The sequence below is a fragment of the Myotis daubentonii genome, chromosome 14, assembly GCF_963259705.1.
Source record: "Myotis daubentonii chromosome 14, mMyoDau2.1, whole genome shotgun sequence".
Lineage (NCBI taxonomy): Eukaryota > Metazoa > Chordata > Mammalia > Chiroptera > Vespertilionidae > Myotis > Myotis daubentonii.
In genome coordinates this window covers 57,094,460-57,372,620 of record NC_081853.1, presented here as the reverse complement: position 1 = coordinate 57,372,620, position 278,161 = coordinate 57,094,460, and the positions used below count along the sequence as shown (strand labels likewise).

The following is a 278,161-nucleotide window of genomic DNA, read 5'->3' as shown; positions in this document are numbered from 1 at the left end:
CGTGGATGGCGTTGGCTACGTCGGTGAGGACCAGCCGGCTGGGCCTCTGCACTGGGCCCTGGGCCGGGAGGGTGGTCTGCAGGGAGAGTCAGGGCATCAGGGGCCTGGCCAAGGCCACGCGCTCTCTGGCCCGGCGCCCCACTCCCCGCTGCCAGCTCAGACCTCCCTGCCAGCTCAGCCTAGAAACCGGGCCTGCGCAGAGGGCCCCTCCCGATGCCATGCCCAGTGGCCGGGCAGCACGCACCGGGCCAGGGCTGGTTAATGAGGCAGGCGCCACGGCTCCCGGGGAGCAGGGCTCACCTCACAGCCCAGCCTGGCACAGGCCCGGTGGCAGCTGCACAGAGAGCAGCTGGCTCTGCCTGAGCGTCGACCTAGGAACCAGGAGGTCACGGCTCGATTCCGGGTCAGGGCACATGCCCAGGCTGTGGGCTGGATCCCCAGTGGGGGGCGTGGAGGAGGCAGCCGACCGTTGATGCTTCTTCCTCTCTCTCCCTTCCTCTCTGAAATCAGTAAAAATATTTTAAAAAAAGAAAAGAAAAAGAAAAAAGAAAGCAGCTGTCACGGCTCAGGAGTCCCATGGGCCGGCGACTGCGATCTCAGCCCCATTTCTTGGCGATCCCCAGGGCAACGTGTCCTGAGCGCGGTGACCGGGACTGGGGGCCAAACCAGGGCACCTCTGGACCCCCAGCCGGGCTTTGCCTGGGTCCAGTCCCCTAATTCTGCCTCCGGTAGGGCCAGACCCCTCCCCGCAGCCTGTGGGTCAGGGAGGAGGGATGCAAAGGGCCTCCATGGGGGGACCAGGCCTCCTCCTGCTGCTGTGGCCCTTGGGGTTTGGGGCCTGACGGCAAGCGGCCGGGCAGCCCATGACTCCGGCAGGAAGACCACACAGGCCCCGCCCTGTGGACGCAGGAGGCGAGGCCCACCGGCCTGGGTCTGTCCGTGACCAGGGACCCATCCGTCTACTCAGAGCTGCGCTGCCCCCGGGGACCCAACCGCCCCCACTCAGGACCGCGGCTCTCCGGGAGCAGAGGGGCCAGGCCCGTCCCCAGCATCTGCCCCAGGCCCCTCCTGCTCTGCCAGCCGCCCCGGGCACAGGGGCAAGGAGCGGAGATTCACATTCGCAGAGGAGCAGACCGGGCTCCCAGCGGCCAGGGGGCTCCCCGGGCTGCCCCGGCGTGGCCTCGCGCGGAGGGGTGTGGGCCAAGGAGCAATTCTGCCGATTTCTCAACAAACCTGACCCCCCCCCCCCCCCCCCCCGCAAACAGCTGTCCGCAACCTCCTGGCAGGTGCTGGAAGGTGCAGGAGGAAGGAAGAGGGAGGTGGGGGCGGGGGAGGGGGGTCATGGACGGGCGCGGGCTGTGGGGAGCCGGGCAGTGCCCACCTTGCCCTGCGGGGCCTGCGCGGAGGCGGCGTCCCGGCCGTGCTCCAGCAGCTCCTGCTCCAGCTCGTCTTGCTCCTCCGTGGGGTCGAAGTTGTACATGGGCATGAGCTGGTGGCGTAGCTTCTCCAGCCTGGGGGGCGGGGGGAGGCGGGTGGGGGGAGGGGGAGAGGCGGCTTGGGACACGGCAGGCCCTCCCCGCCCCCCCCCCCCCCCCCCCCGCAGGCCCTGCCGGCTGACCAGCTGAGCCACAGCTCACAGCCACGCTAGGAGCCCGCCATTTCCCTGCGACGAAATGAAAGCCGGCTCTGCGCCAGCCTGGGAGGCACCGTGTCAGAGCATCACCCGTGGGTCCCGGGGGACTGCCTAGGCCTGGCCTGTGCCACCCACAGCAGCTGGGCGGCGGGTGGGGGAGGGGTCCGTGGCAGTTAGCTCAGAGCAGCCTGCACGGCCTGGCACGGGTGGCTGGGCAGTTGGCTGGAGGTAATCCCCGCCTCCCCCGTTCTCTCCCTCCCCCCGCCCCCATCCCAGGGTCACACCTGCCTGGCCGGTGTGAGATCCCAGGGAGTGGACTCAACCTTCCTGCAGAGAAAGTGACCTCCCTCTACCCTTGCCCTGACTCCCTGACCAGGGAGGCCGGCGAGGCGCTGATGGCGGGGTGGGAGGGTGGGGGGGCTCTCCTGGTGAGGGCTCCCCTTTCCCACCCACATGCCCTGAGCGGAGTGCTGGGAGGAGTTACCTCTTCTTCTTCCTGATGTACAGGACCTGCAAGAGAAGGGGCCCTGATTAGCAGCGGCCTCGGGGCAGGGGCCATGCCGAGGCTGGCGAATGGAGACCGTGGGTGCCCAAGTCCTCAGGACCCCACCCCAGGACACACGCCTCCTGCACGTGTGTCTCCCTTTGAGGTGCGTGAGAGGCCGACATGCCCTGGAGGAGCAGTGCGGGCAAAGGTGGGCTCGACTGGTCTTCCCAGGCGGCTGGTAGGCCCACCGCTGCCCGCACTGCCCGCGGCTCCAGGCACTCGGCGCCTGCCTGGGACTCCTCAGGGCTGAAGGGGGAGGGCATCAGCTCAGCACACCCCTCCTCCCATTCTTCCAGGCCCAGTGAGCGAAGAGGACAGGGGACAGGCCCAGTTGGCGTGGCTCAGTGGTTGAGCATCGACCTATGAACCAGGAGGTCACGGTTCGATTCCTGGTCAGGGCACATGCCCAGGTTGCCGGCTCGGGGCGTGCAGGAGGCAGCCAACCAATGACTCTCTCTCATCACTGATGTTTCTCTCTCTCTTCCTTCCTCTCTGAATTCAATAAAAACATGTTAAAAAAAACAAACCTCACTGTCCAGCAGCAGTCCCCTCCTCCAGGAAGCCCTCCAGTGGGACACAGCCTGGCTCTGACCCGTTCCTCCTTGCACCCAGCATGGCAGGGCTGAGGCTGGCATGAGGGAGAGGAAGCAGTGCTCGGGGAGCATCTATGGGCCTGTCTCCTGGTGCCCAGGAGCTGTGTCCTGCCCGCCATGCCTCTGCCCTTAACCCCCCTACCCCTCGGCTTTGGCAAGAAGGCTGCCCCCCTGGCCCTGTGATGTTCCTCCAGGACCCAGGGCGAGGGACCTCTCCCAAGGTCCTGGGATAACAATCTTCCGTGGAAAATTACAAGGGCAGGTTCTAGGTCAGCCGTGGGCAAACTACGGCCCGCGGGCCGGATCCGGCCTGTTTGAAATGAATAAAACTAAAAAAAAAAAAAACTGTACCCTTTTATGTAATGATGTTTACTTTGAATTTATATTAGTTCACACAAATTACTCCATCCATGCTTTTGTTCCGGCCCTCCGGTCCAGTTTAAGAACCCATTGTGGCCCTCGAGTCAAAAAGTTTGCCCCCCCCTTGTTCTAGGTCCTGCTTGGCCCCTGAAGCTGGGGTGTGTCCGGCTGTTTAACCCCATGTGGGTGCCAAGGGGAAGCGCTGGAGCTCTGCCCCGCCCGCCCCGAGACACTGCTCAGCCCACCTCACTCCGGGTGTCGCGTCCGGCCCTCTTGCTGGCCGGCACTCACTCCCTGGCTGTGATCCGGGGCCCGTGGGGCCATATGGCAACTTGGCCACGGACGGACCATCCGCAGCCTGTGTGTCAGAGCAACGTCCTGAGCTGAGGCCACCGGAGCCTGCGAGGGGCGCGGGCAGGAGCCACCGCTGCCAGGCCGCTGGGGGACCGCAGGGGACCCACCCTGCCTGGCCTCTGCCTGCACAATCTCCAGTGATCCCTCAGGACGCTCTGAGTGTCCCTATATCATCTCAGAGGAAAAGCTCAGACCTTCGCCCTAGCTGGTGTGGCTCAGGGGATAGAGCATCGGCCTGCAGACCGAAGGGTCCTGGGTTCGATTCCAGTCAAGGGCAGGTACCTCGTTGCAGGCTCCTCCCCAGCCCGGGCCCTGGTTGGGGCGCGTGCAGGAGGCAACCAATCGATGTCTTTCTCTCACGTCGATGTTGCTCTCTGTCTCTCCCCCTCTCTTCCACTCTCTCTAAAAATCAGTGGAAAAATGTCCTTGGGTGAGGGTTAAAGAAAAAAAAAAAAAAGCTCAGACCTCCAGGTGCAGATGCCAGCGCTGGCAGCACCCTGTGCACCAGCGGGGACCCTGCAGCGCCCCCCGCCCGCCCCCCCTCAACAGCCTCCATCCTCATGTCTGCCCCTCTGCCTTTCCCGCGCTGTGGGCCAGGCTCCGCCCCGAGGCCGCAGCTCTGAGGTGGCCTCCTCGGTTGTCCTGACCACCCAGCCTGGAAAGGCGCTCCCCACCTCCCCCCCCCCCCCCAGCCCAGTCCCTGTGCGCTTCCCTGGTGCCTCCGTTTTATGTCTTCCACTCCCTGTAAGAACCAGGGCAGGGCCCTGTCTCCCTGCTCCGTGGGGTGCTGACGGCTGATCCCGGGCAGGTGCCAGTGGATGAATGAACGAACACGCCCCGGGCCTGCGTTCGCAGAGCCTCCGCCCAGACTCCGAGACTCCTGTACCCCCACCCGCATCGGCCGCCTGGGCTGCGCGCTGCTCACAGAACCTGCCGCCTCCGAACTCTGCCCACCAGGAACCTCCTCCCGGAAAACACCCTCCCCCTCCTGGGTGGCCTTCGTGGCCAGCTCAAAGCACCATGCGTTTCTCAGACCTTCTCCGGTTCTTCCGCTTGGAGGCGGCCTCTCTGGTTCCTGAGCCCCAGTGGACAGGTGCCCGGGGGAGGGGAGGACTGCGTGATCGTGAACAGACAACTGTCTTCGATCAGATTCTCTACGATCCGAACCTGACCCCTCCTCCAACGGAAGGTCACGGGACAGCCCAGCCGCCCGGCTCTCACCATGGCCACGGCCAGGCCGATCACCGTGATGACCCCAAAGGACAGGAGCATCGTGCCCACGCCGGCTGCGCCGCTGCCCACGCCAGGCACCCTGGTGTCGTTAAAGCTGGTGGCTTCTGGGCCGAGGGTGGTGGGCTCGGAGGCGGGCCCGTCCGTGGCGGGCTCCAGGTTAGGCTCAGAGGTGGGCGGGCGGGTGCTGAGCCAGTCTCTGGCCGACAGGAGCCTGGAATTCATGCTGACGCCGAGACTGCCTGTGGCCACTCCCTTCTGACATCAGGAGTGTCCCAGCCTGTGGCCTGGCTATGCGTGCAGGCGGCCACCTCCTGGCATAAGGGGCCTCCCTGCTTCCCTGGATGCTGGAAAGGAAAAAGTAAAAAACATGAGGCTGAGGATGGGACTCGGTGGTGAGAGGAAGCCCCCTACGTTCTGACGGCACCAGGGAAATGCAGGTTGGAGGACAGGGCCGTGTTCAGGGGACATCGGGACACGTGCTTTACATAGTGGCAGCTCCCACGGGCTTGAGGACGTGGCGACAAAGCCTTGCCCCTCTTTGTGGGGGAGATGGCCATGGGCGCGCACTCTGAAGCATGGAAGGTAGCGGGAGGTTTGAAGAGAAAGCGTCTCCCGTGCATAATACCCCCTCTCCCCCTCCCTTCTCTCTCCCGCCCCCTCCCTCCCTCATCCCCTGCTTTAAGAAAGAAACACTGCAGTTTTTTTCCTTTTCTGGAGGAAACACTTGCCCAAGGGCCAGACAGGCCTGGCTTTGAATTCCAGCTCAGCCACTTGACCGGAACAGCCTAGGCAAGTCACCACCTGTGTCTGTTTCTGAACCTATGATGTGCCTTCTCCTTCCCTTCCCCCTCCCTCCCAGGGCCAGAGGGTCATGGAAATGCCAGAATGAACCAGTCCCTGGAGAGGACGGAGCTCAGCACTTCCCTGTCCGTGGTACGCACCCAGTCAATGCCAGACCGTCGCCCTCAGGCCAACAGGGAAGTCACAGAAGCCCCCGGACCCAGCTCACGGTGTGGCCCAGGCTGTGTGTGGAGTGGGGGTGGGGACAGGTACAGGGAGGCCAGGAGGCAGGAGGGAAAGAAGCTACAGTCACGCCCTCTGGCAGGCTCTTGGGGTCACTGACCCCCTGTAGTGGAGCTCGTGGCTGCCAGGGACAAGGAGAAAGGCAAGGGAGCGCGCCTTCTGAGCACGGATGGAGCTTTCGCTCCGAGGTGCCTTCTCCTCCCCTTCCCTCCTCCCTTGGGACCAGAGGGTGGGCGAGGTGCCAGGCCAGGGGGCCCTGGGTAAGGCAGGGTGGGAAGGGGTCCCAGCCAGGCTGGGGAGAAGAGGGGTGCACAGCACACAGCTGCACACAGACCCCCGTGCTTGCTCCTGGCTCTACTGGGTGCCTCCCCCGGGCAGGCGATGGGTGTGTGTGAGGTTTGCACACACCCGTGCTGGTTGGTCCTTTAGGAAGGGGCACGGCTGGCAGACGGACATGGAATGGGAGAGGCTCGCTCCTCTCACGCCCTGCACTCTCCCTCCATCGAGGCTGGGGGGGTCAGGAGCCCCAGGTCCTTTCCTGGCTCTGCCATTGACCCCAGGAGTGACCTTGGGCCAGACCCATAACCCTGACTCTGGGGCTCATTTACTCCTGTGTCCAAAGGAGAGAAAACGCCCTGCTCACCACTGTTGGGGACTAAAGGGCACGAGAAGCCGGGATGAAAGGGGTCGCGACCTCCGAGAGCCGCATTCCGCTCTCCACCGCGGTCCTCAATCCTCCCTGACCCAGTGACCATCCCGCCTCCGCCATCCGTGATCCCTCGGTTCCTGCTGAAGCGGCGGCCTCCGCGCTTACCTAATCCTCTCCAGGACGCGCAGCTCAGCCTTTCGGAGATGCTAGGGGCGGTGGCCACAGGCAGGTCCGGGCGGGGGAACCCCCGGGCCTGGGGTGAAGGGCGGCGGGTCCGCCCTCCCTGCCCGCTCCGCGCCCGGGCTGATTCGGCGCCGCACCGCCCGCAGCCGCGAGCGCCCGCTCCGCCAGCCGGGCCGGGAGGGCAGGGCAGGACCCTCCGCGGGGGGCGGGGTCCAGCGAGCAGCCTCGCGGATCCGTGATGCTCCAGCGCCTCCTCCCTCCCCCGCCGGCACCGCCCACAGAGCTCCGATTGGCTGCCAGGCCCAGATCCCGTCCTCTATTGGTCGGCTAGCCTGTCGCTCGATAAGGCTCCGCCCCCAGCGGGAACCAGGTGGTAGTTCTCGGACACCACCCCTCACTCCCGTGGCCTCAGCAGGAGTCCCGCGGGCACCGTGGGTGACCAGGCCCTTCTTGGGTGGGAGCTTGGGCCCTGGGCCAGCCCGGCTCCACCTCCGCCAGGACAGACCCGCGCTCCACACGCAGGCGGGCGCTGCGCTTGGGGAGAGGGGCGGTGTGATGATCGGAGTGGAAGTGCTGGGCACCCGGCCCCAGCCGGCCCACATGTACCCCTCACAATAGCCTCCATCGAGGGCGCGATCAGCTCAGCTCAGGGAGGGGCCTTCAGATACCTTCTTTTCTTATAGTTATTTTTATTGATTTGAAGGGAGAGGGAGAGACAGTTGGAAACATCAGTGATGAGATAGAATCATGGATCAGCTGCCTCCTGCACGCCCCACACTGGGGATCCAGCCCGCAACCCGGGCACGAGCCCTGACCAGGAATCGAACCGTGACCTCCTGGCTCATAGGTCGATGTTCAACTACTGAGCCATGCCGGCCTTCAGATACCTTCGAATCCTCAGGTTTTCAAAGGAATTTATGGGGGATCACCGAAGTAATTTGTTCCAGCTATCGATTCCCGGGGGCTCCCCGGGGCCGGGACGGAGCCCGGGGAACTGCATTTTCACTAGTTTGGTGAACAGTGATCTCGTTAATAACAGATTCTGGGGAGGGGAGGGGGCGTTGGCCGGACACACTGCGGGACACTGCGGTGAATTTCACAGGAGCAACTGAGGCCCATGGAGAGCTGGGCACCTGGACATGGAGGGCCGGGCACCTGGGCAAAGCCTCACGACGCGGTTCAAGCCCTGGTTTCCTGCTTCCAACCCTAAAGCGGGAGCGAGAGGAACTAGAGCCGCCCTGGGGTTCCGCTGTCACCTGCCCCCGCCCCCGCATGGCTCGGTTCACTCCCTCGCCAGGTCCTGGACAGGGTCCAGGGTCCCGCCCTCCAAAGTGGTAGCCGCCTCAACACTGGGACCCGCACAGGTGCAGCTCTATCTGCGCATTGCCTCTGCTAGACCACGCCCCTTGACTTAGCATCAACTCTCGAACCCAGGACCGGCTGGTGACACGCCTCCTTCCGGACTGGCTACCTCCCGCCGGCCCGGTACCCACACGCCAGCTCGGAGCAGTCACCGCGGGCTGGAGCCGTGTTTCCGGGAGGTCGGCCCCCCACGGAGCAACCCCGCACACCGCCGTGCACTTTCCCGCCCGGGGCCCGCGGGTGCAGTGGGAGGGGGGTTCACCGCCCGCAGGGGACTCTCGGGAGCTACTCGGTGGCTCTAGGAACCCTGGAGCTGGGCGACGGGGTCCGCCCGAGCCCTTTCTCCGTTGCGCCGACCCGGAAGCCGGGCGTCGGAGGGAGCGCACCGCGGGCCCGCACTTCCGGGATCCGGGCCCCGGACCTTCTCTGGGGGCTCGCGGGCGGGTCGGGTATTCCTTCGCGCAGGTATGCGCTGGAGGTGGGGGTCGGGAGGGGCGGGGGTGCCCGGGCTGCAACACCTGGGAGAACCTCACCCCCAGCCCCGTGTACATAAGGGGAAATGGGCTGGGGAGGCGACTCGCTCGCATCCTGGACGTTGCGGTGCGGGAGCGAGAGGGAAGCTGGGCCCCTGGCTTCGGCCCCGCGGCGCTCGGTGGACAGGCCGGGGCCCTGGGTTTGGTGACGTCGGGCCGGTCTCCCCCCCACACCCCCCCCCGCGGAGCCTCCTTTGCTCCCGCCTGCTCTGCAGATGCGCACCCAGGACAGGCTCGGTCGAGCTTGTCGGGACCTTGGTCCCTTGAAAGGAAAGGGCATCACTGACTCAACACCTTCCGTGAAGAGTTTGTGCAACTCAAGTGCAAAATGAGCAGAAATTGTCAGCATGCTAGCTGGCAAGTCATGCCCCCATGTAGGGTTATGGGTTGAATTGGGGGGCGTGGCATTTCCACGTCCAAATCTATGACAGTCCAGGCAAAATAGCAAAAGCAGAGCCCGGCAAAGGCAGCCCCCCCCCCCCCCGCCCCGTAATATTAGTCCAGAGCATATAACATCGAGTCCCTTCTGACTGCTGGGCTGGCTCCCAGACCCTTGACATTCAGGGACGAACACACCGCTGGTCATAAAATTGGTGTTATTTCCCCCATGTGATGGACAAGGAAACCGAGACCCGGAAATGATGCTTTTCCCCAAGGCCACCTACTCTGGGTCACACAGATTTGTCCAACACCCACGCCCGGGCCCTGGCCCGTTTATCAGCAGGGACTGAGCTGTGGGTTCAACCCACCTCCGCTAACAGCGTGAAGGAACATCACTGGCCAAGACCAGAAGGACCAAATAGGTGGGGGAGGCTCAGAATGGAGCCGTGGAGGTGACAGCGCCAGAGCGAGCCCTCGCCCGGCAGCAAGTCGGAGGGAGTGGGCCATGGGCTCAGCGGCTGGACGGGTTCTCCTTCCCTCCGCCAGGTGGGCAGCACGCCTGAAGGCCAGAGCCGTGGCCTCTGCCTCTCCCCCAGCGGGCCAGTGACCGGCCTCGGCAGCTGACATCGCAAGGACGACGTGGGGGCTTGGGCGTGCTCGGGGGGGAGCCTTCCCGGAGACATGGAGCTTTGGGGTGGAATGCTGCGGGCCCTCCTGTCTGGCCCCGGGAGGCGGGGAGGCACTTGGGGCCGGGCCTTCAGTTCCTGGCGACCCCACCTGCCTCAGGCTGGGTTGAGTGCCACAGAGCTGGTCAGCCAGTGGACGGCGGTCTTTGAGAAGAGGGGCATCCCCGAGGCCCGGGAATCCAGTGAGTACATCGTGGCTCATGTCCTTGGAGCCAAAACAGTTAAGTGCAGTGATGTCCAGTGGGGGGACCAGAGCACCTTGGGGAGAAGGGGGATGGGGGGAGGGGGACCTGGGGGAAGGGACTTCCGGGCTTCTCAGTCCCACTGAGAGGGCTGATCTAAGGGTGACACTATTTTTTTGGAGGAATGCCTTAGGCGGATACTTACTCTTCCATCCAACAAACTCTTATGATGTGTGCCAGGCTCGGTGGCCAGGGATGGCCAGGGTGGGGCCCATATGCGGTGTCCACATAAGAAACCTGGGCCAGGGCCTCTGGGCCAGGGGAGCCAGCCACTCACATTCTCGGTGGGACAGTTTCAGAGCCTGAGGCCGGGACTTCGGTCAAAGCCCCTGACCCCCTGGCAGCTACAGTGCGTCCAGGAGCTGAGTAGCCGTAGACTGCAAAGGTGAGCCTCCGTGGGCTGGCCCCGAGGGCTCCGTGAGGGGCGGGGCTTCTGCTTCTCCCCCAGCCCCAAGTTCACGACCAGGGAGGAGGAGTGTCCAAGGGCTAGGGAGGTGTTTGGGATGAGGGAGTGAGGATAGGGGGGTCAGAGTAATAAACAGGAAGAAGGTAGGGAGGGAAGGCCTGGGCTAGGGTCCCGGGGTCCAGGAGACATGGCCCTACCTTACACTTTAGGCCGCAAGTGTGACGTACCCCTGACCCCAGGCGTGTCCTCTTGGCCCAGGTCTGCACTCTAACCCCCGCCCCTCTGCAGGATGCCTGTGCAGTACATCCTTGGCGAGTGGGACTTTCGCGGGCTCAATCTGAAGATGGCACCCCCAGTGTTCATCCCTCGGCCCGAGACAGAGGTAGGTGCGCCCACAGGACAGCCAGCCGCCTGGGGAGGAGTGTGGGGTTCAGAACACTTGTCTTGCCCCAGACTTCCTCCAGAGGGCGCTGGGACCCCATGGCTGCTATCCTTCCAGGCAAGCGGCTGTGTCCTGGCTGGTTGGGTAGAGGGGGCCCAGAGGACAGAAGTCTCCGGCTGGCTTCCTTGACTGTCCTTTTATCCGAAGCCATCGCCCCTGCCGCCAGGGCTCGCGGTGGCTCCGGGAACCGCAACTGGTTCTGTTTACCAAGTGCCTCGCCTGTGCCTGTCGTTCCCCTGGGAGTCGTCCTCGGGCCAGTGGCCTACCCAACCCATAGACCCTGTAGGAAACGGATGTCCTCTTTCTCAGGAGGCGGAGATGAAGCGGGGAGGGCTCTCGCTGGGGACCTGGGGGCCTGGTACAGCCGTGTGACCCCAGCAGCTCACTGCCCCCTCTGGGCCCAGACGATGAGCGGGTTGGGCCTCCAGATGAGGGTCCTTTTAAACCTACCATCTGGTGAAGCGATCACCTCTGTCCCTCAAGTCGGCAGGACTGGGGAGGTGGCCCCAGCAGGGTCGCTTGGCCGGGCACCCCGATCCGGGATGTTCTGTGACTTCTCGGGCTTCCCTCTGTCCTCATAGGTGGCAGAGCTGGAACCAGGGAAGAGCAGGGGCTGGGGCTGGGGCTGGGGGGGCCGGTGGGGGAAGCCAGAGGGTGCCAAGTTCTGAGAAGGGGGTGTTTCTAGAAACACAAACATTCCTGGGAAAGACCAGGCCTTATCTGCCTGCCCAGCGGGGACCCACCTCACTGCCCAGTGTCAGGGGGGACAGTAGGAACCTCAGACCTTGCTGAAGTCACAGGGCTGCTGAGGGCTGGCACAGTTGAGGGATGGGAAGAAGCGGGCAGCATGGGGCAGCACTCAGACACCCTGACTCCCCAGTCAGGGCCCCATAAATCCCATGGGCCTGTCCCACATGGGACTGGCTGAGCCGGGAAGGGGAGCTGAGACAGAGTAGGATGTGGCCTGCCACCTGCAGGCTTTGGGAGGCCCTGTGGCTCCCCCAAGCATGTGACCTCTAGCCAGGAGGTCACTCAGGGTTCCCTGAAGCTCCCAAGGGTCAGGGTCTGGGAGGGAAGCTACCGTGATGACCTCTGAGTCCCCTTAGGCTTGACCTGGCCCCAGTCATGTACTCCCAGGTCTGAGTGTAGACTTCCGGCTCTACTGTGGCCCCCCTTTCCTGGCTGGGTCTGGGCCAGAGAGCAGCTCTGTGCAGCGGGAGGGGCAGAGGGGCGGCTGTGGTTGGGAGCCCAAGTCCTCGCCTCACTGTACAGACAGTTCTCAGAACTTGCCCAGTTTACCCCAGTGTGAAGCCACACCGGGGGGGGGGGGGGCTTACCAAGAACTGGAGAGGACGTGGCCTGTGGCGGGCAGTGGGAGCGCGGGTACATGCGAGGCATCGTGGTGCCTGCTTTCTCTTGCCCGCGAGGGTGGTTTCTGATAACGGGGGCAGAAGTCAGATGCCAAGTGGTAGGCATGTGGCCTGGCGGGTCAGGTTTTCCCTGGGGTGGGAGGCGGCTCGGGCTGGGCCTGCGGGGTGTACGGCAAGACGCCCAGGCTGAGGGGGAGCCGTTCCCGTCGGCCTGGGTGTGAGGCTCTGCGGGGTGCAGGAGGCTCAGGGCCTTTCTGTGATGGGCTGGAGGGAGGCAATGCACCGTCCTGGGACACCCCACAGGGACGCCCCACAGGGACGAGATCTTGGCAGGGGTGCTCGTGGCACCAGGTCCTGCTGAGGCCCGGGCCAGCCTCTTGGGGGGTGGAGTCCTGTGGAGCCAGTGGCTCCAGGCAGAGCCGACCGCTGCCTGCTCCCCCTCTCCCTCCTGCGTGCCCCTCTGCCCGCACCCCACTCTGTCCTCGTTCACCTGGGGAAGGCGCCTGGGCCTGCGACCGGCTTGGCTCGCAGCCTCCCCCAGGGGCCTCCTTCACGCTGAGGGAGGCCCTTCACGGGGTCAGGAAGGGAGTGTCGGGGCTCCTTGGGTGTGGTCTCCCCCCTCCCCCCGGTGGTTCCACAGCCGGAGGACCCTCCTGTGGTCTGTGTGTGAGAGAGAGGCGGCGGGCACAGTCTCAGCCTCACAGCCTGCCCGGGCAGCCATTCACACTGTGGCTCGTGTCTCTGAGGTTGGGGTGTCTGTGAAGTGGTGGCCAGTGTGGTCGGCTGAGGGGTCATTCTCCAGCCAGAGCAGGTTTGTCTGCGGCCAGGAAACCAAGAGAGCCTCCCACCTGACAGCCTCGGCCTCCCACCAGCTGCTCGGCGCACGGCCTCACCACCGAGACCGCCGGCCCCGGCCACAGCCCCAGCTGCTCGGTGCCAGTCCCAGCGCCGTGGGCCCCGTTTGCTGCCGGCACCCGAGTTTCCGCGGGGCTTGGCACAGGCCGGGGGCACCTGAGGGCAGTGCCTCTGCCTGGAGCCAGGTCATCTCCCTCGTCAGCATAGCTGTTCGGTGCAGCGGGGCCTGGCACAGGCCGGGGGCATAGCTGTTCGGTGCAGCGGGGCTTGGAACAGGCCGGGGGCATAGCTGTTCGGTGCAGCGGGGCTTGGAACAGGAAAGGCGGCCGCCAGCCATGCTCTGCTGCCTCGGACTCGCTACCCTGGGGCAGGTGACCGCTGCTCCTGGGGGGTGGGTTCCCAGCAGGAGGCTTGGTCTCTGTGCCAAGACCCAAGGGGCCAGGCTGACCCTTCCTCTGATCCAGACCGCGCTGCCTTGCAGGAGCTGGTCGAGTGGGTGCTGGAGGAGGTGGCCCAGAAGCCCCGTGCGGTGGGAGCCCAAGGCGGCCCCCTCATCCTGGAGGTGGGCTGTGGGTCGGGAGCCATCTCCCTCAGCCTGCTGAGCCAGCTGCCCCAGGTGAGCATCCTCAGCACCCCTCCCCTCCCAGGACTAGCTGGTACTCACTGGCCCTGCCCCCGTCTCTGCTAGGAGCACTGGAGGGGCAGCTATCAGGCTTAGGGCAGCCCAGCCCGCCTGGTCACAGCCTCCACCTCCCATACCTTCTGTCTGGCCAGACCCTGGCGCAGGGAGGGGAGAGGTGTGGGTATCCCTCCTTCTCTGGCCGGGGCTGGTGAGGCTGTGGTCCCAGGCCTGACCTCTCCCGGCACCTGCCTCCCATGTGCCCTTCCCTTGTTCTTGGGGCAGAGCCGAGTCATCGCTGTGGATAAGGCAGGAGCCGCCATATCTTTGGCCCGAGAGAACGCTCAGAGGTAGGCGGGCTCGGACCGGAAGGTCAGGGTGCGGGGCATCGGGCTCAGGCCTGATCTCAGCCCCTACTCAGGTAGCAAACCCACCGACGTCCACTCCCGAGAAGGGGGAGGCACTGGGAAGCCTGGCTGGCTCCCAGGGGGATACAGTGGATCGTGGGCCCAGGGGTCTCACAGCCCGGGAAGGGCTTACCCTCCCAGGCCTCGTAGCCAAGGGTAGGAGTCTGCCCTGGGCTCAGCCCTTTCCATCTCTCCAGGCTTCAGCTGCAGGACAGGATTCGGATCGCCCCCCTGGATGTGACCTCAGGTACCTGCCGCACCCAGCTTCCCTGGGGTGGGGTCCTGCGGACAGGGCTGCTGGGTGGATGAGGCAGTCTGCAGAGCTGGGGGAGGCTTCCCAACACTTATTCTCTCACACTCACACACACAAATACATGTACACACATGCACATGCACATACATGCACACGTGCGCACATGCACGCACACAGGGGGTATCAGACCAATCCTTGCTGAGGACAGGCCAGTCCCTGTTGCCTCCTGGGCTGACCTGACCCTGGAGGGGACCAGCCCTAGAGTTTTTCTTATCTTCCAAATCCCTGTAACTAATGAGTTATCTAGCGCCTGCTTTGTTGTCAAGAGATAAGCAGAAGCTCAAGAGAAACCCTTTAAGGCCGAAATACTTGAGTGCCCCTCTGGTCCCTGGGGGCCTGGGCACTGACCTGCAAGTCTGGCTTATGGGGTCCAGAGATAGGCTCCCAGGGGCATGGTGGTGGGCGGAGCTCCACTCTTACCTCCCATTCTCTGCTGTGATCCCCGTGACCACAGAGGGCAGCTGGGCACACCTTCTGCCCTGGGGCCCCATGGACCTGCTCGTCAGCAACCCTCCCTACGTCTTCCACCAGGACATGGAGCAGCTGGCCCCTGAGATCCGCAGGTGCGGGGTGGGGTGGGACGGGCTGGCCTGAGGGCGAGTGGAAGGGGTCTGCCCTGGAGGACCACTGTGGGGGTGGGGGAGGGATGGAGGAGAGGCTGAGGGATGCTGTCGGTGGAAGAGAGCTCACTCCAGAGCCCACAGACCCACCTGGGTTTGGCTTCTGCCTTCCGGAGGACACTGGACGACCGCTGGCCTCTCTGAGCTCAGTTTCCTGCCTCTGAAAGGGGGTGGCCGGGCTTTGCAGGCCATGGAGGGCTCAGCGGTGACACTGTAGAATGTCAGACAGAACAGAATGCATCGAAGGTGCTCGTTTTACAGAAGACTGAGGCCCAGACGGGGGAGGCGCCTTGCCCCAGGTCATGGGGGACTTAGCAGGAAAGCTGAGACCAAAACTACTTCCGGCTTTGCATTGAGCCATCCTGCTCTCCAATGGGCTGAGAGCCTGGGGTAGCCCAGGAGCCCCCACACGGGCAGTGGCTGTGGGTCAGGGTGCTGGCTCCCCTCCCCAGGCTCCCAGGGTGGGCAGGGCCAGCCCCAGGCCTCCCCAGACCCAGAATAGGAGCAGCCTGTTGTGGGGAGACAGGCTCATGCCCGGGGCACTGCCTGGCATGTGGTGCCGGTGGGCCATCGGGGGAGCTGGAGCTGCTGGCATCTGGGGCCTCCTCTGCCCAGCGTGCAAGGGCACGGGCCCTTCGTGGAGGCTCTGCTCAGCTCTTGCACACTGTCCCTCGCGCCTGTCCCGTTCTCACCCCCTGCTCCCCTCAGCTACGAAGACCCCGCAGCCCTGGATGGCGGGGAGAAGGGCATGGACGTCATCGTGCACCTCCTGGCCCTGGCCCCTCGGCTCCTGAAGGACTCCGGGTAGGGAGGGCAAGGGTCCCCTGGTCAGTGTGTCCTGCGCCTGCCCTGGCGGTCACAGCCCTGCCCGGCTGAGCTGGCCCTTTTCTCCCCCATGTAGAAGCCTCTTCTTAGAAGTGGACCCCAGACACCCAGAGCTGGTCAGCGGCTGGCTTCAGCGCCGGCCGGGCCTGTCCCTCGAGCTCGTGGCTGTGCGCAAGGACTTCTGCGGGAGGTGAGGCTCCCCTCCCCCCGCCCCACAGCCACGGGTCCTTCCACTGGCCCATCGGCTCCGGGGGGGACAGGGTGCTGTTCCCACTCCCTGCTCCTCCCCGGGCCCAGGCAGTGACTGGCTCCTTGTTGTGTCCTAGGCCCCGGTTCCTGCATATCCGGAGGTCTGGGCCGCACGGTGGCTGCCCTGTGGATGCCTGGCCAGCGCCCCAGTCTGCCGGAGTGCCCGGATGACACTTCCTCTGGACTGCTCCTGGGAGGGGTGGGCACCTTCCAGAGCTGGCGCTGGTGCATTCCCGCGGCTCTGGGTGCCTTGCTCTCCATTTTAGGAGACTTGGGGCAAAAGGAAGGGAGAGGTGTCCTTCCTGCTTCCCGGGGCAGCAAAGAGCAAGGGCACCCCCAGTCCAGCTCCGGAGCTGAGGGACCCAGGTGCCCAGTCTGGCTCCGTCCCACCGGCAGGGCCAGTGCAGCTGCATAGCGTCTCTGGTGGGACAGCTCGGGAGTGGGGAGAGCTGGCCAATAAAGTGTCAAGGGCGGACATGGTGGCCTGATGTGTTGTCACCTTGGTCTGTGGGTCCTCTGACCCTTCGCCCAGCAGGGTGGCATGGGAGCGGTGTGGAGGGCGGCACCCAGGTGTTCCTGGCCTCGCATGCCGGGCCCTCCACCACCTGGCCGAGTTCCCACGCTTCCCTGCAGACCCGGTGCGACCTCCCCGCAGCTCTGGTCTGTGCAGACTGGCGGCTGCCAGGGGCCTAGAGGGAACCTACAGGTTGGCAGGTGTTGGTGGAGCCTGTACCAGGGGGTTCAGAGGGACCTGGCAGCCAGGCGGGCTCATCCATCACACTCCCCTCCCTCCCGGTGACTGCAAGGGCCTGGCCTGCTGGTGCCTGTGGCTGGTGGCAGCATTCTCTGCTGGAGCAGGATGCTGGGTTCGGGATTGTCTCGCGTGGGACCTTGGGTAGCAACTTTGAGACGCTGGCTCTTCTGGTTCCAGGGCCAGAGGCGGCGGCAGCCTCCTGTGCTCTGTCAGCTCGGCGGAGGATGTTGTTGGCATCGAGTGCCCACTCCCTGGGCAGGCACTCCACTTCATGGCTGTTCCGGAAGGAACCTGGGAAGGCTGGGCGGGGAACAGCCAAGCGAGGCTCTGGCCCCTGTGCCCTGTGCTCCGCCTCTGCCCGCCGGGTCCTCGCCAGCGCTGCCCTCCCCTCCTCCTGTGCCGTTGGCTTCCCTGACCAGCAGTTGGTGTCCCCTGTCCCCCAGCCAGGGCCACACCTCGGCTGGTGCTGGCTCCCCGGAAGCTCGCCCTCCTGACCGCAGGCCCATCGCCGAGGGAAGGGAAGGCCTTGGCAAGCATGGCCGCCAAGGAATAATGATGCAGATGACAGCGTAGGGACCGCTGAGGTCACTGAAGCAGGAGCCACCCTTGGGACAGCGTCCTTCCCAGAAAGCCGAAAAGCTGGACTCCCCCGGGAAAGAGGCCCAGCCAAGTGGACTGGCAGGGCGGGGCCTTGGACATGGAGCTCCATGTCGGAGCCACACCAGCCTGGGTGCAGGTCCCAGCCTCTGCCCCTCACCACGGCGTGGCCTTGGCAGATGCCTTCACCTCCCGCAGCCTTGGCTTCCGAGCCTGAGAAATGGGCCCAAGCGCTTTTATCTCACGGTGGCGGGGGGCGGGGCGAGCCTGGGACGCCCTCTCACGGGTGTTGTGCTTCAGAGGGAGCAGAGGCGGGTCCTGTGTCCTCGGGCACCTGGCGCTTGGCACGACGGGCAGGCAGAGACGCGGAACTCTGCAGGGAGGGGAGGCGGGGTTTCAGTCTTGGGTTCAACTTCTCTGCCTCTGGAGCTGGAGCCACAGGAAGCTGCAGCCCAGCAGCTGGTCTCCCCACTGCCCCCCTCTCCCTCCTCACCAGGGCGCAGAGCCCTGAGGTCCAGGCCAGAGCGGCCGCTGGCTCCAGCCCGGGGAAAGCAGGCCACCGCCCGTCCTGGAGCCGGAGCCAGAGACGCTGCCTCCTTGCGCCCTGGAGGCGGGACAGCAGGAGGACACAGGCCGAGGTGGCCCCTGAGAGACATGTCTGCTGCCTGCTCCGCCCTCCAGCAGAGCCCTGCGTGGGCAGAGGGCGCCGGGGTCTGATGGCGTGCTCGGGGCATAACTCCCCGATCCTTGCCCTAAACCCGGGCCGGCTCCCCATGACCGCGCGGGGGTCAGTGGCCTGCAGAGCCCAGGTCTGAAGAGGCGGAGGAGGAGGCGCTGGGAAAGGCCCGGCCCGCCCCAGGCCCTCTGCTCCTGGCAGAACAGGACCCGGCCAGGCTTAGGCCACTGCAGCCCTGCAGGTGTCCATCCCTGGCCGCTTGTGGATTCTTTTTGTTTGTTTTGTTAATCCTCACCTGAGGCCATTTTCCATTGATTTTTTTAAAGAGAGTGGAAGGGGGCTGGTGAGAGAGAGAGACACATCCATTGGTTGCCTCCCACACTTGCCCCAATGGGCTGGGATCAAACCTGCAACCTAAGTGTGCCCGCGACCAGGAGTCAAACCGTGAACCTCTGTGCACAGGCTGATGCTCTAACTGCTTAACACGCTGGCCAGGCCACTTCTGGACTCTTCTCTGCTGACCCAGACGCGGCCTTACTGCAGAGCTCCATGCCCAAGCCATGCCTCCCTCCCTTCGCCCAGCCCAGGCGGCTGTCAGCAGCGCCCTTGCCCCGCGCTGCCATCTGAATCACACTCCTTCAGGCTCCGCCACCAGCAGCCTCCTCGGGACACCGCCTGACCTCTGTTCTCCCCGCCAGCCCTGGCCCAAGCTTCGCCAGCACCGCGGGTGTTCCGCCCCCGGCTTTGGAAACCTGGCTGTCTCCTCGGGCTCCACACGGGCCTGGCATACCCCGTGCTTCATGCGTGTCACACCAGTACGTGTCACACCAGTCCGTTTCTAGAACGGAGCTGGAACTTTCCATGAAGCTCATCTCTGACCCGACAGCAGCTCACATAGTCCCGTCAGCAGGGAGAGGAGGCCACGAAGGCCTGGCCACTTCCAGGACCGAGTGCACCTGTCGGCACGGGCTTAGCCAGGAGCACAGGCTGTCCTTGGCAACCGCAGGGGAGGCGCCAGGCTTCCTGGAGCGCTGGGCCCCAGCCAGCCTCCGGCCAGCGTGTGGGCCAGAACGGTGGCCTGATCATCCCTCATGGCAACCTCAGTTCTGGACAAGCCCTCTGGACAAGGCTTGGGACTGGCGAAGCAGCTCTGCCACTCCTGTGGCCCCAAAGTCTTTGAGCCAAAGATGCCCGCGTTCTAATCCCCACGCCTGTGAATGTTGCCTCCCCTGCAGAAGGGTCTGGAGGTGGGAGATGGTCCTGGATTGCTCAGGGGCTCCGTGTGATGAGGGATTGTCAGAGCGAGAGGAGATGAGAGGGTGGGAGCCGGGTGGGACGGACGCACGGCCGGAGTTAAGGCCGGAGGAAAGGCCGTGGAGGGAACGCAGACGTCTCCAGGTGCTAGGAGAGAGGAGGGAGGGAGGATCCTCAGAAAGGATGCAGCCCTGCCCACCGCTGACCGGACTCGGTGCCTCTGGCCCTGTAAGAGGATGAACGTGTGCTGTGTTCAGACCGCACTTGGGGTGGTTACAGCCGCCGTAGGAAACGAATGTCCACTGTGGTCCCCGGAAGGCAGTGTCGCTGCAGCAAACACCAGAAGGTGGAAGTGGCTTTGGGTGGGAACTGGAAGTGGGCGGCGGCTGGAAGAGCTCTGAGGAGCATAGTAGGCTGCCTGGATCACTTCTCCGAGAGGCAAGACGGCGGGGGCGGGGGACCCTCTGCAACCTGGAAGCCCAGCTGCCAGGCCCCGCCCCGAGTGTCTGACATGTGCTAGAATTGGGCAATGCTTGGAGTGAGACAATGGAAGGCGGCCAGGGGTGGGCCCCAGAGAGGCTGGCCGGCACAGACAGTGGGTGGGGACTGGGACTCCATGCATCTTCAGTGGCCCGGGGGGCCACCCACACCTTCAGAGCCTGGATGTAAGCCTGGTCCTGGCCCCCTGAAGCCATGTGGCTGGCCCAGCACCCCTGGGCATGTGAGGGTGAGCAGGTGCCACAGCTGAGCTGCTGGGCCTGGCCCTCCTTGTGAGCTGGGGAGGGTCCAGCTCCTTCCAGCCACCAGGAGTGCCAGCCCCTGCGACAGGCCTGGACTGGGCTGAGCGGCTGGGATAGAATTGGGGTCATTCCTGGGATTCTCAGCCTCAGGGTCCCCAAAGTGGAAGTGGCCAACTGGAACCTTTGACCCTGCCCCACCCAGGCTGGGACCAGGACCTCACTCCAGATGAGGGGGTCCCAGCGGCTCGAGAGTGTGGGGTGCCCTCAGGACATGCCAGAGGCAGGGTGAGGGGATGGAGGGGGCTTCTGGAGTCAGATGTGGCCATGTGGGGACACAGCCCAGAGGCAGCCCTGGAGATGGGTGGGAAGCCCTCTCCCAGGCCTGGACGTGCCCACAGCAGGAAACGGGCATCTCCGTGGATAAGCTGGTGCGGGGGCCGCCAGCTCTGCATAAACCTTCTGTCTGCCGGGCAAGGGCGCCTTCCTCGGCCCAGTAGACAGAGGGAGACTGAGGCTTGGCTTCCCAACGTCACACAACCAGGAAGTGGCCACGCTGGGGTTTGAGCCCCTCTGACATCCCAGCTGGAAGGGGGTGAGCGGGCCACAAGGCTGAGGCAACTGCAGCCCAGGGCTCAATTCCCAGGGCGCCTCCACACCCAGGTGGGCGCCCCCGGAGCCCCCAGAGCTCACTTGGCTTCCAGGGCAAAGGAGAAAGTGGCGAATCCGAAAGCACCGGACATGAAGCAGGGCGAGCTTCCTCCCCTCCCAGCTGCCCCTGGGCACCCACCCAACTCCCACAGGCCCAGCAGAGGCGGGTGGAGCCTGGCAGGGGAGGGGGCTCAGGAACTCCGCATGTGCAGACCCCAACACCAGTTCTCAGCTGACGGTGGTGAGGTGAGGCCCACGCAACACAGCGCTGGGCCCGGAAGCCTGCAGGTCCTGCCCGGGGGGCGTTCCAGGTGCCCAGGCCGGGAGGCGTCCGGAAGGAGCGCCAGGTGGATGCGCCCGGCACCCTCGGAAGGCGCTCTCTGTCCGGAGCTGCCCAGTGCCCCTCGGCCTGCGCAGAGAGCGGCCCTTCCAACCCGGCCCAGCCCCAGAGCCCTGGAGTTCACTCTTTTTTCTTTTTTCTTTTCTTTTTTAAATATATTTTTATTGGCTTCAGAGAGGGAGGGAGAGGGAGAGGGAGATAGAAACATCAATGATGAGAGAGAATCATGGATCAGCTGCCTCCTGCAGGCCCCCCACTGAGGATCCAGCCCTGAACCCGGGCCTGTGCCCTGACTGGGAATTGAACCGTGATACTCAACCACTGAGCCACACCGGCTGGGCTGGATTCTGCTCTTGCAAAGTGAGTTTCCTGTGGAACTCAAATATGTATTTTTTTAAAAAAAAAGATAAAAGCATGATCTTAAACATAAATGCATCTCATAAGTTCCAGTTCTCAGCATTTTCTTGGCGGAAGTGGGTCAGGGAGAACAGCAGTGCGCACCCTGGCTGGGACCTCGGTCTCAGGTCACCCTGCGGTTCCCGCTGGAGGCAGCGTGACCGGAGGCCTCCCTGCGCCCCTTCCTTGCAGGGACCGCGGGGGCTTTAGCTCAGCTCCGGACACACGGAGAGGGGGGGGCTCTGCGTCACGATTCGGTGATGTGCCCCTTCGAGTCTGTGTGTGGTGTTTTTCAACGGGGCTTTTCTCAATGGTTAAGTATATGAAAGAGAGCAAGACAGAGGAAGGAGAGGAGGAAAGGAAGGGGGGGCGGGGGGGTAGAGGAACTCCTGTGGGGCACCTGAGGATGCCACCCGCAGGTCCTTGGTGTCGGTAGCCTCTGCCTCTCCCAGGAAGCCTGCCCTGACTGCTCCATCCCAGTGTCACCTCTCACCCAGAGGCGTGTCCCAGCACGGAGTCTGGGCCGCAGGCTCCTGGAAAGTCTGAGTTCCCGCCCGCCCGGCACGCAGCCGCTGGTCTGGGGCCTGGAAGAGTCCCCACGCAGAGGACAGGACGGGGGCTCCCCTGGGGCCTGCGGACCCCGGGCCCTGAGAGCTGGGCTTGCTGCAGCTCTGGTGCCTTCATTTCTGGGAACTGGCTACGCTCTGGAAAGAGAAATGAGAAGCAGAGCCCCAGGGCCCCAGCCCGCCCCACCCCGCCCCCCTTCCTGCCTTCCTTCCGCTGAGTCACAGCCAGGAGCCCAGCACCTCGGCCTCCTCTGGGGCCCGGGTGGGGTGGATTCAGGGTCATGCGAGGACACGGCCTGGGGACGAGCCCTCTTTTCCTGTCGACACCCTCGCTGAGGGGCCTCCCCAGTGACAGGTCCTCGCTCCCCTTCAAGGCCCTTCACTCCCCACAGCACCGAGCAGGAGCAGGGGCTGTAAGCCAGGCGGGTGTGCGTGTGCGCCTGCGTGTGCACATGTGTGTATATGTGTGTGCACATGTGTGTGCGTGTGTGCGTGTGAGTGCGTGTGCATATGTGTGTGTGTGTGTATGTGTGAGATTCGGGTGGGGCCCTGCCCACGAGGAATGCATGGCCCCGGACGTGGGCGCTTGCTCAGGCCTCTAACGAGTGGCCGGGGTTTCAGGGTTGGTCCTCAGCCCTGGGGGGGTCCCCCTGGCTCCCACCCTCTGTTCACCCACCTACTGCACATAACACCGACCCCTGGAGCCCTAGGCTGGGGGTGGAGGGTCCTGTGAGGCTGAAACAGTGGGGGCCACGCCCAGGCCAGCCCAGACCTTCAGACTCTGCCCTTCCCCGCCCGCCCCCACCTCAGCCTCAGCTAGCCGAGGGCCCAGTACTTCTGCCGGTGACGCCACCTCCCCCCCCGCCACCCCCCCCCCCCCCCCAGGCCCAGCAAGGCCCTGTGTGCCTCTGAGGGCAGAGGAGGCCTGGAACACTGCACGCGGGGCCCATCGACCCTCGGGGTCTGCCACCCCAGGTTTTGTTTGTTCTGAGCTCCCCTCAGCTGTGTGCTGGGCCCACCCCTGCTAAGTTAGGGGGGTAGGTGGGGCCGGACAAGGTGGAGGGAGCCTCGGGTGTGCTGGGTGCTGCTCTCTCACTAAATGGTCCCTGCTCCTTCGCAGAGCAGAGCACTTCCCTGCAGGGCTGAGTCTCCAGGGCAGCTCAGAGCCCGTCACTCCCCACCCCTGGCCTTGTCCTGCCTCCGGGAGCGGCACAGCCGCCCACCCCTGGACCAGCCAGCCTGTGCGCAGCTGACCAGCTCAGGTGGCGGTGGGGGTGGGGGACATGAGGGCCTTGCCTGTGCACCTGGCTGGGGGGCCTTGGGGAAGGTTTGGTGGGTACTGGTGTGTGTGTGTTGGGGGGGGTTAAAACTCAGCCGGGAGGCCAGCGGCTTGCAGTTCCCACGGCGGCTGCACAGGCCTGCGCCCCGAGGACAGTGAGCCCTGCTGCTCTCCTCCAAGGTTCGAAGTTCGTCCCCCAGCGCCTGCGGTTCCCGAGCACAGAGACACGGCCTGCGTCCTCGCCCGGCCTGGGCAAGCTCTCGCTGTCTGCGGTTTACCCTATAGCTGGCCCCTTTGGTTTCTCTTAGCTCTGTTGTTCTTTGCTTCTTTTGGAATTTTGACACTGAACTTTTACCGCTAAACACAATGACAAATGTGTCTTTTCCTTGCTAATGTATAGAGTTCTTATTCACTTACTTATTTTAAATCCTCACCTGAGGATGTTTTTTCTCCATTTGAATTTTAGAGAGAGTGGAAGGGAGAGGGACAGAGAGAAACCCTGATGTGAGAGAGACAGGTCGACGGGTTGCCTCCTGCATGCCCCTGACCCGGGCTGGAGCCTGCAACCGAGTTACGTGCCCTTGACCGGAATCGAACCCGGGCCCCTTCAGTCCGCAGGCCGACGCTCTGTCCACTGAGCCAACACCAGCTAGGGCTACCGTTCTCATTTATTTTCCTTGTCTAAGAGCTTGGCTAACACGCTCAAGGTACGATTGAAAACCGGTGATGCTAGAGCGCTGTATCTTGCTTCCTGTGTATGGAGGGAGCCTGGGTGCCTCTCTGAGGGCGCGGCTGTGGGTTTGGGGTGACAGCCTTCCTCTAGTTCAGGGTGGCCGTCAGTCCTGGCGGACACAGAGTCCTCTTCGTTTATTTTAGAAGCCTGGTTACGCACATCATTCCTGCCACAAACCTCTACTGAGCACTTGCTGGTCGCCAGGCCTGCCCTGGGCTGCTGGCGTAGGGAGGAAAAATCAACACAGACCCGGCCCATCAGCAGCTCAGGCCCCGTGGAGGAGAGAGGCGAGTAGATAGGCCCTTATCCTGGGCCATGTGGCACGCCTTCGAGCACTACCTGCTTGGCATTTTGCCAGACACCGGGGACAGGTAGTTTTCAGATAAGGCCCTGCTTCCATGGAACCCACAGAGCTCGGTGAGTTCCAAGCAGCTCACCTCTGGGAGCAGCCCTGGGCCAGTGCTGGGGGGGGGGAGGGGAGGGGGTGGACACCCCCCCAGCTTCCTCACCCCTTGGCGGGACAGCCCTGAGGTACGTTCTGTGCCGTCTCTCAACGGATGGCCCAGCCTCAGTTGCCCAGAGAGGGACCCACTCCAAACACACCTGCTTTGGCTTCATTTCCTTCCGCCTCACTGTCCCTCTCCTCTCGGGCAGGTGCTGAGATTTTACTCAACCTGCAAGCTGACAGGTGAGCCTGCCCTCTCCCCAAGGACGTGCAGAAGACACAAGACTCCCGGCTGAGAAACAAAGAGCAGTCTACTGTTCACAGCAGCAGCCGTGCGCGGAGGGTCAGCATTTTCTCGCACCACATCCCGAACCCCAGTTCCCACAGGGTGACTCAATGAGGGCCAGAGGGTGCTTGTACTTGGAGAGGGTTGTGTTACCGAGAGGAACCTGAGCTAAGGGAACCCACATCTTTTATGACAGGCTCCAAGCAAGCCTGCCCCGCCTTCGTTAAACTGGACAATAAATAAACCGCCCTTTGCCCTGGAGGCGGACGTCATTTCTGTCTTCTAAGGCTGTTCACTATGCTAATCGCCCTGAAAGGACTGTTTGGAACAAGGGCAGTCCGTGCCTCTACCCGCAAGTGAACAGACGTGGGCGAGAACCCTGTCTCAGCATTACCTCCCAAATGAGCCGTCCTATTCGGATCCTTGTCCCAGAGTCTGCTTCTGGGGAACCCCCCAAGATGGGGAGAGGACACCCAGTGGATTTCTGAGGTGACTCCCCTTTCTCCAGACCTGCCCGGCAAATCATGCAGGGAGGCGCCAGAAGGAAGAAAGGTTTCCTTCCCCTTAATCCACGCTGCGGTGCCGCCCAGGGAGGTGCCCTACAGGACTCTTAGGGCTCATTATCATCCTACGTAATAAAAGGCTAATATGCAAATCAACTGAACTGCGGAGCAACCAGTCGCTATGACGCCCACTGACCACCAGAGGGCAGACGCTCAACACAGGAGCAGCTCCCTGGTGGACAGCGCACTCCCACAGGGGGAGCACCGCTCAGCCAGAAGCCGGGCTCACAGCTGGCGAGTGCAGTGGTGCTAGCGGCAGCACTAAGGGCTCCCAGACTGCAAAAGGGTGTAGGTCAGGCTGAGCGCCACCCCCCACCCGCCACCCCGCCCAGTGCACGAATGCTGCACTGGGCCTCTAGTGTTTTAATATTTAGTCCATCTCGAAGTTACGGTCGTTGCCTGTGTGAGGAAGACATTGGACTTTATTTTTTTCCAGATTGTTCCAGTGTCATTTGCTGGGACTTGTGCCTGGGCTGTCAGCACTCTTCTACGCTGCCTGGGGCCTGCTCTGGGGAATGCATCACAAACACACAATCAGTTCACAGTAAATGGGCCAAAGAACTCAGGGCATCCCCATCCCTGGGGAGGTGACACTCCGCGCTGGCAGGCACTTGTGAAGACACCAGGGCCACGGGGGGAGGTTGTGAGCTCGCCTCAAGGTTCCCAGAGGATTTGAATGTGAACTGACAAGGTTTTATTTCTATAAAAATATCTAACTGTTAATAAAAATTTTAACAAGTTAAAGTTTTAATATCACATCTTTTGAATTTGAACTTGACCTTAGTTTGCTATAACTTAGTATGTTGCTTTTTAATTTTACTAATTTTGATTATTTTAACAATCAATTTTTGAAATATATTTTCAATACTTTTACATTTTAATATAGTAAATTAGATTAAATTTTTATTTTGTGATCTTTGAATATAACATTTTATTTGAGTCTTTTAAATCAGTACTGTCAATACAATAGTAATGATGTGCAAATTTTGATTATAACAACATAATAATAGTTTTACTGGAATAAAAGTGAGGACAGTAAATATTACAGAATAAATATATAATACTTTATGTATTAGGCATGTCTTTCTATCTTTTTTAAAATATATTTTTATTGATTTCAGAGGGGAAGGGAGAGGGAGAGATAGAAACATCAGTGATGGAAGAGACTCATTGATTGGCTGCCTCCGGCACAGCCCCCACTGGGGATTGAGCCTGCAACCTGGCATGTGCCCGGAACTGGAATCAAACCGTGACATCCTGGTTCATAGGTAGATGCTCAACCACTGAGCCACACCAGCCAAGTCCATCTTTATTTCTTTTCTTTTCTTTTCTTTTTTTGGGGGTATATTTTATTGATTTTTTACAGAGAGAAAGGGAGAGGGACAGAGAGCCAGAAACATCGACGAGAGAGAAACATCGATCAGCTGCCTCCTGCACACTCCCCGCCGGGGATGTGCCCGCAACCAAGGCACATGCCCCTGACCGGAACCGAACCAGGGACCCCTCAGTCCGCAGGCCGACGCTCCATCCACTGAGCCACACAGGCCCGAGCCCATCTTTATTTCTTACCGAACATCACTGAACACCTGGAACTGAGCAATAATCAAGTTCAATCATTTATGATATTTGACTTTCTCTTATATTTTTATGACTGTCAGACATATAAAAACCACAGATTTACAGGTTTCTATTGTTGTGAAAGTTCCTTTGTTGAGGAGGAAGCCAGCACATCTTTCGTTAGCAGTCTGTAGCTTCATTTATAATCTTTAAATGTTTCGGTCTGTAACGCGGGCCTCCGTTTGTCCTGCGCCCGGGGCACTGCAAACACCGGGCCTGCGCTCCTGTGGGCAGAGCCGCGGGCACGTCTCACTTCTCCGAGGGCCAGAGGAAAAGTGGGGCTGTGTCTACGGGGACCCCTGGGCAGGAGGGGGCTGGAGGGCGGGCTGGGAGGAGACCCCGAGGGGAAAGGAAAACCGCCAGATCTACACAGCGACTCCTCACCGTGATTCCGGGAGGCGGGGATCGCAGTGTCCCCACTTCAGACAGTGGCTCAGAGGGGATGTGAGACTGGCTCGTCACACAGGTGGCCTGGCTCTGGAGCCGCTCACACCCCTCACAGCCCTCCTCCTCTCCATTCTCCCGACGGGGAAACTGAGGCCCCCGCAGGCCAGATGCGTGCTCAAGGCTGCACACTGGGCGTTGGTGGCCTGACGCTGAGGCCGAGGAAAAGACGGGCCTGAAGGAGGACAGAGGTCCCGGCCAGAGGCTGCCTCCACCGGCGAGGGCCCCGGGTGAGCGGCCGGCACTGCTGACCCCACCGAGCCAGCCCCCTCTCCCCGCGCCTTCCCCGCCGGGGCGGGGGGTAAACTTGTGCCCCACATCCCTGTTCCCCCTGCGTGCCCACACCCACGCTGCCCTCCCCTGGGCACAGGTGCCGCCTGTGCCCCGACTGTTTCTGGCTGTCCACGCTGTGCCTGCCCCTCGGCTGGACGCTGGGAACCGCAGAAGCCGTGCCAGGCCTGGGCCTGTGCAGGCAGAGCCCTTAGAAGGACCCAGCAGACTCGCTGCCGAGATGGGGATGTCTAAGGAGGCACCTGAAGTCCAGGAGGGCTTCCTGGAGGTCGCGACCCAAGCTGAGGCGTTAGCACCTCCTCCCTCTCCACCAGGTCAGTGCCCGTCCTCCGAGCCTCTCTCCCCAGAGGGGCCTGCGAGTTCCAAGAAGCGCCCCCTCTTCCTGCGGCGCCGATTCCGGGAACTTGGGCTCCTGGCAGTCGCCGCTCAGGATTCTTTCCTAGAACGTGGCCTCGCCAGCCCAGGTTCCTGGAGTCTCATTGGGCAGCTGGTGGAGGTAGAGGAGGGGGTGTCCTGGGAGGGGCCTCTTCAGGGACCTGACACTGGGAGGTGGGCCCAGCTGTCAGCTGGGAGGGGACAGCAGATCAGTGTACACGAAGGCACTCTGCCTCCGGGCAGCTTCGGGGCAGGCTCGGCGAGGCCACCCCCCTCGTTGGGCCCAGAGCTTCGGCCAGCTTGCCTGGGCCCCCCCTCCCCCTCCCCCACCCCCGCTGGCCTGATACCGAGGGTCCCATCCAGGGGTCAATGGCACAGGCCTGACTCTGGCCTCAGACAGGCCTCCATCAGACAGCCTCCGAGGGGCAGGCCAGGGGACGGGAGTGGCAGGTTCTGAGCAGGACAGTGGGGACGGGACGGTCAGTCTGGGGGCCCTTGGAGGGCCCGCCACCGGGCTTATCCATCTTGTGATGATGTCACTTACCTGGTTAGGACAGAGGCAGTCACCCCACCCCACCCCCCAGCAAGTCGGGTTGGGTCGGTGGGAGTCGGAGGTGACAGGCGCTGATGCGTGGACAAGGACAGGGCCCTATACCCCCTCAAGGTCACCGGGCTCCCCTGTGGGGCGTGTCCTCCACGCCCACCACTTCTGAGCTGGCACCGCGCCTGCCACTGCCCGGGACCTGCAAGATCGTGTTGAGCAACCAGTTCCTGAGAAGCGGCGAAGGCTGGTTTAAAATTAACTCCCCCCCGCCCCCTCCGAGTTCTTGGAAAAGGCACTGGGCTCCCTCTTCCTGGGAAGAGGCCTCCAGCCGCAGCTGCTGCGATTCTAGCGAAAACACCTCACCGTGGGGGCGGGGTGCCCACCGGCCTCTGCCCTGCGGACCACAGGGAGCTCGGGGAGCCTGGCCCCAGCTCGCCCACCGAGACCCAGGAGAGAGGGGGCGGTTGGCAAGGTGCTGAAAGGGGGTGCTACTGCTCCCCAAGCCCCAGTCCCCAACCCTGATTGAAGAGGTCAAGGGCAACAGAGACCAGCCTGGCCCTCAGGGGTAGGCAGAGAGGGAGCCAGGGCTACTCTGAGGCATACACGGCCCGGGAGGTCAAGCGTCTGCCCAGGCGCCCACCTCTGCCTGCCCAGCTCAGCCTGCCCACTAGACGCCCGCTGACCATGCCGAGCTGCCCAGGATCCCCCCTAGCCCCATGGGGTAAGGGTGCTCTCTGCCAGGGCCGCCCCTGGCATTACCCACCCCCTCAACTCCCTCCTGGACAAGCCTCCTTGGGCCTGGCCTCTGGGGCTTTGGAGAAAAGGTTTCCTGAGAACTTGTTCTAATAACACGGCCATCGAGGAGCTGAGAAAAACAAGGAGTGTTTGCCAAGTGCACAGGTTAACACACACTCTCACACTCACACACACACTCTCTCACACACAATCTCACACACTCACACACACACTCTCACACTCACACACACACTCTCACACATGCACTCACACTCATGCACTCACACACACACTCACACACACTCATACACTCACACACTCACACACACACACACTCACACACATGCACTCACACACATATTCTCACTCACACACACACTCACACTCACACTCACACACTCAAACTCTCACACACACACACACACACTCTCATACTCTCACACACACACACACACACACACACTGATGTTGCTCAGGGCGGGGCTGGTGGGGTGGGCAGCCATGAGGTGCTTCTTTGGAGGAGGTGGCGGGCCAAGAGGCATTTTTTAAAAATATATTTTTATTGATTTCAGAGAGGAAGGGAGAGGGAGAGAGAGAAACATCAATGACGAGAGAGAATCATGGATCGGCTGCCTCCTACACACCCCCCACTGGAGATGAAGCCTGCAACCCGGGCATGTGCCCTGACCGGGAACCTCTTGGTTCACAGGTCGATGCTCAACCACTGAGCCACACTGGCCGGGCCCGAGAGGCATTTTTAAGAGCAAAGCTTTGACCTAGCTGGTGTGGCTCAGTGGATAGAGTGTCGGCCTACAGACCGAAGGGTCCTGGTTTCAATTCTGGTCAAGGGCACGTACCTTGGTTGCAGGCTCCTCCCCAGCCCGGGCCCTGGTTGGGGTGTGTGCAGGAGGCAACCCATTGATGTGTCTGCCTCACATCAATCGATATTTCTCTCTGTCTCCCCCTCTCCCTTCCACTCTCTCTAAAAATCAATGGAAAAATATCCTCAGGTGAAGATTAAAAAAACAACAACTCTCCCTCCAGCCACACCATCAGAGTGTGGGCCTCACCAGTGGGGACTGTGTGGCAGAACAGTCCTGGAGGGCTGCCTGGAGGAGGTCCAACCTCCCTCAGTCCTTAGTGGCTGCCTCTTGTGCTCTGGGCCCTGCCTGCTTCGACTAGACCTGGTCCCTGGGGGCAAATGTCTTCCCACGGAGCATAGAGCTTTGGCCACGCCATCAAAGCGCCTCCCGCTCTGGGCTTGCTGAGCCTCCTGCTGAGAGATGAGCACCCGCTTCCACTCACTCTGTGACCCCAAACCCAGGCCTGACACTTTCCAACCCCCTTCCCCGCCTTGGCATGGGCTCTACCACTATCTCTATTAGGCAAATGGGGAAACTGAGGCTCTAAGAGGTTCAGCTATTTGCCTGAGGCCCTAGAGCGCTTTGGGAGGGGCTGAACCCTGCCTGTGTTCTCTCTTCCCATTGGCTGACAAAGACACCCCCAGGGGACTTTCATGAGAAGCATGGTGTGCGTGTGTGTGCACGCGTGTGTGTGCGCACGTGTGTGTGCGTGTGTGTGTATGAGAGAGAGAGAGAGAGAGAGAGAGAGAGAGAGAGAGAGAGATTTCACATGAAACCAAAAGAATGGCTGTTTTAATATGTATGGGAAGCATGTTTTCTCCCCCGAGACTGGAGAACCTGGGAAAACTCCAGCTTCAGGGAGATCCCCAGCGTTGCAGCCGCTACGTCAGGCAGACATGACTAACGGCTGGGGAAGTCAGGGAAGCCTTCTTAGAAAAGGAGCATTTGGGTTGGGCTTTGAAGGGTGAGTAAGAGTTCTCCCTGGTGGAACTGAGGAAGAAGGCTATTCAAGGTCGAATGAATGACAGCGCGGTGGACTCTTTGTGGGGAAGCAAACAGAACGGCTGGGCAGTTTGGAAAGCCCTGTCCTGGGCCCGGGGCGAGGCACAGGCAGGGCACGGGAGAAGCCCGCGGACGTGCTAAGGGGAAGGCAGGGCGAGGTTGGGTTTGGAAGCACCTCACTCTGGAGACGGCGGGAGGGCTGATGAGGAGGCCGTGAGCATGGTCCAGCCGGGCGAGCCAGAGGTGATGAGGCTGGATCTGGGCAAGACAGCAGGGAAGCGGCCAGAGGGCAGCCGGGAGGGACCAGGGCATGGACGTGAGATCCACAGGCCAGGAATGAAGGGGGGCTTTTCTCCAAGACGGGAGAAGGTGAGGTGTGTGTGCGGCAGCGAAGAGTCCAGGTCTGGACACTAGGAGTCTAGGTGGCCACGGACCAGGCCATTCACTTCCCCAGCCAGCGGGCAGCGGGCAGCGGGCAGCAGTTCACGAGTGCTAGGGCGAGGGCACGAGCTCTCTGGCCTGGAATTGAACCCCTAGGCCCGCTTCCTCCCTGGGTGACTATGGACAAGCTACATTTTCTTCCGGGTCTCAGGCTTGCATCTTGGAAACAGAACAGACCTAGAGGCACCTGCCCAGCTCCCCTCCCTCGCCTGTAACTCTCCGGTGAAGGCATGGACCACTGAGGGGTGGGAGCCCGCGCCTGGGTCCAGGCAAGCGTAGTAGCTGGTGCAGTCTCTTCTGGAGCTGGAAAAGAAGTTGCTCGAAGGTTGGGCTGGCCTCGCCTCCACCCCAGCCCACACAGACAACAAACCAAAGTGTCTATTCGCCGGGACTAGAACCCAAGGCCACGATGGCAAATCACGCCTGAGGGTGGCGGGCTGGGCATGGAGGCAGCAGCGGGGCTGATGGGGGAGGGGCCGCTTAGAGGCCCAAGGAGTTCCAGCCCAGCCTCAGGGGACACCAGTACCTTTCCAGTCCACCTCTCCAATGGGATTAAAACAGGACAAGGGAGCCCTAGCCGGTGTGGCTCAGTGGATAGAGCGTCGGCCTGCAGACTGAAGGGTCCCAGGTTCGATTCCGGTCAAGAGCACCTGCCCGGGGTTGCAGGTTGGATCCCCAGTAGGGGGCGTGCAGGAGGCAGTCGATCCATGATTCTCTCTCATCATTGATGTTTCTCTCTCTCCCTCTCTCCTCCTCTCTGAAACCAATAAAAATATATTTTAAAAAACACGCCCACAAATGGACAAGGGCTAGTTACAATGAAGCTGCAGCAGCTGCCAGACTGAACCTCACGGGGCTCAGTGCTTATCTCCCGAGCACCCCCTCGGAGATGCCCCTGGGCCCCGCGTCCCCGCGCCCCTGGAGAGAGGTGCTGTCACCCTCCCTGTTTCACAGCCAAGGAATCCTCGGAGTTCGTGAGACGGAGGGGAAATGCCCAGAACCAAGGGCATGGCGCCCAGGCCAGGCTGGAGGGAGGTGGGGGTGAAACCAGGGCGTGGGGGTGTGTGAGGACCCAACCTCCAGGGCCTCCTCCATCTCCTGTAGGACACACGGGAGCCCCAGCCTGGGACCCCGCCCCGGCAGTGCGGGTGGTGAGAGGCGACTGATTGCTGGCAAAGCTCAGGCCGCTCTCCTGAAACTGGCCCAACAGGTTGGTGTGAAAGGGCTGCCAGGCCCGCGCTGGCTTCACGTCTCGTCTCAGAGTCTCCGGGAGGAAGGGGCCTCGGGGAGCTCCCAGGATCCTCCGCCTTCTTTCCGGCTAATGTCAGGCCCCCTGGTCCTGGCGTCACTGGGGGCCGCCGTGCAGGTGGGAGGGTTCCCCTGCGTGGAGCCAGCCGGCCACGCCCCAGCCCCACTCACACCTGAGCCGGCCCCGGCCCAGCAAGATCTGCTCAGTTGGCAGCTGCAAGGCCAGGCCCAAGGGCTGGGGCCGGGGCCAGGTGACTCAGGGGATGTTAGGACACTCAGTACTCAGGGTGAAATGTCCGGGTAAGACCTCGCACTGACTGGCCTAGTGGCTCTCTGCCCCCAAAGTCGGTCCAGAGGAGGGTGGTGAGTCCAGGGAGGCACAGCATAAGGACCAATCTCCAGTCCCACCTCCCCAGGGCTGGGCAGAATCCTCCAGCCCTAGCCCTGCTCCCTCCTCCAGAGAGCCCTCCAGGATCACCCCACCCCTTGTCATGCCCTCAGCACCTGTGGGTGCCAAGGCTTTGGCTCGCTAGCCCCTGGGGGGCAGGACAGAGCTCTCGACTCAGAGTTCGCACCCGGTTTCTGCCCCTCACAGGCTGTGTGACCACCGCTCTCGGAGCCTTCCCGCTTCCGCTGTGAGTGAGACAACCTCTGCTGGTGGGCAAGCCTGCACTGAGGACTCAGCAGAGCCCCCACCAGGAGCTCCACGCCGCCCCTCGCCCCTCCCCCTCCGCCACCCGCCTGCCAGAGCCCACACTCCTCAGCTCCCGCGGCGTCCTGTCCCCAGGCCTCCCGGGGGCCGCCCCACCCGCTGACAGGCCCAGCCCTGAAGAGGATTGCCCGGCAGCTCCGGCCCCCGCCCCCGGACATCCTTGCCCTGATTGTCGGCGCTGCCAGCGCCTGCTCTTCGCACAGGTGTCCACCCTCCGTGCCACCGGCTGCAGAGCTTCCCTGAGCCTCTCACCTGCAGCCGTGTCCCCCACAGCCACTCTGCCCTGCTCTGCTGGCTCTGTTTACCCTCAGAACCGCTCCCGAGTGCGCATTTGTTCCCTCGTTTATTGTCTCGCCCATAAGCCCCCAAGGGTGCGCGTCTTGTTCCCTGCCATGTCCTCGGGCCCAGGTGGCACCTGGCTCAGGTGGCATGCAGGGAGCATGTGCGCTGGCAAAGGACGTCATTGGTAAAGAGTTGCCATCAGGCACTGTTTGTATGTTGTGCCGGGCCCGGGGCACCCGCCAGCCGGCCCCTCTCTCTGTCCCTGGCGGGCGCTGGCAGGCCATGCCCTCTGCCTCCAGGCCGCCCCAGCTGGTGGCACCGACTGCAGGATTTGGGGCGTCTGTTAGGCTGAGTCTCTGTCTTGGGCCTGAGACCGGATGACACACCCTCCACCGTCCCGTTCCAGGCATCACTCACGTCCCTGATAGGAAAACACGAACAGATAAGCTCGGCCGGCGCGGCTCGTGGTTGAGCATCGACCTATGAAGCAGGAGGTCACCGTTCGATTCCCATGAATCCGGGGCACAGGCCCGGGCTGGGGGCTCAACCCCCAGTGTGGGGCGTGCAGGAGGCAGCCGATCCATGATTCTCTCTCATCCTTGATGTTTCTATCTCCCTCTCCCTTCCTCTCTGAAATCAATACAAATATATACTAGTTGTTTTCTTTTTAAGAAAGAAGATAAGATTAAAACAGAAAAATACTGGAGGTTAAACATAGCTGACAGCCCCTCCCCAGGCAAGAGCTGGACCCTGGCTTGAGTGGAGGCAAAGGTGAGAGGGGACAGGGCCCTGCTGGCCAGGCCAGTGGCTCCAGAGACCTTGCAAGGAGGGACCCGGGGAGTGAACACAGCAGCCAGGAGCAGCCTGCCTGAGCGGCCAGGCCTTGTCACCTCCTGGAGCAGTCCAGGGGCGAGTGGGCAGCCGGGACCCCTCGGGGCTGGTCCCTCGGTGCCCCAGGTCCTCGGCCAGCCCCTTGCCCCTCTGGGCCTCGGTTCCTTCTGTGTGGAGGAGGGTACATGTAGACCCACGCCCAGGGTTGTGGCGAGCTCTGCGCGAGGTGCGAACCCCTGTCCATTGCTGTCTCCCCTCTGTTGGCCATGAAGCTGCCGGGCTTCCTCCGGCCCCAGCAGCTTTCCGTCCGGCCACCGTGCCAGCCGGGGACCGGCCTGCCTTTGGCCACCCCGTCTCTGCTACCTGCCCACGGGGTGCCTCAGGTCTGGGGGTGGAGCAGAGAGGTCCTCGCAGGCATTCTGGGAGCCGCAAAGGCACTGCGACCCCGGCTGAAGCAATGAGGAGCTTTACCACCCCCCGCAGGGCCCTGGCATCCCGGAGGAGGCGTGGCACCAGGCCCCATAGCCAGCAACAGAGCAGGCACCGGGCACCGGGCACGGGGCTGGAGGCCTGGGCTCCGACCCCCTTCCTGCTCACTCTCACCCACCAGCCCTTTCTTCACCCCAGGCGCTGGGCCTCCAGTTATCCTGTCCTGCCTCCTCATCACCCTCACAGCTCCCTGCTCTCATCTGCCAGCAGTGGCCCCTGCTCATGGTCTAAAGCAGCGGTTCTCAACCTGTGGGTCGTGACCCCTTTGGGGGTCGAACGACCCTTTCACAGGGGTCGCCTAAGACCATCGGAAAACACATATATAATTACATATTGTTTTTGTGATTAATCACTATGCTTTAATGATGTTCCATTTATAACAATGAAATTATATCCTGCATGTCAGATATTTATATTACGATTCATAACAGTAGCAAAATTACAGTTATGAAGTAGCAACGAAAATAATGTTATGGTTGGGGGTCACCACAACGTGAGGAACTGTATGAAAGGGCCGCGGCGTTAGGAAGGTTGAGAACCACTGGTCTAAAGGCCAAGAGAACGGGAGGGCGAGCGCCGCTTCAAAAATAAGGGTGTGAAGGCTGCGGCTGCGGGCGGAGGAGCTGTCCTGTGAAGTAACAAGCAAACGTCAGCACACAGTGGGACTGCGGAGGGTTCCCAGGTCAGGCCGCCAGACGAGGGCGTGTTTTCGCTTTCGCTGCTCTCCTACCCACTTTTGGGTGCAGGGCCCTGAGTGCGAGGAGAGGGTCCCCCAACCCCACCTGCCCCCACCTGAGGCCAGGCCCTGCCTGCCAGCTCACTGGCCACTATCCCCGACGCCACCAGCTGCCCCAGAGCACAGGATGCCCCCCCCTTCCCCCCGCCTCCTGTGGGCGGCAGTGAGCTGCCCAGTCATGCCCGGTGCCCCCACACTCCCTGAACCTGCTCCCCAGGGCTTCTCTGGCTATTGGCCTCCTCATCTCAAAAGACGCGCCCAGGAGTGGTCCAGGGCACCCACCCCCCTGAAGTCTCCCCTTTTAACTGGCATCTCCTGTTGGCTCATCTCGGGCCTGGTGCTCCTCTGCCACCCCTGCCCTGGCAGCGGCCTCCCTCCCGCCTCATCCTCCCCAGGAACAAGAGGCTGAGAGGAAAGAGCTGCCCTGCCCCCACCTCCCATGGGCCCCTGGGCCGGCCTGCTCAGCCACAGCAGGTCCCAGGGCCTTGGATGACCCAGACGGAAATGGGTGATGATAATAAGATCAAGGGCAACAATCTGGCTCCACAAACGAAAGGAACAATTTTATTGCCATTATAGAAAAATCAGTGGAAGAGAAAGGACTACCAAACTGTGTGTTTTTTGTTTTTGTCATAATAATTATTTTATAAAGTCTTATCAGATGCGCATCTCTTTCTCTCTCAGGGGGCAGGCGGGCCCCTTCCGGGGAGGAAGCAAGGCCGGCGGAGCGGCAGCCAGGAGACCAGCTCTGAGGACACAGGGCTCTGCCCTGGGGGGGAGGGGGGGCTGTCAGGCTCCGCTGGGCGCTGAAGCTTCGGTTCCATGTGCTTGTCCATTCGCCCACCTTGCGTACAGGGCTGGGGAGACGGGCGGACACATCCACAGACGGGGCGTCGGCGCCTGGGGTCTCAGGATAGGCCCTCCGCAGGGAGGAGCAGAGAAGCTGGGCGGAGCTGGGGTCTCGGAGCTCTCGGGGCTCAGGGCAGAGAGGCGGGGCTGGCCCACCCTGAGGCCAGCCCGAGGAGAATAAATAAATAAATACGTGTAACCGCGCGGGTCCAGCCTGGCCTGCTCCCCACCAGGAACGTCACTGTCCACCTCCGTTCCTCTGGCCGCCATCCTCCCTGAGAAAGTCGGGCTGGAAGGAGGGCCCGCCCCACCCGGCGAACCGAGAGCCCTGCAAAGTCTAAGGCAAAGTCTGGGGAGTTCAGGGGGCTGCGCAGCAGGTGAGGGGACCCGGCCCGCTCTTCCGACACGTGGCTTGCCACCAGGCGCCACATGGGAGCTGGGGCGCGACCTCCAAGTTGTGTGACACTCCCCCCTGCTCCTCGCCCCCCAGCCTGGCTCCTGCGGGCTCTCCCAGGTCCAGCTGCCAGAAGCACATGGGCACCGGGATGACCAGAGGAGGGACAGCGAGGGCCTGAGTCCAGCGGGGCCGCTGTCCCCTCCGGAGGTCGGGGTGAGGCGAGGGCGGCCGGGCGGATCAGAGCTGGAAGGGGTACTGGCGGAGGTAGTCGGCCATGCGCCGGGGCAGCGGCAGGCAGTCCACGTCGGCCACCAGGCGGTGGATGGCCAGGCGGCACAGGTGCTGCAGGCTGGGTGCGCGGCCCCGGTGCACGAAGGGCTGCACCAGCTTCAGGTGCACAGCCGTGGCCGCGGGGGCGGGCAGCGCGGGGTCCCCCGCTTCCTTGGGGACCGGCGGGGCCGGGGTGGGAGCCGGGTCCGGGCTGTCGCTTCGCGTGTCGGTGGCACAGGAGGCGACGTAGTGCTGCACGAGGCTGACCACGTCCGGGAAGGCCAGGATGCGCGGCCTGGACAGGCAGTTGGAGTCCAGGCGGAAGCTGGAGTCGGCGTACTCAATGCGCACGTTGGTGGGGCCGCGGGTGGTTTTGACGGACAGTGTGAACAGGTAGCTGGGGTGGGTGCTGTCCCGGACGAGGAACGTGCCCTCGGGCATCTTCTGCAGGTGTTGCCGGGCCTCGCTGGCCGTGATGGAGCCCCAGTACCAGCCTAGGCAAGCGGAGAGGGGGCCGAGAGGTTGGTCACAGTGATCTGGGGGCACCAAACCAGGGCTGGACTCTGTCTCCCCTTTCATGCTTCCCTCAGGAGGGCTGTACCTCCCCCACCAGACTCTCCTGGGCAGGGCTCTGCCTCTCCCATTCCGCTTCCGTCAGTGCTAAGCTGCCCCTTGCAGCTGAGCCAGGAAAAAGCCTGCCCACTCCGGACTCACCCGACTCCCGCAGGTAGGAGAAGGTCTTGGCTATGCACAGCAGGTCTTCCTCGGGGTCTAGCACCTTGGGCTCGCTCTCTGGCTGGGCAGGGGCCTCCTCTGCCACCTCCTCCGGGAAGGGCCCGGCAGGCAACGGCTGCATAACTGGCTCAGGCTGGGCCCACCGGGGCCGCTGCCCGATCTGCTCCAGAGCCAGCAAAGGACAAGGTCTAGAAGGGAGGGGCGGGCAGTGAGTGGAGGCCCTGGGCTATCCCCACCTCCAACGATCCCGTGCCCCAGGCTGGGCACATGACCCTGTCCGGTCCATCTCACTGTGACCCTTAGCTGTCCCTCTGCCCAGCCCTGGGCTCAATGAGTCTAGTACCCACTCCCACTATCATCACAAGATCCCCCGATTGCTTCCCCTGCACGTGGGCTCTCTGGAAAGACGTCCCCGCTCTCCTGCTTTTGTTGGACCGGAAGTCGTCGCGCTCTCTCTGTGTGGCCCAATCAAAGCCACACGCCATTCCCTGTGCGCATTTCTAACTCCCAGTGGCCAGCTGTGTCCCCACCGCACTGACCGGATGCAGTGCAAAGACCCCTCACAGTGCTGTCCTCCTGGCTGAGCCATGGGAGGGACCTAGGTCCACACGGGCATCGTCCTCTCCTGCTCCCTGCTCCTTCTGCCTGAGGGTCCATGGGGCAGTGGTCTCCAAGGCTCTGGCAAGTCCCGCCTCCCATCAACATGAGCTCCTGGCAGAGGGGAGGGTCGGCATGCCCCCTTCTGGTCCCTGGCAGCCAGCCCCACCAGGCCCTGCGATTCTACGCAACCCTTGCTCTTCGCTAGAACCGTTCCCGCACCCGCAACGAAGGGCCCTCAATCCCAGACCGATTCTCCGGCCACACCATACCCTCGGCTGGCCAGCGGGTCGCCGAGCCGGCCCCGATCTGAGCAGTAGCTCCCCTGGAGGGGAAGCCTGCTCAGCATGATGCCCGGCCTTCCCGGGAGTGAGGGGTGCTCACAAACTGCACCCTTAGGCCTCAGCACTGGGTCTGGTCCCCAGCTGGTCCGAGATAACGAAACTACGGACCCGACCCTCGGGGAGAACTTATAACCGAGTCATAAAGCCCAGGGTGTCTCGGGGAGTCAGGATCTCCCTGCGCCTGAGCCCCGCCCGCCAGGCCACAGGAAGGAGCAGGGGAAGGCCCTGCAGGCAGAGGTGACAGCAGGGGAAGCGGTGCCAGATGCTGCCCGGGTGGCAGGACGAGGGGGCAGGAGCCAGCCGCCGGCCGGCAGAGGAACACGTCCCACAATGAAGGTTAGAGGTGACCCTTCGGAAACTAACAAACAAGGGCCCCCAAGCACCCACGAGCAGAGGGAGCCACGCGGCCCTGCCACACCCCAGCCTGCCTGATACTTTCCACCCCCCTCTGGCTGCACCCTGGGGACCCGGGGTCCCACTCAGGGAGCCGGAGGCCGCGTTCCAAGGCCCTGGCTGGTGGCCTGCCCACTGGGCCTCCGCGCCCAGCTCAGGCCCAGGAATCTTCCAGCACAGTGGGCGGTTAGCCAGCCAGGCTGGAGCCTCTGGGGGCGGCCGCGTCTAGACAACGTAGCAGGCGCATGTGGGTGTGGGCACGGCTGTGTTGGGCCCACAAGTTTCTGGCGAGTGACTGTGTCTGGGGAGGGGTGTGTCCATGGCTGTGGCATCGACATGGCAGGGGTGGTGGCCGGTGTGTTCCAGGTGTGGGCGGCCTATCCATGTGCCCGCTGTGGAGCCCACTGGGCCCGGGAGTCCCGCCTGGGGACACATGCCCATGGGACAAACAGCCCTGAGGGGGGACCCTCCAAAAAGCGGGCAGCCCAAGCCTACAGTTGGGAATTCCTTCTCCTCCCCAGGAGGCCCGCTGGCTGTGGCTGTGTGTGTGTGTGTGTGTGTGTGTCTTCAAGTCTTGCTCCCACCTCTGGCCCTGAGTCAGCTGAAGCAAAGTGAAAGAGAGCTGGGGGGAGCTGAGGAAGGCAGGGTGGGGGGCGGCGAGGTGTCCAGGAGTCCCAGAATTCGGGGGGGGGGGTGCTGGAGACAAGCAGGGGCAGTGGAGAAGAACATTCTTCCTGGCACCTCCAGGTTCCTCCTGGAAACAGGACCTCCCTCTCCACTCTGGGTAAAGGCAAGGGCACGGCAGCCTGGCCCCACCGGGCACCACCCAGTTCTGACACCAGCACCCCGGGGCTACCGGCTCACCCCATGGCTCTCTGAGCTGCCGGTCAGTCTGGGAGCGGCAGACCCCTGGCTGAGGGTGATGCTGGGGGTCTGGGGTTGGGAAGGAACGGAGGAATGCGCCAGGAATGCTCCGCCCAGGCCAAGGCTGTCTTATCACCCCCACCGCCCCCACAAGTCTTTGGGAAACTTGGAGAAGGGAGGCAGGATCCTAGCCTGGGCTGTGAGGAGGGGTGAAGCAGTTGTGGGGAGCCCCAGACAGGACGAGGCCAAACCCTTCCTCCCAAGAACTGCTGGTTGGCAGATGCCAGCTTGAGAGCCACGGATCTCAGGCTGCTTCCCAAGAGCCTAACTGCTAGCCCGGGGCAGGAGCCGGCCGGCCGGACAGAGCGGGGCGGGCTGGCCCAAGTCCGCAGCAGGCCCGGGGCGGCAGGCTAGGAGCGCGCTCTGGGCCCAGGGGGTCCGGGCGGGTGAGCCCCGTCTGGGAGGATGTGCTGCCACGGGCGGGTACCTGCTCCAGCCGGAACCCAGGCTAAGCACACCTGTGTGCCCCGTCGCCAGCCGATCCGGCTCGCCAACAGTGGCGGTGGTGTGGTCACCGTCCCGTGTTGGCACTCGCCCCGTCCTCGCGCTCTCGGTCACCTCCAACCCGCCAAGCCCCGCTCCCCGGCGGCTAGCACGCGGCCGGTTCTCTCCGGCGTCCCGGGCGGGCGAGGAGGCCGGGTGAGGGCGGAGCGCGGCGCCTACTCACCCCTGGACGCAGAGGACCATGTCCCGGCAGCGGCGGCGGCAGCCCGGAGCGGGGCTCGGCTGGAGGGAGGCGCGCGAGCGCGGAGCGAGCTCTCCGGCGGGCAACCGGGGCGCACGGGCGGCAGGAGCGGACTGGGCGGCGCCGGCGCGGGCGGGCCGGGAGGGCGCGGGGGGCGGGCCGGCGGGCGAGGCGGGGCGAGCCGCCTAATCTTTTGTCCTCCGCGCCCCAGCCCTTCCCGGAAGCGACGTCTTCCTAGAACCGCGGGCCGCGCAGCTGGGCCGCCGAGGGGCGCGGGCGGAAGGGGGCGCAGACGCCGCGTTGGGGGCCGTGGGGCCTCCGGAGGAAACACCTTTGACAAATTTCCAAGAACTTTCCAGGAAAAGGAGGCGGGGCCCCGAGCGCCGACCTATCGTGGCGCAGGGGGCGGAGTCGAGTGACGGAGGCTGACGCGCTTTGCGGGCTTGAACTTGACCCGGAGACGAGCTGGGAAAGACCCGATTTGGAGGAGGCCGGGGAGGGGCCGCGCCTACCCGCCCGAGGCGCCTTCCTTCGTGCGCTTCACTTCGCTGGGGACAGGCGCCTTGTTTCTTTGTAGATGGCAGCGCGTGGGCGGGGTCCCAGGCCTCCTAGGCCGTCCGCCTGGTGTGCAAGCGCCTCTTGGACCCCGGACTCTGTGTGTGGGGTGGTTTGGGGAGGTGAGTGGCACGGGGTGGGGTTGGACAGGGATATGGGGGTGGGGAGAGAGAGGGTGCGGAGAGGGGCCCCAGATCCAAGCAGGTCCGCAGGGGTCAAGTCTGTGGCTGTCCTAGCCGAAAGGATCCGGGCAAGAAGGCTCTCTGGGAAAGTTCAGGGAGAAGGAACACATCCCCGAGCCTTTTGCACCTGTAAGGCCACCCAGTCTCCGCCCATGGTGGCCTCTGGCCCGCCCGCCAGCCAATCAGGGAAGAAGTGACGACCCACCTGGGGAGGCAGGCAAGGGTGGCCAGCCCCCAGCCGACCACACAGGACAGCCCGCTGGTGTCTCTGGGCGGGCGGGTCTCCAAACGTGCGGAAGTGAGACGTGGAGCTGCACACAGCGGGGTTTAACCGAGAGAGGCGGGTAGAGGGACGGAGCACGACACCTGATTCCGATTCCGTCCACATGGAGCTAAATCTGATCCTCAGCAGCTGGCAGCGCCCCCGTTTTGCAGACCAGAGACCGAGCCCCAGGGAACACAATGCCTGGCTCGGCGGTCGCAGGGCGGGAGTTTGATCCCAACTCTGAATCCTGAGCTCACACGCCTACCTGTGGCCTTCTGCTCCTTTTCCCAGTCTGCTGGACTCACCAAGGAGCCTTTTGAAAGACCATAGGGCTGTGCACACCTCCTCCAAGCCCTTCGGCCAGAAGGAGGGTGAGAGAATTGGAGAAGTGGCAGGGTCCCCCCCCCCCCAACCCTCGGTCCAGTGTATGCCCCAGGTTCCCGGGAGAGAAGAGCAGCTCAGGTCACCCACTTCGATGCTGGGGCACCTGGAGAGCCAGCAGGGGGCCCCTGGGGAAGATAGTCCTTCAGTGGGAACCATCTACTATAAAGGCAAAGGGACGTCCCAGCTGCTGAGCAGCAGAGCTAGGACTTGAAGCTTGGTTTCTACGGGGCCCAATCCCAAGCTCTCCACCCCAAGGCTCTGTCCTTTCTCTCTCCAGTGGTTCTCAACCTGTGGGTCGCGACCCCTCTGGTGGTCGAACGACCCTTTCACAGGGGTCGCCTAAGACCACCCTGCATATCAGATATTTACATGACGGTTCATCACAGTAGCAACATTACAGTTATGAAGTAGCAACGAAAATAATTTTATGGTTGGGTCACAGCATGAGGAACTGTATTTAAAGGGCCACTGCAACTGGAGCTACTTTACTGAATGCTTACTACGTGCCAGGCACTCAGTCATTTCCACCTCATCTCATTGTCTAACTACTACATGTTGTCCTCTCTTTACAGATGAGGAGACAGGCACAGAGGGTTACCACGCACCCTGGACCTCACAGCTAGCAGGTGGTGCCCAGGGTCCTGCCCTCTCCCCACTTCCTCTCCTGGTGCCGGAAAGCGCCCCCTACAGAATCAGTGAGAGAGCAGACTGTGTGTAAGCTAAAGGGTTGCCCTCCCGCCACCCTTTGCACATTTGACAGCGCGACGCACCTCACCCGGTGCTGTGCACAGCGTGTGCCCCTGCTTGCCCCCGTGCCTGCCTGCCCCAGGGGCCCTGGGTCCCTCTGGCCACCTCATCACCACCTCTCCTGGCCTGGCAGCTCCTGGAGTGTCCCTACTGACTGCTGGTCCCACACTGCCACCCACTGGCCACTCCTCCCCTGGTTTCACTTGCAAATCCATACACAGGTTGTCCCTTGGAGGGGAGCCCCTCCCTGCCTGCCAGGGATGGGCCTTGCTCCAGGATCTCCCCGCCCCTCCCCACCCAGAGCGGTCACCAGATAGGTCACAACAGTGCACAGCAGTGCCTTCCTCAAAGTCGGGCTCGTTTGGTCTCTGTATTCTCACTAGGTCCAGTCTCTCCTCTGCTGAAGGACAGTCCACATCTCTGTGTGTGTGTGTGTCTGTGCGCGCGCGTGTGTACTGAGCTCTCCCGGGTGCTCACTGGGCCCTGGTCACTGTAGGCTATTCCAAAGGCCTTAGTCCAGCGGTTCTCAACCTTCCGGCCCTTTAAATACAGTTCCTCATGTGGTGACCCAACATAAAATTATTTTCGTTGCTACTTCATAACTGTCATCTTGCTACTGTTATGAACCGTCATGTAAATATCTGATATGCAGGATGGTCTTAGGTGACCCCTGTGAAAGGGTCGTTTGACCGCCAAAGGGGTCGTGACCCACAGGTTGAGAACCGCTACCTTAGTCCCATCCCGTGGGACATGCAGGTATCACGAGGTCCGTGTGGCAGTCTGCCCCCATGAGCCCACTCCTGCCCCAGCCCGGCCGTCCCCAATACTGAGTCCTCCCCTGTGTGCAGGTGGCTGGGCAGACAGCTGCTGCAACGGGAGCAGCGAGAGGAGAAGCTGTGTGTTCTGACTCCTGTGGAGAGCGGCTACAGCGTCTGGACAGGTTCAAGCCTGAACTAATGAGAGGACACGATCCTCTCGTGGCAAAACCACGTGCACGTCCAAAGGCTACAGTTGTAAGCTTGACCTTATGGTCCGAACCTGTGGTCCCACGTGGCTGAGTGATAGAAGCTGTGGGAGGTGCAACAAAGCTTATCAGGTGCATGTGGTTGAGTAGATTGACTCGAAACCTGCGAGAACATTATAAACATCTTGACCACACCCTTACTTTGCCTCCTGGAATCTGGCTATAAAATAAAGACTCGGCTTGCAGGCTGTGGCGCTGTCTCTCCATCAGAGAGGAGCGTCTCACCCAGCCCCAGCTTTATTCTCTTGTCTGTCTTTTTTAATCCTTCACTGCCCCCCACCTCCCTCAGGTTCACCCATGGCTGTGCCGGCTCGGCACACTGGGTTAAGTGCAAACATCTGTCTGTGTGGGACCCAAGTGGGGAGTGTGTGCTGTGTGAGCACTGACATTGGTTATGGAGACTGCAGGGGAGAGGCACAGCCACGGCTGACTTGGGATTTATTATAATCAAATTTTACTTATGGAATTTAAAAGTTTAGCCCTAGCTGGTTTGGCTCAGTGGATAGAGCATCGGCCTGTGAACTGAAGGGTCCCAGGTTCGATTCCAGTCAAGAGCACATGCCCGGGTTGTGGGCTCGACCCCCAGTAGGGGGCGTGCGGGAGGCAGCCGATCAATGGTTCTTTCTCATCACTGATGTTTCTATCTTTCCCTCTCCCTTCCTCTCTGAAATCAATAAAAATAAAAACATTTAAAAGTTTAATGAAAAGGACACCAGTTTAAGAAAAATTATAAAAATGTTAGAGGAATTTTAATCGAATGACATCCATTTTTATTCATTTTAAAATATATCGTTATTGATTTCATAGAGGAAGGGAGAGGGAGAGAGAGTAACATCAATGATGAGAGAGAATCATGGATCGGCTGCCTCCTGCACGCCACACACTGGAGATTGAGCCTGAAACCCGGGCATGTGCCCTGACTGGAAATCAAACTGTGACCTCCTGGTTCATAGGTCGATGCTCAACCCCTGAGTCACGCCGGCCGGGTATTAACTCCATTTGTAGAAAACAGGTTATCTCAGAGCATGCACTGAGATGCCCTGGGCTGGGAAGAGGACCCAGCCCCACCCTCAGCTGCTCAGTCCTTTGCGTGTGAGTGGGACTTTGCTCAGCCTCGGGTTCACCTGGCCCAAACCAGAGGGAGGGCCTTCTCCAGTTTCCAAGCAATGGAAGCTTCCAGATCTCAGGCTTCCTCCAAGGCTCTGAGATCTCAGATCAGATTCTCAGACGGGGCTCAGGGACAGAGGTCCTGGGTCCAGCTGAGCATAAATGTGTGTGAGAGTGTGTGTTCTGTGTTTGTGCATGCTGGTGTGTCTGTGTGCATATGTGTACACATGTGTGGACATGTGTATATATATATGTGAGCGGTGTGAGAGTGTGTTTGTACATGTGGATGTGGGAGGAGTCAGGGAGTCACACAAGAGGAGAGCCTAGTTTGAGGGTAAGAGCTGGGCCCTGGAGCTGTTCTTTGGGGTTGGGATGGGGGCTCCTGACTTCTGGCAGGCTGCTTGGCCTCTCAGGGTTTCTCGGTCTGTGTGTCTGCCGTGTAGGCTGTGTGGGGTGGGTACAACCCTCGCTTTTCCAGTCCAGTGAGATCATTGGGTGCCCAAGCAGAGCACCCACCCAGCGTCTGACCGGGAAGAACGGTTCAGCAGGTCAGCTGAGGCGGTCATCAGGCCTCCTGTTTCTCGGAACCCTGCTGGTGTGAAGGTCACCTTAGGGGGCTCCTTCAGCCTCAAAGGGCCCTCAGTTCAATGTCTGCACACAGCGGGACCCGCTCACCAGGAGCTGCTGCTCTGAAGAGCCTGGACCCGAAGCCCAGGCTTCCACGTGCGTCTGTGTGTTGAGGCATTGGGGGGGGGGGGCGCGGGGCGCGGGGCGCGGTGGGCGGTCGGCAGTCGCTGGTCCCTAATCCCGAAACCTGAGAGCAGCTCAGACACACCTATGGGTAGGACAGGGGCCCCGGCACCTGCGGTCCCGCGGGTGGCCTGTAGATGGCAGCAGAGGCTCGCGTAGGGCTCCTGCACCGAGTCGCACCTGCCTAGTCCAGGTGAGCCGCCTGGTTCGCGTCCCTCAGCCCCGGGGCTGGGGGCGAGTGGGGGAGGCGGGGGACACATGCAGGCGTGGAGCAGATTTGTCCAAGGAGACAGCAACACCCCCTGCGGTTCTAGACAAGTTGCTCCCTCTCACGGGGCCTCCATTTCCTTGGTGAAATAAGAGTTAACAGCTTGTGATGGGAAAATTGGCTCAAAAATAAGGAAGGAAGCCTACGAACAGACCTACCTACATGTGGAAGGGAAAACCGGAAAGCTAATAGAGAATCTGCCACCGGGGTGTGGGAGGGGGAGAGTTCTTATTTTTCATTTATTTTAGGGGGGAAGTGGAGAGAGGGAGAGAGAGAGAGAGAGAGAGAGACAACGATCAGCCGCTCCCTGCAAGCAAGGGCCTCCACGGGGAAGAACCCGTAACCTTCGGTGCACCGGACGAGACCCCGACCGACCGAGCCACACTGGCCCGCTAGGGTAGGAGGAGACTTTAAACATGATATTAAAAGCTCAAACTTTAAGGGGGAAATTAAAATGGGAATTTAGGATTTCTGAGTTAATGATGTTGTCTCCCAAGGGGAAAAAAAAACAAACCAAAGGTATGAGCAGGGGGTGCACACAAGGAGAGAGATGCCAGTGCTAGAGAGACGCGAATCACAACGAAATGCTATCTCACTCAGCAGGTGGGCAAAAATCGAGATTTTAGATTGGGCAAAGTGGAGGAACAAGACTCCTAGATCGCTCGTAAAATCAGGGGCTCGCACAGCGCGTGCGGGACCCCGTTTCGCGCCGGAGTCTCCCCGCGAGGTCCCGGGAGCCGGGGAGGTTGCCGCCCCTCGGGAAGCCCCGCCCCCTCTCATGCAAATCACAGCCTGGGGGTGGGGCCTCCTGGGGTTCCCGCCCCGCCCCGTCCTGCCTGGGGAGGCCTGGCCCTTTAAGGCTGACCAGGCCCGGCTTCCAGTTGTAGACGCGCGGGGGAGGGGGTGCAGTCACGTGGGCCGCGGGCGGCAAGACTCGCGGCTCCGGGCGCCGGTGGCCGTCGGCTCCCGCTCCCGCCGCCCCTGCCCTTCGCCCGCGTCGCTGCCAGGTGCGCTGCGGTCAGGTACGCCCTCGCCAGGTGCTCTCCCCGCGCCCCTGCACCGCCAGTTCCCGGGACCAACGGGCCCTTTCGCACTCCTTAGGTGCCCGGGGCGGACTCGGGGGCGCCCGGATGCGCGACCACCGCCCCTGCCGCGCGTCCGACTCTAGGCAGTTGGTCCCCAGCGCGTCTGCCGGCGCAGCCCGCAGCCCCCAGCCCCAGCCCGGTCCGGCTCGGGCGCCACGGCTTGAGTGTGCTCTTCCCCTCTTTCCCAGGTGGCTCTGGACGCGCCAGGCTGGGGCCGCCTCTGAGCGCCCCGCGGGGGCCATGGATGGCGAGATGGGAGAGGAACCGGGGGGCGCGTTGCCCCCGCCAGGTGCACCTTCCGGCCCCGGCCAGGCGGGCGCCCCGGCCCTCGCGGGGTGGCGGGAGCCCAAGAAGCACGCAGTGACCGAGGACTACCAGTTGTCCAAGCAGGTGCTGGGCCTGGGCGTGAACGGCAAGGTGCTGGAGTGCTTCCACCGGCGCACGGGGCAGAAGTGCGCCCTGAAGGTCAGTGGCCCTCCCCGCGCCCGCCCGGTGACCCGGAGGGGCCAGCAGCAGAGGCTGCGGCTCCCGCCAGGCTTCGTATGCTCAGCATCAGGTGTCAGCCTCACACTCCCCTGTGGGGCCAGGCTCCTGGTCCGCCCTGCTTTAGAGATGGGAAAGTGAGGCTTAGCTCAGCCAAGCCCCTGGTGTCCCAGGGAGCAGAGGGTGGAGTCTGTGTGGGTAGAGCCTGCTGTACCCGGAAGTGGAGAAGGAGTGACCCCTGGCCCTGGGGTTCTGGCTGCGCTTGTGGTTGGAATGGGTCTGAGTTTCCCTCTGAGGCGGAGAAACCACCAAAGCTTGGAGGCGGAGTGGGGGGGAGCTACTTTCTCCTGCCTGCCTGCCTGGGCTGGGGCCGTGGGAGCCTCCCAGGCTGCATGGTGGGCAAGGCTGATGCCCATCACACCCGCGGGCAGGAGGCTGCTGACGGCTGAAGCTGAGTCACAGGCCCCATGTTGAAAAAGGCAAGCCCTGCTCCATGCCTGACCCAGCCTGGTTTCTGGGAAGAGGGCAGGCCAGCCAGCTAGCCATGTGACACCATAGGCTGCCAGAGGGTCTGGTTAAAACCTCACTGATGCAGGTGGAATCGGGGGAGCCCTGGGAGTGGCTGATGTAGCGACCCTGTTCTGGCGTAAGTCACTTAGTTCTCGGCCCGGGACCCTGCCCCAGACCTGGAATCCCTTGAATCTGAGAACTTCAGTCAATTGCAGCTGGTGCCAGCGGCCACCTGGATGGGTAGACCATGGCACGGAGCGTGGCTCCTGGAGGTTAGAACACAGCAGAGGCCCTTCCCATTTTACAGATAGTGCCATTCTGAGCCTGAGCTCACAGTCCTGCTCTAACCTCTGGCCTGCATTTGCCAGCTCCGTGACCTTGGACTAGGTTCTGGAGTCTGGAAAGCAGGTTTCTGCCTCTGTGCGGGGGAAAGACAGGGGTTGGTGTGAGCTGGGGAGGAGACGATGTGCAGAGAGCCTGAGGCAGGCCCGGGGAGGCGACAGGACTTATTTAGGGCACAGGGTCTGCAAGCGTCTGAGCAGGAGCCTGGGCTCAGCTCCCTGTGTCTTTCCCAGGGGCGCTAGGGCTGATAGCGGGGGTCGTATCCCTGGGTGGTCTTGGGGGTCAGGAGCCTGGGTCCAGAGGAGGCTCAGGGGTGGGCTGCTGAGTCCGGGTCTCAGACAGAGCTCCTCTGCCTGCTGACCCAGCAGTGGGGTGGCGTTGGGGCCCTCAACGGGTTCTTGGAGTCTTTCAGGGAGAAGATGGCTCTTCTAAGGGGGGAATAGGCTCAGGGCGTGAGACGTGAGCATGTCCGCCCTCTCCCTCAGCACCACCTTAGCCCTTTCACCCGTGTTAGTGTCAGGGTGCAGTCTGGGTGGGGAGGGGCCACCTGAAGCCAGAGAATCTCTTCTTAGTACCAAGGCCCTGTGAGCCAGGGCTGCGCTCTGCCTGGCCCCCGTGCTGTGAGCGAGGCAGGCCTGAGGGGGAGGCTGCAGTTTGGGGGGCTCAGGCAGCACTGGCTTTAACCAGGCTGGGCCTGGGCTCTGCCCCGTAGATGCCGTGTCTGATGAGGGACTTGGGGCACTTCTGACTGCGGCAGCGTCCAGAGCACTGCTCCTGCACGCGGGGCCTCAGTGCCGTCTCTGCTCCCTGGGAGCTGGGCCGGCCTACAGCAGGCTGCCCCGCCGGACCCGTTAGTCTGATGGGTGAGCCCGGCTAGGGCTCCTGGCTTAGGACCTGGCCCCACGTTGGCCCTCGAGAGGGACATGGATTAGGTTTGGCCCCCACTTCCCGTTCTTGGCCCCCTCACACCAGCGGCCACACCTGGCAGTCCCTGCCCAGCCAGGTAGTTCGCATTACACCTTCCAAACTGGGATGAGCACAGCCTTTGGCACGTGGGACCTGTCCTGTGAGTGGTGGCTCTCGCCTTGAGGAGGGAGGTGGCATTTTTCCTCTGACATCTGCCTCTGCCCCCTGCCCAGGAGGGCCAGGGCCTGGGCACCTTAGCACCTGGGCAGGCCGGGGCCCAGGGACTCAGCCAGTCCATGAACGGGTCTCAGCCCTTTCTCTGCCCTGCCTCGCCCTCTCCCCAGCTGCCCAGGTCAGCGAGGTGGGCCCCTGGGCTCCGTGTCTTTCTGCCTCCCCGCACCTCCATCCCAGTCCCCCAGGCTGGCCTGTCTGCATCTAGTAGCCTGGACACATTCAGGCCATTGCTGCCCTTCTTGGTGGTCCAGGCCTAGTGCCCCAGCCTCTCTCCAGGCCCATCCTCTCGGCCTTGTGGCCCAAGAAGGCAGACAGTGCTTAGCGTGACTCCTGGAGCCCAGCAGGCACCCCCAGAACAGGAAGAGCTGTGGTCGCTGTCCCCATGGCTGTGGCTGTTCTGCAGGGGCCCTCGAGGAGCAGGCCCCTCCTTCCTGGGGAGCTGGGCCTCTTCCTCTTTCCCTCGTCCCTGACTGCTGGCTGGGTCCCCCACGGCCTCGCTGACACTCAGGGGCTCCCTCCCAGGGCAGCCTCCGCAGCTAGTGCAGTCACGCCTCTCTCCATGCCACCCTGGGCGCTTGCTGCTGTCCCCTGGACAGGAGCTGGGCTCCTGCTGAGTATGGGAGCCGGCGACTGCCTCCTGCTGACTTCTTGACTGTGCTCGCTCCCAGGCCTGACTGGCTCATTGGCACCCCAAAGTGTCACTCTTAACTGGGCACAGCCCTGAAGCTCTGTCCCCACCAGTGACCCCAGCACATTGGAGACCCAGCCCCTCCATCCTGATCACAGAGATGAAACTGGGACCTGAGGTGTAGTCAGAAGCCATGTGACCTGATTGGGCTGGAATCGCAGCAGAGGCCAGAATCCCCTCCCCGCCTGACTTCCTGCCCAGCCCACATGTGGTCCTCAGCCTCCTGGCAGGCGGACGTAACCATGGCACTTGCTTAGGTAAATAAAAGCAAGAAAGGCCTTGCGGAGACAGCGGTTCATCACGTGGAAGGAGAGGGAGTCTTCCCTCTTGCCCTGCTCGCTGGTCTCTGGGGCTGGGTGGGGCCCTCTGCCCTGACCGCTGGAGCATGTTGGAGGCCCTCGGGGCTCCCAGCGCCCTCCTCTTCTGGTCTCTGTCAGAGAGAGTGGGGTGGCGGGGCGCTGGGCGCGCATGCCCGGGAGATCCCCGCAGCGCTCCTTGGGCGCGGCGGCTGTGGGAGCTGGCTCTGCGGAGCCGGATTTGGGGTGAGGCTGCCGGCAGGCCAGGTGCTTTCTCATTCGGCAGCTGGCACGCCCTCGCCTACCTCTCCAGACCGGTCAGGGCAGCCTCCGCAGGAGCGCTTGCTACTGAGTCACCATATCAGGAAGTGGATGGAGGGGCTGGCGGCCCTGTCCACGAGTCCCCAGCCCTGTTGTCAGTGCCCTGAGCTTCTCCCCAGGCCCCTCTCCTGGGAGGGAAGTGTGTCAGGTGCCCAGGTGCCCACGCTGGCGGAGCCTGCTGGCTGCCCGGCTGGCACTTTGCTTTTTACCTGAGGATCCTCAGGAGGCATCGAACCCTGAGAAACGCAATAGTGGAGTTTCCAGCGGGAGCGGCTTGTTCGGAGATGCTGTGCGCCCTGCCCCGCGGGCCTCGCCCACAGCCTCAGAAGCTGCTCGCCCGCCTCCTGGCGGGGTCCCCTCTGCTGGGACTCCCATCAGGAGCCAGTGCCAGCTCTCCAGGCTCTAGGCCAGCCTGGGCAAACTACGGCCCGCGGGCCGGATCGGGCCCGTTTGAAATGAATAAAACTAAAAAAAAAAAAAAAAAGACCGTGCCCTTTTATGTAATGATGTTTACTTTGAATTTATATTAGTTCACACAAACACTCCATCCATGCTTTTGTTCCTGCCCTCCGGTCCAGTTTAAGAACCCATTGTGGCCCTCGAGTCAAAAAGTTTGCCCACCCCTGCTCTAGGCTCTGGTGTTGTGGATTCTAGGATTCTCATCGACAGCTCACAGTCTTCCAGAGCCTTCTGTCGGGCAGGCCCCGTTTTCCATGCATGACACACACGTGCTAGCTTACCCCACTCCTGTCACCTCCATTTCGTGGATGGAGACACTAGGGTTCAGAGAGGTGAGCCACTTGCCTGAGGGGCACAGCCCGAGTGGCAGGGCTGGGATTTAGCACCGAAGTCAGCGCGCCAGGTGCAAACCTGTGGGCTACGGGAGGGTCTCTGACCCGTGGCTCTTGGGAGGGACCTGGCATCGTCCTCCATGGCCCCACGTGCTGCTCTGGGGTTTGCCTACATCTCCGCCCGACACAGGACTGTGTGAATGGACAGGTGGTGACCCCGCAGGGTCTGCGCGAGGACTGGGGTGGCTGCAGGGCCACCTCAGAAAGGTGGTGGTTCAGCCCACTCATGTGGCACAGAGGGCTGGGCCGGCGGGGCTTCAGGAGGAGCCTGCCTGCCCGCGTCCAGGTCTCCGGCCTGAGGAGTGCGTGGGTGCGGGCACGGGGTGTGTGACCACCTGCCTGGCGTGACAGCTCAGCGCCCGCTGTGGGTGCCACTTCCCACTCGCCGGCCTGTCCGGCAGGATGTGGCTGCTCTCAGCGGGGCTGGTGTCTAGGCCCCGGCACACCCTGGGGGCCCGTGGAGGACGGAGGGGCTGCGTGCAAGAGGCCTTTGTGTCGGGCCTTGAAGGATGAGGCCAGAAGGTCGGCGGGGACTGCCCCTCAGGTTCATACTTCACCCACCAGCGGCCTCTGTCGGCGGGGCCTCCCTCCTGCTCGCAGAGCTTGCGGTCACAGCATCCCAGGGCCCGTGTGGAGGCCACAGGGAGTCCTTCAGCTCAGGCTGTGCAGGCCGGGCCTGGCCTTCATGGCAGCAGGTGACGCCTGCCAGGGTTCGCCCTGGGGGAAGCTGTTCTTCCACGTGGGCATCCTTGTGGGGGGAGACCCTGCAAGGGGCCGCGCGTGGAGCTTGTTGCTCTGCAGCCCCCCAGCTTCCTCGGGCCCAGCCTGGCCGCTGGCTGCCGGTACCCGAAGGTCAGGCACCAGGCCAGACCCTGGGTGAGGTGCTCCCGGCACACCTGGCCACGGTGCGCCGAGCCCCGCACACCCGGGTCTGCTGATCTGGGGCAGCGTGACCCCGGGTGCTGTCCTTTCCCTGGAGAACTTTGGTTCTGCCGTCCTCACCCCATCCATTCGAGACCCTGCGTGAGCCCACGGGAGGGGCGGCTGGGGGTGGAGGGAGGAGCAGGCTCCTGGCTTGAAGCCCTCCTGCCACTCTCTCCCCGAGTGACCCTGGATGAGGACAGTTCCGGAATCGTCTGCAAAATCGCCTTTGTGGTGCAGCCAGCCCTGGGCGTGACGCTCCCCCGTTCCCGCCGGGGCAGCGCAGGCAGCAGCTTCCTTGGGGGGCAGAGCCCTCGTTTGGTGCGGCCTGGGCGCATTGGGGGCGGCTTGGGCACATTCTGGGAGGCCTGGGCGCATTGGGGGCGGCTTGGGCACATTCTGGGAGGCCGGGGCGCATTGGGGGCGGCTTGGGCACATTCTGGGAGGCCGGGGCGCATTGGGGGCGGCTTGGGCACATTCTGGGAGGCCTGGGCGCATTGGGGGCGGCTTGGGCACATTCTGGGAGGCCGGGGTGCATTGGGGGCGGCTTGGGCACATTCTGGGAGGCCGGGGCGCATTGGGGGCGGCTTGGGCACATTCTGGGAGGCCTGGGCGCATTGGGGGCGGCTTGGGCACATCCTGGGAGGCCGGGGCGCATTGGGGGCGGCTTGGGCACATCCTGGGAGGCCGGGGCGCATTGGGGGCGGCTTGGGCACATCCTGGGAGGCCGGGGCGCATTGGGGGCGGCTTGGGCACATCCTGGGAGGCCGGGGCGCATTGGGGGCGGCTTGGGCACATCCTGGGAGGCCGGGGCGCATTGGGGGCGGCTTGGGCACATTCTGGGAGGCCTGGGCGCATTGGGGGCGGCTTGGGCACATCCTGGGAGGCCTGGGCGCATTGGGGGCGGCTTGGGCACATTCTGGGAGGCCTGGGCGCATTGGGGGCGGCTTGGGCACATTCTGGGAGGCCGGGGCGCATTGGGGGCGGCTTGGGCACATTCTGGGAGGCCGGGGCGCATTGGGGGCGGCTTGGGCACATTCTGGGAGGCCGGGGCGCATTGGGGGCGGCTTGGGCACATTCTGGGAGGCCGGGGCGCATTGGGGGCGGCTTGGGCACATTCTGGGAGGCCGGGGCGCATTGGGGGCGGCTTGGGCACATTCTGGGAGGCCGGGGCGCATTGGGGGCGGCTTGGGCACATTCTGGGAGGCCTGGGCGCATTGGGGGCGGCTTGGGCACATTCTGGGAGGCCGGGGTGCATTCGGGGCCGCTTGGGCACATTCTGGGAGGCCGGGGCGCATTGGGGGCGGCTTGGGCACATTCTGGGAGGCCGGGGTGCATTCGGGGCCGCTTGGGCACATCCTGGGAGGCCGGGGCGCATTGGGGGCGGCTTGGGCACATCCTGGGAGGCCGGGGCGCATTGGGGGCGGCTTGGGCACATCCTGGGAGGCCTGGGCGCATTGGGGGCGGCTTGGGCACATTCTGGGAGGCCTGGGCGCATTGGGGGCGGCTTGGGCACATCCTGGGAGGCCGGGGCGCATTGGGGGCGGCTTGGGCACATCCTGGGAGGCCGGGGCGCATTGGGGGCGGCTTGGGCACATCCTGGGAGGCCGGGGCGCATTGGGGGCGGCTTGGGCACATTCTGGGAGGCCGGGGCGCATTGGGGGCGGCTTGGGCACATCCTGGGAGGCCGGGGTGCATTCGGGGCCGCTTGGGCACATCCTGGGAGGCCGGGGCGCATTGGGGGCGGCTTGGGCACATCCTGGGAGGCCGGGGCGCATTGGGGGCGGCTTGGGCACATCCTGGGAGGCCGGGGCGCATTGGGGGCGGCTTGGGCACATCCTGGGAGGCCGGGGCGCATTGGGGGCGGCTTGGGCACATCCTGGGAGGCCGGGGCGCATTGGGGGCGGCTTGGGCACATCCTGGGAGGCCGGGGCGCATTGGGGGCGGCTTGGGCACATCCTGGGAGGCCGGGGCGCATTGGGGGCGGCTTGGGCACATTCTGGGAGGCCGGGGCGCATTGGGGGCGGCTTGGGCACATTCTGGGAGGCCGGGGCGCATTCGGGCCGCTTGGGCACATTCTGGGAGGCCTGGGCGCATTGGGGGCGGCTTGGGCACATTCTGGGAAACCTGGGCGCATTGAGGGCGGCTTGGGCACATTCTGGGAGACCTGGGCGCATTGGGGGCGGCTTGGGCACATTCTGGGAGGCCTGGGCGCATTCGGGCCGCTTGGGCACATTCTGGGAGGCCTGGGCGCCTTCGGGCCACTTGGGCACATTCTGGGAGGCCGGGGCGCATTCGGGGCCGCTTGGGCACATCCTGGGAGGCCTGGGCGCATTGGGGGCGGCTTGGGCACATTCTGGGAGGCCTGGGCGCATTCGGGCCACTTGGGCACATTCTGGGAGGCCGGGGCGCATTCGGGGCCGCTTGGGCACATCCTGGGAGGCCTGGGCGCATTGGGGGCGGCTTGGGCACATTCTGGGAGGCCTGGGCGCATTGGGGGCGGCTTGGGCACATTCTGGGAAACCTGGGCGCATTGAGGGCGGCTTGGGCACATCCTGGGAGGCCGGGGTGCATTCGGGGCGGCTTGGGCACATTCTGGGAGGCCGGGGCGCATTGGGGGCGGCTTGGGCACATCCTGGGAGGCCTGGGCGCATTCGGGGCCGCTTGGGCACATTCTGGGAAACCTGGGCGCATTGAGGGCGGCTTGGGCACATTCTGGGAGGCCTGGGCGCATTCGGGGCGGCTTGGGCACATTCTGGGAGGCCTGGGCACATTCGGGGCCGCTTGGGCACATCCTGGGAGGCCGGGGCGCATTGGGGGCGGCTTGGGCACATTCTGGGAGGCCGGGGTGCATTGGGGGCGGCTTGGGCACATCCTGGGAGGCCGGGGCGCATTGGGGGCGGCTTGGGCACATCCTGGGAGGCCGGGGCGCATTGGGGGCGGCTTGGGCACATTCTGGGAGGCCGGGGCGCATTGGGGGCGGCTTGGGCACATTCTGGGAGGCCGGGGCGCATTCGGGCCGCTTGGGCACATTCTGGGAGGCCTGGGCGCATTGGGGGCGGCTTGGGCACATTCTGGGAAACCTGGGCGCATTGAGGGCGGCTTGGGCACATTCTGGGAGACCTGGGCGCATTGGGGGCGGCTTGGGCACATTCTGGGAGGCCTGGGCGCATTCGGGCCGCTTGGGCACATTCTGGGAGGCCTGGGCGCATTCGGGCCACTTGGGCACATTCTGTGAGGCCGGGGCGCATTCGGGGCCGCTTGGGCACATCCTGGGAGGCCTGGGCGCATTGGGGGCGGCTTGGGCACATTCTGGGAGGCCTGGGCGCATTCGGGCCACTTGGGCACATTCTGGGAGGCCGGGGCGCATTCGGGGCCGCTTGGGCACATCCTGGGAGGCCTGGGCGCATTGGGGGCGGCTTGGGCACATTCTGGGAGGCCTGGGCGCATTGGGGGCGGCTTGGGCACATTCTGGGAAACCTGGGCGCATTGAGGGCGGCTTGGGCACATCCTGGGAGGCCGGGGTGCATTCGGGGCGGCTTGGGCACATTCTGGGAGGCCGGGGCGCATTGGGGGCGGCTTGGGCACATCCTGGGAGGCCTGGGCGCATTCGGGGCCGCTTGGGCACATTCTGGGAAACCTGGGCGCATTGAGGGCGGCTTGGGCACATTCTGGGAGGCCTGGGCGCATTCGGGGCGGCTTGGGCACATTCTGGGAGGCCTGGGCACATTCGGGGCCGCTTGGGCACATCCTGGGAGGCCGGGGCGCATTGGGGGCGGCTTGGGCACATTCTGGGAGGCCTGGGCGCATTCGGGGCGGCTTGGGCACATTCTGGGAGGCCGGGGCGCATTCGGGGCCGCTTGGGCACATCCTGGGAGGCCGGGGCGCATTGGGGGCGGCTTGGGCACATCCTGGGAGGCCTGGGCGCATTCGGGGCGGCTTGGGCACATTCTGGGAGGCCGGGGCGCATTGGGGGCGGCTTGGGCACATCCTGGGAGGCCGGGGCGCATTGGGGGCGGCTTGGGCACATCCTGGGAGGCCTGGGCGCATTGGGGGCAGCTTGGGCACATCCTGGGAGGCCGGGGCGCATTGGGGGCGGCCTGGCCGCTTTTGGGTGGACAGTATTGGCCTTTCTGAGGACTCACTTGTATTCACCCTGAACCTGGGGAGCCAGCCCCTGTGGGGTGAGAAAGGGGGTGAAAGGAGCTCAGGTGCCGGGCTGCCCCGCCCACCCTGTGGAACTAAGTGGATCAGGGCCTGTGATGTGATGAAGACCCTGCTGCGTGGGCACCGGGGGCGCTGGCTTCGCGCAGGGCTGAGGCGGCTGTCAGGGGACAGGAGCCCCGGGAGGCCTTGCAGCGCTGGGCACACCTGAGACGCCGAACAGTGGCCGTGGGCTCCTTGCAGGTTTGGAATTAAGTTTCCATCATCTTTCGACGAGGGCTCTGTCCCTGTTGCTTTCTCTTTGTGGCGCTTCCTGTCTGTCTGTCTGTCTCCTCTGCCTTCCATTGCCCCCCATTGCTCCTTTCTCAGCTGTTTCTCCTGCTGCCGCCCCGTCTGTCCCATCAGGCGCTGCTGCTCTCTGGGTGCCTCATGGCTCCAGGCTGGCGGGGCCTCTTCTCTGCAGCCTGCGGGCTGAGGCAGGCAGAGGCCGACGGGGCGGGGGATGTGGGACAGGAAGGAGGAGCGCCTGGCTGTGCCCACGCCACTCACAGTGCCCCTCCTGCTGCTGGCCTTGGCGAGGTGCTGGCGGCCTTGGCAGCTGGAGCAGCGGAGTCAGGAGCATTTGGGCCAAGCGTGTGACCAGAGGCGCCCTGCGGAGTGTGGGAAGTCAGCTTCCGCTGCGGCCCCTGCTGTCGGGGCTCCTTTTATGGCTCAGTGGCCTGAGACGCTTGCTGGCGCCGGAGGCAGCGCCTCCGAGCCAGGGAGGCACCTGTGGAGGGGCTGGGAGGTGCACGCAGCCTGCCTTCGCCTCGGAGGGCACATGGGTGCGCACTGTCCCTCACTGCCTGGCACGCGCCCGGAGCAGCTGACTGCGGCCTGCACCCCGCACCTGACCCCTCACCTCAGCGAAGCTCAGAGGCTATTTTTAGGGCACGAAGGGCCAGGGCTCTGAGGGCGCAGACTCCCTGAGGGACCCCCAGCTCATTCTGCAGGCGCCCCGCATAACCGGCCCCTTTCTCAGGGCGCGGCACAGGGCCGGTGGCTCTGCCTGTGTCCGGTGGGCGGTGCCACAGCGCCGGTGGCTCTGCCTGTCCCCGGTGGGCGGTGGCCCAGGGCTGGGGGTTGGGGATGAGAGCGCCCGCTGAACACGACACGGCAGGGCCTAAGAGTGGGTTGTTGCCACCGCCATGGCACGGATGCAGAGACCGCGGTTGGGACAGGCAGAGCTGCTCAGTCAGGGTGTCACATCGCAGGGACACGCCCAGGCTGGGCTGGAACCCCAGCCTGTCTGGCAGCCAGGTCGTGGCTCTCAGCCACCCCCTCTGTGTGCGGGCTCCGCCGGGGATGAGGAGCAGGGCCTCTGGTCGCAGCCTGACCACCTGGAAGAGGAGGGCTGGGTGCTCTGCTGGACCAGGGCCCCCTTCTGGCGGGCAGTGCCGTGGGCAGTGCCAGGAAGCGGGCAGGTGGTGGGCCCCGCCTTGCCCCCTGCTGGAGCTGCGCTTGCAGTGGAGTGGCAGCACCGGGAGTGGCTGGAGGACACCCCGAGATGCCCTCCCGAGATTCCCAGGGGACAGTCAGCCGTGGTGGCACTGCCCGCAGGGTCTGGGCTCCGCTAGGGACCGGAGCTCTGGGGCATGACTCAGGTCGAAGACCGCTCTCCACTGGACGCCAGGCCCCTTACACCCGGAGTCAGGCTGAGCCTGTGCCAGGGCGCTGGGCCCTAGGAAGGCCGGAGAGGGGACCGTCACTGCAGCCATTCCCACGGCAGGAGTGTCCTCAGTGAGGCCACCTGGTCTCGTGGGGGCCGGGCCTTCCTCCCTCCCCTGCTTCCCCTTATCACATCTAGGGCTCCTTTTTGCTCGTAAATCCTCACGCGAGGACATGATTTTCAGTGATTCTAGAGAAAGCGGAAGGGAGGGGGCAAGAGAGGGAAATAAACATCGATGTGAGAGAGAAACGTTCGGTTGCCTCAGGCATGCACCCCAACCGGGGATCGAACCCACAACCTGGGCACATGCTCTCACCAGGAATCAAACCCGTGACCCTTCGGTGCACAGGGCGATGCGCTGACCAACTGACCCACCAACCAGGGCGACGTCCATGGCTCCTTGCAGATCCGGGAAGCGAGGCACGTTGCCAGGAGCTGGCTGGGCGTCGGAGCCTGGGAGCCCTCTGGCTGAACAGCACAGGGAGAGAGGGGTCCGGGGTCAGGGGAGGCTGGGATCGGCTCCCTTGCCTGAGCAGGGCCATGGCTGCCTGTGCTCAGCCAGGCCTGTGAGGGGAGCTGCAGGGACGGGGATGAAGCCAAGGGGGCGGGGCGAGATGGAGACAGGCAAGGAGGGGGGATTGGAGGGTCCCTAGGCCTCTGCGCCATGCCTCCGGGGTTGCCAGGCCAGTGCCCCCAACGCCCCCCATTTGTCCATCTTTGTGGCATCTCCTCCAGGTGAGAGAGACCAGCTGTCACTCTCTGAGAGCCAGGGACTCGGACTGCAGTGCCTCAGCGGGGTCACCGAGGCCTGGCCTCACTTGCCCTGGCCGCCCCCTCCGCTTGGGGAAGTGGGCTGCCCTCTGTGCCCTGTGCCGGCCCCGCAGGCGTCCCGGGGCGCAGTGGGCCAGCTGACACACATTCTGTGGCCCTTCAGGAGGAGGGACCATGGAAGGGGCATTCTTTCTGAGATCAGGATAAAACACTTGTGTTTGCTAAAATTCCGCAGTCTTAGGATGAACACGTTCTATTTTTATACCGTCACAGAAGAAATAGCACCACGGTGATGTTCCCCAATTACGGAGCTGGCTTTGACAGGAAAATGCTTCCTTCCTCTACGAAGTTAAAGGAGGATAGCAGACCTGGACCCTCTGAGTGTGCAGGCAGGGTCCCCGGGGTCACAGGGCGCTGGGGTGGCCCCTCCGGGAAGCCGGTGGGCAGAAGACCAGACCTGGCAGCTGCCTGGCGGAGGGAGTTCAGGTCCTGCCGCTTACCTGGGGGGGCAGCCTCCGGGAGAGGGGGAGTCAGAGCTCTCTCAGGGCCTCTTTCCCCACCTCCACCCTAAGGCAGATGCTGAGAGTCCCAGGCCTGCCCGGCCCCTGCCCTGTGTGAGGAGGGTGCGTGCCCATTTCACAGGTGGGCAGCTGGGGCTCGGGGAGGCTCACCACACGCTCTGCAAAAGGGTGCATGCGCCTGAGGGCTGAGGGCGTGCTGTGCCCCACAGTGCTGCCAGGGCCGGCAGCTGGGCTAGTGCCCTGGCTGGGGTCCCCGGCTCTCGGTCTTGCTTCCTCCCACCAGGGTCCCTCCCCTGAGATCAGCCCCATCCCACCCCCACCCCCGGCCTGGGGGTCTGCCCCTCCTCACTGTGCCTTTCACAGCAAAACAGTATCAATAGATTCTCGATCCACTTTTGCAAAGCCCAGTTCAGGCCTGCCCCTCCCAGCGTCTGAGACCATTTCCTGCAACCTGCTGGACTGGGGGGTCTGCGCGGCGAGGAGCATGCGGCCACCTCAGGGGAGGCCCGGGGACATGCTGAGGCCGCGCCAGCCTCGGAGCCCATTTCCACTCTCCGCACCGGCGTGGGCGGGTCCTAGCTCGGTGTGTTCCCGTTCCGCCCTCGGACAGGAGGACTGCCACTGCCCCCAATCTCCACATTGGGCCAAGTGAGGCGCAGCGAGGGTGACTGGCCCGCCTGAAGCCACAGGTGAGTGGAGGCTGGACTGGCCTCTGCATCTGCCATCTAGGCCCGTCTAACCTGGAACCCTGTGGCCACAGCTGGTCCTGGCTAGCGCCTGGTCTGTGGCCTGAGCACTGGGATACCCCGCCCCCGCCCCCACCCCAGTGAGCACTCATGTTCCCGCTGTCCCTTCCCCTCCTTGCCTGGGAGCATACCCCACCCTCTCCACCCCTCCCCAGACCGGCTTTGTTTCCAGGTTGTCTGTGGCTGGTGGGCAGTAGGTAAACTGAGGCCACCAAAATTTAGCCAGTTAAAGGGTTCTATGTTCCTGAGACGTGACAGTTTCAAAATGCGCACGGCAGTTTCCTGGGGAGACCGCCTCGGCCACTCCCTCCCCTCCCGGGACTCTGGTGGGAGGTCAGGGAGGTTCCTGGCCTGGCAGCTCCGGCCACCCCGTCCCCCCACCCCTATCCGGTACTCAGGCCTCGGCCTGGGCGGGCAGCGGCTGTTTGGGGGCCCTCCTTGTTCCGGGGTGCCCTCAGGAGGGGCTGCCCTTTCCCATCTTGCCTGCTCTGCCAGGTTCTGGCTCTGGACAGAAGGAGAAGGGCGGAGAAGGAGCCAGGACCAGTCCCCGAGGCCCTGTGTCCTCATCAGGCATCGAATGGGCAATAACTCATCCTTGGACCCACATCGGCACCGGTGGCAGCCGGTACCCACTCTGGGCCTGGCCCCCAGGCAGGGCCGGCAAATGAGCGCAGGAGTGGGGAAGGGATGTGTGCAATGGGCAGGCCGCCCTGGGCCTGAGGGCTGAGTCCCGGCCCCAAAGGACTCTGGGACTTGCAGGTGGCCCGTGTGGGCCGTGTGACGACGATGATGGTTACGGATGCGGCCGGGGAAGGGCAAGAGCGAAGGGTGTGACCCGCTGGCCCAGGGCAGGGTTCCCGGCCCATCGCTGCTGTAATGACCACAGGGCACAGCCTGGTCGCGAGCCAGGGGCGTGGGGCCAAGCGCCACATCGGGAAGAGCCCAGCAGCTGTCCGCATGGTCCCAGGCCCGGGTGGGGATCCGACTCTCACTGCTCAGCCCTGTGACTTTGCAAGTCACTTAACGCGTCAGAGTTGCAGCTTCTCCACAGCGGAGGGAGGGTGCTGGGCCTTCTCAGGACACGGCGCTGGCAGGGCGCCAGGGCGAGCAGTCACACTGCCGGAAGGGTGAGCATCCAGCCGGGGCAGGAGGGGTCGGGAATGAAGTGAGCCGTGGTGGCGGAGGAGTCAGCGGCTGGTGAGACGGGCCGGACACGGTCAGGGCCTAATGAAGCCAGGTCTGATCTGGCGTGAGGCCAGCTAACCCAGAACTGCGCAAGTGGTTCCATTAGCTCCCGTAATGAGCTGGGAAAGCCAGGAAATGAGTGCGTGAGAGTAATGGCACCCGTCTGAGGCGCTAAGTGCGAAACGGTGGCTGAGATGTTAGACTTGATGCTGGCAGGCAGCTCCCCAAATAGCTCTGGTGCCCTTGGTGAGGGCAGCTCTGGCTCGATAAGGAAGATACTGAGGCCTTTGCAGAACATGCCTGCCCTGGCCCGGTGGCTCCATTGGTTGGAACATCGTTCTGGGCACCAAAAGGTTGTGAGTTCGATTCCTGGTCAGAGCACATACCTAGGTTGGGGGTTCCATCCCCAGTGAGACCTATATGGGAGGCAATCGTTTCTCTCCCCCATCCGCCCTTTTCCTCTCGCTTTTTCTCTTAAAAAAGTAAAATACAATCAACAAAAACATATCCTCAGGTGAGGATTAAAAAAAAGGACATTCCTGCTCTAAACCCTGAACTCGAGGTCAGTCTATACTGTCCCATCCCTGGGGCTCAGGCCTCTGCTCCGAGTGGACTGGCCAGGGGCGGGGTGGAGTGTGCCCTGACCCAGGGGAAGATAATCCCCGGTGACCTCGGCGCTGGGAGCCACAGGGACCTCAGATGTGGCTGAGCTGAAAAGGCCTGTCAAGGAGGGCGTGTGGCCGATGCAAAGTGCTTTTCTCCCCCCCCAACCTCCCCTGCAGAGAACAGAGGTTCCCCACAGGGGAAAAGGAGGAGCTGAAAGCCCGCGTTTTTCTGTAATATTCTGTTCGGTCCCGCCGCCAGCATGTTCGGCGCTGAGCATGTGCACTGCGGTGCCTGCCCTTGCTGGGGCTCGGAGCAGACCCCAGGCGGGGGAGGAGGTGTCAGGGCCATGCCAGCCCCTCCTGCCACTCCCCTGTCCATACTCCGGCCCAGGACGACGCTGGAAGCCCAGGAAAGTTAGGGGCCTCGTGATGTTATCTCAGCGCTCCCGCTGGTGTGCCGGGCGACAGTGCCAGGTGCTGGCCCCAGTCTTGATGAAGGTCCGTATTGGATGCGGTCATTTGACTCTATCTTTCGCACAGTTATCGTTGAAGGCGTTGCCGGCTGTCATACGGGTCCCTCAGGAGCAGCTAATGCTAAATCGCTGTAAGAACTTGGTCTTGGCGGGAGTTCAGGGGGTCAGTGAGGTGCTCCCCGTCCCTGGTGATGAAAGCAGCGGAGCCCACCCAGCTTCCTTCCTCGCCGAGACCACCCGGAGGCTCAGAAGGGACGCGCGTGCTGGATCCGTGTGGGCCTCCGTGGGCTTCGCTGCATTTTCCTTCTAAAGAGGAACAGGTGTCTTACTTGGCTCCCGTCGCGCTGTCGGTTATGAATGCCGGCAGCCCCGTGGTCAGGGAGCCGGGCAGTGACATCGGGGACTCGCAGTGGCCCCGAGGCAGGGAGGGAGGACGGGGTGCCCGCCTCCGCAGCTCCCTTGTCGGAGGGAGGATCTCTGGGGCTGTGGGTTGTCACGAAACCCAGCATCCGTATTTCTTCACTTGGCGGCGCCTGACTGATGGGAGAGATTGTAGGCCCCGTGCTGCCCCCGGAAGGAGGGGGGTTCTGGCAGAGGCCGCAGGGCGGCTCCGCGCGGCTGCGGGTGAAGTGGCTGGGAGGGGGGCGGTTGGGGGCGGGGAGAGGGAGAGCTGCTGACCAGGCTGGTGACCCGGGGCCCCTGTGTGTGTGAGACAGATGGACACCTGTGAACACTGTCATCTGAGGAGAGCCAGCCCCGGGGAGCTGGCTGCGGGCACTGAGCATGTGGGGGGCTGGGGGCTGCAGACATCCGGCTCTCGGTTCTGGGCAGCGCCGCGGGGATGGGGCCTCAGTGGGAGCGGAGGTCCAAGCAGAGGGTCTGGCGTGGTCACCTGCGTGGGCAAGGCTGTCTGTCACAGGTTGGGCTGTGACAGCAAGACCCCAGCCTTTCTTGGGCATCTCTCTGTGCCAGTTCTCTGCCAGGCACTTCAGAGAAGGAGGAAATACTAGATGAATAAGTGGACAGGTGGATGGGCCCATTCTCCAGGGGTTCAGAGCCCACATCACAGAGGCTGGAGCCACAGGCCCACACACTCACACCCCCCATCCTCCCTCCACCCACACCCCTCCACACACACCCCCTATACCTGCATGTACCCGTGTTCCCATGCACGCCCCCCGCCCCACACACCCCTGCTCATGCACACACCCGTGCACCTAGGCACGCGTTTATTTCAGAACGAGTTTCCCGAGTCTTGCAAGCTGTAGTTTTGGCCAGAGCCTCTCCAGCTTGGGGCACCCGCTCCTGACATGGCCTCTCAGGGAGGGGCTGCGTGGGTCCTTCTAGCCCCGCCGTCCCGCAGCCAGATCATGACTCACCCTCCTGAGCCTCTTGCCTCAGTCTGTCAACTGGGCGGTTCCCGCCCTGCTTGCCTCATAGGGTGGCACCAGCGTTCCCGTGAGACACAGGGGCGTGTTTGTCAATGGCGAACTGTGTTTCCAGCGGCAGATGCTGCTGCTGCTTGCCCAGCTCCTGCGCGGAAGATTCCTCCGCCCACAGGGCCTCCGTCCTGGGGTGGGGAGTGTGTGGAGGCGATGCTGGAGGTGTGGGCTCCTCCGCCCTCATCCTTTGCAGGGCGGGGCCCAGGGTCCGGTGCGGGGGGTGGGGTAGGGGACTCGGCCATCCAGCTCAGGAGGCAGGAGGCGGCTAAGAGAGTGAGGGGAGAAGGGAGGCGAAACCACTGGCCAAAGCCTGAGGCTAGAGCAGTGTCCTTCGTGCAAGGAAATGCCCTCTTGCCCTGGCCAGTTTGCTCAGTGGTTAGAGTGCCAGCCCTCGGACCAAAGGGTCTCAGGTTCGATTCCCAGTCAAGGGCATGTACCTGGGTTGCAGGTTCCATCCCTAGCCAGGGTTGGGGCATGTGTGGGAGGCAACCAGTCGATGTGTCTCTCTCAGATTGATGCTTCACTCTCTCCCTCTCCTCCCTCCCTTTCATTCTCTCTAAACATAAAAAAGGAAATGTCGCCTGGCCGGCGTGGCTCAGTGGTTGAGTATTGACCTATGAGCCAGGAGGTCATGGTTTGATTCCCGGTCAGGGCACATACCCGGGTTGCAGGCTCAACCCCCAGTAGCGGGGTGTGCAGGAGGCAGCGGATCCATGATTCTCTCTCATCACTGATGTTTCTATCTCTCTCTCCCTCATCCTTCCTCTCTAAAATCAATAAAAAATATATAACAACAACAAAAAAGGGAATGTCATCTCACATTCCATGCTCGTGGCGTGTCCCTGGGCCACACCTCACGCACAGCCGGGAGCGCCCTCCCCAGGAGGAAGCTGGGATCGCATCTCCCAGGTGTGGGGATTCCTGTTGGGTGCCAGCTGGGGCTGGGCAGCTACTTGGGAGCCATTGCAGACCCTCCAGCTTTGGGGGACCCCTGGAGAGCCCAGGGGGTGGAGGGCAGGAGTGAAAGAAGGGAATTGCTGTTGGGTTGCCAGAAGGCCACCCCATCTTTTCTTCCAAGCTGTGCCTGGGGACCAACATGCCGGGTGGCCCCCTTTGGGGTCAAGCACTTGGATTTGGGGTCCATGGAGACCCAGGGGCTACTCCACAGGGGCAGGGATATGGGAGTGGGGCTACAGTAGGTCCTCTGCGAGGAACCCCTGATCAGAGGTCTCCCCCGCTCTTTAAAAAATATATATTTTATTGATTTTTTACAGAGAGGAAAGGAGCGGGATAGAGAGTTAGAAACATCAATGGGAAACACTGATAGGCTGCCTCCTGCACGCCCCCTACTGGAAATCGAGCCCACAACCAAGGTCCACGCCCTTGTCCGGAATTGAACCCGGGACCCTTCAGTCCGCAGACCGACACTCTACCCGCTGGGCAAACCGGCCGGGGCCGAGGTCTCTCTTCCTTTTCGTTCCCCTCCCCCAGTCTGGCCCAAGGCCTGCAGTTCCGCATTAGGGAGCCGCAGGCCAGAGAAGCAGAGGACTGGCCCCGGTCGCACTGAGCACAGGAGCGGAACCGGGGCTCCCCTCCTAGCCCCGCGCTCGTAGCCAGGCCTCGGAGCTGGGCTTTGCCGGGGACGGCTTGCCCGAGGGGAGCGTGGGTGAAGCCGGTGTGCGGCAATGGCCTGTGGGCCGCAGCCGTCAGATGGGCCCCGAGGAGAGGGGGCGAGGCCTGGCTCACCCGCGCGGAGGGTGAGGAGCAGTGGGGACAGCGCGGCCGCCTCTCCTGTCTCGCGTGCTGAGCCTTCCTGGGTCCCCATCGCTCCCCTCCCTCCGGCCTCGCGACGCGCTGTGAAGGCTCTTGCTGTCGCCCTCCGCTTTAGATCTGGTCATTCAGTTGGTAAACGTTCTCTGAGCCAGTGCTCTCTGCCCGGCCCTGTGCCTCCGTCCCGGGACCCAGAGGTGAGCCGGCGGACTGGCCCTGCCCCTCGGGGCCCACCGTCTGATGAGGGAGGCAGCATGGTGGCTGCCTGGCGGGGAAACAGCTGCATGAGCTGGGACCGGCTGCTTCTCCTCTCTGGGCCTCCATTTCTCAGCTGCAGATGGTGAGAATGAAGTCCCTTCTCCCTAATATTTATAAAGGGCTCCGAACAGAGCCAGGCACGTTGAAAGTGCAATGTGTGTGTGTGTGTGTGTGTGTGTGTGTGCGCGCGCGCATGGGTGCGATTAGGGTTATCAAAAGGGACAGCTAATTGTAGGTTGTGAGCCAGTGCTACCCAGGAGGGAGGTAAAAGGGGATGAGGGGGAGCTTTTCCGAGAGCTGGAAATGCTTTCTGTCAGATGGGGGTGTGGGTTCCAGGGGTGTGTGCAGTTGTCAGAATTCATTGAACAACAGAATACCCCCTAGAACTGGACTCTTGGGATTGGTGCATTTTGCTGTACGTAAAGTATACCTCAGTAAACAGTGTACATCAAGGAAGACAAAGAAAGGGTGGAGAGGAAACGAGGGACCCTTGAGACCCTCTTTAGACAGCGTAGTCAGGGAGGGCCTCCGAGAGGAGGTGACACTGGAAGGATGCCTAGAAGAGAAGACGTCTCTGGCTGTGGGGAAGGGAGAGGAGGAAGCTGAGGCTCTAAGACGTTTGGGACCACACTCTGTGGAGGGGTGAAGAGTGGCAGCCGGGAGATTTGTGGGCAGCTGGGCCCGGGTGGGCCTTGCAGAGAGGCCGGTGGTGGCACCTGCGTTTTCTAGGGTCAGCGTCTCCCTGCCCCTGGGCCTGTTCTCGGGGCCTTGGCACTCAGAGAAGCACTATTTTAACTTGTGTGGGAAATGAGTCCCTAAATATGCACCGAGTGGGGCGGGAGGCATCGGGAAGCTGTGGCTCAGGGCAGCTCCGCCTTCCTCCACCTCAGCGAGCACAGGGTGCAGGCCGGCTGTGAAGCTCTCTGCCCGCCTCCTCTCCCCTCCGAGACCTCAGGCCCCCTCCCGCCACAGCCCCTCCCGCATCCCCCGCCCCCTCGTTCGGGAGCCCAGTGTTTGGGGCCAGGCCCCTGCCTGGGATCCCCAGCTTTACAGACCTGCCTCTGCCCTCAAGCTGCTTCGGCCTGGTGGGAGGGACCGAGGCACAGACCATGGGGCAGGTGCTGGGAGGACTTCCAGAGGAGGAGGCGCCTGAGCTGAGCCCAGGAGGGAGTTGACCGACGGAGAAGGAGAGGGCCAGAGTGCGGCCTGTGTGGGACCAGCAAGTGCATCCTCTGGCTAGAACCCCACCTCCCGCAGCTAGGGTCCTCTCTGCCCCAGACTCTATTTCCAGGTCCACAGCCCTGTGCCATCCCGTGTGTGGCGCTGGCCTGGGGCCAGAGGAAGAGGAGTGAGGTGGGAGAGGAAGGCAAGCCCTGGGCGCCAAGGGGACAGGGATGGGGGTGGACTTAAAGCGGGGAGAAGTGAAGGGCCAGGTGGGGCTGAGGACAGCACAGAAAGTGTTCCAGCTGTGGGCTTGGGAGTTTTTAGAGAAGAGAGGGGGCTTTGGCGGAGGTAGAGATGCCAGAGTGAGGCAGAATGAGGGGTCCAGGAGCCAGCCTGGGGTCCCAGCAGGACAGGGTCAGGTCAGGCAGGAGGCCAAGGAGGAAAGGGGTGCAGAGAGAGAGCAGGGAGGGAGGATGGTGTGTCTCGGGTCCTCTGGCTAAGGACTGGCGTGCCCCTCGCTAGAGCCACCTCGGGACACAGTCGGGGCTGATGTGGGGACTGGGACGGCCAAGCCTCTGCCCCCAGCACCGTGAGCAAGAAGCTGGTCGGTGGGGCTGTGTGGGCACAGCATGGAGGGGCTCTGTGGGCTCAGGGCAGCAGGAGCAAGAGGCCCCTGGCTCCCAGGCTGGGCAGTGGAGCAGGGCCCCCAGAGCTGGAGCTCCCTGCACCCCCAGACTAGAGGCGAGGTGAGCTGCTCCAGAAATGAAGGGGCAGCCAAGGGGCAGCAAATGCCGCACCCACCGCCTTCCTCCCACCCGAGCCTAGAGCGCTCGGGCCCAGAGCCTGCCCCGCACCGTGTGCAGCAGAGGAGGAGACCACGGCCGGGGTGGCCCAGGTCCTGTGGGTGCCAAGCGAGGTGGGACTGACCTGAACCCCAGCCTTGGGCTCCCACCCGGGTCCTCAGCCCCGCTGAGCTGGAAACCCAGCCTTGCGGGGTAGGGGTGGGGGTTGGAGGGGAGGGGTGTGGGGGAGGACCCGTTGCTGCTGCCCCCATCCCGGCCACGGCGCCCGGCAGCCGACTTCTCCCCACTCCAGGCCACGCTCATTTCCTGCGGCTGGCCTTCTGGTGGCCGCCATCGCCCAGGGCTGAGCCAGCCTGAGTGAGGATCCCTGCGCCGCCCACCGCTTCCTGCCTTGGGTGCTGCATCCTGTGGGGATGACTCTGCCATCGCTCCGTTTTGCAGAGTTGTGGGCTGCGGCGGGGAGCTGGGAAAGTTTGCCTGAGGCCACACTGAGTCATGGGAGAAATTTAGCCCCAAACCCGGACTGCACCCCACCAGGTCGTCACCTCCCTCAGCTGGGGTCCTCTCTGCCCCCAGACTCTCTTTCTGGGCCCACAACCCTGTGCCATCCCATGTGTGGCCCTGGCCGGGGCCCCACAGCCCATGTGCCATTGGACTTGAAACCCGTTCCATTTCCACTTCACTTGCCGCCCCGAGAAGGGAGGCAGTGGCTGCTCTGGCCTCGGAGCCCTTCCAGCTGCCAGCCCCTCCCACAGCCTTCCCGGGCCCCAGCCAAGCTGCTCGGGGCTGACCTCCCCCCTGGAGCCCGCACCAGGGAAACCCGGATTCACACCCTCGCTGTGTCCTCCATAAGCTGGGCGCCCGGGGGCAGGTCCCTCTCTGCGGGGTGCGGGGGGCAGCGGCTCTGTCCAGGCTGCTGCGAGCCTGACGCTGTCTGTGCTGCCTCCAGGTCCTGTACGACAGCCCCAAGGCCCGGCAGGAGGTGGAGCAGCACTGGCAGGCGTCGGGCGGCCCCCACATCGTGCGCATCCTCGACGTGTACGAGAACATGCACCGCAACAAGCGCTGTCTGCTCATCATCATGGAGTGGTGCGGCCCCTGCCTCGCTGGGACCCCGTGGTTCCCGGGACTCCCGGGGAGGGTCTGAGCTCACCACCCTCCCCTCCTTCTAAGAGTTCAGTTCAACCCACTCAAGCTCAGGCTGTTCGAGGCCCAGGGAGCTGCCAGTCACTGTTCCCAGGGAAGAGCAGAGGGCCTGAGCCTATGGCTGGGGCTGTGGCAGAGGCAGGGGCAGGCTGGCACCCGGTCGTCCCGCCCCGCTCACAGCCACCTTCTCTTACAGCATGGAGGGTGGTGAGTTGTTCAGCAGGATTCAGGAGCGTGGCGACCAGGCTTTCACTGAGAGAGGTACATGCCGCAGCTGGGTCACGGGGTGTGGTGAGGGGGCGCAGAGGGGGATTCGGACTGAGAGGGATCACATAGAGTTGCTGTGTGATGCTGGGCAAGGCCCTGCTCCTCTCTGTGCCTCAGTCTCCCCAGCTGAACAAGAGGGTGAGACAGTGTCCCTGCCCCAGGGAGTCCTGGGAGTGTGTAGCACCTGTTGGAGATGGGCTCTCCGTGGCCTGGGATGGAGGTAGCCCAGGCCTGAGGAAAGGGCTAAGGCATCCCAGAGGAAATTAGGGTGACTGGGTAGGTGTATGGGATGGGGTTCTGGGGTGCAGGAGTCCTGTCACCACCTAGTGCTGTCCCAGGGGGGTAACAGGGTGGGGACCCCAGGCTGCCTGGCCTCTGACTGGCATCACTCAACCTCCTGTGTCTGCAGAAGCTGCGGAGATCATGCGTGATATTGGCACCGCCATCCAGTTCCTGCACAGCCAGAATATCGCCCACCGAGACGTCAAGGTGAGGCTCCAGGACCCGAGTTGGGGGGCCAAAGGGGAAGTGTGAGTCACAACCCCCAGTGGCTCCCAGCACTCAGTGCATGGAGGCCGAGTCCTTCAAGGGCTCTGCTCCTGGCCCAGGCTGGTCTTCCAGTCTCTTCTCCCCTGGCTCCAGCTCACTGGTGCTGCTGCGGCCACGCAGGATGCCTTCAAACTGTGTCCCAGTAGCTGCAAGCCTAGCTGAGTGCCTGCTTCAAGCCAGGAGGCCCCGGCAAGCATCTCGTTTAACCCTCACCTAACCCTGTGAGGTTAGGGGCCAGTGCCCATTTGACAGATGAGAAAACTGAGGCTTGGGGAGAGATTGTCATGCCCAAGGCCATGAAGTTGCCACACGGGTTGGTTCATTCATTTTATTCAGCAAGGAATTTTGTGAACATGTCCTGTGCTGGGCCTCAGGCAGGCCTGCCTGACACCGCTGGGGCTTCTGTGAGGTGACAGCCATAGTTTCGAGGTCGAGCCCTCTAATGACAGCCTTTTTAGGGAAAGAAGCCATTCGCTGGGCGGCGAGGAGGAAGGAGCCGCAGTGGGTCCAGTTGCCAGGGCTGCTAGCTCTCTCCGTGGACGGCTTCACCCACCGCGGCCCTCCTGCCTTCCTCCAGGGGGGACTGGGTCTTAGAGATCATGATCAGGCCGATGGAATGCAAACCGCGGCCGCCCTGCAGAGCCTGCCCAGGCCCAGAGCTGAGCCTCCCGAGGCCTGTTCCCTCCCTGGGCCAGGGCGCTGCGGTCCAGCTGCTGCAGCCGGGCCTTCCTGTGGCCGGTACTGCCCCCCCCCCACCCCCCAGTTCTCCTAGGACTCTGGCTCCACCTGCAGCCCTCTGCGAGCCCTTGCTTTGCTTTGGCGCTGGCTTCCTTTTTCCCGAGGGGAGGAAAACCTCCCCTTGTGTAGACAAAACCTGCTTCCCCGTTTGATCCCAGTCCGAGGTCGGGTCATCTCACTCGAACCCGGGAAAGAGCTTTCCCTGGCTCGACACTGGCGCCTCCCCCCCCCACCCTGCCTCCTCTCCTCACGGGCCTGGCTCCTCCCGCACCAGCTGGGGTGCGAGAGGGAGGAAGTCTGGCGAAAGGTCACCTTGGGACTCTGTCCCCACCTGGTGCCTCGCTCCAGACCCATGCCTTCTCTGCCTGGCCCAGCCCGAAAACCTGCTCTACACGTCCAAGGAGAGAGACGCGGTGCTCAAGCTCACCGACTTCGGCTTTGCCAAGGAGACCACCCAGAATGCCCTGCAGACACCCTGCTACACTCCCTATTACGTGGGTGAGTGCTCGGGCACGGCGTGTCCCCCCCTTCCCACACCGCACCCTGCCGTGGCGTGGGGCGCCGGTGGGCTGCAGAAGCCAAAGGGTTAAAGCCCGGTGGCGAGGGAGGGGCGTTCTGTGTGCGTGGAGGCAGTGAGGTGGGGGGCCGGAGGCTGCAAAAATATTCTTCCGAACTTCAGCTTCTGCTTTTGAAAATAGATCCAGGAAAATTCTGGCTGTGGCCTGTGAGCCAGATGACATCACAGCAGCTCTAAATATATACGTGACAAAGTCTGCTCAGCCCTGGGCAGAGCCCAGCGCGGCGGGTTCTCTCTCCGGTGCTTATCTTCCTGGGACTCAGATGCGGGAAGTGGGCAGGCCTGCCCTCCTACAGGAGGGGCGCGGGCTCCAGCCGCCTCCTGTGGCGGGAGGGCACCTGGGTGCACACACTCGTGCTTCCTGGAAAGTTCCTCGCTGCCTGTGAACGGGATGCCCTCAGATCCGGAGGCGTCCCTGCTGAAGGTGCCCCACGGGGCATGGGGCGATGCTGCCTTCGCTGAGGGCTCTCCTCCCCCAGGAGCCTTCCGGGAGCTGCGAGGGGCGCCAAGCCCCCGAGACGGCTGACAGGGCCCTCTGTGTGTCAGGACCTGGGTGCAGTCTTTCAACTTCAATCTTCTGGCCGACCCATCCCATTGCCCTGGAGGGAAGACCCAGGCCCACGGATGGTGGCCAAGCGGACAGTGGGGTCCAGAGCCCTGCCCCACCCCTCCTTGCCCTGTGTGTCGGGGAGGCAGGGGACACAGGGCACCTGGGGCTGAGGCCCTCGCATCTGTGACTGGACCTGGCCGAGCCCCAGGCTGGCCTTTCTCTCCTCTCCCCGCCATGGCTGATCCCGGCCCGATGGAGCTGGGAGGCTCCTTCCTCATGCCCAGCCTGGACGCAAGTTTGCTTCTTCTTCGGGGAGCTGCGTTTCCTCCCCCAACTTCACACACATGCTGCCTTCCCAGACGGTGCCAGACACCAGTCTGCTCAGCCCCGCTCCCTCGCCTGGCTCCTGCTCCCCACCTGCCTGGGCTTCAGGCTCCCGCCTGGGCTCCCAGACCCTCGGGGCTGAGACCCTCCTGTGCCCTCTGCCCTGTAGCTCCTGAGGTCCTGGGTCCGGAGAAGTATGACAAGTCATGTGACATGTGGTCCCTGGGCGTCATCATGTACATCCTGTGAGTACAACCGTCTCCGCCTCCTGCACCCCATGTCCCCTCAGAGCCACGGGCTGCCCTTCCCCCGGTCATGGGACCCCCCTCCTCCGGGCCGCCTGAGGCCTGTCCACACCAAGGGCAGAAACTCCTGGGGGGGCGGGGGGCGGGGGGAGGGGGGACGGGCAGAGGGCTGGCATTGTTGCCATGGCGTCCGGCCGCCTGTCTCCCCAGTTAGGAGCCGGGGGAGGAGAAAGGTCCGCCCTGGCACTGCCCCCACCGGTGCCAACGCCCTCCGCCCTCCGCAGCCTGTGCGGCTTCCCGCCCTTCTACTCCAACACGGGCCAGGCCATCTCCCCGGGCATGAAGCGCAGAATCCGCCTGGGCCAGTACGGCTTCCCCAACCCCGAGTGGTCGGAGGTCTCCGAGGACGGTGAGTGAGCCTCTGCCCCGGACCCTCAGCCTTCACCCTGCAGGCCCCACTCGGGGGTCAGACCCTCCTGTGTTCCAGGGCTGGCTCCCCTGCCTGCCAGCTGTGTGCCCCGAGGCAGGTCACCTGACTCTTTTGAACTGCGGTTTCTATCTCTGTCAGATAGGCTCAGCATTTGCCTCCTTGCAGCTCCCTCTAACGCCCGGGCCCCATCCCTGTTTCCCTGCGGCGACCACGGGCAGGCCTGCTAGGTCCGTCTCCCACTGCTGCTCAGCACATGGCCCTGGGCCCCGGCAGGCTGACAGCGTGGGTTAGGAGTCTGGAAGCTTGTGGTGTCTGGGGCGTGATGGGGGGCTGTGCCCTCACCCCTCCCCTCTCATCCTAGCCAAGCAGCTGATCCGCCTCCTGCTGAAGACGGACCCCACGGAGCGCCTGACCATCACGCAGTTCATGAACCACCCCTGGATCAATGTGAGCGCCGCTGTGGTGGGCAGGGTGGCCAGCAGCGCTGCCAGGCAGGCGGGCGATGGCTCGGGGGGCCTTGGCGTGAGCCACAGATGTGTGGCAGTGCCCCGCCTACAACCTCACCTTGCCGCTGCCCCCCGCCAGGCTCCTTCAGCTCCCTGAGCCTCGGTTTCCCCATCTGAGCCTGGGAGAAGGGGTGGGGGGAGCCAGTGATGTGCCTGCCACCGGGTGCCCGCAGGCTCTAACCCACGGGCGCGGGCCCCTTCCAGCAATCCACGGTGGTGCCGCAGACCCCGCTGCACACGGCCCGAGTGCTGCAGGAGGACAGAGACCACTGGGACGACGTCAAGGTGGGTGAACGCGGCCTCGCTCTCCCTGCAGGTCCCAGGGCTTTGGAAGAAGGGACACCAGGGTGATGGCTGCTCAGAGTCTGGGTCTTTGGCCCCGGCCCCATGCATGGAGCACCATGTCTCCGTGACTGCACCAGCGGTCCCCCCGTGGCACATGGCGCTGCACTGCCCCCTCCTGGGCGGAGCGCCCGGCTCACTCCCTCACCCAGGGGGCTTTGGCCGTACCCGTCTTACGATCTACACCACTGGGGGGCGTTCAGCCTGGTTTTAGACGCAGCAGAGGCCAGGTTGGAGCATATGGGGCAGCAGCTCAGAACCCCCGACTCCCCGGGCACAGTCTTCAGGCCCCAGCGCCTGCGTGTCCAGTAAGATAGTGTCCCTGCCGGCCTCGTGGTTCTGAGCCCGTGGCACGGTGCAGGTCCCTGTCCTGCTCTCCCGGGCGTGGGCCCAGGGAGTCATTAGGCACTTCCTGCGCCTTCGCGGGGGAGCATCGCGTCCACCACAGAGGACCGTGGGGAGGACCGTGTGATGCGCACAGACAGGCCTCGTGCTGGGCACACAGTAGGTCCTTGGGCAGCAGAGGTGTCATCGCCTTCGCTGACTTTACGAAGGGGCCGCCAGGCGGGAGGGTGCTGGCCGTGGAGGTCGGTTCATCCTGACGTCTGTCCCAGGAGGAGATGACCAGTGCCCTGGCGACCATGCGCGTGGACTACGACCAGGTGAAGATCAAGGACCTGAAGACCTCGAACAACCCGCTCCTGAACAAGCGAAGGAAGAAGCAGGCGGGCTCCTCGGCCTCGCAGGGCTGCAACAACCAGTAGCTCCCGGGCCTCGGGGCCTGCGGACGGACGGCAGGGGCTGAGGCCCGACACAGAGGGCCCAGGTCATTTTGTTTTAAACACAAGGACTGTTTTGCTGTGTTTTAATTTGCCACTTGGAACTTCAGGAGGGGGGACCGTGGCCCCAACCTCCTGCAGCGCCCCAGTGCAGGCCCTGGCCTGAGAGGGCAGAGCCTGGGGCCGGGGAGCCACCCCTGCTGCTGCAGTGCCTTCTCCCTGATGCCCTGCCCTGGCCGTGCCTTAGACTTCTAGGCCATGGGAGTTGTGGCTGGGCTTCCCTCCTACTATGAAAATGCCCCCCTGTGGGGTGGGCAGATGGGCCTGGCCTTGGGAAAGGCATCTGGCCATTGGTTGCCATGGTGACCAGGGACAGAGTTGCTGTCTTGAATGCTGAGTGAGTGAGTGCGCAAGGGAGGGAGAAGGGGCAACTGAGGGTCGGTCTGCCTTTGCCTTCGGGGGAGGCTGTCTTTCTCCCACGCCTGCCCCCTCACTCTCGGCCTCTCTGGTCTCCCAGAGGCCGCAGGCTCAGCCAGCCTGCCTCCCGGGGTGGTCCCCGTCTTGCACCCCCATCCCACAGGGCCCTTGGGGCTCCTCCTCCCCAGGCCCTGGCCCAGCCCTCCCGTTACCCCCCTCCCCAAGGAGTGGCCTCTCATCTCAGCGGAGGGTGGGAGGTATTTTTAACACTTTTCTACTTTGAAAATGTCACTGTGACAAAAGCCAGTTCCTCTGCTCCCACCTGCTCCCGGGATCCCAGGCCCGAGAGCCTCTCCCCATGATGGTTCGTTCTCCGCCTGCCCTGGGGGGCTCGGGGCCTGCAGTGGGAGTGGATGGCTGCGGGCGGGGCCAGGAGGCTCCCTGTTCTTCAGGGGTCTCTCTCTCTCTCTCTCTCTTTTTTATTTTTCCTAGAGAGAGTGGAAGGGAGGGTAGCGGGAGAGAAAGAAACATCAATGTGAGAGAGACACATCGATGGGTTGCCTCCCCCATGTACCCTAACCAGGGCAGGGATAGAGCTGCAACCGAGGTATGTGTCCTTGATCAGAATCAAACCCGGGACCCTTCAGTCCTCCAGCCGACGCTCTATCCACTGAGCCAAACTGGCCAGGGCTCAGGGGCCTCTTTTTACCCACATCAGACCCGAGGTGGTGGGAGGCTGCTGAGTGACGCCTTGAAAGTCTGGTCCCGGCCCGCGCCGGAGCGAGAGCATTCCTCCAGGCTCACCCAGCGCCACGTGCCCCCGATCGGGCCTGCCAAGTGCCTGACACCCAGCCTGGTTCCCGGCGCCTCACCCTTTACTGGCGGGGAAACCCTAGACCATGCCACATGGGAAAGCACTGCTGGGTGGTCGGATGAATAAACACCATTTGGCATTTCCTCCCGACTCCTGGCTTCTCTTCGTCTGTATGAGTGGACAAAAGTGGCCGAGGGCAGCCACTCACACCCACGAGTGATTTTACACTCATTGGAGAGGGTGCCTCGGACCGATGAGCGGGCCGGCTGGCTGGAGGGCCACTGTGCCTCCCCCCCCACCCCCCCTGCCCCAGGCACGGGAAGGTCAGAAGAGAGGAGGACGGCAGCCGCCCCCCACCCCCGCTCTGTGCCGCTGTGCACTGTGTGTGTGACACCCACCCCCGGCCCCGTGTGCGCCAGCGTCTGCCCACAGCGGCCGCCCCCAGCTGTGTGCCAGCCTGCTGAAGGGCAGGCACAGTGCCTGCTGCAGCGCTGAGCTATTTTCAGAAGCTGCCAGATTTCATTTGGCAGCGAGAATGTTGGGGAGGGGAGGGGGCAGGACGCTGGAGACTGCCTTTTGACAATGACTCCAGCAGCCGAGCACCCTCAAACCCTGAGGGGCCCTGTGGGCAGCCTCGAGGGGGGCCCTGACTGTGGCATATCCCCTCCCCGCTCCTATCCTGAAACCTCCCAGATTTCTAGGGCTCATGGGCTCCGCAGTAGCTCGCCATCCTCCCGCTTCCTCCCCCGGGGTGTGGGGGAGTGAGGAGGTGCTGGAAGGCAGGGACAGGCTCCCAGTCCTGAGTTGTGCGCTGCTTCCTGCCTGGCGACCTTGCACATGGCCTCCAGCTTTCCTGCCTCAGTTTCCTCCGCTGTGTAGTGGGACGATAGTGCCCACCTGGGAGTCATCTGTGGGCTCCGGCTGGTGATGCAGGGCTCGTGCCCAGCACCCATTCGCCATCCCAGCAGCCTTCGCCGTCAGGGAGAGAAGTGCTGGGAGTTGCTCGAGGGAAAATCAATCCAGCCCCAGATCTACCTCCGGGTTTTCCAGGCAGAAAACCAGGCTTTGTCCACCTGTGGGGCTCACTCCCAGGGGCCCGCTCTCCAGAGCAGCATCACGTGGCTTCCTGGACCTCGGCTCCAGCTTGGGCTTCACGGAGGGGCCCACCCTTCTGAGGGGCGCCTGGCTCCCCGAGGACTCCTGGGTCTCACGGAGGCTGTGGTCAGACCCGCCTCGTCGTGAAATGATGGCGGATGCAAAGGCGGATGGGGTCTGTCTAGTCACCGAGCTGCAGAGACACGGACTCCTCCCTTTGGCTACTGAGCACCCCCGGGCCCAGGACCCCCTGCTGGGGGCAGGAGGCAGCGTGGGAGCCACGGACAGGGTCTCATCCCCAGGAGTTCACCCTCGTGAAGAGAAGAATAAAATACCACACGGACGTGTGTTGCACCTCGGGCATGAGACAGTCTGTGAAGGCAGGACGTGGTGGGGAAGGAGATGTCACAGGCCAGTTTAAGCCAAAAGGGGGAATGTACGCGCCCCAGTGGCTGGGATGTGCCCATAGGTTCTGGGGTTGATGCAGAACTGCAGGGATTGCGCCCCTCAGCTCTGCCTGTCTGTCTCCCAAGGGCCGACCTTGATCTTGCCCGCCGGCATGGCCTCCACACGCAGGACCATGGCTTTGGCGGTCTCGGCATCTGCTTGGGCATCTGTCGCCTGAAGTCCCAGGGAAGGATTCCCGCTGGCACCCTGGCCCCGTGCTGTTGGGGAGGAGCAGAGGCAGCTAGCAGAGGAGCGGATGGAAGGGCCCCCCCAAGTCTCCAGTCCGCTGGGTCGCTTCCCATGAGGAGCCAGCCCCGGGCAGGACCCCCAGCTCTCACAAACCAAGGCTGGGGGGCCGGGTGCCTGGCCAGGTCAGCCTGTTTGGCCTCCGAAAGGCTGTCTGGGAAGTGGGAGCCACTTCCTGAGGGTCTGCTGGGACCGGGTGGCTGAGCAGCCAAGTGGCCACACGCTCGCCTCAGCCTGTTCAGACGCAGGCATTTGCGGGGCTCCAGGTCACTTCCCTGGGAGCTTCCAATAAAGCCATGAGGAGTCTTCACACATGTGCACGTGCGGGTGCTTGTGTGTGTGCATGTGTGTGCACCGTGCCTGCGCCTGTGAGGTGTTTCTTCCCAGGGATGCCCCCCTGACCCAGCTGAGAGAAGAATGCTCTGCCTTGCCAACCTGGCGCTGGCGGCTTCCAGCGGCCGGGCTCACTGCTGTTCTGCACCCGTCCCTCTCCGCCTCTGTCAGCCCCTCCGCCGCCGGTCACAACTGAGCCTCAACACACCTCTGCCGCGAGCCCTGCCGGGGCCCCGAGGTTCCCAGGAGAGCCTGCAGCTCCCGCTTGGGCAGGGAGCGGGCACAGCCCGGGCAGCTGTCTCCGGACCTGGCTGCCGACCCCTTCGCATCCCTAGTGCGTCCTCACAGCTGCCCCGCAGCCGCTGGGACGTTCCTCCCTTTGTCCCTTTGGGCAGCCTGCATGGTCGCCCCTTGGGGTGGAGGCCAGCAGGCAGAGAGGGGTCTGGGAAGCCCACCGCCCGCTCTGCGTGTGGGGTTATTTTGTTTCGAGCCAGGAGACCCGCGCTTTGGTTTACAATCAGCGGTTCTCAACCTGTGGGTCGCGACCCCTGAAAATACATCTTGCCTATCAGATATTTACATGACGATTCATAACAGTAGCAACATTACAGTTATGGAGTAGCAACGAAAATAATTTTATGGTTGGGGGTCACCACAACATGAGGAACTGTATGAAAGGGTCGCGGCATCAGGAAGGTTGAGAGCCGCTGGAAGCCGTGGGCAAGGCTGTTTTGTTGGTGTCATCCTCACCTGAGAGCATTTTTCCCATTGCTTTTCAGAGAGACAGAGGGAGAGAATCATCGACATGTTGCCTCCCGCAGGTGCCCTGACTGGGGGCAGGGAGTGAACTGCAACCCAGGTACGTGCCCTTGACTGGGAATTGAACCCAAGACCCTTCAGTGCAAGGGCCATGCTCTAACCACCGGCCCTGGCACTGAAGGGTCTGGGGTGGCTGTTCTACTGTTTGAGGTTCCCCATCAGCAGAATGAGACACTGATGAATCAGGGATAGTTGACAGACTGTGGTCTCGGGCGTATCAAACACTTTGCTGGGCCTCAGTTTTCTTATCTCTTAAATGGGAGCAATCCTCCCAAGGTGGGCAGGGCTGCGGTGGAGGCAGGGAGAGGGGGACCAAGTCCGAAGGCCTTGCTCACCATGCAGCCCACTTGCCTGCTCGGTGACATGCCGATTTGCCCGGGCTCTGCCGGCCCTGCCCTCTGTTGCCTGACCAGGAGAAGCAGCTGGGCTCAGAGCAGCTGGGCAGGGCAGGTTAATTAGGGTGTGGGGCCACCTGCTGGTCAGCCGGGTGAGCATTCAGTAGATACCTACTGTGTGCCAGAGCTTGAGGAGCTGTGGTCTTGCCTGGGAGCAGGGGGAGACCATAACATCATGATGAACAGCTGCCATTGACTAAGTGCCTACTGTGTGCCGGGAGGGTGCTGGCGCTTTACCTGGATCATCTCAGTCCTCACATTCCCAACTTACACATGGAGAAACTGAGCCCCACGCTCGTAGCCACTGCCCTCTCTGCTGGAGGGGGTCAGAGAAAGGAATGCTACTTTCGACTGGGGGCAATCATAGAAGGCTTCCCAGAGGTGGTGACATATAAATTTGAAAGGCAAGCCAGGTTTGGATGGACAAAGATTTGTGAAAAGGGCTTTCCAGCTGCAGTCAGAGCCCCTGTCTGATTGAGCTGCCCGCCTGCGTTTGGGGCCTCTCTCTCTGAAGGTCCCGGGCAGGCCAGGGTCTAGTGGTCTATGCAGCGGAGTTGGCCCGGGCTATGAGGGAGGACAGGCGAGGCAGAGGAGGCTCTGTCCAAAGGTAGCCAGGCAGGTCCAGAGAATCTGTCCTCACAGGGTCCCGAGGGGATCCAGGGACGGTGGGGCACAGGGCTGCTCACTGCACGAGATGAGGGGATGCGCTGGTGGGAGTGTCTCCTGGGGCAGGCCTCCCGGGCTGTGGGCTGGGGAGAGCTAAGCAGATGGGAGTCCTTCTCTAATGACAGGGCCATAGCCAAAGTGGGGTGACAGCTGCGACAGGAGGCTCAGGGAAGGCCTCTGAGGAGGAGGAGGATGAACGACGAGAAGTTCACTTTATCGCCTTTTCTTGTGTAATTAGTTCTTTCTGTGTCCTCTCTAATAAAGCTGTGCTTAGCCCGAGGTCACAAACATAGCTTCTATTTTTCCTTCCTTCCTAGAATCTTGATTTTTACATGTGGGGCCATGACCCACCTGTGGTTGATTTTGGAGTGTAGTGGGAGTTCAGGATTGAGGCTTATCTTTTCCCCACATGGATATCTAGACAGGACCATTCTTAAAGAAAAACAAAGATTTCTCTCCCCGTTGAATTCTGATGACACTCATCAAAAACCACTTGACTGTACATGTGTGGGTCTAGTTCTGGACTCTCCTCTCTTCCACTGATCACCTGATTGTCTATATATTTGGCAATATCATCCTGTATTGATTACATTCGATCCATGACCATGGCATATCTTTCTATTTACTTAGGTTTTCTTTCATTTTTCTCAGCAATATTTCATAGTCTTGCACATCGTGCATTGCACTAATTGCTAGCTTTTTTTGTTTTGGACATTATTGCAAGTAGAATTAAAACATTTTTAAATTTCCCAGTAGTGTATTACTAGTTTATCAAAATGCAATTGATTTTTACCCGTTAACCTTGCATCCTGGGACATTGCTAAATTTACTCACTAGTTCCAGTAGTTTTCTACATTCACAATAACATCACCTGTGAATAAAGGCAGCTTCGCTTCTTCCCTCCCAATCTTTCCGCCTCTGTTTTTCTTGCCTGTGCGCAGGCAGGGACTTCTGACACAACACAGAATGGCAGTGGTGACGGCAGAGCAGGACGAAGAAAGTGGCTGACGTTTCGTTTCTTGGGAGGCCATTCTTCCCGCTGGAGGAATCCCATGCTGGGATTTACAGTTTAACAAAGACCTCCGGCTGCCAGGGTGGATGTGGAGGCCAGACAGGCTGCGGAGAGAGGAGAGGACGCGGACTTGGGACCCTGGCCAGGGCCGTCCCTGGCTCTCTAGCCCTAGAACCCAGCTTCTAGAAGTCCTCCTCGCCCATCACAGGAGGGACAGGCTCCCAAAAGGGTAGGAGGGCAGCCTCCAGAGTGAGGGCAGTGGGGTGCGGAGCCGCCCAGCCCCTCGTGCTGCCCACGTGTGTCATTTCCCGAGAAAGCCGCCCTGCTTTCCACGGGCAAGTTTGTCAGAAACGCCACACGTGCTCACTGGGGAACTGCGGGAAAGAGGGGAACCGGTCTGTCTCACTCTGGGTCGTTTCTACATGCAGTTGTTCTTGCATAATTATAACTGTGCTGTGAACGGAGGGCTGGGCCTGATTGCTGTTCACTCCATGTTACATAACAGACGTTCGCCATGTTGATGTGCGGCTTCCGTTGCTATTGGTTGCATAACATTGCATGGGTAGCACCTCACGTTTAATGGACTGATCCCATGATGGTATTTGGGTTACTTCCAACCTTGATAGACAATCTTGTATTGATATCTATGGGGGTGGCGCTTGCCCTCGCCCCATTTCCACAGAACTGGCGTTTTGGGGGTTTGATACCCACTTGCGGTGTAGAGCGGGCAGGGGTATTTGGACCCCCGCTGAGGATCACACAGAGCAGTCTGTGCTCACCTGCCTGCCTGTGCGCGGTCGTTTACACTTCTCTTGGCACTTGATGGGCCAAAGAAGGGGTCTCATGGCAGCCTCGTCTGCCTTGGATGATTAGGGAAGATGCTCCTTTTCCCATTTGTTCCTGTACTGGTTCTATGTCCCCTCCTGAGAGGGAGCAGATCCTACCCAGTGACTCACGCGTGTAACTTTCCGAGTGGGCTCTCCCCGTGGCTCCCCAGGCCCCGCCGGGCTGTGCTCGCCCACTGTGGGGTCCAAGGTCAACCTTTGTGTCTCCCGCGCCCCTGCCAGCCAGTTTCCATGGCCGCCTGCTTCCTCCTGAGGCTTGTGTGGTCCCTACTGCCCGGTTTTCAGGGCCACTTCCCCGGGCCAGACCCACATCCTGACCTCAGGGAACCATGGCCCCGTCACAGCAGCCTCCCAGCCTGCCCCGCCGATCCTCCCTGAACCTGTCAGTGACTCCGTCCCCAGTCACCGCCCCTGGACCCAGCAAGACTTTGGAAGCATCCCTTGACCTTGACCGACTGGCCAGCCTGCCCTCTACCGACTGCTAGGAACTCTGTCACCTGTCTTCACCCGCCTGCCACCTTTCCTAAGGAAATCTCAGGCCACTGCTTCCTACCCGCCTCTGCTTCTCGCTGCGCCCTGGTGCCTGCGGCCTCCACCGAGAGGAGGCCTCTACTCCTGAGCCCTGTTCCACCAGCCTCGTCCCCGGAGACCCGGCCTCCCCGGCCAGGCCTTCCCAGATCTCTCGGTCCGCGTGGCCTCCCGCCCTGACCGTCCGCAGCATTTGTAGCCCACAGGTGCCCTCTGAGAGGCCGCTCCAGAAGCAGTGCCCTTCGCCCAGCCAACTTCTGGACAAGTTGAGAGATGAAATGAAAACCCAGATGGCGGCCAAAGCATTACCTTCCTCACTGATGAAGGCTCAGGGTGGGGGTGGGGGTTAGGGACCAGTGCCCGTGTCCTAGGAACGAGGAGCGAGTCAGACACGCCGCTGGGGTGGCACCTGCATGCTTTGCTTCACTCGCACTTGTGCCAAGAGCCTCCTTTGGGCCTTTGCCGGGGTCATCCCCGCCCGGGGGTGCGGAGCCCCATGGACAGAGCTGGGTGACACCCCACGGCGGCCCGGGCGCTGCTGTCCCAGGAACCGGAGCCTCACGCGGCTCGGACCGCCGGCTCCTGCTGGATTCCAGAGCTGTGGGTGCTCACACATCACCGCGCCACGTAGTGTTAGAAAAAGATTCCTCTAAAAATAACCACCGAGGAATATTTAATTTGATAGCAAGACGGTGACTAATGCATGAAACAGAGAGAGTCTGTGTGACAAGACACAGGGCAATAATGGGGGGAGAGTCGCGTTGACCTTTACACCGGGCGCCAAGGGAAGCAGGGCGGGGCCTCAGCAGGCAGCCAGGGGGGACCCCGTGGCTCTGGGCAGCTGCTGTGAGCGGGGGAGGTGAGGGCCCGGGAGGGGGACCGAGGGCGCATGCGGTTCTCGGGGAAACAGCTCAGGGAAATAATACCTTTTGGTGTTGACTGGAGAGAAGGGCCTGGTGTTGAGCGAAGTGTGGGCTGGTGAGAGGCGGGCGTGGGAGGCCAGCCCAGCTGGACGGAGTTGGGGGGTGGGGGGGTGGGGGGGACCGAGTCAGCTCTCAGCCTGGTTCCCCAAATGCAAGGGGACCCGGCACTTCTGGGAGGCAATCTGAGGGGGTGGGGAGGGGCGAGGGCCAGTGTGGAGTGAAGGCTTGCCCTGTGCGAGCCCTGACAGAGAAGCTGTTATTCTCCCCAGGCCTCCGAGGAGAGAGCCGCGGGGAGAAGGGTTAAGCGACGGGCTTGGGGTCACCTCGCTGGGAAGTCTCCGGACTTGGATGTGAACCCAGAGACCTCACGCTCAACTCTCACGTTGCGACGCCACTTGAAAAAGCCCAAGGCCTGGCAGTAGCCTAGACCAGTGGTCGGCAAACTGCGGCTCGCGAGCCACACGCGGCTCTTTGGCCCCTTGAGTGTGGCTCTTCCACAAAATACCGATTTCTGCGCATGAGCCACAAAGTTTCAATCCCACTGTACATGCGCGCCCGCACCTGGTATTTTGTGGAAGAGCCACACTCAAGGGGCCAAAGAGCCGCATGTGGCTCGCGAGCTGCAGTTTGCCAACCACGGGCCTAGACTGGCAGGTTGGGGTTGGGGTTTCAGGAGGGGCCACCTGGCAAGAAGCTCTCATGAGAAATCACACAGCTCCTGGCCTGACAGGTTTCCGGGTCCAGATCACCCCCCCGAGGGCTCCCTAATCCATGACTGCGTCTTGTACGTTCTGCTCCATCACCCTCAGCACGGACCGGGGACAACATACTCGCCATCTCCTGGCTCCTGCTCAGGGGAGACAGAGCGAGGACTGGTCCCCTGCCCCGGGCTAGGGTCCTGCAGCGATGAGTGTGCAGCCGGGATGCAGGGACAGCGCCTGAAAGGTCTGTTTCCCACCCTTTTCTCAGTGTCCCTGAAGGAGGGGCTTAGCTGTGGCCCCTGATCGAATCGAGGGCCCGTTGTTTCTGGGCATATCTTTCCCTCGACCCTCACCATGGGCAGGGCTGGGTGACAGGCAAGGTGTTGAGGTGGCAGGTGAAGCAGGGGGCTCAGACCCCTCCCCCTCCTTGGGGGTCCGGAGAGTTGGCTCTGGCAGGAGGGATGAGCCTGGGAGGTGGGGCTCCACCTGCACCCCGGGGAGCATGTTGAGATCCAGGAAGGCTTGGCTGGAAGAGGTGGGGAAGCCGAGTGGCCCTGGGTGAGGCGTGCACAGGTGTTTGGAGGACTGGGGAATGTGCAAATATGTGGCCGAGCCCAGGACTCCAGGGGATGGGCCTTTGCCTGGGTTGTCCCCCCAACAAGCCCCGGATCCCCTTGAGGGGCCTGGCCGTAGGGCCCATTCTTACATCTCTCCCCTCTGCTTCTGCCCCGGCAGTGGTTGCTGCCCCCATGTCATGGGTCCCAGAAAGCCCCAAGACACAACCCTGCCGCCCTCTGCAGCCACATCTCTTCCCACCGTTCACTTGCTTGGTCACTCGTCACATCCTGATCACACTGGCCTTCTCTTTTTCCTTTCTATATTTTTATTGATTTCAGGGAGGAAGGAAGAGGGAGGGAGGGGAGAGAGAGAGAGAGAGAGAGAGAGAGAGAGAGAGAGAGAGAGAGAGAGAGAGAGAAGAATCAATGATGAGAGAGAATCATTGATTGGCTGCTTCCTTCATGCCCCCTATTGGAGATAGAGCCCGGAACCCGGACATGTGCCCTTGACGGAATCGAACCCGGGACCCACAGGCCGACGCTCTATCCACTGATCCAAACTGGCTAGGGCCACACTGGCCTTTTCATATCTCGGATACATCAAGCTCCCTCCTCACCAGACCTACCTCCCCAAATACTGCTCCCTCTGCCCAGAGCACTTTCTCTCCTTCTGTACGTGGCCGACTCATCTGCGTTGTCAGGTGCCAGTTTAAAACACTGTTTCCTCCAAGAAGTCTTCCCGGATTTACCAAACTAGGTCAGGCCCCTGGGCGGGTGCTCGCTTTGTACACTGTGCTCTTCTGCCCTAGAACTTATGTCTTTAATTAGAGATTCCTCGGTGTGATAATTGGTTCAGTGTCTCTTCCCCCCTCAATTGGATGGCAAACTCTGTAATGGGAAAGACCGTGAGCTTTTCCTGCCCTGGCACATAATAGGTGCTCAATAAACATGTGGTGAGTGACTGGTTAAAACTCCTCACACCTCCAGGTGAAAAGCATGCGGGGTGGTGGGAGCGGGCTCTGCTCCCTTTCCAGCTCCAGCCCCAGAGCAATTCAGAGATGGGGTGGGTGCGGCTGCGCCCCACAGGCTCCCTTTTGCACTTCACGCAAGCGGACTGGGGAAGGCACTGCAATTGGTCGCTTCTCGCTTGAAGAGAAATCACCTCTGTCCTGCTTTGCAATATCTGTGCTATTTTGGGCTGTTTTTCTCTTCTGGGCCCATTTGTATGGGAGCAATAATTTCACCATTTGGCTACGCAGAGGCCCAATTAATATTATAAATATGGCCCCATAAAATGCACTTCTTGACATCAGAACGTTTTGTTGCTAATTACTCTCCAAGGTTTTTAATTTCGAGTCCTCCTTGGTGACTTAGCGGAGACATTCAAGGGCACAGTTATTTCCCTCAAAGGGGAAGGAGCACGAAGGGATGCCAAGTTTCTGTCGACTCGCCCTTCCTGCCAGGAGGATCTTGGTTTTTTGTTCTTTCTCCTCCCATTTTCCTGGACAGAAACAAACAACAAACCAACAAAAACTGTATTGGAACGAAGGTCTGCATTTCTGGGGGGGGGGGGCATTACTCATTCACGCATGTATTCCTTCAAGCAAAGTTTACTGGGACCTGCTGGGTGGCAGTTCTGGTGTGCGGGCCGAGGGTGCCAGGAGAACCCGCACAGCAGTGTCTCCAGGTGACCCCGCGTCCTGCGTGGGAGGGGGGGAGGGTAGGGGCGAGGAGCCTGCCACTTCCGGGTGTTTCTCTGGGGGGGGGGGGGGAGGCTCGAGAGCGCTGGCCCAGCTGCAAGTGGCACGCCTGTCTCCAGAGGCTGAAATCGGGAAAGGTTTGGTCATTTCTCATCTGAAAGGCCCTGGCTGACGGCGAGGAATTTGCATTTTAGTATTTTGAATGGGTTGATGCAATAGGAACAGATGGCCAAAGCTTGTCATTTTAGGGAAAATAAAGAAATATTGCTCTGCTTAATCTGGCTCTTTTTCACACTCTTCCCTGTGCCCTCCCCACTGCGCAGAGATTCAGATGCAACAACATTTAAAGCAAAATGCTAATAATATCCTCTCGGGCTCTCAGGTCTCTTCACCCGAAAGGACCCTAACGCTGTCGGCCATCTCTGGGTTCACCGGCTCTGTTCGGCCTTTGTTCCCATGCGGCCTCCTGAGGGGAGAGTTCCTGGAAGGTGTTGCTTTGGGGGAACATGGGGTGGCGGGGAAGTGAGACCAGCTTGGGTGTCTCTCTGTCCTGCAGAAAACTAGCCCTGCGGATGCTTTATGAACCAGAGCGGCTCTCCTCCCAGGGACCCAGCGGGGAGGAGCGGAGGTGGGTACCACCGTTCGTTCGGAGCGGCCTCTCTACCTGCCCCTGGGCTGCAGGGGGGCACCCGCTCTCGCTGCAGGCAGCTCCTGCTCCAGAGAGGCAGACCGCCACCGCCTTCACCTGCACCCCGCCTGCCCGGCCTCCATCCCCACTGAGTGGCTCTGAAGTTTCCCCGTGATCCTGCTCGGACAGAGCATCCGAGGGGATGAACTGCTGTGGGAGGGAGTGGAGTGTGGCTCTGGCACCGAGACCAGGAACTCCTGGTAGAATGAGCATCCTGCACCGCTTGGCTTGCCGACTGCTCGCCGGCTTCAGTAGCAGGAGCCTCGGGATGCTTCTGAGTAAACAACAGCTCTGTGGCCACACGGTGTTTTATGAGCTGAGTCATCAGACTGGCTGGCTCCTGGAAGGCCGCGGATTCTCCAGGCGGCAGCGGGCAAGGGGAGCGGAGCGGGGAGCCGGCCAGCTTTGCAGAGGGCCAGGCTCATTCGCCGGCCGAAGGTGATGGGGCGCGGGGCATCATTATGGAGCCTGATGTGTTAAAAACATTGTTGATTAACGGAAGTTCCACTTCACAGAAATAGATGCTGCTGTCTGCATCACGCACGTACAGATCTGCTGGATTTCGGGCGATTATGAATGACCGCCAGTCCTCAAGAGTTTCCTGCTGAAAACTGGATTCCCGTCCCACTCAGCAAGTTGCAGTTTACCATCAGAGGCAATGAGTTCAACCCCAAAGTCATCGCGACATGTTAAGTCAAACCGCAAACTTTCTTGTTTCTTAAGCTCAATTTGCTCCTCTTTTACATGGCTACTCAGTAGGGTGTCTCGATGGATTTTTCATTAAAGCCAAGGTGCCCATATCCAGGGAATTTACCCTAATTAACTCCCAGTTTCTGAATTCGGAGATTTGTGATTGGCTGAAGCCACAACCTGTTTCATTGTGTTCTCAGGAAACGTACAGGCAGATCACTCACCCCTGAGCGTACAGGAGCTGGGTGCCTGTTAGGGGGCGGGCACCATGTCAGTCTGTGCGGGGTAAAACCACATGAAGAGCAATCGTTGTCACCGAGGAAGGAAGTAGATGCTTGTCAATGTGCAAGGTGGACACACTGATCTCTCGGAGGAGGTGGGGGAGGAAGGGCTGCAGGAGAGGCCGCACGGAGAGCAGCACCCGTCCCGAAAGGGCAGCAGGGGAAGCTGGCCTAGGGGGGTGAGGAGGATCTATGTGTCAAGACAGGAGAGCACATGGGCTGAGGGGTACTGCACGCAAAGGCCCAGCCAGAGCCGGGGACTAGCAAACTCCAGTTTGTGTCTGACATTGGGATGGCCCTGGGGGCTCTTGGGTGAGCAGTTTCTGGGAGGTGACAGGGTCAGAAAGCAGAACTTCGAGGACTGAGAGTCAAAGGAATTGCATTGAAACAGAAGGATCTGCAGTGGATGATTCTCCTTCGAAGACAGACGAAGAGGCCCACGAGAGAGGGGATGGGGGATGAGGGTACCCACAGGGCAGATGGTCCCTGGACCACAGGAGCCTGTGGAGCAGAACGGAGTAAAAATGGGGGACAGGGAGCAACAGCGGTGCAGTGGGTTCCTGGGGATCCTGACGAGGGGTGGACGGCGAACCTGGGTGGGTGATGGTGAGAACAGAAAGAGGAGTGGGTGGGTGGGAGGAGGGCAGGGCGCCAGGGTCCTGATGTTCAGAGGCAAGCTGGAGGTCAGCTCTCCTGCCGGGAGGGGTGTGCATGTGCGGGTGAGAGCCGACCGAGAGCCCGAGGAAGGGCTCAGGGCAGATGCTGAGGGCGCAGGAGAGTAGGTGCACCGTCCCGCTGCAGGTGGATTCTCCAGACACGTGCTCTGCCCTTTTGCTTCAGCTCAAGAAAACAGCCTAAATTTAGCACAAACAGCAAGACCGTGGGGGCCTGGGTCTGACTGGATGCCCCCTGGTTGAGGTGCACAGTCCCGGACTGGGGCTGTCTGCGTCTGGGGAACCTGCCGTCTGAGATGGGTGCAGACTGGGAACGAGAGGGGAAACGGAAAAGCCGTCTTTGGCGCTGAGACGTCACCACGTATATCCGCTGATGGGGAGAAACCAGAGGATGAAATAAGAGCTTTAAGGTTGTCCAGAAGGTCTGTGTAACCTGGCCCGCGTGTGGGATAGCTCCCCGGAGAAAGATCCGTGGGACTGTGGCTTCATCCCCCGGTAACATTCCATGGTAGCCATGGGGCAGGGGGCTGTCACCCTGGAACAGTTAGCGACCTAAGTAAGGGCATCTCTTTTCTTATGTTCCCCGGGCCAACAAAGCGCCTAGCTATTGAGAAACTCAATCATCCACAGAGCATTTTCGGGGGGCAGGAGTGGGCAGCCTTCATTGGTGGGAGGAGGAGTCTATAGGAACTTGGAGCTGGTGGCAATACAGTAGTCCCCCCTTATCCACGGTTTCATTTCCCACAGTTTCAGTTGCCTATCTTCACCTTGCAGTATGAAAATATTGAGTGGAAAATTCCAGAAAAACACAATTCATAAATTTTACATTGCATGCCGTTCAGAGGAGTGCGATTAAATTCCACCGGGGTTGTGAATCACCCCTTTGTCCAGTGTGTTCGTGCCGTGGACACTGTCCACCGTTAGTGACTTAGTGGCTGTCTCAGTTATCAGATCGACTGTCACTGTATTGCACGCAGTGCTTGTGTTGTTCCAGGAACATTTATTTTACTTAACAATGGCCACAAGGTGCAAAAGTAGTGATGCTGGCAATGTGGGCATGCCAAAGGGAAGCTGCCCAGTCCTTCCTTTAGGTGAGAAGGCATGTACATATAGGAAAAAACATAGGGTTTCATGCTACCCACAGTTTCAGGCACCTACTGGGGGTCTTGGAATGTATACCCCCATGACTAATGGGGATTATGGGGGACCACTGGAATCCAGCTGAGCACAGTCAAGCCTGGGAGGAGGAAACCAATCCCAAATGACACTGGGAAGGAAGACTCAACAAGATTTGTCGATGACCAAGATATTCTTGTACTCGCCTTGCTTCCTACTCAGCAAGTATGTATGTCAGGTGCCAGTCTGGGTGCTGAGGGACCAGAAGGGTGGCTTTCCCCTGGCGCTTGTCTTTTGGGAGAAAGAAGACACAAATGCATGCAGCCGGGATCCCAGGACAGGAAGGACCCAGTCTGGCTGCTGGTCCATCAGGGAAGGTTTCCTAGAGGTGAGGCACCCAGCTGGTCTGTGAAGAGTGGGGTGTCTAAGAGTGATAGGGAGGGACGACACCAGGGTTTGCACTTGGTAGTGCTGGGGATGGGTGGGTGGATGGATGGGTGGGTGGGTGGGTGGATGGATGGATGGGTGGGTGGGTGGGTGGGTGGATGGATGGATGGGTGGGTGGGTGGATGGATGGATGGGTGGATGGATGGATGGATGGATGGGTGGGTGGGTGGATGGATGGATGGGTGGGTGGGTGGATGGATGGGTGGGTGGGTGGGTGGATGGATGGACACCAGGGTTTGCACTTGGTAGTGCTGGGGATGGGTGGGTGGATGGGTGGGTGGGTGGGTGGATGGATGGATGGGTGTATGGATGGATGGATGGGTGGGTGGATGGATCTGCTGGTATGCGGGCTGGGAACACCATTGGTCCAGGCATCGTTGGAAAGGAAAAGCCCTGCAGTTGTCAGACTAGCGGGGTCTGTGATGAGGGGTGGACCTAGTGTCCGAAGATGATCTTCATCGGCACAAGAACGAACAGGTTCTTAGGGAGGACAGAAAAGAGGAAAGTTCTGGGAACCGACCCAGGAAGGCAGAGACCTAGGAGCTGCAGAGGAGGAGCCCAGGGCAGGAACCCCTGATCTCAGGAGGAAGCACTTCCTACTGTGGTTGTTGTCCCCCAAATTTACCGCGTGGCCAACGCGGCAAAACACAGGCCTCCAAGGCCTCGGGCCTCCAGACCTGAGAGGCAGGGGCGCGAGCACGTCCCCCCTGTTCTCCCGCGGCCACGCCACCCCGCCCACGGGGCTTTTCTGGGGGTGCTGCTGGGGCAACGCCGTGGGGCCCCTGGATGGGTCTGGAAAACGGCATCCTCCTCCTCCCGGCTCCCCGCTCTCCGGCCAGGGGGCCCGCGGCGACCTCGACGGGCCGGGCAGGAGGCAGTGGACGCGCAGCCCTGGGGCCCCCGGGCCTCCCACCTGCCCGGCCCGCCCCCTCCCGCGCCCGCGGCAGCCGGGCCCTGGGTCCCCCGCGAGCCCGCCCCGACCTGCGCCGGCGGCCGAGCGCTCTCGCGGGCTCCCTGGGCTGCGGGGGGCTCTCGCGCGGCTCGGGCGGCGCGAGCTCAGGCAGCGCGAGCCCCCGCGCGGGAGCGGCGCATGCGCGGGAGCCGAGCCCGCCGAGGCGAGCCGACCAGACCCGCGGCGGCGCCGGAGCCGGAGCTGGGCAGCGCGGCGGTGCGGGGCCGAGCGGCGGCGCGGGAGCGGAAGCGGCGGGCAGGCGGCGAGCCCTCGCCCACCCCGCCGGGACCCCCTCGGTCGCCCGTGGAGCCTCGCGGCGCGGACGTGGCGGCGGCGGCAGCCCCCCGGGCGGCCTGTGAGCGATGCGCCACCCGCTGCCCCGCGCCGCCTGACCGCCCCCGCCTCGGCTCGCGGTGCGCCACCGCCGGGCCCGCGGCCGTCCCCGCCGCGCTGTCGCCCGGCCGCCGCGCCCGCGGGGCCGCGCCCGGCCCGGCCATGTGGACCCCCACGGAGGAGGAGAAATACGGCGTAGGTAGGTGAGGCGGCCCGGCGCCGGGGGCGGGGGGCGCGCCCGTGCTCGCGGTCCCGCCGGCCCCGCCTCGGCTCGCGCCCGCGCGCCCCCGGCCCTGCCCGCAGGCTGCGCGGCCTGAGCGCGGGGGCGGCGCGGGCGCGGGGCGCGGGGCGCGAGGCGCGGGGGTGGGATGGGCCCCGGGCGCGGGGAGGGCGGCAGAGGGCGCTGGCGGCGCGGCCTCGGCAGGTGCGGCGGCGGCGGCGCGCGGGGGGCGGGCAGGGCCCGCGGCCGCCCAGGTCTCGGGTGCGGGGCACAGGCAGCTTTCCCCGGGAAGCCGGATCCTGGAAGTCGGTTTTCTCCGCCCCCGAACCGAACCTCAGTTTGAAGGAGGTTCCGCACCGCGGTGAGCAGCCCAGTGTGTGGCCCGGAGCGTTACACAACGAAGGGTGCAAGGCACTGACATCATTCTCCCGGCTGGGGCTCTGCGGGCCTTTGCCTTCCGGGGCTCGGTCCGTTTTCACCTGTGTGGCCGTCGGTGTGACAAGTAACTACCGTCGCGGGAGGCGATTTTGGAGACGCTCGGCGCTCAGGGCGCGGGCACTGTCCCGGCTTTGTTCAGCCTGCATTCCTCCTGGATCCCCACTCTAACCCGTTACCAGCGTTACATTCCAGGGGTTGACCGCTTCTCCCAGCAGGTGACACCTTTGAGAAGGGAACTGGATGATCTAAGGCAGCGGTTCTCAACCTTCTGGCCCTTTAAGTACAGTTCCTCATGTTGTGACCCAACCATAACATTATTTTCGTTGCTACTTCATAACTGTCATGTTGCTACTGTTATGAATCGTCTTGTAAATCTCTGATATGCAGGATGGTCTTAGGCGACCCCCGTGAAAAAGGGTCGTCGCGACCCACAGGTTGAGAACCGCTGATGAGGGCTTGACCGTCGCTTTTGCTTTTATAACGTTAGGGCTCACATTGCGTTCTTGTCAGTCACCTGTCGTCGCCGCCGTTTGGAAACAGGTTTAAAATGCCGAGGGTGCAGTGTTGTCTTTTCCTCCCTCCCCTAAGTTGTAATGGAAGAGTGTAGATGGGTGATCTGCCTAAACATAGATTGTTGTTTCCCGTTTCTTACCGCAGCTAAATCAAGATTTCGTTCACAGTTCGGTACAAAATCACTTCTTAAACTGGCAGTGGCAGCAGACGTTTAGGAATGCCATCAGGCAAGTTATGTGCAAACTGCATTTATTTAAGTGGAAGGACTTGCAGTGAGCTCGGTGCGGATAGCAGAGCTGGTTTGGAAAGGTAACGTCCTGAAGTTCCTAATGAGCTCAGCTCCGTTGGCCGGATGACAGACGCCGGGTGGGGGTGAGAACAGGAGCCCTAGTGCTGGGGTCTGAGGTCTGCTGAGCCGGTCGGGACGTGAGGCCAGGGGCAGGGATTCACCTCTTTACCCTTCCTCTTCGAGTTTCCCCTAAAGAGGAAGTGGATTCTGTGACTTGAAGCGTTGGTGGCCTGTCTTCTCTGTAACTTGCACTCGGAACTGCTTATCTGGAATAATGAATAATTGGCGACTGTCCAGTGGTACCCCATTTCTTTCCTTTTGGGGAGGAATCCTAGAGTCGTGGAGTTGGCGGGGTTGTGAGTCTTGGCTTCTTTACTGGTGTTGTGGCCAAGTTATTGAACATCATTTTCTTTTAAAAAAATATGTTTTTTTTATTGATTTCAGAGAGGAAGGGAGGGAGGGAGAGAGAGAGAAACATCAATGATGAGAATCATTGATCGGCTGCCTCCTGCACGCCCCCTGCTGGGGATTGAGCCCTCAACCTGGGCCTGTGCCCTGAACAGGAATCAACCGGGAGACCTCTTGGTTCCTGGGTGTAACTTGGGGATAGTATTTACCTCCAGGGTGGTGAAAATCAAATGAGAGCCTACCAAGTGCTTAATAAACGTTAATTTCTTATTTTCCCCTTACCACCTAGAGTAATAACAACACTAGGCAGCTCTTTCCTCAGGTGTGAGTCTGAGGAGGAGGCAGTGCCAGGTAATCAAGATAGGCATCTGCGAATCTCTGGGCGCTAGGATTTAGTATGTGATTTACTCAGGAAGACGGAATGACATTCCTGATTTCCTAGGACTGTGGGCTTAGCTTTAAAAAGATGGTTATTTCCTGTGGAGGGCACAGCATGGGCATAGGGAAGGACTTAAATGCTTGTTAACTGAGAGGGAGTTATTCTGAAGACGTGAGCAGCTATGGTTTAGTATAATTTAGCTGCTTTTTCTGCCATTCAAGGCAACTCTCTTCTCTCATTGCTTTCTTCTTTTGTCCCTTCCTCAGTTATGGCCTGAAAGTTCTTGTATAAATTGTCCAAAACTCAGGATACGTTCCCCCCTCCCCACCCCACCCCACCCCACCTCTAATGCGAATGCTAGGGCTATATTCCTAGGCCTGTTCATAAAATCCAGGTCAGTTTATAATGTAGCTTAAGTATTGCACATAAAATAAGAAAAATAGTCAAGTAAAAGTGGTATGTTAGCTGCATTATTTCTTTAATTACTAACTTGAAAATCTAATCATTATTTTTTCTATGAGAAAATGTTTTGAGTTTTAGCTTTGATTTTTTGTTGTTGTTATTATTAACCTTCACCCGAGGATATTTTTCCATTGATTTTCAGAGAGAGTGGAAAGGAGGGGGAGAGACAGAAACATCGATGTGAGAGAGACACATGGATTGGTTGTCTCCCGAACTTGCCCCAACCAGGGCCAGGAATTGAGCCTGCAATGGAAGTGCGTGCCTGTGCCGGGCCAGCACGGCCGTGGGTGAACCTGAGGGGGTGGGGGAAGGTGAAGGATTAAAGAAGACAGACAAGAGAATAAAGCTGGGGCTGGGTGGGATGCTGTCCTCTGATTAGGCAGGGGTGGGCAAACTTTTTGACTCGAGGGCCACAATGGGTTCTTAAACTGGACCGGAGGGCCGGAACACAAGCATGGATGGAGTGTTTGCGTGAACTAATATAAATTCAAAGTAAACATCATTACATAAAAGGGTACGGTCTTTTTTTTCAATAGTTTTATTCATTTCAAACCGGCCGGATCCGGCCCACGGGCCGTAGTTTGCCCACGGCTGGATTAGAGAGACAGCGCCACGGCCTGCAAGCTGAGTTCTTCATTTTTTAGCCAGATTCCAGGAGGCAAAGTAAGGGCGTGGTTTTACAATGTTCTCCTGGGTTTGGAATCCACTCAATTACATGCACCTTATCAAGCTTTGTTTACTTGCTGTACCTCCCGCAAGCCCGCATCACTCAGCCACGTGGGGCCACAGGTTCGGACCATAACGTCAAGCTCACTACCATAGCCTTTGGCTATAATTGTGCTGGGATGTGCACGTGGCTTTGCTTGGAGAGGATTGTGTCCTCTCATTAGTCCCAGGCTTGAACCTGTCCAAACGCTGTAGCCGCTCTCCACATGTGCCCATGTCCGGAATCGAACTCGGGACCCTTCATTCCACAGGCGGACGCTCTATCCACTGAGCCAAACTGGCTAGGGCTCAGCTTTGATTTTTATCACCAACTTGGAGCACAGATTTCTGTCTCTGCTTGCTACCCATTATCCTGATAGCAAGGGGGGAAACTTTTTATATGTACTTCCCACCTATTGGAGGCATTGCTCAGGTGCTGGTGAGGAAGGAGCCCTTGTTGCAGCCGTGCAAAGCAGTTTCCCGTTGCACTGGTAAGATTTGACATTGGTAAGATTTTTGAGATCCTGTAGTAATATTTTACTGCCTTTTAATAATTTACAGATTATGTACAGCTTATAACATTTTAAAATTAGTTGATATATTAACTTTGGACAAGGTGATATCTGAGCTTCCCTTGCAGTTAAATTTTCTGGTTGACTTTAGAGCAGTGGTTCTCAACCTTGGCTGCACATTAGAATCACCAGGGAATCTTTTTAAAATCCTGATTTCTGGGCCTCATCCTCTGGAAATTCTGTTTTCTTTGTTATGAGTGTTGTGGCCCCACCCCATAACAAAGAAGCAGAATTTCCAGAGGATGAGGCCCAGAAATCAGGATTTTAAAAAGATTTCCCAGGTGATTCTAATGTGCAGCCAAGGTTGAGAACCACTGCTTTAGAGGGAGGGGAGGAACCTGCCCTTTTTTGAGGATCAAAAAAGTCAGGCAGTCAGTGTGCCCAGGATTCTCACTCAGGTCACACCATGTAGGTGCCTAGTGCAGTGCTGCTGTCACCTTCCTCAGACAGGAAAGAAACCGCCTCTCAGGGCCGTTTGTCCTTTTTTGTCCTTCAACAATTGACTATTCAATACCCTTACGTTTCTTCTTGCCACCGGGCAATATTTGGTGATATTTTTGACTCTCATGCTGTTCTTTTCTAGCATTACAGAGGCTGTTCTGTACTGAGCCCTTTGTTCCACAGTCTGAGTCCTCATGTCTCTTTCCTTCTAGAAGGGTCTGCTCTCCTTCCCGTGGCCTCGGGGGCTTGGGAAGCCGTGCATCCTTCCTTTTTTTTTAGATTTTTATTTATTTTTATTTTTTTATTTTATTTTATTGCTTACAGTCTTACAAAGGGTATTACATATGTGTCCCTTTTTTCCCCCCGCCCTTGACAATCCCCTGGCCTCCCCTACCCATCCTTCTTTTTATGTTACCTTTCCGAGAAGCTGCTCTAAAGTGCATGAGGTGAGAAAAATCCAGCTATTTTTGTGAAACGTCTGTCTTTTCCTATATTGATTGCATCCATACTACCAAATACGGAAACCAAAGACCAAAAAATACTTTTCCAATACTTTTCCTATCCTCTAACCGCAGCAGCAAACACCAATGACAGAGAAAACAGCATTTGTCCTTAAACTCCTCAGGTAGAATAGCAGTACAGGTTGAATACATACACATTAGATTGGCATCTTAGCAGTGGAAACTGCTTCAGAAGGTCATCTTTTTCTGCTTCATGAGGCAAATTTTTAAATAATTCAGGGCATTTGTTGCTTATTCTTTCCTAATCCCCACTTAGTAGACCTTGAAAATTTGTTCTCATTACCAACCAGAATACCTTATATTTTAGTTTTGTGATGTCACGTTTATGTTTTCGAATTTAAAAAGTAATGCATATTTCCTTTTACCTGATTTCCTTTTGCTTTCTTTTCTGCAGATAGGGGAACCCCCCACCCCCCAATGTGGTTTTGTTTTATTTATTTATTTTAAAAGCTTTGAGTCTTTACAAGGAATTCAACTTAATAAAGTTTCTGTGGGAACTGAAAGAACCAGTGGTTACAAAATGTCACTAAATCTGTTGGTAAACGGGCTACAGCTTGGTGAACCGTGTAGCGGGCTCTTTAGTTACTTGCTCCGCGGGGCACCCCGTCCTCTGAGGCCTCTGCAGGGCCCCAGACCTCTCCAGGGAAAGGCACCCACAGAAGGGGAATGTCATACCCAGGACTTAATGTTCTGAAAAGTGAGGCTGTGCTTGATGTGTTATGATGCAGTGTTTACAGGGAACTTCCACAGCATGATTCGCCTGGAGCCTCACGCCGTACTATCACTCGCCCCTCTTTTTTAAACAGATGACAGAGAAACTTTAGCAGAGAGAAGTTAAGTGACTGTGATCTAAGATACTTAAGCAAGCAAGTCCTGAGTTGAGATTTGAACTTCGGACTTTGGGATTCTGAGCCAGTTTCTCTTACTGCATGGGGTTGCCTTTGAAAGGAGATTTTTAATATTGTGTATGTGTGAAAGATAAAGTATTTTCTACAGACTTTTCAATAAGTTGGATAGTTATACTTAAGGAATTTTATTTCTATATTAAACATTTTTTAAAGTCTGTATAGTATTTAGTATTCTGTTCTTGAATGGAATGATTTACATTGATAGTGAGTACAGATTCAGGGCATGACATGTCAGAAGGTGAGTTTTTTTAAACAGCCCTGAGGAATATGTTGGGTGCTATAGCCTCTTTTAAAGACATTGTTTGTCGGGAGGAAAGAAGTTGAATTTAGCAAACATTTATTGAGTGCCTTCCCAAACCAAGAGGTCTTTGTTTTGATCTGTCATCCCATAAAGCAAACAGGAAATGATCAACTGGAAATGATCAACATTTTTAATAGAAAAGGCAGTATGCAGCAATATTCTATAGACTATTCAAATGTTACAGTTCATTTTATCATGCATTCTTTTAAGAGCATGTGCTTTAGAAACGTTAAATTGTATACATGAGACCATTTTCTATCTAGCATTTTTAGACACATTCTGAAGTATGATGGTCTCAAAAAAAAAAGGTCATTGAGGTTGAAAGTGCTTTATACTCATACCATATTTTTACATTGGTGCTGAATTTTAATTTTTAATAGTTTGTATTTTGAATATTTTTTGAATTCTTGTGTCTTTATTCTTGATTATAAAGACATTTCATTTGATCTGAAATTACTCCCAATGTGTAAGCATTATTGGATATGCTATATTAGGGCTTTAATTCCAATGTTATGCTTTTACTGTAATAAAAATCATGTTTATGATTATACTCTTAAGACTTGCATAACCCCTCTTGACATATTTTGTGTGGAAAAGCAAGATTTTTTTTTCACATAAAGGCTCTGGGAACTTAAAAATTTCATAAAATACATTACCAAATTATTTCAGCTGTGGCCCAGGTACTTGCATTTGATTTGCTATATCACTAGTAAAGATAATTACCATGTTGGGAAATGTCATTCAGGAGCTTTCTGCTTTCTTATCTACAGTGGAATATAATGCCAGCCTCCTGCTTACATCTATTTCTTTCTTCAGATTCATTCATGAGATCTTACAGATGGATGAGTGAGAACCAAAATTGATGGAGGAATTAGTGTATGATATATGCAGAGCTTTCTATTGTAGACTTAGTATCATCCTTCAAACATATGTGCATGTGGCCTTTATTCAAATACATCTAGTCACAGTGCCCCCCACTTTTTGGGACAGTCAATTTTATGGTTAGATAGCTGTGATTAGAACATTCTTCTTGACTGAATAGAATAGACACCCTGTCATTCCTTACAAGTTTGTGTTCTGTTCCCACATATAAATTATTTGCTTAAATCGTCCTTTAGTAATTCATAAAATTTTAGAATTGGGGATCTTCAGGTTAAGGTTTAAGGCTCCAGAACTAAGTAAGGCTAGTTGACATAGCTAACATTCATCAAGTGTTTACTATACCCAGCACTTGCATATTACAGCTCAGATTTGCCTCTTCAGCCTCATCTGCTGACCTACTTGTACTTTTCACTTCAGCCAAACTGAACTTTCCCTCTGTCTTGACTTAATTATACCAATGCTGCCATGTGCCAGGACATTTGCCATCTCTTAAAAACCTCTTGTTGTTCGTTGCATTATATCTTTATTCATATTATTCCTTCTACATGGGGTGCTTTTCCCTGTCTTCATCTCTCAGATTGTTTTCTATCTGTAAAGGCTCCCTTCATATAACGTTATTTTTGTAAATCTTTTTCTAGACCCTTGACCCTACCTCTCTCTTTCTCCAACCAAAGAGATTTCATACTTCTACTAGAGACCCGGTGCACGAATTCGTACATGGATGGGGTCTGGCCGGCCTGGCCCAATCTGGGTGATGGGGCTGGGCCGGGAAGTGGGGGGAGGGGATGTGTGAGGTTAGCCAGCCAGTCCCGCCCCCTGGTCGAACTACTGGTCGAGGAGACAATTTGCATATTAGCCTTTTATTATATAGGATATTCTATGATACTTTGTACCTAACAGTGGTATGTTGAATCCTGTTTCATTAGACTAATATCTTTACAACTTTTGACTGATCTACAATAAGAAATATATTTAAAATGATCTCTTATGTGTGTATGTATATACAGACATACATCCACATATATGAGGTTAAAAGTTTCATGATGTACTTACTGTATACTTTGTACAGTGTACTCTAATATTTTTCCATTCATTTCTATTTCATTAAAAAATATTGGTGGCAACTCCATTGATTTTATGGTTAAAAAACCACTGCTTTAGGCTATATAACTCTTAGAACTACGAATTTTGTTATATTTGTATTATTGACAGACATAGCTCTATACCAGGGATGTAGAAGGTTTTATACACATATTTGTAGCATTGAATTGGACATTTTTTGTGAATGTGGCACAGAGCCTGATTTTTGGTGACTTTTGAGGTTGCTATTTCACACTAATTACTTATATTGAATTCATAGCAACTAAACTCTAGGTTTTATTTCATATGAACTGAAGTTAAGCTAGATCTCCTCTATCCTGAACTTATACAACTGCTATTAAGCATAAATATAATAAGCATAAATAATCTGTTTCATTTAAAAGAGATATTACATTTATTTCCATTACATTTTATTGAGGTGAGCATATTTGGCTTGCCCTGTTGGTCCTAAATTGGGGAAGGGCTGGGTGCGTTTGGCTCATCAGTATAACCTCTCCAGTCTTTCTGAGCTTGAGTTTGTGATCCTGCATAGCACTGTCTTTTCTTTGAACCCTTATCTACATAATTGACAAACCTGTCTTTTTCAAGTGGCTGATAAAAATGTTGAACAGAATCAGAAGTTTTATTATCTAGAGGAAAGTGTCCAGTTTATAAACAAGTAGATTTTGCTTTGAATGCAAATTATCTGGATAACTATTGAACATTTCCTAACAGTGGCAACTGGGCCACCTTGGTGAACCTGATAGTGTTTGGGGTTAGGGTGGGCTTTGACAGACCATGATCTACAGCCAAGGAGGAAAGATGCTTCTAAGAGGTCTGTGTGGCCTTGTAAGTGTGGGGAGCAAACATCGAAAGGATGTTAAGTCCATTTTCATTTGCCTGTATAGGAGGAAGGGTGGCACCAAACGTTTCTTGAGTTTTGTTTCTGACATTTTCTCCACATTCCCTACGCTGTAGATAGGCTGGACAGCTCGCCCCTTTCCAGACAGGCCTAGAACGTTCCTACCTTTGTTGCTTTGCTCAGGTGGTTATGACAGGAATGCAGTGACTGCCTTTCTGTGCCTGGAGAATGCCCATCGAAAAGCTCAAATGCCATGTCTTTGATGCCTCCCCAGTTCTGCCCTGTATGATAAGCTCTGCTGCTTGCACCTACAGCAATTGGACCAGCTTCCGGTGTGGCCTTGCCTTTCAGATCAGGCTTAATTGCATCCCTGCCTCAGGGGACTGAGCGGCTCCAGGATGAGGAACTTGGTCTTCATGTGTTTGTCACCCTAGGACCTGTCACATAGTGAGTGATCAACAGATACTTAATGAGGAGTTCAACCTCGTGAAGAGTTTCATTTGGCTTTGTTATTCCTGATAGTATTCTAAAAGGCAGGCTGTAAATGTAATGTTTGGTTGTTAACAATTTGTGACGTAATGAGTAGACTGCCCCCCCCCCCCCCTTGGTTTTTCTCTTTCTTGAGCTTGTTAGGAAGGTTTATTGCTGAGTTCAGATGACTGATTTTGGGTGGGAGGCTTAGGAGTCCAATATGAATCCATTTCACCTGGAATGCCACAGTTATCACAATAATGATTCAGAAATCTTGCAGCAGATAATAGGGGTGCAATTTGAACTTACCCGGCAGTTCCTCTTTCATTTGACATCTTTGGGGAAGCTGTGTTTTGGTTGAGTGACTTTTCCAGAGAGCTCAAGGTTAAACCTTTAGAAGCACAGAGAGAAGATTCTTATTTTTTTGTTGGACTTTTCTCTAAAATATAATATATTCTATACTTCCCTGTGTTGTGAATTCCCTTTCCTGTGTAACATTTTCCCTCTGATTACATAAGATACAAATTCATTATAGAAATGTTGGTAAATATAGAAAAATACACAGAAAGGAAGTAAGGTGTATCTTATTTCTGTTACCCAGAAAACGACCCTTCTCAACATACTAGTATATATTTACAGTCTCTTTTTGTACATATATTTAAGTAGGCATTTAAAATAAATTTAGAACTATGCTGTCTTATAATCTTTTATTTAAATCTATTATACGGTGAACACTTTTTTATGTCTTGAATGTTCATTGTTTTAATGACTGCTGTTCACAGAATGGATGCACTATAATTTAACCTCCTACTTTGGAGCAGTTGGTTGTCTGCAGTTAATTATTGCCAGGACAGGGAGGGTGCTTGTTTTTCTCACCCCTGTCAACATAGAGTAGTCCTCCACAGGTTTGCGTTTTCAAAAAATTCAAAACCAATACATGCTTGAGCGGAATAAATCCCCAAGTATTCAGAAATACAGTGTCCCCTTCTACCAGTTCAACTTCTTGGGCAGCATTGGTTAATTGAACCTTCTGATGACTTGATACTGTTAAACCTAACAAGTGATGAGGACGCTAATACAGGGCTATTTGTTTGCGTCCGCAGGGAAATCCCTTGGAAAATCACTCATTCCAGTTGGTGGGTCTCTTGTTTGTTCCTGTTCTAATTTGACTGTGATGCTCAGGGAGTTGGGGGACTGACGCACTGTGGGTGTATTCTCCCCGCCTCTGTCCATTTCTTTCTCTGTAGCTCCTGCAAACATCACCCTTTCCTTTTCCCCATTGGCCAGCCACGCACTTCTGTTTGCTTCTCTCCCAGCCACACATTTACAAGCTAGACCTCAACTGAACTTGTCCAGGGGAAGCGGGATCATCAGCTGTGTGGCTCCTTCCCTCCCCTCTGAAGTGAGATGCAGAGCCTTTGTGATAGGCTCCGCTGTTGAAAGAACTTCCTGACTCATGGTCGAGGCTCCGCTCTGTGGCGATGCCTGTTCTGGGACAGAGGCGGTGTCTGGGAGTGACAGTCTGAGGAGAGTTGTGTGCAGAGGGCAGCGTCCTTTCTGGGTGGGGGCCTGGAGACATGACATCTGGTGCTGCACCATCTTGTCACCAGGAAAGCCAGGAAGGAGGGGGTTTGTGTACTTTCTGGTGTGGGAAAGGGAGGAAGCACTTAGGGGTGCATTTAGCACTAAGGATGTAGGGAGGGAATCTTTTGGGAAAAAAACACCTTTTGATGCATTTAGACATACTGAAATATTTAAGCTCTAATGAGACAGTGTATAGAACTGTGTTGTTCCGCAAAGCACTTATGTTTTTGTCCATTTGCTTTCCCAGAAGCCGTAGCAGATTTCTGTGTTGTGTATGTGATCTGTTTTAATTGGTTAATTCTTCACCTCAATATTTAAAACTTATTTTTATTATAAAATGTACATTTTACCCATATTTAAGTGTACAATTCACTGGCATTAATTAAGTACATTCAAATTGTTATAGAACCAAAACTACTATTTATTTCCAGAACATTTTTATCATCCCACTCTATCTCTCCCTCCAGCCCCTGGTAACCTCTATTCTGCTTTCTGTCTCTATAAATTTGACTATTCCATATACTTCATATAAGTGGGATCATACCATATGTGTCCTTTTGTTTCTGGTTTATGTTACTCAGCACAATGTTTTGAAGGTTTATTCATATTGTAGTACATATTAGAATTTAAATTTCTTTTTATGAGTAAATATTCCATTGTAGTGTATCTATCACATTTGTTTATCCATTCATCCTTTGATGTACACTTAGGTGTTTCCACCTTTTGACTCGTGAATAAAGCTACTATGAACATTGGTATGTAAGTGTCTGTGTCCGTATTTTCCATTCTCTTGAGTAATATCTAGAATTAGACTCCTGTTTTCAAATCCTTTGGGTATATACCTAGAAATAGAATTATCACATGGTAATTCTATGCTTAGTTTTTTTTGGTTTCCACAGTGCCTGTACCATTTTAGTTTTATCTATTTTTTTTGCAATGAAATGCCTGCACCATTTTACATTCCCACCAGTCATGCAAAATAATTTCAATTTTTCTATATCCTTGCCAATACTTAGTTTCTGTGTTTTTTTTAAGTGCTTGTAATAGCCATCCAAATGGATGTGAAGTGATCTCATTGTGGTTTTGATTTGCATTTTCCTAATAATTAGTGATGTTGAGCATCTTTTCATGTACTTATTTGCCATTTGTATATCTTCTGTGGAGAAGTGTCTATTCAAATACTTTGCCCATTTTTAATATTTTGTGTCCTTAAATTGTAGTTCTTATATATTAACATAATTTCTTGTGTTACATGGTTTTCCAATGTTTTCTCCCATTGCACTCTGTTTTAGTGTTCTTTGATACATAAAATTTTTACGTTTTGATAAAGTCTCATTTACAGTAGTCTCCCTCTTATCCTTGAGGGATATGCTCCAAGACAACCAATGGATGCCTAAAACCACAGGTAGTGTGCTATGTTTTTCTCCTATACATACCTTTTCATTTAAAGGAATCACTGTGAATTTTCTGTGTCATATCAAAATTATATAATATGTGTGTGTGTATATATATGTGTGTGTATATATATATGTGTATATATATATATATATATATATATATATATATATATATATATATATTTTTTTTTTTTATTGATTTCAGAGAGGAAGGGAGAGGAAAGAGAGAGAATCATTGATTGGCTGCCTCTTGCACGCACCCTACTGGGGATTGAGCCTGCAACCAGGACATGTGCCCTGACTGGGATTCAAAAAGTGATCTCCTGGTTTATACGTCTATGCTCAACCACTGAGCCACACTGGCTGGGCCCGGATTTTTGAGAGATGTATTTGAATCTTGATAGGAAGTATACTATGGATTCTGCCAATATTAGGTGAAGATTTTTCCCATAAAGAGGATGGCAGCTTGTCCAATAGGGACAAGTGATCAGTGTTCCCAGATTCAGCTATAGTGCCGTCAGAAATGGAGCAAAGAAAAGATGTTGAAGAGTCATTTAGTTCACTTGATTGGCCATTTTGATGGTTAGTGTCAAATTATAGAATTATTTCCCCTTTTTGGGAGAAAGAAATTCCAGCATGATGCTTTTCTAAGAAGACTCGGCCTAATAAATGAGGAGGAGCAGAGGAACAAAGAAAAGGGTGGGTATTCCTCAGAGGAATAGGTTCAGAGACAGGAGCCTGCAGCTTCTTAGTGATCCCACTAGCAACTGTTCTAGCGCTCCGCGGTGGGGCTGAGCATCAAGAGTGTGGCTCCAGTGTCAGCAAGGACACGGAGAGACTCACTTCCCATCAGAGTGTGCTTTCTCCAAGTGGATTAAGAGGGAAGTTTGGGAAAAGCCCCTGTAGCTTCTTGCGGCCCCATCATTGGGAGTTAGGAGGACATGGGAAGCGTTGGTTCAAAGACTGAAGGTGTCTGAAGTGTTTAAATTATGACAATCTTTTTTCCAATGTCCTGACTCTGCAATAATGGCAGAAGATAGGAGGTTTTCGTTTTGCATAGGGGCCTTCATTTGCCAGGACTGAGAATTAAGAACGTTAGCATTCTTCTAGGTCAGTGATGGCGAACCTATAACACGCATGTCAACTCATTTTTTTGGTTGATTTTTCGTTGTTAAATGGCATTTAAAAATATAAAATAAATATCAGAAATATAAATCTTTTTTTTTACTATGGTTGCAAATATCAAAAAATTTCTATATGTGACACGGCACCAGAGTTAAGTTAGGGTTTTTCAAAATGCTGACACGCCGAGCTCAAAAGGTTCGCCATCACTGTTCTAGGTGATTCATCAAGGTTGGGAGCAAGTTCATTTGCTAAATTAACTAAATCTAGAGTGGACATGGTCTCCCATTCTATCCTCATCATTTCAACTAAAAAAAAAAAAAAAAAGAAATCTCGGGTCAGCCTGTTAATAAGCATATAGAGTTAAAGGCTGCTCGGGTGGAGTCAGCATCTGAAGGAAGATTGGAATTTTCTTTGAAAATAGTCGGAGGACGGTTATAATAATCAGGAACAGTTTCGTCAGGTGTTTTGGAGCAGGCCTGCATTTCCCCAATCAACAGCTTAGGAAAGTCTACTGTACCTGCTTGGTGGAGGTCTCCAGTGAGTGTTCTAGCATTTTGCCAAAAGTTAAGGTTTTGTTTTTCTAAATTCCTTTCAGGATGTTCCCATCGAGCAAGTTTCATTCAGTGCCGAGCCTGACCTTCACTGTCAAGCATATGAACTAGCTGATATAAGTCAGAGCAACCAGGCTGATAAGTTTGAATAACTATTACATTCCTCACCAAATCTAGGAGGATTTTCAGGTACTTTAGGAAGCTGTATAACTATGGATGCAATTTGGCCTTAGTCCAGGGAATGTAATAAACTTGGGGTTTATTAGGATCCTCAGAGGCTTAACTTTAGAGGGACAGGTCCTGAAGAGCTCAGATGAGGAGGGAGTGCGGAAAGGTTCTGAGGGGGAGGGGGAGGGGGAGGGGGAGGCGACAAAGAAGCTGAGGGAGAGGAATGTGAGGCTTTGGAAGCCATTTTTTTCTTTTTTTTTTCTTAAAGTGCTTATTTGCCTCAGTTAATCTAAACACTTTATTTTGTAAAGAGGCGATTTTAGACTCATAGTAAAGTTTGGAAGCCTTGAAATACCAATTGAAATATGTGTTCCACCCATTTCAGAGCTGTGGTTGACCAGTTTGGTTTTAAGAAAACAAGTTCATAATGGCCATGGATATTCTAAATTACTTTAGTCATAGCAGCCCATTTAGTTAGAAATTACACGAGGAGCGACTGGGTGCCCTGAACTATTTAGGGAAGTGGGATCCTGTTTTTCAGAGGCTTTTCTCTAGCGCAAAGGCCCAACTAGTCTGCAGGCCAAATGCCAGCGTCCCACTTTAAGAACAGACCTTCCAGAAGAAGCCAGGCCAAAGGCCGAAACGGCCAATTTCAGAGAAATACCGAGATCCTGAAGGAGTCAGGTCAGGCTGAGTAGCACAGTTCCAGCAGAACAGCCTGCTCCGAAACAAGTCGGGTTGGCGGTGAAGCACAGTGTCGGTGCGGCAGGCTAAGCTAGAGCCAGGCTGCAGGCCGGCATCGTTTCCGTAGAAACAGTCCAGCTTCCAAGCGGCTGGGGATGAAGGCTAGCATCTCAAGAAACAGCCTGATCCCAAAGCAGAGTGCCAAAACAGGCGCTCAGATAGAGGAGGACTTCAACAGAAGAGGCGCAGCCTTAAACATGACAGAGGGAGCCCAGAGAGTTTCAAAATACAGAGTGGAAGCTCAGATCCAGGAGAAAACATACTCTCACACTCCAGGGTCAGAGAGGAAACAGGAGCTCAGCGGGCTCGGTGGGTGCCTCACCTGTTCGCTCACCAGCCTCGGAGCAATTAGGGCTCTTCTCTGGATCCTGTACTGGCCACTAAGTGTGTTGACCTTAAACAAAAGCCAGATATTTCCCCAGCACGATGAGTTTACTCAGGAACAACAAGGAATTGCAACCCAGAACATGTGCAATCATGTGGGTCATGTACAAGTCCGCTAAAACAAAAAAGAGGAAGTTATTTTATAGGGCGAAAAGAAGTTGGAAAGGGGTATTATAAAGAGTTTCCCTTGTGCTTCTTAATTGACACAGGGCACGAGAGCGCCCCATTCTGGCCTCCCTACTTTAAATGAGGTTTCTGATGATGATTTCAGTTTCTTTCAACAGTGTCTTGTAATTTTCAGTGAACAAGGCTGTCATCTTTTTGGTTAAATTTATACCTAAGTGTTTTATTTTTATGATGCTGTTAATGGAATGGTTTTTAATTTTTCATATTCATTGTTAGTGTATAGAACTACAGTTGGTTTTTGCATGTTAATTTTATATCCAGTAACTGCTGAATTCCTCAATTAGTTCTAATGGTTTTTCTTGGGGATGGGGGAGGAAGAATATGGCTTCTTTAAAGTTTTTTACATGTAAGATCATGTCTTCTGTGAAGAGATAATCTTCCTTCCGCCTTTCTAATTTGGATGCCTTTTGTTTCTTTGCCTTGCCTGACGGCTCTGGCAGGACTTCTAGCGCTGTGTTGAATAGTGAAAGCAGGCATCCTTGTCTTGTTCCTGATATTTAGAGAGAAGCTTTCAGTATTTCACCATTGAGTATGATGCTAGCTGTAGATTTTTCAGATTCATTTTTTTCTTTCAAAGCAAGATTCGTTTCCATTTCACTTGTTCGTGCGCTGCTGTATTTGTGTTTATAAACGTATTTATCATATGAATCTGGCATTTCATCTCTTCCTTTCACGCAGTGTTCATGCCCCATTTTGCTGGAAGTTCTGTGTTCTTCCTCAATCCTGATTCATTCTTTCTTACCATATTAGTTAATACTCAAGGTCAAGATACTAAACTTTATATAATTTTAAATAATAATTGAAAATTACACAAGTTAACATGTTGTTATTGTTGGGAAAATAGCAAGTAGAGATGAACAAAAAGAAAAAATTTTACTTAGTCGGATCTCACCACCCAGAGATATTTATTTTGTGATTCTTCCCAGCATCCCCTGATCAAATGAAAATAAGTTAGAAGTTGAATATCAAGATAAGTTATTTTAAGTCACTCTGATCTTGAGTCAACACATTGGAGTGATTCTCACTTTCACTGAGAGATGTTCCAGTTGGATATTCTCTAATTGTTCATTTCATAGAGACTGTTATAGTTAAATCCCAGTGTTGGGTGAAAGGAATTCATACGGTTGTAATGGTTGGAAATTGGTGAAAGCATTTCAAACAGATTCAGTATGAAGATATAAATTTATAGAAATGGTTGAAGAACAATTCAGCCCTGAAAAATATAGAATTGAAAATGTTTTTATGATTAAGAAAGAGGCAGAGTATAAATATGGTACTGAGATTACATGGCACGAAGATTGACAAGATGGTATCAACTATAGTTGTTATATTGACCATAGATGGATAGGAAAGTTAAATTTTCTTGGCAAGAGTGGAAGAGGAAGAAGGTTTTTTTGTGTGCGTTTTTGTTTTGTTTTTTGCTTTTTTTTTTTAGGTAATTTAAAACATAGGTAGTAACATGAAGTTAAAATAAGTCTAACTGGAAAGTTAAGCTACCTCATTGAATTCTTTTATTGATTCAGTAGATATTTATTGAAAATCTGGTATGGTTAAGGTTCTGGGGAACATGAAGGAAGAAGGAAGGTACTACCGACTTTCAAGACCCTTAATTTAGAGGATTGTGAAAATTAGATTTGGGAAGTTTTATTTTATGATGATAGTAGTTGAAACAGTGCCAGTTGACAACAGTTTTTAGCTGAGAATTATATATTCATGGAATTTTAGGCCTAGAAGGTACCATAAAGATAGAACTGAACCTTCTGGTTTTTCACATGGGATTACCAATGTGCTTGCTCAAGGTCACACAGTTTGACTATTTGGGTTTTGAATTCAGATCTGAGTCCCTGTCCAGGGCTTTTTCTCCTATCGTTGAATCTTGTATAGAGCCACTGGAAGATACATATCAGTTTAGAAATATTCATCAGATGCTTGCCATGTGGAGCATCCAATGGAGGAAACAAACATGTTCCTGTTCTTGTGTTTATCCGAAGACCTCTTTTAATTATAATTAATAGAAATCCATCTTAAACTGAAGAAGAAGGGAGAATTTATTGGTTCATGTAACCAGAAAGGCATGAGTGGGTCTGGCCTCAGGTTAGACTAGGATCAGGGCCTTACGGCATAAGGACCTGTATGTCTTCACCTTACATTTTGGCATATCTATGCGTTAGACTCTTGTTTGCAGTTTGGAACCCCTCTTTTAAGTTCTGGGGTTACATCTTTACAGCTCATGATAGAATAGGAAAGAGCTACTTCCTGTTGGGAGGATGTAAGGGAATGAATAGTATGGCTCAGTCTATTCATTTCACATGGCCACCTGTGGTTGAGGGTGTCTGACAGCCCCGTTGGAATCAACTGGGGTGGGGATTAGGCATGCTGGGCACACAGAATAGTAAGGAGACAAGACTACCTGATGCACATATACACTATGCACACAGAGCTATAGTAAATGTCAAACGTACAATAGAAGTAGAATGTGCCGTAAGAGGCCAGAAGCTGGGGGCACCAGGAGAGATTCCTAAGGATGAAAGCACTGAGGCTTGATGAGTCAGGGTTTTGGTTAGTGAAAAGGAAGCATGAGAGGAGATCCAGGCAGTAGGAAGCAGTGAAGTGCGGATTTGAGACTTGTGCAAGGTGTTTTGGGGGAACTGTTAATAGCCCAATCCTGTGACATTGGGAGAAAATTGGGAAGATAGGTTTGGCTGAGAGTGTGAAGGGCCTTGAATGTCAGAGTAAGGAATATACCTTTATTCTGTAGGCAGTGGGGAGTCATTGAAACATTTTGATCAAGGGACAAAGGTATTTTAGAAAGGTAAATTGAGGAGCCCCGAAGAGTGCTTTTAGACTTAGAGAAACCAGATAAAAGGGTAATGGAACTTATTTCCAGAGGTGCTAGGCAATACTGTTCCTAACATGGAAAACCTATAATGATTGTGAAGAAATCACTCAACTATCTTCTATTTGCCTCTTCAGTAAAATAAATACATTTATCTTTCCTCACGAGATCAGAATTTATAATTTCACTAAGAAAATATTATGTTGTAGTCGGCATTATTGCTTTATAAATGACCTTATTAACTTTGTTACATATGAGAGAGTATTTTCCTCTTTGGTATTTGGAGATTGTAAGTTGGAAATAGATTATTGATTGAGGAAATGATAGCTACATTTTATTAGTTCATAAAGTAAATGAAATTATTACCTTGGGCTGCATTTTCTTTTAAACTTGATATTTCAATTAGTTAAATGACAGAAACAAGTTCTGAAATGAAACTTTAGTGTTATGTGTTAATACTCTTTTCCTTTCTACTCTTACGATTTTCTTTATTACTAAAAATTCTCAAAAGTGCCCTCATAACTGGGATTTTTGACATCTGTACCCTAAAACAGTGATAAAATTGCTCTGAGCACTGCTTGCGCTCCTGGGTTTCAAATTCTTGGAAAGAAAGCTCCTTCAACTCGTCTGTCTGCATCTCTCCCAAAGAATTTACTGTCTTTGGCCAGGATATTATCTATATATATAAAAGCCTAAGCAACCAGATGACTGGCTGGTCGCTGTGACACACACTGACCACCAGGGAGCAGACACTCAACACAGGAGCTGCCCCCTGGTGGTCAGTGTGCTCCCACAGCTGGAGTGCCACTCAGCGAGCTCAGGTGCAGCGGGGCCAGGATGAGTGGGAGCAGTGTGGCGCCCAGCCTGGGCTCGGGCTCCTCCCCAGCCGCCTGCTGCTTCACGCACTACTACGTTTCTTGGGGGATGTCGGACTGCCAGTTTTGGCCCAATTCCTGCAGGCCAGATCAGGCCAAAACTGACATCCCCTGAGGGATCCTGGATTGTGAGAGGGCACAGGCCAGGCTGAGGGACCCCACAGGTGCACAAATCCGTGCACTGGGCCTCTAGTGTATAATAATAAAAGTGTAATATGCAAATCGACTGAACAGCCAATGACCATCCAGACAACCACGCTATGACACCCACTGGTGCCAGGCCAGCCAAGATGGGTGTGATGCGATTGGTTGGGGGCCCGGCCATCACCCCATCATCGCCCTGCAGAGGGATGCCCAGGCTACTGGTGGTGGGGCGATCAGTCGGTGGGCTCCACCATCGCCCCAAAGAGGGAGGCCCGGGCTACCCGGCCGGCGGTGCTGCGGTGCGTAGCCTGGGCCTCCTTCTGCAGGGGTGATCCATCACGGAGCCCCAGCCGGGTGAGCAGGGCCTCCCTCTGTGGGGCGGTTGATCACAGGGCTCCAGGATTGTGAGAGGGCGCAGGCTGGGCTGAGGAACCCCTCCCTCCCCCTCCCCACCCAGTGCATGAATTTCGTGCACTGGGCCTCTAGTTAAGTGTATAAAAATGCAACTGTTTTTTGTATGTTGATTTTGTATCTTATGACTTTACTAAATTTGATGATTAGTTTTGTGTGTTTTTTTAAATCTTCACCCAAGGAGTGAGGATATTTTTTCTATTGATTTTTAGAGAGAGTGGAAGGGAAGGGGGAAGGGGTGAGAGAAAGAGAGAGAAAGATGTGAGAGAGACACATTGATTGATTGCCTCCCATATGCACCTCGAATGGGGGCAGGAGTCAAACCTACAACCCTCTGGTGCACAGGCCAATGCTCTAACCACTGAGCCACAGCAGCTAGGGCTACTGATTAGTTTTAATTTTTTTTTTTTTATGAGTGTTTAGAGTTTTCTATGTATGATATTGTGACATTTGCAAATAGAGTTTTACTTCTTCCTTTCTTCCTTTCTGATTTGGATGTCTTTTTAAAAAACTTTTTCTTGCCTTATTACTCTGGCTGGGAATTCCAGTATATGTTGAATAAAAGTGGTGAGAGTGGGCATTCTTCTCTTTCCTGTTCTCGCTCTTAGAGGAAAAACTTGCAGTTTTTCACCATTAAGTATGATGTGGTTTGTCCTATGTGTGTTTTTTTTATTCTTTATTTTTTTAAAATCTTTATTGTTCAGATTATTACATTTGTTCCTCTTTTCCCCCCCCCCCATAACTCCCCTCCTTCCAGTTCCCACCCTACCCTCCGCCTCACTCCCCACCCACTGTCCTCATCCATAGGTGCACGATTTTTGTCCAGTCTCTTCCCACATCTCCCACACCCCTTTCCCCCCCAAGAATAGTCAGTCCATTCCCTTTCTATGTCCCTGATTCTATTATGATCACCAGATTATTTGTTCACTTGATTCTTAGATTCACTTGTTGATAGATGCATGTTTGTTGTTCATAATTTGTATCTTTAGCTTTTTCTTCCTCTTCCTCTTCTTAAAGGATACCTTTCAGCATTTCATATAATACTGGTTTGGTGGTGATGAACTCCTTTAGCTTTTCCTTATCTATGAAGCTCTTTATCTGACCTTCAGTTCTGAATGATAGCTTTGCTGGATAAAGTAATCTTGGTTGTAGGTTCTTGGTATTCATCACTTTGAATATTTCTTGCCATTCCCTTCTAGCCTGCAAAGTTTCTGTTGAGAAATCAGCTGACAGTCGTATGAGTATTCCCTTGTAGGTAACTGAGTTTCTTTCTCTTGCTGCTTTTAAGATTCTCTTTTGTCTTTTGCTCTTGGCATTTTAATTATGATGTGTCTTGGTGTGGTCCTCTTTGGATTCCTTTTGTTTGGGGTTCTCTGCGCTTCCTGGACCTGCAAGTCTATTTCTTTCACCAGGTGGGGGAAGTTTTCTGTCATTATTTCTTCAAATAGGTTTTCAATATCTTGGTCTTTCTCATCTTCTGGCACCCCTATAATTCGGATGTTGGTACGCTTGAAGCTGTCCCAGAGGCTCCTTACACTATCTTCATATTTTCAGATTCTTTTTTCATTTTGCTTTTCCAATTGGGTGTTTTTTGCTTCTTCGCATTTCAAATCTTTGACTTGATTCTTGTGCTCCTCTGGTCTGCTGTTGGGAGTCTGTATAGTATTCTTTATTTCAGTCAGTGTATGCTTAATTTCTAGTTGGTTCTTTATCATAACATCGAGGGTCTCATTAGATATCTTGTAGATCTCATTAAGTTTATCGGCAGCTTCTAGACAGTTCTTGAGAGACCTTAAAAGTGTGGTTCTGAACTCTATATCTTCCATTGACAATTTTGTCCTGTTTCTTTGTCTCCGCATTTTTTTTATGCTTTCTTGGTGCACCCCCTACTGGTCTTTGTGCGCAGTCTTGCTGTAGTTAAGCCTTGATTGTTGTAGGGGGGATTTGACCTCCAGGCCAACTGGCTGTGAGAGTCAGCTGTGTCTGCAGTGGGAAAACTTCTGTCCTCTGGGGAGGTGCTAATCTAGCCTTTGCCTGAGGCTATCTGGCAAATGGCTCTGTGCAGGGCTTGGGTGGGGCGGGTCGCACGGGATCAAACAGGGCGGGCGGAGGGAGCAGTTATGGCTGCTCTCAGTCCCATCCCAGAGGCTCTGCCTCTCAGAGTCCCAGCAACCGCTGCAAAGCTCGGAGAGAAAGCTGCCCTCGCGTTCCGACCGATGCCAGACAGTCCCACTTCTCCCGTTTGAGTATGGGTCCCTAGAGACTCGCCCAGAACTGGAGCTCAGGGCCTGAGCCTCCCTCCCAATTGAAACAGACAACCGTGCCCTCAGCCACCAGCCCGCTCCGTGCGCACCTCCGCACCTTTGTATTTTCCGCACTGCGCCTCCTCTGAGTCTCGGTATGCTGTTCTCTTTCCTTCTAGTTAAAGAATTTCCCCTCAGCCAGCTTTCCTGTGGTTCTGGGTGATGTCCGTTCCGTCTTTTAGTTGTATTTTTGAAGTGGTTGTTCGAGGCAGCTAACTCCGGTGTTTACCTATGCCGCCATCTTGGTTCTCTCAGGAGTAGACAAATCCTATGTGGTTTTTCAATAATGTTGATGTATGTTTCCTCCATACCCACATGTTGAGAGTTTTTAATCATAAATGGATGTTGAATTTTGTCAAATGAAATGGTCATATTTTTGTTCTTCATTTTGTTACGGGGGTGTATCACATTGATTGGTTTATGGATGTTGAACCATCCTTTCATCCTGGAATAAATGCCACTTGATCATGGTGTATGTCACTTTTTAAAAAAATGTATTGTTATTGATTTCAGAGAGGAAGGGAGAGGTACAGATAGAAACATCAATGATGAGAGAGAATCATTGATTGGCTGCCTCCTGCACGCCCCCTACTGGGAATCGAGCCTGCAACCCGAGTATGTGCCCTTGACTGGAATTGAACCTGGGACCTTTCAGTCTGCAGGCCGACGCTCTATCCACTGAGCCAAACTGGCTTTACTTATTTTTTTCTTTTGTTGTTTGTGCTTTTGGTATTGTATCTAAGAAATAATGCCTAATCTAAGCTCTTCAGGATTTACTCGTTTGTTTAAGCATTTTGTAGCTTTTGCATTTAGGTCTTTAATTTATTTTGAATTAATTTGATGTATAGTGTTAAGTAGGAGTACAAATTCATTCTTTTTGAAATTATATTTTTATTGATTTCAGAGAGGAAGGGATAGGAATAGAAACATCAGTGATGAGAGAGAAATTGATTGGCTGCCTTCTGCACATCCCCTACTGGATCAAACCTGCAACCTTGGTGTGTGCCCTGGCTGGGCTGATTTTACATATTGATCTGTGTCTTCAACATTGCTGAACATTTTTTTTCATTCTAGTATTTTTTAGAGCACTCACTAGAATTTCCAATATAAAATATCATATCATCTGCCAATAGAGTTTTACATTCCAATATGATGCATTATTATTATTATTATTATTTTGCTGAATTGCCCTGGCTAGTACCTCCACTACAGTGTTAAATAGAAGTGGCGATAGTGGAAATGTTTATCTTGCTTCTGATTTTGGGGGAAAGCCTTCAGTCTTTTACATCATAATTATGATGGTAGCTTATGATGAGTTTTTCAGAAGTGCCCTTTATCAGGTTGAGGTCATTCACTTCTATTTTTAGTTTGTTGAGTGTTTTTATCAAAAAAAGGATGCTGGATATTGTCAAATGGTTGTTCTGTATACACTTTGATTATTGTGTGGTTTTAGTCTTCTATTAATATTGTGCATTATATTGATTTTCATATGCTGAGTCAACGTTGCAATTCCTGGGATACTCGGTAATGTTGTATAATCAGACTTTTATAAAAAAGAGTTGCTGTGTTTGGTTTGGTAACATTTTGTTGAGGATTGCTGTTTGTATTAATGAAAAGATACTGTTTTGTAGCTTTCTTGTGATGTCTTTGTCACATTTTAGTATCAGGGTAATGCTGGTCTTACAGGATTAGTTGGACAGTGTTGTTTACTTTCATGTTTTTTGCAAGAGTTTATGAAAGATGGATGTTAATTACTCTTTGAAGGTTTGGTAGGATTCTCCAGAGAAGCCATCTGTCCTGTGCTCCCCCGGTTTATGCCTTTCTTTGTGGGAACTTTTAAAGGGATTAACTTGATTTTGTACTTGTTATAGACATATTTAGATGTTCTATTTCTTCAGTAATTTGTGTCTTTCTAGGAATTTGTTCAGTTTACATGTTACCTAAGTTGTTGGTGTATAGTTGTTCATAGTGTCTTATTATAATCCTTTTTATTTTTATAAAGTAGGTAGCGAGGTACCATCTTTCATTCTTCATTTTAGTAAAGTGGATTCCCTATCCCTCCCCTTTTCCCCATAAATCTAGCTAAAGGTCTGTTCATTTTATTGATGTTTTCAAAGAACTAACTTGGTTTTGTCTATTTTGTTTTACTATTATATTTACTTCAGTTTTAATCTTTATCATTTTCTTCTTCTGCTTGTTTTAGGTTAATTTTCTATTCTTTTACAAATTCCTTAAGGTAAGAAGTTCGGTTGAAATAATTTTTTAAAAAACCATCTGTGGTTCTTTCTGTATCTTTTAGTAGGACTTCATCTGCCTGCAGAGGTATTTTTACCTGAGGTTGGGGATTTTGAAGTAAAGGGTTAAGATTTATTATTTTTTTTTGTATTCTTTGGGAAACTACTGAAATTTTAGAGACTAAATGTTTTAGTGACGTGCATCTGTAGTATGAGTAATGGGAACAAGAGATGAGTTATGGAGCCTATTTTGAGTTTATGCAGAAAGAAGTTCACTTTCAAGTCCTGGAGAACTTATTGAGCACTCCTCGAGAATTGATGGTCACATTTAGTGTTTCAGGTACAATTAATTCTGGTATGTTCTAGATGCGGTGGTGGCACACAGAAAGTGTTACTGTCTCCAGTGTGATAATAATACTCGTCACTTCAGGCCTGTATTCTGAGTTCTACTGCATGTGTCCCACTGTCGCAGGCCTCTCCATTCGATGTCTCACAAGCACCTTAACTACTTGCCTAGGAACCGGCACTCCTCCAGTTTCCTCCAACCTGTTCTGGCTTTAGCACTTTCTGGGTCTAAACAAATGATCTCAGTCATTTGAAGCTAGAATTTTGCCAGTCTGTATTCAGTACTCACCAAGTATTAATGCCTCTAAAGAACTCGAGCTGAGGATAGAAGGCAGCCTTGACCTCTTTGGATTGCTGCATCCGTTTTTTCATTGCTCAACCTGCATTCAGTTTTGATATTCTTCCCTATTCCCTTTTCTACACTTACTTCCTGGGTGGTTTTACTAAAACCCGATCTTAGTACTCACTTTCTTAAAACCTTTACATTGCTTCTCTTAGGGTCAAGTCCAAATTTCTTAAAATGATTTAAAAGCCCCTTTTACTCTGGCTTCTGCTTATCTTTACAGTTTCATTTCCTGGTCACCAAGTTATTTGTCTGCTATATTGAACCTCTGAGTAGTTTAAAACGTGGCATGTTCTCTCTAGCCTCTGGTGGTTTTTTTTGGAGCCCTGACTTCGGTTTATGTCTCTAACTACATAACTGCAGCCGCCTTCCCTTCAGCTGTATTCCCCACCAATTTACCATCTTCTAGATCCTAGGGAGTTAAGCTTTCTCTTGCCTCTTTGCTCTTCATACATGCTGCTCTACCCCTTTTCCTTTTGTTCACCCATTTTTGTTTTATTCAGATTCATCCTTCAGTTTTCAGGCCTCCAGGGCTGCCAGAGGGATGTCTGACTGCCAGCTTAGGCCCGATCCCCCAGGGAGTGAGCCTAAGCTGGCAGGTGGACATCCCTTGAGGGGTCCCAGACTGGGTGCAGGCTGGGCTGAGGGATCCCCCCCCCTCCGGGGGCACGAATTTTCATGCACCTGGAGGTGTGGCCATGGTCCCTGCATGCACGATTTTTGTCCCCATCTGACACTGGCCTTCCATTTAAATTAATTTGAAGACAGTTTCCTGTGATGCCAGCATTTGCGATGACTATTAATAAATCACAAGGACAAACGCTAGACAGAGTAGGAATATTCTTACCTGAACCCGTTTTCAGACATGATCAGTTATATGTTGCTTTCTCTCAAGTTCAAAGAGCATGTGACATTAAAGTTAAAGTTGTAGATACTTCATCACAAGGGAAATTAGTCAAACACTCTGAATGTGTTTTTACTCTTAATGTGGTGTACAGGGAGATACTAGGATAAGTTTGATCCATTTATCAGGCATTGTTTTTATCAAGGTTTTTATATCATGATTTTGTTTTTATATCATGTTTCTGTTGTTTTTACATCATGTTTTTGTTTTTATATTGTCTGTTATTGTTTATTAACCAATTTATATATTATTTTATATACATTTTACTAATTTTCTTTCATCTCTGACACTCCCATTATAAAGAAAGGGCGAATAGCGATATTACAATATTTCTTCTAATTAATTTCCTTTCAGTGTGCACGAATCCATGCACCAGGCCACTAATTATTTTATATTAGTTTAAGATATACAGCATGGTGGCCAGGCAATTACATAATTTACAAAGTGATCCTCCTGATCATTCTAATACCCACCTGGTACCATACATAGTTATTATGGTTTTATTGACTATTTCTTTTAATTCATATATTGGGACAGGCAAAAATAGGTTTACAGTGTGTGCATGTTTAACAGTTCATTCCTATATTATTATTTATTAGTTATTGTATTGTTTTCCATACAAACAATTATAAACCTACCTTTGCCCACCTCTGTATTTGAATAGCTAATATATGGCTTAAAAGTCCCAAAATATAAATGGCTACATACTACTGTGATGTTTCCCTTGCCCACTCAGTCCTTTACTCTTTCCACAGTTGTTCCTTATGTAGCCACCCAGCGTTTTTATATGTGTACACCGTACAAGCAAATATTAATACACAGTCTTTTGCATATACCTTCAGTAGTGGCTTAAAGTTTATTTTCCCTATACAGATCTTGCATATTTTCTAGATATTTACTCCTTTGGTTGCTCTTATAAATGAGATATTTTGTTGTTATTGTATATTTATTGATTCCATGTATTGATTTATATACAGTTGACCCTTGAACAACACGCAGGTTAGGGGTGCAGACCCCTGCGCTGTTGAAAATCCATGTAAAACTTGACTCTCCAAAAACCTAAGTACAGCTGTCTCATTATCCGAGGGGGTTGGTTTCAGACTCTCCCCCCAAAACAGATATCATGTAACCTGTACGTGCATATGGACTACAGCAGAGTATGCCGGCACATCACTTAGTTCCTGTGGATTCAGCGTAGTGCTTAGCATGTGGCATGTTCAGGTTTTGCATTTCACACCTTTTTGGGATATTTTTCTTAGAATTTTTTATTTTTTATTTATTTTTTTTAAAATATATTTTATTGATTTTTTACAGAGAGGAAGGGAGAGAGATAGAGAGTTAGAAACATCGATGAGAGAGAAACATCGATCAGCTGCCTCCTGCACATCTCCTGGGGATGTGCCCGCAACCCAGGTACGTGCCCTTGACCGGAATCGAACCCGGGACCTTTCAGTCCACAGGCTGACGCTCTATCCACTGAGCCAAACCGGTTTCGGCAAATTTTTTTAATTTGAACTTTTAGGTTCAGTTTATTAAATTCAATGATGACTTCATGGTCTTTCGAATTTCAGTAGACCTGAAATTACTGTATGCTAACTGGGCCAGAAACTGTAAGAAATCACCTTAAAATAAACAAAGATCTCATTCAAATATTTAAAAACTGATAAATGACATAGGAGAACTGGGAATGAAAAGCAGGAAAACTAAACAAGATCAAAGCTATAAAGAGGCTTAATGGGCACTGGGACATATCAGTAAAACATGCTTCGTAAAACAGTTAAGTATAATAAAGTTCTTCCAGCCGTGGGCAAACTACAGCCCGTGGGCCGGATCCGGCCCGTTTGAAATGAATAAAACTAAAAAAAAAAAAAAAAGACCGTACCCTTTTATGTAATGATGTTTACTTTGAATTTATATTAGTTCACACAAACACTCCATCCATGCTTCTGTTCCGGCCTCCGGTCCAGTTTAAGAACCCATTGTGGCCCTCGAGTCAAAAAGTTTGCCCACCCCTGGGTCCGTTGGGTGAAGTCCCTCGGGCTCAGCAGGAGCGTTGTGGTCTGGAGCACCCTCACCTCCAGCTCCACTTCCTCCATTGCCTGAACAGACTCCTCCCGCACCTCCAAGAGCTCATATCAGATGTGTCAAGATTCCGATCTGTTTCAAATAGCTGCTTCCCACTTCATTTGTTCTTTCCTGCTTTTTTTTCTTTCATTTTTTAAAAAAAATTCCGAGAGTTCTGCATCAAACTTAGCTTTCCAACTTAAGAAATTCTCAATTGTAGCAGGAATGCCATGAAATAATTCCTTTTTGGCTTATTCTGTTTTTTTTTCTTTTCTTCTCTCCTAGTTTGTATTTGGCCTCCTATTTTGTTTAATTTTTCTTGCACAGCTGTCACTAAAGTAAAGATCATCACCATAGCAAGGTCTTCTTGGGCCTGTAATGCTAATAACTTTTCAATGCCTGAGACACAGGGTCTAGGTTTTCCTGGGAGAATGTTTTCAAAGGGGGGGCGTCATCTGGATATTTTTTTCTGTATGTAACCCTGAGGGCAGTGTGGAGAGTTTCATCACTTTCTCTAGCCTCCGGTGTCGCAGTAATAGTGAAGACGGGAGGCTTTCTGGCGATACTGTAAAGGGGTCAGGGTGATGGCTCCAGCGCCTCCGGCTTGCCATGCCGCTCCTTGCCCTGTCTGCCCTTGTGGTCCTCGCTGCTGCCCTTAGGCCGCCCAGGCACCCAGTGGCCGGCAGCAGGGATCATGGCCGCACCACCCGAGTGGGCGGAGGGGAATGTTTTTGATCCCTGGTTGGATGGTTGAATCTGCAGATGGAGAACCTGCAGATGTGGAGGGCCGATGGCAAAGGTGGTTTTTGATATGTCAGTTTGTATATAAATTTTTAAGGACTTTTTACCTTATATTTCTCTCATGATAGATGATGAAATATTTTACCAATTTCCCAAGTGAGAAAAGAAACTAGCTTTACCTGTTGGTTTAGTTTCATTCCACTGTTCTGATCTCATACTATTACACTATATTTTATTTTTATTTATTTATTTTCTAACTAGGGGCCCGGTGCACGAAATTCGTGCACTGGGTGTGGGGCGGGGGGGAGTGTCCCTCAGCCCAGCCTGCCCCCTCTCACATACTGGGAGCCCTCAGGCGTTGACCCCCATCACCCTCCAATCACAGGATCTGCCGGGAGCCGGTCCATCCTTGCTGTTTCAAGGGACCTGGCATATATGGCATACGGTTCTTAATATGTTTGCTCACCTTCTTGGCGCTGTGTTTTAACCAAGGTCACCTCTCCGAGAAAGGTTGAATCCCCAGGTAGGGATTTTCCCCTGAAGTTAGGGAGGGAATAAAACCCCTCAACTAAGTGCCAGGCGGGTAATTAATCCCTTTAACTACGAACAATCATGCTTAAACTACATAATCTTTACTCCCTGGAATGGAGATAAGAAATGCCCTAACCTTTGTAATAGAGATTGATAGGATTGAATCAACTGGTATAAATACAGATGTAACAAGACAGCAAGACACAGAAGTTAGAACACAGAACTTAGAACTTAGAACTTAGAACAGAATCAAGAAGACAGAACCTACACGGAGCCTAGAGACAGAAGAACTTCGCTGGAGAGAGCATGCCGGAGGATCCTGGAGAGGGACTGGCCTCGGAGCTTAGAGACAGAGCCTAGCGGGAGAACATGGCAAGGGATCCTGGACTGAACCTGACTACAGAGATTGGCAGGAGAACCTGACTGGAACCTGGACACTGAACCTGACTGGAGAGCCTGGACAGAACCTGGCTACTGAACCTGGCTAGAGGAACCTGGCTATGATGATCACCCGAAGGCTGCCTCCGTGTCATTCCTTCTTCGCTGACTCCGTCCACACCTTTGGGGACCCCTGGACCTGCTGGGGTTGGACCCCGGCAAGGATCGGCCCCTTGCCCAGGCCTGACGCCTCTGGCCTAGGCGTCCGGCCTGGGCAGCGGGGACCCGCAGCTGCAGCGGCCCCGCAATTGTGGGCTTCGCTTTAGGCCCAGGCAAGGGGTCCCTAGCTCCTGGGACTGCCAGCTTCGACCGTGCCCAGCTCCCATCACTGGCTCCACCCCTACTTCCTGCTATCACTGGCCAGGGCAGCAAAGGCGCCTGATTCTCCGATCATAGCTCCCCCCTAGGTTTCTGATCACTGTCAGTGGCAGGGGGCTTCTTCCTGCTTTCCCTTTTGCCTCCCTGCATTGTGCCTACATATGCAAATTAATCACCATCTTGTTGGCAGTTAACTGCCAATCTTAGTTGGCAGTTAATTTGCATATAGCCCTGATTAGCCAATGAAAAGGGTATCGTCGTACGCCAATTGCCATTTTTCTCTTTTATTAGTGTAGATATGTTTTTACTGATTTGAGAGAGAGAGAGAGAGAGAAGTGTGGATGAGAGAGAGACACATCAATTGGTTGCCTTCTGCACAGACCCAGAACCTGCAATGCAGGTACGTGCCTTAATCTGGAATCGAACCTGCGACCCTTTGGTGCATGGGCCGATGCTGTAACCACTGAGCAACACCAGCCAGGGCTGTTTTTCATGTTTTGATTGCTGATATTGATATTTTCTCCAGATCAGTCTTTTTTTTTTTTTTTTAATATATTTTATTGATTTTCCACAGAGAGGAAGGGAGAGAGATAGAGAGTTAGAAACATCGATGAGAGAGAAACATTGATCAGCCGCCTCCTGCACACCCCCTACTGGGGATGCGCCCGCAACCCAGGCACATGCCCTTGACCGGAATCGAACCTGGGACCTTTCAGTCCGCAAGCCGACGCTCTATCCACTGAGCCAAACCGGTTTCGGCCAGATCAGTCTTGATGTGTGGTAATAGAAGGTCTTCAATATTTCTTGGTTCTTTGTAGTCTTATATAAATTTTAGAATCAGTTTATTAATTTAAAAGATGGGATTTTGATCGATATCTATAGATTTTGTTATACATTTGCTTTTCATTTCATTACTTTGTTTCCATTTTTATTATGGATATTCTGTTTCTCAAAGCATAATCAAATTTATTGGTTGAATCTTTGTAAAATATCTATAGTAGATAACAAACTTCCACTGTTAATATTTTCTTAAGTAATTGGTACATAGTTGCCCCAAAAGTACAAACAGGTCATGCTGAGGGAGAGAGAGAACATTTATAGAAGTGTTTTCAAACACATGCACACACCACTCGGGAATAGTAATTTTGCTGAAATGTACTCATTGTCCTGATCTACTTAATATTGCCTTTCAGAATATTGATAACATTGAAAGGAGCTTACATATTTGAGAGGGGAGCTAGTGAAGAGGGGAGAGTATATATTTGAGAAAATTTGCTGCTTAATTTCAGGAACACTGACCTGTCTCAGTAATTAAAATGCTAATTGATATGTTTATCCTTGTTTTTCTAGTGACGTGCAGTTTTCGAGGATCTGTTCCTCAAGGGCTGGTCTTAGAAATAGGAGAAACGGTCCAGATTCTTGAAAAATGCGAAGGTGAGTATGGTGCTGTAAACATGCAAACAGTGATCATTCGGGGCGGTATTATTTAGTGACATTAGAAGCAATCACTTGGAGCTGTAATTAGCCACATTACAATATACTATTATACAATCCTCCCTGATCTTTGTTCATCATATAGGTACAAGCTATTTTCATATAACTGTTAGAATTAGTCTTTTGCCAAGAGTGTATCTGCGATATTGTTGTGTATAGTGACAATTCATCCATTTTCCTTTTGGTATTTTAAAATTTTTTTATTTACTTTATTCATTTTTTATTGAATTTATTGGGGTGACACTGGCTAACAAGATTATGCAGGTCTCCGGTGCACAGTTCTACAGCATCATCTGTGTTGTGTGTTCATCACCCAAAACAAGTCTCCGTCCACCACCATTTATTTCCCAAACCCTCCGCCACCTTCCTCCCCACAGCAATCATCATACTGTTGTCCATGTCCATGAGTTTTTTCTTTTTTTTTTTCTTTTTTGCTCAATTCTTCCACTCCCTCCCCAACCCCTACCCCACCCTTGACAACTGGTAGCCTGCTCTCTGTAAGTCTGTCAGTATTTTGCTTGTTAGTTCCTTTTTTTCATTAGATTCCACATATGAGTGAAATCATATGGTACTTGTCTTTCTCTGACTGGCTTATTTCCCTTAGCATACTGTTCTCCAGGTCCATCCATGCTGTTGCAAAGGGTAAGGTTTCCCTCTTTTTTACAGACGAGTAGTATTACATGGCATAAATGTGCCACAGCTTTTTTATCCACTCATCTATTGATGGACATTTGGGCTGCTTCCAAATTTTGGGTATTATAAATAGCGTTGCAATGAACATAGAGGTATATGTAGTCTTTTAAAAAAATTCTTTATTGTTTAAAGTATTACACGAGTCTCTCCCCCCCCCCCCCCCCGCATTGACCTCTCCCCCCGACCCTAAGCCCTCACGGCCCCTACTGTCTGTGTCTATTGGTTATGCTCATATGCATGCATACAAGTCCTTTGGTTGATCTCTTACCCCCTCATCCCCCACCTTCCCTTATAGGTTGTATAGTCTCTCCGATGCTCTTATGTCTCTGGTTTTATTTTTGTGCATCAGTTTATGTTGTTCATTATATTCCACATAGGAGTGAGATCATGTGATAGTTATCTTTCTCTGACTGGCTTATTTCGCTTAGCATAATGCTTTATAGTTCCATCCATGCTGTTGTAAATGGTAGTCTTTTGAATTAGTGTTTTAGGTTTCTTCAGATAAATTACCGAAGTGGAATTGCAGTTCCATTTTTAATTTAAAAAATATAATATTACTGACTTTAGAGAGGAAGAGAGAGGAAAGAGAGAGATAGAAACATCAATGATGAGAGTGAATCATTGATCAGCTGCCTCCTGCATGCCCCCCATGGGGGATCGATTCTGCAACCAGGACATGTGCCCTGACTGGGAATTGAACTGTGACCTCCTGGCTCATGGGTGGACACTCAAACTGCTGAGCTATACCAGCCGGGCTTGGGTGCCTTTTATTTCTTCTTCTGGTCTGATTGCTGTGGCTAGGACTTCCAGTGCTATCTATCTATATAATATCTATATATATAAAAGGCTAAGCGACCGTCCAACCTGCCGGTAGCTATGACAGGCACTGACCACCAGGGGGCAGACACTCAACGCAGGAGCTGCTGAGCTGTGATCACTTGGCTGTGGTTCTCTGGTGACGCACCCCAGAACCAGAGAGGAGGGAACCTGATTCCTCGCGATTCCTCTCACACTCCAGGACCCCTTCAGGGATGTCAGAGAGCCGGTTTTGGCCTGATCCCCGCAGGCCGGCCAAGGGACCCCACCTGCCAGAGGGACCCTGCTCACTCCACAGACGCCCTTCGAGCCGCAGTGCCAGCCCAGGTGCCGCCGGCTGGGGAGGGACCGCGGGAGGTTGGCTCCAGGGCATGTCCGGCCCGTTTTGCCCAGTCCCACTCTGCCGGCCACCACCCGGGACCACCTGCATTAGTCCCTGCACCAGAGGGACTAATTAGTTTCCTTTCAATGTGCACGAATCTGTGCTCCGGGCCACTAGTGTGAATAAGAGTGGTGAAAGTGACAACTCTGTCTTGTTCCCAATCTTAAGGGAAGCGCTTGTAGTGTTTGCCCTTTGGGTATGATGTTTATTATATGTCGCCTTTATTAGGTGAGGTATGTTTTCTCTATTCCAACTTTGCTGAGAGTTTTTATCATAAATGGGTGCTGAATTTTATCAAATGCTTTTCTGCATCTATCGGTGTGATCATTGGGTATTCTTAGCCTTCCTTTTGTTGACGTGGTGTAGCACTTTTATTGGCTTGCAGGTATTGTTCCAGCCTTGCCACCCTGGAATAAAACCCACTTGGTCATGGTTTATGATCTTTTCACTGTATTGCTGTCAGTTTGCCAATATTCTGTTGAGGATTTGTGCTTGTCAGCTACCTGTCTGTCTGTCTGTGTGGCCATTACCCTGGGTTTGGGTGGGGGTAAATTTGCATTTTTCTTCTGTCGGGGAAGAAGATGCTGCACCTTTGGAATAAAAAGTTCGAAACCTCTTGTTGGAAGGGCACTTGTTGTTGGGCCGCACTTGGAGCTTTTGATCTGGCTTGATTGGTTTGCACCCAGAATCTTTGGGAAGGACTGCTGACTGGTGACTGTCACATGGCCTGATCTATATAAAGGCTTCATTCTTTTGGTTTAACACTGCTGACTCTGTTCTGCAGCCTCCCTGTCAGTAGCAGTTGTAGTGGTACTGTTGTCTCTTTTTGGTAGTATACCTCCCTTACATTGGGTGACTTACATTTCACTATCTAAATAGTAATGCATATTTAACATAGTGCGATTCCACCATGTTGGATATTATAAATATGAAAACACTTGGCACAGAGCATGGCACAGGTGACTGCTATGTTTTGTCTATATGTTTAAAGAACCATAGCTTTCAGATTAATTTATTTTTAAATTAATCACAGACCCAGAATATTTTAGACAGCCACTTTTCTTAATTTGTATTTCTCTTCTTACTGATTATTTTTCTAACCTAATGGGAGTAAATTTTTTTTAAAGTTTCCTTTAAAAAAATCAGGTTTGAAGTAAATTTTAAAATACATAAAGTATATTTGGCATGACCAAGCATAGAAGGTGTAATCCAGAATTAAGTTGGCAAATGTAAACTCTATACCGATCTTACTCCATTCACACAGCAAATATTTACATAGTAGGCAGTAAACACACACACACACACACACACACACACACACACACACACTAGTGTGCCCCTTTCCTAATTTTATGGCAATTCTCTGGTATCCTCAGTTTCTTCTGTTTTTTTTTTTTTTTGTATATTAATTACCTGTAAATAGTGTATACTGTTTCTCTGAATTTTATTATCTTTGAAAGTATAGCAAATTTCTAGCTGTTCTTCTAAAATCTACAATTTGTTTTTTGCTCATCAGACTGATGTGGTTATATTTTGTTTAAAATTCTATTTTCTGTACTTTTCATCTTCTTTGTAGACTAATTGCTTAAATATAATACAGTTTGCATAACTTGTAATTCTAAAATCTCTACTGATTTCAGTATAATACAGGATTTAACATTACATCTCAATTAGGGATTTAGTTTAATTTATTACCTTAATTTTTAATCACATTTTATAAAGTGTCATTTTAGAATCTAGGTTTTATGATATATACTTAATATATATATATACATACATATATATATGTGTGTGTGTGTGTATATATATATATATATATATATATATATATATTTAATCCTCACCTGAGGATATGTTTTTTTCTTGATGTTTTTAGAGAGAAACAACATTCATTGGCCTCTTGCACGCCTCCTACTGGGGATCAAGCCCGCAACCCTGGCATGTGCCCCTAATGGGAATCGGTTGACACTCAACCACAGAGCACACAGGCAGGGTTGGGGATTTTAACAAAATATATGTTCTTGTTGATTTTAAAGAGAGAGGAATGGAGAGGGTTAGAAGGATAGAAACATTAATGAGAGAGAAACATTGACACTGGGACTTGAACCAGTGACCTCGTGGTTCGTGGGTTGATGCTCAACCACTAAACCACACTGGCCAGGCCATCTGAGGAGTTTCATGGAGTTGGATTACATGTCCTCCGAGGTCTTTTCTAGTTTTTTGTATCTTACTCAGTTGAAAGAGCTTTGTGCCTTTATTTTTTTTTTGCCAAGTTCTTTTTTAAAAAATGTATTGGGATGACATTGGTTAATAGAATTATATAGGTGACAAGTATACAATTCTATAATACATTATCTGCATAATGTATTACGACTCAAGTCTCCTTCCATCACCATTATTCCCCCTTTATCCTCTTCTACCCCCCCCCCCCTTTCCTTCTGGCAATCACCATACTGTTGTCTGTATTTATGAGTATTTTTTGTTTGTTTAATCCCTTCACCTTTTTTCACCAAGTCCTCCAAACCCCCTTTCTCTGACAGCTGTCAGTCTGTTCTCTGTATCTATGAATCTGTTTCTATTTTTATTTATGTTGTTCAGTAGATTCCACATATAAGTGAAATCATATGGTATTTGTCTTTCTCTAACTGACTGACTTAGCATAATACTTGGGATAGGAAGAATTAACATGATTAAAAGCAATCTATAGATTCAGGACAATTCCTATCAAGTTACCAATGACGTATCTCATGGAACTAGAACAAATATTCTAAAAATTTGTATGGAACCACAAAAGACCCTGACTAGCCTCAGCAATCTTGAGAAAGAAGAAGAAAGTTGGAGGAATCATGACCTTATATCAAACTATCCTACAAGGCCATAGTAATCAAAACAGGATGGTGGCCCTAACCGGTTTGGCTCAGTGAATAGAGCATCGGCCTGCGGACTAAAAGGTCCCAGGTTCGATTCCGGACAAGGGCATGTACCTTGGTTTTGGGCACATCCCCAGTAGAGGGTGTGCAGGAGGCAGCTGATCGATGTTTCTCTCTCATCGATGTTTCTAACTCTCTATTCATCTCTCTTCCTCTCTGTAAAAAATCAATAAAATATATTTAAAAAACAACAACAAAAACCCCCCAGCATGGTGCTGACATAAAAAACAAACATGTAGATCAATGGAACAGAATAGAGGCCAGAAATAAGCCAACGTCTTTATGGTCAATTAATATTTGACAAAGGAGGCAAGAACATGCAATGGGGTAAAGACAGTCTCTTCAATAAATGGTGTTGGGAGAGTTGGACAGACATGTGCAAAAAGATGAAACTAGACCACCTTCTTACATGATACACAAGAATAAGCTCAAAATGGATTAAAGACTTAAATGTAAGACTCGAAAACATAAAAATCCTACAAGAAAATATAGGCAGTAAAATCGTGGGCATTTCTCATAGCAGTATTTTTTAAAATATTTCCTTGGGCAAGGGGAACAAAAGAAAAGTGAACAAATGGGGACTACATTAAACTAAAGATTTTTTTGCACAGAAAAGGAAATCAACAAAATGAAAAGACAGCCCACTGAATGGGAGAACATATTTGTCAATGATACATCTGATAAGGGGTTAATATCCAAATTTTTAAAGAACTTACGCAACTTTACACCAAAAAAAAAAAAAAATCCAATTAAAAACTGGCAGGCCATTTTGCGGGGAGAGGAGCGGCTCCGGCTGCAGCGGGGCTGCTGCTGAGGCTCTGAAAACAGCCGAGCTTCGCACCCTCCAAACCCGAAGGAGCAGAGAAGACCGACGCCCCTACCCCCACGGGGACCCGGAACTGATCTGCTGGGATGGCATCCGATGACTGATATAGTGATTGAGGCCATGCTGGAGGCTCCCTATAAAAAAGAGGAGGATGAGCAGCAAAGGAAGGAGGTTAAAAAGGACGGCCCTAGCAACACCAGCAGCAGCACCGGCACCAGTGGCAGTGGGAGCGGCACCAGTGCGGAGGCAAGCAGAGTCGGAGCCATAGTAAAGGCAGGGATAGAAAGCACAGTCGTCGTCAAGACCGTAGTCGAGACCGGGATCGGCATAGACGGAAAAGTAGTCGGAGCCGAAGTCGAGATCGGCAGCATCGTCACCACAGCCACAGCTGGGATCTTCAACACAGTAGTGAGTCCAGAAGTCGGGCCCCACATCGTGAGAATCGTGTGCACGACAGGAGCCCACCACTTGCCGCTAGGCGTAGGTATGGACACAGTAAGAGTCCTCATTTCAGAGAAGAGTCCGGTCAGGGAGTCAATTGATAATCTGAGTCCCAAGGAGCGTGATGCCTGAACAGTTTTCTGTATGCAGTTAGTCGCCCGCATTCGGCCTCGAGACCTGGAGGACTTTTTCTCTGCTATTGGCAAGGTTCGTGACGTACATATCATCTCAGATCGGAGCTCACGTCGTTCTAAAGGCATTGCCTATGTGGAATTCTGTGAAATCCCGTCTGTGCCACTGGCCATTGGGTTGACAGGGCAGCAGCTGCTGGGGGTGCTTATCATTGTACAGGCCTCACAGGCTGAGAAAAAGCGACCGGCAGCCATGGCCAACAACCTGCAGAAAGGCAGTGGTGGCCCAGTGCGCCTGTGTAGGCTCCCTGCACTGCATATTACCGAGGACGTGCTCCGGGCCATCTTTGAGCCCTTTGGCAAAATTGATAATATTGTCCTGATGAAGGACTCAGATACAGGCCGCTCTAAAGGTTATGGTTTCCTTACGTTCTCTGACTCTGAGTGTGCCCGACGGGCCCTGGAACAGTTGAATGGCTTTGATCTTACTGGTCGACCTATGAGAGTTGGCCATGTGGCTGAGCAACTGGATGGTGGCACAGACATCACTTTTCCTTTTGGAGACCAGGAGCTGAATCTGGGATCAGCAGGTGGACGTTGGCAGCTCATCGCCAAATTGGCAGAAGGCTCTGGAATCCAGCTGCCAACCACAGCCGCTGCTGCTGCTGCCACTGCCCAAGCTGCTGCTTTGCAGCTGAATGGAGCAGTTCACTTGGGGGCCCTAAACCCACCCGCTCTGACTGCTCTGAGTCCAGCCCTGAACCTTGCCTCTCAGGCAGTTGCCTCCCAGTGCTTCCAGCTTTCCAGCCTGTTTACCCCCCAGACCATGTGAGTCGCAGGACCTCATTCATTTTAGACTCTGGTTATTTTCCTTCTTTTGACTTCCATTTGCCTCTTCTCTTCGCCCCAAGTAAATCAGTGGCACAGTACATTGCCTCCCTATGCCTCTGGGTCCTGCCACTCCCTTCATATCTACCATTCTACAGCCCCTTCTATCCATTCTGTGGATCAAGCCACCCTGAAGCCATGGACAGTAACTCTGGGGGAGTTGGGGTCACCCTTAGGTACCAAGAAGAGCTCCTGCCCATGGACCCGCGGGGAATGGACTCTGCTGAGCAACCACTAGTGGAAGAGAATTACTGAACACCTGCTTCTCCACGTACACCATCTCCTGGGATGGTCTTCATTGCCCTTCCCAGCCACCTCTCAGTGAGGCCTCCATTCCTCCTCTGTTGAGAAGGCTTTAGGGCATTAACTGAAGGAACTGATTTCTTGTCCCCTATACCTTTACCCTACAATTTTGTCAAGGAAAAACCTTAAGCCTTGTGGTCCAAGAGGATTTTTCAGTTTGGGGGCTGAACCTTGAAGGTGCTGGCTTGATGCTACAAGGGCCTGGAAGATAGCTTGGACATGTATGTGCATTGTAAAGCCTGCCTTAGACCTCAGTTTGGGGCCAGAACTACTGTGGGCTCTGCAGTTTGCTGGGAGCTATAGAAATGATCTATCCTGCCAGGTATTTTGGATGTCTTAGGGGCATTCAGGAGCTTAGTGAAAGATGGGGTACCTTTCCAGTATCTTCCATCTTCTTTTGTATAGTTAGTTGTCCTTCCTCCCAGGTCTTTCCTTTGGTCCAGGAAGGGAGGATGGTGGAGAGGCTGCTACTCTCCACTACTTCCGACGTGCCTCTACTGTGGGCTCCATCCCAGTGCTAAAGCCAATCCTGTCCCCTACTTGGGCACATATGAGCCCTTCTCACTGGACTTTATATCCCTGAGTCTGTGTACATAAATAATATATATATATACACACTTTGTACAAAAGGCAAAAAAAACCCACAAATGGGCAGAGGACCTGAATAGATACTTCTCCAAAGAGGACATGCACATGGCCAGTAGACATTTGAAAAGATGCTCAGTCACTAATCATCAGAGAGATGCAAATTAAAACCGCAAGGAGCTATCACCTCACGCATGTCGGAATACCTGTCATTAATCAACAAACAACAAGTGTTGGGAGGCTGTGGAGAAAAGGGAGCCCTCATGCACTGTTGGTGGGAATGTGATTGGTGCAGCCACTGTGGAAAGCAGGATGGAGTTACCTAAAACAGTTACAACTGGAACTGCCTTACGACCCTGCGATTCCACTTCTGGGAATATATCTGAAGAAACCTGGAACTCTTAACTCAGAAGAATATATATGCACCTCTGTGTTTATTGCAGCGTTATTTACTAGTACAATAGCCAATATTTGGAAGCAGCCCAAGTGTTCATCAGTAGATGAGTGAATAAAAAAGCTGTGGCACATTTATACAATGGAATACTACCTGGCTGTAAAAAACAAGGAAATATTACCTTGCGACGGCAGAGATGGACCTAGTCCTAGGGCGTTATCCTTTCTGAAGAAAATTGAGAATGTTGTATTTATTGTAAGGCTGTTCCTTTTGGAGTAAATTACTAATGAAGGCACAGTTAATTATTTTTTCTAACAATGCTCATGTCTCACAAAATGACAGCAATGTGATTTTAATACCCTTTGTATGCTTCGTTTTAGGTTGGTACAGAGGAGTTTCAACAAAGAAGCCAAATGTAAAGGTACTGAATAATTTTATTATTTTTTTAATGTAGGAGTTGCCTAGTATGTTTGTTTTGTATAAAAACAATCCTCACTTGCCCTTTAAAATATTTCACAGAGGCCACACTCGTGTCTTCCTTCTCAGCGCTGGCTCAGTCTCTGCTCTGTCCAGCACTGTGAGAATGGTTCTTATTTTAAAGGATAGGAAATTCGTATGTGGCCAGAGCTGGAAAGCGTGTTTTGGAAACGCCTATTAGGACATTTAAATTTTTTAAAATTTAAATTCTTCATTGTTGAAAGTATTACATATGTCTCTTTCCCCCCCACTTTGACCTCTCCTCAGCTGCTCCCTCCCCCCACCACATGCCCTCACCCCCACACTGTCTGTGTCCATTGGTTATGCTTATATGCATGCATACAAGTTGTTTGGTTGACAAAACTAAATTGACTTATTCTTAGGCCCAGTTTTGTGGAGCCATGTGATTAGTTAGATGAATTTTGTTTTGTAAAATACAAAATGAAAAGATTTTCAAATAATATTCACTTAGATGTTTTTGTTGATCATACTGTTATTGTTAAAAATATGAATTTAAACAAGACTTACAAGTGTAGAATACTAATTTTATTAACTAGATTTTATGTTTATTCTGTTACCAATTAATGTTAATTTGAGCAAACAAAATAATATTTTAATTAGCAGTTATAATATACTTAGGAACACTCTTCTCAATATATTTGCAAAATCTTTTTTTATTTTTAATCCTCACCTGAGGATATTTTTCCATTGATTTTAGAGAGAGTGGAAGAGACAGAGAAAGACAGAGAGAAATATTGATGTGAGAGAAACACTGATGTGAGAGAAACACATCGATTGGTTGCCTCCTGCATGTGCCCCTACCTGGGCTAGGGATCCTGCAAATAGGGTACATGCTCTTGACCAGGAATCTAATCCACAACCCTTTGGTCTGTGGGCTGACACTCTAACCACTGAACCATGCCAGCCAGGGCTAATTGGTTAGTTTTTAAGGTAATAACTATGAGAAGACAATATCTTCAAACCTTAAATTCTCATAGCCAGGGCTTCTTATCCTAGGCACTATGGATATTTTGGGCCAGATACTTTTTTTTTATGTGAGATTTGATGAGTTCACATTTATCAAAGATCTACTGTGTGCCTGATACAGTATTAAAAATTCTAAGGGGAGGCTAGGGGACTGTCTAGGGCGGGGGGATAAAATGGACACATATGTAATACCCTTTGTAATACTTTAAGCAATAAAAAAAAAAATTCCAGATATATTGTCTCATTTATCCTCATAATTACATTATAAGTACTGATGTCATCTATATTTTATCGTTGAGGATGTTCAAGTTCTGAAAGGCCAAGCAATTTGCCAAGCCCACAATGCTTACAAGTTGAGGTTTGAGTTAGTCTAATGCAGGGGTGGGCAAACTTTTTGACTCGAGGGCCACAATGGGTTCTTAAACTTGACCGGAGGCCGGAACAGAAGCATGGATGGAGTGTTTGTGTGAACTAATATAAATTCAAAGTAAACATCATTACATAAAAGGGTACGGTCTTTTTTTCAATAGTTTTATTCATTTCAACCGGGCCGGATCCGGCCCACGGGCTGTAGTTTGCCCACGGCTGGAATGTGAAAGCCAGTATGTTCTTATTTTATCATGTGGACCCAAGATTAATATTAATAGCTCTTTATAGCATGAATATAGTTTTTTGGTGTGTTCTTTGTTAATCCTCACCTGAGGATATTTTTTCCATTGATTTTTAGAGAGTGGAAGAGAGGGAGGGAGACAGACAGAAACATAGATTGGTTGCCTCCCGCATGTGCCCCGAACAGGGTCAGGATTGAGTCTGAAACTGAGGTGCATGCCCTAAGTAGTCCGCAGGCTGACACTCTATCCACTGAGCCAAACCGGTCAGGGCCCTATACATTTTTCTTAATAATATGGTCACAAGAAGAATTTCAGTAGGTTTTTCATAGCTATTAACAAATTTGGTTTAGAAGGAACATACCCCAACTTAATAAAGACTATATATGACAAGCCCACAGCCAATATCACATAGACAGAGGTGGCCGCTCTCACCACTCTTTTTTAAAAAATTTATATTTTATTGATTTTTTTTTACAGAGAGGACGGGAGAGGAAGAAGGTGAGGGAGAGAGTTAGAGATATTGATGAGAGAGAAACATCGATCAGCTGCCTCCTGCACACTCCCTACTGGGGATATGCCTGCAACCAAGGTACATGCCCTTGACCGGAATCGAACCTGGGACCCTTCAATCCGCAGGCCGACACTCTATCCACTGAGCCAAACCAGTTAGGGCTCAGCACTCTTACTTAACATAGCACTGGGAAGTCCTAGCTAGTAAGAAAGGGAATTAAAAGGTCTTCATATTGGGAAGGAAGAAATAAAATTTTATTTGTTTGCAGATGATATTATTTGTATAAAATCCTAAGGTTCCACCAAGAAAACTGCTAGAACTAATCAACAAATTAAGTAAAATTGCAGGACATATAATTAACACACAGAAATTAGTTGTGTTTCTATATACTAACAATTAAATATCTGAAAAAGAAGTAAAGAAAACAATCCAGTTCACACTGGCATAAAACACAATAAAATATTGAGGAATAAATTTAACCAAAGAGGTGAAAGATGTGTACACTAAACTATAAAATGCATTACTGTAGTTTAGCTGCTGATGGCCTTGTGTGGTATAGATTGAGTTTATTATTGTTAGTGGTGATGGTCAAATAAAAAATGTAGGCCATTTGTGGGTAAAAGAAGAAATAAAAAATGTGATTTGTGTTTTATGGGAAAGGAGTTTCATACATCAGGAAAAGGATGAAACATTGATTGGAAAACTTAATTTTTTAAAACAAAATACATTTTTTATCCATTAGGGGTTGAAATCATGTTATGGCAAATACCAAAGTGGAAATCATTTAGAAAGAATAAAAGAAAAATTAGTTATAGAGGCTCCCAAATAGATAAATTCTTTTGAATACAAATATTAGCCAGAGTCTGAGAATTGTTTCTCTAGCGCTGAGCAGAATGATCTGGGAGGTGTTGGCTAGACAATATTGTTGATTTTAGATCCATGCCAAGCTTTGTACATTTTATATCCTGAGAATGATTTGATGGAATATTTTCAGTCTGTAACTTAAAAAAAATATAGTTTGTAGTTAAGATCACAATTTTTCCCTGAGGATAGACTCTGATTGAAAATGACAATGAATATATAATATAGTTTGTAAAACATTGCATTCTTAATTAGGAAAATGGTTGCTATATCAGCAGATCTATTATGTTGTTGATAGAGTATTTCTATGCTGAAGTCTGACTTCTGTTTTAGTATATGTGAGAGATTAATCACAAATAATTTTTTTCTAATAGAAAATCTTTTCTCTTTTACAGGGGATCTTTCCTGCAAATTACATTCATTTAAAAAAGGCAATTGTCAGTAATAGGGGGTGAGTAGTTGGCCTTAATAAATTTATTCAGTTTTTGTCGGTTGCAGAGGAGGGCTTTGGTTTTGATTTTTTGTTTTTTGGTTATTGTATAAATATATGCTATTGACATGTTTTCCTGCCAAAAATATACTTGCTTCATTCATCATATGTAATTCTGAGGACATAATTTTTTGTTAAAATACTGGCAACTTTAATTTGTTTTCCTGTGTCCTGGAAAGATAACCTGAGTTGTGAATTTTATAAAAACAATTTTGCGTACAGTATTTTTTTTAAATGATGTACTAGTACTATTTTAAGAACAATCCTTGGTAGAATAGGAGTTAGTGATAAATTTCACATTTTGTTTATATATATATCAAAGTGAGGGAGACTTTTAAAATCTTTTCTTTTGCTGATAGAAATTGAAAAGACATTGAAGGCATATGTTAAGGGTAAAAAGGTAGTGGTGATCTCTTCAGTGGTACCTTGCAAGTGGTGAACCTGGCCTTTTTGAGTGCTTTTTGTTCCTGTTCTCCCTCTGCATCTAAGCTCCTACTTGTCATTGCTAGCTTTTGACTCCAAAGCCTGGGAGGCCTGTGATTTCACCCTGGTTTTCACTGGTGTGTGTGTGTGTGTGTGTGTGTGTGTGTGTGTGTGTGTTCCCCCCTGAACTGTTGCTGCTCTACTTAGATGGTCATTTTATCTGGGAGTTTAGAAATGTATTAGGTTTTCTGTTTTGTATTTTTTCCTGCAATATATTTGGAAGTGAGGAAATATGCCAAATATGAATTTATAGAGCTATTTTGATGAGAAGTCTTTGTAAAATACATTTTAAAAGTACAGTATAAAATTTAACTCATTTTCATATTGCTTTATTCTAGATGCACTTTGATAATTTATAATGAAAATTAAAAAACGTGTTTTTAAAAAAATATTTTTATTGATTTTAGAGAGGAAGGGAGAGGGAGAGAGAGAGAGATAAATGTCAGTGATAAGAGAGAATCATTGATTGGTTGCCTACTCCCCCCCCCCCCTCCCCGACCAGGGATCAAGCCTGCAACCCAGGCATGTGCCCTGACTGGGAATCAAACTATGACCTCCTGGTTTATAGGTTGATGCTCAACCACTGATCCACACTGGCTGGGTGAAAATTAAAATATTAAGTATTTTAAGAGTCAATAATAGGTATCATTTATTAAATATTTTATATCCTGGGCATTGTATTTGAGACTTTACACCCATTACATTACACGTTGGAATCCCAGATTGGTAGATGGTATTATCTGCTTATTTCTGATGGGATAGGCAAAACTTTGAAAGTTCAAATATCTTTACCAAAGTAGCCTGGCTAGGAAGTAGGGAAAATAAGAATTGAGAGGCCAAGTTATTGATCCTACAGGAATTACTAACGTTGTGGCCCCACCCCATAACAAAGAAACAATTTCCGGAGGATGAGGCCCAGAAATCAGGATTTTAAAAAGATTCCCAGGTGAGTCTAATGTGCAGCCAAGGTTGAGAACCACTGTGATAGATGTTTCTCTTTCACATTGATGTTTCTTTCTCTCTCTGTCTTCCTTCCTCTCTCTGTAAAAATCAATTAAAAAATATCCTTGGGTGAGGATTAAAAAAATTAATATAAGCAAGACTTGGGCAATGCTTATTGTCTTTCTTTAAAGAGAAAAAAGCTGAAAATGGTATTTTTAAAAGTTTGTCTTAAAGGCAGTATGTATTTCTAAAAAAGTAAAATTGAAGACAGAGTGGTATGTGTGTGTGTGTGTGTGTGTGTGTGTGTGTATATGTACATATATATAAAAACCCATATGTTTTACATTAATTCAGTTCATTTACACCAAGCATGTCAAACTCAAAGGCTAACATGGGACAAATAAACAAGGTTATGTGGGCCACAAAAAAAAAGCTTAAATTTTCATAGAAATGTAGGTTTATTTCTATAGAGACATGCTGAATACAAAGGGCTGAAATAAATGAGTCATTGTTAACATAAAATAATAGAACATTTTTATAAAAATTAATATTTTTTCTTGAACATTAACTTACCAGACACTGAATAACTCCACAAATCAATAAGCGTAATGCAAATAAACCTATTTTTCTTGGTTTTTCGAAAGTGAAATATTTCCTGTTGCGAACACCAAGTCAGCACTAGACTAATGATGTGGCAATTGGTTGCTAAAATATTTGCTGCTAGTATTAGTGGAGAGAAATGGTGCGCCTGTGCGTAAGGGAAATGAATGCAACATGATTATAGTAATCAGTCATTAGCGAATGTTGTAGTTCATTATTAAAAATTATGTATAACAGGATATTGTAAAAATTAAGTTACAAAATTTTTATTAAAATGTTTCCTGCATACCATTATATTGGCTGGGCCGCAAAAATATTCATTGTGGGCCACGTGCGGCCCGTGGGCCGCGAGTTTGACATGTTTGACTTAAACTATTGCAGGATATTAATGCAAAGGATCTTAAATCAATTAGGTGTACCTCTTTTTATATTTGCATTAATTTAAAATTTGAGTTACACATGTTGAAATGGGCAATACACAGTATTCTGGTAATTTATCAAAGATAATGTGGCTGTTTTTTGTGGTCGTAGGCAGTATGAAACTGTGGTTCCTCTTGAAGATTCCATTGTGACTGAGGTTACAGCAACTCTACAAGAATGGGCCAGTCTGTGGAAACAACTCTATGTGGTAAGTAGTTGATAGTTTATCATATCATTAAAGTTCCATTGTACCAAGTGAAAAAATTGCCTTGCCTATGCCAATTGCAAAATTTTTAGGTTCCTGAATATTTGCAGTTTTTCAAATATATGTTCTTAATATTAGTTGAAAAATGGGCTGAGTTTTTATCAACCTGAAGAGAACTTATTATTCACATGCCTGCAGTCTCTCCACCCTGTCTCAGTAAGTACAATGTAAGATCCGTAACACAGGGGTTTTAGTTATCTTACTCATTGTTGGACCCCTGGAAGCTTCCATAAAACAGGTATTTGCTGAATAAGTGAGCAAACTGGAGAGTTACGTTGTGAACCTAATGGTAGGTAAAGGCCAAGAAGTCGTATCAACAGTTTCTTACAGCTACTAAACGTAAAAGACATGTCATACATGACACTATTAGGACAAGAGTTAATAAAAACCCAGGCAACATCCTCTGGAAATACAGGGTAGAGAGTGATAAGACACAAAATTTAGACCAAAAATAAGTGACAGGGTTTGGGTTCTGAACAAGATGAGTAAACCCATTTGACTTTACTCCTAATAATCACAAAGTTTTGTTAATAACAATTTTAAAATGAATAGTCATATGTTACCATATGGATGATGTATACTGTATTGGACATATGCTCTTAACTTTATTACTATTAAAAACCCTTAGTGAACACCTTTGTATACTAATTTTCAACTGTATTTTTAATTGTTGTTTTAACACATTTCGCTCAGGAATTTTCTCGTGTTTCGCACGCCATCTGTTAAGGACCGCTCACGAGTGTTCTCGTTTTTCACGCCCATGGAAAAAGGAGCGAATCTAGATACTTATGTAAATTTTGTTTGGTCCCTCTTCATAGAGGAAAATGTTTTACGCAGTACCATACGTTAAAAAAGTACTAGGAACTTTAATTGTTTTTGTAAATAAAAATGTTAAATTATTGAAAAACAACACCTAAAGTGCATTATGATGACTTAAATAACGTGCAGTTTGCCCAAAAATTTGCGGTCCCTGGCGTATGTCTTAGAGATTTCTATGTGGTATGCAATGTGTTAAGTAATTTGTTAAAGAGGAAATTTTGCTTTTCAACAATATTTTTTCATTTATACTCTTACCAGTATATCAGATGTAACTTATTTTTTCACACAGCCTCACTAATATTAAATATTTTCGTTTGTTTGTTTTCCACTTAATAGATGAAAAAGGTTGGGGTGATTTTTACCGAGGGCATCATGGAGAGTTTTACTTGGTTCTCATTGTGCAGTTTATCACATTCATGGACTTTGAAATCGGTGTACATTGTGTTACCCATTTAAAATGACAGTTCTGCTATAGCAGTTCAGCAAGTATATGTGAAGCACCTACTGTGATGTACCAGGCCTTGTGCTGGGTGCCAGAACATACAGAAATAACTAAAAGAGGAATTGAACTCAGAGACCGCTGTCATACCTGAGATCAACAGTTTTCCCCAAGTATGAATAGGTTTTTAGAGCCACTGAAATTGAATATTTTAAATTCATTTAATAAGCCAAGGATGTGTTGTTCCCATGATGTACTCATGTGGCCCTACTCCAATATATTTTTGCCAATCTTTTTTTAAATAACTTTTAAAATTCTGTGCCAGTGTAGCATGCTTTTGTTTCCTGTGCAGTCTATCTTGTGCTGACCTTTTTAAATATCTACTCTATATGTTGTCACTCCTTCATCCCCAAATATTTGGAGTCTGAACTCGTGATTCACTACTTTCTAATAACTTACTTATTTGAATAGCATTGGTCTGATTCAGTCTGTCATGTTCAACCAACACTTACTGAGAACCTATCATATACCCAGCCCCTTCCTGTTAGGGCCTGGAAATAGAAAGATAAATGGCCTGTGGTCTTTACTCCAGAGAATTTAAAGAGGTGGAAGAGCCAGATGAGTAAACTGATAAAGAGAAAAACTATGCAAATGAAAAGCTGTGTCCACACAAAATCTGCACGAGGATGCCTATAGCAGATTTTTTCATAATTGTAACTTGAAAGAGGTCCTTCAGTAGGTGATGGATTAATAAACTGGTACCTCCAAACAATGGAGTATTGTTTAGCATGAAACAGAACATGAGCTATCAAGCCATGAAAAGACATGGAAGAACCTTAAGCACATATTGCTGGATGCAGGAACCAGCCTGAAAGGGCTGTGTCCTGAGTGATTTCAATTATATGATGACCTGGAAAAGCCGAAACTAGAGAGACAGAAAGGGGATCAGTGGCTACGGGAAGGAAGGTGAACAGGCAGAGCACAGAGGCTTTGGAGCAGGGAAACAGCCATGTGCTGCTAGCATGTGATTGACATTTGTTTAACCCATAGAATGTACACCAGGATGGAGCCCTGATGGGAAATACCAACTTTAGATGGTGGTGTGCAAATAGGAGTTCATCAGTTGTAACAAGTGTACACTCCGGGTGGGGTTGGATAATGGAGAAGGCTGTGCATCTGTGCGGTAAGGGGCATCTGGGAAATCTCTGTAGCTTCTTGATTTTGCTGAGAACCTAAAACTTATTTTAAAAATCTTTATTAAAAATTATGCAAGTGTGGAATTACAATCTAAAATAAAATCCAAATATATGCTGTCCATTTATTCCTCCTTATCATAAAACCCTTTCATCATGTTTGTCTGAGTTTGTCTGTGACACATGTCTTCAAGAATGATAAATTCATATTCAGCTGTGAAGATGATTTTGGCTACTGCAAATGCCATGTCTAATATGCAAATGTAACAGATTCGCACTACCCCACACTCTATCCCCACCCAGTTACACAATGACATAATTTTACTAGAGTCTTTCTTAGGCTGGTTCTTATTCTTACTAGAACATTTTTTGAGATTTAAAAAAACCACTCTATTACAGTTTATATTGCCTTTTTAATGTTTTGAATAATTATATTCCTTTGGATTTTCTCTTCACATATAGTAGATCTATTCTTTCTGACTTACCTCTGGCATGTTTTATATTTTAATTTTATTGATTTTAGAGAGATAAAGGGAAAGAGAGAAAAACACAGATTTGTTGTTAAATTTATTTATGCATTCATTAGTTGCTTCTTGTATGTGCCCTGACTGGACTAGCACCCGCAACCTTGGTGTATTGGGACAGTGCTCTAACCTACTGAGCTACCCAGCCAGGGTTGGCATGTTTTATCTTTTAAAAGAGTGGCATTAAAATATTGGAGAGGCAGATTAAATTACATAGTCTAAAAAATATATACATTTATATAGAACTCTGTTCCCTATGTTGTCAGTCTAAGCTCAGGCTTATGTATGAGAAAAGGTGTTACAAAAGGATTCTAAAGTTGTCCAAGCGTAGTATCATTTATAGGAGCAGCACACTGCTGCAATCAGAAGATGCTGTCGCCTGGAAACTCATTGCCTAGCAACCACATACTAACTTGGTTCTCTAGGCAACATTCTCCAATCTCCAGTCCATTTTGCCTGTCTTGGTGTTTCATCTTTTTCAGCCATAAACATTTTAATGTTTCAGCAAAGAGTACTTCTTATCTTTGTAATTACCTCTCATAAGGACCACATAACGTGTGTTCTTAGTTACGTTTGTTTCTTTCCAGTCTCTATCACAATACTGATTTTCTGCTGTTGAACATACATTGGTGGGATTAATACAGGATGTCCCAAAAAAAGTATACACACTTAACAGTTGATAGCTCAATTGATGTTTCTTTCTTTTCAGATTTAACCCATTGGAATTAATAATTATTCCAAGTGTGTATATATTTTTGGGGACACCCTGTATATTGAACTGTAACAAGTGTTTTTTTATACATTGATTAATTTTAGAAATTCTATTCATAATAAAGAATATATTCTATAAATTTATCATCCTTGATATTTTAAAATTTAGTGTATTAATAAAGGTAGTTGGTAGTTCTACTTTAAAATTACCTTGTATTGAATATTTATCTGGTCTAATTTAGTCATTACAAAAGTCTATGAGGAGGTACAGTTATTCTGTTTTATAAAGGAGGATACTGAGGCAGTATGAATTGACGTACCAACCTCAATTCATACAATTTATTATAGCCATTTATTCTCTTATTAAGTTGAACCTCCTGTTTGCAAGACCATATGCAGAATGTTGAGACCACATATAATGTCCATTAACAGCAGTGGTTAATTTTGGATATCAATGCCAGTATGCATATCTTTATAAAGAGTTTATTTTAGTAATACTGCTAAAGTTACCAAAAATGTGAAGGGCAACCAAACTTCCCATATACAGTTAAAGGAAGGCAATGTTGCCTAAGTCAGGATTCGGAAGTGGGGTGTAAAAATGTCCTGAGACTTGGTTTAAACATTGCTTCCTGCAAATGAGTAGCATCCAAATATGAACAGTTAAAAGGGGTCCATGTAGCTTCCAATGCCTTCTTCACCTGGCGGCACAGTTTCTCCTTTCCTTGGTCCTGAGAGAGCTCCATGTTTCTGGCCTTTGGGGATGTGCCATTATGCCTTTTCTTCTCTGACACGAGTGGGCTTCCGTGCAGACCAGGCCGGGTGGCCAGCAGACCAGGAGCTCACCCTGAACTCCCAGGCAGCCAACTGGCAAACGTATCCTGGAAGAGCAGGGGGACTCTGGCTTGGGTCTGTGTTGCCCCGGGGTCTTCAGCCAATTCTTGCCATGCTCACATTTTTACATACAGACTCACAAACATTTATGCCCATACTGTTAGCTTGCTTCATGGTTCCACATTTTACTATTGTCTTAGTTTATAAATGCAAGTGTTATTTGGCTTTTTATTCTGCATTAGAGCGGTTACCTTTAAAAAACATACAAATGTAGCAGAATCACTTTTTATATTTTTGATGAAAAATATATATATTTCATTGATTTTTTTACAGAGAGGAAGGGAGGGGGATAGAGAGTTAGAAACATCAATCAGCTGCCTCCTGCACACCCCCTACTGGGGATGTGCCCACAACCAAGGTACATGCCCTTGACCGGAATCGAACCTGGGACCCTTCAGTCCACAGGCCGACGCTCTGTCCACTGAGCCAAACTGGTTAGGGCTGTAGCAGAGTGATTTTAAAGTTCCTGGAAGAATTGTGGACAGAACCAAAAGCAGTACTAAATAACAGCTGTTGGTGATATTCTTCTAGACTCTAATAGTAAGATGTTTATGCAGGCATTTCATTATAAAGGAAGTACAAACCACTAGTAAACATATTAAAACATGCTCAACCATTCATAGAAACAAATACAAATTAAGAGGAGGTACGGACTTTTACTTGTCAGATTGATAAGACTAAATGATTGACAATACCTACTGTTTGATGTTGATGTAGATACAAACATTTTGGAGTGCAATTTGGCGATATTTATTAATCTGTTAAATGTGTCCATCCTTCTACAAAACAGTTTTACTTACAACACTCTGACGCAGACGTGCCTTCCCTGGATCACTAAGATAGTGAAAGGGGGCTGTGCACCCTCCTTGGTGATTGTAGAGGACGGGGACAACTACAAGTCTTCAGTTGGGACCGGTTAAGAATTATGGTGTATTTATTTGATAAAGTTAAAAAGGAAAAATCTCATTGCCCTCCAAGAAACTTCCATCCTGTCCTTTAATTGTTAATTTCTTTTTCTTCCTCATTTTTTACATATATAATCTTTCAATAGCTATCTAAGTCACTCAGCTTCTCTCCATCTCAACATCTTTTCTTACTGATTTGATTCGTGGGGGAAAACTGTGTAACACCGGCCTAAATAAAGAGAAGGCCGAAGGAAAGGGGATGTGTGTGGCATTTTTATTTCCTTTTCCTTTTGTTCCTTTCTCCATACAACAGGAACCTTGATCTCTTTAAAATGCATGTGGGATCATAGTGTCCCTTCGGTGGTCAGCCTTTCAGTGGTTCCTATTGCATTTAGAATAAATGCCAACCCCTGGTCATGACCCTTGTCTGCATCTCCACTCCACTGTCCATTCGCCAAGGCATTCAGCTGTCCACACCTGGGGTCTTTGCTGTTGCCCATTCTCTACCTGGAATGTTCATCCCCTGGCTCTTCACTTTCCACCTCCTCCTCATCCCTTGGTCTCTGTTTAAATATTGCAATAGTTTGGGGAAGACCTGGGGAGGGGGTGAGAACAGGATGGAGGGGGCTATTGGGGGAGGAAGGGGGCATCTGTAATACTTTCAGTAATAAAGATAAATAAAAATACATATTGCTTCATTAAGGCTTTCCCTAGCAATTCAGCCGAAGTAGGTCCCCTGGTTGTTATCCCAGCACTGTGTGGGTTACCTTCAGGGACTTTTCTTTGGTTTATAATTTAGCTCCCATTGTTTCCCTTGCTAATCTGTCGATTCCATGAAGATAAGTGCCTGTTTTATTTTCGTTATCTCTGTATGACCCAGTGCCTGACCGTGTGCCCTGTATGTATACCTACACTCATTCATTTCCTAATACATATTGTGTTTAAAAATACACACTATCTGTTAAATAAATGGATGAATATATTGAACTTAAGAGTTATTATATACTAAATAAAAATAAGCAGGTTATAGAGCAGATTTCCAGTGGGGGCGTGCAGGAGGCAGGGGATCGATGTTACTCTCTCACATTGATGCTTCTCCCTCCCTCTCCCCCCCAAATCAATAAAAATATATTTTAAACAATAATATTATGCTAAATGAAATAAGTCAGACAGAAAAAGTTAAAAACCATATGATTTCACTTATATGTGGGTTACAAAAATGAAAATAACAAATAAACAAGAAAAACAAAAACTCATAGACATAGACAACAATATGGTGATGACCAGAGGGAATTGGGGTGGGTGGATATTAAAGGGCAACGGGGATCAGATATAATAGTATATGGTGATGTAAAATGATTTGATTTTTGGTGGTGGTCACACAGTGCAATATGCAAATGATGTATCATAGAATTGTACACTTGACGCTTATATGAATTTTATTAGCCAACTAGGGGCCCGGTGCACGAAATTCGTGCACTGGGTGTGTGTGGGGGGGAGTGTCCCTCAGCCCAGCCTGCCCCCTCTCACATACTGGGAGCCCTCAGGCGTTGACCCCCATCACCCTCCAATCGCAGGATCGGCCCCTTGCCCAGGCCTGATGCCTCTGGCCTAGGTGTCCGGCCCGGGCAGCGGGGACCTGCAGTGGCAGCGGGGGGTGCCGCGATGGCGCGGGCTCTGCCCCTGCCCCTGCAGGATGCCTCTGGCTGAGGCGTCCGGCCTGGGCAGCGGGGACCCGCAGCTGCAGCGGCCCCGCGATCGTGGGCTCCGCTTTAGGCCCAGGCAAGGGACCCCTAGCTCTTAGCTCCCCCCTGGGTTTCCAATCACTGTCAGTGGCAGGGGGCTTCTTCCTGCTTTCCCTTTCGCCTCCCTGCATTGTGCCTACATATGCAAATTAACCGCCATCTTGTTGGCAGTTAACTGCCAATCTTAGTTGGCAGTTAACTGCCAATCTTAGTTGGCAGTTAATTTGCATATAGCCCTGATTAGCCAATGAAAAGGGTAGCTCGTACGCCAATTACCATTTTTCTCTTTTATTAGTGTTGATGTCACCTCAATAAATTTAATTTTAAAAAATTGAAAAAATCTTTTGACATGGATAATGCTATTAACACTTTCAGAAAGCTTGCTATATTATAGATGTTTTTAAAAAATCAAGTCCACATGACAACATTGAAGAAGACAGTATTATTTCCATTTTATAGATGAAGAGTTAGAGAGGGGGCAGAAAGCGCCCGTGTCACAAACCCCGTCATCTCAGAGCCCCTGGAGCCTAAGGAGGCACAGGGCTGCCCTCCGTCCCTGTCGGGAAGGGGCGCGGGGCTCTGAGAGCTGCTGTGAGGACGGCCCAGAGCCCACAGGATGGCGCCTGCACCTCCCCTGCCTCCTGCAAGAGGAACCAGCTGCCTCTGTGCACCAGCCCCGGACCTGCGATCTTTACCTTCCAGTTCATTGTTTATTGTTTCAGTATTTCCAAAATAAAAGATACAGGCGCATAGGCCCATGTTCTGACAGGATTTTTGTGCTGCCTTTATTTATTTTGCTGCAAAGAGCTTTATTGTTTCATTGGGTCCAGTGCATGGGAGAGGGCTTCAGGGGGTGAAAAGAATGGCTAGTAGTTTGGGGGGGAGACTCGGGTAAAAGCCAGACCCCAGGGGGTGCAGGGGGCCCCTCACAGGCCGCTGGGCTCCCCAGGCCCCGGGTCGTGCTGGAGGGGGAGCCTTTCCAAGTGATACTCGCCCAGCGGAGTGGGGGCACGTGTCGCCCCTCTTCCTGGTGCCTTTCCCCTGCTCACCCCGGACGTGGCTCTCCAGGAGCCCAGAGCTCTGTGCAGGCAGAACCAGGGCCGCAGCACCCACAGGCCTGGCTCAGGCTCCTCTCCGAGGCCTAGGCGGGTCCATGGCCCTGAGTGCTGCCCCCGCACCTGGGGAGGCTGCGGCGCGGCCTGGAGAGAATGCGGCTTTAAGATGCTCAGCGCCCTCGCTTCTCCAACTCGGGGGAGCAGCGCCCCCGCCCTCGAGAGCCCCCTGGTCACTGGTCACTGTCCTGCGGGTGGAATGGGAGCCCAGAGCTCGGTGGGTGAGGAGGCCGCAGAGGCAGGTGGCCAGGCGGGGGGCCGCGGCCTCTACCCGGTGGGATCATCCTGACAAATGTGGGAGCTCGTGTTTGGCACAAGGAGTTACGGGAGGGAACCCTCTGGGTTGTCTGGTCTCGGAGGGGGTTCTGAAGGTGGGGACGGGATAAGAGGCAGGAGGTGGCGGAGGCTGGGAGGAGGGCGCCCCTGGGTCTGTTCCGTCCAAACTGTTGAAGCAAAGAGACAGCTCCCGGCCGCCTGTGCTGCCTTTAGATGGTAGTCCGGGAGAAGACATACTGGAATTGCAGGAGCATTTTGTTCTGTGGTGAAAATGGTACAGAATATTAGAATATTCTAGATTGGGGATCCTGTTGGAAATCTAGGTTAAAATAGTCTTATCTGTATCTCTTCAGTATGTCATCTGCTCATTGCATATGCATTTTGCTGACTGGAGTGTAAAAATATAAGGAATGTTAAGTATTGAATATTTTATATCTGGGTGTGCAATACACAGTTATGATAGGATCTTCTTGGTTTCCTCTCTTTGTGTCCCCCTTTAAATATCTTCAGCCATGTTGGGAGTTCTCAGCACTACTTGAATCTATGGCTTGATGTCTTTCATTGGCTTTGAAAAAGTCTAAGTTTTCAAATATTGCTTCTATCTGTATTCTCTCTTCTGTTTTGGGATTGCAGTTACATATGCATTAGGTACATATAAAAGTTACATAGTATACCTGTAACTAATCTATTGTAGGTCAACTGTAATTGAAAAATAAATTTATAAAAAAAGAAATAAACATTGACAGTAATTTAGAAGCCCCTTATGCTCCCTTCTCTGCTGAAATGACCATTATCTTTTGTGATAATCATTTCCTTGTTCTTTATAATTTTCTTCCTATAAGAAGACCTTGTGAGCTTTTTGTTCATTCTTCCATTCTAGAACTATTAATCATTTCTTATCTAATACTTTGTATCTCTAGAATACAACAGTCAATGAAATAGACACAATTACCTGCCTTCATGACGTTTACAGCCTAGTGATAGAGCTTACATTTTGTGGTTAATTTTATTAAAATACCTCTCATAGAACCTATTTTTTCTTCGTGTCATTTTTTATGCCTTCATCAAATATGTATTGTGTACTTAAAGAACTGTTTTGTGTTATGCCTTAGAATGCAGTGGTGACAAGAACTGATCCCTTGTAAATATGTTGGTAAAGGAATCTGGTTTTCTTTCTTGAAGACAATATACAGATTAAAAATTATTCCCTCAGTAGTTTCAGCTTATTTTAGCAGCATCTGTCATACATATGGGAAGCTAAATCATTTTTTAAATCATTATTGTTGAGAGTATTATAGATGTCCCCCTCCCCCCATTGCTCCCCTCTACCCAGGTCTCGCCCTACCATAGGCCTTCAGCACCCTACTGTCTGTGTCCATAGGTAAGATCTTTGGTTCATCTCCCCCCTCCCCCCTTCCCTCTGAGATTCGTCAGTCTGTTCCATGCTTCCATGCCTCTGATTCTTTTTCATTCACCAGTTTATTTTGTTCATTAGATTTCTTGTTCGTTTATTTTGATTTTTAGATTCACTTGTTGGTAGATTTGTATTTGTTGCCATTTTATTCACTTTTTTTTATCTCTTCTTAAATAATACCCTTCAAAATTTCATATAATACTGGTTTAGGTGGTGATGCACTCCTTTAGCTTTTTCTTGTTTGTGAAGCTCTTTATCTGACCTTCAATTCTAAATGAGAGCTTTGCTGGGCAGAGTAATCTTGGTTGTAGGTCCTTACTATTCATCACTTTGAATATTGCTTGCCACTCCCTTCTGGCCTACAAAGTTTCTATTGAGAAATCAGCTGATAGTCATATGGGTGCTCTCTTGTAGTTAATTGCCTTCCTCTTGCTGCTTTAAGATTCTCTCTTTGTGTTTAAACTTTGGCATTTTAGTTACGATGTGTCTGGATGTGAGCCTTTTTGGGTTTCTCTTGTTTGGGACTCTCTGTGCTTTCTGGACTTGTAAGTCTATTTCTTTCACCAGGTAGGGAAGGATTTCTGTCATTTTTTCAAATAGGTTTTCAATATCTTGTTGCCTCTCTTCCCCTCTGGCACCCCCATAACGCTAATGTTGGTGTGCCTGAAGTTGTCCCTGAGGCTGTTTATGCTATCTTCATATTTTTGGATTCTTTTTTTTTTTTTTTTTTTTTTTTGCTCTTCTGACTGGGTGTTTTTTGCTTCCTCATATTCCACTTTGTCGCTTTGATTCTCAGAATCATCTACTCTACTGTTAAATTTCTGTAAATTATTCTTTATTTCATTTAGTGTATGCTTAGTTTCTGATTGATTCTGTCATTAAAATAAGGGCCAATACTGACAATAATAATTCAGATCTTATCACTTGTGTTATTTCTCACCTAATTAATAGCAGTATTGTTAGAATGACAACTTCCTGACATTTACTATCATTTTATTTTAACATATTCTTGGTCCCAAAGTATTTAAACTTCCAAGTAAAGGGAACTCTGATTTTCTGTCCATGACCCTTGTTTAACAGATCGTACCCCATCTCAGTCGAGAAGATACTCCTACTACTTTTTATTTGATTAGTTACATGATTTTACCTTTCACATTTATGACTTTACCATCTGGAATTCCTCCTCCAGATGGAGATCTGGAATTCCAACTTCACTTTTCTCAATATTAAAGCCAGCTTTCCCCACACCACCTACTAACCAAGCTGTTTGCTCCCCGCTGATTTGTAATGCCATCTCTACTATCTACCAGCTGCTCATACGAGTTTGCTTCTGGGCTCTCCTTTTTGTTGTCGGTAATGCGTCAATTTTTATTAAAATGGCTTTGTGGGATGTCTTAATATATGCTAAAGTAAGTCTTAATATTTAGTAGGGCATGTCTTTTCTTGTTTCTCCTCCTTTCCAAAGTTGATGTGTCTGCTTGTGGGCCTTGATCCATATAGATACGATATTTGAGTTTACGAAGTTCCTTGTGGAATAGCTCTGAATTTAGGCACTAATTCGGGCGTTACTTAATTTATTTACAACATCAAATCAATCTAACAATGAGCACTTATTTCATGGTCTCCCTTCTTTTTATTGTGAGGTAATTATAGATTCTCAGTCTGAAGAAGCGTTGCAGAGCCCTGGCCGGGGTGGCTCATTTGGTTGGAGCATCGTTCCATACACCAGAAGGTGGTGGGTTTGATTCCCGGTCAGGGCACATACCCAGGTTTTGGGGTCAGTCCCTGGTCAGGGCATGTGGCAAGAGGCAACCAGTTGATGTTTCTCTCTCCCATAGATTTTTCTATTTCTCTCAATGTCTTGATCTCTCTCTCCCTTTCTCAATCACTCTCTCCTTTGCTTTCTCAAATCAATTTTTTTAAAAAAGAAACAATGCCGAGAGATTTTATGTAACCTTTACTCAGTGTCCTTCAATGATAATATCTCCAAAACTATATTACAGTGTTGCAACCAGGATATTGACATTGATATAATCCACCTATCTTGTTCAGAGTTTCCCAATTTTTCTTAGACTCATATGTGAGTGTGTGAAGGCCTTTCATGGTAGAAATTTTTTAATTCATGTTTTAAAGAAATCAGCAAAATATGTATATATGGGTTTTTAAATCGTACATAAAAGACAACTAGGCCTTTAATGAAAAACAGTAGTTCTTTGCCCTATCTCTCCCCATTCCTTATTTCCACTGCCCACCCATTTTACTTAGCTCTTTTAGTTAGTTATTCTGAGATTCCCATTTCTAAATAATGTTGTTTTCATGTATATCTTGATTTATACAATTTTAGGACTCATTTAGCGGCCTTGTATTACATGTATCTTAGCGTCGACTCCTGATGACTCTGTGAATGAGTGTTGTCCTGTCTTCACCAGCCCTGCTCAGCTCCTGTAGACACATGTCTGTGCTTCTTCTATGGAATCAGTCTCTCATATCTGTTCCTCTTTGCCTGCTGCCTTCTATTCTTCCCAGCATTATTGTTTTTTTCCAAAGAGCCCCGCTGCCTTGTGATGTGCTTGAAGTTTTGTCATTTTTGCCTCCAGCGATGTTTCAGGCTTAAGCGGCTCTAGGACCACTTGTTTGTCTTTCTGGCGGTCCAGGGTATCCATAGAGCTCTCCTCAGTACCATGTTCCCAGTGGATCCATTTTTCTCTGTCGGCCTATTCACTCCGCAAGCCTCCCGTCCGTACACAGTGATTGGAAATACGAGGGTGTGGGTGGCCTTGGCCTTGGTCTCTAATGATAGCTCATTGCTCTTAATGCTCTTTCCTAATTCTTCATTGTGCCCTTGCGAGTCTCAGCCTCTCTTAACTTCTGGGCTGCAGTCCCCATTGGCATTGATGTCTGAGCACGGTAAGCAAAGTCTGTAGCAATTTTGATATGTTCATTGTCTATCTTACAAGTATATTTCTTCTGTGATTATGATTTTTGTCTTTTAATTTTTTTATATATATATATTTTATTGATTTTTTACAGAGAGGAAGGGAGAGGGACAGAGAGTCAGAAACATCGATGGGAGAGAAACATCAATCAGCTGCCTCCTGCACACCTCCCACCGGGGATGTGCCCGCAACCAAGGCACATGCCCTTGACCGGAATCGAACCTGGGACCCTTGAGTCCCCAGGCCGACACTCCTTCCACTGATTCAAACCAGTCAGGGCTGATTTTTGTCTTTTTGATGTTCAAATACAGTCCTGCTTTGGCACTTTCTTCTTTTACTTTTATCAGCAGTCGTTTAGATTATTGCCAGTAAGATGAGGAGATAAGAGTTCAGCTCTGAATGTTCTTTATACTCAAATGCTCTTCCCCTACTCCAATACTTACAAAATAGTTACATATTTTTTGTTAAATCAATATGCAGTTACTGCTATGCCTGTGTGGCTAATTTTATATCAGAGCCACATAGTGAACTAAGATTACATTTCTTTGTTGTATGTGGGGCTTTTTTCTGTTTTTTGTTAATCCTCACCCGAGGATAATTTTCCCATTGATTTTGGTGTGTGTTTTTTAGAGAGAGTGGAAGGGAGGAAGGGAGAGGGGGAAGAGGGAAAAGAGGGAGAAAAGCATTGATGTGAGAGACACATCGATTGGTTGCCTCCTGCACCGCCCCTACCAGGGCCAGGGATTGAACCTGCAACCCAGGTGTGTACCCTTGACTGGGGATCGAACCCGAGACCTTCAGTGTGTGGGCTGACACTCTAACTGCTGAGAACACTGGCCAGGGCAACCTTGTTTTTTAATAGTTAATAATTGTTTCTCTTTTCATTTGTTTTGTTTCCTCTTTTTTGTACATCCTGACCTTCTGGCAGAAATGAAAATCTCCTTTGAGTATGTTAAAACATTTTAGGTGTTTTACCAGTTTAATGTTTTTCTCACCGATGTCCTGTATGAAGCCTCCAGTATCTTGTGTTAATCTGGCCTGAGAATTTTCCCTGCCCTTTCCCTAGGTCCCCTTGTCTTCTGGGTTAAACCAATGTCATCTTAATTTTTGATATTTCCTCATTTGATGAATCACTTTCTCCATATCTTCCTGAGAAATGTGTGTGGGAGAGTTTTGGTTTTTTTGGAGATTTTGCATATTTGGAATGTCTTCAATATATCCTTACCCTTGATAGATAGCTTGGGTTGACATGAAATTCTCGGTTACAAACACAGGACAGAAGCTTTAAAGCGTTGCTTCCTTATTGTCTAGTTCCCAGTGTTGTTCAGAAGCCCAGTGTTACTCTAGTTCCTGGCTGTGAGTGACAATTTTTTTCCACGGAAGGTTTTAGTGTCGTGCAGTTTTCAGTGCTGCTCCTAGTTGCGTCCCTTTTCATTGATCATGCTGGCTCCTCCGTGAGCTCTGCCCGCCTGGAAACTCATGTCCTTCGGTCCCGGGACGGGTATTGCGTTACTTTGACAGCTTCGCTTTTGTTTTCATCGTTTTCTCTTAGAATTGGCCATCTTAGAATGATTCACTCATTTTCTTACATCTTCTCCCCCATTTGTTATTTTATTACCTTTTTTCTTCTGCTTCCTGGCAGAATTCTTCTATTTCTATCCTATCCTTTGTACTAGATTGTGCTTATAACCACAACTATCTTATTTCTAATCTCCAAAAACCCTGTGGGCTCTGGCCCTTTAATCCTGTTATATCCTGTTCTTACTTCATGGGTGTAATACATAACCTCTGTGCTGCCTGAAAGTACTATTTTATGTGAAATGTTCTTTTACTCCTAATATTGTTTCTGTTTGTTCATTATATGGTGGTATTTTCTATTCCTACTTAAGAATGAAGCATTAAAATATTGACAAAGTTTTGTGAGCGGGGCTAGTGTTGACTGACTGCTGGGCATGACTGTGGAGTGAGTAGAAGAAGCCCATCTTGTCACGGGGAAGAGGAGGACCCTCTGCTTGCCCTCCTGGAAGGTGGAGGCTGGCTAGCGACACTGGGGAGCTCCGTGTGGGAGAGGCACCGGGGATGTCAGCCTGTGTGCCACATAGGCTTTCATGTCAGCTGCTTGTTTAACATCATAAGCTCTTGTGGTGCCCCCTCAGGTACTGACCCTGTGTTAACCTCTGCAGAGAGTGGCTGATCTTGTGGGGAAAGCCAGGCAGCATAGAGTAGGAGTGACGACCTGACAGTCTCACAGCCTTTTATTTTTATTTTTTAATATATTGTATTGATTTTTTTTTACAGAGAGGAAGGGAGAGGGATAGAGAGGTAGAAACTTGGATGAGAGAGAAACATCAATCAGCTGCCTCCTGCACACCCCCTACTGGGGATGTGCCCACAGCCAAGGTACATGCCCTTGACCGGAATTTAACCTGGGACCCTTCAGTCTACAGGCCGATGCTCTCTAGCCACTGAGCCAAACCAGTTCGGGCCTCACACCCTTTTAAAGACTTTTAACCAATTCTCCTGTTCCTATCTCCCTGACCCCCACACACACCCTTCAGACCCATCACACCCACACCCACACAGGCGCATGCATAGCATACATGCATTTAGAGGTGGAGGAGTAAGTATTCAGGCCAAGCAAATAGATTGTACAGTAGAGGCATACCCATATTAGTGAGCAGTTTTAAACAGTGGTTCCCAACCTTTTGTTGGCCATGCCCCACCTAAGCATCTCTAAAATCCTGCCCCCTATGACATATAATTCTTATTACTCAAAAAGTGAACTCCTACTCACGTAGAGGAAGCCTACAAGGCCATTCACTTGGTCTAAACAAGCTCCCAAAAACATGGCATCCATGAAAGAGAAAAAAGAACGAAAGGACAGTTAAAGTCCTGAGGAAGAAACCACTAAGAAATTGTTTAAAAATAATAATAATATGAAGTGATCTGAAAAAATAGCAAATAAAGTTTCAAAACATAATAGAGACCTGAATTGCACAAATATGTCACAATATATATTTATATACTGTACACGAGGCCTCTAGAACTATAAGAAATGCAAAAAATTCACTGTTAATAACTCATTCTCGAATTGCCCTTAAAAATCACATTTCCCCCCTGCGGGGCGTGTGCCCACGTTGGGAACCACTGGTCTAAAGTAATTTCCACATTGCTTGTTTGCATTTGTATTTCTTACAAACATGTACGTGGAGATAAGTGCGAAATAGCTTGGATTTAGATATTGTTTTGTTTCACAGGATTTTCTCTTTTGAACTCATTTTCAAGCCTTTGCTAATTATGTAGTTCAACAACCTAAAATGGAAGTTGAAATTCTTGGACTTAAAAGATATTTGCAGCAGAAAGGTGATTAGTGTTGTAGGTACTGCAGTTTAGATATTTTTATATTGTACTGAGATGAGCACTAAAGCTTTGTGGTATAACACAAACATTTTGAATAGGATTAGAGGTTAACTTATGGTAAGAGGTTTGATTATTAATAGCAATTTTAAAGAAAAGGAATATTGGAGAAGTTTAAATAAATTCCAGTTTAAAATGGTTATTTTGTTAACAAGAAATAAAATGAGACAATAAACCATCTACCTACATATAAAGTAAATGTTCGAAAGTAAGAGGTAAAATGGAGACATCTGGGAATCTTCCCTTAGCAACTTGAATTTTATTTTTTATTTTTTTTTAAATATATTTTATTGATTTTTTACAGAGAAAAAGGGAGAGAGATAGAGAGTTAGAAACATCGATCAGCTGCCTCCTGCACATCTCCTACTGGGGATGTGCCCGCAATCCAGGTACATGCCCTTGACCGGAATCGAACCTGGGACCTTTCAGTCCGCAGGCCGACGCTCTATCCACTGAGCCAAACCGGTTTCAGCAACAACTTGAATTTTAGATGTGTAGTTTAACTTTCATTAAATTGATTTTCACCTAAAGTTTTTCGTACTAATGGCAGGACATTTGTTCTCTTTGAGGAAATCATTACTTTTGATGTAATTTTCTTTTAAGTAGAGTTTTATAATCATATCAGCATGCCTTTATGAATATGTAGTTTTAAATAAAGATGGCGTACGTTAGGACGGATCCTCTACAGTGTTGCTCATCTGCTAATTCAGAGGCATCATTGCAGCACAACCTTTCTCCCACATTGGTTACATGCAGTTCAGTAAAAATAATCTTTAAATCGGGAGTATTAAGCCTCAGATTTTTTCTGCAGAGTTACAGAGATTCTTGCACAATGAGAGGCAAATTCTTCTTGGCACATGGTTGCAAAGTAGTTAAATTTATAGTTTCTGCTGATTCTTCGGTCTGTTTCCCAAATAGTCTGTGACTGTTCTTGACAAATATTAGACTATTGAGCTTTTGGAGAAGCTAACGTGTGGCTAAGATGGGCTACAGATTTCTTTTTCCTCATATCCTTAACCCCTCCCCTGCTTTTATTTGAGCAGTGACAGGAACTAGGGAGGATTGTGCAAGAAAGCTAACCCTTACCCCTGCCTCATCACACTGTTGTTTTAATCTGCTGAGGAGCAGGCCTCTCAGTGGAAAAGCTGAGTAGGATATCCCGCTGGCCTGTGGGGTCAGGTGATCCTAGGTAAACCGTATGCTCGGGGGCCAGTCGCCAGATTGCTCACCTTGAACGGTGTGTGTACATATACACATGTATGTAATATTTCAGTATCAATATACATTATACATTGACTCTTGAACAACATGGGTTAGGGGTGCTGACGCCCAGCACAATTGAAAATCCGTGTATAACTTTTGACTCCCCCAAAGCCTAGTTGTCCCTCAGTATCCTCAGGGGTTGGTTCCAGGACTTTCCATGGGTACCAGAATCTGCAGATGCTCAAGTTCCTAGTGGGAAGTAGCGTAGGTCAATGCATACAGTTGGCCCTCCACATCCATAGACTGCCACTCATGGATTGAAAATGTGTAGGTATTTAATACTGAGAAAAAACTGGGGTATAAGTGGATTTGCCTAGTTTAAACCCATGTTGTTCAAGCGTCAGATGTACTTGGCTTAACAAAAACGCAACCTTTTAATTCATGCTCGCAGATCTGGCAGTTGAACTCCCGTTCCCCTGCTGATCTGTGTTACCACTCTCTATGGAACTGTCTTCCATCTCCTCTATTCTCAGACTCGCTCCCACCCCTTTCACTCTCAGCTGATGGCCTTGCATTTTATGTCCTTGAGACTAAAGCAACCGAGGAAAAATACGGTCTCCTGTCACCAAACCTCCCAACTACTGTGGCATTAGCCACATCCTATACCTTTCCTCTTTGTGCCAAAATTCAGGGTATCCAGCTTAAGCAAAGCCTCCTCTTTTGACCTGGGACCCATCTCTTTTTGGCTACTCAGGAATTTAACACCTGCATCATCAAATATTCTCTCTCTATTAGATCATTCCCTTCAGCATACAAATAGCCTGAAATTCTCTCCCTTGGTCACACAGCCCTGTTCTGCTACCTCATTGCTTTGCCTCCAATTACTGAAAATTCTACAAAAGAATTGTCTGTGCTCTGTCTCCATTTCTTTTTTTGTTTGTTTTCTTTTTAAAATTTAAATATAGTTGGTACACATTATTATATTAGTTTACAATATAGTGTACAATATAGTGACTCGACATTTATATACCTTATGATGCGATCACCACACTAAGTCAAGTAACCAGCTGTCACCATGCAGCTGTCACAATATTTTAAACTACATTCCCCTTCTTTTTCACCCATCTTCTCACCACCCCACCCCCCTCTGGCAACCATCAGTTTGATCTCTGTTTCTATGAATCTGTTTTTGTTTTGTTCATTTGTTTTTTTAAATTCCACATATAAGTGATATCATATGTTTGTCTTTCTCTGTCTGACTTATTTCACTTAGCATAATATCCTCTAGGTTCATCCATGCTCAGTTCTCTCATGAACTCACTCATTCCGTCAAAACTGCCCTTGTAGAGGTCAGTGATGGGCACTACCATGCCAAATCCAGTGACCAGTTCTCAGTCTGTATTTTATTTAATCTTTCAGTGTATTTGACAAAGTCCTTTTTAAAATCCTGTTTTCAATATTGCTTTTTCTTTCATCTCCCTGCTTATTCCTCCCTCATAGTTTTCTCGGCTAGACAATTCTCGATTTTCTGACGTCGGAATGTCAACTGTCAAATTAGCATGTCCAAATTAAACCTTGTTTCCCTCTTTCAGATGTGTTCCCAGGCCAGGAAAAGGAGTGATCTTTGACTTCATTCATGTCCCACCCCTAATCTATCCACAGATCTTGATAGCTCGGTCATGTCAAAACCAAGCCCTACCATTTTTATCACCACCGTCTGACCTTCATCCCGTCAGCCGTCATTCTGGGGGTCATTGCAATCAAGAGCTTTTCACTGGGACCCCTGCGTGCCTCTTTTTCATGGTTTCCCCTCAACAGAGCCCTCAGGGTGATGCTTTCAAGACTTAAGTCATAGCACACCACTCTTCTGCTGCAAATTTCCAGGGGCTTCCCATCTTGTTTGGAATAAAAGCCAAAGGTGGCACGCAGGCGGCCTCATCTGGCCCCTGTGGCCTCTGACTGCAGCATCACCACTCTCCCGGGTCACTCCGCCCGAGGCACGGATCTCTGTCCTCCACGCCAAGTCCCCTCCGCATCAAGGCATTTGCGCTTGCTGACTGGTGCCTCTAAAACTCCCCCAGTTTTCTCCGATGCTGTCACCTCACTGCCTTCATGTTTCTATTCTCAGTTCAGCTCCCAAAGAAGCCTTTCCCTGGCCACCCTACCTAAGGAGCACCTCTCCCTGTCCCCGCCAGATCACCAACAGCTACCCACTGTCCCTGTTCTGCTTTAACATTGTTTCTTAGAACTTAACCACCATCATTTATTCCTTTTCCTTTTGTCCATCTCTGCTCTGTGGAATGAAAACACAGGAGTAGGAACTTCTGATCACAACACAATGGTAGCATTCCTCCGCTGCTCCGTGAGCATTTGTTAATTGAGTGAACAAATAAGTGCTCATGGACATATGCAGTGGGTTATTACATGTGGTTCGTGGGAAAATAATAATTCTAACTTTCTGTTTTAAATTTAGATAGGTAGCCCTGTTTTATCAGAACCGCATTGCCTTTACTGCTTGTCTTCAAGATCTCACTTTGCCAGATGATGCCGTTTGCTTAGGCCTTGCTTTTTGAGCTGGCACGCCTGTAAATCCTGCCCTCGGCCAGCTTGTGTCCCAGCAGGTGCTTAACTTTCTTCATATGCTCATGGACTATAGAAGGGCCAGCATGCCTTTCGAAATGTTCTTAGAGAACATGAGTCCTTAGGTTTTCCAGTTAAAAATAATTTCTCTTTAAGATAGACCTTTAAGTCTAGTGCTCCATTAGGTGATTTCTCAGTAGTGTGATGTTTTTAACATTTGTCATGAGATCACTGCCATCTAAAAGCATTAGCCAATTTGCTTTACAATTAACAAAGCAAAAACATTTGTAACTTACTGTATAATTAATTTTATTTATGGCCACTTAGATCAAGCTTATTTTGGCAAGCCCCCTTTTAGGGGAAATCTCAGATAAAGATTTTACTAACAAATAGTATGTCAATGATTTTCATTTCATGACACACATAAACTAATTACTAAAATTCTGTGGCACATCAAAAATATATTCTATTTTATGCCTATCTGACAAAGAAAATGGGTATAATTTTGATTCTTTCACACCGGACAGCTATTGTTGTGTTGCCTGTTGTCATTTTTGTATTTGACACCGTAAGGGAAAAGAGGCCAGTGCCCCTGCTAAATAGGCAGGTAGTGCCTGTTTCAAATGTTCTTGATGCACCGGCTGAAAATCACAGGATAGGCTGATCTGTCTTTCAAAGCATTCTATTCAGATAAGTTACATCCCAAGAATTTTAATTATATAAAATTATGCTTCTCTATAATACAAACAGAAACCTAAAAATCCCAAAATAAAAATTTCATTTGTGAGCAAATAGGAATTTAGTTTTAAAATCTATGTTCTTAAGTATATCGTTTTGCTCAAGCATCTACTGTCATGGCACTTACATTTTTTTCTTGTAAGTATAGCCACTGTGACATCATTAAGTTCATTGAAAGGTTCCCACTTAACTCTTATGAAGGTGACACTTTTTATTAAACTAAGAAGACGAGGCATCTGTGACACTAGGGACACATACTGTTTACAAAAGCTCATTAAAGCCAGATGAGGCCTGGAAACCAGGAGTGAATGTTCCTCCGGAGACCTCGGCTTTATTTGAAACCTGAGTGCCTTTAAATAGGGCAAGTGATTCTTGCTCTCCCTCCCCCAGCTGAGTATTCCTCCTGGAAAAACCGGAGATGCTTCTGGATGGGTGGAATCTTGGTTGCTCAGGCTAGTACCTTCTGTCAGAGAAAACAGATCTCAGCTCCTGTGTGACTTCCCGTTCCGATTAAGTGTAGTGAGGAGGATTCGCTGGGAAATGAGTCGTTCAGGATGGAGTGGAGGTAAACAGCGCTGTGCATGGCCCAGGGCGATTGCAGTGCGTTAGCTGTCCGTGCGTGGAGGTTTTTAGGCAGTACAAACTAAGGACTTTAAGATTCTTAGATAAACTTCTCTTTGCATTGCCTTTTTTAGAGGTTTAGAGAAATGAGCACTTTCCATAGTTTAACTATTTCTCTTTCTTTTTTCATTCCTTTTCCATGTCCATTTTTTATTTCACCCAACACCAAAAATGCCCTTTTAGAAACACAAAGTAGATCTTTTCTACAAACTACGCCATGTGATGAATGAACTTATTGACCTTCGAAGGCAGCTACTGTCTGGTCACCTGACTCAGGATCAGGTGCGGGAGGTTAAGCGGCACATCACCGTGCGACTGGACTGGGGGAATGAGTAAGTATGTCTGTTATTTGGGCATCTCTCAGTTTTATTCACAATAGCTCAGTCCTCATGGAGTTTGCACTTAATCATAGCTTCTCTTTAGTGATTAAAAGTCATTATTATATTATCTACTAAGCTTTGACCATTTTTACTACGAGTTGTCATTTCTTTTAGTTTAGCAAAGGACACTCATTGGCTCTACTCACTGAAACTCTCTCAGCCTCCATTTTAACTTCTGGAAAAGTCAGATTGGACAACATGATCTACTGAGGTCTCTTCCAGCTCAAATTCCTTGATTATCGACCTCAGGAATCAGAATATGCTTTTGCTTCATCTTTTAGTACCTTTTTAATAAATGTGAATTCGGTGCCCTTTACTTTTTATAGTCATGCAGTGCATCTAAATAAGCATATACACCAATGGGAATTTCTACATCTGTACTTCAGAATATTCTTAACTAATTTTCATTCACATATAGTCCTGTATTTATAGGTGTGATTATTTGCTATTGCCGTATAAGTACAATCCTAAGACTTTGGTATGGAAAGCTAGAGTAAATAGTATTTAGATTTTCTTTCTTCCTAGACTTAATAATTGATATAATTTTCAGATACTTTTGTCTCATTATCTTAAAATCATGTCCATTGAACTTTGAAGTGACCAGTTTACTTCCTATAAGATATACATATACCTAAAGTATATTAGTACAAGTCTTAGCTCCTCTCCCTCTCAAGACATCATTGAAATATTAGAAAATAAAAAGAATGGGAGGGGGGCCAGCAATAAATGAGATCTGGAAACCCATTTCTACAAAGTAGTTGGAGGATTAGTGACAGAGGAAGCCCAGTGTATGTGGGGGAGATGTTAGCTAATGAAGGAGCTGCTCCTTTGTAACTCCCAGAATCATGGAGGGTAGGAGTGGGCCTTGGAACATAAAAAAGGGGGATTCTTGAGAGTCTGTAAAAGAACTAATCCACCACCATGAGAGAATGCCTGGCAGCCAGGGGTTCGACTTCAGACTCCAAATACCAAGGCCAGCTGCCCCGGAGGAAACTGGATAAGAGAGAGCCGGGGCCTTATTGTGGGTTTCAGAGTGTAATGACCAAATCCCTTCCACTTAGCAAAAAGAGAAGCTGCTAGCCACCCACCCATGTACAGAAAACTCCCACACTTCGAAGGGCTTTGAAGTCTGAATAGACAATCCAGTATCATCAAATATTTAAAGAAATCCTTCCATAGGGAAGAGATGGAAATCAGAGTAAACAAAATACCTAGCCCAGAGGAAGGCATCAGGCCCCCGAGAGAATCAGAGAGAAGTAAAGAACTTTTTTATTTTTATTTTCTTGATTGATTAAGGTGTTACATATGTGTTCTTACCCCCTATTGCCCCCCCCACCCCACCCCACCCCCGCTCATGCTCTCACCCTCCTAGTGTCTTGTCCATTGGTTAGGCTCATATGCATGCATATAAGTCCTTTGGTTGCTCTCTCCCCCTTACCCCCCTTACCTGCCTTCCTTCTGAGGTTTGAGGGTCTGATCAATGCTTCTCTGTCTCTGTATCTGTTTTTGTTCATCACTTTATGTTGTTCATTATATTCCACAAATGAGTGAGATCATGTGATATTTATCTTTCTCTGACTGACTTAATTCGCTTGGCATAATGCTCTCCAGGCCCATACATGCTGTTGCAAATGGTAGGAGTTCCTTCCTTTTGATAGCAGCATAGTATTCCATTGTGTAGATGTACCACAGTTTTTTAATCCACTCATCTACTGAACCTTTAAAAAATCTCTGAGTATCCTCCAAAATAATCAAGAAAATTTATTATGTAGAATAAAATGCTATGAAAAAGGAACAGAGTATGTGACTTCCAAAATAAAACCTTTAGGAAGATAATTTGTTGTTGTCACTAGGAAAATCAAAAAGAATGGGAAGTGATTGAAGAAAGAAGGGCAATACAGAGGGTTAGGCCAGGGGTCCCACATCAGACATTATAATTTCCAGGGGAAAAAGCACAAAGGCAAATAAAGAAGACATCCCAAAGAAATCCTGGAAGAACATTTCTCAGAGCCAGAGAACCAGGAGTCTTGGGATTGGAAGGGCCCCCCAAGTGCCTAATATGAATGGGGAAACCCAAAACCCACGCAAGGCACATGAAGACAGTTCAGTGTCCCAGGGGTGATGAGAAGATCCTAAAAGGTTTTCAGACAGAAAAACAAGTCTTAAGAATAAGGACCACATTGGCCTCCAAAGTTTTATCAGTAACACTGGATGCTAGAATATGATGAAGTAATATCTTCAAAATTATGTTGGGAGATGTGCAACCGTACTATTTAATCATTCCCTGCACTTCCTGTAACTTCCTCATCCTTAAACCATAGAGAGGCCAGGAACCTCCCTCCGAGGGGGATTTGTGGTGCACACGTGCTGCTTCTCACTGTGCGGCCTCTCTTCCTTCTTCCAGTGGGGACAGTCGTCCAACTTAGCTTTTGAGAACTACTCTCTCCATTAAAGTCAATCTTAGTAGAAGGAACTTGTCTTCTATTTTATCGGATCACCTGTGGATCATTCTCTTATTTCTTAATGAAATCGAGAAAGTAAAAGGTGCTGTGCTCTAGTGACTTCCAGGAGAGGGAAAATACTCGCTCTCAGGAGAATTAGCCTGATGAGTACCAACATGGGCTTGACTGAAAACTGCCGTATTTCTTGTATTCAGCACCTTGGTCGGTGCGTAAAAGGTCTGTGAGGTGAGTGGATGGGTATGTCGGTGGATAGCTGAGTGGACAAGCAAGGCAAGAGAGTCAGAGTGCTAATAAGAGAGAGTTTGCATGGGTATCACTGTGTGCAGTGCACCGATTCAGAGCACTTTCACCCATTCCCAGTCCTATTGACTTAGATCCACCTGCATTTTCCCTTAAACTCTTATATTGAAAACACCTATTTTAATTGGGTTATTTGCATAGTCTTTTTGTTAATTCTACTATTAGTCTATCATATATTTTGTGACCTCTAGTGGTTAAAGAATATATATAAAATTTTGTCTCATTTTTGTATTTAAAAAGATTTCAGTGGCATGACTACAGAATATTTGGAAAATGTTCTAAATGATCACTTGTAAAATGAACAAGCATACATACTGTTGTAAGCAGTTTCAGGGGTCCACAGTTCCCCTGGACTCCAGGTTTAGAGCTGTTTTTCTAGAGAGAGAGGAAGGAGCTAACATTTATTGGCTATAAACTATGTACCATGTTTGAACCCAAGAGTTCTGATTATGTCCAGTTAGTCACTGTCTCACACTGCCTCCAGGTCGATGTTAATCACATGACTTCTTCCTTTCTGCCCAAGTTATACCAGATCTTCCAAGTATTGAGTTCTTTGGGAGTAGTACTCCTTGGTTAAACTTCTGTCTAAAGTTTCTTAACACAGTGGCTAATATGTGGTAATGTCTTTACTCTATATAACCCAATGTCCGTTTTAATTAAATTGAAAAATGAGATAAAATTCCACCAAAACATACATTTCTTTGCATTTATTATCTTCAGCAGGTGATTTTGTTCTGTGTTTAACTTTGGATTACACATCCACTTGGATCCTAGATAACTTCTCTTGGTAGTGGAAGTGATGCATGACTGAACCTTGAGCATGCTTGTAGGATGGGGAGAAATAAAAGAAAAGTGACTTATTCATGATCTATGGAAAACCCATCCTTAATGAACACAATCGGTCTGTTAACAAGGTGATAGCAAATGAATCCTTCTTACCATCACAAGGGGACTGCCGGTGCCTAGACGTGGGTCAGCCTTACGTACTCACCTAAAGGCGAACACAGTGAAGTATTACCAGAGGCCTGTACCCCTGAGGCCTGGTCTGAGCCCCGTCCACAAGCTCATGGCGGCCTGGGCTTGCGGCACGGACAGAAAGCTGAGCACGCGAGGACATGCGTGCTGAGTGTGGTCTTTCTCTTCACTAGGCATTTGGGCCTGGACCTGGTGCCTCGGAAGGACTTTGAGGTAGTGGATTCGGACCAGATCAGTGTCTCTGATCTCTACAAAATGGTAAGAAACCTAACGCTTGTTCCTGCACACCTCCTCTTTCTCCTGTACTTTCCCTTATTATGTTATGAACTAATGTTATGAAATAGAAGTGTTCCTTTGTCTTTGTCCCAGTATGATGAAGGGGTCTTCCTTATTCTGGCAGGGTATCGCACTTGCTCTTCTGAATGGAATGACTGTGGAGTGAGCTGGGCTGTGCTGTCAGTGGGCATTTCTCGGTTGTGCGGGTGAACAGAGCCAAAGCGACTTCAGCCTTCACCAGTTCCTAAAGTTCTGTCTCTAGTTGAAGCTTAAAAGAGCCAGTTATTGGCGAATGTAGTGATTAACCATGGAAATAATGTGTCAATATTTCTAAGAGAGAGAGACAACCTGTTAAATCCTTGGTTGTTACAAAAATATATTGAGTTGGCAAATGGCCAAGATTACATTTTCTAAGCTGACTGAAAAGAAGTAAATGAAAGAAAGATACACAATTTTAAAGTAAAACAAACATCAGAAACCTCAGGTGACTATTAAGTTTAGACTAAGGAACTGGGTGAAACCTCACTTTAAGGAGAATGTACATATTCAAGGAACACACAGGGTGCCCCTGAAGTGTACATACTTTGCATAATTATAAAGGTAGTGCTTGTTAAAATACACTTCATTTTCAAAAATGTAATAGAATCTGAAGACATAGTGTGTATATATTTTTGGGGGACACCATTTTTTGGAACACCCTGTATACTGGTGAGAATTACAAGTTTTAGAAAGAATTACAAGTTTCTATTTAAGAAGATAAAAAGGTGTTCAATATCACTAATCATTAGGGAAATGCAAATTAAAACCGCAATGAAATATTACTTCACACCTGGAATAGAATGCCTGTCATCACAAAGACAGGAGCTGAGTGGTGGCCAGGTTGTGGAGAAGAGAACTCTTTTGCACTGTTGGTGGGAATGCAAGTTTGTATAGTCGCTATGAAACTGTATGGCGATTCCTCAAAAAATAAAAAATATAACTACCATCTGATCCAGTAATCCCACTTCTGGATATGTACCCAGAGGAATTAAAATCAGGATCTCAACGAGGCAACTGCACTCCCATGTTCATTGCAGCATATTCACAGTAGCCAACACATAGAATCAACCTAAACAAATGTCCATTGGTGGATGAATGACTAAAGAAAGTGCTGTGTATGTGTACAGCGGAATACTATTCGGCGGTAAGAAAGAAGTTACCTGTCATTTGTGACAACATGGGTGAACCTTGAGAGTATTGTGCTAAGTAAGTCAAAGAGAGAATGACAAATACTTTAAGGTCTAATATGTAGACTCTGAAAAAGCTGAATTCATAGAAACAGAGTAGAATGGTGATCACCAGGGGCTGAGGGTGGGGGGATGTTGGTCAAAGGGTACAGACCTCTACAGCGAAGAGGATTGCGTTCTGGGGATCTGATGCTCAGCATGGGGATGGTGGGTGAGAGCGGGGTGTTGTGTACTGGAAGTTTCTAAAAGGGTAGTTCTTAAATCTCACACCCAGCAACAGGCAGTTATGTGAAATGAAATTAGCTTATTTCACAGCATATATGTGTATAGAATCATCACATCCTACACCTTAAATTTATGCAGCACTGTATGCCAGTTATATCTCATACAGCTAGAAAAAACACTTTCCTAGAAGAGAGATATGAGTCTCCAGATTGGAAGGGTAGAACGAGTATTTAACATTTAATTGTGAAATTTCAGCTCACAAAGCTGAAAAGCTTTCTGAGGGAAAAATAGGTCACCTACTAAGGATTTGTTGTAAGAATAGCATTTGTCTTCCTAAAAGCAACTTTGAAAACTAGCAACAATGAAGAATTGCCTTTAAAGTGCTGACGGGGACAAAATTCAACCTAGAATTTTATGTTTACTGAGCCACATTATCAGTCAAATGGGAAAGTGGCCTAGAGAGAATTTTGCTCACTTAGTCTCAAAAAAAAATCTCTTTCTTTAAAAATCCTTTTCAGGAAACCACTGAATAGTAATTTACTTATTTAAAATGTGGGAGGAAACCAAGAGACGCTATTATGTGCCGTCAGGAAAGGACTTCTGACTCCGTTGAGAGGTGCAAAGAATGCTCGGGGAGACCTCAGAAGTCCCGGGTCACGGGGGTGCAGCCGGCCTGAGTAACTGGTCCTCGTGGAAGCAGAGGTGCCACCAGCAGGGGTCTCTCCAGGTGAAAGCCCCCTTCATGGAGGGGCTGCTGGCTTTCCCGCGTGGGAAACGCTGTTGAAAGGGCTTTTGGAGAGCTTTTGGAGGGCATAGGAAAGGCCCTATAATTTAAATAAAACTAAATGACCTCCAATACAAAAGCAGAAGGCAGTAGAAGAAAGGAAGTGTAGTTGAAGTCCACTACTTGGCTTAGCAGTGACAGTAGTTAAGTGTTACAATAGTATAAACAAGTTCTGACCAAAACTCGTGAGACATTACACATATGGTTGAAGTGAAATAGATATAAACAAATACGATAATCCTCAGCTCCCATTATAAAAAGCCCACAATAGAGAAATCGAAAATTGGATAGAGCAAGAGTATTGTAAGTATGACATATAGAAATATTTTATTATTTTAGGAAAAAACACAGTAAAGGTACAGAAAGTACCTTTTTGGGGCACAGAACAGGGTGAACGGAGGACTGATAACTTTATTGCAAACTTTTAAAAAAAAATTTTTTTTATTGATTTCAGAGAGGAAGGGAGAGGGAGAGAGAGAGAGACACATCAGTGACCAGAGAGAATCATTGATCGGCTGCCTCTTGTATGCTCCCCACTGGGAATCGAGCCTGCAACCCAGGCATGTAGTCCCATGAATGAATATTAATAGTCAATAATAATTTGCTAATTTAACTAACAATGCACATGAATATTTAGTAGCAAATACGGCTTGTGAGATGCATTTATTTATTTTAAAGTGGGAAATGTTTTTCTTTCTTTTTTTAAATATATTTTATTGATTTTTTACAGAGAGGAAGGGAGAGGAATAGAAAGTCATTTAAATGAATATTTAATTTTACTTTAGTTTTATCTAGGGTTACTGTGTGTATTTGGAAAAGAAATGAGACCATTCTACTCAGAAACCAGTCTTTGTGCCTGTGTGATGTGGAACAGTTCACCGAATGTGCGTTTCCTCGCACTTCTGGGGTCCACAGGAACGGGATAGAAACTCACTATTGAGTTCACCAAGACCAGGCACCTAATGTTTGTGAGCTAATCATTTTATCTTTGGCAAGGGTTACTTCTAAATGTGACTAACTTTTCTATAGTAACTAATTATAAGAAGAATACCAATAATAAGAATACTAATCATAGATAACAGTGGTCAATCACTCACAAATATAGGTATATACTAACTTAATCTGCACAAAATCCTGTGATGTTGAGTTCACAAAATGTTATCCTTGTCCTGGCCTGTTGCTCAGTGGTTAGAGCGTTGGTCCTTGGACTGAAGGTTTCCCGGTTCTACTCCCAGTCACAGGCACACACCTCATCTGCTGGTTCGTTCCCCACCCTCGGTTGGGGAATGTGCAGGAGGCAGTCAGTCAATATGTCTCTTTCACTTCGATATTTCTCTCTCCTCCCTCCCTCTCAATATCTCTGAAAATCAGTGGAAAAACTGTCCTCAGGTGAAGATTTAAAAAAACGTTATCCTCAGTTTACAGAGGAGGAAACACAGGTGTGAGTCGAGATGGAAAACCAGGTGTCCTGACATAGGTCCCTAATTACTGTGTCATGCTGCTTCTCATGTGAAATTTGAGCCTCATAATACCCCTGTGAGGAAGACAAAAGCCTTTATCTTATTGTTACAGTTAAGGAAAACATCTCTTGGGCAGAGTAAGTGATTTCTCTGAAGTTTCACAGCCTACTTGGGTGTGGCTGGGAGTGGGATCTGCTGCTTCTAACTGAGCCAGCACCCAAGGACCCGCAGGGAGAGATGCTTGGGAGGGAGCCCCTTCGGGTTAAGGCTGCGCCTCCTCGTGTGGAGGCCGGGAAGCTGGTCACGGGGCTCAGGGCACGGCGCAGGCTGCATGTGGAGAGGAGGAGCGAAGCCCAGCTCCAGTGGCAAGTACTTCCTGTGGCTTGGCTGGCACCCCGAGCTGGAGAGGCTTGGGTTTGGATCCAGATTTTGTCCCCTTCTTGCCATGTGAGCTGCAGCAGACCACTCCCGGGTACTAAGCCTGAGTTGTCCAAGGTTTGATCAGATATGAGTAACTCTTATCTAACGAGGCTGTCAGAATTCAGTGAGATCATATATGTCAAAGGCATAGCAGAATGCCTAACATATGGAAAGAAGATGCGTAACAGACATTTCCTTCCCAGTTGAGTGAATGGTTCTTTCCTCTCTCCATAGCATTTGTCCAGCCGGCAGAGCGTACAGCAAAGCACGTCCCAGGTAAGCGGCTCACCAGCCCCCGGGGAGGCACCGGGCAATGGCGCCCCCTGGCTTTTCCTCTGGGCGGCGCTTTCCTCTGGGAGCCCGGCCCTTTCCCAGGTTTGTCCGGCTCCCTCCACTGTGCATGTGCACACAGCATGGCCCAGAGGCGGCTGGCTCAGCCCGCACGGAGACACGGAGACACGTGTCACTGAGGAGGGAACAGTTCCCCTCGCAGTGAAGTCACGTGCACCAGGACCAGGCAGGATCCCCAGGAAGTGACTTGGGAATGGTTCCCTGGGACTGAGATGTTTGTGGCCTGGGGGAGACTGAGCTCACTCATGAGTCGGAATTCCCGTTCCTCCATCCGTGGCACGCTGTTCGCTTCTCCCGGCTGCGTATGCACCCTCCTGCAGAGAAAACACCTCCAGGCTCAGTGCGGGGAGTTAGTCACTTAGTTTTCCTTTTATTTATGATTAATAGCCGTGAATCAGTAACACGGCGCTGGGTTTGCCTTTCTCGTTAGGTAGACACAATGCGCCCACGTCACGGGGAAGCCTGCCGGATGCCAGTGCCCCATCACTTCTTCCTCAGCCTGAAGAGTTTCACCTACAACACCATCGGGGAAGACACCGACGTCTTCTTTTCCTTGTATGACACCAGGGAAGGCAAGCAGATCAGGTAAAAGCACTAGAGGTTCTGATGAGGCTGAGGCTCTGGGTTCAGATGGTAGCGCTCTGGCCTTCGGGGAAGCAAAACAAGATCAAGCAGCCTCCTCTCACGCAGTCGGGCGTTTTGCCTCAGGCCCCGTGTGTCCTGAAGGCACGTGTGTGGCCTGTTTTTATCCTGTGCCTCCTTCCGCCTGGGGCTCAAATCCCAGTCTGGGCTGTCAGCACTGCAGAGAGAGAACGGGGGCACCTGTTCAGCCAGAGACAAGGCACAGGGGGAACACGGAGCAGCAGGGCCGCAGGGGCCCAGCTCCAGAGGCAGGACCCTGGGCTCTGCCCCCGCACGCACACGCGGGAGAGAGGGCCCGCAGGGCAGCAGGCGACGTGTCCTGAGTGAGGCAGCGCAGCCCTCAGTGCCGCTCCAGCCCGTGAGGGGACAGCAGCTGCCCGGCAGGAGGGAGGGGGCCTGGCTCCCTCATTCCTCTGGGCCTGGGCTGGGGGGAGGGGCACTGCCAGGGGCTGAGGTGAACCTACTTTCCCCTCCTCCAGCTCCTCTTCCCCAGAGGCCGGCTGAGCTATAAAGTTCTTTATCTTTCTGGAGGCTAAACCCTTAGCAGATCCAGGATTCACACATGGTTCTCCCGTTCTGTAGGGTTTCTCCACTTCCTTGATAATGTCCTTTAATGCACAACAGTTTTTACTTTTGAAGAAGTCCAGTGTTTCTAATTTTTCTGTCATTGCTTTTGGTATCATAAGCGCATTTTAAAAATTGTATACATATTACTTTGAACAATTTGATGCCAATAAGCATATGCAGACATGCAAGTTACTTTGTAATAGCAAATATCTTAAGGCAGTCTAAATAAATAATAGTGTAACCTCTGAAAATACTGAGGCAGAAAGAAGTGAGGCACTAAATTAGTCTTCTGTTGCGTAACAAATTGCCACAAATATAATGGACTAAAATGACTGATTTTAGTTCGCAGCTCTGTAGATGAGAAGGCTGTCCAGGCAGGTCTGCGTGCTCTGCTCAGGGTATCGCCAGCGGAAGCCAGTGTCACCTCGGCTGCATTCTAGTCTGACAGCCCTGGGGGGTGTGCTCCAGCCTCACTGCTTGTTGGCAGGATTCCGTTTCTCACGGTTGTAGAAAGGAGCCTCCCACTCCCCTGCTGGCTGCCCGCTAGGAGCTGTTCTCGGCTCCGAAAGGCACCTGCTTTCCTCGCCTGTGTGGCCCCCTCCACAGGGCAGCAGTGCAGTGAGCCCTTCCCAGGCTTCGAATCTCTTTCCTTTTCTGCAACTAGTGGGAGAAAATTCTGCACTTTTTAAGGACTGCCTCACCCAGATAATCTCGTTTTACAGTCAGTTGTGTCATAAAATATAACCTGATCATTGGAATAAAAACCACTATATTTGCATTCCTGGGGATTATGCAACCTTAGAATTAAGAGACAAGTTTGGGGGACCATCTTAGAATTCTGCCAAAAAAGGGACTACTACTTCTACATTCTGTATGTAAAAGAACATTAATGAAATATTGTTCACTGTTCACAACTACATGCATAGTATGACTTCAGTAACTTTTAAAAGACTACAGTTTTTGAAAAGAATCTTTGAATTGACAGATATTTGAAGTTTTGTTAGTAATTTTTTTAAGTAGCTGGCAACAGCCTTAAGAAAAAGACAATGATAGTGAATTATAACAAAGACTGGTTGCGCTCTATGGAAAAAAACCCTCCAAAACGTTTCACCCATACTTGTCCCCTTCTTTCAATGGCCAGCTTGGCAGTGTGGCACCAACACCTGCTTTGCTTTTCACTGATGATGGGTAAGGTAAGAGGAGAATTTAAAATGTCTTTCCTATTTTTTCCTAATATCATGGGTTCCCCTTCTATAAGGAAGTCATTACCTTGGTTTAAAAATATTTTTCTGTATGCATATCTATTATGACTGTTAACCATTATCTTATTTAACGGTTACCATATAATTACCTCCTCAAAATAGTACACACAATCATCTTCTAGAATAGAGCCTGTGTTATCCGTATTTGGTTCTGTGTGGTACACTTCTCTTTTCTATTATGTGGCTTCCCTATTCACAGGAGGCGTGTGATTGTGTCACTAACTTATTTTCTCTGCAGACTGGTGTGCCTGTCAGTATGCCCGCTCTCTCCCTGGCCCTTAGGTTTAGCAGGTGCTCTAAGCCTCAGGGCGCCGGTGACTGATGTCAGCGCTTCACTGCCTGTCCCCAAGGAGTCTTCTCTCGGCTGGGGCGGGGGGGGGGGGGGGGGTGTTTTTTGTTTTTGTTGTTGTTGTTATTAGGCCTTAGGAATGCTAAGTTGCCCTCAAAAACTTAACCACTCTTGATTATCACACAAAAACACTTATGTTAGCCATCTTTTCACAGATGCTGTGCAAAACAAGCTAAAAAATCCTCATTTCCTATTCTGCTGTTTACTCGCCATTCAGAATACCCTTGTGTAGAATAAACTTTTCCTTGAAAATCAGCTGCCTCTGTAATTGAAGTGAGGGTTCTGGCCGAGAGTCAGGCATTCTACCCAAGTGAGCTAACTGCCTCTGAAAGTCTCAGGTGCCCCTGGAGAGAAATTTTCTTTTAAAATGACGGTGAGAACATTGTTTACTAAGTCAAGCAGTTTTGCTTCCCTCTGCAAAAGGTCGTGTCTATGATGCAGCTGCAGCTCATCTGCAAGAGCTCAGGCAGCTGGTGATGGTCCTGCAGTTCAGGCTTCCACTCAGGCCCCTGGTGTGGTCCCCCTGTAGGCTCAGCCCACTCCCCAGCCGGCCCCCAAGGACTTTCTAAGTCCCAGCAGGAATAAGAGGGGCTAGAATCCTGGCTCTGCTGGCAGTTGACCCTTGAACAACACGGTTTTGAACTGTGCCAGTCCTCTTATATGTCGATTTTTTTTCAATAAATATACAGGTGGCCCTCCAGATCCCTGGTTTCACAGCCATGGATTCAGCCAACCGTGCATCAGAACAGTATTTTTGGCTTTGGCAGGTGTGGCTCAGTTGGTTGGAGCATCGTCTTGTACACCAAAGGGTGTTGGGTTCAATCCCTGTTTACAATAAGTAAACAATGTGCCTGCAGGAGGCAACTGATCGATGTTTCCCTCTCCCTCTCCCTCTCCCTCTCTGTAAAATCAATCTATAATAATAAAAGGGTAATATGCTAATTAGACTGGATGTCCTTCTGGACGAAGCTGGGGCCAGAGCGAAGCCCGTGTCCCGGGTGCTGGAGGGAAGCCGGTGCCGGCAGCCGGGGGAAGAAAGGCCTACTCTTGCACGAATTTTCGTGCATCAGGCCTCTAGTTATGTATAAGGCACTTGAGCATCTGCAGATTTTAGTAACCATGGTGGGGGAGGGTCCTAGAACCACTCCTCCGCGGATAGAGAGGATGGCTGCAGAGAAGTTATATATGGATTTTTTACTGTGGCCAGGGGTGGGGGTGTCAGTGCCCCTAATCCCCACATTGTTTAAGGGACAACTGTATTGCATTCCAGTGGCCAAGCCAACTCAACATGCGTCTACATATATGTCCAGTATACGTCCAACGCATCAGATCATACTCAGAAACATTATAGGGAAAATCTGCTAAGAGATAGGCCAAGTGAAACTTGCCCTTCAGAGATGTACATTGGTCTGTGGTTAAACCTGTGTTGTTTTCATCTGAGAATAAGGTCAGAAAATGCTCTCCTGTGTATACCATTATACCATCTCTCACTATATTCTGAGTCTAGATGTCAGGCTGGAGAAAAGTTTTTCTACAATATCCTACAGAGTCTGGATGAAAAGGGTAAAGGAAATGATCAGGTTCTTTGAGTTCTTTGTTTACAAGAAATTTGCCTTCTGCTCTGTCCAGATCATTACACAAAGGACAAAGTAGAATAACACTAGACCCTGTCCGCGTATCAGTCAGGGCATCAGGCTTTCCACTTGAAAAGGTGTGTTATCTGCTGCTTGAAAGCAAAGAATGGAGATTCCTGAGAGGAAGGAAAACGGAGCATTGGATGTGCAGGCTTGGTGTCCGCGGAGCACGCGGGAGGCTGTTGTTAGGGTAACGGGAAATCAGGCACGAGGAAGAAAAGCAATAGTACAAATGAGAGGAGGCTCGGAAACCAGGTTGATCCTTTGCAGTCATGGGAACCAGGAATGTCCACAGTCCGACTTGTTAGACAAAGGCAAATGGATGAGAGAAATGGACATTGAGAATCTCAAACACAAAATACATACAGCTGTGCGCTTCGGAAGATCTGTTCTTCGGTAGAAAACAGTGGGGACTGTTTTGTTGCAACACGACTGTATAAGCTAACTTTACCTAACATGGCATCTGGAGGTGTGGCTGCTGCTGAGGGAGAACTCCAACTAGCTTTCCCTCTGGGCGTGTTTAGAAGAGACTCGTGTGGAAAGAGATCAGCGAGTTGCTTCCTTTGAACTCAGTTAATTATTATTGAAGCTCCTAGCCGCCCCCCTTGCTTGCCAGGGAGCCGTAATACATGTTGACTTAAGAATGTCTAACCCTGCAGAGAATTTCTGTAAGAATTTATTTGAGCCAAAACTGATGACAGTTGCCGGGAAGCAATATCTCAAATGCTCCAGAGAATGACAGTTTTGCAGTTTACTTTATGCATTTAGAATTAGAGGGAACATGAGGAATATTACATGGAAGTGGGAGAAAACAAGGCAGGGATTGGTACAGGATAGTTAACAAGATTATGTGCTTTCTTGAGGGTAGTTAAGGCTTATTTCAAAGGTATGTTAACCTAGATGCACAAAAACAATGGCAGGGCCTTACCCAAGACAAAGATAAACCTTCTGCTACAAACGTTACCTGCCTCCGGTGTGACTGCCCACTGTGACCTGCCCAGGCAGGAATTTATGGTCCGATCACCCTGTGAGGTTACTTTCCATCACTGGGCTTGTCAGTTTTACCCCCTTTTTGTCCACATAACACTTTACATGGACTCTTCACATCGAAGTTAAAAACTCTATTAAATATCAACCTGATTGTTGCCCTTAAGTTTGAACCTGAACACAAAAATATAGCATTTTCTTTCAAGAGCTTTTAATGGAAAATAGGAATATTTCAGTATCAAGACAGAGTAGAGAGATGCACTAAATAAACCAATGACAGTGGAGGCCCAGGAGCTGGAGCCTGGGCTGAGGTGGGGCCACAGTGCGAAGTGGTGAGGTGCTCGGACACAGGAAGGGAATCCACCAGAGACGAGAGTCCAGTAGCTGGAAAATGGAAAGCAAAGCTACAGTTTATAGGTTGCACAGGAAAGCAAGTCATAACCATCCCTTGTTTATTGGACAAAAATTATATTATCTTCATTGATTATTACATTTGCTAGACTTCGCTCTGCGGTGTTGGAGTGACTGTTGAGTGTATGTGGAGGCCGTTAACCACAGGCGGGAATACGGAGTGGGCAGGTTTAAGGGACCTGGTTTTAGACCAGTAATTATTATTTTCTCTTTGTGCGGCATTATTCTACAGACCACACCCCTTAAAGTAGCCCCTCCCTGGAGGCCCTGGTTTTACACATCTGTTTATTAATATGGGGGTGAGGGGGAGAGAAACAGTGCTGGTAACCTTGACCTTGTTCTCTAAAATCATGGATTTTCAGGAACCTTGCCAGTTGAACTTAATTAGTGAGAATGGAATGACCTACTCTTGGCCTGAAGGATCTCAGTCATGCCTGTACCTTTGACACAGAACCCAGGTTTCTACTTTCCAAGGAAACAGGACTTCAGGTCCCTTCTCAGACTGGCCGGATATAGAATCCCTTCATAAAGCCGGGCATTGAGCCTATAAAAGAACTGCTCATTTAAATTTGACCTACACTGGCCCCACCCCCTCTCCCAGGGCTGGATCCCGGGTGTTGGAATCAGGAACCTCTGACAGGCCTTTCTCAGGGCGCGTTCACCCCTCCGTGAAGGGTCCACGGCCAGATGTCCGTGGGTGGGGGTGGATGTGACAAGTCAAGGAGGAGCACATAAGCGCCAGGATGCAAGGACTGTCCCAAAGGCCAGCCTCGCTGTGTCCTCACTTCTCACGGCCACCTCCTCAGCTCAGGGGAGGAGACAGGCGCCTGTGCCACGTGGCTCGAGTCGTTAGGTCAGGAACTGTCAGCAGGAATCCCAGCTCCTCAGTTTGGACTCCAAGGCCTGTGCTCACTTCAAACGTGTCCCACAAAAGGGGCCACCGCCACCCACCGCATCTTCAACCACTGACTGACGGAAGCCCCGCTGGCTGTCCCCAGGGCACGCCTAAAAGCCTTGAGGATGGGAGACTAAACCGCAGTCAAGGAGAAAAGGAGACCAAGCGGGCATTGAAATGCAACTTGTATGTGGACCAATCCCAAGATTGTTAAAAAGAGGAAGGGCGGGTTTATGAAAAACACACTGAGCAGTGAGCACAGAGGAAAAGCAGTAAAGAATTCTATTTACTATTTTATTTACTGTTTCCAACAATCTATTATTTTGAAGTAAGAATAATAAAAAATTAAGTTTTAGAAATATTACATATTGAAAAACAATCTAATCATTATGGCATAAAAGTAACCACAAATGTAAAAGCTGCAGCCAATGGTAAGTCTGGCGGAGAGCTGGTGGCAGCGTTGCTGATTTTTGGCTTTTTGGCTAAGACCAAGTGTAGTGTCTGTTCTTATCAGTTTAATATCTGATATGTCCTCTATCTGAGGACAATGTGTTAAATGGATTTTGGGGCTTAGGAAATGGAATAGGAGTTTGCTTTGTCCGCTCCAGCACTTCCTGGAACGTTACACCCCCTTTAGGGGGCGGGGTTTTGATGGTTCAAAGTAAGATTCAACCTGTACTACTAGAGGTCAACCTACACTGCTAGAATGGTGGGAAGCAAAGTCAAACCTAGTCCTACAGGCCAAGGCCACTCTCGTCCTGCTCAACCAGTCTGTGTTTTCTCTTTCTCTCCCTGTCTGAAACCAACAAGAAACTTATCCTTGATGATTTCCAGTCGAGGGCGGAGGGCCTTGTGGGAGGCAACCTTGGCTGCACATTAGAACGAAAGTTCCCAAGGCCCAGGCCACACCCCAGATTAACGAAGCCCGGAGCTGTCAGGTGGCTCCAGTGTGCGGGGAAAGTTGAGAACCACTACCTGGACAGCTGGGTTTAAGGAATTGGTTGGATTTTCCTTAAATTTCTTCTTTAAGCACAGCGGGTATACAATATTATATTAGTCTCAGGTGTGCACCATAGTGATTAGGCATTTATATAATTAGCGAGTGATCACTCTAATAAGTCTAGTACTGGTCTGACACCATGCATAGTTACTAGAATGTTATGAACTATATTCCCTATGTTGTACTCTACATCCCATGACTATTTTTATAACTGCCAGTTTGTACTTCTTAATCCCTTCACCTTTCCAGGAATTCAGAGTCTGTTGGATTCTGGGTAGAGCTCCTACATGCAGAAGGCAGTAGGAGGGTGCCAGGAATGACTTGTTAGGGATACAGTTTCAGTGCTGATTTGGAAATTGTTTACTTTTTACAAACTGGAGTGGATTTGCAGTTATAATTGTAATAGTCCTCTTGTTGATTTGTTCAACACATTGTACACCTAACCATGTAAAAGGTGTTTCAGGCACCAGGGATTCAGCACAAAACAAGTCATATCAGGGAAGGAAAATCCCTTTCCTGTTATAGTTTACATTCTAGAGGAGGAAACAGACAACAAATAAATATACACTATAAACCCTGGAAGGTATAGATACTTTGAAGAATTTTTGCACTGAAAATTTTTTTTCTTTCATTAAGAAATTTGTAGGATTGCCCTAACCGGTTTGGCTCACTGGATAGAGCGTCGGCCTGTGGACTAAAGGATCCCAGGTTTGATTCTGGTCAAGGGCGTGTACCTTGGTTGCAAGCACATCCCCAGTGGCAGGTGTGCAGGAGGCAGCTGATACATGTTTCTCTCTCATCGATGTTTCTAACTCTCTATCCCTCTATTGTAAAAAAATCAATAAAATATATTTTTAACAGAAATGTGTAGGATATATTAAGGCTCACACTGATAAGGCTGGGCACCCTGTGGCTGGCTTCAGAGGAACAGTTAGCCCAGTTTACCTTAATTGGTTCGTGGTGTTTGCATAGGGTCGAGTCAAAAAGGATGGCTGTAGAGGAAATGAGGGATCGGCTTGTGGTCAGCTTCCCACTGCCTGGAAGAGCATCCTGGCCCCTCCCATGGGCCTGCGAGGCTGTGGATGTGTGAAGAAGCAGCCTCGGGCACTGATACTCCTCCCGCATCCAGCTCCTGGGTACTCAGAGCTCCGAAGCCTGTCTGGCCCCGGGGTGAGACTCCCCTGTAAGGACTCTAAGGCCCTGTGCCAGCTAGGACCTGTGCCTTGGCACCTACCTCATCCATCTGCCTATCCTGACTCCACACTCGGCTCCTGCCCAGCTGTGGTCAGCCCTGACCAGTCTGTGGCTTTGTCCCACTGCCCCTGGGGATGATTCAGCCCACATGGCCCACCCAAGCCAGCCCTGCCTGAGGCTTCCAGCCTCAGCCCTTGGGAGTCGGGGCTCATCAGGATTCCTGGCTTTGACCTCTGAGGGCTGTCCTTGCCCTTGTCCTAAACTCTCTCAACTCACGCTCCTAGACTCTTCCTGCCTTACCAGGGTTCGCACCGTCAGGTAAGCCGGACTGCTTAACCCTCGTGCTTTCATTTCCTCAGTATACAGTACGAGTGTCCGCTTCATCGGAGTGACAATGCGGCGAAATCCCTGGAACAGGCGCGGCTGAAAGCGAGCCTCAGTGATCGTGGTTATTAGATATGTGTTGCAGCTTTGCTCTCGAGCCCAAACATCAGTGGTTTATATGCTTTTGTCGGGCTTCCGAAAGGCAGGAAGGGCAAATAAAGGTCGGCTGCCACTGCAGAGATGCTCCTCACCAGAGCCCTGCTTTTGCCAGGCCTGTCCCTGGGACCCCGGTGACAGGATCCCTGTCAGCTTTGCCCGGTGGCAGGACAGAGAGTCCATTAGGCGAAGATGTCATCAGAGCCTGGAGGCAGCAGGCACATGCAGAATATTCACTTACTGCGAGAAGCCCTTGAGAGCCTTTAAAGCAGGAAAAAGCCGCGTGTGCAGAGAGGAACCTTCTTTGGGGAAAACTTGCCCTTTATTGCTTCTCGCTCTGCTCCCAGTGCGTGGGAGTTTAATTGTGCTGTCCTGTGAGCATGAAGTCATTGCGAGTCCAGAGGCTTCGTTAGCAGGGCTTCTCTTCACTTAATTCGTCTCTGTAAACTGCGAGCCCTGCTTGGCTCGGGGAGTGCAGAGCGGTTGGAGGCACAGTCCCTGCTGCGCCACAGGCAGGACCCCGACCTGAAGTCTGAGAGCCGGGCAGCCCCTAGTGGTCATTCACCAGAAGGACTCATGGGGCTCAGCACAAAGTCCTCATGGCTGAGATTTACTGCAGTGACACCGAGGGGAGAAGCAGCCAAATCTTCACAGAGACGGACTCAGGCTGGAGGAATCCACGTGCAGGCCTCCTCATGCTCTCTCCTTCCTGAGTTTCTAGTTCTATTTAATTTTGATTAAATTTAGATATAAATAGCTGCATACAGCTAGAGGCTACCATATTGTGTAACATAGCATAGGACCTGGTAGACTGCATATAGGGGTGAAGTGGTTGTGCAGGGCCATGGCAGAAAGAGTAAACTGAGTCCATGGGCACAGGGTATCAAGAGGAAGGAAAGACATGAAGAAAAGAGGAAAATTAAGAACGAGAGTCCTTTGTAGTCTCAGATGTACCCACTCGTGCACATCTGTAGGTAGATAATATTTAGAGACATGTAGCTATTTTCAAATTGGTTTATTTCTTTTTGACCAATATTGTATCTTATTGTCACCATCCTATATAATAAAACCCTAATATGCAAATCGACCAAACGGTGGAATGACTGGTCGCTATGGTGCTCACTGACCACCAAGGGGCAGATGCTCAATGCAGGAGCTTCCCCCTGGTGGTCAGTGAGCTCCCACAGGGGGAGCGCCGCTCAGCCAGAAGCCGGGCTCACGGCCGGTGAGCACAGCAGCGGTGGCGGGAGCCTCTCCTGCCTCTGTGCGGCAGCGCTAAGGATGTCCGACTGACAGCTTAGCGGGCTCCTTGAGGGCGCTCGGACTGTGAGGTGGCGCAGGCCGGGCTGAGGGTGCCCCCTGCCCAAGTGCATGGATTTTGTGTACTGGGCCTCTAGTTTATATACTGTGAAAGACAATTGGAATGAGTACAGGCTTTGGAGAATTCAGACCAGTTGAAATCTCGTCTTTATACCTTACTAGCTATGTTACTGTAGTGTTGTTTTTTAAATAGTATCACCAATTTTCTATAGTAAGTGAGAATAAAAAAGAATTTGACGTAGTGCAGTGAACATTGTTCCTATATTTTAAACTTTAAAAAATTAGAGATCTTAAATACTTTCAAAGTTTTAGTACTTAGTAAATCTTTATTTGCTTTTGGTCCTTGATATTATTCCTGAGTTTTTCAGTTTATACTTTAAAAGCCTAGAAAATATCTAGTAAAATGTCTGGCAGATTTAAATATCTCTTTGGTTTTCTGGTTGGCTGAGTTTTTCTAGCTTCCATTCAGGAAAGAAGATTTTTGTTTCTCCTCTGTATATTTTGGGTTTTATAAGCTCTGCTCTCCCCATTAGGAATCTCTCAAGCAAGAAGACTTTGCCTCATTGAGGCACAAAAACAGCAGCAGAAATAGTAACAAGAACAAGTTACTAAGTATCAGTAATGTATCTCCTGGTATCCCTGGAACACTTACACAGTTACAACAGGCCAAACCTGCAGGAGAGAGTGTGTGTGTTGCATGACAGTCCCGGAAAAGGAATGAAATGAAGAACAAGAATGTTCACATATTGTAACAGAACAAAAGACTATCGGTGCAAGTGTGTGCGAGGGAGGGACAGACCCAGGAAGGTCCCCTTCCCACTGAGAGCGTGGAACATTCCCACTGGTCACGTGACGTGCTGCCTGAGAAAGTGCTGATACCGCTGCTGTGCGGCACAGGTGCTGGCGTTGCTGTTGTCCTGTTTAAAGCCTCGGGGGGTGTTTCATTTCCGGTAGGAGTTCCAGAGCCTCACTGTGAAAACTGTGGAGAGTCTTATGCATTGAATTCCTAGAGAGAGTGGTGTTTGCTCATTCAAAAAGGTTTTATGTGCAATTAGATCCTTGTAGTGAAAGAGTGAATTTTTGAGGTTATCTTTTTTCAGTCACTAGAATACTCATTAGGAAATGCCACTATTAGATTATGCTGGGTCTGATCTTTCATAAAAGACCCTTATTTTTCTATATTAGTATTGCAAAGGCAGTGTTTTTACATGAGATCTTAGAAAGCAAGCACACTTCAGCCTTTGTTTAAATCTTTCCTGTTTCCAAAGTAAATTGGAAAAATTAGATCAAGTTATCAATGATTTGTTCTTAAATTTATTTTTTTTTTGCAATAGTGCTTGGGCCTATCTTTATCTGACTACAGTTAAGTGAATTAAGTAGCATTCTGTACATTTGATGAAAGAGTTCTCAGCTAAGTTGGTTTTTTCCAGCCTTCATTCATGTATTGATGTGTTCATTCATGAACTGCGAGATGTGGGTTACTCTGGGGAAGTGGCCAGGGACCCATCTGCAAGGGTGGGTGCACTGCCCACACCAGACAAAGGAGCTGTTCCGAGCACCCAGGGCAGCGCTGCTCTAACGTGGCTCTCCGCCTTCCAGGGCACCACGCTGCTTTCTGCAGCACCTCAGGCTGCTCGCTCTTCACTGGGAAGCTTAACACTGTGACTTCTTGTCCCGGCTGGTGTAGGTCAGCGGTAGACCATTGGCCTACCCACCAAAGGTTCCCGGATTTGATTCCCGGTCAGGGGCACTTGCCTGGATTGCAGGTTCATTCCCTGGCCCAGGGCATGCGTGGGAGGCAGCCAGTCAGTGAGCCTCTTCTGTGCTCTGCAACCAAGGTACGTGCCCTGACTGGGAATCTAACCCACAACCTTTTTGGTGTACAGGATGGCTCCAATCAACTGAGCCACCCAGCCAGGGTGAGAAGCCCTCTGCACAATGCCTGCGCGCAGATCCTCAGTCCCTGTGACATGTTAGAGTTCATGAATGTTTATTGGAAGAATAAAAAGGAAGGAGGAAAGCTAGAAAGAACCTCTGGATTGTACTAGTGGTTATGAAGTGTTCTCTGGAGCCTGAAGGGTCTCAGGGTTGGTGGGTAGGAGAGAGGCGAGGTAGGGGGGATTCCTACCCCTGCCTCCCTGCCTCCATCTCTGCTTCAACCAAAGTAGCTCTGTTTTTAAATTTTTCATACATTGGTGAACAGTGCAAGGTTTTGTTGAAAAGAAGGGGAAAGCTGATACTAAAAATAAATTTGAAAACCACAGCGATGATTTGCCTTTATGAAACCCCTATATGCATTTCTGCTCTTCCTGCTTTAGGATGAAGTGGGAACTTAAAGAACTTGAGAAATAAAGCCAAGTGAGCTAGGTTGGAAAATGAATCCATGAGGAAATATTGGCGCTTTCCTAAGCTGCTGGGTAGCACCGTGTGGTGGGGCCTTGGGGCTACTCGCCTGTTGTAAGCACCTGGAAGGTTGTCATGGGAGAGATGCTGAGTAGTTGGCATCTGTCTCCACAGAGGACCCAGTGAGAAGCTGGAGACTAAACTGAAGAAGTTGAGAGATTTCCTCCGAATTTACTGAGGAGAGAGCTCATATTTCCAAAACGGAGTCTCCAGAACATTCCCTTCCTGGGGGTCCGAGACTGCCTGCCTCCGAGCCCGCGGAGGCTGGACCCTCCGGGAAGTCCCCCAGCGTTAGCGTCACGGGGGAAGCGTGTGAACTAGAACCCTCATAAAAGCAAGTGCTTCTAAATGCAGGCGCTGTTAGACTTGTCGCCTGTTCGGGTTGTGGAATTCATCTCTAAGAACTTGCTCAGTAATGTGAAATTAATGTAACTTCACGTAGTGTTCAGGTATAGCACATCATAAAGACCACTAAGTGCAGAGCAGTTCTCATAACATCGCTTATTGAAGAGTGAGAATTTATCAGCTCTTTTTTTCTCAGATTCTCTAAGAGAAAAACTGACCCGTTGCCCTCATGTAGAGATGTGGATGTTTATAAAATCTCATGAATGAATTTTACTGTCTTGGCCACCGTTTTCCCCCCACACCTTTGGGAAATAGTATTTTGTGTAGCTCTCATTGGCAAACACATTCAGTCGGCAGTTACCAAACTGTGTTTGTGCAGACTCCATTGCCTTACACAAGCGGATTGTGGGTCAGATATCACGTGTATGGTTGGTACTTAAAGCACATGAGGTCATAAGCCTCTGAAAAGTCCTAGAGGATAGAAACCTGTGTGTGTTTAACAAATTATTTCCCAACAGTGTTTAACCTTTCCTTCTGCAGAATAGCTGTTGCCAAATCAGGAAACATTGGATAGACATTGCCCTTCAAATAGTTTAATGTGAACAGAGAGCATCATTTATTTATCATTTACATTGGAGAAGCTAGCAAAACAGGAAATAATTATATATGTACCTAAAGCCCTTTGAAGTGAAACACACACACACACACACACACACACACAGTTATTTTGAATGTTTCACAAATTGTGAAGAAGCTCAGGTGAAACCAGAAGCATGAAAGACTAGGAAATGTGAAGCTCAGGTCAGCACTGTGGGGACTGCCTGAGGGGCCGCCTTTCCCCGCCATCGAGGAGGAGGAAAAGGAGGAGGGGGAGGGGGAGGGAGAGAAAGAGGAGGAGGAGGAGGGGGAGGGGGAGAAAGAGGGGGAGGGGGAGGGGGAGGGGGAGAAAGAGGAGGAGGAGGAGGAAGAGGAGGAGGGGGAGGGGGAGAAAGAGGAGGAGGAGGAGTTCTTGGGTTTTGACAGGGCCAGCAGCTCTGTCCACCTGGAGTTTGCTTTATCTACCCGTTTGTCTTGGGACCACAGTTATGGGAGCAACACCTTTAGGGAGATGAGAGCCACAAGCAAGGAAGCAGCAACACCTGTTAGGCAGTTTGTAGTGTCCATTGCACGTTGCTTGGCGAGAAAAATAGTGCTCTCCACTAGATGCCCTTTTGGCCCTGCCTGTCGCTGTGAGCTGTTCTGAAAGTTGTTATGCCCAGATTTCAAGATCCCCAAGGAAACCACACCAGGGAACCAGCCAGTCCGATGCAAAAGCAGAGGGTCTCCTATACAAGCTCGCTTGGTCCCCCCCTTGTCTCCATTACTGGGTGCAAGAGAGAGCCCCGAATCCCAAGAGAACAAAGAATTTATAGGGCTCGGGGTCGGGGGGGGGGGGGGGGCGGGGGGGGGTTGGGGCAGGGTGCAGCTAGGGTCTGGTTACACAAAGACAGGGGGGGTGGCCAGCATACTTTTGGCCTTGGGCTAGTTTCCCCCGCTTTTCCATTGGCCGAGATAAGGGCAGGCTGAGTAACTGATACACCCTGCGGCTCTTTCTTGAAAGAGGGGTTAAGGACACAGCCATTCGTCCTGCACTGTCCTTTCAAAAGTGTTTAGCGTTTCTCTGTAAACGCCCTTTTATTTGTTCTGGAGCATGCAGTCCCTTACATTTCTCTGTCTCTCTCTCTCCTACATTTCAGTGAGCGGTTTCTGGTGAGACTGAACAAGAATGGTGGGCCAAGGAACCCAGAGAAGATAGAACGAATGTGTGCCCTTTTTACAGTATGTGCAAATTCTCTTTCCCTTCTCTGCTATTACTCCAACCAGGGGCCTGCTATGTGGATGTTGTCACCCTAGAAACAAGCATTTATTCTATTTCCTCACACACTGGGGAGAATAGGACTTCATTTATGTTTCTATCAGTTTTTAATGAAATATTTAAAGAAAACTGAAATTAGTTTTTAATTGAATTTTTTATTAAAGAACTATAATCAAGTGCCTTTACTGATGTAGACTTTATAAGCTATTTAATATAATAGACACTTAAAATCTGAGAACAGTCTTTCTTACTATTCTTATTCAAGGCCACTGGGAATTTCTCTCCTGTGTAAGTATAGTTTCTCAAAAGACATCCGTCAGATGTATAGCTTTGTTGTGTTTTCAGTGCGTGCATATAAAGAGAGACAAACTGAATAGTCCTCTCAGATACAAACAGAGGGGCTTTCCCTGCTTGCCCTGTACTTCAGGGCGCTTTCCATACAGCCATGCTGTGCCTCGCGGTCTCTGAGCCCGCGAACTCATAGCTCGGAGGCTCGGGCACCTGCTTGGTGGACAGTGCTGGGCCTCACAGCGCCACACTGCCTGTGTATTGTTCAGGTTGGTTCTGAGCTGCCAAGGCTTCTCACCCAGTTAACAAACGAACCGGCCCACTTTGATTCATTGTGTGCTGTCGGAATTCTAAACCAGCTGCGACTCCTGTGGGTTCGGTGACCTGCTCCCGTGATACCAACCCACTGGCGCAGGGTCTGCCTGCGGGGCGTGCTCGATGGGCAGCTCCCAGCTGTCTCACAGCTCGCAGTGCGCCTCTGACACACATGGGAGTGGGGTAGGCACGTGGCTTTCTCTGAGGGAAAAGCTCCCGTTACTGCAGAACCAGAAACCACCTTCTCTGGATGCAGTTATTGAAATGCTCCAGACGCATGGGAGATTTGTAAATCTGGCTCAGCTAAGTGATGTTTCGCCCATCTTGGAGCTCAGCATACAAACCTTAGGTGATACTGCAGGGAGAGAGGGCAGGAGATGCTGACCCATGAAGACGGTTAGGGGAGTTGAGACCATTTTGTCTGAGAAGGCTGGTGCTCTCTCTTCAGCAGGAAAGGAGAAGGACAGGGAAAGAGTCCAAACTGCAGTTAATGGGCTTAGGTTAGGGGATGGGGGGCGGGGGAGCTTTTGACGTGAGCGTGCCTGAACTCGGAGGTGGGGCTGCGGCACCGCCTGGAACAGCTGGAAGAGCTGAGACGCCCCTCTGTCTAGACCAGCTGTGGGCAAACTACGGCCCGCGGGCCGGATCTGGCCCGTTTGAAATGAATAAAACTAAAAAAAAAAAAAAAAAAGACCGTACCCTTTTATATAATGATGTTTAGTTTGAATTTATATTAGTTCACACAAACACTCCATCCATGCTTTTGTTCCGGCCCTCCCGTCCAGTTTAAGAACCCATTGTGGCCCTCGAGTCAAAAAGTTTGCCCACCCCTGGCCTAGACGGTCTCCATCGTTTTAGGAGGTTTTTCTAGATCCTGGTTTTCTGATCTTTTGTTTTGTTTTGTTAAAGCAGCAAAAGAAAGTGTTGATTCCTTGCTCTTTGGCATTGTGGGAGCAGAGCTGTGTGCATGTGCTGTCCTTGAATACGATGAGTGCAGTTCTTATCTCTTGAAGAAATTAACTTAATTATGATGATATTTGAATATAATTACAGTGAATCAAAATTTTCATTTCACAGCATTTTAATGATCTATATGGGCCCAGAAGCCTGAGCTGTAGCTCCAACTTGACAAATGAGGGATGCGCGTGGTGCTCAGGATGTGTGTTCAGGCTGCCACGGTGCGGAGGCCGGGCTGCTGCTAAAAATAGCATTTCTGTATTCCCTCTGAAGGACAGCCCTGCGTTTCTTTTAAAAGATCCAAAAAGTGATTGAGGAATTTTTTTCGAAGCACATAAGATTTTTGAACAAGGCTGTCATAGCCAGGAGTTTTGTGTTTTACTTTAAGCTATATGGAATAATAATTTTGGTGGGACTGTCTTCTTGAGTTCCTCCTGTAGGCTAAAGGAGTTTTCCAGATTGGCAGATGTGCTCAGAGTTTCAGAGTAAATGCAAGGAAGTGCAACCACAGCTGTGGTTGATGCCAACCTGTTAACTTTCCTTAGCGTCAGGGAAAAGGGGACTATGCCCACTGAGTAGGTAGAGGGTAACTCAAGCAGATGTCAGAGCCCCCTTACAGACAGTCACGTTATCCACGGCACAGCCCTGTTCGCTGGAAAACCTGTCTTTTTCTGACTTTGTTAGATTTCAGAGCTTCCTGTGCAGGAACAATTTTATCCAAGAAGGAGGTGTTTCGTGTTTGTGTGGGTGTCTAATACAGGAGGGTTTTGCTGGCTTTCGTGGTAAGCCGTGGCTGTGTGTATGAGCGAGTGGGGCATGTCTGTGTATTTACTCCTTACTTGACACCCAGTGCCTCACACGTAGCGCCCGACAAATACTAAGACCGTAATAATGATCCTTACATAACTAAAGGAATGTGTGCTTGCTTTTTGTTATATTCGAGTGACCAACTCAGACAATGAACTTGTCCTGCTTCCCCTGCATTGGTTGGCATTATACTTGCTACATTCACTTATACTCTCACACATTTCAAAATAGAATTTTAGGTAGTGGAATTAAGAATGAATTTGATTATGAGTATAATGATATCACATATTAAAACGTTGCCTCCTTTTCTGCAGCATAAGTATGAACAAATTGGCTTTGTTTTGTATTTGTAAATCCCATGATCTCTACTGAAAAAGGCGCAGGGAAATGAGTTGGCTTTCCATATTTAAAATAGAATGTTAGCAACTGAATCGAAGACGCTGAGCCCCGAGTCACTGCCCTAACTGGGCACTAGCTTCTAATGAGGTGGGGTTGGAGGGTGTGGTCCAGTGACTAAATCTAAATTCAAACCTTGCTCAGCAGCTGAATGGTGGTTGTGAGTGTTTAATATGGATAGCCACACTTGGTACTTGGTTTTGAAGAGTTTACATTTAATAACTCTGTGGTAACTATGTTTAACTATGCATTTACTTTCATTTATTTTTATTTTTTTGGATTTTTTTTATTGATTAAGGTATTACATATGTGTCCTTATCCACCCTTCACCCCCCACCCCCCACCTATGCATTTACTTTTAATAAGATAGCTTTTATATTAAAATTTGGCATTGAAATTATGTGGGACTCACGAGTAATAATTTTACTCAAAATATTTCCTTGCGCCGATTATTATCATATATTGATTGACCTCAAATGAATACCATAAGGAGTTCTGGGCGTCATGCACAACATGGTCAGAAAGAGCCCCTACTTGGAAAATACTGGTCATTATATTTCAGGCTTCTTCCTTTCATTCAGTCAGAGCCGTGGGAGAGGTCCCTGGTCCTGTGTGTACAGCCCATCTGGTTAGTTCTCTGGGCGTATTGGGTTGATAATTATAGTGTCATTTGATAGTTCAGACTATCATAATCCGGGCTATTCAGAAGGAACCGTTTCACTTTGAAATGTGTCAGCTATTTCTATATCCTTCAGTAATAGTCATGTTTCAGTCCCCCAAAACACATGAAAATGGTCATCTGTTTTTCAGTTTTTATTTGTTATTTAGTTGCCATCTTAAGTGTCAAAATACAGTACTATTTTGAGGGTATAATTTTAAATCCATTTGTAAATTAAAGGAATTAGTGAAATGGAGCCTGAAACACCCATTTTAATACCAAAAGACAAGTAAAACTTTCATGTAAAAATATATATTTGTGATTCCAGAAATACCAATTTATGTTAAACTGTGTTTTAGCCTCAATCATTGCAAGCATATTTGATTATCCCATCAAGAATTTGGCAAAATATTACAGCGTTATGACCGTCTATACGACCGTCTAGAATCAGAAAGCTCAGCTTCGCCATTACACGTGCTTCTCCATGTTTCCTCTCCTTTCCTGTGCTCAGAACCAGTTCAGGGCAGAGCTGGGACTGAGGGCAGAGCTGGGACTGAGGGCAGAGCTGGGACTGAGGGCAGAGCTGGGACTGGGGCCGGGCGAGCACAGCAGAGGGTTCTGAGAATGAGACCTCCTTCAGTTTTGAACCTTAGATGCCTTCTTTGCCTCACCCTAGTCCTGACCTGGCAACAGGGTGGAACTCATAGACACAAACTAGTCTGGTAGTTACCAGAGGAAAGGGGTGGGGGTGGTGAAGGGTAAAGGGGGCCAAATAGATGGTGCTGGAGATGACATGACTGGGTGGTAGGCACACATGCAACATAAGATCATGTATCAGAGAAATGTGTACCTGAAGCCTATATGACCCTATTAACCAGTGTCACTTTAATACATTTAATTTAAAAACTGTTAATGCAGTCCTCGTTTAAAAATAAATAAAAATTAAGCAAACATGGGGACTCTGGATCGCAAAGCTCATTCAGAATGATGGCTGTCCCTTTTCCTGCTTTATTGGAGAGAGACAAGCATGGGACCAATCACAAGATGAAAGGTTGGAAGGAAATGGAACTAAGGGACCTTTTCCTGGAAGGAAAAGGGAAATCAGGGGAGCCTGTCTCATAAGGAAGGAGGTCACTCCATCAATCATTCATTCTCCACAGCGGCTGGGAGGGAGCAGTGAGTTGATGACCTGGTGAAAGTCTGAAACGTTACTTCAAGTGCAGTGTGTTAAATAAAGTATAAGTGCCTATTCCTAAGTATTTTATTTCCAAATGTTTTCTAAACATAAATAATGTATGAAATTATTTTCATAACTCTAGTTCTTAAAAGTTTCTGATTCTGAATCAGACTTGTTTACTTAATGAAGCCCTTAAATTTTTCCAGATGAAATTATTTTCAGCTTTATGCTTAAGTGCAAATGATAGAGATCTAAATTTACAAGTGGAGATTAAATTATTGAGATTTCACTAAGATCAAATTAATCTTTTTCAAGGGAGCATACCTAGTGTGCAATAATAATAATGTGTGGACAGTGGGATAAATGTAAAGTAGTAAAGAATAAACTTTTAGGATTTCAGTCATTAGTGACCTTTTTTGGTGTTTTCCCACTTTTGTGCATTGAACATTTCTTTTGTTACAAAATGTTATGTAATATTAGGCAACATCATGAAGATTTCTAATGTGAGAACTCTTGTAGATATTTGTTAGGTGTTTGACATAAGAGCTGGAAAAGTGTTATCAATAAAATAAACTTCCAAAGGCTTATAAGATATGAGCCATTCATTGATGCAGGAATCGTATAAACACTAAACTGCGATGAGCTTGAACCTCCCTTCCCCAGCAATCACATACGCTAAAAGTCATAAAAGTAAAACTTATGAGGTTCAAAATGAAATTTTAATTATTTTCTGTGTATTCATTGCCTTAATTAACTTTTTTTTCTCTTTTCTTAGGATCTGAGCAGCAAAGATATGAAGAGAGATTTGTATATAGTTGCCCATGTGATACGAATAGGTACTGTTCACCTTATTCATTCCCGTGACTAAGACCAGGCCGCTTGGGATAAGTATCTGCTATGAGCTTTGTCTTCTCCCCACCTCTTCCCTGTGATGTTAGGTCGTGGCCTGTATTGGAACTCTATCTTCAGCTCAGCTGCTATGGTAGCTGAGTTTGCTATAAATGAATATATTTTTTCACATAAAATCTTTTTAAAATATGTTTTCATTGATTTTTTTTTTTTCAAGAGAAGAAGGGAGAGAAAGAGAAACATTGATCGGCTGCCTCCTGCATGCCCCCTACTGGGGATTGAGCCGCAACCCGGGCATTGCCCTGACTGGTGGCCTCTCGGTGCTTGGGACGATGCTCAGCCCTCTGAGCACACTGGCCAGGGCTCACTTACAAGTTTTTGTTCCCTATTGGTTTTGGACCCAAACCCTTTATTTCGAGTGGTCTGCTTGTAGGCGTTCTCTTTACCAGAGTGCCCTGCCTCTGCCAGTCCTCTGCCACAGAGGTCTTAAAGCAGCTGGCCGAGGTTGCCAGCTTAACAGGTGGTGAATGGCCTTTACTGTGTTTTGTATCCAAAGTATGTATCTGCGCGATTTCCCACAAAGTTAGAGTCACTGTTCTTGTTGCAGCAGATGGATGGCATCTTACTTCTGTGCCACACAAGATGGAAAAAGTGATGTTTGCTACTGTTCTGTGGTTGGTTTGCCTCGCCTTATTTCAAATACATGACATAATCTGGGCGACTCTGACTAACCAAGTCTTCCTTCATAGGTTTGGATTTCGGCAAATTTTGTTAGGGGATGTGTTTGAATCCTTTGCCAACAAAACAGCCATTTTGCTGTGGTTTTGTTTTGCTTCACTTGATAAAGCATTTGCTGAGGCTCTGCTATTACATTTGCAAGTCCTCTTGTCACTGGAGGCTCAGCCCCCGTGAGCAGGAAAAGCAAGGTTTTATCCACTTTGTGAGGCAGTCTTGCTCCTGTGCTGGTTCAGGAGTGGCTTTGGCAGCTAAAATATAGAACTTCCTTAATAGGCCTAAATTTTAATCAGCACATTGGTTTTTCCAAGAAGTTCATAAAACCTTGGTTTTATTGTCACGTGATTAATAAATGGCCCTTTGGTGTTGACGTGGGTAATGAGAATGGTTGGTTGAATGTGATGCAGGGGAAGAGCCTGGCCACAGGCCTGGCTAGCATCCCTCACATAAATATCCCTGCATCCTTATTTAGTCCTAAGTTAGTCTTCCAACGTGGAGCATCTCTAAGATGCCTGCAGCTGGCATCCCTAGCTGGCAGTCGGGCTGGAGAGCGGCTGGAGTTCTCAGTCTGATTGGGTTTTGTGCTGTGTGCTAGGCCGGATGCTCCTGAATGACTCGAAGAAGGGCCCTGCTCACCTGCACTACCGGCGACCATACGGCTGTGCGGTCCTAAGCATCCTGGACGTCCTACAGTCGCTCACAGAATTAAAGGAAGAAAAGGATTTTGTTCTTAAGGTTTACACGTGAGTAATGCATATCAGAAATATGAATGATTTGTAATGTAAGACATCCCAGCACTGTCCTCCAGGACAGCAGTTCTTAGGCTTTGTGGGGCATGGAATCATCAGGGCACGTAGGGTAGGGAGTCCTTTGAAAGTCAGAGTTTTTGATCTAAGGTTTGGGATGGGGCTTCAGCAGCTGTATTTCTAATAAGCTCCCAGGTGATTCTGAAGCAGCTGAATTTGGAGCCTTTTTCCCTAATGTGAAAGTCTGGTGGTCCACATTTTCTCTTCTAGCCCAGATTAACCAGCCATCTATATATATAAAAGCTTAAGTGACTGTTACGACCAGTCAACCAGTCGCTATGACATGCACTGACCACCAGGGGGCAATCACTCGACACAGGAGCTGCCCCCTGGTGGTCAGTGCTCTCCTACAGTGGGAGCGCCACTCAGCCAGAAGCCGGGCTCACGGCTGGCGAGTGCAGCAGCGGTGGTGGGAGCCTCTTCTGCTGCCACAGCAATGCTTCCTAGCAGCGGTGGCTGGCACAGCAGGCTGGCTCAGGCTGCTCCTCAGCTGCCTGCTGCTTCACACACTGCCACATCCCTCGGGGGATGTCAGACTCCGGTTTAGGCCCAGCGGGGATCGAGCCTACACTGACAGTCCGACATCCCCCAAGCGGTCCCGGGTCAGGCTGAGGGAACCCCACCGGTGCACGAATCGGTGCACTGGGCCTCTAGTATTATATATTTACAGAAAGGCTAGTCATGCAGTTTTTCATGTGTTTTGGATGTAAGAGAGTCTTCTGTGTCTAATGCTTGCCCACAGCTATGGTAACTGAGCTGGTTTCAAAGAAAGTGCATGAGTCAGGTTGCCATGCTTTGAAGAACAGCTAGGTTTTCTGAGGAGCTGGAGTTTCACCCTCCACTCCCACCACCCCGGGTCTGTAAGCCCCACCCAGCAAGGCATGTGTTATTTTCGTGTTCGCCAGCCCAGGGGCCTGTCCTGCAGAAGCAGTGCGTCACATCCTGACTCTTGTTAACAAAGAGGGGAAACGAATGAGACACAGATTCCAGGCACATTGTCTGGCTCTGCTGCTAAGACTTAGGCAATGCTGAAAACATGGTGAGTTTTCAAAACAAGTATAACGCTGGGAAGATATTTTTAAAAATCTGTCCTATTTTGATTTTAACCAAATATTGTTTTTCTAAGTTAAATCTGTCAATCACCATGTTAATATAGCTTCACCATAACATTATATGGATATTTTTCTGTCCAATCTGTTCTGTCTGGTTTAGGCATGCAGTGAACTTAATCCACAATTATACTTAATTTGGGCCTTTATATAATGAGCCACATTTTAGTAATTAAACAAAGAGCCATACTTCCTTACTACCTGTTTCCCTTAGCTCCATTCAGAGGCACGATTTGATGAGATGAGGCTCTTCTTTTGGAATAGTAACTTACAAAGGGAATATTGGTGGGTTTTTCTCTTCCTTTCATGTGCCCATCACAGACTTTCTCATATACCAAATCTCTGCATTGATGGGGGCTGGGATCCGCTTCTTTTTCTTTTTTTAATATATTTTTATTGATTTCAGAGGAAGTGAGAAGGGAAGAGAGAGAGAAACATCAGTGATGAGAGAGAGAAAATCATTGATCGGCTGCCTCCTGCACACTCCACACTGGGGATCGAGCCTGAAACCCGGGCATGTGCCCTGACTGGGATTCAAACTGTGACCAGGTCGACATTCAACCACTGAGCCATGCCGGCCGGGTGGGACCTGCTTCTTGATACGCCCTTTTCATTTCGAAAAGGACTAAAACCGAAATCCAAACTTCCATCATCACCATCTTGCTTCACTCTGTCCAAGAGGTGTCTAGGCAGCACGGGAGGCTGGCATCTCCGTGCGTGTATGAGCTGTTCTTGCTTCGTGCATAGGGGCCTGCACGCATCCCTCTGGAAATCATGCTGTCAGGCGTAATTGAGCTAATCGCTTCTAAAACAGCAGCTTTCAGCGCCAGCCTGTCACTTTGCAAGGAAGTGGGTTCATATGTAGCTTTTGCTTAGCTGCTGCTTATGAGCTGTGTCTACTGGATCACCTCTGGAAAACTAAAGAACAGTGTGTTCATGGAGAAGGTAGTTTGAAATGTTTGAAGCACCGAGAGAGTTAAAATGGAGGATAATTTTTCCACTTGAAAATATTAGGAGACTTTCAAACAGACCCCCAGCTGCACATTTGTGTAGTTGCGCTGACGTGCAGACTGAGGGTTCGTCTTTTAAACCCACGTCAGCACAGTGCAGCCAGCCCGCAGGCGAAGTGAGTTCCAGGGGACATGTTGGTTAGATTGAGTTGAAGCTTAAAGGGTTTGCTGACGGCTACAGTTATTAGTGCTTTAGCCTTGGCTAGGACAGGCTTTTGCAAGGGTAAAAACCTCTTGTAGAATTTTAATCAATGAATTGGCAAAATATGTCAATTTTGACATTATTGTCATTTCTTTCCTTATTCAAAATCAGCCTCAAGCAGAGATTTAATGTTTCTTGCCATGGTCACTGCTCCGGCTTTATGGCTGTTGTTTAAGATAATGTGTGTTTGGGAAGGCACCACATCCTTTTAAGAAAATTTCAACAAGAAGCCAAGGCATTAAAACTAGGTCACGTCTAATGAGCCAGAAACCTTAAAAGTCACCAATGTAACCACGCTGTGTTGTTCAGTCTGATACAGATGTCACATTTTCCCTCTGGGCCATAGGGACAAGGGTCACAAGCAGGCACAGGGCTTGTTGAACCTGGAGCCTAGAACATGAAAGGAGAAGTGGTGTCAAGGAACTAAAGCCAACACCATTTCTCATGCATCTTAAGATTGAGGGTGAATTATCAACATCAGTAATCATGCTTTAAGTATTAATTTGATTGGATGACATAATCATGCCTGATTATAATCACAACTCATTTGATAATGTAATAAATGCTTACATTTATAATTTTTCCTTACAAAACATCCTCATGATTGGGAAAAAGGTGCTGATGACACCACATCCACTTAGTTTCAAACGGTTTCAGGAGCTCCTCTCGGCATTCTGGAAAGGGAGGTGTCTGAAAGGCCAGTGAGGTGATCACCTGGTCCAGAGGAGAGATGGTCATGGCTGAAGCACGGCACGAAGAGGAGGGGTCAGCTGTGACAGACTTTAAGACAGCAAACTCTCCGGGCCTGGTGACAGCTGGAAGGGCTCTGCTTGGGTGAACCAGTGGGTTCCACTCAGTGAGAGGGCGTCTCTGGGAGCAGACGGGTGGTGGAGAGAGGACCAAAGCGCTCTCGGAGCCATGTGGGCCAGGAACTTAGGGATGAGTCTGGCCTGCAGACACTGCTTTGTGGTTTGGCACCTTCTGGGGTGGCTGAGACTATAGTCGTAGGTGGGATTGCCCAGGAAAGCCTGTAGAATAAGAAGGGAATGAGCTGAAGGCAGAGCTGTGAAGGCCACCAATAGTTAAGGGGCAAGTCGTCCATTGTCTGGCATCTGAATTGTATGTGTTGGGGGGAAGGGTACATGTGAGCGAAATAGTACACAGTCACTGCTGATGTGGTCAGCAAAGCACTGGCTCGCCTCCACGGCCAAGGCGCCAGTGAGGGTCTGTTTGGGAGGGAGGGAGGGAGGGAGTTAATTTTCAAGACTCTTTTGAAATGAGGGGTGGGGTGCATTATTTATGACAAAGTAGTCAGAGTTCTGTTAAATTCCTCCTAATCTTGTGGACCTAGAAAGTGACAACTTTGAATCCACCAGCGGGCACTTCCCTGATGTGTTGACGGGTTGGAAGATGACTGTGTGCACCTAGGACAGGAGGGATGCCCGTGCTGCTGCCAGCCTCTCGCTGGGCACTCCGCTGGGCACTCCCCACTGAGTTGCTATCATAGCGGTCATTTGAAAGAACACTCTCCCGCCCTTTGTTTGAAGGATCCTGGGAGCAGGAAGTAGCCTCCCGGAACTCCTGAGAACCTTGTCTTGCCAGTTCTCTGCAGGCTTATTTCTACTGACGGGACAGTCCGAAGAGCCAGCGATTGAGCAGCACAGCTAAGCTAGTGACAACCTCCTCTAACGCGGCGTGGCCTCGGCACAAGCCCTTTCACTTAGGAAGCGGTTGGGCGTCACACTGCTTTGTACACGTGACATACTTACTGGGGTTTCTTCTTGGAAGCGGCTGGGCTGGACTCCGCCCTCTGAGCAGCCATGGGAAGACCCTGTAGATTCTCCTTTGTCCCTGGGTCCTGCTTTCTGGGGTCAGTGGGTCCCTACCTCCCACTCCAGCAGGGGCAGGGATGGGGCCAGGACTATGGGGACTGCCAGTGTCACATGGAATTTTCAAGGGCTGACCCTGATCTGATTGCAGGTGTTTCATTGACATGCTGCGTTAGGGTGAGGAATTGCTCGTCTCTGCTCCTGCTGCACCAGGGGTGGTGTGGCTGCAGCCCTTGAGCTGCCCTTAGAGGGGACGACCCTAATCTGCCGTGCGTGAGTGCGGTGCAGTGTTGGTCCTTCATGCTCCTTGGTCCCAATCCAGAAGCCCCTGGGGAAGAGCGCCATTCTCCCATATGTAGGCATCCACCTTCCCTGCTAAGCCCTCCTTCCCCTGAAGCAGAGGGTTTCACAGGGAGCCAAGCCCACGGCTCTCCCAGGCGGCTTTTAAAATGTTGGTCTGGCTGCAATAGAGCCACAAGCAGATCTCCACGTGGCCCTGTGCTCAGCAGGGTCTCCTCCTGGGGCAACATGACAGTTGGTGGACAGAATAAAGCCGGCGCCGGGCATGTCCGTTTCTGAACAGCAGAGCTCACCAGGAGGACCTGTGTTTCCTCCAGCAGGGACTTTCCTCTGAGCCCACCTTTTGTTGGTTGGTTGTTTTTGGGGTGTGTGTGTGTGTGTGTGTGTGTGTGTAGAAACTAGAAAAGAAGAAAACTTGACAGGTGGGAGAGTGCTACTTCAGAAAAGAGGGTATTTTGCCTCTTGAACAATATTTATAGAGATTTATTTTAGAATTTCCCAAGTGTGAATTGTCTGTGTGCCTCAGCAGAAAACGAGCCTTGTCTAACTCAGTGAAACAGTTGCTTCCTTTGGAAAGTGAGCGTGAAGTACCCTTCACACTTTGTGTCACACGCACGGCTGGGGCGTCAGAGCAGGTGTTTGAGACCCTTGAGAGCTCTAAGCCTGTCCTCCTGTTCCAGGTGCAACAACGAGGGGGAGTGGTCGCAGATCCACGAGAACATCATCCGCAAGTCCAGCGCCAAGTACTCCGCCCCCAGTGCCAGCCACGGTGACGTACCTCTCTGGCTGCAAATACAGCCGCGTGTTGTATTTGCAGTTGCTAATCTCGCACCTACTCGATTGTGCTGATCAGCGGCCACGTGTAAAGTTCAGTTCCCTGCAGACATTTCTTCTCCTCCCCAAGGACTCTATTTCTTTTTGTGATAATTTGAGACCTTTCTTAATTACAGACAACATACATTTTCAGTTTTTTCTCTGACCGATTCCATGTGCTCTGATAAGGAACGTGAGTTGCATTGTCAATCCCGAGTGAGCAGAAGTGTTGCAGGGTCTGTCACATGTGGAGTCTGTCTTTTCCTGAGCAGAGATGACACCCAGCCCCCAAAAGAGACAGAGGTTACTATCACTTCTCCTCTTCCTGTTTAGTGTGAGCCTCACCAATAAGGCCTGACACAGTGAGAACCAGTGACTGTTCTGCCACCGTCAGTCATCCTGGAGCTAGAATAGATTCCACCGGTCGCCAACCAGTGGGCCGCAGGCCACTGGCGGATCGTGAGGTCCGAAATGTTGGCGGCCGCTGGAATAGAACATGTTTATTACAAGGCAGGTTTCATCTTAGCTCAACTTCTCCTTTTCCTTTGTCCTCCTTTTCTTTTAAAGCCCTATTTCTATAGTTTCTGTCTAAATTTTGGTGCAGTTCTGCACATTAGAATGGTTGTTGTATAAATCGAACATTAATTGCTTGATTAAATTAGAAGCACTACTTAAAAGCCTATGAACTTTTATATACCCTAAAGGTAGCTCTCAAATTTACATGCAACCATGTTTCTCTTGACAGTTTTTAACCTCTAAGTTATTTCACAATCTCTTACATAACCTTATTTGTTTTAACTTTCATAGGCTTGTAAATAAAAAGTTGGCCCTAAATGGCAGTGGAAAGCCACTGGAAGGCCTGGCAGTTCCCAGAGCTGTTGAGAACTTGACCCCCTGTGCCAGGGTCAGCAGATAGTCCACTCGGAGAGTCCTCAGAGCTGCCCCACACCAGAGACTGCAGGGTTGAGACCTCAGCTGGGAGTCCCTGATTTCCTAAAGCTCTGTAGCAGGGGCCTTCAGGGCCTCTCACTGTTGTTTTAAGTGACTGTTTCCCTAATGGGTGTGCCTGGATGCCAAAGCGCTCCATGCAGTGTGATACGTCCATATTCCTCACCTACAACTGGGCTGAAGCAAGAGGCAGTAAAATCTTGTTTTTCAAGTATCGAAACCTACTAGCATTTTGGAAAACTACCCTTCACATCAATATTTGTCATGTTCCTTGTTTTATTTACTTATTTGATTTATAAAGAGCTGCCCTTGACTGTAATTTTTTGAGACATGATATGATTAAAACATGGAGAACATTTTAAACGTGAGATGATGGTAATAATACATTAAAAGCAACAGCTGAAAGAGCAGTTTTACCAATACCATCCCCTCACCGGGTTATGGTGCTGACTTTTGTCTTACTCCCCAGAATGAGCAGGGACTGTGCCATCTTCAGTATCTATGGTTTTTGTCCAGAACTCACAGACACTGGCTGTTTAAACAGTTTTAGAAAAGCATGTTCGCCCAGCCAGTGTGCTCAGTTGGGCATCGTCCCATGCACCAAGAGGTCATGGGCTCGAGGCCTGGTCAGGGCGTCGTACGCCTGGGTTGTGGGCTTGATCCCCAGTAGGGGGCCTGTAGGAGGCAGCTGATTAATGTTTCTCTCGCATCAATGTTTCTAGCCCTCCTCCCTCTCCCTCTCACTCTAAAATCAATAAAAACATATTTTTTAGAAAAAGAAAAAGAAAAGCACGTGTTCCTCTGGTGCTGGGGGCACCGCAGCCTTCAGGGCGCCTCAGCTAGGAGGCCATTGTGAGAGGAGGGCTGCATGCACTTGTGGGAAAGCCAGAAGGAAAGACAAGCTGCTGCTTTTTGAATTGTGTGTCTGACTGATTCTTGGCAAGGCCTGACTGGAAGCTGGTTGAGATTTGGAAATTACCTTTTTCATCTCTTTCATTAAGTAAATGAGGAAACTGGCGCTCAATGAAATGACTTCGTGGCTGAACAAGAAAGCCCAGGTTTCTAAACTCCAGGCCACTGGCCTTCCCACTGTCTCACCAGCTTCTGAGCCGGGTCTTCCACGCTGGGCTCTGGGGTCTTCATGTCAGAGAATCCCACAGGTCGCGCGAGGGGAGTAGTTCAGGTCTCTGTTAGTCTCTTTATTTAAAGAGGCTTCCGTATAAAAAATTGACTTTGCTGTAACTGTCACCCATCTTTGTTAAATGTCCTTTTTGTTTAAGAAGTTGTAAGTGCTTTCCCTTCAAGTCAAATCATATGAAAATGCAGAAGGAATTGCTACGTTGATTTGCGAGCTGAGAGTTAATGTATCATTTGGCAGGAACTCTCTTAGGTGCAGCTTTAATGTACGTGGCTCCTCGTGTCCATTGTTGGCCTCTTATGTATGTAGCCACAGACCTAACTCCAGTAGGCTGTCCCTAGGGGTGTGGGTTCCTGTTCACCCAGAGAAAGCGTGGATGGCTGTGTAAAGACACTGCAGGTAGATGAACGAGGGGGCGCGGGGGGGGGGGGGGTGAGTACCTCCCAGGCTGCTCTCCTCTACAGAGATCGCTGTGGTCTGGATTCTGGGCCCCAGCCTTTCAGGTTCATAAACTAATTGTACTTGAGTCTACCAAGCGATTAGGCTGTAAAACATTACTGTAGGGTGTTCAGAACCCCAACACGATTATCTGCCCAGAATGCGAAGTGAATGCCATGGGTCTGCTCTTGGGCGCTGCGCTCTGTGTTAATGACACTGGCCCATCAAAGGCATCATCACAGGTTTCTTGGGGAGCGTGCGCGTATTCACTGAAGCAGTAAGGTCTGGCTGGGCTGTGTTTCCTCCCCTGGCCCCGCTGGGAGCGTACATATTCCTAGGGCCTGACCTCTTTCTCCATTTCGCCGTGCTCTCCCTCTCCCACTCGTATTCTGCAGCTTCGCTTGTCACTGTCTCCTCCTAGCATCGCTCTCCTGATTGTCCTAATTATCAGCACAGCTCCCCCCCCACCCCATTTTAGATGTTCATTTCCTGCTCAGCTCCCAAGTCTCTACATCCCTGAGGCTGCTTCCTGCTGACCAGCACCGAAATGTATCCGCCCACAGCTGCTCTCCTTCAGTCTTGGAGGCACTTCCTAACTCCCACCTAGGCTTGACCCACAGCCTTCCAGCCAGTGGTTGCGAGGGGCCCCTTGGGGGGCAGGGAAGGGGCAGTTTCCAGAAGATTCTTACTTTGTGCAAAACTCCAGAGGTACAGGTAATGAGCCAGAAGGCAGCTTGCCTGAGGGGACATTACAGATTCTCCCAAGTTCTGAAGAAAGGCCTTGGGATCATCTGGAGGGTCTGAAACTCAGAGTCTGAGACATGGCTGACCTAGCTTCACAGCAACACCCCTTCTTTTCCTTGCACTGCGGGGGTTCCCTGTCGGAGCCATGTGGTGTCTGCTCTGCTGCTCACTTTACAAGACGGTGCCAGGTTAAACGGGCACACTGCTTCCGACACTTGGGCATTCTCCTAGCATAAACCCAGCATCTCTTAGTGTGTCCGTTTCCAGCTGGTGGGACACCCTGACAGAGGTCTTCTCTGGTCACACTGTCCTAGGCTACTGTTGTTTCCGTTGGCTTCTCTGGGTCCCTACATGTACAGTTCATGTGTCAACCCTCCCCTTCAATACCCAGTAGGACCCACCTGGCCCTGGGCTGAATGCTGGGTCTCCGGGAGCCCCGTCTGTGTTTAATAGACGAGTTCTCGGGGTCATTGAGGTCATCCTGACTTAACTTCCTTTAGCTTTCTGGAATGTTCCTTCAGAATAATAACATATTTTCTGCATCAAGATTTTTCTCAAGAAAAATGCTGAACTTTGCACGTTTTCCTCTGGAAACAGTGTGGCCCTGTCTTTCCTAGCACCACAGGACAGGAGGGACGTGGTCTGAGGGAGAAACTGCCTTTGTTTTGCAGGCCTTATCATTTCTCTTCAGCTTCTTCGCGGAGACATGGAACAGATACGGAGAGAAAACCCCATGATATTTAACAGGGGATTGGCGATTACAAGGAAATTGGGATTTCCTGATGTCATCATGCCAGGTAGGTAGAACCTCTTGGGGCTGGGTGGGAGGAGGGCTGGGGTCAGTCCCGTGCTCGTCTCGTCAGCGGTTGCTGAACTCTGCTGTGGGGGAGCCTGAGCCACTAAAAACTGCGTCCCAAGTCAGCTGGCGACTGCGTCTGCAGCCAGCGGCCCTAGGGCTCTGGTTGGTATTGTTCTTTCCCAGAAGCCCCACCTCCTGGTGGCTGGGGCTGAGTTGTCTGAGTGGAGTGGATGCAACAACCCCCAAAGAACCTCATGCGAGGCCTTCCACACTCCGCTCTCCCGGTCCACTCCTTTGGAGGCACTGGCTCACAAGCACTTCCTCTTTAAGGGGAGGAATAACCAAAATGTGTGCCTGTAGCATTGCCGGGTCCCACTTCATGTGGGAATAGCAGGTGCATTTTAACGTTTTAGAAAGTGGATAAGACAGATGGTCTCAGTCCGGCTTTGTGGATTGAATTGTACGACCTGGCCAGTTTCTCAGGAATATCCCACCCCCGACCCCTCATCGAGGGCCCAGAGGGAGAGCCAAGGCAGAAAGTGGGGGCCCACTGACCTCCAGTGCGGGTCCAGCAGGTCAATCCCAGGTTCATATTTCCTAGTCAGGCAGATGCGAGAACAGCTGGGAAATGGGTCAGCCAGGCCATCGGAGCCAGGGGGGCTGCAGGAGTGAGGGAAGGTAGAGGGGGTCTCAGGGGGCTGGCAGGCGGTCTGAGAACCAGAGCAGATGCGAGCAAAGCGAGGAAAATCAGAACAAATTGCTGGTTATCTGGACAGATGACAGGAGTTAGGAATCTGCCCTTCCCACTGAGTGTGAATGATCTGCTACAAGCTCGTTTGCTTTTGTGTAGAGGACCAGCCAGGCTAGACTGAACTGACTGTGGGCACTAGGTTGTAAACATCCCGTCTAGAACTCTTCGTGGCGACCCGAATTCTCCTGTTGTAAATGTTTGCCAGCGCAGCCCCAAGCGGAGTGTAGCCTGCGCACAGAGAAGGCCCATGTGCCAGGTCCCAGCTGCCTCCCACCTCCCACACTAGGCCCGGCCTTGTTTTCTGCTCCTTCGATGCCGCTGCACAGACCCTGTGCATGCAGAGCGAGCTGCGGGGAGAGCTTCGTCTCTGCTCAGGCACGCGGGGAGCGTCCTCCGGCGGGAAACCTGGGCCGCTCAGCCACTCACTCCACCTTTACCTTTAAATGCTAAGGAGGCTTGGTGCTCAAGAACGGCTTAGGGGTGGCTGCTGGAGATGTGAGGCCTTCGCGGGATGTTTCTCCTTTCCTGTCCTGGACCACGTCTCAGCCTCTATGGCCGTTAGCGGGAAAAGAGCCCGGGTGTAGTCCCTGGCTTCTTGGCAACGTGTCATGGGAGAAAGCTGGTGGTTACCCAGATCTTTTTAAGTGAGATTTCCAGGCTTTGGAGGTGGAGCCATCCATTCTGAGAGATGTGTTTAAAGTCCTCCCTTCCTTTAATGTCTCAGATTTGGACATTTCCTTCCTGTTAGTCTTCACACTTTAAAACCCAGTAGCAGACCCTAGAAAGGAACAAGCGGCAGTGAAATGTGAAGCAGACTGCTTTCCAAAGTGACATTGTCCAAACCGCGTGTGGAAAGAGGTCCCTGTGCAGCGCTCTGCCTCTGCATCCTGGCACACAGGTGTGTAAAGGACTGCGGGTATCTAGACATGGCCGTGGAAACCGGCTGCAGCTGCCGGCGGTGAGACAAGCTGAGGTTCAGGAGCTTTCCCGCCCCGGGCAGCTGAGCGACCACAGCCCCGGCACTGGCCATCCTGAAGGTCCAGGCTGGGCTGTGGGTCAGCCTGCTGGGTGCTGAGGCTGACAGGAAGCGTGGTTCACAGGCAGAAAGCAGTCCTTTGTGCATTAGCTCCTCCTCCTCTACCCTTCCTCCCCTGAGGGGAGAGCTTTTGAACAGATGACCACGCCCAGGGTTGTGAGCTAACAACTGCCAGCCCCTTACTCACTCCGAGATACCAGAGTGGGTGTGCGTCCCTGGGCAGGTGACAGGCTGGCCTGCAGGCCCTGCTGCAGCAGCAGGAAAGGTGCTGGGTGTGTCACGCTGCAGGCAGCCCGTCTTGGGGAACCGTGACTGTGCTAACACGCCCTTCGGTGAGACCTCCAAGCCTGGCTACTTGTCCCCCTGCAGCGGGTCTGTCCTTTCCCTGAGGAACATCGCACCCGGGCTGCAGCGGTCTCGCAGCCCTCACAGTGACCAAGTTACACGAACTTTCAGCTTCTTCTTGACACATGGGTGTATGGGAAATGAGCAAAGAAATAAATTGTCAGTAACTGTGAACATTTCAACACTTACGGCTGAGCAATTAGAGTAAACGTAAAAAACCAGAATTACTCCTAACCTGTGACCCTTACTTTAAGATGCCAGCAGTGGGCAGCGCTCATTTGGAGAGCTTTTCTCAGGGTCGACGGGTGCGTCCTTGTCAAAGCACATTGACAGCTCGCAGCTCCGAGTCACAGAGCAGCGACTGCAGTGGGAGCCCGACAGGCTCTAGCCACAGAAGCGCTGCGCACCGCTTCCGAAAAGGTCTTTCTGATGGTCTCCCGTTCTTTTCATGGTGTGTACATGCACACCACGTGACTGCTGTGAGCAGGAGATGCCCTACTGTGTGCCCTAGCCGAGGCCCTGACTTCTAGATTATAGAACAAATAGATATGGGCGGTTAAGCCAAATTTTGAAACTGGGCACTGACAGCCTGTAGTTTGTGTTACATTTCTGTGGCAGTTCCTCCTTCCCTCCAAACTCACTCAGTTCAGCACAAAAGCGAATACGTCTGTGGCACACTTTTGCTCTTTTCCTAGATTTTTTTCATGAAGATGGGCAAGAAAGATGGGAACAGGACAGGTGTTCCAGGTGAACAGGCTGAAGTTAGCGCAGTTCCCAGGAACGCACTTGTCAGATTAGCCCTCAGAAAACTTAAAGAAAGCTGTCGGCCAAAAGACTGTAAACAAAGGGACGTTCTGAAACCTCCTGCTCAGAAAAGGCTATGCCTTCTCCAGACCGCGCCTGAGCCCCGGCCCGGGCTCCTCCAGCCTCTGCTTCTTAGCTTCCCTGCGGCTGCTCCAGGTCCTCCGGGCTCTGTGCGGATGACAGCGTTTTCACTTGTTTTTGTAACCTTGAATTTTTAAGGCTATTTACTGTGAGCGATATGGTCTATGCTTTTTATTAGTTAAACGGTTTTCTGTCTTGTCAGAAGAAATCTGCCCTTTGACTTAGTGTGTCCTGAGGACTGCGTTCTCCCTAAAGCGTAGTTCTCTCACTTAGTGTGTATCAGAGCCGCCCGTGGGCTTGGAAACAGATTGCCCGGCCCACCCTGAGGGTTTCTGCTACAGGAGGATTCGGGGTGGGCCCGGCAGTTGGCATTTCTCACAAGCACTCAGGTGGTGGTGATGCTGCTTGCCCTCCCGAGTCAGACCTGGCACCAGTACTGCTCCTCTGGGCCGCCCTGAACTTGCCCTTACAAGGCAGCGCTGCAGGCATGCTGAGTCCCTGGGGGCCCTGTGGCTCTTCCCTGGAGCTCAGGAACTCTGCCTGTGCTGTGACCCCTGGTGAAAGTGCATGCTTCATCGCGACCTGCAAGTGATGTTTATTCTCTTTTCCTGTTTGTCTTAATTGTTCTTGTTTCTCTCTGTGCTGTCCCCTCATTCTCGCCCCTTTCTTTCTGGTGCAGAGATGAAGATAGTTGGGTGTAAGTTCCCGCTTTTGTGTGTCCTGTCTGCTTTTTGCCTGCTTTGTTTCCATCTTCATTTGTTCCATGGAATGTTGCAATACTGGGGTGGGGTGTCATGTACATTATTAATCCTTCATCAGCCTCACCTTTTGGGGTAACTGACAAGACGTAAGAAGAGAAGCCACCAGCCCAGCCTAGAAGACTGCGTGTTACTCTGGGTGAGCACTAAGATCTGAGGAAGCGAAGGAGACCTGGGACTGTTGAGAACCCCTTACCAAGTCCTAGGTGACAGCTCGGAGAGAGGTTATTATGAGGCAGGTCAGCTCCTCCCATTGAAAAGAAAGTGAGCGGGCTTAGTCCAAGCCCCAAAGAACCAGAGGGCAGAGAGCTTCTCTTTGCAGCTCTGCTGGGCACACCCTGCACGAAGGCAAACACAGAGCCCGGTCTTTGAAAGAAGCTCTCCTCACGGGAGCGGTGGGAGTCCCACAGTGGTGCAGAGGCCCCGGGCCGTCTGCTGTCAGAGGAGGCCTTGGCGATATGCGATATGCGTAAGGGATGGTTTAGGAATGGTCACCTCTGGCCCACAACAGGTTGAAAGATCATCACATTGTCAGCCCAGGAAAGAAATTGTCATATATAGTGAGTCACTGTGCCCATCCCTGTCGTCCCGTTACAGCAGGGAACGTCCCTGACTTCATAACAATATAACCAGTAGACCTGTGACACAGAAGACATGGTTAGAAAAGCGAAGAACCTGCCGGGCCGGCGTTGTTCAGTGGTTAGTGTCTACCTACAAACCAGGAGGTCACAGTTCAATTCACAGTCAGGGTACATGCCCGGGTTGCGAGCTCCATCTCTGTTCCTGCCGGAGGCAGCGGATCAATGATTCTCTCTCATCATTGACGTTTCTATCTCTCCCTCTCCCTTCCCCTCTGAAATCAATAAAAAAAAAGTTTTTTAACTAATAAAATAAAATTCACGTGGATTACTTTGAAAGTAATTTCCAGAGAGTTCTGGTTAAAACCAGGATAATATTTAAGCAAAGCACCTATTCTCTGGGTTAGACATTAAAATTCTCTAGATTATTCACTTTTTTTTGCCAAATCAGCCTAGAAATTGAATAATTATTTAAACTCCATAGAAAAGCTAATGTGTAACTAAAAGGTTTCTTATCACAAGAAGGCTCTGGCATGTCTGTTTCAATTGTTAAAAATTAAAGTATAACCGACTTTGATTTATCCCATTATAATAGCAATAACCCACAGTAACATTCCCAGTTAACTTTGAATCTTACTTTCCGGACTGATTTATTCAGCGTCTGTCCTGACAGCAGCAAGTTGATAAATTTGAGCTTCCCTTCTGCTTGTCCTCGTCCCCGCAGGCGGAGTGCTCTGTCAGTGATGTGGTAGGACTCCAAGTGGAGGCTCCACTTGGCCCAAGAGGATCGCCTGTGCGGCAGCACGGACAGGCCTCACGGCGGCCCGCCTGCCCAGCATGGCAGCCTCAGGGCTCCTTGAGGAGCAAGATGGCTTTCTCTGAGCTGCTAATTAATTCCTTCTCGGGTTGCTCTTCCCTACTTGAGACAAAGTCTTCTGAGAGCTTCATCATGCGACCAAATCGCCATGATTGCACTCCCGGGAGAGGGAGGTAACCTGACGAATAGAAGGTCTGATCATGAAGGCCTCAGAAGCCCAAGTGTGTGCCAGGCCTGGTCTGTCGCTGTGCCATGCGTACAAGATCCACAGACACTCCCGCAGTCAGAAAAGAGGCCCCCGGCCATGTCTGACGCAGCCAGAAAGCTCACCTGCGAATCAAAAGCAAAACCTGTTCATTGCGGTTCCAAGGTCTGAGCCGATCAGATGGGCCGTGTTTCTGAGGACGACGGGGAGACGGGCTAGGCTGGCTTCTGAGGCCCGCTGTGCCAGTCAGTCCTCCTCTCTCAGTTCATCTCTGGAGGCTGCGGGCGTCTTCACTCTGGCCTCCCCGCTTTCCTTTGCTGCTTTCTTCCTTGGAAGACCCTCCCCCCCCCTCCCCCAGCCTTTACCATGTTTTTATTGTTTTTTCAGTCAGAAGCCTTTTAGAAAGTGTGAATAGAACTCACCGTGTCAGTATGGGCAACCTTAGAGCAGCTACATGGGCTCTTCTCATACAGGAACAGGCAGTCCCACCCTGAGAGGCAGGCGTCACTCCGGGCGTCTCGGACGGCGGTTCCAGCTTCTGCCTGTCTCGGGCAACGTGGGCTGGAGCCAGGGCCCAGGGAAGCAGCCAGAACACAGCAGGTGGTCCCCGGGCTCCCGCACCGGGGCCTCTGGAGGAGCGTCGCCTGCTCCCAGGCACTTGTCACGCAAGTGGCCTGCCCGGCGCTGAGCAGGCAGTGGCCTGGGAGCTCGGCCTCAGCCAGACTCGGTGGCGCTGAGGGCTGCAGAAAGAAAACCTAGAAAATCAAAAGGAAACTTTTCTTAGGGGGAGGAGGAGGGGCTAGTGAAGACATAGACAAGACCTGATTGAAGTGGATTCTAGAATCTCTGTGGCGGCTGAGAGAGCAGCTGCCCTCCTGGCGGGGAGAGAGCCCGAGCAGCCACCTGCCCTCTGAGAAGGTGCTCCGCCCGCCCTTCCCGCTGCACAGCTGTGCTCAGCCCTGCGGAGCAGACTCCGAGCACGTGGCTGAGCACCCACGTGCCCCTCCCCGGTGCTGTAGGGTGTCCATCGTTATTAACCAAGCTTGGAATGCCCTGAGCACCCCCCGAACCCCGGAGGCGCCATCGCTAGCCTGGTCCTCCACGCACAGGGGACAGTGTGGCTTCTGGGGTCACGGAGACACGCATTTCTTCCCCCACAGGCGACATCCGCAATGACCTGTACCTAACCCTGGAGAAGGGGGATTTCGAGCGAGGGGGAAAGAGTGTGCAAAAGAATATTGAAGTGACCATGTACGTGCTTTATGCAGATGGAGAAATCTTGAAGGTAAGGCTTGCCAGCCAGTTTGGAACGGAGGCTGACCCTGAAGTGGCCCTCCTGTTCCATCCTGTGGACGTTGTCCAGGACCCTCCTCGGGCAGGACTGAGCTGGGATCACCGTGTGCGTTCTGCTCTGCCTCTTCCTTCGCCGGGAGCCCTCGGCGCGCCCTGCTGACACTCGCAGTGTCACAGCCTCCCTGCGCCTTCCTGCTCCAGCTTAGGCCTGCTCCCTGGTTTGTCCCACTGTGGCTTCTGCCCTCCCACCTCGCACTGAGCTGCCTATTTCCCGTAACTTGCTAGATCCCACCCTTGATCCTTGAGCCACTACAGGAAGTTCCACTTGCTCTTGGTCCAAGGCGAGATTAGGTCCTCACCGGCTGGTGCCAAGTTCCAGGACACGGAGCAGCAGGCTCTGGCCCTGCGATTACCTGCAGCCAGTGCACACAGGGATCCTGTCACTCATTGAAAGTGAAGACCTGGCTGCTTTCCTGTTGTCAGTGTCAGTTTCCCCTCAGTCATGTCGGGGCACAGTTCCTCACGACTCACATGGCCTCGTTTGCAGAGCACTTGATGGACTGCAAGTCAGTCTTTCAGACCTCACTCTTGTGTGTTGACAGCAGCCCTGCGAGGTGGGCAGAACAAGAACAGTCATCCACATTTTACAGAAGAAAAGGGTAAAATTAGCAAAATCACCTCCCACCGCAAGAAGAAATAAAGGAGAACGTTGAAACGTTGGTCAAAACAGTGATTTGTCATTTGAAAGCCCACCTCCTGGATTCAGGCATGTCCATTGTTTGCATGGGAGTCCAGCCGAGGTCAGCAGAGCTGTCTGTGTTCACCCCCCACCCATGCGGCTTCCTGCCCTCCAGGGAGCCCGGGCAGCCCCGGCGCATCTTAACGGCAGTGTTTGGGAACCCAGGTCAAGTTAAACCTGGCCTTCCTCGTAGCCAAGGACAGCCTGCTACGGGCAGCCTAAGGTGCCAGCGCAGCGCAGGGCTCGGGGCGGTTAGGAAACCAGCTCTCTCCACTTGAGCATTTCATTATCTTTGTGATCTGGCCATGTGCCGGGCACAGTTGAATTCTCCCGCGAGTCCACTGTTTGCTTTCTCGGTGAGGATGCGGGGCCCACCGCAGGGCGTCAGGTACCCCCCTCAGCGCCCGGTTTGTTGCAGTGCGTGCGGTTACCTCCGCCCCAGGGCAAGCGAGCACCGTGACTGCGAGTCCTTGCACCGTCCACAACGTTGTTTCCAAAAGCAGTGAATTTAGGCCCCATGAAGTTCCTCCTCTTACAGATCCGCCTGGCAGGGAGAGAACCTGCACGAGAGACAGGGTCCCAGAGGTGGAGATATCGAGGGCCCTCAGGAAATGACACCTGATTTTGCTTCTCTCTTCCAGGATTGCATCAGCTTGGGTTCTGGAGAGCCAAACAGAAGCTCCTACCACTCGTTCGTCCTCTACCACAATAACAGTCCTCGCTGGGGAGAGATCATCAAACTGCCCATCCCCATCGACCGCTTCCGCGGCTCCCACCTGCGCTTCGAGTTCAGACACTGTTCCAGTGAGTGAGACATCCCCACGTTCCTTAGGGGATGTGAATATCACTCTTCCCACCCCGGAACAGACTTGAGAGGGTTCTTATTATTGGGGCAAGAAAATGAGGAGTTGTGAAGAAATGGCCATTCAGAGATGGGATGTCATCAGAGGCTGTTCTCTGGACAATGATTTTAAACCAGGGGGTTGGCCCTAGGTGGTTTGGTTCAGTGGATAGAATGTCGGCCTCTGGACTGAAGGGTGCCAGGTTCGATTCCAGTCAGGGCACATGCCCAGGTTGCGGGCTCGATCCCCAGTACGGGACGTGCAGGAGGCAGCCCAGCAATGATTCTCTTTCATCATTGATGTTTCTCTCTCTCCCTCTCCCTTCCTCTTTGCAATCAGTGAAACAACAGAAACCCAGGGGGTTGGGTATTGTTTGCTCCTGGTGTCTGACCTGGACTGGGTGGTTGCTAGTGTCGCTCCCTGTGGGTGTTCCCAGTGTATCAACTGCTTCCTAGAAAGCCTCAGGCTAACCAAGACCCGCAGTTTTGTCTCTCTGGGTCTAGATAGCCTGGGCCCTGGGATATCAGTGGACAACAGCCCAGTGCATTCTTACCGCTCCTGCAGTCAGGTTGATAGTAAATGAAAGTGAGGGACAAAGAAGTAAAGAGCTAGGTGGTAAGCACAGGGGGGTTTGAAATTTAAACGCAGATTGGGGGCTAAAACAACTAACGCTTGGCTGTGGTTACAGCGAAGGACAAAGGGGAAAAGAAGCTGTTCGGCTTTGCCTTCTCGCCCCTGATGCGGGATGACGGGACCACGCTCTCCGATGACATCCACGAGCTCTACGTGTACAAGGTGTGGCTCGGGCTGAGCATCGACCCATGAACCAGGAAGTCACAGTTTGAGTCCTGGGCAGGGTACATGCCTGGGTTGCGGGCTTGATGCCCAGTTGGGGGAGGCGGGGGCATGCAGGAAGCAGCCTATCAATGTTTCTCTCTCATCATTGATGTTTCTATCTCTTTCTCCTTCTCTGAAATCAATAAATATATATATATATATATTTAAAAGGCATGTCAGCCATGCTGGGGAGTTTCTGGACAGAGCACAAGCATCAACCAGAAATCCCCTGGGACCTGACCTGTACACGTGGTGCGGTCAGGAAGGACTCTGTGTTCTCTGCTTCTGCCTGCAGTGTGATGAGAACAGCACGTTTAACAACCATGCCCTGTACCTGGGCCTGCCCTGCTGCAAAGAGGACTACAACGGCTGCCCTAACATCCCCTCCAGCCTCATCTTCCAGCGCAGCACCAAAGAGTCTTTCTTCATCTCCACGCAGCTCTCCTCCACCAAGCTCACCCAGAACGGTAGGTGCTGATACATGTTAAGGGAGACGGGAATTACTGCTGTCCTACCGCAGTGAGGGGATCCTTGTCATCGAAGCTGAAGGAATCACTGGCAGTAGCAGCCTCTGGGGTTTCCCTGTGTTTGGCAGCTCCAGAGTGCACACCCAGAGTTCACAGATGTGTCTGGCCTTGATCTCAGCACTGAAGAGGCTGTGGCCACGCTCACAGCTATTTCTGTTCCCTAGCCCCCCCCCACCCCCCCATCCGTGTCTGGGAGAGTGGGTGTTGCTTGTCCTTGGCTCAGCCAGGGCTCACCACCTGTCGGCTTGCTTTCTAGTGGACCTCCTTGCTCTGCTGAAGTGGAAGGCCTTTCCAGACAGGATCATGGACATCCTGGGGCGGCTGCGGCACGTCAGCGGAGAGGAGATCGTTAAGGTCTGGCTTCCCCTTAGGTCCCATGCCCCGTGCTGCCTGCACTCCCGTAGGCCTCCTTTCCCTTCCTTGGGGTCTTTCTCATTTCCTTACTTTGTAACCCTCTCACCACCCAGCCTGATGTCTTTCCGCTGTCTGAAACAAGTATACAAGACGAGTGTGGATGGGAGAGTTGGAAGGGGCCGACCTCAGCAAACGTACCTCAATCAGATTGAGGACGTTTTTAGCAAAGGCCAGCCTAGGAGGACCCTAATTAAGTTAATAACAATGTACCTACCTATATAGTTTAAGTTTAAAAAAATTGGCTCTCAAAAGAAATTTCAATCGTTGTGCTGTTGATATTTGGCTCCGTTGACTAATGAGTTTGCCGACCACTGGTCTGGATTCTAGAAGAACTAAATCTGCCCCGTCTCTCCCTTAGCGTCCATGGCAGGGAAACTCACTCTCTGCCTCCACCACTTGCCCCAAGTTCCTTTGCGACATTCCCATCTGATGGCCGAGCAGGCAGCAGCGGCACCGCCATCCCCAGCTGTCTCTCTGGGCTCCTCCACGCTGCGCAGAGTGTTGGCCCCCCTGGTTCTAGCTCAGGAAACCCACAGGCACTTCTGCTGGCGAAAGCCCCACAGGTGGATTCCCCACAATGGACTGAACTGCACTGAGGAAAGGGGGGGTGCTTTTGGTGATGAGCAAGAGCAACAGAATGTCAGACAGAGACGGAATCTCAGGAGGCTGCCTGTCCACATGAGCATTCTTGGCTCTGTCGTCACAAGTATCAGACAGCGACGCGCTGTCTCTGCTTCCCTTTCACAGCTCCATTGACTCCATAACACACAACACGGCATCTGCAAATCAGGAACAGTGTGTCCCTCTGTGCACTTCTACGAAGTTGTGGATGAGCTCTGTTTTAATTCTACGATCAGGGTATCGTACATTTTAGAAAGATCTCTTAACAAATAAGCTCATCCTAGTTTTTGAAATTTAAGATAAATTCATCCTCAGGGCATTTCTCCTTCTGAACATGTTCACAATATCATCGAGTGAACAGACAGTAGGAGAGCCTGTGATCTTTTAAGCTGGTTGTGCTCCTCACAGGAGAACATTCTACCAGCAGGTGTGGTCTCGGCACCAGTCATTTGTCTCAGGCCAGCCAGAGAGAGTGTGGGGAGAACACACTAGCGTTTCACTCTTTATTGGAAGATTTCACATCTCACAAAAGTAGACAGAATAGTATAAAGAGCCCTGTGTGTACTCAACACCCGCGCCAGCCCATGGCAAACCCTGCCCATCCAGTCCCTAGCCACACCTCCCACCTTACATCCTTTTGAAGTAAATTGCAAGCATGGTATTATCCCATTGTGTTCTGACCAGCAGAACGTTAGCGTTGACCTTTAAAGACCACTGGCATCCCAAAGTGTGTCTTCTCCCCCTTGGTGTCTGCATCTCAGAAAGGTGTGTGCCCTAAACACAAGCAGCAGCAAGAGGCAGTGCTTCCGGGCCCTTCCCCCAGTGACGGGCCTCGCAGGCTGCATTCTCCTCTCTGGGCCACTACCTTCTAGATCAGAACATGGCTTCTGTAGGGAGGGCGTCCCCTGCCACATCCTCACCCCAATGTCCTGTGTGGAGTTAGGCCAGTAGAGAGCAGGGGACGGCTGAGCTTCTGAGGTCCCAGGAAAGTGAGCTCTTTTTCTCAAAATGAATTTGCATTAAAATCACCTAGATTGTCTTGTTCTAAGATTGCTCTCCTCTGTGGATGTCCTAGGCTTTTAGGTACTTGCTCTTTCCTTACAAGTTTAGCACTTTGCCAACAGGAAGCACCTCTCTGTTCCTCTGGGCTGTCAGCACATACCCCAAGTCCACCTCGTGACTTGGCCTGTTTGTAAGTGGTGGTTTGAGACCTTAGGTCTTTGACGTTGTTTATTGGGAGGTAAGTGCATTGGTGCCTGGAACAGGCCCCGGGACCTGAGCCCTGACGTCTGTGCTCTTGCAGTTTCTGCAGGACATCTTAGACACACTCTTTGTGATTTTGGATGACAACACAGAGAAGTACGGCCTGTTGGTGTTCCAGTCTCTGGTGAGTCTCATCCTTCCAGGCTTTTCCTTCTTCCTGCCGCATGTTTTTGAAAGGAGGGAAGTAAGTTATTAGAGTGAGTCAGCACAAGGTTCGGATGTTTCCAGTACAAAAGGGACTGAGGAGAATCACCCAAGACCAACCAACCGACCAGGAAGATCCCTGCGAGATCAATTGGGCAGAATGCAGCATGGTCAGGTCCAGGCCTCAACTTTGTGGTTCCGATACTCGGTCTCATCACAGCTGCAGAGTTGCCAGGCCCTGAAATAGTGGCCTGCACCACCCAAAGGCCCAGAGACCACTAAGGGGAGCAGGCGGTCCATTTCTTCACACACACGTGGCTGTAAGCCCCAGGACAAGCAGAGATGCACTTTTGCTGGCCCTACCTCCGTGAAGTCATTTGGGAGCCAAGAATTGCAGGAGGCCGCATAGTGAGAATGGACAGTGATTAGGCCAGGGGTGGGCAAACTTTTTGACTCGAGGGCCACAATGGGTTCTTAAACTGGACCAGAGGCCGGAACACAAGCATGGATGGAGTGTTTGTGTGAACTAATGTAAATTCAAAGTAAACATCATTACATAAAAGGGTACGGTCTTTTTTTTTTTTTAGTTTTATTCATTTCAAACGGGCCGGATCCGGCCCGCGGGCCGTAGTTAGCCCACGGCTGGAATAGGCTATTTTGTGCACTTTGCTTAACATGTCCAGTCCCACCGGAGGCTGTATATTCAAGGAGAACCGGATACTCCAAGTCTACCTGATAGACGAGGGCAGAGGCAGAATGGCACTGGCATAGTTGCCCCTTCGCCTTTTCTTTGTCCTCGCTGCCCTGGCGGGCCAGCCCCATTTCTGAAGGGCACAGCCTTTCTTAGCTAATTTGGCTCTGAGGACAATCCTTGCTCCCTCTTTTCCCAAGGGTCTGAGATGCATTAGTATTTATGCACCTGCCCGAGTATTGTTTTGCCTTCCCCTGGGCCGTGTTGTGTACCCAGCATTGTTAGGAAGAGGCTCGGAGCAACACTGGCAGACCATGGAGCCAGGCCTGGATTGGGAGTCCAGGAGAGGCAAGAACAGGGCAGACAGACAGCAGTTCAGGCTCAGGGTGGAAAGCACACGTTCGCCGCCCACGGGGAGCACTAGATAAAACACTGACGGTTTGCCATTCCTTGAAGAAGAAAGAGTTCTGTTTAGCGCTGGGGATAGGGCTGAGGCCTCCAGTGAACCCGGGTATCTCCGCCAGGTGTTCATCATCAACCTGCTCAGAGACATCAAGTATTTCCACTTCCGGCCTGTCATGGACACATACATCCAGAAGCACTTTGCTGGAGCCTTGGCATACAAGTAAGTTCCGTCTGCATCCTTATCAGGGCTGGAGTTTGAAGAGAAAGAGGCTTAAAAGAAGGTCGGTCACCTGACCTTTTCACCTTCATTCAAGAGCCACCACGCTGCTTTCCATGGTGGCTGCACCACTACACATTCCCACCAGCAGCGCACAAGGGTTCCAGCGTCCACATCCGTGGCAACACTTGTTGCTTTCTGTCTGTTTGGTTTTCTTTTTTCTTCCTTTATTTTTTTATTTATTGTATTTGGGATTTTTTTTATAGGAGCCTTTCTAAAGGTTGTGAGGTGGACTCGCACTGTGGTTTTTATTTGAATGTTTCTAACAATTAGTGATGTGAGCATCTCTCAACATGCTTATTGACCATTTGGAGAAAAGGCTGTTCGAGTCCTTTTCCCATTTTTGAATCAGGTGGTTTGGTTTTTGTTGTTGAGCTGTGGGAGTTCTTTATATATTGTGGCTATTAACCCCTGTGGGTATGTAATTTGCAGAGATTTCTCCCATTGCCTTTCACTCTGTTATGTCCATTGATGCAGTTTTCAATTTTGATGTAAACCAGTTTACCTATTTTTTATTTTGTGTCCTGTGCTTTTGATGTTAGACCCAAGAAATCATTACTGAGTTAATGTAATTAAGCTTTACCCCTATGTTTTTCTCTAAGAGTTTTAAAGTTTTAGCGCTTACATGTAGGTCTTTGATCCATTTTGAGTTAATTTTTGTTTATTGTTTAACATAAGAGTTCGACTTCATCCTTTTGCATGTCGATACCCAGTTTTTCTAATATAGTTTGTTGAAAAGACTGTTCTTTCCCCCATTAAGTAGTCTTGGCTCCCTTGTTAAAAATAATTTGGCCATATACATGCAAGGGTGTATTTCTGAGCCTTTCTATTGCTGTAGATGTCTGTCTTTATGCCAGTACCACACTGTTTTGATCACTATAACTTTGTACTGTGTTTTAAAATCAGGAAGTGTTAGTTTTCTAAATTTGTTCTTTTTCAAGATTTTTTTGGCTATTTGGGATTCCTTGAGATTCCATATGAAATTTTTTCTCTATTTCTGCCAAAAAAAAAAAAAGAAAAAAAGCTACTGTGGGTTTTCAGCTGACATTTTAAACCATAGTTTCTTCATAGGTGTCAAAGCTGCCAGAAATATGTCTTGCTTTTTCTATGGAAGGAATTAGCACAATTTTGCAAAAATATAAGTAAAACCCAAGGATAGGGAGGCTGTGGAGTCGCTGGAACTCTGACACTTTATGTCACTTTGGAGAGCAGGCACTGTGCGTTTTACACGTGTCACCTCATTAGTATTCCCAATAACTTCAAGATGTACGGTTGTTTTCTCCATATTTTAAATGAGAGAATGCAGCACAGAGGGATCAAATAACTTGCCCCAGGATACCGAGTTAGAAGCTGATAGGCTCTGTGTGAGCCCTGCTGTCTCACCAGGGCCTACACGCTTGACCTCTGTGCTCTGTTGCCATGTAACCGTGCAGGCCTTCTGACCCTGTAATCCTGTTTCACTCGACTGACCTGGTTCCTGAGGAAATAAAGTAGAGGGGATGAAGGTTGAGCGAGGAGGGGCACACGGGACTCTGCACGTTTATTCAGAGTCTACTATTCACTAGTCACGGTTGTATGTTGTAGAGACACAGCAGTTTTAGACAAAACAAAAATGCAGGCAGTCCAAGACTTTGGGAAAACTTTCTCGTAATCAAAGAAGAAATGTGTGTCAGGGAGAGTGATAGGAGTGATTGTAATTGCTGCTTGAAATGTGGCAGCTCTGCATGGACTGGGAGTGTTGTCCGGTCTCAGACAATCCGAGCATCTCCCAGCGGCAGTGGGCCTATCGCTCCGTCTAGCTCAGCAGCAGGTGTTATTTCCTGTGTGGCTGATTCGGGGCTGAAAACATTTCCGGCTGCATTGCGTGTGGATTAAAGTGGGTTCCTGGGACTGCTCTCTCCCCCAGGGAGCTCATCCGCTGTTTGAAGTGGTACATGGACTGCTCGGCAGAACTGATTCGGCAGGACCACATCCAGGAAGCCATGCGGGTAACTACTGGCTGACTTCGAGAAAAGTCAAAAAAAGAAAGAAAGAAAGAAAGAAAAGAAAAGCTTGTCTCCAAGTTGGAATTGTCCATCACCTGATTTTAGTGTAGAATTCACTGTCCCTTTGCCCTTCGTTCCCTGCTGTGTTCGTTCCCGACCATCTTTAGCACCTTCCCATCCCCTCTGTGCCCACACCTCCAGGCCTTGGAGTACCTCTTCAAGTTCATCGTGCAGTCCAGGATCCTGTACTCGAGAGCCACGTGTGGGATGGAAGAGGAGCAGTTCCGGTCCAGCATCCAAGAACTTTTCCACTCCATCCGCTTTGTTCTCAGTCTGGACAGCAGAAACTCAGAGACGCTCCTGTTCACTCAGGTCTGTGGCTGCAGGGGAGCGTTGATGCAGATTCTTGTCTGTCTGAGTTGGTGATTTCTTTGTCCTCTGGCTTCCAGGCTCCTGTGTGTTGGGTAAGGGGTGGTTTACAAGAAAGTACCTACTCGAACGGAAAGCTGCTTTTACTTCAAAACCAGCTGTGGCCCAGCTGCCAAACAAAGCATCCCAGTGGCGTATGGCAGAGGAGCACAGCTGTGTTCTCAGGCGTCCTCTTCATTTATTTGTTGTTGTTAATCCTCACCCAGGGTTATTTTTCCCATTGCTTTTCAGAGAGTGTGGAAGGGAGGCGGCGGGGGGAGAGACGGAGAGAGAGAGGGGTGAGAAGACACATCAATTGGTCGCCTGAGCGTAGACTGCAGCATGCAGACCTGTGTCCCAGTGCCATAAACTCCCGCTCACTCCAGGCCAGTGTCTGCTGCCTGATGAGCCAGCCAAGGGAAACAGCCTCCCCCCACCTGCCTCTTAGGCGGCGTGCCCTCTCGCCTCCTGTCTCTAGGCGACGTTCCGTTTCCCTTTGTACGTCTTGGGTTAATGGTGTAAGAGGACTGAGAAGTGGGAAGCCTCCTTCATGCTACCTGCATGTAGAAGAGAGAAAAATGAGAACCAGTGTTTATTGAAAGCCTACTGTGTGCCAGGCCTCCTACTAGAAACAAACTCCGTACACCTAGTGTTTTCCTCAGACCCATGTCAGGAGGTAAGTAATAGCATCGTCCCCGTTTTACAGATGAGAAAACTGAGGATTAGGCAGTAACTCACCCAAGGTTCTGTGGCAGGTAAGTGGTAAAGCTGGGATTTGAACTCACGTCTGTCTAATTCCAAAAACCATTGTCTGTCTCCTACACTACTCTGCCTCCCAGAGGCTCTGGCATTATTATCAGATTGTCCTCAAGGGGCCACCTCATGGGTCTTCCAAAGCTGAGATTCTAGAAGAGAAGTCTCCAAGAACACACACTCCCCAGGCCAGCTAGGTCACTGAACTCAATGCCAACATTGTCAAAAGTCCTCAAGAGTTCATGAATAAGTCCATGCATTCTTCATCCTTTAGATTTACACTTGAGACGGCCAGGCATCACATATGAAGGAAATAAAGTCTTCATATTAGTGCTTTCAAATAAATGTCTCTGTCCTGGGGAAATGGACCCGCTCTCAGCTGGCTGCGGGCTGCAGGGCTCTGAGCAGAGCTTGGTGAGCGCTGCGTGCAGGTGCTCGGCCCTTTCCGCCGCCCTCTCCTTGAGAGGCTCTTGGCTTGAGTTCGGAAGGTCAAGGGCTTGATCACAGAGACAGAAACAAACATTTGAATCCGTTTTATAAGCAAAAACAACATGGATATTAAGCCATGTTGAGCTGACTTCATTTTATAGTCCCTTCTCTTGCCAGCAAATGCCCTGGCAAGTTATGAAAGCTTCAAGTGGCCTGGCCCCAGTCAGTTCTCTTGTTTTGATTTCCGTTTTGGCTCTCCCTGCTCCATGTCCCAGCTTTACCACTTACCTGCCACAGAACCTTGGGTGAGTTACTGCCTGGTTCTCAGTTTTCTCATCTGTAAAATGGGGACGATGCCATTACTTACCTCCTGGCATTGGAGTGAAAGGCCAGGCGAGAGCCCACCACAACAGGGCCTGCAGTGCCTTCTCACCGTCTCACCGCCTTGTACCTTTGTCTGAGCGTGCACGATAGAAACAACTACCCCCGAGCTAACCTCAGCCTCACTTGCTTCTGCAGGCCGCACTCCTCAATTCCTTCCCCACCATTTTTGACGAGCTGCTGCAGATGTTCTCCGTGCAGGAGGTGGCCGAGTTTGTGAGAGGGACCCTGGGGAGCATGCCCAGCACGGTGCACATCGGGCAGTCCATGGACGTGGTGAAGCTGCAGTCCATCGCCAGGACTGTGGACAGCCGCCTGTTTTCTTTCTCGGGTAAGTCAAGTTGGGATGAGAGTCAGTCACCTTTGCAGGGTGCTAGCCACGTGGTGGTCACAGGATCGGTTTTATCAGCCGTCACATAAGAAGCCAGTAGCCCTTAGATGCAGTCTTTTTGATAAGCTATAATTATAATTTTTGGCAATAAAAACTTTTAAGTTCAAGAATGCAGACAAGACATAGGACTACTGCCTCACTCACAATTTATTCTTAGAGACCCACGTGGCATGGCCTGCAGAGCAACTCCAGGCCCATAAGTCTAGCCTGCTGCCAAGAATGGGCCTGCCACACCCCCAGCAGGGGGAGGCCACGGAGGGAAAGGAGGGGGAGCAGAGAGAAGGGTCCGGCCCAAGGGGAACAGATAAGCTGAGGAAATTAAAAGAACCTGAGGGGGCCCCTGAGGACCCTCTGTGCTTTCCCGATTCCTGGTCTCCCCCGTCAGACAGATTGCTTTTCCTCCCTGTGAAGGAGCCTCTGGGATTAGACAAAGAGATGGACAGGGAGCCCTCCACACCCCCAGACCGGTCAGGGCAGCCTAACAAACACCACCAGCAGGCCAGGCTGCTGTTCAGAACGAACCGCCAGCATCAAACCCGAATCCACATTCAACATGAGCAGCTTGCAGTGGTGCCAAGTTCTCTGTGGGCAGATGTTAAGGTCAATGTGAGCCTGATCCTTGAGTAGCACGAGCATAGGAGAAACTTCTAGGGCACAGGAACAGTCGGAAATGCTAGCAGATCAATTACTGAATTTTTATCATTAGAATTTTTTATAATAAAAAATTTTAAGTTTGACTTTTGAAATTTAACAGCAATAATTTCACAGCCCAGCGCTACACACATTTGCAATACTAAACGAGTGTTCTCTTGAACTTAGCTCATTAGTGGCGTCTTGCTGATGGAAAGCCGCCACCAAGAACATCCGCTTTTCTTTCAGTCTCTGTTCAGGTTAAACGCTCTCCTCCCCAGCTGCCGGATTGAAGGTGTGATCAGGTTGGGACACTGTGACTGAGGCCAGGACACTGTCACTCTTGAGCTTTGTGCTGAGCAAGATGCTTTCTGTGTCGGGGAGGGAGACAGCAGACTGCTCTCACTGACACACTTCACTTCTAGTATTTTTGCATGTACTTGCTCCTCCCATAATCGTGTAGAAAATTTGTTCTAAGACTTTATTGGGTTTGTTGTTTTTTTCAGTGTAAATTTTTATATTTAGAATTAGGCAGCTGGACTAGATGATCCCGGTTTTGTTGCCATCATCGTCAGGAGCCAGTGGAACATATGCCTTCTCCCCTCCCATCAGCCTGATCAGGGTGCTGGCCTTGGCCACATCAGTGTCACAGAGCTTCTCACAGCCTCTTCGATCTGGTGTTTGTTGGCCTTGACATCCGCAAGGAACACAGTGTCTTGTGTCCTCTGTCTTCATGGCTGACGCGGTGGTCCGGGAATGTGATGGTGGCACCATGGGCAGGCTTGTCTCTCCTGGGGGCGCTCTGCTGAGGATATTTGGGGCCTTCAGAGCCTAGTGTCTTTGGCTGTTGGAAGGTGGGTGACGTGCGGGTCTCCTTTTTTGTGGCTGAGGACGCCTTTCAACGCTGCTTTCTTTGCCTTCAAAGCCTTTGCTTTGGCTTTGGCTTTGGCTTTGGCTTTGGGAGGGAGGGGCAGGGGCTTCCTTCTTAGCTTTCGGTGCCATCTTCCTAAAAAGCGATTAGGTTTGGAGATGACAAGTCTTCATTTGCATCTCACTCCCATTGAATGCCTGAGTTGTAGGTCTTCCCTGAAGCAGGGTTTCTACCAGTGCTGTCATTTAACCAGCACTCATTCTCAGAGCACATTGGTCTGATCCTCAGCAGATTCTAGTAAAAAACTACTGTTTCTGCGGCAGCCGTTGGTTGTGTCATCCTGCTTGGTTGGTGTTTTGGTCTACAAAACAGATTATGAACTTCTCTTTTAGCCAAGCATCTTTTTATTTTTTATTATTATTTTTAAATATATTTTTATTGATTTCAGAGAAGAAGAGGGGGGAGAGAGAGAGAGACATCAATGATAGAATCATTGATCGGTTGCCTCCTGCACGCCCCACATTAGGGATTGAGCCTACAATCCAGGTATGTGCCCTGACCGGGAATCAAACTGTGACCTCCTGGTTCATAGGTCGATGCTCAACCACTGAGCCACCCGGCCGGGCATCAAGCATTTTTTTAAACATAGGATAGCTGTCAGTCCATGTCATTGGAACATATTCTAATAAGTATTTGGCAAGGCAGTCCCCAAATCTCCGTGTGTCATGTCATTTGTCTTTGGCTGGCAGATATTTTCTTTGTGAATTTCATCTGGAACACTTAACTATGGTGACATATGAACAATCAGTCCAAAATGCTATGGATCTTTGTGTTACTGATCATCTGACTGAATTGCGCTGGCCAGGCGTGGTGGGACCTGCAGGGCCCAGAAACACTTTACACTGTGTTATCACCACACTGTGAGTAAATGCAGAGGAGGCAATTAGCACCTCATTCTATGGTGCTAATGGGGGGGGTGGAGCCCACAGGGAGACAGCTGCCTAAGGTCTTAGAGCAGTGGTTCTCAACCTTGGCTGCACATTAGAATCACCTGGGAAGCTTTTTAAAATCCTGATTTCTGGGCCTCATCCTCCGGAAATTCTGTTTCTTTGTTATGGGGTGGGGCCACCACATTAGTAACACAGGAACAGAATTTCCGGAGGATGAGGCCCAGAAATCAGGATTTTTAAAAGATTCCCAGGTGATTCTAACGTGCAGCCAAAGTTGAGAACCACTGTCTCAGAGCGAATTAGTAGAGGAGCCTTCCTGAACTCAGGTGCTGAGCAGTCACCTCCTGATGACAGTGCTGTGTGAGTAACAATGAGGAGAAAAGAAAAGCAGGATTGGCGATAGGGTTAGCTAATTATCAAAGGCTTAGGACCAAAGTCCTGCTTCTGTCCAGTTCTTGCTTTGCTCACACCTAGCATCCCACAAGCCGGAGGGGCAGTGAGGCAAGCTAATGGCTGCACAGAGTAAGTGCTGGGGGCGGTGTGCCAGGACACCTAGCCAGGCGTTGGGAAGAGGGACCGTTCAATCCGATCAAGTGTGCAGGTTCAGTCAGTGCAGCTCGTAGAACTGGAGTGGCATTTCAGTGGCAGGCTCACTAGAGGCTAAGCCTTTATTTGGAGTCTAGTCAGGAAGGAGCTTTCATTTGGAAGCGCTGTCTTCACACTCACCCTGCACACAGTGCCACAGACACTAAGTCTTGACCAGAGAAAGACAGAGAGAGCTGGCAGGGTAATGCTGGGGGATCTGAAAGTGCTCGGAAGTGGGTTTCTAGGCCTGCACAAGGGGAGGGCGTGGCCTCCAGCGTGGCCTCAGCCCCAGCCCCGCCGGCCACTGGCTTCAGCGGTGGCTGCTTCCCGCTGAAGGGCTCCTTCACCTTTGTGTTTCCTCTCCCAGAATCCCGCCGCATCCTGCTCCCCGTGGTTCTGCATCACATCCACCTTCACCTGCGGCAGCAGAAAGAGCTGCTCATCTGCTCAGGGATTCTCGGCAGCATCTTCTCCATCGTCAAGACCAGCTCTCTGGTAGTGGCCCCACACCCCACCCCCTCAGCTCTGCCCCGGACTGGGGTTACCCCAGCCAGAGGCAGACCAGCAAAGAGCGCTTTGTACACTTCTCAGTCAGAGAAGCTTTCATCAGTGACAGGCAGGTACCCGAGTGAGTGGAGGCCAGTGTGTGCCCAGCAGGCTGCTCAACACAATTCAGCTCAGTCTTGCTGTTTTTAAGTTTCACTACCGTAAAGCCACCCTCAGTCCACCCAGAAGAATCATTGTCGGTAGAGCAGAAAGCCCAGTCCTGGGCCGCGCTCTGTGCCATCCGCCGCGTTGGTTCTGGGTTCCTGAGTGTCCTGAGGGTTCTGAGGGCCCTGAGGGTGCTCGGCACGGACGGGGGCGAGCAGGCTGGGAGGCAGCTGCTCATTCAGACTTTCTGGCAGCTTCCTGGCAGCCTGATCCCACCCGTATGGCATCCTGCGCCTGCCAGATAGGCCAGGGAGGTGAGAGATACAGCAAATGCTGCCACAGGCGCACTGAGCCTCGGCTGGTACAGCTGTGCTTGAGGAGGGAGGTTTCAATGCTTGTGCCTATTTTCTTTTAAAAAGAAATCTGTGGTAGAAGGGAGGAAGGGAATGAAAGACACGTATCAGGTATGATTAATTTATTTTAATGATATTTACTATATGTATTTATGATAGTAGAAGAAATTTACATTTCTTATAGGAAATTTGGAAAATATAGGAAAGTATAAAGAAATAAATTAAAAACAAAAATGAGTTTTTTATTACACCACCTTATTAAGTTGAGATAAGATTCCTGGAAAATAAAATGTCAAGTGCATTGAAAATGACGGCCAGTGGCCAGGTGATAGGAACACACGGTTGGGCCAGCCGTGCACCGGAGAGGTGCCCGAAAGAGAGTGTGCTTGGTTTGCGCAGGACACGGACCCAGTGGGGTGGTCTGGTATCCAGACTTAAAGTACCATCTGGTGCTGGCACAGCATGGCAGAGCCTCTGTGAGGGTGTAGGGTCCTATGGTTCGCTCTTGGCTCCCGGCAAGGCCTGGCAGAGAGGCCACATGGGTGCATAAGGTCTCCTAGTGACCAAGGTCAGACTTGACAAGTGGGAGGCTTATTGCTGGAAAAAAAAAAAAAAGGAGAAAGATTGAAGGATAAAAGAAAAGGAAGAGGAGGAACAGATAAAAGCCTAAAGGAGATGGTCTGGTTGTATTTGTGGGCCTAGAGAGTTCGGTCCAATTAATCGCTTACAGTTTCTCAAAGAGGCATCACAGGTAAGAGTGTGACAATCAGTCCAGCAGATGAGAGACAACTTTGGGCCCAAGAGCTGCTCCGATTCTTCATGTGGATCGGGCCGGGCGCCATGTACCGATACTAGCAGGCGGGTGGGGGAGGAGCGCGATTGCAGCTGCGTGAGAGCAGAGGGGTTCTCTTCCTTGTTCGCCTCTGTACACTCCGGTCCTCAGACAGTGGCTGGCACGTGATAAATGCTTAGTGAGTGATGGATGGATGGACATTTGGACCAGTGGTAACCTAAAGAGGCTGGAGAAGGGGCCATGGGGGTTTCTGTGAGATAATGGGAACTGAGCTAGGGGGTGTGAGATGGAATGTGGGAGCTCTGTAAAGGGATAGCACAGGCTCGTCCTGAGCTCAGAGCCTCGTGGCTGGGAGGCAGCCTTGTGGGAGGCGTGCTCCGTGTTCCGGGGGCTGCTCCTCCGAGGGGACCAGCGCCCATGCGCGAGAAGCTGAGGAGCTAGAAGGGGGCCCAGGCACACCTGGCAGCAGCCCGGCTGGCAGAGACAAAGCAGCCAGAGAGGAAACTCTGAGAAGGAGACCGTCTTCAGAAAGACCAGGACCCCCTGTGTGCATTGGCAGCGGTGGAGGTGCTGCCCGCACAGCTGCTCAGCGTTGGTCGGCAGCACTGTGCTTTCTCCTGACATTGACAGGGAAATCGAGAAAACCCCTAACTCGGGACCTTGGTTTCTGTCCTGTGTACTGAGATTAACGTGTTTGCCTGCAGTTCAGAATTGTGGGTGTCAGGTGGCGCTGGGTAAGGCCTCAGCCACCATCCTGGGCATCAGCGCTCAGTGTCCCACCTTCTCAGAGCCAGTGCCCGGGTTCCCTGATGCTCCTGCTAGTGAGGCCGAGAGCCGTGTGGAGAATCCAGTCCCGAGACCAGTCCCGAGTGGCTGGCCTAGTGAGTGCTGCCGGCTGCGTCGCCAGCCTGTGCTAACCGTGCGCTCTCTGCGCCCGCTCCAGGAGGCGGACGTCATGGAGGAGGTGGAGATGATGGTGGAGAGCCTCCTGGACGTGCTCTTGCAGACTCTGCTCACCATCATGAGCAAATCGCACGCTCAGGAGGCGGTAAGAGGGCAGCGGTGCCCGCAGTGCACAGCCGAGATCACTGTTAGTAACTAACATCAGGTTTCCTGTTTCTTGTCTAACCCGGGGCTCCTCCACACCAACCCCATTTCACCGCACACCTCCTCCATCTCCGCTGCCCCGCATGGCGTCAGCATGCTGCGTCTCCCTCCCCCTCTCCGCCCATCTCCCCCTGAGCCTCCAGGTGCACACAGCAGCCCGCTGCAGGGCAGACCGGAGGACGTGTCTGGCCCGTCCCCTGCACGCTGTCTTTGTTGGCCTTTGCCTTTGAGCCAAGTCAGTCCTCTAATGGGTGAGACAGAGATGCAGTGAGATGGGTGAGGCCGCAGGTGAAAGGCAGACTTCTGGGAACAGGCTCTCCTACATGCTGTGCCCAGCAGAAGGGCTTTCTCAGAATTCGCTTGAATCTGCAGGTCAGTTCTTTCTTCTGTAATGTGTGTACCTCAGTGTCGGGCCTCAGGAAGAAAGTGATGCGGTAGGATCGCGCTGGCACCCCTGCACAGCGATCTCCGCGAGGGAACGAGAAGAGAAGCAGGGAAAACCTCTCGGGAGGCCAGAGAGGCAGCCCCAGAGCCCCCTCTCCCGTGCCCGGGTTGGAGCGGGATGACATGGCCTGGGACCTTCCAGTCGGCAGGTGGCAGATGACAGTGATCGCTACGAGAAAGCCCTCTGTGGGGGCAAGCCGCGCTCCACGGGCCCGGGCGAGCAGAGGGCAGGCCAGCGCTCCGGAGCACTGGGCTGGCGACAGATGTCCACTCCCGTCAGTGCCCCTGTTGAGGGCGCCCTCACTGTAGGCAAACACATACACACCTACATGTCCTGTTGACCCGTTCTCGCTGACAGTGACACAGTGTTTGCTGTGGGCCCGGCCCTCTTTACGCCCTTTACAAATATTAACTCATTTATTAGCAATACTCACCGAGCGTTTCATCTTACGTAGATTTAATGAAGTTGATAATGACTGCAGTTTAGAGAGCACTTTCTATGTGCTGGGCCTTTCACTAAATGCTTCATGTGCGCTCATCTGATCCTTACAGTAGATCTAGGAATTTTGGTTTATTATGCCCATTTTTCAGATAAAACTGAGGCTCACGTACTAGTACGTGTCTATCTCTTGCATACATATATGTATAATAGTCTTGTGGGTCTAGAAAGGATTTGAGAGACTAAAAAACTGTTGGCAAGTTCCCATGAGTTTAAGACATTTGAAAATAGTCCGAAGGAAGTCATTTTGCTCCATTTTTTTCTGAGGAGGCATTCTTCCACAAGGAGGCCGTGCCCACTGCCCACCACCCACCTGCTGCCCACTGCTGCCCCGCTGCCCACTGCTGGGAGGCTGTGGAAGTTTTTGGAGTCCTGACAGCAGGGTTTTCTCCCACGTGCCCCACTTGGAATTTGAAGAAAGTTTAAAGACTCCTTTTTTATCTTTAAATTTTCACTGCTCTTAAAGCCCAAAGCTTGTCTTCTCATACAGGTCAGTTTTGATTCCTGTACTTTCCAGACAGTTACGTTGACCTACTATGTTCCAATTGCTTGGTCCACTAACCACGTGTAAGTCTGGGAGGTCCCCAAGGCGTTTGTTGTGGAAGGGCCCAGCAGGATGGGCAGAATCTGAATTCTGTTCAAAGAGGCCGAGCACCCTGATGCAAGTGGCCCCTCCAGACTTCTCTTTGGTGCCCGGGCCTCATATAGTAACGAAGGACTGTGTCCCAAACTGTCCTCGGAGAAAAACGGGAACCTCGTCTTACCGTGTGCTGCTGCTTGATTATAGGCCAGTGATGGCGAACCTTTGGAGCTCGGCGTGTCAGCATTTTGAAAAACCCTAACTTCACTCTGGTGCCGTGTCACATATAGAAATTTTTTGATATTTGCAACCATAGTAAAATAAAGATTTATATTTTTGATATTTATTTTATATATTTAAATGCCATTTAACAAAGAAAAATCAATCAAAAAAATGAATTCGTGTGTCACCTCTGACACGCGTGTCATAGGTTCGCCATCACTGTTATAGGTTAAGGTTTTCAACCAGCCCCGCTGCAGAAACCTCCCTACAACTCCCACGCCCTCCAGGCCTCGCTTAGCAGAAAGGAAAGCTCCCTGTAAGGGCCAGAGTTGTCGCCTCCCCTTTCATGATCATGGGGCCATCTCAGACCCTCCCTTCTGCCCTCCCCTCTGTGGATTGGGGTTGTCCCTTGTAATGGTCTGTGCTAAGTGTCTCTCGGGTTTGTTTCCCCAGGGTGAGTATGTGTCCTGCCTTCTCTCGCTGCTCCGCCAGATGTGCGACACCCACTACCAGCACCTCCTGGACAACTTCCAGAGCAAAGACGAGCTCAAGGTGGGCAGCAAAGCACATGCCTTCCACCCAGGGGGCAGCATGTGGCTGAGACTGCAGGGGCTGTCCCCTGCCAGGGGCAAGTGCAAGTGACCAGGCCAGGACTGCAGGGTGTGAGAGTCGCAGCCGCTCTTCCCAGCCGACCGATGGCTTTGGGAGGCTGAGAGGCAGCAGTCCCATGCAGCCAGATCCCGAAATGCTGGCAGGTTTGCCCTGACGGCAACCGTGTGACCACGTGTCTTTACGGGAAGCTACCCTGGACCACACGTGCCGGCCGCACACCAGGCCTCCTCCCTTCCTGTGCCTTCTCTGTTGCCCCTGCAAACCCGGCTTCACTGTCCAGTAACTACAGTAATAACGGTGACAGCCCTTCCCCAGTAAAACATATTTCTGGAAGATGCCGTAGAGAGCAAAAGGGAGCGCTGTCCATTGGCTGCCAGACTCTGGATCCTGAGCCCTGAGGTGGTCACGCAGAGAAATGGGTCTGAGGCAGCCAGAGGTGAGGTACTGGGCTTTTTCGGTCTTTCCTGGGAATGTGGACAGCCCTGTACATAAGTGTGACCATCTAGATTCCAGGGATATGCCAGAGCTTTTCATGGAACACTGTGGACATCTCATTTCCCAGATCTTCCTTTTAAATCCTCACCTGAGGATGTGTCTATTGATCTGAGAGAGAGTGGAAGGGAAAGGAGGAGAGGGAAGAGAAACATCGATGTGAGAAACATCCACCAGGTGCCTCTCGTACGCACCCTGACTGGGGGTCGAACCCACAACCTAGGTGTGGCCAGGAATCGAACGGGCAGTACTTTGGTGTATGGGGTGACACTCCAACACCTGAGCCACCAGCCAGGGCCCCAGACTTTTCTTTTAAGTGTCGTGGGCATTATCTCGCTTGTCCCAACTGATATGGCTGCTTGGTGTGGCTGGGATGTTAAGTTACCATGACTGATTTTTCCCAGCAAATGCCCTAGCGATAAGGCTTTTCTCACTGAGTGAGCTCTGGCCAGGTCAAATGAGTCCTCCGAGTGGGGCTTTCCTGGGTGGCCCCCAAATAAATCAAAGGCAGCAGTTCTCTGGGGATGGCATGGCCTTTGCCAGGAGCTCCACAGCCATGCTGCCCCTCCAGTGACTGCTAGGCCACCGGTTCCGGTTCCGCAGCTGTTTGTTTTCGAGGCTCCCGTGGAGGCGGCTGGGGGAGTTAACACAGAGAAGCTCACTGCTCCTCCTGGGCCTCCGTCACTTTTCCTGACTCACCCTCCGGGGATTGCCGCCGGCCTCAGTGATCCGTGTCGCCGCTCTTTCCTCGCGGCCTTGCAGGAGCCCGTCTTTGGAGGGCCTCCCTCTGCCACTCCTGACGTGCTTCTCCTGTCGGCGTGTCCCTAACGTCCCAGATGGCAGATTCTGAAAACCCAGTGCTCGGGGGCCGTGACCCACAGAGAGACCCCAGGCGCAGCGGGGTAGCAGTTCCTCTGCAGTCCAGCCTCCCGGGGCTTGGGGCTGTCGGCTGGGCTGCCTCTGTTCTGCCCAGTCGGGCCTGCTCCCATGTCTGACCTGTGAGAGTGCCTGGGACTCACTCTGAGAGAAGCAGCTCCCAAGGGAGCCAGACTCTGACCCGCTGGTCAGACCCATTCTCGTGCCCAGAGGCCCAGAGAGCACTGCCGAGGAAACGCGCTGCGGGGCGGGGGACAGGGGCCATGGCGCACGTCCTTCCTGTTTCAGGAATTCCTGCTGAAGACTTTCTGTGTGTTCCGGAACCTGATGAAGATGAGCGTCTTTCCTCGGGACTGGATGGTGATGAGACTTCTCACAAGCAAGTGAGTGTGGAAGGGCCTCGCACCGGCATCCACAGAGTGGTTCTCAGACTAAGGAGAGCGTGGATGTGCAGGAGAGAAAGCAAGAAAGAGGCCAAGGCCAAGGCCATGGGGACGGAGAGGAGAGGGCGAATGCGAAAAAAATGTTTTAGGCACAATAAGCAGGACTTGACCATTTACCGTAAGTTCAAAGAGAAGAAAGAATCAAAGATAGTTTGTGTCTTTTCTTAATTGAACCTGGGTGCCTGGCAAATGACGTCCCGGTGAGGGGAGAAACGGAGAGGTCGGGGGTGTGAAATGTGACACCCAGAGAAGGGGTCTTTCTGAGGAAGCCTGTAGGGTGGCCCATTGGCTTCTGAGGCTCTGGTTTCCTGCAGTCCCCCCCCCTCCCCCCCCCCCCCCCCGCACCTGCTCTTGATTTGGTCTGTGTTGTGGGCCAGGCACCGCTTGTCCCACAGTCAGTGCTCAGTGCCCCCTGAGGCCGGGCTGTGCGGCTCTGACGCTTCTGACTGACCCCAGGCCGCCTGGCCTGCCGTGTTTCTATTTCTAGCCTGAGCTTCTCACTGACACACCAGAGAAGTGATGCCGGAGGTGAGTGCAGCCTCACCCGGTCCCCCTCCACTCGGGAGGGCCGCTGGCCGCTGCCTCCACCCGCTGACCTGCCTTTCGTGTTGGCATTCCACGGCCTTTCCACTTTACCTGGGATAGTGCCCTTTACTTCTGTGTTCAAAACTGCAAACATTTTATGCAGAACAGAGCAGGGAGTGCTTATAATCCAAGTTACACAGCTATTTCCTCACACAGTGGGTTTTCCACTTGACTCCCTCTCGTTTCCGTCTCTCAGCTCTCCTCCGAGCTTCCCAGGCTCCCCAGCCTATCCTGCAAGCACAGCCTCTTCTTTTAAGGCTTTTTAAAAAGATGCATATTTATTGATGTCGGAGAGGGAGAGAGAGAGAACATCAGTGATGAGAGAGAATCATTGATTGGCTGCCTCCTGCATGCCCCTCATTGGGGATCAAGCTGCAACCGGGCATGGGCCCTGACTGGGAATTGAACCCTGACCCCCTGGTTCATAGGTCTATGCTCAACCACTGAGCCACACCAGGCTCTTTTAAGGCTTTTATCTTTCAGATCTCACCCCTTTGCTGGTGGAGTCGTCTCTCTGACTCACTGTCTTTGCCTTGCCCCTCTCCTGCATCGAACCCTGGTGGTCGTAGCTAGATATCAGCTCCCTTGCCAGGCAGTAGGCCCTCTGTAATCAAACCCTCACCTGCCTCTTCTGTTTTACTCCCTCTCTACCTCAACCTGTGCCTTTGGCTCCAGCAAGCCAGCCCCTCAGCACCCTTATAGGTGCCCAAACTAAAATTAAGGGTGATATTCTAAACCAAAGGCTGGAACCAAATGACTTAGAGATGAAAATACAGACATTTAATAACTACAAACCCCCATTATCATGTAAAAAAGCAAAGTTATACTCTAAGTCCTCTGGTGGTTATAATATAGGTTCATTACCCAGAAATCCCCAAAACACTAGAATCACTCTTTGAACTGGAAGCAACTTTAAAAAACCATCAAACCCCACCTGCCCCCTTTTATAGGCAAGGAAACGGGCCCAGAGAGAAGTAGTCCCAAGGCCAGATGATGGCCGAGCTGGGCCAGAGCCCTCTCCTGCTCTGTGCTGTTCTGCCGACAATGGGGCGTTTCTCCAAGCCTGATTTTCTGTGGGGGTTGTGCCGTCTCTCTTTTCTTTATAGTCACATCTTACGTGAGAGCACGTTGTGCTCAAGAAGTCCGCACACAGGCCGTAGCCAGCTGATGCTAAGCTCTCAGATGCCCTTGTGAGTCTGTTAACTCTGCCAACACTTTGTTCCCTCCCTGCAGCGTCATAGTCACCACTGTGCAGTACCTGTCCTCCGCCCTGCACAAGAGCTTCACGGAGACGGACTTCGACTTCAAGGTAGGGGCTCCTGAGACCACCTCGACCTTTGTAACGACCCTCGGAAGCCAAAAACCACGCTCATCGTTTTTGTTTTTGTTTAACTTAAAACAGCCATTTCATTTTGCTTACAATTGTACAGGTGAGGAATTTGAGAAAGACTCGGCTACGTGTCAGCTTGGGGGCTGGGGAAAGCTCACTGATTCCTTTATTATTAACATGTTTGTATTATCAAATGGCTTCCGAGCTTGATAGTGACTAGAATGTCACCTAGCGCGAGCTCCGCTTCGGGAGGTGCTGGGAGCCAGCCGTCCCCGAGTGTGCTCCCCGGTCCCGAGTTAACACTGGCTTCAGAGGAGTCAAAAAAGAAGAAAAGAAAAAAACATTTGCAAAGATATTTAAAAAGAAAAAAATCAAGATCTCAAAGTTGTAAAATGGATTCTGTGCTACATGCGTATATTTAGAATCCCTCTTGGAAGGCTGAAGACTGGGCTGCCACCTGTTCCTCTCTTTCTCTGTCTCTCTAGGTGTGGAATTCTTATTTTAGCCTGGCAGTTCTGTTCATAAACCAGCCAAGCCTCCAGCTAGAAATCATCACTTCAGCCAAGAGGAAGAAGATTCTAGATAAGTAAGACATATGTCTCTTACCTCCTTACCACATGCCCAGATGGGCTTGTGTTTCCATGGGAGGCCCCTTCAGATGTCCACAGGCTCCCTGGGCAGCTTCCCGAGGAGCCCAGTGAGAGGCAGATGGCTTAGAGTCGGGGCAACGCTAGAAATAGTGCTGAAGTACTGGCCCCCCTGGTTGTAGCCTGTCTTCCCGAACCTTCTCCCACTAATAACCGGCTCCTGTGTTCCTGTGTCCAGGTATGGGGACATGCGTGTGATGATGGCTTATGAACTGTTCAGCATGTGGCAGAATTTGGGTAGGTCTTTTCTCCTTGTTTGTCCCTTCCACATACTGCATAGCCAGATAGAAAGTGACAAGACTAGTAGCTCCCCCAGGTTTATGAATGTTAATTTAGACCCAAGAAATCTTCCCGTGTCTTTCACTCACACGTCAGATGGGTGGTGTAGCGCCTGTGCACCAGCCCTGGCAGGAGAGTGGGGCTGAGAACTAGGACCCCAGTAACACGTACTCCAACCCCCTTTTTGAGAGCTAACCGTCCAAAGGGAAAAAAAGAAGATGAGGGCTCCATCGTATCTTCCAGTTGGAGCGCTCCTGCCCGTCAAATCGCCCTGCTCTTCCTGCCCCGTCTGGATGTTGCAGACTCAGAGGCGTAGATCTCAGAGATGCTCAGCAGCACATCAAGGGCAGCTATGCATTTTAGTAAAGTTTGAAACCCTTCTTGGGTTTCTGAATTCAGGCCAGCAGATCACATTCCTGACACCCACTGCATGAAGGTTGGATGTAGGAAGGGAATTTCAGCCCATAGGTGAGACTGGTTTTAGCTTCCTTTCTTTTGATGACTTTCTCTGTACAGCTTCTCTGCTGTCCACTGCTTTGGATCTGCAATTGTGAGAGTGGGCTTAGCACACCGGCATTGCCCGGTGGGTGGGTGGCCATCCTTTGGTGCTGCAGGCCTTTGCTGCCTGTCAGGGTGCTGGGGAAGCTCCCCTACTCTTCCTGATAAAGTCTGTTTTCAACTGAGCTCTTGGTTCTGAAGCCTGAGGAGTGAGGGCCCTAAAGTCTCATAGTCCTTCATTAACCATCCCCGTCTCTAACACGAGAGGAACAAGCAGAGTGTGAGCCATTCCTGCAGCAAGCACGGGCCTTCCCTTAGGAGGGAGATGTGTTCCCCAGACTGCTTCCCGCTGCAGGACTCGCACTTCTGTGGCGGGGAGGGGTGGGTAGAGTCTGAAATTCCCAGGAACCCAGTGAACTAGCAACTGCACCGATCACCAAGATCGGAATATGCAACATCAGCCTCAGGGCTAACATCTGATCCTTAAATAAGCTTTTTAAATAGAAGAGATTTAGAAAGATGTCACATTTGCCTAATAAGCCAATCCTTTCTCATTGTTTCTGATGGGAATGGCACTTTCTGGTCCTCAGGACTGACTTGGCTTTGCTATAGCCGTGGTGCTTACACGGCCCGCGGTTTGCCTCCTCCTCCGTGTCTGAAGCACTGACAGCAGGGCTCTGGCAGGTGGCGCACACGGGCAGCCGCCCCTGGGCTTGCGACCTCTAGTGGCTGGACCAGGGGCGGAACAGCCTTAACACCGAGAAGCCCTGGGCTAGAGGCAGGGACCCAGGGAGTGTGCGCTGCATGTGGATGGACTTTTTCTGACTAAATGACTGTTGTGAGCAGACTCTCGGAAACTGTCACCAGTTACACAGAGATCCTATCCTGTCTGGAGTAGTGAGCTCCGTCCCTGAGTCCAGAATGATTTTCAGGTGGTCAGTGGAACTTCCGGGAAATTCTTGGGAAAGGCAGTTTGTGCCTCTCGAGCATCTGTGTCACTGTCTCACTGGGCTGGGCCCATGTTGTCCGTGACGCTCTACAGCCAAGAGAGGGAGCATCTCGGAAAGCCTGGGGGAGAGCCTGCTGCCCTGATGCTTGCAGGGCCCACTGGGCAGCCTCCATGCAGAAGCAGAGCAAGTACGAATACGACCTGTTGGGTTTCGTTGTTCAGGTGAACATAAGATCCACTTTATCCCGGGAATGATTGGTCCTTTTCTGGGTGTGACGCTGGTCCCGCAGCCAGAAGTGCGGAATATCATGATTCCCATCTTTCATGACATGATGGACTGGGAGCAGAGGAAAAATGGCAACTTCAAGCAGGTAAGATGACACCTGGCAGGCTCGGGGTGCTCTCCTGCCCAGGAAGGGGACTTGGGTGGCCAGGCGGAGGTTCCTGTGGGGATGGGTTGTAGCTTGGCCATCTGGAATCCTGTTCAAGGGTGTTCTGTCACTTGCTGGCCAGAATTGATTTGTGGGTTTTCCTCATAAAGTTAGAGGCCAGAAAAGAATCAGAGAAAAGGAATGAATGTCATGTGAAAGGCACTTTCTGACCAAGGGGAGAAGGACTGTCACCTCCCGGTTAATTCAGGAGAGGGCCCTGGGAGGGTGGTGTTTCCTCTCTAGGGATCCCCAATGTGTGTGTCCGGGCATTGCTAGGGCTGGGGCCCTGGCCTGGTGGCTTCTCACGGCTCAGGAAGCCCGGAATTTCACAGACTCCTGCACAGGGGGGGGTCTAGGAGGGGTGCGCCTTTGGCTAGACTGCTGACTGCAGCTTGTCCCTCGGCACTGTTCAGCCACCTGAGGTGGAGGAGGCCGCCCCGCCTCAGAGCTGTCTCCGGGGACGGTTTCCTGTGCTTTTCTTCCTTAGAACCCACCATGTTGTGTGGGACACGGTGGGTTCACAGAGATGAGAATCAAAGCTGACGTCCATGGAGCACCTCCCAGAGCTGGGCACGGGGCTGAAGAAGCGCGTTAGCCCCTACAGCTCACACGTGAGGACGCGTGGGCTTAGGGAAACATTTTATCCGGAAGTAGGCAGCTGGTATGTCACAGGAAGTATGCTTATTGAATGAATGCATAGTGAGGCGTCGCTTCAGGAATCTTGGTTCTAGTAATAAAAGTCACCCCTCAGACCTAAAGTGGTCAGTGTTGCCAGTTAGGACCTGCTGTGGCTGAAGAACTTCACGTTCGCCTGGGTCATGGTTTCTGCTCACACGGACCCTCAGCACCAGGTTTGGATTTCTCAGCTTCTCCTGACCTTTTCCTGTATCGGGCCCCAGAGGGTGATGAAGCCATGTCCCCACCCCCTCCCTCGCCGGCTCCTCTGCCTCACAAAGAGGTTCTAGCACTTGAATGGCGTCCGAACCTCCTGGGCGGCTTGTTGCTGCCTCCCCGCGGCGTTTCTGATGCAGTGGTGCCTGAGAATTTGAATTTCTAACAAGATCTCTGGTCCTGGTGCTCTGGCCCAGGGACCCGTTTTGGGAACTGCTCTGCCCACGTGTGCACTGTTGAGTCTGCTGCTCCGGGCCCTCCCCACCTTTGCCCTGTTGGGAAGCACAGTCTGCCTGCTCCGCATGTGTGAGGGGAAATCCCTTGTTACACACAGACCCGCTTCCCCGTGAGGCGGTGCCAGCTGGCTGACAGTGAGACCAGCTCCTCCTGACGTCACTTAACCCGGGACAGGTCCCTGCCAATGCCTCCTCTGTACACAGAGAGCGTGCAGGGCACCAGCCTCGCAGGACCCCGGCCTCAGCTTGCTGTTTCCGGTGAAGCGTATATTCAAGCAGCTCACTCCTTAGGTCGAACATAACTGTGGGAGTCCCTGCCCTGACCATCTCGTTTTCTGCTGCTGGGATTTCAGGAACCGTAACTGCCAGCAATGAATTTCCTAATTCAATTATTCTTTTCTTAGTTCATTGCCTTAGGACTCTTTGGCCCTATTGGAGTGAGAAAAATGTTTCTGTTACAGTTAATTATTAAATGCAGCCATGCCGTTTTTTGTTTATATGAAATATCTATATAAATAATGCCACGATACCACATTCTCAAGGGTAATGAAAGGTTTAAAGTTTTTCTCTCATCACGGACAGCTAATCTCTCACCTGAGAGTAACCCTAATGGAGCCTGTTGGGAAAATGGCTGAGCACACGGCCGCCCTGCAGAGCAGTTGGCAGTAGTAACAAGCGCACGATTGCTCCTCACAGTTTAGGAGTCCAACGAAGGCAGGGCCCTGCTGATGACCCAAGCGCTTAGGTTCTGGGGGACATGGAGGGGAGCCTTCTTTCCTGAAGGAGAGTCTCCGCAAGAAATACCTCCCTCGGCCCAGCCTAATGGTGGTCAGAGTGGGCCCAGCCCAGCTCCCTTCCTTTGTAACTGGCTGACTGGAGGGTAGTGTTCTATACGTACAAATTATTTTCAATGAACATTTTTTTAAGAAAGAAAAACCTTTGACAAAGGTTTTGGATCCAAAATAACGTTTCTCTCCAGGGAGTCCTCGCCTTTTGCCCCTGGACTGGGAAACAGTACAGCACCTGGGAACTGTAAGTTCCAACTCCTAACACCACTGGAGGGGGCCTTCCTGGCCCGGAGGCAACATGGTTTCTCGGGCTGAGACAAGAGTCTGCCTCCCTGGGATTTGTCTGGTGCAAAGGCCCTCACCTGCCGCAGGGTCCGCCGGGTCACCACGTCTCTGCTTCCCTCCAGGTGGAGTCCGAGCTGATCGACAAGCTGGACAGCATGGTGTCGGAAGGGAAAGGCGACGAGAGCTACAGGGAGCTCTTCGGCCTGCTGTAAGCTGCTCAGCCCCAGGCACCCCGCGTTGGGGGAGGGGTGAGAGGGCTAATGCAGGGGCGGGGCAGGCTTCAGAGGGTGGGTGTCAGGAGAGACCTGGGTTCCTAGTGGGGGCAGGGACCCCCTGCTGTCCATCAAGAAGTGGCGCTGTGACAGCAGGCTCTCTGAGACAGCCACGGCGGCTGCGGAGGCCAGAGGGCGCTGCGTGTCTTCATCGCAGGCGCTGTGTCCAGTGGGCAAACAGCTCTGGGGGACTTCACGAGGGCTCGGTGCTGCAGGGGTGAAACCCCTGCTTGTGTGAGTGTGCAGTTGGCTTGAAAACACTGACATGGATGTTATGACTTGAGCAAGGCTGGGTGCCTTTCAAAACAGGAGGTCATACCGATGACGTCAAGGATGCTCCCGCCATTCATGGCTCCTGGCTTGAGTTCATGGAGGCCAAGAGCCTTTAAGGACTAAGTCCGCAAGGAGGGACTCCGGGGCCGTGGTCCTTCCAGACAGATACTGATGTCGGATATTTTATCTTTCTACACAAAATCTTAAGACTGACAGCTCTAGTCTCCTCCCCCCTCATTTCCAGCTTGAAGATTTTCTTTGTTTTAGTGCCGTATTGAAGACAACCCTGTCACATACTGTTCCAGTAACAATACTGCACATCTGCTTACAACCTTACGCTGCGCAGAATGTGTTGATGTTCCCTGTTTAATCCTCATGACACAGCGGGTGGCAGGCAGAGCAGGGCTCACCCTGCTGAATGGAGGTGATGAGACAGCCAGAGCCTGGCAGCGCCCTTGCCCTCGGCCGCCCCGCAGGAAGCATCTCGGGGCGGGCCAGGTCCCTGGTTTGAGGGGGAATCTTTCTGTCTGCATGCCCGCTTTGTTCCTTGACGAGGCACGCAGTGATATGTGAATCCATCTGAAATTTAAGTCTGTGAAAGTGCATCCATCTCTCAGCATTGCTCGCTTAGCTGAAGCTGTTTCTAATTGTGGAATAAGACAAAGAAAGCTCTTCCTGAGCTGCCAGCGGATGACCTGAGTACAAAGAGAAGACGTAGCACAGAAATAACTTGCAGTTAAATTACCTGCCCAATCGTGCCTCACAGCCCTTCCAGTCGTGTCTGAGCACTGGACGCCACTGGAACATGGAGCAGTGTTTCCCACTTGGTGTCTGGGGGAGGCTGTAGGTACGCTAGACAAGAAGTGGGCCGCGGGCTGGTTCGGTTAGAAAAGTCCCAACTGAACAGAATGGAACAGGCCTCTGTGGTTGTAGAATTTCTCAAAGCCCTTAACGTGCAGAAAGAGGTGAAAGTCTCCAAAAGGAGGGTGTGGTGCTCAGCACTTGCCATGCTCGTTTGCTCACAAAACACCTCTCCCTGTCGCCAGCACAGCAGAGCTCTGGAGAGCACAGGTTGGGGGATGCTGACACAGTTGTGTTATCCATGTGGCCAGAGGCCAGAGCCAGTGGTCCTGCCTTCTCTTCTAGTCACATGGGGAACCTCACTTTCCCAGAAATCTCCGCTCAGACTGTCATCCTCACAGCAGCATTAACAGCCGCCAGGCTGTGGGTGTGAGTCCCCAGTGGCGCGCCCTCAGCTCGGCCTGCCAATCCGGGGACTTTCCATGAGCTTAAGGAGCAGGGACAGTGTGGACGAGAGTCGGGAGAGGCCTGTGGGAGGCAGAGGCTCTCAGAAGCCAGGCTCTTCGGAGAAGCCAGGGGCCGTCTGAGGTAGCGGGGCCTGGGCGGGAGCGAGAAGAGGACCTGGGCACTTCGCTCTGGCTCTGGCACGTTTTGCATGGAGCATCCCCGACGGTAGAGGTGCTGGTGTAGCTCCGGGGGGAGGGAGGGTGCTGGGCCCTCGCGCCTGGCGGGAATCTTTCGCTTGTGCGTGTAGGGTTGATTTGTATGTTCGCTGAAGATGGTGCTAAGCAGTGATCAAGGCCGTCAGCCAGTTGGCAAAGCCAGGCCCCGCCCTCAGTGGACTCTTACTCAGCTGCTTCCTCAGAACAGACCTCACAGCGTGCACTGGGAGGGGCCAGGGCTTTGAAACCCCGCCCTCGGTTCAGTGGCGTTCTTGGGGCCTCGTACAGGAAGATGGAAAACATGTTTGTTTGCTGTTGCCGGTTCAGTAATTGCCTTGTCCTTGCTTTGTGCTGCGTGGAGTAGAACCCAGCTGTTCGGGCCCTACCCCAGGTAAGGCTGGCGTGGTGAGTCTGCTGTCTGCAGACCTGCCACCGGCCCCAGGCCTCCAGGCCCCCTCCTGTGCCCGGGGAAGGCTCGCTCACGGGCTGTGTGTTGTGTTTGTGTCCCTCACTCGCCCACACAGCCTGCTGGAGAAGATTGAACAGGAAACATGGCGCGAGACCGGCATTTCCTTCGTGACCTCAGTCACGCGCCTCATGGAGCGCCTTCTGGACTACAGGTATGGCTCCGGCACCTCCTGGCCGCAGGGTACTCTCTAGCGGGGCATCCCTTGACCTTGAAGCTGAGACCAGGTGCCCCTCGGGAGGGCTGCTTTGGTGTTGCATGCCATCGCCAGTCATTAAGAATCTACTGATGGCCAAGCAGGGTGGAGGCAGGGCTCCTTCCTGGGATCCCTCCTGATATTGGGCACCTGTTCCCAGGAAACACCCAGAACATGCCGCCATCTGCCTTTCCTTCAGAGGCGTGGGCTCAGCAGGGCGGGAGAGGAAAGCAAGGCCGGGACTAGCTGTGGTGCCCAGTGTGGCCTTCCTCAGCCCCGTGGCAGGCGGGCAGGGAGTGCTGCCTGGGACAGAAGTGTGACCCAGGAGGACTTGCGGTTGGCGTTGCCATCGTCCGGGGACCCCACCCTTCCATGCCTGCGTTCTCTGCCTAGAGTCTGCTTCTGTCTGTCCTTTGGTGCCGGCCGTGAGCAGATAGAGGAAGCGGGCTGAGTGAGCTCGGGGTCTGTCCGTTCTGGTCAATCTGAGATTCATGTGAAATTGGCTTTTGCATGAACACCTGCTTTCTCCGTCACTTCATGGCTTTTGAATTCGTCTAAAAGTGACAGTGAAGCTACCACGACAGCCTTGGTTGTCCTCTGAGCAGAGTGCGGGTGCAGAGGCTGAGGGGCCTTTGGAACTTAGAGGGAGATGCTGGGAGAGAGGAGGAATGGAAGAGGAAACAGCCCCGAGCAGTAGCTCCGTCTCCTCTGTGCTACAAGACACGGGCGCACCGGGGAGCGGAGCGTTTTCAACCCACGGCAGGAAATGCAAGCGAGGTCCGCCCCCATCGCTGCTGCGGAAGGGAAGCGCTGCTGCACCAAGAGCTTGCTGAGCAGAGGACTCGGCGTCCAGGGCAGGGCTGGGGGTGGACGTGGGATTCTTGAGGAAAGTGCTCGCATCTTGAGCTTCCCCTCTTCCCATAGCAGTTGTGCTTGTGTGAGCTTCAGACCCTTGTGGGGCCTCATAAGGTCACAGGTAGCCTTTGGGGAGTCGGAGCAGAGGACTGACTTGTTCACACCACAGGCCAGGATAGCTACTCTTTGCTGCACCTGCCGCCACCGGGGAGGAAGGGAGACAGAACTCTTGGCCTCTTCCTCACGACAGCACTCACTAGCGCCGGCCCTCTCCACTGTGGCTGCGGAAAGAGCAGACGCTGCTTTCTCGGGCTCCGGGCCTGCTTCTAGCTGCTTGCGCTTGCCCTGCCTGCCTTGTTCTCCCCCATCCCTGTCTCAGTGGTAGTACCTGCAACACAAAGTTCAGACTCTTTCCCAGGACGTCAGAGGCTCTTCATAAACTGGTCTTCGCCCACGGCTCCAGCCCCACCCCCTGCCAGTCCCCACTCCCCACGCCCTGCAGCCCAGCCTCCCAGTGTGGCTCCTTGTTCGCACCCCCAGCGAGAAGGCCTCCCCAGGAGCTTAGCCGGCTGTCTCTGCACACCTCTTTTGGAGCATGTCACCTGGATGATGACCTCTGTCACCTTTCTAACTCATCCAGCAAAAGAGCCCGCTCCTGGAGGACAGCAGCCTGGGCCTTGCCTCCCTGGCAGGTGCTGCGCACAGACTGATTGGATGGACGTACTGTAAGGTCCTGCAGGACGAGGAAGGCTCCCACCCCCGTGCGGTTCAGTTCAACAAGAACTTACTAAGAGAATAGCTGTTTCAAGCTCAGTATACGTATATCTTTACAAATAAGCAATCGGTAGTGCTCCTGAATGCCTTGAAGCTCTAGTGCGAGAACTCTGTACTGGCACGAACCGTAGGTACTCAGAGAAGCAGCTCTTCAACTTCTGCATGAATCCCAGACATTCCGTGTTGGATAGAGAAATGCTCATCGGTAGCCACCGTGTTTCCCAGGTTAGGAAGCAAAGCCCTAGAAGGGCTCTCTTGGTCCCTGGAAGACAGGACAGAGCCAGCGTTGCCAGGCCCGTGGGCTCTAGCAGAACCTCCACCTGGAGGAGGCAGCTGGAAGCCGGGGAGCCTTCCTTTCCCGGCCCCCTGCCGGCACACGGGGCTGCCCAGCCACTGGGGGAGGCACAGGCAGCCACCACACAGCCATAGCCAGAGGCTGCAAGGCCTCTTTTAGGAGAGTCTTCCCTGCCCATCTTCCGGGGGAGCATCAGGAAAGCAGTTCCAGTTGGAGAGCATCCCAGTCGGGTGGGTCCCCGCGATGCCTCCATGCGTGGGACTCCAGCTGGGCGTGTTGTCCCCGCGGCCCCGCCTCACGCCTGGGCCCTCCCCTGCGCTCTCCTTGCAGGGACTGCATGAAAGGGGAGGAGACGGAGAACAAGAAGGTCGGCTGCACGGTGAACCTGATGGTGAGCGGACATGCCCCTCTCCTCCAGCACATGGCTGCCAGCCGCGAGGTCGTCAGGAATCCCGTTACGGGCCTCTTGGAGCGCGCATCTCCTCAGTCCTGTTCCCACTGGGAAAGGAATGAAATGAGCTGCTCCTTGGACAGAGCTCCAGCCTGGCCTCTTGGCGGGTCCCCCCGCCCTGACCTCCCCTAGCTCCCAGCCTGCCCGGATCCCAGCCTGCACTGGCACTCCTCCCCTTCCTCACTGCGCGAGGCTCCCAGAGACCTGCCGGTGTGCCCTCCGGTGGGTCCTGTCCTTTTCCAGTTGGTGCTCCCCAGCTGCCCCCACTGCTGCCCAGCCACCGGGGCTGGGGCCAGCCGCCTGGAGCTCAGGGATGGCCGCCCACCTGTGTGTGTGCTCCCTTCTCTCCTACAGAACTTCTACAAGTCGGAGATTAACAAAGAAGAGATGTATATTCGCTACATCCATAAGCTTTGTGACATGCATTTGCAGGCGGAGAACTACACAGGTGAGTGCGAGAGAGAGAGAGAGCCGTGCCTCCCGGTGAGGACCGACTGGACAGGTAAGCACAGCTGGCAGAGATGGCGCTGGCTGGTGTCTGCCAGACCTTGGCAGCGTGCCGGGGCCTTGCTGCCCCTCACCTCACTCCTTCCCCTCGACTCCTTGGTAACGTGGCGGAGAAAGCAGGCAGCACTCCCACCTGTGCCTGCTGCCATGTGCTCTGCCTGCTCCAGTCTCCATGCCTCCTACCCCCCACCCCCCCGGCCCCCAGGCCTCCTGGGTGACTTCCGGGTTCTGCTGCTCCAGGTTCGAGCGTCCTGAGCCCTGCCCCTCGCGCAGGCCTTTCTAAGCACCTGCACAGGGGAATCGGGTGCGGCCATGACACAGGAGCACGGCCTCGCCCATGGAGCTCCCAGGGGACGTGCAGAGGGCTTTCTGGCAGCCCTTCCGCTGCTCCTGCATTTAACCCACGACAGAGGCCTTTCCTCACAGAACACGTTTAAAAGCATTTGACTGCCTGTCACACTGTTCACTGAGCCCTGGTCTGAGTCAGGAGGCCGCCCGTCACCTTGTGCCATAGTTCCCCCCACAGCCACCTGCTTCACTGTGACCAGCCGCTCCCTCTCAGCCCTTGGGCCACAGGGCTTACATGCGTGTGCTAGACAGGAAATCCAAGCTCTCATCCACAAACATCGATGAAATTAGATGGACTTACTGAAACAATCCTTTTCCCTATCTCTCAATGTTAGAGTGTTGGGCACAGAAGCCACCTTTTCTGACTACACGGCCTGGCCAGAATTAAGTGATGGCAGGACTGACTCCCCTTCTCTGCATCCACTTCCCCCCGTGACCCCAGCACCCCTCCAGGAGGGCAGCGAAGGGTTGGCCGACCGTTTCCACGCGTCACTAGTGGCCTCAGGAATGACACCCGAGGAGAATGTGTTGTTTCCTAAGGTTCAGAGGCAGGACGTGAGTGCCCAGGGGCTGGTCCCGGAGAGAAGGTTCCCCATCCGGGAGGAGGCCTGTGCCTCCCTGGGCAGGAGGGTCCCGTGGCCGGAGGACAGGCAGAGCGGCCAGGGTGAGGAGGAGCCTGCAGGCGAGTGGGCCTGGCCAAAACGGGAGTGGGCCACAACATAATTCGAACTGAGGTTCTTAGTCATGAGGAACAGGCCTGAGTGGGACCTCGAAGGCCAGGCTGAAGCTAGAACTCACTCACTTTCCAGTAAGAGAGAAGCCACTGAAAATGAGCAAGTAGAGCTGGAAAGAGCAGATGGTGTAGAGAGGACCCCAAGCAGCAGCTGTGATTCCCTGTGGCTCACCCCGTGGAATTTAGGGAGCAGGGTCTGTAGCGCTGTTTACATCACCTCTCCCCCTGGCCCACATGAGGGCGAGGTGTCGCTGGGGCTCTGCCCTGGGTCCAGGTCAACGCTCGGTTCCTCTGCGGCCATCACACATTTATCACCACTCGCACCTGCTCGCGCTGGTCCTTCTAGAAACAGGAGGAATAGGAGAAGGGTCCTTCCCAGGGCCATGCAGAGACCAGAAAGTGAAGATGGAGGCATCGAGGCCGCTCAGGGAGGGCAGAGAGAAGCCTGATCAGTGCTCACTCCTAAGAGCCAGTACCGATGAGCTTGGACGGGAAGCTCTAGTCACCTGAGCAAAACAGGAAGAAAGCCCCCCGGGCTCTCACATGTCCGTTCTCCAGAGCGAGGTGCCTGTGCACCGGCTCCCGGTCGCTGGGCCAGCCGTCTCCTGGAGCCAGGCCGTGGGGGGAGGCGTCTCCCAGGGCCTCGGCCCCTTCGTGCTGCGGTCAAAGGTCGTCGGCTGGGCAGCTCCTGTGTCTCCCCTTTGGTACCCAGGGCCCCTGACCTGGGCTGCACGGGCCTTGACCTCCACGTTGCCCGCCCCACAGAGGCTGCGTTCACTCTGCTCCTGTACTGCGAGCTGCTGCAGTGGGAGGAGCGGCCGCTGCGGGAGTTCCTCCACTACCCGCCGCAGAGCGAGTGGCAGCGGAAGGAGGGGCTGTGCCGGAAGATCATCCACTACTTCAGCAAGGGCAAGGTGGGCCCGCTGGCTGCCTCGGGACCCTTGAGCGGTGGTGGGGCCGGGGGGAGGGGGTGGGTCCGGGAGGGGAGTGGGTAGATGCCGGGATGTGCACCACATTTGCAGGTGGCGTGGTTTTCTCTTGGGTGGGGGCTGAGGGGGTGAAAAATCAGTTTGGGGAATAAGACAACTCCACACACCGGCTTTCCATCCATCGATGCTGACGCTCCTACAGCAGGGCTCCTGGGCCCCCACTTCCGTTTGCGACCTGTGGCTTCTAATCCGCCGTGACATGGGCTGTGAAAGGAATGGGTCTGAGCCTCTTAGGTGCCTGCTCTTGTCTGGATTTCTCTCCCACAGCGCAGCCCCCTTTTCCTTGGGGTTATGCCCCGTCAGGCTGGGTGCTGTGGATTGGCAGGCATCGTCCATCAGCACTGGCTCCGGCTTCCCTGGGGATTCCCGCCCTCCAGCCCTGTCTCTGGGAGAGCTCCTGGCGGACCCTCTACCCCCCACCCCCCTGCTTGTGGCCGACACTGGGGAGGCCGGAGCGCTTGCTTGTCGAGGGGTGCTTCCCTACTCCGCTTCGAGCATGTCCTAGAGACTGAATGGCACCCTCAGGGAGCTAGAGTGGCTGAGCCCCTGGCTTAAGTGGAAATTTTAAATGAATTTTTCATCATAAAAAAAGAAAGATTTAAACCTGAATGGCTTTTGCCCATAAATCAGAAAACATTTATTGGTTATGTGTCTCTCTAAAAATCATTTAAAAAACATCCTTGGGTGAGGATTTTAAAAAAAGCCCAGGCCCACCAGTTTTCCAGCACAGCCCCTGACGGCCGGCAGAGTATTGAAGCTCTTGGTCCGCGGGTAACGGGTGGGGAGGGCTTAGAGCAGCAGGCTGCACTTCGGGGCAGAGGAGCACTGAGCCCAGGACGGGGGAGACCTGCGCTGCCGGAGCCGCTGGTGCAGGCAGAGCCCTTCAGCCCGCATGGGCCTCCTCCCCTCAGTGAACAGTCCGCCACGGCTCAGCCGCTCAGCCGCCCTGGTGTGGGCCCTTGGCTGAAAGCTGCCTGAGCAGCACTTGGGGCCAGGAGTGTGCCCCCCCGAAGGCTGGGCTATGGGGGTGCAAAGGTCTTCTAGCTCCCTGAGGCCAGAGGCGTTGTATTGGGGCAGGGAGTCGGGGTCTATTTAAAATTCTCTTTCTTGCCCCGGCCGGTGTGGCTCAGTGGAGAGAGGTCGACCTGGGGACTCAAGGCACATGCCCAGGTTGCAGGCTCCATCCCCAGTGGGGAGCGTGCAGGAGGCAGCTAATCAATGATTCTCTCTCATCACTGATGTTTCTATCTCTCTCTCCCTCTTCCTTCCTCTCTGAAATTAATAAAAAATATATTTTTAAAAAATAAATAAAATAAAATTCTCTTTCTTTTTTCCAGTCTTTTTAATTGGACCTGCAGTTTTTGATCCATTAGGCATTAATCACTTCGAAGGATAGAAATAATAGGCTCTTTTTGAGAAACATAGACCCAAATGAGATATTATTATCCTTCTTCCTGATGGCTTTTCAAATAGTGTTTTTAAAAAACATAGTCCTTATTACTCATACTGAAATATTTATGGGTGAAATTATGTGAGATTTGCTTCAGAAACTATAGGGAGGAGTCAGTGGGTGGGGCATGAATGGTACAAGACAGGCCATGAATTGATCATAGTTGAAGCTGGGTGATGTGTACCTAGCCTTTCATTCTTCTGTTCTGTTTTTCCATATGTTTAACATTTCCTATAATATAAAGAATTTAAATCGTATTTAGATGTTGAGGAGAAGAATCTGGCTGAAATGACCAGTGATTCCCAGTTTAACCAAGAGAAAAAGCAGTGTTTTAAAAAAAGAAAGGGCCCAGCTGGCGTGGCTCAGTGGTTGAGTGTCAACCTATGAACCAGCAGGTCATGGTTCAATTCCCGGTCAGGGCACAGGCCCGGTGTAGGCTCGATCCCCAGTGTAGGGTGGGCGGGAGGCAGGCAACCAATGATTCTCTCATCATTTATGTTTCTATCTCCCTTCCTCTCAAATCAATAAAAATATATTTTTTAAAATTGTTAATGAAAAGAAGAAATAGACAATATTGCTCTACAATGAAGGCCATTATAGCCCTCCTCAGGCCTGTTCAATGGGCTTGTCACCATAACAGGAGCTGCCACAGAAGCAGCTGGGGCCTGGCTAGGCAAGGACGACCTGAAGCCACTTTAGATTTGAATCTTTCACCCTGTTTGGTTTAGCTCAGTGGACAGAGCGTTGGCCTGCGGACTAAGGGTCCCGGGTTTGATTCCAGTCAGGTTTGGTTTCCATACTTGTTTCCGAGCCTACATAATCTTACTTTAAAAGTCACTGTTTCCTTTATTAACTCATTAAGTAAATCTTTATTGAGTACCTGCGCATGCCTAGTTCTGTTCTAGGCTCTGAGGATAAAATAAATAGACAAGGTCCCAGGCCTCTTGCAGTCCATCCTCTAACTGAGACTCACACAACAGCAAATGTAACTAGTGTTTTACAACTTCAGCTTCAGGTAAGGAAACAGGGGAGGTGCCTGCCCCTCCAAGCAGCCAGGGAACGGCCTCTGGGAGCAGGAGGCACTAGCGTGGAAGCCGGAAAGCCGCGCTGCAGAGCCTGAGTGCTCTGCGCTGGGCGCTGCAGATGGGTTTGCGCAGATGGTCTGTGTGGCAGGAGGTGCAGGAGGCCGTGGCTGTACCCTCCGCTGTGGGTGAAGTGGGCTTGGGCCTTCCGAGGCGCCTGAGGCGCTGAAGCCTTGTTTCTGTTCCTGATGCAGAGCTGGGAGTTTGGCATCCCTCTGTGCCGGGAGCTGGCGTGTCAGTACGAGAGCCTCTACGACTATCAGAGCCTCAGCTGGATCCGGGTGAGCTTTGCCCCTGCCCCCCCCCCCCCGCCCCCAGCCCCGGCTCTCCTGGCCGCGGGTTCTGAGAGCGTTCACTGCAGGCCCAGCCCTTCGCCTTAGTGCTATTGGGCGTTAGGGAGGAGCAGAGGCCAGGTTTCGGCCTTTGAGCCCCTTGCCATTTGGCTGGGGAACCAACATGCACTTGGTCAGTGATTGTCACTCTGGTGCTCAGGGGTGAGCAGCATACACCAGTGGAACGGCTTCCAGGAGGAGGTGGCAGCCCGACCTCACGGAGAAGCTCTTCCTGAAATGATTTGCTCAGGGTCGCGTCATCTGAAAACGCTGTGCGGTGGTCCCCTGCTGTGGCTTGTGGTCCCTTTCGGTGAGGCCAAGGCCTCCTTCTCCCTTCTTTACAGCAGAATATCCAAAACTTAGGTGAAATGCCCATGGACTTGGAAGGCCACCAGGAGGTATTCCTGGCTGCCAGTGCTGGGGTCGGAGTCCTGGCAGCTGCTGAGTTCATGACCAGGGAGGTCCGCAGTTGCAGCTCGCCCTCCTGCACCCTGCTCAGTGCGGCGAGCTCTGCTGCGTTCCTGGCCCGCTCCGGACTTGGGCCTGTGTAGACATGGCCCTCTCGCACCAGCTTCTCCACTGGGCCTTGAAGGCCTCTGCTTCCCGGCAGGCTGGCTCCACTGAGTGCCTTAGAGCTGTCTTCTCAGAGTCCAGGGAGTGTTTCTGAATGAAAGCTTACCGGCCGTGGAAATGCTAGGCAGCACGGACAGTAGCTCAGCTTTTAAAGTTTCAAGTCTCCTAAATTGGAGCCAGTACCAGTGACGCTGGCAAGTGAGCCTTCCTTAGCCTCGTTAGTCCCACGATAGATCAAGAGCCATGCAGTTGGACTGATGCAAACTGGTGCCGAGAACTGCTGTTAGCCCCTTGTCAGCAGCACCTGCCAGGGTCAGGTGCAGTGTCATTCAGAACCAGAAACCCGGGGGAGGGGGGTGTGGCTGCACGTGTGAATGTCTGCCCCTGAGCGTGCAGGAAGCCTGCGTCTGTGGAACTGGGTCCGCCCACTGGGAAGGACACAGCACGGCGTCCCGGGGCTGCAGGGCACCTGCCCCCAACCCCCCCAATCAGGTGACAGTGGAAGAGGAGGGGCTTCCGGGGAGAGGCGGAGCATGGGTCTCATCTGGACCGAAAGACAGTGTCCAGTGGGCTGGGAGGACTTGCTCCGGACTAGCAGCGGAGCCAGCTGAAGGCAGCTTCTCACCCACAGAAGATGGAAGCCAGCTACTACGACAGCATCATGGAGCAGCAGCGCCTGGAGCCCGAGTTCTTCCGCGTCGGCTTCTACGGCCGGAAGTTCCCCTTCTTCCTCCGGGTGAGTCCCGTCAGGCGGTCACAGTGAGATCTGCTTCACAGGCTCCTGGGCACCTGCCTGTCCTGCCTGTGTGTTTCTCACCTGGCTCCCTAGTCTGTTGCCTACAGTGCTTCTCTGAAGGACTGACCAGCCAACGAAGGCCCTCGGCTTTCGCTGCCCGAACGGCCGGCTGCTCTGGACCCTGTTTGCTCTGGGTGCTAGTGAGCGCCTCCTGAACCAGGTCCCACAGGACGTGACCAGGGCCTGAGCCTGTCACATCAGCATGTGCAGAGCCTCCCCCTTCCTGCTCTCAGTGCCTGGCGTCCTCCATGTGCCTGCTCAGCCGGCAGCACCCAGTCCAGCCCTGACCTCACAGTAGGCCGGCCTCTGAGGGGTCTTCATGGAAGATGTAGGCTGTGTAGAGCTGTGGGTTTGGGACAGCCCAAGGACAGTCCCCTTGCTCCGGGGCTGTGGGAAGCCTTTCTAGGCAGCTGTTTCCCTGCCCAGGTGAAGCAGACATTCTCCCCGCTGCCTGGAAGGCTGGGCTGGGACATGAACATGGAGGGACGACTGAGCATAGCCGTCCCGACACCAGTTGAGCAGCTGTGATTTCTCCTTTACTCAGCAGACCCAGAGGCTCCAGGTGGAGTCAGCTGTAGGCTGCCGGGGGGGGGGGGGGGGGGGGGGTTTTGTCTTGCTCAGATGACCTCGATGGGCCTGTGGGCGGGCCCGGGGCTGCAGTTGAGACCTCAGGCAGCTCCAATTGCCCCCGGTCCCAGTGCTGACTACAGTTCAGTGCCCACGCGTCTCAGCACGCAGATGGGAAGGTTCAGAGACGCCTCGATATGTTTGGGATCCTGTCTCCTTGGAGAAATCACTTGAGCCAGTGCGCAGTGAGCTTGGTATCACGTCAAAGGTCAGCTGTGCTCATGCTCCTTTTAAAAAGCCGGTCTGCCAGTCACAGAGTCCAGGCCCTCCAGGTCTCAGATGGAAGGCAGGGCAGCTTGCACATCTCCTGGGTGAGAAGAAAATGATTTCTGTAGGAACTAATACTGACAGGGCACCAGCACACGCTGCAATTCCAGCCACAGCCAGGATTCTGGTAGCAGAATGGGAGTGAGCCGAGGCCTCTGGGGGGCTGGACCTCCTCCACACTCTGGGGCCTTCCAGCCCAGGCGTTTCAGAAGCGGCCGTTTGTTGCTCCGTCAGCATAGATCATACTAAGCAGGGGGCAGAGGTCAGCAGAGGAGGAAGGAATTCTCCAGGAATTAGATGCCAACTGCCTCTCTAGGAAGTCCTTTGACAAATGAATGATCCTGGCACTATAACTTACTTCTTTCTCATTTCATCTTTGCAAATTGTGCTTTATTGTCATTTTATTCTCCTTTTCAGTCCCACAATTTGTATATGATAAACCAAATTTTACTCCAAAGCATCAGCATTTTGGATATAGGTTACAAAATCACGCCCTGGTGTCCCCCATTTCTGTCCCTGGCAAACAGGAGGTCTCGTCATGGTTCGACCTGACTCCCACCCCGCATGCTCATGTCACAGGCACAGCAGTGTCTCAGGGCTCTCAGAGCATTCTGAGAGCCGGACCTGGCACAGAACCTGCACCAGAGCCACCAGGTGCTGCTGCAGTGACATCTCAGTTTCCAGATGTGGCTTCAAGGGGGCCAGGAATGGCAGAACAGCAATGGGGTGTCAGTCTGTCCCTGTGTCCACATGAGTCGCAGTCCCTAGGAATGAGGATTCATGCGTACAAATCGGGCTGGGCTGGCCACGTGCTGTGCTGCCTTCCCTTCTCTCCGCTGCCCAGTTCGTCTGCGGCGAATGGAGGAGGTTCCAGAGGAGGTAGCTGTTTGCCTGCCAGGTGCAAGGACAGAGTGCAAGGCAGTGGCAGCGGGTCTGTCTCATGTCAGTGCTGGGCTCTCGCCTGCCTGAGCGAATGAAACTGACAATGAGCCTCAAGGTCAACGCTGTGTCCTTCCTGCTGCTGGGTCTCCCTGAACACCTAGGCCATCGATTGCGTTAGCTCTGTCAGCTTGGTGCCTCTGGACCATCTGCCTGCCTCCCTTCACCACGTGAGGATCTAGGGGAGGCTCAGGCAGGGAGGCTCAGGCAGGAAGGCACCGGCCTCCCTTCTCGGGGCAGTTCTTTCTCTCCGTTTGACCGTGAACAGATCCTGGTGAGGTGGTACCTTTGGGAGTGGGTATGAAAAAGCCAGTTCTTCATAACCCCTTGTCAGTTCTGCTTATCAGGCAAGGACTTGGAAGTGGCTCTGTCCTTTGACCGCTGGTCTGTTCCACTGGAGCAGCCAGCTGGCTTCTTGTGACCTTGATTTCCGTCCTGGTGCTGCCCTTCCATTCTGAGCCATCAGACATGTGGCTTTGCCTGAGCCGGCTTCTCCTACAGAAAGAAGAGGGGGTGCAGATCCCACTCCAGACAGGCCGAGGTCCTCCATGGCCCGGCCTCGGTCGTCCCCGCCCGCGAGGCATCTGCTGGCCTGTGGAACCTCTTCCTGTCTGTCCCCCGAGACAGGCCAGGAGGGGCTGCCTGCCTCCCGCCGCTTTGTCAGAGTGGGTCTGGCAGCGGCTGGGCAGGCAGAGAGTGTGACCCGCAGGCTTCAGGGGACTCCCCAGCAGGGGGCAGACAGAGCAGAGGGCTGAGGGTGCCTTGTCGTGACTTCAGTCCAGCAAGGGGAGAAAATGAGACCTCACTCAAACCGAATATGATAGAGCACAGAAATGCGTACTTAGAATCCTATCAGTTTGTTCTGCGAGCCACTGGCAAAGGCATCGCTGCAATAAACAATTCCTGAATCCCTGCCGGCCACTGGGCAATGGCTTCTCCCGGCGCCAAAAGTGGCCCTTGAGCAGCACACACCCAGGCCGCCCAGTCTCCCCATGCCCCCCCCCCGCCAGTCCTCCACCTTCTCCAGCTGCGCCTCTGCCCACCCGCCCGGCAGCACTTGCCCTGGTTGGTGCTGTACCCACACAGCTGCCCCTCCCCGCTCCTCTCTCCCAGGCTGACCCAGCTAGGCCTTCAGGACGCTTTCAGAATCCCACCCCCACCTTGCACCCCTTCCCGGGTGCCCTCCATCCCCCAGCAGCTTGTGCCTCCCCGCTGCCACCACCCAGTGCCCCCTGTGGACAGGGACTGAGCGCTGCGCCCTGGCCTCAGCTCCTAGGCCTGGCTTGTGAGATGAGTAACCGCTGCGCCATGTGGAGGCGGGGCCGCAGGCGGCGCATAGAGTGTGCTCTCCTCTTTGCGACAGAATAAAGAATACGTGTGCCGTGGCCACGACTACGAGAGGCTGGAGGCCTTCCAGCAGAGGATGCTCAGCGAGTTCCCGCAGGCCGTCGCCATGCAGCACCCCAACCACCCCGATGACACCATCCTGCAGTGCGATGCCCAGTGTATCTTTCCACGAGGCTGGGGAGGAGGGCGGGGCCCGCGAGGGGAGGCCCACAGTCAGCAGCCCCTCTGCCATGCCGTTGGCCTTGGAGGCTAGGTTACCCGTAGGTCCTGAACCAGAGCATGTCCTCATCACCGGGCCCACAGTCAGCGGGACTTGTGCCTCGCAGAGGAGGCCCTGGCTGCCCTTAGCCGTGGGGCGCCTAGTCCTCAGGACCTCCGAAGGACCTCCGTCCCTCCGGCTGGCTGCTCCCCCTCACCCTGCTCTCTGAAGGGCCTTCCTAGGCGATCAGGAGCAGTCCCTGTACAGGGTGACTTAGGATCCCACCGGGACTGTTGCCACAGGGACACCACCCGGTCTGTGCCCTGCTGCGCTCCCGCCTGCACCTGTTACTCTCCTGAGTATCTGTCGGGACTGAGGCGGGGCTTGGGGATGGGGGTGGGGGGCAGGAGATGGGAGTGCGTGTGGGAGTCTGAAGGCAAACACTGGCCCCAAGGCCCTTCCACCGCTGCCTGGGAGCCCTCATGACAGTGGGTAGCTTGTTCGGGGGGTAGAGGGGCAGGTGGACACCCATAGGTTCTCTCCCTCCAAAGAATATTTTATTAAAAGATTGTTTTACAGTAAATAGTTCACTTACAGTGGGCAGGCCCAGGCCCCGGCAACTCTCTCACTCCTGTGGGCACCTCATTTCCCTGGCCCTTCTCCTTCTGGATTAGAGGGCACCAGAGTGCACTTGGCATTGACAGCTCAGCTGGCTGAGTGCTCGGGAGACACGTGGCCTCGGGGAAGGGCTCAGGTCAGACTGGGTCTGACCCACCGAGGGCTGTCACCTCCTCCATCAGGGACAGAGGCTGTGATGCTCCTCCCTTCGGGGGTGACGTGGGCCAGCCCCTCAGGTTCACCTCTGGCAGATCTGGGTTCCCCTTCACTTCCTGCGCAGACTTGCAGATCTATGCGGTGACGCCCATTCCAGATTGCGTGGATGTCCTGCAGATGGACAGGGTCCCGGATCGCGTCAAGAGCTTCTACCGCGTCAATAATGTGCGGAAGTTCCGGTACGACAGGCCTTTCCACAAAGGCCCCAAGGACAAGGAGAACGAATTCAAGGTGACAGACTGGGAAGCGGGCAGCATCGGTGACCAGGGCAGGCTCCGCGCGCCGGGACCTGGTCCCCGCGTCACCCTTCAGGCAGGCGGTGCGGCCAAGGTGGCCTAACGCCTGTCCCTGCCTGTGCCCGCCCCGCAGAGCCTGTGGATCGAGCGCACCACGCTGACCCTGACCCACAGCTTGCCTGGCATCTCCCGGTGGTTCGAGGTGGAGAGGCGGGAACTGGTGAGCCATGCGGCGATGGGCTGCTCAGCCCGGCTTTGGGAACTTCCTCTAAGGGCTGGAGAAGGGGCGAGCTGTGGTCCGCCGCCCGCCCAGGCCCCGCGGGCCCTCCTGTGCGGGCCGTCGCCCCTTCTCTCAGTCAGGCCTCCGCCACGAGGCAGCGCCCTTGCAGGCTCCTGCTCACAGGGAGGAAGTGCCCTCCGCTCTCTGACCTCAGCCCTGTGCTCTTCCCCTTCTCACGCCAAAGGGCCCAGGGTCCCGTCCACAGGAGCCAGGCGGGAAGCAGCTTCCAGGCCTGTGATGGGGGCGCTGCTGGGCCTGTGACCACACGGTGTCCTGTGTGCCCAGGTGGAGGTGAGCCCCCTGGAGAATGCCATCCAGGTGGTGGAGAACAAGAACCAGGAGCTGCGGGCCCTGATCGGCCAGTACCAGCACAAGCAGGTGCACGGCAACGTCAACCTGCTCAGCATGTGCCTGAACGGCGTCATCGACGCTGCGGTCAATGGAGGCATCGCGCGCTACCAGGAGGTGAGGGGGGCGCCCACACAGCCCCGCCTCCCAGGACAGCTTCCCAGTCCCCCCTCCGCTCTGCCTCCCTGGCTGAGGGGTCCTGGGGCGAGGCTGTCGGCTCCCCTCCCTGTCGCTGTGGCACAGCACTGGGAGGGCCCTTCCTTTTTATTTTCTGAACTCTGCCAGATTAGGAAGCTTCTGATTAGGGAGCCATGGTAAGTGGCCCCAAGAGGAGTCCTGAAGCTAGCCCTTCACAAGAAGTGAGTTGGGGGCTGGCTAAGACCCTAACCCAGGGGTGGGCAAACTTTTTGACTCGAGGGCCACAATGGGTTCTTAAACTGGACCGGAGGGCCGGAACAAAAGCATGGGTGAAGTGTTTGTGTGAACTAATATGAAATCAAAGTAAACATCATTACATAAAAGGGTACGGTCTCTTTTTTTTTTAGTTTTATTCATTTCAAACGGGCTGGATCCAGCCTGCGGGCCGTAGTTTGCCCACGGCTGCCCTAACCCCACACTCCCCCTGGCGACCAGCCCCGAAGGGCAGGACGAGCGTCTTGGCTTAGGTGACAGCCGCCTTCATGCCTCAGACACAGCAGGCACCTGTGACTGCAGGAGGGCCACGCAGTCCACGGAGGCGTGTGGGGTGCGTCCCTGTGAGGCGCCGCCCTACAGCCTTTCAGACTCAACCGCTCTAGGCCCCATCTACGTGCCTCCTGGGAGCGTCTTCCTGAAGTGGCCTTTCCTTTCTCAGGCCTTCTTTGATAAAGATTACATCACCAAGCACCCGGGGGATGCTGAGAAGATCGCCCAGCTCAAGGAGCTCATGCAGGAGCAGGTATGTCTCGCAGGGCTCGGGGCCAGCGGCCAGGCGGGAAGGCTGTGCGCCCAGGAGACTGCTCCCTGCTAACAGAGCGGCGTGGTCTGGCCCCTAATAGGTCCACATCCTTGGAGTCGGGCTGGCAGTTCACGAGAAGTTTGTGCACCCGGAAATGCGCCCTCTGCACAAGAAGCTGATCGATCAGTTCCAGATGATGCGTGCCAGTCTCTACCATGTGAGCTGATGCCTGCGCTGCCCCTGCTGCTGTGGGACCAGGTCCCCTCCCTGCAGACCTGTGAGCGAGCGGAAGGAAAGCGGGAGCTGTCTCCCCGCAGAGTGGGCATTCTGTCCAGGGGGGGAGGCCCGAGCCCCTCATTCCCTCCCTCCCTAAGGAGGCGTCAGATTCAAGGGCAAAGAACATTGTTTCAAGGTACTGTGCCCTGAAAAGAGGTTTCCATACACGAGGAGAAGAGCCAGGGTACATGTAGAGATCACTTTGGAGCTGTTTCTCATCCAAGAACCTAAAGCTGTAAGGATAGCCTAAGCCAGCCCACTCTCCCCTCTCTCCTCTCTCCCCTCTCCCTCCCCGTCTCCATCCCCTCTCCCTCCCTCTTCCCCAACGCTCCCTCCCTCCCTCTCTGGCTTCTCTTCCCGCTCTTTACCCTTCCCCTCCAGGTGCCTTCCTCCCCTCGTCCTCCAACATGTCTGGTGACCCAGGCTCACATCTGAGCATACTGGCTGCTCTCAGAGAGGCCAGGCAGGTCCTGGGCTGGCTCAGGACCTGGCTCTGCTTCAGGGCCAGGTCTCCCTGACTCTGGCCTGGCTCTCGGGCCTCCACGGCAGGGTTTGGCTCAAGGACTCCTGCTCACAAGCAGAAGCAGGGCCTGTCTTCCAGGACTGTTTTCCCTCCAGGGGTCTCACAGGGAATGCTGGCTGGCTGAGAATAGTGTTCACATGGTCTCAAACCCCTGTTCACATCCCTCACCCCATGTTCAACCGTGGGGTGACCCCAAGTGTTCTAGAGAAGCCTCCTGCCAGACAAGCTGACTGCCAGGTCTCCAGGGGGAGGGCCCAGTTACTGTGCTCTCATTACCCAGGGCCACTGGGTAGAAGTGGCGAGAAGGCACGGGGCACAGAGCTGGTCGGGGGGGCAAGGCCGTGGCGCACAGACATTCCTCTTCTGGTCGCCAAGCTCAGAGACGGCCCAGTGCGCGCAGGAAGGCTGGGGAGGCCAGCAGGTGTGCGTCCTGTCTCCTCGGAGTCACAGACAGGGACACAAGCCCGTGTGCTGCCACCAGGAGGCTTTGGGACCAAAGCTTTCTGCGGAGACGGCTGCATAACTGAGAATCCAATTACACTGAAGTCGATGGCGCTGTTTTCAGTTACTTACACCAGGATTGTGTGTCCTGTTTCCCCATAAACTGCGTCACAGACAACAGCCCAGGTCACAGACAGCTGGTCCATTTAGCAACCCTATAAAAGCCAGCCCGTCCTACGCAAGAAGCGCCATGGCTGACAGCGACACTCAGCTCGCCCCCCCCCCCACCCCCCCAGCGCCTGCTCTCCTTCCTCTGCAGTGAGGGAGCCTCAGCACCCTCCGCTGAATTCATGCTCGCTCAGTGCTGAGGCGGAGCCGCTGCCCACAGCACTCGCAGTCCTGGCTCGGCTCCCAGGGACGGGGCTCTTTCCCTTTCACGTTTCTACCACCGTCCGCTCCTCCCGCTCAGCCTTAATAACATACGTGCTGTTTCCTCTCTAATGAAGGGCCATTCCTCTCTCACCAGGAGTTTCCGGGTTTGGACAAACCAAGTCCTGTGTGCTCAGGCAGCAGCACCCCCCGGGGCAGTGTCCTCGCATCCCACAGCCCCGTGAGCCCCGAGAGCCTCAAGATGACCCACCGGCACAGGTAGGCCTTCGGGCTGGGAGTGGCCCCTCCACAGAGGTCACTGAATATCTAAGGTCAGAGAAGAAAGTCCGAAATAGTGCCTGTGAGCTCACGCACATGCCCTCTGGCCCACGTCCACAAGGACCACGCTCTGCATCGCCGTCCTGGGTGACAGGATCCGTGCTGGGGTGGGAACCGGAGGAGGGTCATTGGGGGTGAGCCTTGGAGGATAAACAGACGTTTGACGGCAGAAAAGAGTTCGGGTGAGGAGTTGATGGAGCAAGACCCAGGCAAAGTGACTGACGCGCACATTCACGGGGTGTGAACGAGCCGGCCAGGTCAGCACCGCAGGAACCAAATGGCTGCAGTGCAGGGGGCCTGGCATGGGGCCCAGGTGCCCTGGAGGGCCTGGTGCTGTCATCCCTTTGGACTTGATCCCACGGGAATGAGGATCGCCACTTGGTTTTAGGAAAAGAACCAGGTAGTGATGGGATGTCGAGGTGAGGCTGCTCTGAGTTCAGGAGCCAGGCCAGGGGAGTGTGAGCAGCAAGGCAGCCCAGATGTGCACTCAGCCACTGAGAAGGAGTGACGCAGTGAGGGGCCTCCTCGCATTGGGAGGGGACAGCTGTTGGCAAGCTGTGGCCACCGATATGAAAGGAAGCCCAGAGATGCTTCCCAGCGGCATTTTGAGGCCTTGCCCTTGCCAGCAAGACACCTGACCATGGAGCAGATCCAGCAGAGGGTGGGCACCGCTCAGATGACCCTCCATAGCACGGGGGACCTCAGGCCTGGGGCCAGACTCAGTGGGTCTTGTCATTCCCCCTGAGAACCTGCTGCTGTCAGCAGTCTGCGTGGCCATGAGCCATTGGGGTCTATCAGTCCGCCCAGGACAGGCCCTCAGCGCAGCGGGCTCAGGGCTGCTCCAGGCCCTCAATCCAGTGTGGCTGAGGCTGGGAGGACGTTTTCACACCCTTTCCACAGCCCCCACCCCCAGCAAGGTTCCCCGGCTCCAGGTCTGACTGCTTCCTGTGTCCTGCTCTTTTCACAGCCCCATGAACCTGATGGGCACAGGTCGCCATTCCTCCTCCTCGCTCTCCTCACACGCGTCTAGTGAAGCGGGAAACGTGGTGATGCTGGGCGACGGCTCCATGGGCGAGGCCCCCGAGGACCTGTACCACCACATGCAGGTACCGGGCTGTTCAGGGGGACGGGCCAGCGCTGCATACGTGGGGACTCTCCTCTCTGCCGGCTGGCCTGATCCAGGGCTGACACCCTGCCTAGTTCTCCAGTCACTGAGGTCAGGACACCCAGAGCCGGCAGGACTGCCTCCCTCCGACCGTCATGGGCGGCTCCCAGGCCTGTCCCAGGGGCAGACCCTCTGCCAGACTCCTGCCTGACACTCCTGATGGCTGAGCCCTGCTTCCTGCAGGCACCATCGCTACAGTCCACCCAGGGTGGCCCTTGTGCCAGCCATCAGCCTGGCCTCCATCAGGGCCCAGGGTACAGCATCAGTCACCAGGTCTGGGCACCTCATGGCATGAAGAAGCCAAGTCTAGGCCAGTCCTACAGTTCTGGCCATTCAGACCTCTATCCTGCTGATTTTTCCCTTTGCAGCTCGCATCTCCCAACCCTAGGTACCAGGGCTCAGTCACCAACGTGTCTGTTCTGTCCTCGTCCCAGGCAAGCCCTTCCTCCTCCAGCCTGAGCTCCACTCACTCAGCACCATCCCAGATGATTGCCTCTGCCCCCTCCAGTGCCCGAGGTAAGGGGGGCAGGTGCCGCCTGCAGAAGGGGAAGGGCCTCGTGACCCCACTGTCCTCTCACCTGTGGCTTCTGAGAGCATGCGCACCTGTGCTCCCAGCGCTCAGGACGCAGGTCTCTAGCTCCAGACCGCTCTCTAACTGGCGTCAGACCCGCTCTGAGCTTCCCCCACGTAGCCAGCTCTCACCTCTCCGCTCAGGAGGACACCGCCTAGGGCAGTGATGGCGAACCTATGACACGCGTGTCAGAGGTGACACGGAACTCACTTTTTTGATTTTTCTTTGTTAAATGGCATTTAAATATATAAAATAAGTATCAAAAATATACATCTTTGTTTTAATATGGTTGCAAATATCAAAAAATTTTTATATGTGACACGGCACCAAAGTTAGGGTTTTTCAAAATGCTGACACGCCGAGCTCAAAGGTTCGCCATCACTGGCCTAGGAGAAGCCCAGTCCTTTCCCACTGAAATGTTACAAGAGTAAAGATCAGAGTTAAGGCAGCAGGCGTCCTGAGGAAGCAGGCATCATGGCAGCGTGACAGTTCAGTGCGGGCGCTGAAGCAACAGTGACGACAACCCAGCCAGCGTGGTCTGCTGGGAAAGGCTTACTCAGGAGAGGCGGCTCTGTGAAAAGCTAGTTACTTTGCCAAATTTTGCTTGATTTCGTATTCAAACAGATAAATATCATTCTCTGAGAGCAGTATCTTTTTTACATTCTGATAGTAGTTACCTGCAGTGAAATTTGATTTTTTGACCTTTTCAGTAGAAGTCTTTGCGGTGGAATGAAATTAGCTGTGGCATCGAAGCTCTAGTGCGCCCCAGCGTTGGCTGTGCAGGACGGTAACAGCCCTGGGATCAGTGAGGCCGGCCCAGGACCGGGGTGGGGGAGGAGACGCCGCCTCGTGGAGGAGGGGCATGTGTGTGCTGGAGGCGGCCGTTGAGGGTCCCCTCTCTGGAGACATGCTGTCACCACGGTCAAATTCCAGACTCTGTAGAGAAAGGCTGGTCAGAGCCCTCCCGTTTCTGGCAGCAGACAGATCTGGCCAAAGCAGGAAATGGTGAGAAAGAGCAGGAAGTCAGTTCTTGGCTACATCCACGTGCAGGCCGCCTGGGGAAGCCGTGCCCCGCCCCTGACCAGGCGCAGCATCCGCCCCGTGAGGGCGCACAGGAGGCCGGCCGCACAGGGAGGTGGTCACTCCGGGGGGTATGTCCGGTGTCGTGGGTGAGGAAGTGCCTGGAGAACCCTGCATGTTGGAGTCGCGCCCCCACTTCCAGGAGTGGCAACACCAGTGGCCTTCCTCGCGGGGCCCAGCCACTCGGCTGTGGTGCCTGTGGCTTCGGAAACCGTGGAGCCAATTGGCTAGCACGGCACGGCCTCAGCTCCGGCAGGTCGGCAGCTCCTGGTGGTCAGACTGACTGGGCCGGGGAAGCGTGGGCTGTGATGGGCCCTCCGCGAGTAACTGCCACGCGGGGTCCACCAGACTGCACCTCTGTCGCCGTGAAGCCCTGTGTCAGCTTAGAAACAGTTTCAATGTCTCAGAAGAAGTAGCCATCACTCTCTTACCAGAGGAGGGGCTGCCCGAGCAGAGGCAGAGCTGGGGGAGTCAGTGGTAGCACGGAGCACCCCTTGGTCACGGCACCACAGGGGCCTCCAGGCGTCATGAGTGTGCACCCCCGTTCCCGGGGGAAGCCCGCGCTTCTCTCACTGCTGCTGTGGACGGTCCCCTCGAGGACAGGGCCTCACAAGGCCGGGGCCTCCAGCTGTGTGGGGCATCGATGGGGCCTGGGTCACACCACCTCGGCGTGGCCTGGCCTTCATGACCCCCTCGGGCCAGAGGAGGTTACATGGAGGCCTCACAGGAGAGGAGCATGAACCCAGTTAACCCAAGAGCCTGGGGAAAGCCCCACAACTTCTAGACTCCCCCCCTGGCCCCGTGTCCACGGAGGTGCAGGTCTGAGTGAGAAACCCGAGAGCCACCTGGCTTCCAGCCACAGCAGGATGGCCAGGCAGGCAGAGGCCAGGCGCTGGGCCTGGGATCGGGGAGAGGCGGGAGGAGGCTGCCTGCGAACAGGGCCCATGGTGTCTGGAGAAGGTGAGTGCGTGCAGACGGTGTGTCCAGTACGAATGTGCCGCTGTGTTGTCCGGTGTGTCTGTCTGTGTGACAGCTCCATCACAAGCTGGGCCCCTGAACACCAGCGTCCAGGCCACACCCCTCTCCACCAGAGACTCGCTGTCCTCACAGCCTGCCTGGGCCTCGGGAGGGGGCCTGTCGGGGCTGCACCGCCCAGTGCCCCCGCCTCCGTGCACCCCCAGCTGCTCCATTCCTGTGCTTGCTGAGCTCCTCCTCACCCACGGCAAGGCTCACCTCCAGCTCCCTGGCCCCAGGGCGCTCGCCTGCAGGCGCTCCGTCTGTGACTGTCATCTGTGCGTGATTGTTCTCACTTGGTTACAGGCTCTCCCTCTCTGCCAGATAAGTACCGCCACGCCCGGGAGATGATGCTGCTGCTGCCCACGCACCGGGACCGCCCGAGCAGCGCCATGGACCCAGCAGCCGTCCTGGAGAATGGACAGGTAGTAGCCCAGCTGCGGGCCGCCCTCCGCCGCCAGTATGCCAGCCTGGGCTTTGCACGGCACCCTTGCTAGCTTCCTGCGCTGTCCTCCGCACCCCCCTTCTCTGTAAGACCTCAGGAGGCTGCTGGGCTCCCGGGTGGAGACTGCAGGGACTCTGAGGACCAGCCACCCAGAGTGCAGCATGGGTAGGCGGGTGGCAGGGCTGGCGCTGCCATTGCTGGTGGGGCTGTCTGTCCTGGCCAGTCTCCTGGACTCCTCATCCCTAAAGTCTGGCCATGCCCCAGGAGGCTAAACTGGCCAGCACCCAGGGTACCAAGGTCCCTGAATCCTTTCCGCCAGTGCGTCTCCCTGCAGGACAGACGGACAGAGTTAGATAGCCTCCGGTGCCTGTGTCCTTGGCCATGCCCAGGGCAGCTGGTGCCCAGCCAGAAACGAGAGGGTGGTGCCTCGATGCTGCGCAGGGCAGTGCTCAGGCCGCACCGGACAGCCCGCCCGGGTGCCCAGGTTCCCGGCACCTCAGGCGTGAGCTGTGCCTCCACTTTGATTTCCCTGCCCTGGCACCTGTGGCCCACAGCACTGCCCCCAGGGTGTGACTGGTCGTTTTCACCTGTTGTGATGGTTTTTTCTCTCCCTCAGCTGCCAAGTTTCCAGCCAGCCCTGTTCCATCAAGTGGTCGGAGCCTGCAAGCCCTGCAGCGTCCCCAATCTGTCTGTGGCTGACAAAGGTATTGTCTCCCTTTCCCAGTGCCCCCTCCCCCCAGGGGCCCCCATCCTGAGCATCTGGCTCTTGACCCTGATCACCAGCTGGCTGAGGCTGAGCCACAGGCCAGCACCCAGGCCTGTCTGTCTGTCCAGAGTCCTCACCAATTCCTGTGCTCACTGTTCAACCAAGGCTGCTTGATGCTAAAATTCAGATCCTGCCGCAGCCGGTTTGCCTCAGTGGGTAGAGCGTCAGCCTGCGGACCAAAGGGTCCCGGGTTCGATCCCAGTCAAAGGCACATATCTTGGTTGCAGGTTCCTCGGGCCCTGGCCATGGCCCTGGCCGGAGGCAACCAATCGATGTGTTTCTCTCACATCAATATTTCTCCCTGTCTTTCCCTCTCTCTCCTACTCTCCCTTAAAAAAAAAGAAAAATATCCTCAGGTGAGGATTAACAAAAAATAAATAAATAAATAAATAAATAAATAAATAAATAAAATTTGAGAATCAGAAACACTCTAAAAAATAAAAATAATAAACAAATAAAATTTGGATGCTGTTAGTCTGTATCTCTCCCTCCCCAGTGCCCAGCTCAGAGAGGCCCTCGCGGCCACCTGCCCGGGGCCCCCTCTATGGGAACTGCCCTGTGCAAGCACGGCCACCACTCCCCTGGCGCCTCCAGATCAGCCCAGAACCCAGCAGGCCCTGTGGCCCCTATGGCCCCTCTCGGCGCGGGCCCTCAGGGACCCCCCTTGCTGCTCTGAACAGGCCTGTGGCCAATCAAGCTCAAGAGGAATAGGGAGGACAGGCCAAGGCAGAGTGGACTTCCCAAAGTCCTGGCAAGGGAGGCCCAGGTACCAGGAGGGAGTCCAGTCCCGGCAGCCACTCTGGCCACAGTGCTAAGTCCGTCTCACACGTGCCAGCGCACCAGATGTGCGTGCGGCCAGAAGTCCCTAGAGCAGAGCTTAGCTAGAGGAGCGCTGCCCTGTGTTCTGCTCCAGCTGATGGAAGGATCAGGCTGGGACCCACGTGACCCTGGCCCAAAGCCCCAGCCATGGAGACCTGAGTTAGTTCTAACAGAGGGGTTGCTACTAAGCCTGCTAAGACTCTGGGGACTCCGCTAAGCCTGCTCCCCACACACAACCTGGGCCCCATCAGCCCGTCTCCCTGTGTTCCCCTCCCCTCCTCACCGAGTGATGTCTGCTGTGCGTACTGTCATTGTTGCTCCCTAGCTCTCTAGAGGGGACATGCCTGTGTCCTCCAAGTACAACAAACACTGGCCCACGAGCTCGGTTGACCGCTGGGAGCTCCACCACAACGGCCATAAAAACTGCCTGCAGGTGCCTTCTAGCCTCAAGGGTGCACATCCCCAAACATGCAGTTACCAGGACCCTGCGCCCCACGTCAGAGCCTGTGTGGCCTCCACCAGAATCCTCAGTGGCTTTTCTTCATTTGAGATGTGGAGCCATCGCAGAGCTAGCCGAGAGCACAGACAGGCTTGGAGGTCAAGCGTGTGCTGGCGGCCAGACAAGGACCTGACACCAACTGGATCCAGGAGAACCTCAGGCCCTGGAGCAGGCTGTGCAAGAAGCTAGCCACACTGCGCAGGTGTGGGAAGGCGCGGGGTCTCAGAAAAGAGGCTGAGCCCAGAGCAAGCTTGTCCACGCCACAAGGCCAGCAAGTGCCTCGAGGGAACAACAGACCAAATCTCACTGGGTCTCCAGGGCAGGAGCTGCATAAACCTGTCCCACTCTCGCGTCACCAGGACCCTGAGTCCCATGAGGGCTCCGCGTCTCGCTGGCAGCTGTCTCTCTTTGCCAGGCAGTGACTCCCGGACCAGGCAAGCTTGCCCTCGGGGCTGTGCGCTGTGCACGGACTACAGGCCCGTGCTGGACCCGTTACACACAGAGAAAGAAGCGGCCGGGACACCGGGGGACTCCCATCTTCCTAGAGGCACCCCACCTTAGATTCTCCTCTAGCCCCAGTGCCCGCGTGCTGCCTGACAGAGGTGCCCTGGCCTCCCTGCTCACCAGCACAGGCTGCGGGGCCAGCTTGATGGTCTCTGCTACACGAGGTGGGGCCCAGGGCCCCCTAAACCACTGCAGCCTCGCTGCTTTCTCCCCATAGCCTTCCTGACTGCAAGTGGGCCCTGTGGGTGAACTGCAACCCCATGATCCTCCCAGGGCCTAGGTGTGCCTGGGAGATCTTGGGCTTCAGGACCCCTTTGGAGAAGTTGCCCAGACCCACCTCCAAGCCACTCATTCCCTGAGATGCAGCAGCTTTTTGTGGAGACAAACTTTTCTTCTGGGGTAGAGAGCGCTTCGGTGCTGAGGACCAGGAAGCTGGCGCTGCGTCTCGGGGCGAGCCTGTGAGCAGGGCCTATGAGCAGCTCGGGCTCTCTGAGGCCTCCTGGTGGAATCCACCTGATGCGCAGCCGATTCCACATTTTTTCCTCCCCTCCCACTGCTGAGCGCCTGCCCTCCCGCCAGGCAACAGCCACCAACCATCCCGGGGCACTGAGCATCTTCCCCGGAACTGAGGCTCTTTAGGTAGCAGAGTTCTGCCGTGTTTTGCCACAAGCCCACGCCAGGTCCTGACCAATGAGGAGAAGAGGATGGGCAGCACCACTTCTCCCTGGACCACATGGGGCACAGCCCCTCCTCCTGGCCAGGCCTCCTTGAAGGCTGGATTCCAGCTCCTTCCCTTCCAGAGCCTTTCAGGCCCCTTGGGCCCTGGCTTCCCCATCAGCACCTGGAGCAGGAAGGGCCCACATCCTGGCCCCTCGGCTCACTTTCCGCACGGCCGCCTCAGAGCACGCCAGTGAGGAGGCCCTGGGCTGCGCACGCCCATCCTGCCGCTCGCCCAGCTCCGTCAGCGAGAGGGCGGGTTTATTCTCATATTTGTTCTCAGGAGGAGTTGGCCAACAGGATTCCCGTCTCCTGCAGTGGCCCTCGGGCCCCCAGGTCCAGCCATTCCTCTTCTGCCGTCCTCTCCGGGAAGTCACTCCCCCAGCTGTGACCGAGGGGCCAGGAGTCTGGCCCTGACCCCTTTCTTAGGTGGACACTAGGTTTCCCTCGGTCCCAGGCCCACTCCACCTGCATCTGTGGCATGTGAGTGTAGAACTGGGCTGCTCTGCATGCCCCAAAGCACCATGGGCACGCCTGGGCGTGACACGGACTTTATACTCTCCCTGCCTGGGGACAGTGAACGCTGGTCCTTGCCTAGAAAACACCTCGCGCAGCCCAAACGCCGGGGGGGGGCACAGAAGCCATGGGAAGGGCAGAGCTTGTAGGCTACCACAGGCCCCTGTGCGGCCCCGCCCATCCTGCGCCCCGCTTTCCCGGGACTCCTGGCTGAGCAGCTCTGGCCCCGTCAGCCCCTCCTCGCCTCTTCTCGCCTCTTCTGTTCTCTTCTCCTCCTGGCGAACCGCAAGCTACAGGCGCTCGCTGCGTGGCACCTGCTCTCAGCTGCCTCATCCTGATGCTCCTCACACTTCAGGTCGCTCTGTTGCCATCTTTGCGGTTCCTGGTCCTGGCCACTCCCACCTAACGGCCAGTGTCTTGCTGGGCCAGTGTTTTTGCCCCAGGGGCTGGCATGCCCCTCCCACCTGTGCTGGGTACACAGTGCAGGGTGGGCTTCTCCCACGAGCGGCTCAACAAGTAACTTCCCTTCATGCCGTGTGTTTCCACCTTCAGCGGTGCCCGCAGCCCCCAGCAGCTGGAGCCTGGATAGCGGAGCCCGAGAGGCCCAGCCCTTCCTGTCTGCCCACATGGGGCGCATCCTCGCGCCCCCAGTGCCTCCCCGAAGCCTGCTGCATGGTAAGAAGGCCTCCAGCGGGTCCCCAGATAGTCCCTGGTCGCCAGCTCTGCTCAGGGGCAAAGGCAGCCGCCTCCCAGGCTGAGAAGATGGGCCGTGCTCTGGGCTGACTCAGCAGAGGAAGAACCAGCCCCGCCCCAGGAAGGGCCTGCTGGGCCTGGGGTCGGTGAGGCTGCCAGCGCTGCCGGCCGAAGACCAGGACTGCAACCGTCATCACCCAGCAGTGGGCGGGCCTGCGCTGCCTGCGGCTGTTCCACGCTGACACCGGCCTTCTTGACCTCCCGTGTAGCACGTGTGTCTTTCACTCCAAAAGCCTGTGTTTTGGAAACTTCAATGAGAGATTTTTCTGTGGCCTTCAATGCTGAGGGGTTCCCAGGATACTCTTCCCTCGTCTGCCCAGTTGGCCCAGTAAGATGTGCTGGTGTGCAGCCCAGAGAGGCCCCAGCTAAGGCTGTGGTTCTGTTCCCTTTGCAGGTCATTACTCCCTACACTTTGACACCTTCCACCACCCCCTGGGTGACACCCCCCCGGCCCTCCCTGCCCGGACCCTGCGCAAGGTAATGTACTGAAGGCACAGCCCACCCGGCTGTAGGTGTCAGCTCATCTGCTCTACCCCCTGGGTCTCCCAAGCTCCCGGCTCTCCCTACCCCTGTCCTGGAGAGCCCAGCCTGGCGGAGCCGCAGGGGCCAGAGCCACACTCGGGATGCAGGTGACCAGTGTATCCGCAGCCACTGTGAGGGGGTAGAGGGTTAGAGGGCCTTGTGGGCAACTCTGCTAACCACAGAGGAGGTTACATGGTTACAACACTCAGGAACCACCAGGTGTCAGCGAACAGTTCAAGAGGGAAACAGCCTGTAATGGACAGCAGAGCATTTTAAACCAGAGGCCAGTCAAAGCAAGACGCACCAGGCACCAAAGCTTTATTAAAAACTCACTAATTTTTCTGCAAATTGGAAAAGACTATCACAGATTTTAGCAGCAGAATGCACTCATCTGGTCCATGGCCAACTAGGATTCTTTCTGCCTGCCCAGCCGGCCTGGCCTAGCCTTCGCAAGTGCCTGAGAGCCACAGCCAGCAGCCCAGCACCTGGCTTTGGGGGCACAAATGCCCAGCAGCCAGGGCAGAGCTGTGTTTTGGCCACAGAAATACAGGTGATTCTGGGGCTCCCCGGGGCTCTGGGGCCGGAGGGAGCAGGGGCTGCTGCTGGAGGTCCTGTTGAAGTTCATTACAAGCAGACTTGGTCTTCTCCACACCGTGGCTGTCGGCCTGTCTGCAGAGAGGAATTCTAACATGTCCGCCCTCCTTTCTTTTGCAGTCTCCTCTCCACCCCATCCCAGCCTCCCCCACCAGCCCCCAGTCGGGCCTGGACGGCAGCAACTCTACACTGTCCGGCAGCGCCAGCAGTGGCGTGTCCTCCTTGAGCGAGAGTAACTTTGGGCACCCCTCCGAGGCCCCGCCTCGCACCGACACCATGGACTCCATGCCCAGCCAGGCCTGGCATGCCGATGAAGACCTTGAGCCGCCCTACCTCCCTGTTCACTACAGCCTCTCTGAGTCAGCCGTCCTGGACTCCATCAAGGCCCAGCCATGCCGCAGCCACTCAGCCCCGGGATGTGTCATCCCTCAGGACCCCATGGACCCGCCTGCGCTGCCTCCCAAACCCTACCACCCGCGCCTGCCGGCCCTGGAGCATGACGAAGGTGTGCTGCTGCGCGAAGAGGCCGATAGGCCTCGGGGCCTGCACCGCAAGGCCTCACTGCCTCCTGGGAGCATCAAAGAAGAGCAGGCCCGCCTGGCCTGGGAGCATGGCCGCGGGGAGCAGTGAGGCAGGCAGGCGGCTGGGACGCCGCCCTCAGAGCAGCTCGCCCGACCATTCCAGGTCTGAAAAGCCAGTCCCCCCGAGGAGCAGAGAGGCCTGGCACTCAGGAGAGAACCACCGAGTCGACGTTCTACTGCCGTGAACTTGTGTGTTGCCATGTGCAGAGGCCACAGCAGCATGAGGGTTGTGGCTTCTCTTTTTATTTCATTTCTACGTTTCCATTTCTCTGGGTTTCCCTTTCATCTGTGCGCAGTAGATGCTTCCTTCCTCCTGCAGTTCCAGGCCACGGGGGCTCTGTGGAGGTATGGCACAGACAGAATCGCTTCGCAGCTTCGCGGGGCCTTGGGGAGGAGCCCAGGCCCCCTCCGGGGTAGAGATGCACAGAAGAACGGAAATTGCACTAGGACCTCTTCTTTTGCTGTGTGGACAGAAGAGCTCATGGTTGTATTCAGGGATTGCGCGGACCATGTGGACTACATGTCACAGGTGGTGAACAAGTGGCTACAAGCCGTTTTGCACAAATGCCTGCCCACCTGCCCACTCTTGTCCAGGAATACTCAACTGAGGGGCTGGTTGGGCCAACCTGCCAGCCCAGGCACGTGACCTGGCCTGACTGCATGCCCAGGGCACAGCCAGGCTTCCACGGGCCAGTCCTGCCTCCAGCTGTCTTGGATAGTCCCCTCCATCGCTTTTACTTCTGACCACTTGCTCCCTTCCACTCAGTACACCTCCATGCCCTGCAGGAGCCCCCTTGGCGAATGGATCTGCAAAGGTTAGCTCCGCCCTCCGGGGCCTGAGTGGGGGAGTGGAACCAAAGGGACTGGCCACCTTCTTCCCCAAGGCCCGGGGGGCCACGTGTTGAGAGAGGAGCTGGTGTAGGAGTGAGGCCGAGGTGAGGGGCCGGAAATCCTGAGCTTTCCCAGGTGGCCAGACCGCCTGACAGGCAGCTCCTGAGTCAGGGATTTTCAGCACTACCTCTGAGCAGGGGGCTGGCTGCCCCGCCAGGCTGCCCAGCCCTGAGGACTCTCGGTCAGGTCAGCGAGCTCCTGGGGGAGCAGGGTGAGGAGGGGCGTCTCCTTTTGGAGTCAGGGAGCCACGTAAGTTGAATTATCCTCTTCCAAGTGCCAAGCGCAGGGCCCTGCTCCGGGTGGGGACCACCACTCAGGGTTCAGGGCGGGCAGGAGGCAGTGTCTCCAGCCTCCCGTCTGCTGGACAGAACGCAGTGGGATCCATGGGACTCTCGGGTCAGAGCACCGGTTTTCCTCTTGCTTTATTATGGGGGGGACAGAAGGGGGAGTAATGGTCTTCTTCCAGGGTGCTTCTAAGTTACTTCAGTCTACACAGACTTTCTTTTGCTCGAGTTCACAACTCTGATGGTCACAGGCTGCCTTCTCCTCGCTGAGCAGGTGTCTCCCTGTCACTCTTCTGCTGGCCTGTCTGACCTCCGGCTGGGCCTGGGCCCACGACCGTCATTGCCCCTCTTTCCGAACAGACAGGCCATGGTCAGGGTGTTTTTCTCTTGTAAACAAACACCAGCTGTTCAACAGGAATGCCAGCAAGTAACCTTTTAGGAAAGACAGGGCAGCGTTCAGGGCCTATGGGTGGTGCTGGGAGGGTGCCCCCGCGGAGCGGCTGGCACACAGGCAAGCAGGCCGCCTCAGAGGGCAGCCCCGGGCCTGGTGCCTGGTGTTCAGTGGAGGGTTGGGCCCCAGCTTTGTATCTGATTCTTAGGCAGGAGGGTGTCAGGTCCTGGACCAGGCCTCATCACCACCATCTCCCTTCTGCACCAGGCCGCCCAAGGTGAGCCGGGGCGTCTGCTCTCCACTCCCCTCACCGGATGCAAAGAGCAGATTCCAAATCCCTTTTGGGGAACCAGCCAGTCTGAGGGGAAGTGGGAGGTCAGAGGTGAGAATCCTCTGAAGATTGTGAAATACTGATTTTTCATTCTTTTGAGCTTATTTGTAAATACCTATTTGAATGCTGTGTATTTGTACAGGAATTTGAGCAAAAAATGTATAGAGTGTGATGTCCAGTTGGTGTTCAGCCCTATAAATGTGTTTTTAACCTCTGGCATTCTGTGCTTATTTAAATTAGAACACTTCTCGCCATTTCTTTTGTGTATTTATGTTTAAAAAGGGGGGAGGGGTGACTTAAAAATTATCTTATCTGTACCAGAGAGCAAAGTTAAAAGAAAAAAATGTGTACTGGTGTCCCAAGAGGTACTTTACTGTATATATTGTGGCCGCATGTTCTGAAGCTACGAGTAATGTGACTTTCAGATGTAAATACCTGCCCGACCGCCCTTCCCCGCTCCCCGATTGCTGTGATTGAATTAAAGATGAATACCTGACGCTGACCCACTGCGTTCACTGGCGGGAGCAGCCGCTGGGCTCCGGGCCTGGCCCCTTCGAAGCCCTTCTGCCGGCGCAGAGCGGCCTGTCCCGCGTCCGAGGGCGGGCGCCAAGGGGAAGCCTCCGCAGCGCTGGTCCGGGTCCCGCACCCGCCACCTCGGCCAGGCTTCCGGGGCTCGGCCTCCCCGCCCACGCCAGGCGGCGGGCAGCTCGCCCCTCCGAGGGGAGCCTCGGCCGCGCACGGCTGCGGGGAAATTCGGACCCGGCCGCGGGCCCGCACGCGCCGGCTCCCCGCAGAGGCGGCTGCCCGCCCACGGATCGCTGAGGAGAGAGCACCTCGAAGCCTTGCCGGCGGCGGCCGCCCTCCCTGCCAGCCTCGCCGGGTCGCGACTGACCCCGGAGCCCTGGCCCGAGGCCCTCGGCGGGGAGGCCCAGGGGGTTTCTGGGCGGGCGTGGGGCCCAGAACGGGGAAACGGGACGGTTCAGCAGGTTCCGGACGGCGGCCGACGCCACTGGAGCCCAAGGCGCCCCGCCTCTTCCACAACCGCTGCCCCTACCCAAGATGGCGGCCGTGCCGCTTCCGCCGCCGCCGCCCCCGCTTCCGGCGGCCGCCCTGCTTCAATCAGCGGCCGACAACTGTCTAGGGCCGGGGGCGGTGCCGCCACCAGCCAATGGGGAAGGGCAGCGTGGAGCCGCCCGTCTAGGCTCTGGCCGGCGTGGTCCAATGGGGGCGCGGCGTGTGGGAGGGCGCGGGGCTGCCCGCCAATGGGGAGCTGCGGCGTGCGGCCGGAACCTGGAGGCCGCGGCGGGCGCGGTTCAGTCGGGCGGCGGCGGCGGTGGTGGAGGAGGATGTGGGCCACGCACGGACTGGCGGTGGCGCTGGCTCTGAGCGTGCTGCCAGGCGGCCGGGCGCTGCGGCCGGGCGACTGCGAAGGTACGGCGGGGCGGGCGGGCCTGACTCGACGCTGGGGGCCCGGAACGGGCGGCGGCGGCCTGGCCCAGCGGGATCTTCCCGAAGAGGGGCCGGGGCCGGGCATAGAAAACATCACGTGGGGCGAGAAAAAGTTAGGACCCGGTGGTACCGAGAACGGCCTGACATGGGCACATCGCGGAGCTTTCATCCGTCCCCGCCCCTGGGCAGCGGCTCTCGGAGGGCGGCCGGCACCTCGGGGCCGATGTGTGTGTGGGAATCAGCAGCATCTGGCTCGTCTGCCCTTCGGCCGCCGGTTTGCCCGTTTGTGAGGTCACAGTGAGGCCATCTCCGGGCCGCGTTCAGTCTGGGTCAGACTTCATGGAAGGAAGAGGGAGGAGCTGTTTGTGGGCATTGGGTGTCCCGGGGACCCGCCCGCGTTCTGCCGGACTGTGAGCCCCGGAGAAAAACGGGCGCCGGGAAATTCGCCTCCCGCTGCCTCCTCGGGTGCAGCTGGGCGGTGGCTGAGCATCCTCTCCTTTCTCTCTTTTCCAGTTTGTGTTTCTTATCTGGGAAGATTTTACCAGGACCTCAAAGACAGAGATGTCACCTTCTCACCGGCCTCTATCGAAAAAGAACTTGTAAACTTCTGCCGCGAAGCAAGAGGCAAAGAGAATCGGTTGGTGAGTAGCTGGTGACCCCTCCCCGCAGGCCCGGGCCGAGGCCCGAGTGAGTCCAGGGTGAACTCACCCGACTGACCTGCCTTCTCTGCGGTTGTCACGTGTTTGTCGGGTTACTGTTGACTAAGCACCTGCTCGGTGCTGGCACTGGGACTCTCCGGGGAGGAGAGTGACAGGCAAAGGAAGGACGCAGGGTGGGTGGTGGGGTGGAGAGGGGAAGGGTCATGGGTGGGCGAAGAGCATCCCAGGCCGAGGGAACGGCCAGTGGGAGTGCCCAGAGGCCAGAACGAGCTTGGCATGAGCGAGGACAGAGGTACCATGTGCACAGGGTGGGCTGGGGCCCCATGGAGGCCAGGAGCCCCAGTGAGGCGTGTCTTTTGTAGCTTTCATTTCCTTGGCAGTCTGGTTCTGTCTGTCTGTCTGTCTAAGGATTGAACCCTGGTGGCTCTTAGCCTCATGTGGTGGCTGCCAGCTCTGAGACTGAGCGTGTCACGACTCGGGGCTCCCACGGACTGCGTCTGACCGCCAGGACAGGCGTGGCCTGGGGAAAGGAGGCCCTGGCAGAGAGAGGAGGTGCTCTGAGACGGCAGGGCATTCTCCTGAGGCCGTGTCCTTTCTTGCTGCAGTGCTACTACATTGGGGCCACGGATGACGCCGCCACCAAGATCATCAACGAGGTGTCCAAGCCGCTGGCCCACCACATCCCCGTGGAGAAAATCTGCGAGAAACTCAAGAAGAAAGACAGCCAGATCTGCGAGCTGAAGTACGGTGAGTGGTCGGGCCTACGCCACAGGCCTTCTGCGACTCGGTGCCAGCGTCGTGGAGTGATACACGAGAGCCCTCGTGTGTATGTGGCTGAACATGGCAGACGGTGCTAAGTGGGGGGTGCAGATCTGGCATCCTGATGGGTGGAGGTCAGAATAGGTATCATTGGGGTGACTTTTCAGCAAACTTTGTAGGAGGTGGGACATTAGCCAAGGGAATGGAAGAACATTCCAGACAGAGGAAGTAGGCAGGGCAGAGACAGCCAGTGTGGCATGACAGGTGGTGAGCTGGTCACAGGGCGCCTTGCAGGTTGGTGAAGAAAGATCTGGCTGTTAATCTGGGCAAAGTTGGGGACATGGGTTTGAGGGCTGAGGAGGGGTGTGGTGTGGCCTTCCTTGGTTTAACGGGCTTTCCTGGCTGCAAGCGCTTTATAATTTTGAAAGGAAGTGCGTGCCCGGGCAGGCCAGGAGCTGCGGCTGCCGCAGCGTCTCCTGTGCAGAGGTCTCTGCTGGGAAAGAAGGGTCAGGACCAGGAAGAGTTGTTTTCTTCTGACGTTTCAGTGTCACCAACACATTTCATTGTGGTCTGAGTGTCCAAAGTCCTGTGTTCACCCACGTGTGTCAAGGACACCTGGCCTTGGAGAGAGCCCCTGGGAGGTGCAGCTGGCGCAGGCCTCTCTCGGTCACAAGGAGTGGAGCGTGAGCTCCTGACTCGAGGCCTGGCCAGGGCCTGTGCTGGGAAATGGGCTGGGGGATCTACCCGCTCTGTCGCCCTGAAACGGTCATTTTACGTAACTTGACCTCTACCATGACTAGTCAAGAGGCGCTTGGGCGAGGGGGAGCCACATTTCTCCTGAAGGACTAGGCTGTGACCTCCATCCCTGTCCCTGGTGACACTGCATGTCTGGTGGACACTGCCAGCATGAGACCAGCCTTCCTGGTGAAGAGGCCAACCTCCCCGTCGGGGGCATGGGACCGCACACCTGTGTGTGTCTGGAACTGTCTCCCCATGACCAGTAGGGCCACTTGTTTAAGGGGTGGTTTGGCTGTGCAGGGGATCCAGCCTGGGCCTGCTGGGGGTCTGTGGCCGCCCCGCCCAGCTGGTAACTGTCCTGCTCTCCTCCAGACAAGCAGATCGACCTGAGCACGGTGGACCTGAAAAAGCTGCGAGTTAAAGAGCTAAAGAAGATCTTGGACGACTGGGGGGAGACATGCAAAGGCTGTGCAGAAAAGTCCGACTACATCCGGAAGATCCATGAACTGATGCCCAAGTACGCCCCCAAGGCGGCCAGCTCACGGACTGATTTGTAGTCGGCCCATCCCTGCGGCCCTTGAGGGAAAGAAACAGTTCAGCTGTGTCTTCCCCAAACAGCGTTTTGTAATTTATTTTTAGACCAGCTCCTGACAAGTCAGGTGTGGAGCCTGAGCCTGGAGCTCTCCTGATGGTGCTGGCTCTCCAGCACCCCTGTCGGGGGGTCACTTCCTTCTGTTGCTGGTTTTCTCTGGGACTTCAAAGTGTGTCTGGGATTTTTTTATTAAAGGAAGAAAACTTCTAGCTGTCCTTGGAGAATTGAACACTGAAATAGTGTCTCACCCCCATGAAGACCCCACCGACTTATGCTTTCCGGTTTACAGAGTTTCCAGGTGCATTCACGTTGGTACCCCGACGGGCATCAGTGCTGGAGATGCCAGGGTGGGATGTGGGCTGGGCTGGCGGGTTGTGCGGGGTGGGGGGGAGGCCCAGGAGGAAGCTGGGTTTAATTCCCACAGACTATCTTACCCGCGTGACGGGCTGGAGGCTGCCCAGCTTCTTGGGAGGCAGGGGGTGGAGTCTGAAACACAAGGTGAGGCTTACGTCCAGGCAGAGTGGTCTTCTGCGACGACGTCAGTAGCTGTTCAGCACGGTCACGTTTCTAAGATGCTCTTGACCTGGCTACTCCTCTGCAGATCTGGCCATGTGCGTACTTGCTCATCGGAGTTGTGGTCTAGTGTCAGTACCAGCCTTAGGCCTCATGGGGCTTTTGCAAGACCAGGAGGGGGCGGTTTGTCAGAAGAGCCCGTGAGGCTGCCCTTCGTCTTTCCCTGAGAGAAGTCGCAGTTGAGGTCCTCGGGGCTTGTCCCCACATCCGGTTTTTTAGTTGCTTTCTGTGGGGTTGGTGCTCAGAAACCCAGTTTTGGGCAGGAGCTGTGACTCAATGGAAACATCTGTTCTTGGACCCGCAGAGACCACCTGACGGGAAGGACAGGTAGTTCTTGCCAAGAACTTGCTCAGCCCTCAGACCTCCTGTGTGCAATTCCTGAGTTCGGTTTGCCTACATAAGGGCCTCGGTACTGCCCACGAGGGCTTGGCAGCGCCATGTCTGAGGACCACCAGAGGTTGAGCCACTTCTTCAGGCCAAGACTTCCTTGATTGGGGGAGCTAGGGGGCTCTTAAGATCTGACAAGCAGTGTCCTGAGCCCATAAAAAGTGCCGGGAAAATCCACGGTTGGAGCCAGAAGTCTTGGAAGATGGATCTGTCTCAGCCCCCTAGTCTGTGTTCCCAGGGCTTCCGTGTCCACCGGGCCACCGGACAGGGAAGACTGCCCGCCCGAGGGCTGACCCCATGGTTGTGCAGGAGCAGGTTTCAGCAGGGCGTGCAGTGCTACAGGTGTTTCTTATAAGGCCTTCCCCCGTGCACCTGTTCTGGCTGCTCCGGAGCTGCTGTCCAGTGCGGGAGGGGAGTGCGGTGGGCAGCCACGTTCCTGTGGCTTCAGTGGGCAGGTTCTGCGATGGGTCCAGCACCTCTCCCTGGCTCCCCTCACTTCACCTCGGAGAGGAGACCCTGCCGCTGGAAGAGGCGGGTGGCAATCAGGTTAACTAGTGGACCTGGCAGCCGGGGCCAAGGAGCCTATTCCCACACCATCGATGGCAGGTTTGCCTCGGGTCTCTGCGCCTTGGCCTAGACAAGTCTCGCCTCCACATGAGTAGCCACGCCTCTGGGTGGGTGGGATGAGGAGCTGGGGGCGCCGCAGGTGAGCGGAGTTGTGAGCGTGGGTCCTGGGCCGGGCCTAGGCAGCGGCGTGCTCCAACCCTCGGGGTGGTCAGCCCTGAACCCCAGTCGGGAGACGCGTGGTGGGGCAGGAGGGCTACTGCGTAAAGGAGCCGCGGGTCCCGGCGCGCACAGAGGGAGGGTCGGGAGCGGTGCGAGCCGCGCTCCCGCGAGGACCGACTCCAGCGGAGCTCCAGCCTCACCTGCGTTGGCCACACGGTGGCGCCAAAGCACCGCCCGCCGCGGGGTCAGGTGGCCCTGGACGGCGCAGTCCGATGACGCACGCGCGGCGCCGCCTCGCCCCGCCCACCGCGGGTCACGTGGCGCAGTTGGCGCAGCCTGATAACGCGACGCCCAGCATTTGGGCGCCGCTCCCGCCCCGCCGCCGCGCCGAGTCCTTTTGTCCAAGATGGCGGCGCCGGGGGCGCTGCCTCCTCAGCCGCCGCCGCCTCCGCCGCTGTGAGGGGCCTGCGGGCCGCCCGCCCGCCCGCCGCGCCGGCGCCATGAAGAGGCAGAGCGAGCGAGACTCGAGCCCGAGCGGGCGCGGCTCGTCGTCATCAGCTAAGCGGCCGCGGGAGCGCGAACGGGAGGCGGAGGCGGGCGGGCGGCGGGCGGCGCACAAGGCCTCCGGCGGCGCCAAGCACCCGGTTCCAACGCGGACCCGCGACAAACCCCGCGGCAGCGGAGGCGGCGGGAGTGGGCATCGCGACGGCCGCGGCGCCGGGGACGCCAATCACCGTGTGAGCAGCGGCCGCTCCTCGAGCTCAGGCGCCGGCGGCGGGGGACGCGGCGGCAAGGCCTCGGGGGACCCGGGAGCTTCAGGCGCTTCGCCTCGCTCGTCTCCGCTGCCACCACCTCCGCCACCGCCCGGGGCCGAGCCCGCGGGTCCCGGCTCGTCAGCGGCCGCGCCCGAGTACAAGACGCTGCTCATCAGCAGCCTGAGCCCCGCGCTGCCCGCCGAGCACCTCGAGGACCGGCTCTTCCACCAGTTCAAGCGCTTCGGCGAGATCAGCCTGCGCCTGTCGCACACGCCGGAGCTGGGCCGCGTCGCCTACGTGAACTTCCGGCACCCGCAGGACGCGCGCGAGGCCCGCCAGCACGCCCTGGCCCGCCAGCTGCTGCTCTACGACCGGCCGCTCAAGGTGGAGCCGGTGTACCTGCGCGGCGGCGGGAGCAGCCGGAGGAGCAGCAGCAGCAGCGCCGCCGCCTCCACGCCGCCCCCGGGGCCGCCCGCGCCCACCGACCCGCTCAGCTACCTGCCGCTGCACGGGGGCTACCAGTACAAGCAGCGCTCGCTGTCCCCCGTCGCTCCCCCGCCCCTGCGAGAGCCCCGAGCCCGCCACGCCGCTGCCGCCTTTGCCCTGGATGCTGCCGCCGCCGCCGTGGGACTGTCCCGGGAGCGGGCCCTGGACTACTACGGGCTGTACGACGACCGCGGGCGCCCCTACGGCTACCCGGCTGTGTGCGAGGAGGACCTGATGCCCGAGGACGACCAGCGGGCCACGCGCAACCTCTTCATCGGGAACCTGGACCACAGCGTGTCGGAGGTGGAGCTGCGACGGGCCTTCGAAAAGTACGGCATCATCGAGGAGGTGGTCATCAAGAGGCCCGCCCGTGGCCAGGGGGGTGCGTACGCCTTCCTCAAGTTCCAGAACCTAGACATGGCCCACAGGGCCAAGGTGGCCATGTCGGGCCGGGTGATTGGCCGCAACCCCATTAAGATCGGCTACGGCAAGGCCAATCCCACCACCCGGCTCTGGGTGGGGGGCCTGGGACCTAACACCTCACTGGCCGCTCTGGCCCGGGAGTTTGACCGCTTTGGGAGCATTCGGACCATCGATCATGTCAAAGGAGACAGCTTTGCCTACATCCAGTATGAGAGCCTGGACGCTGCCCAGGCCGCCTGCGCTAAAATGAGGGGCTTTCCCTTGGGTGGACCAGACCGCAGGCTGCGGGTGGATTTTGCCAAAGCAGAGGAGACTCGGTATCCCCAGCAGTACCAGCCCTCCCCGCTCCCTGTGCACTACGACCTTCTCCCAGATGGGTATGCCCGGCACCGCAACCTGGACCCGGACCTGCGGGTGCGGGACAGGACCCCCCCACACCTCCTGTACTCAGACCGAGACCGGACCTTCTTGGAAGGGGACTGGACAAGCCCTGGTAAGAGCTCTGACCGCAGGAACAGCCTGGAGGGCTACAGCCGCTCGGTGCGCAGCCGCAGCGGGGAGCGCTGGGGAGGAGACGGGGACCGGGGCCTGCCCAAGCCCTGGGAGGAGAGGCGGAAGCGGAGGAGCCTGTCCAGTGACCGTGGGAGGACAACCCACTCCCCTTACGAGGAACGGAGCAGGACCAAGGGCGGTGGGCAGCAGGCCGACCGAGGCTCCGACCGCACCCCTGAGCGCAGCCGCAAGGAAAACCACTCCAACGAGGGGACCAAGGAGTCGAGCAGCAACTCCCTCAGCAACAGCAGGCACGGGGCTGAGGAGCGGGGCCACCACCACCACCACGAGGCTCCAGACGCTGCCCACGGGAAGAAGACCCGTGAGAGCGAGCGCAACCATCGGACCACGGAGGCTGAGCCGAAGCCTCTGGAAGAGCCAAAACATGAGACCAAAAAGCTCAAGAACCTCTCGGAGTACGCGCAGACGCTGCCGCTGGGCTGGAGCGGGCTGCTGGTGTTGAAGAACAGCTGCTTCCCCACATCTATGCACGTCCTCGAGGGGGACCAGGGTGTGATCAGCGGGCTCCTCAAAGACCACTCCTCCGGGAGCAAGCTGACTCAGCTGAAGATTGCCCAGCGCCTCCGACTGGACCAGCCCAAGCTCGACGAGGTCACACGACGCATCAAGCAGGGGAGCCCCAATGGCTACGCAGTGCTGCTGGCCACGCAGGCCGCCCCCAGCGGGCCTGGTACTGAGGGGATGCCCCTGGTGGAGCCAGGCCTGCAGAGGCGGCTTCTCAGGAACCTGGTCTCCTACTTGAAACAGAAGCAGGCGGCCGGTGTGATCAGCCTGCCGGTGGGTGGGTCCAAGGGCAGAGACAGCACGGGCATGCTCTACGCCTTCCCGCCCTGCGACTTCTCGCAGCAGTACCTCCAGGCGGCACTGAGGACCTTGGGCAAGCTGGAGGAGGAGCACATGGTGATCGTTATAGTGAGGGACACTGCCTAGCCCGGACACCTCCCAGCGCCACTTCTGTCACAAAAGCAGTCATTTTAGAACCTGATCCGCTGCCTCAGTCCTACCCCCTCGGTTTGACTTTTCTGCTGGGTTGTTTTGGTTCATTAGGTGGGAGACCAAAGTCCTGTCCCCACCAAAACTGAGTTCTTAGGTTTTGGGGATTTTTTTCCCGTGATGAGAAGGGACTCCTGTCATGTTGGTTTCTAGTGTACGAGATACTGTCTGCTGTGTTCTGTATTTTTTTTATTTTTTGACTAACTGTATGGAAAGTTGTCAGTAAAGCCTTTGTCAGAGGATGGATTTTTAATCCTGTTCAGAGTCCTGGTTTAATCAAGTTTTTTTCCCTCAAAGATGGAAGACCTTTCCCACAAAATGCCCGTCATCTTTCTGGCACCGGTATATCGCCAAGTCCTGCTGCGTTGGTGGTTCTCAGCCCCTCGACTCCTTGGGCTGAGTCAGAACTGGATTCACAGTGGTTTTCCGTCTTGGCCGAGAGCAGGCAGCTGAGCAGAGCTCATGCAGAGGAGGGGGTGTGCCTCGGGTCCATAGGGAGCAGCTGCGGTAGTTTTTGGTTTGGGTTGTTCGGCCCTAAACAGATGGTGTGCCCGTCAGTTTGAGCTGTAGCTGTTGGACAGAGCACCCGTCTCAAGGCCTTTTCGGAAGCAGGTGGTCTTTGGCAGCTGTGTGATCTTAATGTTGCTGCCCAAGGGTCTTGGTGCTACAGATCTGTGCGGACTCCCTCTTGTTCAGCCTCCCTTCTCGCCTTGACGCGGACACCCAGGGACACCCCATTGGACACGGAGCTGTCAGACTCCCAGGGACACTAGAGGCCATGTGCTGGAGTGGAGGGTGGGAGGCAGCTGTGCTTGCTTGTTGAACTTGTGAATTCCAGCGCTCCCTCGGGTCGCTCAGAACTGATGTGTCATGTGGCGGTCTGTGCCGAGCCCTAGAGCTTTGTGGGGGACACTGAAGATTTTTGTGATGCTGCCGTGGAGGCAGCAGGTGAAGATGCTGTGACCAAACTCCCAGGTGCAAGGTGAGTGAGCCTAGGCCTCTTGCCCAGATACTGAGGAGGTGGAGACCCTGGGAGATCGGTGCTCTGTGGGGAACCGTCAGCCTCGGGGTGCTGGGCGTGCTGGAGCTCAGCGCCATTCAGGCCGGGCTGGAGGGGCATGGAGGCGCTCGAGCTGGGAGGGGAGAGCGCTTGAAGCATCAACTTGTCATCACGCGTGTCTGATGAGAGTATGGCCAGCGCTGGCCAGTGTCCCACAGCGGTTGTCATGGGGGAACAGCCCAAACACCATGACATGTTCGTGTGGAGGTTGGGATGTTCCAGAAGGGTCATTGTCAGGGATTCCTGAGGGAAAAGGGAAGCTCCAGTGAGAGAAATGAGCCCCCAAGTGACCAGGGACTTTGGGCCCAATGGCCAGGCCATGCTGGCAGGTCTGGCACTACCCTAGCTGGCTCTGGGCGGGGCAGTGCAGGGGACTGCTGGGTGGTTTTGAGGGAGTCATGAGGGCCTGGGGATGCCTGTCCACAAAGACAATGAAGGAGGTGTCTGAGACCTTGAGATTTAAAAGAAAGAGGGAGGTGCCTGGGAAGCCAGCTCACAGGAGAATAAGCAAGTTTGTAACAAAACATTCGCACCAAGAAAGAAGTGGGCAACATGTTTATTTGCCTGTTGTGCTGGAGCGAGGGGAGGGGCAGGGAAGGGCTGGCCCCACCGCAGGTCTCACACACGCCGCTCAGCCAGAGCAGCA

At 53.2% G+C, this 278,161-nt stretch overlaps 7 protein-coding genes, 2 long non-coding RNA genes, 1 other non-coding gene and 2 pseudogenes across 26 annotated transcripts in view; 9 read left to right on the top strand and 3 right to left on the bottom strand.

Moving 5' to 3' along the window:
* Nucleotides 1-6,799, bottom strand: part of C14H3orf18 (chromosome 14 C3orf18 homolog) — a 7,141-nt gene extending 342 nt beyond the window's left edge. Inside the window, exons 1-5 of the mRNA XM_059664647.1 lie at nucleotides 6,558-6,799; nucleotides 4,709-5,064; nucleotides 2,118-2,143; nucleotides 1,382-1,511; nucleotides 1-76 (exon numbers count right to left, since the gene is read on the bottom strand). The exon at nucleotides 1-76 is cut by the window's left edge and continues 342 nt beyond it. Of these exons, the coding sequence (XP_059520630.1) occupies nucleotides 1-76; nucleotides 1,382-1,511; nucleotides 2,118-2,143; nucleotides 4,709-4,942 (466 nt within the window). The 5' untranslated portion in view covers nucleotides 4,943-5,064; nucleotides 6,558-6,799. The remainder of the gene's footprint in view (nucleotides 77-1,381; nucleotides 1,512-2,117; nucleotides 2,144-4,708; nucleotides 5,065-6,557) is intronic.
* Nucleotides 6,800-8,204: 1,405 nt separating this feature from the next.
* On the top strand, nucleotides 8,205-16,360 carry HEMK1 (HemK methyltransferase family member 1). 4 transcript variants are annotated; one of them, XM_059664642.1, is made up of 11 exons: nucleotides 8,205-8,402; nucleotides 9,398-9,757; nucleotides 10,073-10,164; nucleotides 10,474-10,567; nucleotides 13,334-13,468; nucleotides 13,757-13,821; nucleotides 14,076-14,125; nucleotides 14,646-14,754; nucleotides 15,520-15,615; nucleotides 15,713-15,826; nucleotides 15,963-16,360. In XM_059664642.1, the coding sequence occupies exons 2-11, from the start codon at nucleotides 9,533-9,535 to the stop codon at nucleotides 16,054-16,056; spliced, it is 1,074 nt and encodes a 357-aa protein (XP_059520625.1). In that variant the 5' UTR covers nucleotides 8,205-8,402; nucleotides 9,398-9,532; the 3' UTR covers nucleotides 16,057-16,360. The 4 variants fall into 4 exon arrangements, with proteins under 4 accessions (XP_059520625.1, XP_059520627.1, XP_059520626.1 ...); XM_059664643.1 differs by lacking the exon at nucleotides 8,205-8,402 and adding an exon at nucleotides 8,438-9,303; XM_059664645.1 differs by lacking the exon at nucleotides 8,205-8,402 and having other exon boundaries at nucleotides 9,582-9,719.
* Nucleotides 16,361-22,752: 6,392 nt separating this feature from the next.
* On the top strand, nucleotides 22,753-25,762 carry LOC132215819 (uncharacterized). Of its 3 annotated transcripts, XR_009448625.1 has the most exons (4): nucleotides 22,753-22,831; nucleotides 24,012-24,239; nucleotides 24,523-24,656; nucleotides 25,599-25,762. It is a non-coding gene; the product is annotated as an uncharacterized LOC132215819 (long non-coding RNA). The 3 variants fall into 3 exon arrangements; XR_009448624.1 differs by lacking the exon at nucleotides 22,753-22,831 and having other exon boundaries at nucleotides 23,771-24,239; XR_009448623.1 differs by lacking the exons at nucleotides 22,753-22,831; nucleotides 24,012-24,239 and adding an exon at nucleotides 24,293-24,399.
* A 10,558-nt stretch (nucleotides 25,763-36,320) lies between these two features.
* Nucleotides 36,321-41,110, bottom strand: CISH (cytokine inducible SH2 containing protein). Of its 2 annotated transcripts, none has more exons than XM_059664640.1 (3): nucleotides 40,949-41,110; nucleotides 38,003-38,211; nucleotides 36,321-37,782 (listed from the first exon to the last, which is right to left on the bottom strand). In XM_059664640.1, the coding sequence occupies exons 1-3, from the start codon at nucleotides 40,966-40,968 to the stop codon at nucleotides 37,256-37,258; spliced, it is 756 nt and encodes a 251-aa protein (XP_059520623.1). In that variant the 5' UTR covers nucleotides 40,969-41,110; the 3' UTR covers nucleotides 36,321-37,255. The 2 variants fall into 2 exon arrangements, with proteins under 2 accessions (XP_059520623.1, XP_059520624.1); XM_059664641.1 differs by lacking the exon at nucleotides 40,949-41,110 and adding an exon at nucleotides 39,647-39,985.
* Nucleotides 41,111-41,233: 123 nt separating this feature from the next.
* LOC132215816 (uncharacterized) lies at nucleotides 41,234-43,040 on the top strand. The gene is made up of 3 exons (XR_009448622.1): nucleotides 41,234-41,643; nucleotides 42,260-42,339; nucleotides 42,925-43,040. It is a non-coding gene; the product is annotated as an uncharacterized LOC132215816 (long non-coding RNA).
* A 4,072-nt stretch (nucleotides 43,041-47,112) lies between these two features.
* Nucleotides 47,113-76,322, top strand: MAPKAPK3 (MAPK activated protein kinase 3). Of its 4 annotated transcripts, XM_059664638.1 has the most exons (11): nucleotides 47,113-47,270; nucleotides 47,522-47,798; nucleotides 69,445-69,584; nucleotides 69,838-69,902; nucleotides 70,318-70,397; nucleotides 71,570-71,693; nucleotides 72,816-72,891; nucleotides 73,176-73,300; nucleotides 73,683-73,768; nucleotides 74,032-74,112; nucleotides 74,784-76,322. In XM_059664638.1, exons 2-11 carry the CDS (start codon nucleotides 47,574-47,576, stop codon nucleotides 74,931-74,933), a joined length of 1,152 nt encoding a protein of 383 aa, XP_059520621.1. In that variant the 5' UTR covers nucleotides 47,113-47,270; nucleotides 47,522-47,573; the 3' UTR covers nucleotides 74,934-76,322. The 4 variants fall into 4 exon arrangements, with proteins under 4 accessions (XP_059520621.1, XP_059520619.1, XP_059520622.1 ...); XM_059664636.1 differs by lacking the exons at nucleotides 74,032-74,112; nucleotides 74,784-76,322 and adding an exon at nucleotides 74,144-74,768; XM_059664637.1 differs by lacking the exons at nucleotides 74,032-74,112; nucleotides 74,784-76,322 and adding an exon at nucleotides 74,144-74,769 and having other exon boundaries at nucleotides 47,123-47,255.
* A 15,095-nt stretch (nucleotides 76,323-91,417) lies between these two features.
* DOCK3 (dedicator of cytokinesis 3) lies at nucleotides 91,418-267,558 on the top strand. Of its 8 annotated transcripts, none has more exons than XM_059664627.1 (53): nucleotides 91,418-91,826; nucleotides 123,056-123,139; nucleotides 131,969-132,009; nucleotides 135,431-135,486; nucleotides 138,082-138,178; nucleotides 159,943-160,091; nucleotides 164,050-164,134; nucleotides 168,502-168,543; nucleotides 169,049-169,203; nucleotides 183,844-183,925; nucleotides 189,336-189,396; nucleotides 190,740-190,887; nucleotides 196,081-196,169; nucleotides 200,153-200,278; nucleotides 206,816-206,940; nucleotides 208,329-208,491; nucleotides 209,218-209,324; nucleotides 209,662-209,833; nucleotides 210,150-210,247; nucleotides 212,232-212,315; nucleotides 213,551-213,651; nucleotides 215,615-215,696; nucleotides 215,895-216,065; nucleotides 217,803-217,995; nucleotides 221,459-221,586; nucleotides 223,832-223,936; nucleotides 226,194-226,292; nucleotides 228,009-228,103; nucleotides 229,982-230,057; nucleotides 230,564-230,664; nucleotides 230,904-230,962; nucleotides 232,674-232,822; nucleotides 235,205-235,290; nucleotides 237,615-237,710; nucleotides 240,007-240,067; nucleotides 240,482-240,575; nucleotides 242,481-242,629; nucleotides 245,431-245,517; nucleotides 246,773-246,877; nucleotides 250,134-250,275; nucleotides 251,215-251,381; nucleotides 251,520-251,606; nucleotides 251,952-252,131; nucleotides 252,868-252,951; nucleotides 253,052-253,168; nucleotides 254,718-254,839; nucleotides 255,867-256,005; nucleotides 256,433-256,580; nucleotides 259,036-259,154; nucleotides 259,791-259,878; nucleotides 263,548-263,670; nucleotides 264,143-264,225; nucleotides 264,985-267,558. In XM_059664627.1, exons 1-53 carry the CDS (start codon nucleotides 91,433-91,435, stop codon nucleotides 265,492-265,494), a joined length of 6,504 nt encoding a protein of 2,167 aa, XP_059520610.1. In that variant the 5' UTR covers nucleotides 91,418-91,432; the 3' UTR covers nucleotides 265,495-267,558. The 8 variants fall into 8 exon arrangements, with proteins under 8 accessions (XP_059520610.1, XP_059520612.1, XP_059520611.1 ...); XM_059664629.1 differs by having other exon boundaries at nucleotides 223,832-223,978; nucleotides 256,499-256,580; nucleotides 259,054-259,154; XM_059664628.1 differs by having other exon boundaries at nucleotides 223,832-223,978; nucleotides 256,499-256,580.
* On the bottom strand, nucleotides 111,307-120,373 carry LOC132215337 (RWD domain-containing protein 1-like; annotated as a pseudogene).
* Nucleotides 128,933-130,395, top strand: LOC132215808 (probable RNA-binding protein 23; annotated as a pseudogene).
* LOC132216000 (U2 spliceosomal RNA) lies at nucleotides 175,828-176,015 on the top strand. Its single transcript, XR_009448684.1, has one exon. It is a non-coding gene; the product is annotated as a U2 spliceosomal RNA (small nuclear RNA).
* Nucleotides 267,559-268,589: 1,031 nt separating the features above from the next.
* On the top strand, nucleotides 268,590-271,754 carry MANF (mesencephalic astrocyte derived neurotrophic factor). Its single transcript, XM_059664635.1, has 4 exons — nucleotides 268,590-268,773; nucleotides 269,305-269,432; nucleotides 270,056-270,197; nucleotides 271,320-271,754. The coding sequence occupies exons 1-4, from the start codon at nucleotides 268,605-268,607 to the stop codon at nucleotides 271,502-271,504; spliced, it is 624 nt and encodes a 207-aa protein (XP_059520618.1). The 5' UTR covers nucleotides 268,590-268,604; the 3' UTR covers nucleotides 271,505-271,754.
* A 1,334-nt stretch (nucleotides 271,755-273,088) lies between these two features.
* RBM15B (RNA binding motif protein 15B) lies at nucleotides 273,089-276,708 on the top strand. Its single transcript, XM_059664634.1, has one exon. The coding sequence runs from the start codon at nucleotides 273,498-273,500 to the stop codon at nucleotides 276,390-276,392; it is 2,895 nt and encodes a 964-aa protein (XP_059520617.1). The 5' UTR covers nucleotides 273,089-273,497; the 3' UTR covers nucleotides 276,393-276,708.
* The last annotated feature ends 1,453 nt before the right edge of the window (nucleotides 276,709-278,161 follow it).

Excerpts from the sequence above, each read along its gene's own strand:
- HEMK1 (XM_059664642.1), top strand. The coding sequence starts at position 9,533 with ATGGAGCTTTGGGGTGGAATGCTGCGGGCCCTCCTGTCTGGCCCCGGG. Across the intron at positions 9,758-10,072 it reads ATGTCCTTGGAGCCAAAACA|TTTCAGAGCCTGAGGCCGGG; the intron begins GTTAAGTGCAGT and ends TCGGTGGGACAG. Across the intron at positions 14,755-15,519 it reads CTGGCCCCTGAGATCCGCAG|CTACGAAGACCCCGCAGCCC; the intron begins GTGCGGGGTGGG and ends TGCTCCCCTCAG.
- CISH (XM_059664641.1), bottom strand. The coding sequence starts at position 39,798 with ATGGGCATGTGTCCCCAGGCGGGACTCCCGGGCCCAGTGGGCTCCACA. Across the intron at positions 38,212-39,646 it reads CTCCCCAGACACAGTCACTC|ACCTTGTCCTTTGCTGGCTC; the intron begins GCCAGAAACTTG and ends CCTCCCTTCTAG. Across the intron at positions 37,783-38,002 it reads CTCCTACCTGCGGGAGTCGG|GCTGGTACTGGGGCTCCATC; the intron begins GTGAGTCCGGAG and ends CCGCTTGCCTAG.
- MAPKAPK3 (XM_059664637.1), top strand. The coding sequence starts at position 47,574 with ATGGATGGCGAGATGGGAGAGGAACCGGGGGGCGCGTTGCCCCCGCCA. Across the intron at positions 70,398-71,569 it reads TCGCCCACCGAGACGTCAAG|CCCGAAAACCTGCTCTACAC; the intron begins GTGAGGCTCCAG and ends TGCCTGGCCCAG. Across the intron at positions 72,892-73,175 it reads GGCGTCATCATGTACATCCT|CCTGTGCGGCTTCCCGCCCT; the intron begins GTGAGTACAACC and ends CGCCCTCCGCAG.
- DOCK3 (XM_059664625.1), top strand. The coding sequence starts at position 91,433 with ATGCGCGGGAGCCGAGCCCGCCGAGGCGAGCCGACCAGACCCGCGGCG. Across the intron at positions 251,382-251,519 it reads ACAAGGAGAACGAATTCAAG|AGCCTGTGGATCGAGCGCAC; the intron begins GTGACAGACTGG and ends CCCGCCCCGCAG. Across the intron at positions 259,879-263,547 it reads TCTGTCTGTGGCTGACAAAG|CGGTGCCCGCAGCCCCCAGC; the intron begins GTATTGTCTCCC and ends TTCCACCTTCAG.
- MANF (XM_059664635.1), top strand. The coding sequence starts at position 268,605 with ATGGGGAGCTGCGGCGTGCGGCCGGAACCTGGAGGCCGCGGCGGGCGC. Across the intron at positions 269,433-270,055 it reads GAGGCAAAGAGAATCGGTTG|TGCTACTACATTGGGGCCAC; the intron begins GTGAGTAGCTGG and ends TTCTTGCTGCAG. Across the intron at positions 270,198-271,319 it reads GATCTGCGAGCTGAAGTACG|ACAAGCAGATCGACCTGAGC; the intron begins GTGAGTGGTCGG and ends GCTCTCCTCCAG.
- RBM15B (XM_059664634.1), top strand. The coding sequence starts at position 273,498 with ATGACGCACGCGCGGCGCCGCCTCGCCCCGCCCACCGCGGGTCACGTG.